The sequence below is a fragment of the Canis aureus genome, chromosome 30, assembly GCF_053574225.1.
Source record: "Canis aureus isolate CA01 chromosome 30, VMU_Caureus_v.1.0, whole genome shotgun sequence".
Taxonomy (NCBI): domain Eukaryota; kingdom Metazoa; phylum Chordata; class Mammalia; order Carnivora; family Canidae; genus Canis; species Canis aureus.
The window spans coordinates 4680517-4924309 of NC_135640.1; the positions used below are offsets into that span (position 1 = coordinate 4680517).

The 243793-nt window shown below is 40.2% G+C and overlaps 2 protein-coding genes, 3 long non-coding RNA genes and 2 pseudogenes across 11 annotated transcripts; 5 read left to right on the forward strand and 2 right to left on the reverse strand.

Moving 5' to 3' along the window:
• Positions 1–43935: 43935 nt before the first annotated feature.
• Positions 43936–69388, reverse strand: LOC144301698 (uncharacterized). Its single transcript, XR_013368434.1, has 3 exons — positions 68661–69388; positions 61999–62135; positions 43936–45669 (listed from the first exon to the last, which is right to left on the reverse strand). It is a non-coding gene; the product is annotated as an uncharacterized LOC144301698 (long non-coding RNA).
• A 35707-nt stretch (positions 69389–105095) lies between these two features.
• Positions 105096–126160, forward strand: LOC144301702 (uncharacterized). The gene is made up of 4 exons (XR_013368436.1): positions 105096–105340; positions 118394–118474; positions 119575–119656; positions 123389–126160. It is a non-coding gene; the product is annotated as an uncharacterized LOC144301702 (long non-coding RNA).
• Positions 117166–209601, reverse strand: ZNF654 (zinc finger protein 654). Of its 5 annotated transcripts, XM_077878739.1 has the most exons (9): positions 209300–209599; positions 181306–181451; positions 153571–153652; positions 139173–139308; positions 136323–136525; positions 135534–135673; positions 125186–125327; positions 119605–121951; positions 117166–119027 (listed from the first exon to the last, which is right to left on the reverse strand). In XM_077878739.1, the coding sequence occupies exons 1-9, from the start codon at positions 209486–209488 to the stop codon at positions 119020–119022; spliced, it is 3393 nt and encodes a 1130-aa protein (XP_077734865.1). In that variant the 5' UTR covers positions 209489–209599; the 3' UTR covers positions 117166–119019. The 5 variants fall into 5 exon arrangements, with proteins under 5 accessions (XP_077734865.1, XP_077734864.1, XP_077734867.1 ...); XM_077878738.1 differs by lacking the exon at positions 117166–119027 and having other exon boundaries at positions 119043–121951; positions 209300–209601; XM_077878741.1 differs by lacking the exons at positions 117166–119027; positions 139173–139308; positions 181306–181451; positions 209300–209599 and having other exon boundaries at positions 119043–121951.
• On the forward strand, positions 152267–181937 carry LOC144301701 (uncharacterized). The gene is made up of 4 exons (XR_013368435.1): positions 152267–152398; positions 158996–159273; positions 181180–181536; positions 181833–181937. It is a non-coding gene; the product is annotated as an uncharacterized LOC144301701 (long non-coding RNA).
• Positions 184412–184961, forward strand: LOC144301573 (proline-rich protein 3 pseudogene; annotated as a pseudogene).
• A 188-nt stretch (positions 209602–209789) lies between the features above and the next one.
• On the forward strand, positions 209790–216841 carry CGGBP1 (CGG triplet repeat binding protein 1). Of its 3 annotated transcripts, none has more exons than XM_077878745.1 (3): positions 209790–209992; positions 210582–210809; positions 212964–216841. In XM_077878745.1, the coding sequence occupies exon 3, from the start codon at positions 212983–212985 to the stop codon at positions 213484–213486; it is 504 nt and encodes a 167-aa protein (XP_077734871.1). In that variant the 5' UTR covers positions 209790–209992; positions 210582–210809; positions 212964–212982; the 3' UTR covers positions 213487–216841. The 3 variants fall into 3 exon arrangements, with proteins under 3 accessions (XP_077734871.1, XP_077734869.1, XP_077734870.1); XM_077878743.1 differs by having other exon boundaries at positions 209793–209992; positions 210582–210785; XM_077878744.1 differs by lacking the exon at positions 209790–209992 and adding an exon at positions 210213–210419 and having other exon boundaries at positions 210582–210785.
• A 5704-nt stretch (positions 216842–222545) lies between these two features.
• LOC144301543 (ferritin heavy chain pseudogene) lies at positions 222546–225184 on the forward strand (annotated as a pseudogene).
• The last annotated feature ends 18609 nt before the right edge of the window (positions 225185–243793 follow it).

Genomic DNA, 243793 nt, shown 5'->3' on the forward strand with positions numbered 1-243793 from the left:
CAAACGATGTCACAGAGACACAGGATAAAGCAGTGTGGTTCTCGGGCTCCCGGCTGGCTCCGTTGGTTAAGCATCCGACTCCTGACCTCACCCCTGGTCTTGATCTCGGGGACATGAGTTCTAGCCCTGTGCTGGGCTGTGGACGAGGCATGGAGCCTACTTAAACAAACCAAACCCACAGGGGTATGGTTCTGGCATAAGCTGAAGGAGCAGAATAGAGAGCCTGGAAGAAAATGCACTCTGATATAGTCAAATGATATTTTAAACTTAATTTAATTTAAACTCAATTAATTAACAGTGTAGTGTACTATACTTTTGAGGTAGAATTTCAGGGATTCACCAGTTGGAGATAACACCAGGGCTCATGACATCACGTGCCCTCCTTCATGCCCGTCTACCAGTTACCCTGTCCCTCCACTCCCCTCCCCTCCAGCGACCCTCAGTTTGTTTCCTGTGATTGAGTCTCTTTTTCCTCCATCTCTTTTTTCATCTTATTGTTTTTCCTTCCCTTCACAGATGTCCATCTGCTTTGCTTCTTTAATTCCACCTATGAATGAAACCATATGGTAATTTTCTTTCCTGACTGACTTATTTCACTTGACATGATCCCTCTAGTTCTATCCACATCATTGCAAATGGCAAGATTTCCTTCTCTTTGATAGCTGAGTACCATTCCTATCATCTATCTATCTATCATCTATGACCATCATCTATCTCCCATCCTCTTTATCCATCATCTGCCCGAGGGCACCAAGGCTCCTCCCACAGTGTGGCTATTATGGACCCGGATGCTGTGGACATTGGGGTGCAGGTGTCCCTGAGTCTCACTGCATCTGTATCTTCAGAGTGAGCTCCAGGCCGTGCACCTGCCGGTCGCAGAGCGGCTCTATTTGTAACTTCCTGAGGAGCCTCCACACTGTTTCCAGGGTGGCTGGAGCAGCCCGCAGTCCCGCCCACAGTGGAAGAGGGTTGAGTTTTGCAGGACGTGGTGAAAGTCTGGTCCACATTTCATTTCACGTCCTGTGGGCTCCATTCATTTTCCTTAAGTATTTCTGGGGAAGCCGGGTGTTGGGCTCCATTTCAGTGAGACATTTCCGAAGCTCACAGGCATCAGCTGGAGCTTGGAGGGAGGCATGTGCTGCCCCGTGTACAGGGACGCTAACTCCTGCTCGGCCTCCTGCAGTGCCTGAGCGTCCCACAGGGGGCACCCGAGCCCAGGCCCCACCCAGGGGACACGCTGGCACAGTAGACCTCGTCCACCTGCACTAACAAGAGCCCACCTATGCTGGGGAGGCCTGAGGAGGACGTGGGGATGGGTCCACGCTGATGAGCCCCAGCCTCCTCAGGACCCGCAGTGAGGCTTCAGGGGGATATTGGGCCTAGTTCATGCTGACAGGAGCTCCGGTCTCCTCAGGACCCGCAGTGAGGCTTCAGGAAGGTGTGGGCCCGCATCCACACAGACAGGAACCCCTGGGCCGCCTCAGGACCCGTGAGGAGGCTTCAGGAAGATGTGGCGCTGCATCCTCTCTGGCAGGAGCTCCCGCCCCCTCAGGACATAAGTTGAGGCTTCTGGAAGCTGGGGGCCGCATCCACGGTGACAGGAGCCCCGGCCTCCTCAGAACGCTCGGTGATGCTTCAGGAGAACGTGGGGCCACATCCACACAACAGGACGCTGACCACCTCAGGACTTCGGGAAATATGGGGATGCGTCCATGTGGACAGGAGACCCCAGCCTTGTCAGGGCCTGTGGTGAGGCCTATAAATGATGTGGGTGTTGCATCCACACTGAGGAGTCTCCGGCCTCCTCAGGACCCATGGGAAGGTTTGGGAATAATTGGGGGCCATATCCATGCTGACAGGAGCCCCCAGCCTCCTCAGGTCTTATGGTGAGGCTTGAGGAAAATGTGGGGCCACGTCAACACTGACAGGACCCCCGTCCTCCTCAGGACCTGCACTTTGGCTTCGGGATATTTGTGCCTCGTCTATGGTAACAAGAGCCCACAGCCTCCGCTGGACCCACGGTGAGTTTTCGGTGGGACGTGGGGCCATGTCCAGGCTGACAGGAGCCCCCGGCCTCCTGAGGACCTGCTGTGAGGCTTCCAGAGGATGTGAGGCATAGTCCACAGTGACAGGAGACCCGGTGTCCTCAGGACCCACTGCCTACGACTCAGGAACATGTGAGGTCACGTCCGCACTCACAGGAGCCCGGCTTCCTCAGGACCACCTGGAGGACTCTGGAGGCGCAGTTGGGGGACACGTCAACATCACGAGGGACTACTCAGAACCACAGGGTAATGAATGGGTGGAATGAATGGTAGGTCAGGGGAGGGGAGGCAGTTGGTGGTTAGCCTTAGGTTAGATGTTAGGGGTTAGTGATTATGCTTATGCTTATGTACAGGGTGTGATATCAACCTTCTTGTACCTGTTGTACCTGTTGAGGGCTGATTTGTGGACCATGAAATGATCTGTTCTGGAGAATGTCCCATGTGCACTTGAAAGGAATGTGTTTTCTGCTTTAGGATGAAATGTTCAGACTATATCTGTTGAGTCCCTGTGGTACAGTGTGTCAAGGCTATTGTTCCCCTGTTGATTTTCTGAATAGACGATCAGTCCATTGCCATAAGTGGGTGGTAAAATCCCCTGTCATTGTATTATTATCAGTGAGTTCCTGTACGTTTGTTGTTAATTGGTTTCTATATTTAGGTACTCCCATGTTGGCAGCATAAATATTTAGTTGTTTGATCTTGATAGTCTTTTTAATTATGAAATAATTCCCTTCTTCATCTCTTCTTACAGTATTTGTTCTTTCTTTTTTGAAATTTAAATATTTTATTTATTCATGAGAGATACACAGAGAAGCAGAGGAAGAAACATAGCAGAGTGAGTGGAAGGATCCCCAAAGGGATGCCGATGTGGGACTCGATCCTGGGATCCCAGGATCATACCCTGAGCAGAAGGCAGATGCTCAACCACTGAGCCACCAGGTGTCCTCCAGGGTTTGGTTTCAAATCTCGTTTGTCTGATATAAGTATGGGTCCTCCAGCTTTCTTTTGATATCCATTAGCGTGATAGATGATTTTCCATCCCCTGACTTTCAATCTGTTGGTGTTTATAGATCTAAAGTGAGCATCTTGTAGGCAGCGTACAGATGGATGTTGTTTTTTTAATAACGATTTTATTAATGAGAAAGAGTGAGAGAGAGAGAGAGAGAGAGGCAGAAAATTAGGCAGAGAGAGAAGCAGGGTCTCCACCAGGAGCCCAATATGGGACTCGATCCCAGACTCCGGCATCACACCCTGAGTCAAAGGCAGAGGCTCAACCCCTAAGCCACCCACGCATCCCGGATCCTGTTTTTTAAGCCACTCTGATACCCTATATCTTTTGATTGGAGCATTTAGTCTATAAGCATTCAGAGTGATTATTCAAAGATATGAACTTTGTGCCTTTGTGTTACCGGAGGAGTTGGTGTTTCTGATGACGTTCTCTGGGCCTTTCTAGTCTTTCTGCTTTGGTCTCTTTTTTTCCCCCACTGGGAGAGTCCCTCTTAAAATTCCTTACTGGACTGTTTAAGTGGTCATGAACTCCTTTATATGTTGCCTGTCTGGGAAAATCTTTATCTCTCCTTCTCTCCTGAATGACACCATTGCTGAAGAAAGAATTCATACAAATTGGACTCCAAGAAAAAGAAACTTAAAAACATAAAATAAATCCTTGCTAATATGATTGAGGAAAATGGCATTTAGGAGGAAAACCAGAAGCAGAAAGAGAGGAGGACAGATTTCACCCTCCATAGCCTTCACAGCGACGTGGTGTTTTTTCCTAGGAGGCCCCCCCTCTGTAGGATGCTTTCTGCCCCTCTGCGCTCCTTGTTGGAACCCAGGAGGCATATCTCCCTGCCTCCAGCACCTCTGCAGTCGTGGTTTATAGCGTCTTCCATGTATCCTATTGGGGACGACAACGTCGTGTATGTAACCATCTGGCTGCTGTTTGACAACATTGGGGGGATTCCGACTTTTGTTGGTATTGGGGTGTGTGTGTGTCTATCACATGCAGCTATCATGTGCAGCAATTGGATCCTCTGGCTGGGTCACCCAAATGCCGAAATGGTTGGCACAACATCATTTCTGGTTTTGGCACTGGACGGCTAGCTGGACTCTCCTTCCTGGCTGCCCCAGGGCTCGCTCATGCAGTGACTTTCCACTGGAGGGTCAGCTGAGCTGGAAGGTCCAGCACAGCCACATACCCATGTCCGGCAGTGGGTCCTGCCGAGCGCCGGCTGATTCTCTTCTTGCGGATACCTCTCCAGCAGGGAGCCAGACCTCAGGGCCGCCCTGGGGGGAGATCCTAAGGAGCTGGCTGTCCATGGCGGGGAGCCCTGTTGCTGTCTGTATGTGGGAGTTGGGGTGGGGATGGGGCTGGTGTTCCTCAGTCCCCTGTGCTGACTGGCCTTCAGGCCAAGCCCCCTGCTCACCCAGCCCCTACTTCCTAGGATGAGGAGGGTGCCCTCAACACGCTGGTGTGAGAGATGCAGCACAAGTTGTGCACCCTGAGTCTACCTGGTGAGGGTGGCCCAGGTGTGTGAGCTGCAAGTGCGGGACCCAGGAAATTTAACAAAAATCCCCTACCCCTGGACAAGCAGAGCAGGACTGATTCCATTTTGTGGTACACCCGCCACCTCCCCTATGTCCCCCAAATGACCTGCTTATGGCTTAATGTGCTGCCCCACAGTAGTCAGGCCACTGGGCACACCCTAATCGGAAATCGCCTGATAACAATGTAACCCTGCTTTGTGCCCGCCAAAACCACGTGCCGATTCTGACCAAAGTAATAGAGCAGCTCATGTGAATACTATAGGGTAAGGTGTAATTCAATCGGCCACCTGCATGTGGACTGACATGACTGCAAATTTCTGCGTATCCCATGGGCCATTGGCCCCTATAAAGCTGCCTCACCTCTTAGTCTCGGGGTCCAAGTCCCTGCTCCACTGTGTCTGGTGCACATGGACCCAAGCTCCAGCTTGTAAAGAAACCCTCGGGATTTGCATCAGTGTCGGCTCCTCTGTGGTTTCTCGGATTCGCAATCTTGGGCACAACACAAGGGCCTGCTGTCCTGACATCCCTTCTAGGGCCACACTGACCACCCCGCAGGCCCTCTGTGCCCCAGGCACCCAGGCACAGGGATGCGGGGAGGGGAGGAAGTACCCCGGGACCCGGCCAGCCCCAGCCCCCTGGACAGAGGGAGCACAGACCTCCCAGGTCGCTTTGCACAGACCCTGGTGACCTGAGGCTCCCTGGCTGTCACTCTGTCCCAGCCCTTTCTGGCCTCGGGGTACACGCTGAGTCCAGTAAAGTCTGCGGGGTCCTGACCCTGGCATCTGACCGCCCCTGGAAGGCACGTGGGGACGTCAGCTGTGTGTGCCTGGCAGCGCCCCTGCAGGGGCTGCTTGGGTCCTCGGTGGTGCCCCCTTCTCCTCTCTGGGGGTCTCTCCACGCCCCCTGTACAGAGTTCTGGGAGACACAGAAACGGGCTGGCTGTGCATTTTCGCACCACAACACGTTATTGACTTTCTACAGCAAACGGGTTCAGAGCCGAGGGTGCGTGCCTTCCCCTGGGGAGGGAGACCTTTCTGTCCTTTAGGTGAGGGCAAGAATCACATGGGGTGGGGGGCGGGTGCTGGAGTTCCCCACCTGGCAGCATGTGTGGACTCCCGGTGGGGGCGTGTGTCCGGAGTTTTCAGCCTGAGAGACTGTTCTGAGGACAGCAGAGCTGACCTGGACCTGCAGCACATGGGCTCCTGTGTTGGGTCCCAGCAGGGCAGCTGGATCCCGGACTCTGGCCCTCTGGGGCCCCAGCACCTGGAGGAGCCCTCTTCTCCCCACACTTGGGTGTCCCAAGATCCCCAGGGCTGCCCTAGATCAGCGACCTTGATCTGTGTGGCACGCCCAGGGCCCAGGAGGCCACATGCAGCTGTGTGAGGGCTCGCTCAGCCCGGGACCAGAATCCAAGGCTAGCCAGGGACATTGGGGGCTGGATTCCATTAATATTTGTGTTGGGCCTGGTGGGGGCTCAAATCAACCCAGCCCCCACAGAGCCTGGGGCCAAGTCAGCCCAGGTCCCTCTGGGTTTGGGGCTGGTGTCCTGTACAGGGTGTACCGCCCTCCAGGAGAGACAGTGGGCAGAGGCAGGGCACAGTGCATCCTCTGCAGCACTCACCTGCACACACCTGTCAGGGGCTCCATGCCTTCCCTCCTCCCTGCAACCCCTGGGTACTCTATGGGACACTCGGGCTTCTGATGGGAGCAGGGTATCCAGAGAACCCTGGGGAGGCTGAGCATGTCCCACAGGGGACAGCTGCACCGGGTCCTTGCTCGGGGCCCATGGTGTCGGGGTGGATGTTGTGGGAGCATGGGTATGATCGTGGTTGAGTGTGGGGGATGGTGTAGGGGGGATAGTGTTGGGGTATAGTGTGGGTGGGGATTGTGTGGGGCTGTGTGTGTGAGGGGGATGGTGTAGGGGCGATGCCATGAGAGATGATGATGTAGGGGGATGGTGTGGGTCTGGGGAATGGGATGGTGTGGGGGGCTGTCAGATACAGGGCATCCCCTTTCTCTAAGATGCACACAGAGATGTCTACAGATAAAGGCGATGCCAGTCAGGGGTTTGCTGTGACACCTGCCCCTGGGGCCCCATGTGGTCAGTGCAGGGCCCTGGCTGGACCGGGGACATTATCTGGGGGTCATCATACTATGTATGTTTACAAATTGCAAATTGTCTCAAATTAAATGCATAGAATTTAGAAATATATAAAGCACCGAGGGTGGGTGTCACCCTGACCCGTCCGACCCTCATCGGATCAATGTGTGTCCTCCTCCAGTCACGGCCATGCACCCTGCCCCCAGGTCCCCTTACTGCCCCCCATGGCCCCCACCCAGCCCCCTGCTCAGGGGGACATCTCTCACCCCTTTGGGGTTCAGCTCACATGGCAAACCCTGGAAACCCCATCCTAGTGGCCTCCTCATCCCTGAGACCCCGGGGGTGGGGACACAGGGGTCATCCCCAGCACCCTACCATGCAGCCGTGTGTTGTTGGCTGCTGTTGCGCCCTCAGGCCTCAGAAGCCCCGTGTTCCCTACCCAGAAGCCTCCGGTCCTCCCCCGGGTCCCGATCCCCCCTGGGCCCTCAGCCTCACCCTACCCTGTAGTAGTCCCAAAACATGATGTGACTGCTGTGTGTCCTGTTGACGTCCAGGTCTACCTGTGTGATGTCCCTGGAGGAGACCAGAGACTCTTCCTTCATTTCCTGCGGGAAAACCGGGGAGGAGGAGCCGGCGTCAGTGACACAGACCCCGACCTGTCACCAGGTGCCATCCTGGGCAGGGAGCCCTGGGGCCACCATGGGAGTGTGTCCTGATGAAATCTCCTTCCTTCCCCTGGGAGGCCGGGGATGGAGGGAGTGCCCACCATGCCCGTGGACCTGTGTGAGGGCCTGGGCCCAGCTGCTGTGGGCGGGGAGGTGACTGAGGGTCAGCCTGGGTGGGAGGGGACAGGGGGTCAGTCCAGTTGGGAGGGGACATGGGGGTGTTGTGCACAAGATAGCGAATCCGAGAAACCACTAAGGAGCCGACACCGATGCAAACACACGAGGGTTGTTTTACAAACTTGAGCTTGGGTCCAAGTATACCCCACACATTGGAGCAGGGACTTGGACCCCAAGGAGGGTTGTAGCTTAGTTTTAAGGGCTGGTCTCGGGGACCTCCAGAAGGGCTGGAGCAATTCCTCAAGTTCTGTTTACATATTGATATGGGGCCTTCAAGGGCATTGAGCTCTCTTCTCATTCTAATAGGGGCTTCCAGCCCTTGGCTTGGGCTCAGGTTTTATTCTATTGTGGGTCTTTCTAGGACATTAAGCTGTTAACTTTTGTTTTCTTCCTGTAACTGAAGTAAGGTAAAATTCAGCTCTTCTTCACAGGGGCCTGGGACAGCTGGACATGTGCTAATGCTGAACTTAAAGTGGAATGGCCGTAATGTTCTCGGCCTCCATGCGTCCGGTCCCATCCTATCTAGCTCCTGCCCCCCTCCCCGGAGCTCCTAAGAGAGCAATTGCAAATGACTTCACCGTGGCAGCCTGTGTTGGAGGACAGGCCCAGGGATTTGGGATCAGGAATTCCTGAAGCGCGGGCTTCCAGGCTGTCTAGCGGGATTCGATGCTGCAGACTCTTATTCCCTAAGGCTATCTTGACAACTGACTTTGTATATAGAAAAGCTCTCCTTTGTCTTTAAAAGTTATGGGGCGAGTTAAAGCGTTTTTTCTCTGCCCATCTGATTACTCAGATTCCAATATGAGACTTATTGCCTGTTAGTAAGGATAATTTACTATCCGTAGTACTATGGTTAAAATATTCTGACACAAGTGTTTCAGAGGGATAAGGGTTTTTCCTCTAGTTCTTCACAGCTCAGTCACTCATGAGGAAATGCACCTTTATGGATTTAGAAAGAACTGAGAGACATTATTACCAATGGTCCTATTATGACGTGAAGGAGTCTTCCCTGAGATTCTTCCCCTATTTCAACTGACACTGAAACACTGTGAACTCTTTGGAAGACAAATGTCAAGGAAGTAAATGTTATGCATTGCTAATTTTAAATGCACTTGCTATATGGTGTCTATTATAATAGAAGTATTTTTCTCTGATTTTTGCTATTTATTATCCTTTCCTGCTTTTCAGGTTGAGGAGGCATTATACGTGTTCAAAAGTGTTTTTCTTTCCTTCTGATATAAAATTCTTACTTTGTTCCCATCGAAGGAACTCTTTAAGAAGAAGGCAAAAGTTAATTAAACTATTCTTAAAATGTCTTCTCACTTGGAGCCTGATTCATTTAAGTCAATTTTCAAAATAAATCTTATTTATTAGAAAGAAAACAAATATTTATAGGGAAAGTGAGAAGATAGTACAGAGAATTCTCATGCATTTGCACTCAATTTCTCGAATTATTGATATCTTATATCAGTACGGTACAAATATGAGCTAATGAATCAATATTAAAATATTCATAATAACCAAAGACCATACTTTATTCAGATTTCCTTAGTTTTTGCTAAGTTACCATCCCTCATATTACACTCCATTTGTCCTCATGTTTTCTTAGGCTCCTCTGGATTGTGACAGTCTTTCAGCCTTTCCTTGTTGTTGTTGAACTGGAACACTTTGAGAAGTAGAGTATTTTGTAAAATTTCCCTCAGTTGGGACATGTCTGTCATTTATCTCATGATTGAACTGCTTTTGTGGATTATATACAGAGATATGCTGCCACTTTTATTGTATCATATAAAGGATATATACTATCAACATGATTTATCAGTCTTGGTATCGATCTGATCGTCTTGCTGAGGTAGTGTTTGTCATGTTTCTCCGTGGTAAAGTGATTCTTTATTATTATTATTATTATTATTATATTATTATTATCATTATTATTTTAAGTTTTTCAAAATATATTTTGTAGAAGGAAGTTACTATGTGTATTCCACACATAAGATTGGGAAGCTATGCTCATCAACTTGAGGGTGGAATGTTTGCACAAGTTGTTAGAAATTCTTCTACATGGGAGATTTCTCTTCCTTCTGGGTTTGTTTGTTTGTTTCTTTTTCAAAGATGTTATTTACTTACTTGAGAGAGAGAAGAGAGAAAAAGCATGAGCGAGAGGGGCAGAATGAGAGGGAGAAGCAGGTTCCCTGCTGAACAGGGAGCCTTCCTTGGAACCTGGATCATGATCTGGGCCTAAGGCAGAAGATTAACTGACTTAGCCATGCAGGAGCCACTCTTCCTTTCTTCCTTTTTTTAATAATAAATTTACTTTTTATTGGTGTTCAATTTGGCAACATACAGAATATCACCCAGTGTTCATCCCGTCAAGTGCCCCCCTCCGTGCCCATCACCCATTCACACCCACCCCCGCCCTCCTCCCCTTCCATCACCCCTAGTTACATTTTGATATGGGGCCTTCAAGGGCATTGAGCTCTGTTCTCATTCTAATAGGGCCTTCCTGCCCTTTCCCTGGGCTCAGTTTTTATTCTATTGTGGGGCTTTCTAGGACATTAATCTGTAAACAGCAAAGGTTCCACACCTGGAAGGGGACGTCACACTGTCCCTATATGCTAAAGACGCGGTACTAGAAACAGGAAACCCGCGAGCCTCCACCGAAACCAGTTAGAACTAACGAGTGAGTTGAGTAAAGTCACGGGACACAACCTGACCCTAAAGAGCTCAGTAGCCTTGCTATGTCCCGACAATGAGCACTCAGGAAGGAAATGAAGGACGTGACTCCGTTCTCAGGAGCATCAAGGAGAATAAATAATGAGACTGAACCAAAGGAGCACAAGACTTGTGCACTGAGCCATACCAGGCTCTGGGAGGCCGTCCTGGGTTCGTAGGGTGGGAGCCTCATCTTGTGAAAATGTCTGCAGTTCCTGAAGCCACCCTCAGTTTCAATGTCATTCCTATGAAAATCATGGTGGCAGATCTTAGAAATAGGAAAGAAAAACCCATAACATTCATCCGCCCCCACAAATGACCCTGGACAGCAAATCAGTATTGGAGAAACAGGACAGAGCAGGATGGAGCACTTTCCTATTTCAAACGATGACACAGAGACACAAGATAAAGCAGTGTGGTTCTCGGGCCCCCGGCTGGCTCCGTCGGTTAAGCATCCGACTCCTGACCTCACCTCTGGTCCTGAACTCAGGGGTCGTGAGTTCTAGCCCTGGGCTGGGCCATGGATGAGGCGATGAGCCTACTTAAACAAACCAGACCCACGGGGGGTGGTCCCGGCATAAGCTGAATGAGAAAAACAGAGTCCAGAAGGAAATGTGCTCTGATACAACTGATTTTTTTAACTTAATTTAATTTAAACCCAGTTAATTAACGTATAGTGTATTATACTTTCAGAGGAAAAATTCAGGGATTCACCAGTTGGAGATAACAGCAGTGCTTGTGACATCACGTGCCCTCCTTCATGCCGATCCCCTGTTATCCCCCCACTCCAGCGACCCTCAGTTTGTTTCCTATGATTAAGAGTCTGTATTTCCTGCATCTGTTTTCATCTTATTTGTTTTTCCTTCCCTTCACAGATGTTCATCTGCTTTGCTTCTTTAATTCCACCTATGAATGACAACACACGGTCATTCTCTTTCCCAACTGACTTATTTCAGTTAACATGATCCCTCTAGTTCTATCCTCGTCATTGCAAATGGCAAGATTTCCTTCTCATTGATAGCTGAGTACCATTCCTCTCTCTATGACCATCATCTATCTCCCATCCTCTTTATCCATCATCTGACCGAGGGCACTGAGGCTCCTCCCACAGTGTGGCTACTGTGGACCCAGCTGCTGTGGACATTGGGGTGCAGGTGTCCCTGAGTCTCACTGCATCTGTATCTTCAGTGAGAGCTCCAGGTCATTCACCTACTGGTCGCAGGTCGGCTCTATTTGTAACTTCCTGAGGAGCCTCCACACTGTTTCCAGGGCAGCTGCACCAGCCCGCAGTCCCACCCACAGTGGAAGAGGGTTGAGTGAGTTTTGCAGGACGTGGTAAAAGTCTGGTCCACATTTCATTTCACGTCCTGTGGGCTCCATTCATTGTCCTTAAGTATTTCTGGGGAAGCCGGGTGCTGGGCTCCATTTCAGTGAGACGTTTCCGAAGCTAACAGGCCACAGCTGGTGCCTGGAAGGAGGCAGGTGCAGCCCCTGGAAAATCTGCCACATCCTGCCCAGCCTTCTGCAGCGCCTGAGCGTCCTGCAGCGGGCGCCCGAGCCCAGGCCCCACGCAGGGGGCGCGCATGTGCAGTAGGCCTCCTCTGCCTGCACTAACAGGATCCAGCCTGTGCTGGGGAGGCTTGAGGAGGACTTGGGGACTCGTCCATGCTGATGAGCCCCAGCCTCCTCAGGAGGAGGAGGAGTCTTCAGGGGGGAATTGGGCCGTGTTCATGCTGACAGGGGCCCCGGTCTCCTCAGGACCTGCGGTGAGGCTTCAGGAAGATGTGGGCCCGCATCCACACTGACAGGAGCCCCTGGGCTGCCTCAGGAACCGCGGGGAGGCTTCAGGAAATTGTGGGCCCGCATCCAAGATGACAGGAGCCCCTGGGCCACCTCAGGACCCGCGGGGAGGCTTCAGGAAATTGTGGGCCCGCGTCCACACTGACAGGAGACCCTGGGCCACCTCAGGTCCCTCGGGGATGCTTCAGGAAGATGTGGCACCACGTCCACTCTGGCAGGATCTCCCCAGCCCCTCAGGACATAAGTTGAGGCTTCTGGAAGCTGGGGGCTGCATTCACAGTGACAGGAGCCCCGGCCTCCCCAGAACCCTTGGTGATGCTTCAGAAGGACGTTGGGCCACATCGACACAACAGGACGCTGACTTCCTCAGGACCCCTGGTGTAGACTTCGGGAAATATGGGGATGCGTCCATGTGGACAGAAGACCCCTGCATTCTCAGGGCCTGTGGTGAGGCCTAAGAAAAATGTGGGTGCCACATCCACCTGTCAGGAGTCTCCAGCCTCCTTAGGACCCACTGTGAAGGTTTGGGAAAATTTGGGCCACATCCATGCTGACAGGAGCCCCCAGCCTCCTCAGGTCTTATGGTGAGGCTTGAGGAAAATGTGGGGCCACGTCAACGCTGACAGGACCCCCGTCCTCCTCAGGACCTTGGCTTCGGAAAATATGGGGCTGTGTCTATGCTGACAGGAGCCCACAGCCTCCTCAGGACCCGTGGTGAGTTTTTGGGGGGATGTGGAGCCATGTCCAGGCTGATAGGAGCCCCCGGTCTCCTGAGGACCTGCTGTGAGGCTTTCAGAGGATGTGAGGCATAGTCCACAGTGACAGGAGACCTAGAGTCCTCAGGACCCACTGACTATGACTCAGGAACACGTGGGGCCACGTCCACACTCACAGGAGCCCTGCTTCCTCAGGACCCCCTAGAGGACTCTGGGGGAGCCATTGGGGGCCACATCCACATCATAAGGGTCTACTCAGAACCACAGGGTAAGTGAATGGGTAGAATGAATGGTAGGGTCAGGGGAGGGGAGGCAGTTGATTGTTAGCCTTAGGTTAGATGTTAGGGGTTAGTGATTATGCTTATGGTTATGGATTAGAGGTTAGGTGAGGCATAAGTGTAAGGGTCAGTAGTTAAGAGTTAGAATGGGGGTTAGGGTTAGGGACAGGATTTACAGTTAGGGTTAGGGTTTAGGCTCTAGGGATTAGGGCAGGAAGTTAGGAGTTGGGGTTAGGGTTATGGTTAGAGTTAGGGTTGGGCTTAGGTTTGCAGTTAAGATTAGGGGTTAGGGTGTGAGTTAGGATTAGGGGTTAGGGTTAGGGGTTAGGGTTAAAGTTAGGGCTAGGTTTAGGGTTAGGGCGAGGGTTAGGGTTAGGATAGGGGTTAGGGTTAGGTTTAGGGTTATTGTTTGGTTAGGGGTTAGGGTTAGGGTCAGGTCAGGGTCAGGGTACGGTTTTGGAAAAGGGTAAGAGATACGGTTAGGGAGTGGGTTAGGGGTTAGTTTTAGGGTACGGGTTAGGGTACAGTTTGGGGTATGAGATAGGATTAGTATTCGAGCGTTAGCGTTAGGGTACTGGTTAAGGTTAGGAATACGATTTGAGTACATTAAGTTAAGTTTAGGGTTACAAGTTAGGGTTAGGGTTAGAATTAAGGTAGGGGTCAGGGTTAAGGGTTTAGAATAGGTTTAGGAGTTAGGGTGAGGGTTGGCAGGAAGGTTCAGTGAATGTGTTTCGGTCGTGGGGTTTGTGTTTGGTTTTCGATTAGTGATAGGTCTTGTTTAAGGTTTAGTGTAACATTAGGCTTAACTGTCAGGTTAGGGTTATGTCTGTGTATGGTTAGAGTTTGGGTCTTGGGATGTGCCTGCACTGGGACTCCTAGTATCTTGGGCAGTTTAGATTTATGCACACGATTCGATAGAGTTCGATTGGATTATTTTCGATTCGATTCGATTCGATTCGATTAATTTAAACTCAATTCGATTCGATTCGATTATTTTCGATTCGAGTAGATTCGATTCGATTATTTTCGATTCGATTCGATTCGATTATTTTCATTTGATTTGATTCGATTCGATTATTTTGGATTCGATTCGATTCGATTATTTTCGATTCAATTCAATTCGATTCGATTATTTTGAATTTGATTCGTTTCTATTCTATTGGTTTCGATTCGAATAGATTCAATTATTTTCGATTCGATTTGAATCGATTCGATTCGATTATTTTCGATTCGATTCGATTCGATTATTTTCCATTCGATTCGATTATTTTTGATACGATAAGATTTGATTATTTTCGATGGGATTCGATTCGATTCGATTCAATTCGATTCGATTCGATTATTTTCCATTCGGTTCGATTCCAATTGATTCTTTTTGATTCAATTCAATTCGATTAGAAGATTTTCGATTTGATTCGATTCGATATTTTGGATTCTATTCTATTCGATTCTATTGGTTTTGATTCGACTCGATTCAATTATTTTTGACTCGATTGGAATCGATTTGATCGATTATTTTCGATTCAAAAAGATTCGATTCGATTATTTTCGATTTGATTCGATTCGATTTGATTTGGTTACTCTGGATTCTATACAATACGATTCAATTATTTTCGATTCGATTCAATTCAATTATTTTCTATTCGAATCCATTCGATTCGATACGATTATTTTTTATTTGATTCGATTCAATTCAATTAATTTCCATTCGATTCGATTCAATTCGATTCGATTCGATTATTTTCGATTCAATTCGATTCGATTCGATTATTTTCGATTCGATTCGATTCGATTATTTTCTATATGATTCGTTTCGATTCGATTCTATTATTTTCGATTGGATTTGATTCGATTTGATTATTTTCAATTCGTTTCAATTCGATTCACTTATTTTCGATTCGATTATTTTCGATTGATTTGATACGATTCGATTAGATTATTTTTGATTCGATTTGATTCGATTATTTTCGACACTATTCAATTCGATTCAATTCGATTTGGTTATTTTCGATTCGATTCTATTCGATTATTTTCGATACGGTTCATTCCATTCGATTGTTTTCGATTCGATTCGATTCGATTAGTATATTTTCGATTCGATTCGATTAGATTATTTTCAGTTCGATTCTATTCTATTCTATTCTATTTGATTATTTTTGATTCGATTCGATTATTTTCGATACAATTCGATTCGATTTGATTATTTTCGATTGATTCAATACGATTCGATTCGATTATTTTCGATTTGATTTGATTCGATTATTTTCGACACTATTCGATTCGATTCGATTATTTTGGATTCGATTCAATTCGATTCAGTTATTTTCGATTCAATTCGATTCGATTATTTTCGATACGGTTCATTCCATTCGATTGTTTTCAATTCGATTCGATTCGATTAGTATATTTTCGATTCGATTCGATTATTTTCAATTCGATTCAATTCTATTCGTTTCGATTCGATTCAATTATTTTCGATTCGATTCGATTCGATTTGAGTATTTTCGATTCAATTCGATTCGATTATTTTCGATACAATTCGATTCGATTTGATTCGATTCTTTTCGATTGATTCGATTAGATTCAATTTGATTATTTTCGATTCGAATATTTTTGATACAATTCAATTCGATTCAATTAGATTATTTTGGATTCGATTCATTCGATTTGGTTATTTTCGATTAGATTTGATTCAATTTGATTTTTTCCATTTGTTTCATTCCATTTGATTGTTTTCGATTCGATTCGATTCAATTAGTATATTTTCTATTCGATTCAATTATTTTCGATTCTATTCTATTCTATTCTATTCTATTCATTTCGATTCGATTCGATTCAATTATTTTCGATTCGATTCGATATGATTATTTTCGATTTTATTCGATTCGATTATTTTCGATACAATTCGATTCTATTCGATATGATTTTCTTCGATAGGATACGATTCAATTTGATTATTTTCTATTAGATTCAATTCGATTCGATTTTTTTTATTCGATTCGATTCGATTATTTTGGCTTTCATACCATGTGATTTGAATTATTTTCAATTCGATTCTATTCTATTCATTTCGATTTGATTCGATTGCATACGATTATTTTCAATTCAATTCGATTCGGTTAATTTCAATTCAATTCGATTCCATTATTTTCGGTTCAAATAGATTTGATTCGATTATTTTCGATTTGATTCTATTCGATTATTTTCTATATGATTCATTTCGATTCGATTTGATTATTTTCGATTGGATTTGATTCGATTTGATTATTTTCAATTCATTTCAATTCGATTCACTTATTTTCGATTCGATTCGATTCAATTCGATTATTTTCGATATGATTCGATTCAATTATTTTCGATTCGATTTGATTCGATTATTTTCGACACGATTCAATTCGATTCGATTTGATTATTTTGGATTCGATTCAATTCGATTTGGTTATTTTCGATTCGATTCAATTCGATTTGACTTTTTTCCATTTGTTTCATTCCATTTGATTGTTTCAATTCGATTCGATTCGATTAGTATATTTCCGATTCGATTCTATTATTTTCGATTCTATTCTATTCTATTCTATTCATTTCGATTTGATTCGATTCAATTATTTTCGATTCGATCGATTCGATTCGATTTGATTATTTTCGATTCGATTCAATTCGATTATTTTCGACACAATTCGATTCATTCGATATGATTTTCTTCCATAGGATACGATTCAATTCGATTATTTTCGATTAGATTCAATTCGATTCGATTCGATTTTTTTATTCGATTCGATTATTTTGGATTCGATACGTTTTGATTCGATTATTTTCGTTGTGATTTGATTTGATTATTTTCGATTCGATTCGATTACATACGATTATTTTCAATTCGATTCGATTCGATTCGATTCGGTTAATTTCAATTCAATTCGATTCGATTAATTTCGATTCAAATAGATTCGATTCGATTATTTTCTATTCGATTCGATTTGATTATTCTCGATTGGATTAGATTCGATTAGATTATTTTCGATTCGTTTTGATTCGATTATTTTCTATTGATTCGATTTGATTCGATTCGATTCGATTCAATTCAATTAATTTTGATTTGATTCAATTTGATTCCATTCGAATGATTTGATTCGATTCGATTCGATTATTTTCGATCTGATTTGATTCAATTATTTTCGATCGATTCGATTCAATTCGATTCGATTCAATTAATTTCGATTTGATTCGAATCAATTCCATTCGAATGTTTTGATTCGATTCAATTCGATTATTTTCGATTAGAATATTTTCGATACAATTCAATTCGATTCGATTTGATTATTTTAGATTCGATTCAATTCGATTCGATTATTTTCGATTCGATTCAATTCGATTCGATTCAATTATTTTGAATTCGATTCGTTTCTATTCTATTGGTTTCGATTCTATTCGATTCAATTATTTTCGATTTGAATCAATTCAATTCGATTATTTTCGATTCGATTCGATTCGACTTGATTATTTTTGATGGGATTCGATTCGATTTGATTATTTTCGATTCGATTCGATTTGATTATTTTGGATTTGATACAATTCGATTCGATTATTTTTGATTCAATTCGATTCGATTATTTTCGATTCCATTCCATTCGATTCGATACGATGATTTTCGATTCTATTCGATTTTTTTTTTCTATTCGATTATTTTTAATTTGGTTTGAGTCGCTTATTTTCTATACGATTCAATTCGACTCAATTATTTTGGATTTGATTCAATTCGATTCGATTAATTACGATTCGATTCAATTCGATTCGATTCGATTATTTTCCATCGGTTCGATTCCAATTGTTTTTGATTCGATTCAATCAATTAGAGTATTTTTGATTCGATTCGATTCGATTCCATTGGTTTCGATTCGCCTCGATTCAAATATTTTTGACTCAATTCGAATCGATTTGATCGATGATTTTCGATTCGAAAAGATTTGATTCGATTATTTTTGATTCGATTCGATTCAATTACTCTGGATTCGATACAATACGATTCGATTATTTTCGATTTAATTAGATTCGATTATTTTCTATTCGATACGATTATTTTCGATTCGATTCGATTCGATTAATTTCGTTTCGATTCGATTCAATTCGATTCAATTTGATTATTTTTTATTCAATTAGATTTGATTCGATTATTTTCGATTCAATTTGATTCAATTTGAATATTTTCAATTAGTTTCAATTCGATTCGCTTATTTTCGATTTATTCGATTCGATTCGATTATTTTTGATTGATTCGATACGATTCAATTCGATTATTTTCGATTCGATTTGATTGGATTATTTTCGACACTTCGATTCGATTCAATTATTTTGGATTCGATTCCATTCGATTCGGTTATTTTTTATTCGATTCGATTCGATTTGATTATTTTCCATTTGGTTCATTACATTCGATTGTTTTTGATTCGATTCGATTTGATTAGTATATTTTCGATTCAATTTGATTCGATTCTATTAGTTTCGATTCGATTCGATTTAATTATTTTCAATTCGATTTGATTATTTTCGATTCAATTCGATGCGATTATTTTCAATACAATTCAATTTGTTTCGATATGATTTTCTTCGATAGGATATGATTCAATTCGATTATTTTTTATTAGATTCATTTCGATTTAATTCGATTTTTTTCGATTCGATTCGATTTGATTATTTTCCATTCGATACGATTTGATTCGATTATTTTCAATTCGATTCGATTCGATTATTTTCGATTCGAATAGATTCTATTCGATTATTTTGTATTTGATTTGACTCGATTATTTTCGATTGGATTCGATTCGATTATTTTCGATTCGATTATGATTATTTTTGATCGATTTGTTTCGATTCGATTATTTTGAATTCGATTCGTTTCTATTCTATTGGTTTCGATTCGATTCGATTCGATTAATTTCGATTCGATTATTTTCGATTCGAATTGATTCGTTTTGATTATTTTCGATTCGATTCGATTCGATTATTTTCGATACGATTCGATTCGGTTAGATTTGATTATTATCGATGGGATTCTATTCAATTCGATTATTTCCGATTCGATTCGAATTGATTATTTTAGATACGATACAATTCGATTTGATTATTTTCGATTTGATTTGATTCGATTATTTTCGATTCGATTCCATTCTATTCGATATGATGATTTTCAATTCGATTCGATTAATTTTGATTCGATTCGATTTGAATCGATTTGATTCAATTCGATTCGATTATTTTCGATTCGATATGATTCAATTATTTTCGAAATGATTTGATTCAATTCAATTGTTTTGGATTTGATTCAATTCGATTCGATTATTTTTGATTCGATTCAATTCGATTCAATTCAATTATTTTCCATTTGATTCGATTCCAATTGATTGTTTTCGATTCTATTCGATTCGATTAGAATATTTTCGATTCGATTCGATTTGATTCGATATTTTGGATTCGATTCGATTCTATTCTACTGGTTTCGATTCGACTCGATTCAATTATTTTTGACTCGATTCGAATAGATTCGATCGATTATTTTTGAAACAAAAGATTCGATTTGATTATTCTTTTTTCGATTCGATTTGATTATTTTCAATACGAATAGATTCGATTCGATTTGACTATTTCCTTTTTTTCTTGATTTGATTATTTTCGATGGGATTTGATTCGATTCGATTATTTTTTATTTGATTTGATTCAATTCGATTATTTTCTATTCGATTCCATTCGATTCGATACGATTATTTTTTATTCGATTCGATTAATTTCGATTCGATTCGATTATTTTCAGCTCAATTCGATTCGATTCGATTATTTTCTTTTCGATTCCATTCGATTTGATAAGATTATTTTCTATTCAATTTGATTCGATTCGATTAATTTCGATTTGATTCGATTATTTCTGATTCAATTATAATCAATTCGATTATTTTCGATACGATTCGATTATTTCAATTGATTATTCGATTCGATTTTTTTCGATTCGATTTGATTCGTTTCGATTCGATTATTTTCGATTTGATTCGATTCGATTAATTTTGATTCGATTCGATTCAATTCGAATCCATTTGATTCGATTCGATTTGATTATTTTCGATTCGATTCCATTCGTTTCATATGATATTTTCGATTCGATTCGATTCGATTCGATTAATTTCAATTCGATTCGATTCAATTATTTTCGATTTGATTTGATTCGATTCGATTATATTCGATTTGATTCGATTCGATTATTTTTGATTCAATCGATTCGATTCAATTCGATTATTTTCGATTGGATTCGATTCAATTATTTTCGATTTGTTTCAATTCAATTCGATTATTTTCTATTCAATTCGATTCGATTCGATTTGATTATTTTTGTTTCAATTCGATTCAATTAATTTCGTTTCAATTTGATTCGAATCGGTTTGATTCGATTATTTTCGATTCGATTTGATTCGATTATTTTCGATATGATTCGATTCGATTCAATTATTTTGGTTTCGATTCAATTCGATTCGATTATTTTCGATTCGATTCGATTCGATTCGTTTCAATTCGATTCAATTATTTTCTATTAGGTTCGATTCCATTCAATTCTGTTCGATTTGATTCGATTCGATTAAAATATTTTCCATTCGATTCGATTCGATTCAATTACTTTCGATACGATTCAATTCTATTCAATTTCATTATTTTTGATGGGATTCGAATCGATTCGATTCTATTATTTTCGAATCGATTCGATTCGATTAATTTCGATTCGATTCAATTTGATTCGAATCGCCTTGATTTGATTCGTTTCGATTAGTTTCGATTCAATTTGATTCGATTGTTTTCTATAGGATTCGATTCGATTATTTTGGATTCGATTCAATTCGATTCGACTATTTTCAATTCGATTCGATTCGATTCGATTATTTTCTATTCGGTTCGAATCCATTCGATTGTTTTCAATTCGATTCGATTCGATTAGAATATTTTCAATTCGATTCGATTTGATTATTTTCGATTTGATTCGATACTATTCTTTTCGATTCGAATCGATTCAATTCTTTTCGATTTGATAAGATTCGATTCGATTTGACTATTTTCGATTTGATTGTATTCGATTATTTTCGATACGATTCGATTCGATTATTTTCCTTGTGATTCACTTCGATTCAATTATTTTCGACTCGATTTGATTCGATTGTTTTCAATTCGATTCGATTTGATTAGTATATTTCGATTCGATTCGATTATTTTCAAATCGATTTGATTCTATTCTATTGGTTTTGATTCGATTCGATTCATTTATTTTCGATTCGATTCGATTCGATATGATTATTTTTGATTAGATTCGCGTCGATTATTTTTTATTCAATTAGATTCGATTTGATTATTTTCGGTATGAAACGATTCAATTATTTTCAATATGAATCAATTTGATTCGATTAGATTATTTTTGATTCGATTCGACTCGATTTTTCGATTCGATTCGATTCAATTATTTTGGATTCAATTCGATTCGATTTGATTATTTTCGATTTAATTCGATTAGTTTCGATTATTTTCGATTCGAACCAATTTGATTCGATTAGATTATTTTCGATCGATTCGATTCGATTCAATTATTTTCGATATGATTCGATTCCATTCTGTTCGATTATTTTCTATTGGATTCAATGCGACTATTTTCGATTCGTTTCGATTTGATTCGTTTACTTTCTATTCAATTCAATTCGATTCGATTATTTTTGATTGATTCGATTCGATTCGATTATTTTCGACTTGATTCGATTCGATTTGATGCGTTTCAATTAAATTATTTTCGATTCAATTCGATTAATTTCGATTCAATTTGACTTGATTCAAATCGATTTGATTCAATTCGATTTGATTATTTTCGATTCGATTTGATTCAATTATTTTCTATTTGGTTCGATTCCATTCGTTTGTTTTCGATTTAAATCAATTCGATTAGAATATATTCGATTGATTTGATTCTATTCGATTCTATTATTTTTGATGGGATTTGATTCGATTCGATTATTTTCGATTTGATTCGATTCGATTAATTCCGATTCGATTCGATTCGATTCAAATCGATGTGGTTCGCTTGGTTTTGATTATTGTCGATTCGTCTTGATTCGATTATTTTCGATATGATTCGATTCGATTATTTTGGATTCGATTCAATTCGATTCAACTATTTTCGATTCGATTTTATTCGATTATTTTCTATTTGGTTCGATTCCATTCGAATGTTTTCGATTCAATTCGATTCGATTCGAATATTTTCGATTTGATTCGATTCGATTATTTTCAATTCTATTCTATTCTATTCGTTCGATTCGATTCGATTCAATTATTTTTGACTCGATTCGATTCAATTCGATTTTATTATTTTCGATTCTATTTTATTCGACTATTTTCGATACGATTCGATTCGATTCGTTTCGATTATTTTCGATGGGTTTCGATTCATTTAGATTCGATTCGATTATTTTCGATTCGATTCAATTCTATTCTTTTCGTTTCGATTTGATTCGATTCAATTATTTTTGACTCGATTCGAATCGATTCGATCGATTATTTTCTATTCGATTAGATTCGATTCGATTATTTTCTATATGAAACGATTAGATTTGATTATTTTCGATGGGATTCGATTAGATTACTTACGATTATATTCCATTCGATTATTTTCAATTGGATTATTTTCGATTCAATTCGATTCGAATCATTTTCAATTCAAATTGATTCGATTCGATTCGATTATTTTGTATTTGATTCAATTCGATTCGGTTATTTTTGATTCGATTCGATTCGATTTGATTATTTTCGATTCAGTTCATTCCATTCGATTGTTTTCAATTCGATTCAATTTGATTCGATTTTATTATTTTCGATTCGATTTTATTCGATTATTTTCAATACAATTCGATTCGATTCGTTTCGATTATTTTTGATGGGATTTGATTCATTTCGATTATTTACGATTCAATTCGATTTGATTATTTTCGATTCAATTCAATTCTATTCTTTTCGTTTCGATTTGATTTGATTCAATTATTTTTGACTCGATTCGAATTGATTCGATCATTTATTTTCTATTCGATTAGATTCGATTCAATTATTTTTTATTCGATTCGATTCGATTATTTTCGATACGAAATGATTCGATTCGATTTATTATCGATGGGATTCGATTCGATTATTTACGATTATATTCCATACGATTATTTTCTATTGTATTATTTCGATTCAATTCGATTCAAATCATTTTCGATGGAATTGCTTCGATTCGATTTGATTATTTGTATTCGATTCAATTCGGTTCGGTTATTTTCGATTCGATTCGATTCGATTATTTTCGATTCGGTTCATTCTATTCGATTGTTTTCGATTTGATTCGATTCTATTCTATTCGTTTCGATTCGATTCATTTTTTTCGATTCGATTCGATTCGATATGATTATTTTCGATTAGATTCGAGTTGATTAATTTTTATTCAATTAGATTCGATTCGATTATTTTTGGTACGATACGATATGATTATTTTCTATACGAATCAATTTGATTCGATTAGATTATTTTCTTTTTTTTTTAATTTTTTATTTATTTATGATAGTCACAGAGAGAGAGAGAGGCAGAGACACAGGCAGAGGGAGAAGCAGGCTCCATGCACCGGGAGCCCAATGTGGGATTCGATCCGGGGTCTCCAGGATCGTGCCCTGGGCCAAAGGCAGGCGCCAAACCGCTGCGCCACCCAGGGATCCCGATTAGATTATTTTCGATTCGATTTGATTTGACTCGATTATTTTCGATTCAATTCGATTCGACTATTTTCGATTCGATTCGATTATTTTCTATTCGATTACATTCGATTATTTTCGATTAGATTTTCGATTCAATTCGATTCATTTCTATTATTTTTGATTCGAATCAACTTGATTCGATTAGATTTTTTCGATTCGATTCGATTCGACTCAATTATTTTCGATTCGATTCGATTCGATCATTTTCGATTCGATTCGATTTGATTATTTTCGATTCGATTAGAATTGATTCCATTATTTTCGATTGGATTCGATTAGATTATTTTCGATTAATTCGATTCGATTCGATTCGTTTCGATTCAATTATTTTTTATTCGATTCCATTCGATTAATTTCAATTAGATTCGATTCGAATCAATTTGATTCGATTCGATTCGATTATTTTCTATTCCATTTGATTCGATTATTTCGATACGATTCCTTTCGTTTCAATTCGATTCGTTTTGATTCGATTCAATTATCTTCTATTTGGTTCGATTCCATTAGATTGTTTTCGGTTTGATTCGATTCGATTAGTATATTTTCAATTCGATTCAATTCTATTCGATTCGATTATTTTTGAGTTGATTTGATTCGATTCGATTATTTTCGAGTCGATTCGATTTGAGTAATATCGATTCGATTCGAATTGATGTGATTTGATTCGTTTCGATTATTTTCAATTCGATTTGACTCGATTATTTTTGATTCGTTTCGATTCGATTCGATTATTTTGGATTCGATTCAATTAGATTCGATTGTTTTTTATTCGATTCGATTCGATTAGAATATTTTCGATTCGATTTGATTCGATTCGATTTGATTATTTTCTAGTCGATTCAATTCTATTCTATTCATTTCGATTCGATTCGATTCAATAATTTTCGATTCGATTCGATTCAATTTGATTATTTCCGATTCGATTTTATTCGATTATTTTCGATACGATTTGATTCGATTCGATTCGATTACTTTCTATGGGATTCGATTCAATTCGATTATTTTCAATTCGATTCGATTATTTTCGATTCGATTTGATTTGATTCAATTCAATTATTTTCGATTCGATTATTTTCAATTCAATTCCATTCGATTATTTTCTATTGGATTATTTTCAATTCAATTCGATTCGAATCATTTTCAATTCGAATCGATTCGACTCGATTCAATTATTTTCGATTCGATTCGATTTATTTTCGATTCAATGCGATTTGTTTCTTTTATTATCGATTCAAATCCATTTGATTTAATTAGATTATTTTCGATTCAATTCGATTTGACTCGATGATTTTGATTTGATTCAATTCGATTATTTTTGATGCGATTCTAATCGATTTGATTCGATTTGATTCGATTATTTTCGATTCGATTTGATTCGATTATTTTCAATACAATTGGATTTGATTCGATTACTTTGGATTCGATACAATACGATTTGATTATTTTCTATTCCATTCGATTCGATTATTTTCGATTCCATTCATTTCGATACGATTATTTTCGTTTCGATTCGATTTGATTCGATTCAATTAATTTCAATTCAATTCGATTCGATTCGATTCAATTACTTTCGATTCCATTCGATTCGATACGATTATTTTCGATTCGATTCCATCCGATTATTTTGGATATGATTCAATTCGATTCGATTCGATTATATTCGATTGGATTCGATTCGATTTGATTATTTTCATTCGATTCGACTATTTTCGATTCGATTCAATTATTTTCGATTCCATTCCATTCGATTAATTTCGATTGGATTATTTTCTTTTTTTTTTTTTTTTTTTTTATTGGTGTTCAATTTACTAACATACAGAATAACACCCAGTGCCCGTCACCCATTCACTCCCACCCCCCGCCCTCCTCCCCTTCTACCACCCCTAGTTCGTTTCCCAGAGTTAGCAGTCTTTACGTTCTGTCTCCCTTTCTGATATTTCCCACACATTTCTTCCCCCTTCCCTTCTTTTTCCTTTCACTATTATTTATATTCCCCAAATGAATGAGAACATATAATGTTTGTCCTTCTCCGACTGACTTACTTCACTCAGCATAATACCCTCCAGTTCCATCCACGTTGAAGCAAATGGTGGGTATTTGTCATTTCTAATAGCTGAGTAATATTCCATTGTATACATAAACCACATCTTCTTTATCCATTCATCTTTCGTTGGACACCGAGGCTCCTTCCACAGTTTGGCTATCGTGGCCATTGCTGCTAGAAACATCGGGGTGCAGGTGTCCCGGCGTTTCACTGCATCTGTATCTTTGGGGTATATCCCCAGCAGTGCAATTGCTGGGTCGTAGGGCAGGTATATTTTTAACGGTTTGAGGAACCTCCACACAGTTTTCCACAGTGGCTGCACCAGTTCACATTCCCACCAACAGTGCAAGAGGGTTCCCTTTTCTCCACATCCTCTCCAACATTTGTTGTTTCCTGCCTTGTTAATTTTCCCCATTCTCACTGGTGTGAGGTGGTATCTCATTGTGGTTTGGATTTGTATTTCCCTGATGGCAAGTGATGCAGAGCATTTTCTCATGTGCATGTTGGCCATGTCTATGTCTTCCTCTGTGAGATTTCTGTTCATGTCTTTTGCCCATTTCATGATTGGATTGTTTGTTTCTTTGGTGTTGAGTTTAATAAGTTCTTTATAGATCTTGGAAACTAGCCCTTTATCTGATATGTCATTTGCAAATATCTTCTCCCATTCTGTAGGTTGTCTTTGAGTTTTGTTGACTGTATCCTTTGCTGTGCAAAAGCTTCATATCTTGATGAAGTCCCAATAGTTCATTTTTGCTTTTGTTTCTTTTGCCTTCGTGGATGTATCTTGCAAGAAGTTACTATGGCCGAGTTCAAAAAGGGTGTTGCCTGTGTTCTTCTCTAGGATTTTGATGGAATCTTGTCTCACATTTAGATCTTTCATCCATTTTGAGTTTATCTTTGTGTATGGTGAAAGAGAGTGGTCTAGTTTCATTCTTCTGCATGTGGATGTCCAATTTTCCCAGCACCATTTATTGAAGAGACTGTCTTTCTTCCAATGGATAGTCTTTCCTCCTTTATCGAATATTAGTTGCCCATAAAGTTCAGGGTCCACTTCTGGATTCTCTATTCTGTTCCACTGACCTATGTGTCTGTTTTTGTGCCAGTACCACACTGTCTTGATGACCACAGCTTTGTAGTACAACCTGAAATCTGGCATTGTGATGCCCCCAGATATGGTTTTCTTTTTTAAAATTCTCCTGGCTATTCGGGGTCTTTTCTGATTCCACACAAATCTTAAAACAATTTGTTCTAACTCTCTGAAGAAAGTCCATGGTATTTTGATAGGGATTGCATTAAACGTGTATATTGCCCTGGGTAACATTGACATTTTCACAATATTAATTCTGCCAATCCATGAGCATGGAATATTTTTAAATCTCTTTGTGTATTCCTCAATTTCTTTCAGAAGTGTTCTATAGTTTTGAGGGTATAGATCCTTTACATCTTTGGTTAGGTTTATTCCTAGGTATCTTATGCTTTTGGGTGCAATTGTAAATGGGATTGACTCCTTAATTTCTCTTTCTTCAGTCTCATTGTTAGTGTATAGAAATGCCACTGACTTCTGGGCATTGATTTTGTATCCTGCCACGCTACCGAATTGCTGTATGAGTTCTAGCAATCTTGGGGTGGAGACTTTTGGGTTTTCTATGTAGAGTATCATGTCATCGGCGAAGAGGGAGAGTTTGACTTCTTCTTTGCCAATTTGAATGCCTTTAATGTCTTTTTGTTGTCTGATTGCTGAGGCTAGGACTTCCAGTACTATGTTGAACAGCAGTGGTGAGAGTGGACATCCCTGTCTTGTTCCTGATCTTAGGGGAAAGGCTCCCAGTGCTTCCCCATTGAGAATGATATTTGCTGTGGGCTTTTCATAGATGGCTTTTAAGATGTCGAGGAATGTTCCCTCTATCCCTACACTCTGAAGAGTTTTGATCAGGAATGGATGCTGTATTTTGTCAAATGCTTTCTCTGCATCCAATGAGAGGATCATATGGTTCTTGGTTTTTCTCTTGCTGATATGATGAATCACATTGATTGTTTTACGGGTGTTGAACCAGCCTTGTGTCCCAGGGATAAATCCTACTTGTTCATGGTGAATAATTTTTTTAATGTACTGTTGGATCCTATTGGCCAGTATCTTGTTGAGAATTTTTGCATCCATGTTCATCAGGGATATTGGTCTGTAATTCTCCTTTTTGGTGGGGTCTTTGTCTGGTTTTGGAATTAAGGTGATGCTGGCCTCATAGAACGAATTTGGAAGTACTCCATCTCTTTCTATCTTTCCAAACAGCTTTAGGAGAATAGGTATGATTTCTTCTTTAAACGTTTGATAGAATTCCCCTGGGAAGCCATCTGGCCCTGGACTCTTGTGTCTTGGGAGGTTTTTGATGACTGCTTCAATTTCCTCCCTGGTTATTGGCCTGTTCAGGTTTTCTATTTCTTCCTGTTCCAGTTTTGGTAGTTTGTGGCTTTCCAGGAATGCGTCCATTTCTTCTAGATTGCCTAATTTATTGGCGTATAGCTGTTCATAATATGTTTTTAAAATCGTTTGTATTTCCTTGGTGTTGGTAGTGATCTCTCCTTTCTCATTCATGATTTTATTAATTTGAGTCTTCTCTCTCTTCTTTTTAATAAGGCTGGCTAATGGTTTATCTATCTTATTAATTCTTTCAAAGAACCAACTCCTGGTTTTGTTGATCTGTTCCACAGTTCTTCTGGTCTCGATTTCGTTGAGTTCTGCTCGAATCTTTATTAACTCCCTTCTTCTCTTGGTTGTAGGATCTATTTGCTGTTTTTTCTCTAGCTCCTTTATGTGTAAGGTTAGCTTTTGTGTTTGAGTTCTTTCCAGTTTTTGAATGGATGCTTGTATTGCGATGTATTTCCCCCTTAGGACTGCTTTTGCTGCATCCCAAAGATTTTGAACGGTTGTATCTTCATTCTCATTAGTTTCCATGAATCTTTTTAATTCTTCCTTAATTTCCTGGTTGACCCTTTTATCTTTTAGCAGGATGGTCCTTAACCTCCACGTTTTTGAGGTCCTTCCAAACTTCTTGTTGTGATTTAGTTCTAATTTCAAGGTATTATGGTCTGAGAATATGCAGGGGACAATCCCAATCTTTTGGTATCGGTTCAGAGCCGATTTGTGACCCAATATGTGGTCTATTCTGGAGAAAGTTCCATGTGCGCTTGAGAAGAATGTGTATTCAGTTGAGTTTGGATGTAAAGTTCTGTAGATATCTGTGAAATCCATCTGACCCAGTGTATCATTTAAAGCTCTCGTTTCTTTGGAGATGTTGTGCTTAGAAGACCTATCGAGTATAGAAAGAGCTAGATTGAAGTCACCAAGTATAAGTGTATTATTATCTAAGTATTTCTTCACTTTGGTTAATAATTGATTTATATATTTGGCAGCTCCCACATTCGAGGCATATATATTGAGGATTGATAAGTCCTCTTGTTGAATAGATGCTTTAAGTATAATATAGTGTCCCTCTTCATCTCTCACTACAGTCCTTGGGGTAAATTTTAGTTTATCTGATATAAGGATGGCTACCCCTGCTTTCTTTTGAGGACCATTCGAATGGTAAATGGTTCTCCAACCTTTTATTTTCAGGCTGTAGGTGTCCTTCTGTCTAAAATGAGTCTCTTGTAGACAGCAAATAGATGGGTCCTGCTTTTTTATCCAGTCTGAAACCCTGCGCCTTTTGATGGGGTCATTAAGCCCGTTCACATTCAGAGTTACTATTGACAGATATGAGTTTAGTGTCATCATGTTATCTATTCAGTCCTTGTTTTTGTGGACTGTTCCACTGAACTTCTTCTTAAAGGGGAATTTTAAGAGTCCCCCTTAAAATTTCTTGCAGAGCTGGTTTGGAGGTCACATATTCTTTTAGTTGCTGCCTGTCTTGGAAGCTCTTTATCTCTCCTTCCATTTTGAATGAGAGCCTTGCTGGATAAAGTATTCTTGGTTGCATGTTCTTTTCATTTAGGACCCTGAATATATCCTGCCAGCCCTTTCTGGCCTGCCAGGTCTCCGTGGAGAGGTCTGCTGTTACCCTAATACTCCTCCCCATAAAAGTCAGGGATTTCTTGTCTCTTGCTGCTTTAAGGATCTTCTCTTTATCTTTGGAATTTGCAAGCTTCACTATTAAATGTCGAGGTGTTGAACGGTTTTTATTGATTTTAGGGGGGGATCTCTCTATTTCCTGGATCTGAATGCCTGTTTCCCTTCCCAGATTAGGAAAGTTTTCAGCTAGAATTTGTTCAAATACATATTCTGGCCCTCTGTCCCTTTCGGCGCCCTCGGGAACCCCAATTAAACATAGGTTTTTCTTTCTAAGGCTGTCGTTTATTTCCCTTAACCTATCCTCATGGTCTTTTAATTGTTTGTCTCCTTTTTCCTCAGTTTCCCTCTTTGCTATTAACTTGTCTTCTATGTCACTCACTCGTTCTTCCACCTCGTTAACCCTCGTCGTTAGGACTTCTAGTTTGGATTGCATCTCATTCAATTGATTTTTAATTTCTGCCTGATTAGCTCTAAATTCTGCAGTCATGAAGTCTCTTGAGTCCTTTATACTTTTTTCTAGAGCCACCAGTAGCTGTATAATAGTGCTTCTGAATTGGCTTTCTGACATTGAATTGTAATCCAGATTTTGTAACTCTGTGGGAGAGAGGACTGTTTCTGATACTTTCTTTTGAGGTGAGGTTTTCCTTCTAGTCATTTTGCTCAGTGCAGAGTGGCCAAAAGCAAGTTGTATTGGGAAAAAGAGAAAAAAAGAGGAGAGAAAGTAGGAAAGAAAAGAGAAAGAGGAAAAAAAAGGGAAGAAAGAAAAAAACGAAAAGAAAGAAAAAGAGAGAGAAGAAAAAGAGAAAGAAAAAAGAAAGGAGAAAAAAAGGGGGTGGGGGAAGGAAACAAATCAAAAAGCAAAACAAAACAAAACAAAAAAAAAAAAAAAAAAAAAGAAGAAGAAGAAGAACCACCGGGGAGTATCTTCTGATTCTGTGTACTTTAAGTCCCTTGGCTTCTCCTGGAAGTTGTCCGTCTAGCTGGTGTTCTGGGGGAGGGGCCTGCTGTGCTGATTTTCAGGTGTTAGCACTTGGGGGGAGCTGCTGTGCCCCTGCCTGCCTGGTGCAGGGCTCAGTGGGGGTTGTTTACCCCGTGAGGCCGCAGGAGGAACAGCCCCAGTGGCGGGGCCAGCTCTGGAAACCTGGATTCAGCTCCGGCAGGAACTCCGTCTGCAGAGCCTGGAGGCTCTGGGGCGGGGTCGCTGATCTGCTCAGCTGGGGCAGGAGCGTCCTTGCTGTCCTGGGCCCTCCCGGCCTCTGCCTGTCCTGGAGGAGGCGGGATCCTGGGCTGTGTCCCGGCGCCCTGTGCTCCGGAGCCTGCGCTGTTGGATTCGCGCTCCCGGGCCGCGCAACCCCCTCCGCGGAGCTGCCGCCCGAGCCCCTCCGAGCTGCTCCTGGAACCGCGCAGCCCCCTCCGCACGGAGCCTCTTCCTCTGCCCGAGCCCCTCCGAGCTGCTCCCGGGGCCGAGCAGCCCCCTCCGCGGAGCCGCCGCCCGAGCCCCCCCGAGCTGCTCCGGGTCCCGCTGTGCACGCTGCAGCCCTTAGGGAGCTCGGCGCACTCTCCTGGGCGCGCAGTTGCTCTGTTACTGTCCCGGGGAACCCGAGGGCATCCTCGCCCTCCTGGGTCCTGCTCCACCTCCCCACGAGCCCCTTTCCGCCCGGGAAGGTCGGTGCAGCTCCTGCTTCTCCGGGTCGGGGCTCTCCTGTCCTGGGGACACTCGCCCCGGCCTCAGCCCGGCTCCTCGTGGGGCCCCTCCCCCTTGGAGGCCTTTTGTGTCTTTACTTCTTTTTCCCCATCTTCCTACCTTGATAGAAGCGCGAACTCTTCTCACTGTTGCATTCCAGCTGGTCTCTCTTTAATTCTCAGGCCGAATTCATAGATTTTCAGGATGATTGGAAGGTTTTCTAGGTAATTTGGTGGAGACAGGTGATTTGGAGACCCTACTCTTCCGCCATCTTGCTCCTCCCCCCCTATTCTTTTCTATTCTATTCTATTCTATTCTATTCTATTCTATTCTATTCTATTCTTTTCTTTTCTTTTCTCTTCTATTCGATTCGATTCGATTCTTTTCTATCCTATTATTCTATTCGATTCGATTCGATTCAATTTGATTCTTTTCTGTTCTATTCTATTCTATTCTATTCTATTCTATTCTTTTCTATTGTATTCTATTCGATTCGATTCTTTTCTATTCTATTCTACTCTATTCGATTCGATTCTATTCTTTTCTATTTTATCCTATTCTATTCGATTTTATTCTATCTATTCTATTCTATTCTTTTCTATTCTGTTCGATTCTATTCAATTTTATTCTATTCTAATGGATTCGATTAGATTATTTTCTATTCTATTCTATTCTATTCTATTCTATTTGATTCGATTCTCTTCTTTTCTATTCTTTTCTATACTATTCTCTTCTATTCTATTCTTTTCTATTGTATTCTATTCTTTTATATTCATTCTATTCTATTCTATTCTTTTCCTTTCTATTCTTTTCTATTCTATTCTATTCTTATTTTTCTATTTTTCTAGTTCTATTTTTTATGAGTATTCCCTTTTCAACACTTTTTTCTTGTCTTCTTTATTTTAGCCATTCTAAAAGGTGTGAGGTGATATCTCATAGTAGTCCAGATTTGCACTTCTTTGATCTTGAGTGATGTTATGTTGAGTATCTTCTCATGTGTCTGTTGGCCATCTATATGTCTTTGGAGAAATGTCTGTTCAGGTCCTCTGCCCATTTTTTATTTGATTATTTGTTTTGTTTTGTTTTGTTGTTGTATTAATCCCTTATCAGATATGTCATTTACCAATATCTTCTCCCAGTCATTGGATTGCCTTTTCATTTGTTGATTTCCTTTGCTGTGCAAAATCTTTTAATTATGCTGTAGTCCCAGGAGTTCATTTCTGCTTTTGTTTCCCCTGCCTGAGGAGACAGGTCCATAACTATGTTGCTGAGGTGAAGAATATATTATTATCCCCATTTTACAAATGAGGAAACCAAGGCTCAAAGAGACTTTTTTTTAACAAATACTATTTTATTACCTAAAAATACATAATGATCATAAGAGTACATGTCAAAAATTACAAAAGAAAAATGTACAGGAAAAAGTGGAGACAAATGTATTAAAAGACAACAATGTACCCATTCATATATAGTACTATATATAGTCCCATATATAGTCCTATTTCTCCTAGAATCTAAAGATTTGTGTAGAGCTGCTTATTTAAAACTGAGACTGCTTATCATAAAATCATGTCTCTCACCCTTGAGGCAGTGGTCAAACAGATAAAGACTGTTGTGTGTGTCATTTTAAAGTGTTGAAATTTACGCTGAATACCTTCTCCCTTGGGAGAAAAACCAGTCATTGAACCACTCATGACACATCTTAGAAGGTCATCAACAATCTATAAACTAATTGTTGGTTTGATATCTATGTAAATATCAGTTTATCATGCTTTAATTTTGCACATTCATATTAGGGGGGCCAGTTGGTTCTCTTATTAGCCTTTTGGGTTTTCTGTTTGGAGGGAGTCATGGCATCTGTTTACATTTACCTTATCAAATCTAGAATGTGTATTTTTTGTAAATGTATGTTTCCTAGGTACTAGTTTGCAAATGTCTTTACATATTTCAATACAGAAACTATAACATTCAATAGTGTACTGTCAAAGTGTGCTTTAGCTCATCTGGATATATCCACACTGTTAAATAGTGTCTAAACATTAATCATCAAAACGTTTTTGATTAAAAAAAATGACGTGAAATGAAATGTGAACCGGACTTTTACCACGTCCTGCAAAACTCACTCAACCCTCTTCCACTGTGGGCGGGACCGCGGGCTGGTGCAGCCACCCTGGAAACAGTGTGGAGGCTCCTCAGGAAGTTACAAATAGAGCCGCCCTGTGACCAGCAGGTGCACGGCCTAGAGCTCACTCCGAAGATACAGATGCAGTGAGACATGGGACACCTGCACCCCAATGTCCACAGCAGCCGGGTCCACAGTAGCCACACTGTGGGAGGAGCCTCGGTGCCCTCGGTCAGATGATGGATAAAGAGGATGGGAGATAGATGATCGTCATAGAGAGAGGAATGTTACTCAGCTATCAAAGAGAAGGAAATCTTGCCATTTGCAATGACGTGGATAGAACTAGAGGGATCATGTTAAGTGAAATAAGTCAGTCAGGAAAGAGAATGACCATGTGGTGTCATTCATAGGTGGAATTAAAGAAGCAAAGCAGATGAACATCTGTGAAGGGAAGGAAAAACAAATAAGATGAAAACAAATGCAGGAAATACAGACTCTTAATCATAGGAAACAAACTGAGGGTCGCTGGAGGGGAGGGGAGGGGGGAGGGGATAACAGGAGACCGGCATGAAGGAGGGCACGTGATGTCACAAACACTGCTGTTATCTCCAACTGGTGAATCCCTGAATTCTTCCTCTGAAAGTATAATACACTATACGTTAATTAATAGGGTTTAAATTAAATTAAGTTAAAAAATCAGTTGTATCAGAGCACATTTCCTTCTGGACTCTCTGTTCCGGCTCCTTCAGCTTATGCCAGGACCACCCCCCATGGGTCTGGTTTGTTTAAGTAGGTGCCACGCCTCGTCCATGGCCCAGCCCAGGGCTAGAACTCATGACACTGAGATCAGGATTAGAGGTGAGGTCAGGAATCGGATGCTTAACCGACGGAGCCAGCCGGGGGCCCAAGAACCACACTGTTCTATCCTGTGTCTCTGTGACATCGTTTGAAATAGGAAAGTGCTGCGTCCCGCTGTCTTGCTTCTCCAATACTGATTTGCTGTCCCGGGTCATTTGTGGGGGCGGATGGATGTTATGGTTTTTTTTTTCCTATTTCTAAGATCTGTCACCATGATTTTGATAGGAATGACATTGAAATTGAGGGTGGCTTCAAGAACTGCAGACATTTTCACAAGATGAGGCTCCCACCCCAGGAGCCCAGGATGTCATCCCAGAGCCTAGTGTGGCGCAGTGCACAAGTCTTGTGCTCCTTTGGGTCAGTCTCATTATTTATTCTCTGTGATGCTCCTGAGAAGGGAGTCACATCCTTCATTTCCTTCCTGAGTTCTCATTGTGGGGACACAGCAAGGCTACTGAGCTCTGTAGGGTCAGTTTGTGTCCCGTGACTTTACTGCACTCACTCCTTAGTTCTAACAGGTTTTGGTGGAGGCTCTCGGGTTTCCTGTTTCTAGTACCGGGTCTTCAGCAAATAGGGACAGTGTGACGTCCCCCTTCCAGGTGTGGAACCTTTGCTGTTTCCTGTCTGTTGACTACATTAGGACTTCCAACACTGAGAGGGGACCTCCTTCACTTGTTCCTGCTCAGGGGAGACGATTTCAGGTTTTCACCCTTGAGGATGACGTCAGCTGTGGGCCTTCCTAGCAGCCTTTATTCTGTTGATAGACATTTCCTCAAAACCCACTATGCTTTTGATGTTGTATTTTGTCAAATGCTTTCTCTGCAACTCTTGAGAGGATCATATGCTTTTTGTCCTTTCTCTTGTTTTTCTTTTTTAAAAAGATTTTATTTATATATCCTTGAGAGACAGAGAGAGAGAGGCAGAGAGAGAGAGAGGCAGAGACACAGGCAGAGGGAGAAGACGGCTCCATGTAGGGAACCTGATGTGGGACTCGATCCCAGGACTCCAGGATCATGCCCTGGGAAGAAGGCAGGCGCTATACTGCTGAACCACCTGGGATGCCCCATGTCCTTTCTCTGGTTAATGTGATGGATCCTGCTGACTGATGGACAGAAGGGCCGTGGGTAGGACATGGGCAACATAGATGAACAATAGTAACAGCTATAAGCGTCTGGTTCTCAAATAAATAAGTCACAGAAATGTAGAAAGTACAGCCTAGGGAATAGAGTCAGTACTGTTGTGACAACTTTGTACGGGGACAGACGGTGATGCCACTTCTCGTGGGGGGAGCTGAGTAAGGCACAGAATTGTCAAGTCACTAGTTGTAGCCCGACAACTACTGTCACATTGTGTGTCGACTGTACTTCAATAAATATCAAGGAAAAGGGGTTTCTGGTAGGACTCCCGGTGGGTCCACGAAAGGCATTTACACGGTCGTTACACACACGAAGGCACCTCTGCAGAGGGGATAAAGATGCTCACATGTCTTCATGTTAATTTTTAGAAGATTTACTTGAGAGAGGGTGCAGTGGGGAGGGGCAGAGGGAGAGGGGGAACTTGGAGCGGACTCCTCACCCACCGGAGCCCAAGCCCCACACGAGGTTCCACACCACAACCTCGAGATCCTGACCTGAACCAAACTAAAGAGTCGACGTGGAACCAACTGAACCACCCAGGAGCCCCTCAAATGTTCTTAAGTGCAACCCCATGCTGTGAACTCTGGGGTCGGGGGGACGTCTGTGACCCCCAGTATGCCTAGAAGGGTGGAAGGCCTGCAGGGCCCGAGGATGAGGACTGAGGATGTGGGAGGGTGCCTGCATCCCCTTCCCACCCGGCGTGGGGACAGGACCCTCCCCCGGGACCCTCAGCCTTCAGGGTGAAGGGCTAAGTGCTGATTGGACCCTGCCTGCCCGCAGTCATGATGCGGGACCCCACTGTGGGTGGAACTGTGCTGCCCCCGGGTTCCACTGCTGCCTGGCACTCACTGTGCATCTGCAGACCTTCGGAAGCACTCGTGTTCCGGATCTGGCTCACAGCGACCCAACTCTCCCGCTCTCCCCAGTAGCTCAGTACTCCCACTCTCCTCAGTACCCCAACTCTCACACTCTACCCAGTACCCCAGAACTCCCACCTTCCTAAGTTCCCCAACTCTCCCACTCTCCCCAATACCCCAGTACTCCCACTCTCCCCAGTTCCCCAACTCTTCCACTCTCCCCAGTACCCCGGTGCATAAAGAGGAGGCACTAACACAGCGACAGGTCACAGGTGAGTGGCCGCTGATGCCTGCTCCCCGCGGACCACTCTGGGGCCTGTGGGTCCGGTTGGGGGTGCTGGCCTCCCGGGCTCGGGTCCAAAACACCCCGACCCCAATGCGATGACCGTGAGCAGCTCCTGCAGCCCTTCCACAGCCCCACAGGGTGAGGGCAGCCCCCTAAGGCCCTGTCCAGGGAAGGAGGCTGCAGTTGGAGTTTGGCAGCTCCCCCAGGACCCTCACTCCCCTGTAAGCCCTGTGCTGTGCAGGGAGACCCAATACATGACCTTTTTAGCCCATCCTAGATGCATGGACCCCAACAGGGATGACACCCCCCCGCCCCACCCTATGGTCAGAGAAGGACGGTCAGGGCCTGCTGGGTCCCCCTGGCTGGTGAGCAGGCTTGCTCTTCACGCACTGGAACGTGGAGTCCCTCGTGCTCCCCCCAGACCCCCCTCAGGCTATTCACGCATCGTTGCCCTCAGGGTGGAGAGTTTGGTCACACTCTTGCTGGCATCAGGTTTTAATTTTGATGAAGTCCAGTCCGTTGCTTTCTCCCCTTGGTCGTTGTGCTTGTGGAATCTAAGAGAAACCTTCGATCTCCCCCGGGCTGGGAGACATCACCCCGAGCATCAGATCGACAGTTTCCCAGAGCCTTCTGGGTCCCCCGCCCGTGTGCTCCTGATACCAGGGTGGGAGCGCTCTGTGATCCCAGCATGATGGCGTGTCCTGGGACAGTGGCTGGGAAGGTGGACTGTAGGTGGGCAAGCGACAGACAGGCAGTGAGGGCCCGTGTGTGATGTTCCAACCCAGCCTGTGCCCCTCAGGGCTATGGGGTTGTCTCCAGCTCTGTTCAGACGGCGGGGGACTTGCCCTCGGGGAGCACCCTGACGCATGTGTCCTCGGAAGGTTCTCATGCGCCGTCATTCCTGGATGTGTTTGGATTCCAGCACCATACAGGAGGACTCGGAGACCCTGCTGGCCTTGCAAAGGGCCAATATCGTGGCCCAGTACCATCAGGTGAGGCCCAGAAGGGACCATAGACACTACACACCCATGAGAGGGGGGACCATACCTGCAAGAGCAGGGGAGACCCAGGAGAGGTTCAGAGCCAAGGATGAGCCAGGTCAGCCCAGATAAGGACCATAGTCACCAGGAACAAGTGAGACCCTGGGGATGGTCCCGGTATCAGTAGCAACTAAGGGTCCATCCTGGATCCTAGTCATTGGTAGCTGAGGAGCCCAGTCACCAGGTACGGTGAGGCCCAGGTGGGGACTACAGTCACCAGGTCCAGATGAAGTCCACAGCTACCATGTCCAGGTGAGGCCCAGGTGGGGACCAGAGTCACCAGCTCCAGGTGAGGTCAAGGTGGAGACCATAGTCACCAGGTCCAGGTGAAGCCAAGGTGGGGACTACAGTCGCCAGGTCCACATAAGACCCAGATGGGGACCAGAGTCATTAGGCCTAGGTGAGGCCCAGTTGGGGACTAGAGTCACCAGGTCTGGCTGAGGCCCAGGTGGGAACCACAGTCACCAGGTCCAAGTGAGGCCCAGGTGGGAACTGCCTTGATAGAAATGTGAACTCTAGCTGTTCTCTCTTTAAATCTCAGGCTGAGGGATCCCTGGGTGACGCAGCGGTTTGGTGCCTACCTTTGGCCCAGGGCACGATCCTGGAGACCCAGGACTAAGTCCCACATCGGGCTCTCGGTGCGTGGAGCCTGCTTCTCCCTCTGCCTGTGTCTCTGCCTCTCTCTCTCTGTCTCTGTGACTATCATAAATAAATAAAAATTAAAAAAATAAATCTCAGGCCGAATTCATAGGTTTTCAGGATGATTTGAAAGTTAGCTAGGTAATTTGGTGGGGACAGGTGACTTGGGGACCCTACACTTCGGCCATCTTGCCCCTTTGACAGGAATATTTTTATCAGTGAACAGTAAAGTCCGTTTATTAAAAGTTATTAATTTTTGCAAACAAACTTCTGTTGGCTTCAAGCAACTGTGAATCACACATATCCATACTGGCTAGAAAATTTTGTTAACCTGAGTTTCTAGATCATTTTCATTATGTGAGTGATTTCTTTCCAAAACTAATTCCCAAAGGAAGTAGGGCAATGTGACAAGAGAAACAGCCAAGCAACATGAGAAAAAAGAAACCAACAAAAAAATGCTAAGCATTTTTCTTGGGATCAGAGAAATCTTGATCATGTAAGGTTTTTTCACCCTGCCCTGAGAAAAACCAATTCCCTGACTCAGATGCTTCAGGAGAGAACTGGGTTTCTGATCCAGTAAATCGTGACTGCCTCTGGCACTTGGTTCCCACAGCTGTGGATGTGGCCTCAGACCGGCTCAGTGGTTTCCAGGCTGCTCTTGGAGGAGTTGGAAGGGCTCTGAACATGCACCTTCGGGGCAGCCTGGGATCCATACCCTACAGCTTTTAATTGATAGGTACACCAACTCACATAAAACTTTGCTAGAAAGAAGTCAGATTGTGTGTTTTAAGAAAACTTGAAAAGGGGCAGCCTGGGTGGCTCAGCCATTTAGCACTGCCTTTTGCCCAGGGCATGATCCAGGAGACCCAGGATGGAGTCCCACTTCGGGCTCCCTGCATGGAGCCTGTCTCTCCCTCTGCCTGTGTCTCTGCCTCTCTCTCTCTCGAATAAATAATAAAAATATATTTTTTTAAGTATATTGCAGGGCAGCCCCAGTGGCTCAGCGATTTAGCGCTGCCTTCGGCCCAGTGTGTGATGCTGGAGACACAGGATCGAGTCCCACGTCAGGCTCCCCGCATGGAGCCTGCTTCTCCCTCTGTCTGTGTCTCTGCCTCTCTCTCTCCCTCTCCCAAATAAATAAATAAATAAATAAATAAATAAATAAATAAAAATAAAAAGTATATTGCAGCTATATTGGTAGCTATATTAATAAAATGTGTTGTTTTTACATTTTATGGTGACTGGACCTAGCAACTCTTTACATCAACAGCCATCACTTCTAGTCCTCACAACAGTGTTGCGGGACAGGCGGTATTATTTCCTTTTTACAGATGAAATTGATGACCTCAAGCACATGTGGTTCCTTCCTTTTCTTTTTTTCTGTTCAGAATATACAAGCTATAAGTGAGTAAATTGCAAGAAACCCACTTCCATGATCAACACCTTTACTTTCCTCAAACGATTTTAATATTTTTCTCAATTCTGAACTCCTTATCTATCTTACTACTCCTTTTCAAATAACTTAGGATACCAAATAAATCTTTAAAAAAAGGGGGGGGGGGTAGTAGCCCTGGTGGTGCAGCGGTTTAGCGCCGCCTGCAGCCCGGGGTGTGATCCTGGAGACAGGGATCAAGTCTTCCTGCATGGAGCTTCTCTCTCTGCCTGTGTCTCTGCCTCTCTTTCACTCTCTCTGAATGAATAAATAAATAAATCTTAAAAAAAAATAACTTAGGATACATTTTCCCAGGACTTGTTCAGAGAACCATTCCCTAGATTAATGTCTCTCCCTAAGTATGAATCAGTGACCTGAAACAGACCCAGCATACACAGATTCTCCTATTTATTCAACACCCATTCATTCCAAAAAGACATCTATTCGGCCTTCTATATGGCAGGCACAGAGACAGGCTCCGTCCCCACCGGGTTTCGATCTATGTCCCCAGAGTACTACCTGCAGTCTTTTGAACTTCCTATCAGGAGCCTTAATGCTGATTTCTGAAAGCAAAACAAGCAAGTCCACAGTTCTTCATACTTCCCCAGCAGACCCTTGGGTTCTCTCCATAGAGTGGAACTGTTGTGATACTTACTGAGTCATTGATTGTGTAGGTCAGTCACAGAGCAGCATTGCCATCCAAAACAAAAAGGAGGAAAAAGGAGTTTGGAAGTAATTGGGTGTCACAAATCATGGGGAGGGAATATTGAAACTGTGACAATGTTTCTTAGTGCACCTTTTCTCAGAGCCACGTCTCTCCAGATGTGGAGACAGATGCAGCCCCATATGTCCCAAAGCCAAAGTGCAGGTCCTGAGGAGGACGGGGGTCCTGCAGTGTTGACGTGGCCCAACATTTTCCTCAAACCTCACCATAAGACTTGAGGAGGCTGGGGGATCCTGTCAGCATGGACGCGGCCCCAAATCTTCCCAAACCTTCACAGTGAGTCCTGAGGAGGCCAGAGACTCCTGTCAGTGTGGATGCGGTCCCCACATCCTTCTTAGGCCTCACCACAGGCCCAGAAAAGGCTGGGGTCTTCTGTCCACATGGACGAATCCCCATATTTCCTGACGTCTACACCGGGGGGCCTGAGGAGGTCAGCGTCCTGTTGTGTGGACATGGCCCCACATCCTCCTGAAGTGAAAGCGCGGGTTCTGAGGAGGCCCTGTCACCGTGGATGCAGCCCCCAGCTTCCAGAAGCTTCAGCTTGGGTCCTGAGGGGCCCCGGAGCTCCTGCCAGAGTGGACGCGGTGCCACATCTTCCTGAAGCCTCCCCATGGGTCGTGAGGAGAACGGGGCTCCTGTCAGCGTGAACGCAACCCAATGTCCCCCTGAAGCCTCACCGCGGGTCCTGAGGAGGCTGCGGCTCATCAGCGTGGACGCGTCCCCACGTCCGCCTCAGGCCTCCCCAGCACAGGTGGGCTCCTGTTAGTGCAGGCAGAGGAGGCCTACTGTGCATGCATGCCCCCTGGGTGGAGCCTGGGCTCAGGCGCCCCCTGCGGGACGCTCAGGCCCTACAGGAGGCTGTGCAGGAGGCGGCTTCCCTGCCCACTGGGCCCCACCTGCTTCCTTCCAGGCTCCAGCTGAGGCCTGTGAGATTCGGAAATGTCTCACTGAAACGGAGCCCAACACCTGGCTTCCCCAGAAATACTTAAGGACAATGAATGCACAGGATGCAAAATGAAATGTGGACCAGACTTTTACCACGTCCTGCAAAACTCACTCAACCCTCTTCCACTGTGGGTGGGACCGCGGGCTGCTGCAGCCACCCTGGAAACAGTGTGGAGGCTCCTCAGGAAGTTACAAATAGAGCCGCCCTGCGACCGGCAGGTGCACGACCAGGAGCACACTCCGAAGATACAGATGCAGTGAGACGTGGGACACCTGCACCCCAATGTCCACAGCAGCCGGGTCCACAGTAGCCACACTGTGGGAGGAGCCTCGGTGCCCTCGGGCAGATGATGGATAAAGAGGATGGGAGATAGATGATGGTCATAGATGATAGTTAGATGATAGGAATGGTACTCAGCTATCAAAGAGAAGGGAATCTTGCCATTTGCAATGACGTGGATAGAACTAGAGGGATCACGTTAAGTGAAATAAGTCAGTCAGGAAAGAAAATTACCATATGGTTGCATTCATAGGTGAAATTAAAGAAGCAAAGCAGATGGGCATCTGTGAAGGGAAGGAAAAACAAATAAGATGAAAACAGTTGGAGGATAAAGAGACTCAATCACAGGAAACAAACTGAGGGTCGCTGGAGGGGAGGGGAGTGGAGGGACAGGGTAACTGGTAGACGGGCATGAAGGACGGCACGTGATGTCATGAGCCCTGGTGTTATCTCCAACTGGTGAATCCCTGAATTCTACCTCTGAAAGTATAATACACTGTACTGTTAATTAATTGGGTTTAAATTAAATTAAGTTTAAAAAATCAGTTGACGGTATCCGAGTGCATTTTCTTCCAGGCTCTCTATTCTGCTCCTTCAGTTTATGCCAGAACCACAGCCCTGTGGGTTTGGTTTGTTTAACTAGGCTCCATGCCTCGTCCACAGTTCAGCACAGGGCTAGAACTCATGACCCCGAGATCAAGACCAGGGGTGAGGTCAGGAGTCAGATGCTTAACCAACGGAGCCAGCCGTGGGCCCGAGAACCACACTGCTTTATCCTGTGTCTCTGTGACATCGTTTGAAATAGGAGAGTGCTGCATCCTGCTCTGTCCTGCTTCTTCTATACTGATTTGCTGTCCAGGGTCATTTGTGGGGGCGGACGAATGTTAGGGGTGCTTTTTCTATTTCTAAAATCGGCCACCATGTTTTTGATAGGAGTGACATTGGAACTTCATTGACATTGGTGGCTTCTGGAACTGTGGACATTTTAACAAGATGAAGGCTCCGACCCCACGAGCCCAGGATGTCTTCCCAAAGTCTTGTAATTTTCAGTGTACAAGTCTTGCACTCCCTTGGTTCAGTATAGTTATTTTGTTCTTCTGGATGCTCCTGATAAGGGAGTCATGTCCTTAATTTCCTTTCTGAGTGCTCATTGTCCAGACGCAGCAAGGCTACTGATCTCTGTTCATTTTGTGTCCCACAACTTTACTGAATTCACTCATTAGTTCTAACAGTTTTTGGTGGAGTCTCTTGGGTTTCCTGTTTCTAATGCCACATCTTCAACAAACAGGGACAGTTTGACATCCCACTTACAGGTGTGGAACCTTTTCTGTTTCCTGTCTGTTGACTACGGTAGGACTTCCAGTGCCGAGAGGGGACTTCCTTGGCTTGTTCCTGCTCTTAGGGGGGATGATTTCAAGATTTCACCCTTGAGGATGATGTCAGCTGCAGGCCTTCTTACACGGCCCTTATTCTGTTGATATACATTTCCTCAAAACCCACTATGCCAAAAAAAATTTAAAAACCCGCTATGCTTTTTATGTTGTATTTTGTCAAATGCTTTTTCTGCAACACTTGAGAGGATCGTATGCCTTTGTCCTTTCTCTTGTTTTTGTTTTTAAGATTTTATTTATTTACCCATGAGAGACAGAGAGCGAGAGATCAAGAGAGAGAGAGAGAGAGAGATGCAGAGACACAGACACAGACATAGAGGGAGAAGCAGGCTCCATGTAGGGAACCCGACATGGGACTCAATCCTAGGAATCCAGGATCACGCCCTGGGCCAAAGGCAAGCGCTAAACCGCTGAGCCCCCTGGGCTGCCCCATGTCCTTTATCTTGTTAATGTGATGGATCATGGTGACTGATAGCCAGAGGAGATGGAGGTGGGAGATGGGCAAAATAGATGAAGCATATTAAGAGCTATAAGTATCTGGTTCTCAAATAAATAATTCACAGATATTAGAAAGTACAGCCTAGGCAATAGAGTCAGTACTATTGTGACAAATTTGTATGGGGACAGATGGTGATGACACTTCTCGTGGGGAGATCTGAGTATGCACAGAATTGTCAAATCAGTAGGTGGTAGCCCTGAAACTACTGTAACATTGTGTGTTGACTGTACTTCAATAATATCAAAGAAAAGGGGTTTCTGATGGGACTCACAGTGGGTCCATGAAAGGCATTAAAATGGTCATTACACATATGAAGGCACCTCTGAAGAGGGGATAAAGATGCTCACATGTCTTCATGTGAATTTTCAGAAGATTTACTTGAGAGAGGGTACAGTGGGGAGGGATGGAGGGAGAGGGGGGATCTGGAGCAGACTCCTCACATACCAGTCACCAGGTCTGGGTGAGGACCACATGAGGACCACAGTCAGCAGGTACAGGTGAACCCCATGTGGGATCCAGAGCCACCAGGACCAGATGAGGCTCAGGTGGGGACCAAAAAACCAGGTCCAGGTTGAGGCCAAGGTGGAGCCCAGAGGCACCAGGTCCATGTGAGGCCCAGGTGGCAACCAGATTCACCAGGTCCAGGTGAATCCCAGGTGGGGACCAGATTCACCAACTCCAGGTAAGGCCCAGGTGGGGACCAAAGTCACAAGGTCTGGGTGAGGCCCAGGTGGGGACACAGTCTCCAGGTCCAGGTGAGGCAAAACTGAGGACCAGAGTCAACAGGTCCAGCTGAGGCACAAGAGGGGACCAGAGTCACCAGGTACAGGTGAGGCCCAGATGAGGATCAGAGTCACCAGGTCCAGGTGAGGCCTAGAAGGAGACCACAGGACCCAGGTCCAGGTGAGCCCCATGTGGGAACGAGAGCCACCAGGTCCATTTGCGGCCCAGGTGGGGACCACAGTCACCAGGTCCAGGTGAAGCCCAGGTGGGGACCAGATTCACCAAGACCAGGTGAGGCCCAGGTGGTGACCAGAGTCACCAGGTCTGGGTAAGGAACAGGTAAGGACCACATTCACCAGGTCCGGGTGAGGCCCCGGTGGGGACCAGAGTTGCCAGGTCCGGGTGAGACCCAGGTGGCAACCACACTCAGCAGGTCCAAGTGAGGCCAAGCTGAGGACCAGTGTCACCAGGGCCAGGTGAGGCCCAGATGGGGATGAGAGTCACCATGTCCAGGTGAGGCCAGAAGGACACCACAGGTACCAGCTCCAGGTGAGGTCCATTTGCAAACCAGAGTCACCTGGTCCAGGTGAGGCCCAGGAGGGGACCAGAGTCACCAGGTCAAGGAGCGGCCCAGAAGGGGACCAGAATCCCCTGGTCCAGGTGAGGCCCAGGTGTGGAACAGATTAACCAGGTCCCAATGACACCCAGGTGAGGACCAGAGCGACCAAGTCAAGGTATGGCCCAGATGGTGATCAGAGTCACCAGGTTCAGGTGAGGCTAAGAAGGGGACCACAGTCACCATGTCCAGGTGAACCTGATGTGGGAACTAGAGCCACCATATCCAGGTGAGGCTCATGTGGGGCCAACAGAAACCAGATCCAGATGAGGCTCAGGATGGGACCAGAGTCACCAGGTCCAGGTGAGCCCAGGTGGGAAACAGATTCACCAGGTCTGGGTGAGGCCCAGGTGGGGAACACAGTCACCAGATCCAGGTGAGGCACAGGTGGGGAGCACAGTCACCAGGTCCAGGTAAGGCCAAGCAGAGGACCAGAGTCACCAGTTCCAGGTGAGGCCCAGGTGGGGACTGGAGTCACCAGGTACAGATGAGCCTAGAAGGAAACAAGAGACACAAGGTCCAGGTGAGGTCCATGTGGGAAAGTGTCACCAGGTACAGATGAGGCCAGGTGAGGACCAAAGTTAACAGATCCAGGTGTGTCCCAGATGGGGAACAGAGAAACCCTGTCCTGATGATGCCTAGATAGGTACCAGAGACACCAGGTCCAGGTGAGGCCAAGGTGAGGACCATTTACCAGATCCAGGTGAGGCCAAGCTGAGGACCAGAGTCACCAGGTCCCGGTAAGACTCAGGTGAGGCCCAGGTGGGGATCAGAGTCATCAGGTCCAGGTGAGGCCCAGGTGAGGACCACAGTCACCAGGTCCAGGTGGGGACCAGAGTCACCAGGTCCAGGTGAGGACCAGGTAAGGACCAGATTCACCAGGTCCAAGTGAGGCCCACGTGGGGACCTAAGTCACCAGGTATGGGTGAGGCTCTGGTGGGGACCAGAATCACCAGGTCCAGGTGAGGCACAGGTGGCAACCACACTCACCAGGTCCAGGTGAGGCCCAGGTGGGGACCAGAGACATGAGGTCCAGGTGAGGTCCCGGTGGGAACCACAGTCACCAGGTCAGGTGAGGCCATGCTGAGGATCAGAGTACCAGTTCCAGGTACAGAAGAGGCCAAAGTGAGGACCAGAGTCACCAGGTCCAGGTGAGACCCATGTGGGGACCACAGTCACCAGGTCCATATTGAGGCCCAGATGGGGCCCAGAATCATCAGGGCCAGGTGAGGCCAAAGTGTGGATCAAAGTTATCAGGTCCAGGTGAGTCCCAGGTGGGGAACAGAGTAACCATGTCCCAATGATGCCCGGGGGGGACCAGAGTCACAAGGTCCAGACGAGGCCCAAGTGAGGAGCAGATTCACCAGGTCCAGTTGAGGCCCAGTTGAGGCCCAGAGTCCCCAGCTCCGGATGAGGCGCAGAGGAGGACCAGAGTCACCCAGTCCAGGTGACATCCAGGTGGGGACCAGAGTCACCACGTCAGGGTAAGGCCCAGAGGGAGACCAGAGTCACCAGGTCCAGGTGAGGCCCAGGTAGAGAAGAGAGTAACCAGGTCCCAATGATGCCCAGGTAAGGACCAGAGTCACCAGGTCCAGGTGAGGCCCAAATATGGATCAGAGTCATGAGTTCCAGGTGAGGCCAAGAAAGAGACCACAGGAACCAGGTCCGGGGAGCCCCATATGGGAACCAGAGCCACCAGATCCAGGTGAGGCCCAGGTGGGGACCACGGTCACAAGGTCCAGGTGAGGCTCAGGTGGCGACAAGAGTCCAGGTGAGACCCAGGTGATGACCAGAGTCACCAGGTCCAGGTGAGGACCAGGTAAGGACCAGATTTACCAGGTCCAAGTGAAGCCCAAGTGGGGACCAGAGTCACCAGGTAAGGGTGAGTCCCAGAGGGGGACCAGAGTCCCAGGCCAGGTGATGCCCAGGGGGGACCAGAGTAACCAGTTAAGGGTGAGGCCCAGAGTGGGACCAGAGGTCCCCGGTCAAAGTGAGGCCCAGGTGTGGAATAGAGGATCCAGGTCCCAATGATGCCTAGGTGAGGACCAGAGTCACTAAGGCCATGCAAGGCCCAGATGGGGATCAGAATCACCAGGTCCCAGTGAGGCATAGAAGGAGACCACAGTCACCAGTATCAGGTGAGCCCCATGTGGGAACCAGAGCCACTATATCCAGCTGAGTCCCAGGTCCATGTGAGGCCCACGTGAGGACCAGATTCATCAGGTTGAGTTGAGGCATAGCTGGGGACAAGAGTCACCAGGTCTGGGTGAGGCCTAGGTGGGGACGAGATTCACCAGGTCTGAGTTAGGTGAAAGTGTGGACGAGAGTCACCAGGTCCAGGTGAGGCCAAACTGAGGACCAGAGTCACCAGATCCAGGTGAGGTCCATGTTGGAAAGAGAGTCACCAGGTACAAGAGAGGTCCAGTGGGGACCAGAGTCACCAGATCCAGGTGAGGCCCAGGTGGGGACCAGAGTCACCAGATCCAGGTGAGGCCCAGGTGAGGACCAGAGTTACCAGGTACATGTGAGGCCCAGGTGGGGACCAGAGGCAACAGGTCCGTGTGAGGCCGGCTGGGGACCATGGTCACCAGGTCTACGTGAGGCCCAGGTGTGGAACACAGTAACCAGGTCCAGGTGAGTCTCAGGTGGTGACAACAGTCACCACTGTCCAGGTGAGGCCCAGGTGGGGACCAGAATCACCAGGTACAGGGGAGGCCCTTGAAAGAACCAGAGTCAACAGTTCGAGGTGAGGCACAGGTGGCAACCAGAGTCAGCAGGTCCAAATCAGGCCAAAGTGGGGTTCACAGCCACCAGGTCAGGGTGAGACCCAGAGGGGGACCAGAGTCACCTGGTTCAGGTGAAGCCCAGTTGTGGAACACAGTAACCAGGTCCCAATTATGCCCAGTTGAGGACCAGAGTCAACAGGGCCAGGTGAGGCCCAGATGGGGATCAGAGTCACCAGGTCCATGTGAGGCCCAGGTGGGGACCACAGTCACCAGATCCAGGTGAGTCTCAGGTGCAGACCAGAATCACCAGGTCCAGGGGAGGCCCAGGTGGGGAACACAATAACCATGTCCCAATGATACCCACCTCGGGACCAGAGTCACCAGGTCCACTTGAGGACCAAGTGGGGATCAGATTCACCAGGTCCAGGTGAGGCCCAGGTGGAGACCAGAGTTACCGGTGAAAGGTGAGTCTAGAAGGACAACACAGTGACCAGGTCTAGGTGTGGTCCATGTGAGAACCAGATCACCAGGTACAGGTGAGGCCCAGGTGGGAACCAGAGTCAGCAGGTTCAGGTGAGGCCAAGGTGGGGACCACAGTCACCAGGTCCAGGTGAAACCAAGCTGAGGACCAGAGTCACCAAATCCAGGTGAGGCCCGGGGTGGGGGGGACTGGAGTCACCAGGTACAGGTGAGGCTAGAAGAACAGCAGAGACACCAGGTCCAGGTGAGGTGCATGTGGGAACCAGAGTCACCAGGTCCAGGTGAGGCCCAGGTGAGGACCAAAGTTAAATGTTCCAGAGTCTCACTTGGGAAACAGAGTAACCATATCCTGATGATGCCCAGGTGGGTACAAGAGTCACCAGGTCCAGGTGAGGCACACGTGAGGACCAGAGTCACCAGATCCAGGTGATACCCAGGAGGGGACCAGATTCACCAGGTCCAGGTGAGGCCCAGGTGGAACAGAGTCACCTGGTCTGGGTGAGGCCCAGGTGGGGACAAATGTCATAAGACCAGTTGAGGCCCAGGTGGGAACACAGTCACCCGGTCCAGGTAAGGCCAAGCTAAGTACCAGAGGCACCAGGTCCAGCTGAGGCCCAGTTGGGGACTGGAGTGACCAAGTATAGGTTAGGTTAGAAGGACACCACAGTCATAAAAACGCAGCTAGTTGAAAGCTGGCTTCTAGGGATGCTTCCTTGTGAGAGCTGAGCTCAGGGCAGGACCCTCCCACATCCTGACTGCCTGTAGACATAGTTCCTATCATTCTTAAGCGAGGTGCTGGAAGAGGTTGTGTGAAAAGTATGTAGAAGTGTCAGGACTGTAATCACGTGTATCTGAGTCCAATACAGCGATTTCCAACAGCCTTGTTCAATTAGAGTGTAGCTAGGTTCTAACTCCCATAAATGAGTGGCGAGCAGTCACCTGCCCCCAAGGCAAACACACTTCTGAGAGTTGAGCTTCTAGCCTGTACCTTCCACATCCTGAATGCATGTCTTTGCTTCTAACAGGCCTAGCTTCGAAGCGTGACAGAAGTAGTGTGAGAGGTAAGTGGAAGGTGCAGACCCTCAAGACTACTGTCTCTAAGCTCAATCCAGCAATTTCCGAGGAATTCCTCTCATAATTGGTGCTACATATTAAGTTCCATACATGAGAAGTTCGTTGAACACAGTGTCCAAAGGGAACTTGCTTCTGAGAGTTGAGCTCACACCCAGTCCTTCACAGTTCCACACTGCCTGCAGATTGAGTTTCGAACATCCTCACCAGAGATGTTTGTCAGAGGCTCGTGGGACGCAAGTGGAAAAACGCAGGCTTGGAAGGTGTCTCCAGGTGCAATAGAGAGGTATTCATGGAACCTCCTGACGTAGAATGCTGCTAGGTTCTCACTGCCATAAGAATGCAGCTAGTTGAAAGCTGGCTTTTGGCATGCCTCCTCGTGAGAGCTGAGCTCAGAGCAGGACCCTCTCGCATCCTGACTGTCTGTAGACATAGGTCCTCACATCCTTATGTAACATGCTGGAAGAGGTTGTGTGAAAAGCATGTGGAAGTGTCAGGCCTGTACTCACGTGTATCTGCATTCAATGCAACAATTGCCAATGGCTTTGATCAATTAGAGTGGTGCTAGTTTCTAACTCCTGTAAATGAGTTTCTAGCGGACATCAGCCTCCAAGATATACAAGATATACACACTTCTGAGAGTTGAGCTTTTGGCCAGTGGCTCCCCCATCCTGACTGCCTGTACGGGCTCTCTTCCACAGGATTTCATTCAATGTGGGACACAAGTTTTGTGAGAGGCAAGTGTCTCTTAGCTCAGTCCAGCGACTTCTGAGGAATTCCTTCATCCCGTAGATTGGAGCTACATACTAACTTCCATACCTGAGAACGTAGTTGAAAGCTGTCTCCTTGGGGAACATCCTTCTGCGAGTTGAGCTCACATGCGGTCCCTCCCAGTTCCACACTCCCTGCAGATGAAGGTTTTTTTTTTTTAATAATAAATTTACTTTTTGGTTTTCAATTTGCCAACATACAGAATAACACCCAGTGCTCATCCCATCAAGTGACCCCCTGAGTGCCCATCACCCATTCACCCCCACCCCGCCCTCCTGCCCTTCCACCACCCCTAGTTTGTTTCCCAGTGTTAGGAGTCTCTCATGTTCTGTCTCACTTTCTGATATTTCCTACCCATTTCTTCTCCCTTCCCTTTTATTCCCTTTCACTATTATTTATATTCCCCAAATGAATGAGAACATATAATGTTTGTCCTTCTCCAATTGACTCATTTCACTCAGCATAATACCCTCCAGTTCCATCCACATTGAAGCAAATGGTGGGTATTTGTCATTTCTAATGACTGAGTAATATTCCATTGTATACATATACCACATCTTCTTTATCCATTCATCTTTCGATGGACACCAAGGCTTTTTCCACAGTTTGGCTATTGTGGATATTGCTGCTATAAACATTGGGGTGTAGGTGTCTCAACGTTTCATTGCATCTGTATCTTTGGGATAAATCCCCAGCAGTGCAATTGCTGGGTCATAGGGCAGGTCTATTTTTAACTCTTTGAGGAACCTCCACACAGTTTTCCAGAGTGGCTGCACCAGTTCACATTCCCACCAACAGTGCAGGAGGGTTCCCTTTTCTCCGCATCCTCTCCAACATTTGTGGTTTCCTGCCTTGTTAATTTTCCCCATTCTCACTGGTGTGAGGTGGTATCTCATTGTGGTTTGGATTTGTATTTCCCTGATGGCAAGTGATGCAGAGCATTTTCTCATGTGCATGTTGGCCATGTCTATGTCTTCCTCTGTGAGATTTCTGTTCATGTCTTTTGCCCATTTCATGATTGGATTGTTTGTTTCTTTGGTGTTGAGTTTAATAAGTTCTTTACAGATCTGGGAAACTAGCCCTTTATCTGATACGTCATTTGCAAATATCTTCTTCCATTCTGTAGGTTGTCTTTTACTTTTGTTGACTGCATCCTTTGCTGTGCAAAAGATTCTTATCTGGATGAAGTCCCAATAGTTCATTTTTGCTTTTGTTTCTTTTGCCTTCGTGGATGTATCTTGCAAGAAGTTACTGTGGCTGAGTTCAAAAAGGGTGTTTCCTGTGTTCTCCTCTAAGATTTTGATGGACTCTTGTCTCACATTTAGATCTTTCATCCATTTTGAGTTTATCTTTGTGTATGGTGCAAGAGAGTGGTCTAGTGTCATTCTTCTGCATGTGGATGTCCAATTTTTCCAGCACCATTTATTGAAGAGGCTGTCTTTCTTCCAGTGGATAGTCTTTCCTCCTTTATCGAATATTAGTTGACCATAAAGTTCAGGGTCCACTTCTGGGTTCTCTATTCTGTTCCATTGATCTATGTGTCTGTTTTTGTGTCAGTACCACACTGTCTTGATGACCACAGCTCTGTAGTACAACCTGAAATCTGGCTTTGTGAGGCCCCAGCTATGGTTTTCTATTTTTAAATTCCCCTGGCTATTCGGGGTCTTTTCTGATTCCACACAAATCTTAAAATAATTTGTTCTAACTCTCTGAAGAAAGTCCATGGTATTTTGATAGGGATTGCATTAAACATGTACATTGCCCTGGGTAACATTGACATTTTCACAATATTAATTCTGCCAATCCACGAGCATTGAATATTTTTCCATCTTTTTGTGTCTTCCTCAATTTCTTTCAGAAGTGTTCTATAGTTTTTAGGGTATAGATCCTTTACCTCTTTAGTTAGGCTTATTCCTAGGTATCTTATGCTTTTGGGTGCAATTGTAAATGGGATTGTCCTTAATTTCTCTTTCTTCAGTCTCAGTGTATAGAAATGCCACTGACTTCTGGGCATTGATTTTGTATCCTGCCACGCTGCCAAATTGCTGTATGAGTTCTAACAATCTTGGGGTGGAGGCTTTTGGGTTTTCCATGTTGAGTATCATGTCATCAGCGAAGAGGTAGAGTTTTATTATGCCCAAGATTGAGAATCCGAGAAACCACCAAGGAGCCGACACTGATGCAAACACGCAAGGGTTCATTTACAAGCTCGAACTTGGGTCAAGTGTACCGGACACAGCGGAGCAGGGACTTGGACCCCGAGATAAGAGACGTAGCAGCTTTATAGGGGCCAGTGGCCCATGGGATACACAGAAAGTTGCACAGTCATTTCGGTCCACACGCAGGTGGCTGATTGAATTACATCTTACTCTATAGTATCCACTTGAGCTGGCCTATTACTTTGGTCAGAATCAGCGCGCAGTTTTGGTGGGCACAAGGCAGGGTTACATTGTTATGAGCCGATTTCCGATTAGGGTGTGCCCAGCAGCTTGACTATGGTGGGGCAGCACCTTAAGCAATAAGCAGGTCATGTGGGGGTCATACAGGAGGTGGCAGGTGTAGCACAAAATGGAATCAGTCTTGCTTTGCTTGTCCAGGGGTAGGGGATTTTTGTTAAATTTCCTGGGTCCCACACACTCATACTTTTATATGAAAGTATAAAAGCAGAAAGAGTAACCCAAAATTGTCTATTTCACAAAAACCTATCTAAACTAGTTACGTTCAATGGTGTCTGTCTTGATGGAACAATCTCTAGTAAGACCTTTTTCAGACCTAGCTCCACCACCAATAAGCATGTGAACTTGGACAATCCAATCCTCCGGAACTCTCAGTTTCTTTCCTGTGCCTCAGAAGAGAGGACCAGCGCTGATGATCCCTCAGTTCCCTCTCAGACCTGAAATGCTGATGTGGGGTCCTAAACACTATACTGAGCACAAAAAGATGGGGGATCTTATATATATACTCAAATACTAAAATATAAAACTAACTCTGAGCATAGATCCTGAGTATTTTAAGGTTCTTTCTATGGCGATAGAAAATCCCCAAATCTATATCCCTTTTTATCACAAGCGGTGGGTATATGGGTCCAATCCACTAGAAATAATAAATATGTGTATCAGAACAGCCATCTGCCCTCATGCTCACTGCTTTTCAAAGCAAAGCCCTCAAAGAATTCCATTATTATTTTCTGAGCATACCGGTTAACATACAGAATCCTAAACTGCCCCTTCCTTTAACTTAAAAAAAATTAAAATGTTGGCTGGCCATATTAACAAACTCTCCAGGTTATTCTTTTGCACACTAACATGTGAGAACCACTGGCTAGGCACCAAGGAGAATTGATTTACCTTAAAATAGCAAAATTTGAAATCCTATGTCCTTTCCTATTTTCAGATCATAATAAATAAAGATATGAAACAGTGAAGAGAGAGGGAAGGAGGCAAAGATAGGGATGGGGACAGAAACAATGTGCCAATCAAAAATGAGATTTACATAAAGTTTGTCTTTTAAAAAGGTATGAACAGACAAAAGACTCCATACTGGTGGAAATATGTTAAAGGGACACAGGTATCAACTAAAAGAGCCAGAGCAGAGACAATATAAGCAACAAAATAAGTACTGCTGGATTATAACCCAAAGCATAAAATAAATATTCATGAATCTATACTAATATTAAAAATTGTAATAGAAAGAAAGAGTGGCACCTGGGTGGCTCGGTCAGTTAAGCTTCTGCCTTAGGCTCAGATCATGATCCAGGTCCCAAGGCAGGCTCCCTGTTCAGCAGGGAACCTGCTTCTCCCTCTCCCTCTGCCCCTCTCACTCATGCTTTTTCTCTCCTCTCTCTCTCAAATAAGTAAATAACATCTTTGAAAAAGAAACAAACAAACCCAGAAGGAAGAGAAATCTCCCATGTAGAAGAATTTCAAACAATTAGTGCAGACATTCCACCCTCAAGTTGATGAGCATAGCTTCCCAGTCTTATGTATGCAATACACATAGTAACTTACTTCTACAAAATATATTATGAAACATTTAAAATAATAAAATAATAATAATAATAATTAATAATAAAGAATCACTTTACTATGGAGAAAGCTGACAAACACTACCTCAGCAAGATGATCAGATCAATACCAAGACTGATAAATCATGCTGATAGTATCTATCCTTTATATGATATAATGAAAATGGCAGTATATCTCTGTATATAATCCACAATCATAGTTCAATCATGAGATAAACAACAGACATGTCCCAACTGAGGGAAACTGTACAAAATACTCTACTTCTCAAAGTGTTCCAGTTCAACAACAACAAGGAAAGGCTGAAAAACTGTCACAATCCAGAGGAGCCTAAGAAAACATGAGGACAAATGGAATGTGATATGAGGGATGGTAACTTAGCAAAAACTAAGGAAATCTGAATCAAGTATGGTCTTTGGTTAATGCGAATATTTTAATATTGATTCATTAGCTAATATTTGTACCGTACTAATATAAGATATCAATAATTGGAGAAATTGAGTGTGAGGGCATGAGAATTCTCTGTACTATCTCCTCAATTTCCCTATAAATCTTTGCTTTTGTTCTAAGAAATAAGATTTATTTTGAAAATTGACTTAAATGAATCAGGCTCCAAGTGTGAAGACATTTTAAGAATAGTTTAATGAATTTTTGCCTTATTCTTAAAGAGTTCCTTCGATGGGAAGAAAGTAAGAATTTTATATCAGAAGGAAAGAAAAACACTTATGAACACGTATAATGCCTCCTCAACCTGAAAAGCAAGAAAGGATCATAAATAGCAAAAATCAGATAAAAATACTTCTATTATAATAGACACCATATTGCAAGTGCATTTAAAATTAGCAATGCATAACATTTATTTCCTTGACATTTGTCTTCCAAAGAGTTCACAGTGTTTCAGTGTCAGTTAAAATAGGGGAAGAATCTCAGGGAAGAATCCTTAACATAATAATAGGACTATTGGTAATAATGTCTCTCAATTAATTCCAAATCCATACAGATGCATTTCCTGATGACTGACTGAGCTGTGAAGAAAGAGATGAGAAACCCTCATCCCTCTGAATTACTTGTGTCAGAATATTTTAACCATAGTACTAAAGATAGTAAATTACCCTTATTAACAGGAAATACGTCTCAGATTGGAATCTGAGCAATCAGATGGGCAGAGACAAAACGCTTTGACTCGCTCTTCATCATTTAAAGACACAGGAGAGCTTTTCTATGTACAAAGTCAGTTGTCAAGATAGCTTTAAGGAATAAGAGTCTGCAGCATCGAATCCCGCTGCACAGCCGGGACGCCCGCGCTCCAGGTCTTCCTGATCCCAAATCCCTGGTCCTGTCCCCCAACACACACTGCCACCAGAGATCATTTGCAATTGCTCTCTTAGGAGCTCCAGGGAAAGGGGAAGGAGCTAGATAGGATGGAATGGGACGCCTGGAGGCCGAGAAAATTAAGGCCATTCCACTTTTTTTTTAATTTATTTTTTATTGGTGTTCAATTTACTAACATACAGAATAACCCCCAGTGCCCGTCACCCATTCACTCCCACCCCCCGCCCTCCTCCCCTTCTACCACCCCTAGTTCGTTTCCCAGAGTTAGCAGTCTTTACGTTCTGTCTCCCTTTCTGATATTTCCCACACATTTCTTCCCCCTTCCCTTATATTCCCTTTCACTATTATTTATATTCCCCAAATGAATGAGAACATATAATGTGAAGGCCATTCCACCTTAAGTTCAGCGTTAGCACACGCCCAGCCATCCCAGGCCCCTGTGAAGAAGACCTGAAATTTACATTACTTCAGTTACAGGAAAAAAACAAAAGTTTACAGCTGAATGTCCTAGAAAGCCCCACAATAGAATAAAAACTGAGCCCAAGCCAAGGGCTGGAAGCCCCTATTAGAATGAGAAGAGAGCTCAATGCCCTTGAAGGCCCCATATCAAAATGTAAACAGAACTTGAGGAATTGCTCCAGCCCTTCTGGAGGTCCCCGAGACCAGCCGTTAAAACTAAGCTAAAACCCACCTTGGGGTCCAAGTCCCTGCTCTGCTGTATGGGGTATACTTGGACACAAGCTCGAGTTTGTAAATCAACCCTCGTGTGTTTGCATCGGTGTCGGCTCCTTAGTGGTTTCTAGGATTTGCAATCTTGGGCACAACACCCCCATGTCCCCTCCCCACCTGGGCTGACCCCCTGTCCCCTCCCACCCAGGCTGACCCTCAGTCACCTCCCCGCCCACAACAGCTGGGCACAAGCCCTCACACAGGTCCCATGGGCACAGTGGACACTCCCGCCGTCCCCGGCCTCCCAGGGGAAGGAAGGAGGTTTCGGCAGGACACATTCCCATGGTGGCCCCAGGGCTCCCTGCCCAGGACGGCAGCTGGTGACAGGTCGGGGCCTGTGTCCCTAACCCCGGCTCCTCCTCCCCAGGATTCCCAGTGGAAATGAAGGAGGAGGCCCTGGTCTCCTCCAGGGACATCAAGCAGGTAGACCTAGACGTCAACAGGACGTTCAGCACCCACACCATGTTTTGGGACTGCTACGGGGTTGGGTGAGGCAGCTGGGCCAGGGTCGTTCGGGGCCCCGGGGGAGGCCCGGGGGCTTCTGGGTAGGGAACACGGGGCTTCTGAGGCCGGGGGGAGCAACAGCAGCCAAAAACACACAGCTGCATGGTAGGGTGCTGGGGAAGACCCCTGTGCCCCCACCCCTGGGGTCTCGGGGATGAGGAGGCCACTAGGATGGGGCCTCCAGGTGTTGCCATGTGAGCTGAACCCCAAAGGGGTGAGGGATGGCCCCCTGAGAAGCAGGGTGCTGGGGGGGGACCGTGGGGGGCATTAAGGGGACCTGGGGGCCAGGCAGCATGGCCATGGCTGGAGCAGGACACACATTGATCCAATGAGGGTCGGACGGGTCACGGTGACACCCACCCTCGGTCCTTTATATATTTCTAAATTCTATGCATTTTATTTGAGACAATTTGCAATTTGTAAACATACATAGTATGATGACCCCCAGAGAATGCCCCCGGTCCAGCCAGGGCCCTGCACTGACCACACGGGGTCCCAGGGACAGGTGTCACAGCAAACCACAAACTGGGGTCACCTTTATCTGTAGATGTCTCCGTGTGCATCTTAGAGAAAGGGGATGCCCTGTGTCCACAGGCCCCCCACGCCATCCCCCTCATTCCCCACCCTCACACCATACCCCTACATCATCATCCCCCATGCCATCCCCCCTACACCATCCCCCTCACACCCACACAGCCCCACACAATCCCCACCCACACTACACCCCAACACCATCCCCCCTACACCATCCCCCACACTCCAGCACCATCATACCCCTGCCCCCACACCATCCATCCCCACACCATCAACCCCCAACAAGGACCCAGGGCAGCTGCCCCCTGTGGGACATGCTCAGCCTCCCCAGGGTTCTCTGGACAGCCTGCTCCCATCAGAAGCCCGGGTGTCCCAAAGAGTACCCAGGGGTTGCAGGGAGGAGGGAAGGCAGGGAGCCCCCGAAAGGGTGGGTGCAGGTGGGTGGAGCAGAGGATGCACTGTGCCCTGCCTCTTCCACTGTCCCTCCTGGAGGGCAGCACACCCTGCACAGGACACCAGCCCCTAACCCAGAGGGACCTGGGCTGGCCTGGCCCCGGGCTATGTGGGGGCTGGGGTGATTTGGCCCCCCCCAAGGCCCAACACAAAGACTAATGGGATCCAGCCCCCCATGGCCCTGGCCAGGCCTAGATTCTGGCCCCGGGCTGAGCGAGCCCTCTCACAGCTGGATGTGGCCTCCTGGGCCCTGGGCATGCCCCACAGATCCAGGTCACTGACCTAGGGCAGCCCTGGGGATCCCAGGACACCCCAGGGTGGGGAGAGCTGGGGTAGGCCGGTGGGCCCTACCCGCACCCACACCAGGAGGCAGACTCCTCCAGGTACTGGGACCCCAGGGGGCCCGAGGCCGGGGTCCAGTTGCCCTGCGGGGACCCAGCGCAGGAGCCCATGAGCTGCAGGTCCAGGTCAGCTCTGCTGTCCTCAGAACCGTCTCTCAGGCTGAAACCTCAGGACACTTGCCCCCACTCGGAGTCCACACATGCTCCCAGGAGGGGGACTCCAGCACCCCCCCACCCCGTGTGATTATTGCCCTCCCCAAAAGAACAGAAAGGTCTCCCTCCCCAGGGGAAGGCACGCACCCTCGGCTCTGAGCCCCTTTGCTGTAGAAAGTCAATAAAGTGTTGTGGTGCGAAAATGCACAGCCAGCCCGTTTCTGTGTCTCCCAGAACTCTGTGCACGGGGCCTGGAGAGACCCCCAGAGAGGAGAAGGGGGCACCACCCAGGCCCCAACCAGCCCCTGCAGGGGCGCTGCCAGGCACACACAGCTGACATCCCCACGTGCTTTCCAGGGGTGGCCAGACACCAGGGTCAGGACCCCACAGACTTTACTGGGACTCAGCCTGTGCCCCGCGGGCCAGGAGGGGCTGGGACAGAGTGACAGCCAGGGAGCTTCAGGTCACCAGGGTCTGTGCAAAGCAACCTGGGAGGTCTGTGCTCCCTCTGTCCAGGGGGCCGGGGCTGGCTGGGTTCCGGGGCACTTCCTCCCCTCCCCGCATCCCCGTGCCTGGGTGCCTGGGGCACAGAGTGCTTGCAGGGCAGTCAGCGTGACCCTAGAGTGGATGTCAGGACAGCAGGCCCTTGTGTTGTGCCCAAGATTGTGAATCCGATAAACCATCGAGGAGCCAACACCGATGCAAACACACGAGGGTTTATTTACAAGCTCGGGCTTGGGTCCAAGTGCACCCAACACAGCGGAGCAGGGACTTGGACCCCGAGACTAAGGTGTAGCAGCTTTATAGGGGCCAGTGGCCCATGGGATACACAGAAAGTTGCACAGTCATTTCGGTCCACACGCAGGTGGCCGATAGAATTACCCCTTACCCTATAGTATCCACTTGACCTGGCCTATTTCTTTGGTCAGAATTGGTGCGCAGTTTTGGCCAGCACAAAGCGGGGTTACATCGTTATGAGCTGATTTCCGATTAGGGTGTGCCCAGGGGCTTGACTATGGTGGGGCAGCGCCTTAAGCAATAAGCAGGTCATGTGGGTGTCATACGGGAGGTGGTGGGTGTAGCACAAAATGGAATCAGTCCTGCTCTGCTTGTCCAGGGGTAGGGGATTTTTGTTAAATTTCCTGGGTCCCACACTTGCAGCTCACGCACCTGGGCCACCCTCACCAGGTGGACTCAGCCTGCACACCTTGTGGTGCTGGATCTCTCACACCAGCATGTGGAGGGTACTCCTCGCCCTAGTGAGTAGGGGCTGGGAGAGCATGAGGCTCAGCCTGAGGGCCAGGAAGCACACGGGACGAGGAACCCCAGCCCCGTCCCCTCCCCGACTCCCACACACAGGCAGCCTGAGGGCTCCCCGCCATGGACAGCTGGCTCCTCAGGAGCTCCCCCAGGGCGGCCTCGAGGTCTGGCTCCCTGCTGGAGAGGCATCGGGGAGAAGAGAAGCAGCCGGCGCTCCGCAGGACCCACTGCCAGACATGGGAATGGGGCCGAGCCAGACCTTCCAGCTCAGCTGACCCTCCAGCAGAAAGTCACTGCACGAGCAAGCCCCGGGTTGGCCAGGAGAGCGCAGCTAGCTGCCCAGCGCCAGCACCAGAAATGATGTTGTGCCAACCATTTCGGTGTTTGGGTGATGCAGCCAGAGGATCAGATAGCTGCATTTGATAGCTGCATGTGATAGACACACACACACCCCAAAACCAACAAAAGTCGGAATCCCCCCAATGTTGTCAAACAGCAGCCGGATGGTTACATACACCACGCTGTGGTCCCCAATAGGATACATGGAAGACGCTATAAACCATGACTGCAGAGGTGCTGGAGGCACGGAGATTTGCCTGCTGGTTTCCAACAAGGAGCGCTGAGGGGCAGGAAGCATCCTACAGAGGGGGGGCCCCTCCTAGGAAAGGACACCAGGTCCCTGTGAAGGCTATGGATGGTGAAATCTGTCCTCCTCTCTTTCAGCTTCTGGTTTTCTTCCTATTTGTTCTTCCTAATTCTAGTTTAGCCTCCACCCTGCATCCAAGCCAATGACCAAAGAGGCTTCGTTATGACATCGGGTCCTAAAAGGAGGCTGAGCTCTGGCTACCGGGTTTGGGAATGATCATGGCCTAGGTTTATGCTGATCCACCAAACTCGTGCCTTCAGGGCTCTTCTCTCTCTGCAGAACGAGGGGAACCACAGGTCTTACAATGAAAGATGCCCACTTCCACTCGGGCGGGACTGTCCCTTGTGGAGGACGTCATCTGGGCCAAGTAGTGCAAGCGGGGCAATCAAGAATAGGTCGCAGGTGAGACATAAGCAAGCACTTACCTTTGATGTCATGATTTATTTGTTCATTCATTTATTATTTGTTAAATATTTTATTTTTATGTCCTCTCTATACCCAACATGGAGTTCAAACTCACAATCCTGAGATCAAGATCCCCCGACCAGGCCAGCCAGGCACCTCAGTGCCATGTTTCATAACTCTTTGCTTCCTTGCCTATCTCTGCATCGAACTGGAACATTGCGTCCTTGATGGGGAGCTTCAGTTACCTCCGAATCCTAGAACGTTCTCACTGTATCCCAATCCTAGATTGACATTTACCATTGAATAGCACTTTAAATAAATAGTCAGTAAAATAACTACTACAGTAAAGGAAATTATCAACTTTTCACTTGTGTGGGCCCTGCTCCCTGGGCTCCCAGGGAAGCTATGGTTTCTTTAACATTGATCAGGTCCAAATGACTCCACCACACCTCGAAGCGTGGGCTCAGTTTCTGCCCTGACACATGCAACACCCCTGCTTCAGTTAACATGTATCAATCAATCAAAGGGAGCCTGACTGGCTCGGTGTGGTTCGTAAGAACATGGGACTCTTGTTCTTGGGGTAGCAAGTTCAAGCCCAATGTTGGCTGTAGAGATTACATAAAAATAAAATCTTAAAAAAAAGCAATCAGTTGATCTTGGGGAGACACAACCCCGGATCCCACAAGGGCAGGGAGCCAGCTGACGGGTCTACGCACAGTATTATATGCAGCAGAGCACAAAATGTGAACTTTCAGAAGTCTGCTAGAGTGGGGGACACACCAGCCTTAAGGTGTTCAGGTGGAGAAGTTGGGGGCAGTCCCTGGAGCGACAGGGTGGGCTCAGGATCCCAGGGGTCCCAAGGACGGTGGCGCCAACTGTTCCCAGGCACAGGAGCAGGAACCCGGCTGAGAGCAGTGGGGCTCGGGCCAGCTGTCTGCCCTGTGTGGGCATAAGCTGCAAACCCCTGTGCCGTCATGGGGCCGCGTTCCTGGGACAGGCCAGCAAAGGCCAGGAGTGGGAGGACACCCTCCAGGGCAGGAAGAGTGCAGGTCTCCACCAGGGCAGCCCCTAAAATGTGGAGTTTTAAAATTCTGTCACTTGTCTGTGTGGAGGCTGAGAAAATTAAGGCCGTTCCACTTTAAGTTCACTGTTAGCACAAGTACTGCCATCCCAGGCCCCTGTGAATAAGAGCTAAATTTTACATTACTTCAGGTACAGGAAAAAAAGGAAAAAACAGCTTACAGCTTAAGGTCCCAGAAAGCCCCATATTAGAATGAGAACAGAGCTCAATGCCCTTGAAAGCCCCATATCAGAATGTAAACAGAACTTGAGAAATTCCTCCCCCTGCTTCTGGAGGTCCCCTAGACCAGCCCACAAAACTCAGCTAGAACCCACCTCGGGGTCCAAGTCCATGCTCCGCTGTGTGGGGTATACTTGGACACAAGCTCCAGCTTGTAAATAAACCCTCATGTGTTTACATCAGTGTTGGCTCCTCGGTGGTTTCTCGGATTCACAATCTTGGGCACAACAGTCTGAGATAAAAAAACAAAACCAAAAGAAGCTCGGACGCAGGCAGAGTGAATGCAGGGTTCTGAGAGAAGCGGCGGAGACCCAGGGGCTTGGGGGCTCTTCTGTGGAGGCCCCTGAGACTTGGGGGCGGGATGCTTAGCCCCAGAGCCAGAGGATCCAGCGTCCCCACCCGCATCCAGCCCATCAGTGCCCAGTCTCAGGGAGCAGCACAGCGCCACCCGCTGGAGGCCAGAGGCGCTGACGCCCACCCTGCCTCTGACCCTGTAGGTGCATCTCCCAGGCAGATGTGCACCTGACAATCAGGGCCATGGGCCCGTCCCTGGACCCCGCACAGACCACTCGCTGCCACCAAGTGGTCGGACCACAGAGGCTACAGAGCTTCAGCTCTGCCAGGAAAGGAGAGTCTAGCTTCCTTTGTACTTTGTGCTTTATTTTTATTTATTTTCTTTGATTCTTTTTTATTAATTGCTTTCTTTCAATTTTTATGTATGTACCTTATATATTTCTTGTTTTTGTTTACTTTCATGGTACTTTAATTGTGTTTCTTATTTTGGGATTTAGAATCTTTTAACAAGCAGGCCAAAATAAACACAGAATCTGGTGTTTTTTTGGGAGGGCAGTTGTTATTGTTTTTCTTGGTTTTTCTTTTTCTTCCTTCTTTCTTTTCTGGAAAAAATAATGAGATGGAGAAATTCACCTCCATAAAATAACATGAGGTAGTACTCACAGCCAGGAAGTCCATCAATACACATATATGATGTCTAACTACAGTTTAAAACAATGATTATAAAGATAGCATCTGGGCTGGAAAAAGGGCACAGAAGAAAACTAGAGAATCCCTTACTGTAGAAATAAAAGAACTAAAATCTAGTCAGTCCAACGTTAAAAATGCTATAACTGAGATGCAGTCCCAAGGGGAAGCCTTAAAAACAAGAAAGGTTATGGACCACAGAGGCAGACTGAGGGAACTCAGCCACTTATTAAACAATAGCATTCATATTATAGGAGACTCAGAAGATGAAGAGAGAGAAAAGGGGGCAGAAGTTTTATTTGAACAAATTATGTAAACTTCTCTAACCTGAGGAAGGACACAGACACTGAAATCGAAAGCACAGAGAACTCCCAATAAATTCAACAGAAGCTGACCATCACCCAGGCACATCAGAGTCAAAGTCACAAAATACACAGACAAGAAAAGAATCCTGAAAGCAGCGGAGGTGGGGCTTGGAGGGGGTAGTCCTTAACCTACAAGGGAGGATGAATCAGTTTGCAGCAGATCTGTCCACAAACTTGGCAAGCCAGAAGGAAGTGAAAGGAAATATTCAATATGCTGAATGGGAAAAGTATGTAGCCAAGAATTCTTTCTTTTGTTTTTTTAAGAATAATCATCAAAATTTATTTAATCTCCCTAGGAAGAAATTAAAAATTTCTGAACATAAAATGCCATTTTCCTCAATCATAATAGGAAAATTTTATTTTATGTTTTTAAATTTCTTTTTATTGGAGTCCAATTTGTATGAATTCTTGCTTCAGCAAGGGTGTCATTCAGGATAGAAGGAGAGATAAAGAGTTTCCCAGACAGGCAAAAAATAAAGGAGTTCAAGGCCACTAAACCAGTCTAGTAAGGAATTTTAAGAGGGACTCTTCTAGTGGGGAAAAAAAAGAGACCAAAAGCAACAAAGACTAGAAAGGACAAGAGAACATCACCAGAAACACCAGCTCTACCAGTAACACAAAGGCACTAAGTTTATATCTTTCAATAATCACTCTGAATGCTGATAGACTAAATGCTCCAATCAAAAGATATAGGGTATCAGAGTGGCTTTGAAAACAGGATCTGGGATGCCTGGGTGGCTCAGGGGTTGAGTCTCTGCCTTTGACTCAGGGTGTGATCCTGGAGTCTGGGATCCAGTCCCATATTGGGCTCCTGGTGGAGACCCTGCTTCTCTCTCTGCCTAATTTTCTGCCTCTCTCTCTCTCTCACTCTTTCATAAATAAAATAGTTATTAAAAACACAAGATCCATCTGTATGCTGCCTACAAGATGCTCAACTTAGACCTATAGACACCAGCAGATTGAAAGTCAGGGGATGGAAAATCATCTATCATGCTAATGGACATCAAAAGATAGCTGGAGGACCCATACTTATATCAGACAAACTAGATTTGAAACCAAACCCTGGGGGACACCTGGTGGCTCAGTGGTTGAGCATCTGCCTTTGGCTCAGGGGGTGATCCTGAGATCCCAGGATCGAGTCCCACATCGGCCTCCCTTTGGGGAGCCTGCCTCTCCCTCTGCCTATTTTTCTGCCTCTGCTTCTCTGTGTATCTCTCATGAATAAATAAATAAAATATTTAAATTTCAAAAAAGAAAGAACAAATACTGTAAGAAGAGATGAAGGGCATTATTTCATAATTAAAAAGACTCTCTATCAAGATCAAACAACTAAATATTTATGCTGCCAACATGGGAGTACCTAAATATAGAAACCAATTAACAACAAACGTACAGGAACTCACTGATAATAATACAATGACAGGGGATTTTAACATCCAACTATGGCAATGGACCGATCATCTATGCAGAAAATCAACATGGGAACAATAGCCTTGACACACTGGACCACAGGGACTCAACAGATATAGTCTGAACATTTCATCCTAAAGCAGAATACACATTCCTTTCAAGTGCCCATGGGACATCCTCCAGAACAGATCATATCATGGGCCACAAATCAGCCCTCAACAGGTACAACAGGTACAAGAAGGTTGATATCATACCCTGTACATTTTCAGACCACGACGCTATGAAACTCGAAGTCAACAGCAAGAAAAAATTTGGACAGACCAAAAATACGTGGAGCTTATGAACATCCTACTAGAGAATGAATGGAGCAACCAGGAAATTAAAGAGGAAATTTAAAACAAATGAAAATGAAAACATGTTTCTCCAAACCTCTAGGATGTAGCAAAGGCAGTCCTAAGAGGGAAGTACATAGCAATACAGGCCTATCTCAAGAAACAAGAAATCTCCAATACACAGCCTAACCCTACACCTAAAGGAGCTGGAAAAGGAATAGCAAACAAAGCCTAAAGCCTACAGAAGAAGGGAAAGAATAAAGATGAGAGCACAAATAAACAATACAGAAACAACAAAACAGTAGAATGGAATAACGGAACTAAGAGCTGGTTCTTCAAAATAATTAATAAAATGGATCAAGCCCTAGGCAGCCTTATCAACGAGAAAAGAGAAAAGACCTAAATAAAATCACAAATGAGAGAAGAGAGATCACAATCAACACCAGAAAAATAAGACAATTATAAGGGAATACTATGAAAGATTATATGCTAACAAACTGGGAGACCTGGAAGAAATGGACAAATCCCTAGAAATGTGCAAACGTGCAAAACTGAAATAGGAAGGAATAGAAAATATGAACAGACCCATAACTAGCAAAGGAATTGAATCAGCAAAGCACCTGTGTGCCTCAGTGGTTGAGCATCTGCTTTGGCTCAGGTCATGATCCCAGGGTCCTGGGGGATCAAGTCCCACATCAGGCTCCCCGCATGGAGCCTCATTTTCCCTCTGCCTATACCTCTGCCTCTCTGTGTCTCTCATGAATATATAAATAAAATCTTTAAAAAAGAAAAAAGATAAAAAGATGAGAAAGGACCCAAATAAAATCACAAATGAGAAAAGAGAAATAACAACCAACACTAGAGAAATACAAATGATTATAAGAGAACATTATGAGAAATTCTATGCCAGCAACCAAGAACCTGGAAGAAATTGATCAATTCCTAGAAATATATGACATAGCAAAAATGAAAAAGGAAGAATTAAGAAACTTGAACAGACAGATAACCAGCAAAGAAATTGAATCAGCAATCAAGAATCTCCCAACAGGAGATGCTTAGATCAATAGAACAGAATGGAAAGCCGAAACAAGATACAAACCTGTAACTCTATGATCCATTAATCTACAACAAGGCAGGAAGGAATATCCAATGGCACAAAGACAGTCTCTTCAACAAACCCTAACCCTGACCCCAGGATAAGAACAAATGGTGTTGGGAAAACCAGGCAGCCACATACAGAAGAATGAAACTGGACCACTTTCTTACACCATATATATAAAAAATAAATTCAAAATGGATGAAAGACCTAAATGTGAGACCTGAAACCATAAAAAGAAGAAAAGATAGGCAGCAACGTCTTTGACATTGGCCACTGGATCTTCCTTCTAGATATGCCTCTGAGGCGAGGGAAACAAAAGCAAAAAGACTATTGGGACTTCATCAAATTGAAAAGCTTCCGCAAAGTAAAGGAAACAACATTTTGTATGTTGCTCAAAGGCAACATACAAAATGAGAGGAGATATTTGTAAACAACACATCCGATAAAGAGTTAGTATCCAAAATACATAACGCAAATATAAACCTCAGCATCCTAAACACAAATTATCCAACTGCAGATGGGCAGAAGACATGAAAGGACTTTGTCTCGGACAAGACATCCAGATGGCCACCAGACACATGGAAAGACACTCAGCGTCACTCATCATCAGGGAAATGCAAACAAAACCACAATGAGATGTCACCTGACAGCTGTCAGAATGGCTAAAATTAACAACACAAGAAACAACAGATGTTGGTGAGGCTATGGAGAAGGGGGAGCCCCCTTACATTCCTGGTGGGCATGCGAACAGGTGCAGCCACTGTGGAAAACAGGGTGGAGAGTCCTCAAGAAGTTAAAAGTAGAGCTACCCTACGATTCCAAAATTGCACAGCTAGGTATTTACCCCGAGGATACAAAAGTAGTTTAGTAGATTCGAAGAGGGACACGCAGCCCAGTGTTTGTAGCAGCGTTATCAACAACAGCCAAACTGTGGATACAGCCCAGATGTCCATCGACAGATGAATGGGCAGAAAGATGTGGTAAATATACACACTGCGACATCACTGGGTCATCAGAAGGGATGAAATGAAGCCATTTACAATGATGTGGGAGAAGTGGAAAGGACTTATGCTAAATGGACTCAGTCAGAGAAAGACAGATACCAAATACCATACAATTGCATTCACATGTGAATTTTAAGAAACCAAACAAACTGGCAAAGGGGCGGGGGGGTGGGGATGAGAGAAGCAAACCAAGAAACACACTCTTAACCACAGAGAATAAACTAATAAATACCAGAGGAAGGTGAGGGGGATGGGGAATCAGGGGATGGGGATAGTGGAGGGCACCTGTGACCAGTACCAGGAGTTGTATCCAAGGGTTGAATCATTATGTGGTAAACCTGAAACTATATCATACTGTGTATACAAACAGGAATTCAAGTAAAACTTTAAAATAATAATTGGTAGTATTGATGAAACATGTGCGCACAAGAGATAAAATCAGAAAGGCAACTGAAAATCCAAATAAATTCTTTAGAGCCACAAATCCCCTCCTTAGCTCAGCTCAGGAGAAGCCTGCCATGTCTATTCTTACCCCAGCAGAAGCCTGGATTTTGATTCTCTGGGGAGGCCACTGACTTGGTGGAGTCAGGCTATCTTTGAATCCAAAACCTAAATAGAGGGCATAAAACTAAACTGCCCAAGATACTAGGAGTCCCAGTGCAGGCACATGCCAAGAACCAAACTCTAACCATACACAGACACAACCCTAACCCTACACTCTAGCCTAATGTTAACCTAACCCTTAAACAAGACCTGTCACTAATCAAAACCAAACACAAACCCCAAGATCGAAACACATTCACTGAACCTACCTGCCAACCCTCACCCTAACTCCTAAACCTATTCTAAACCCTTAACCCTGACCCCTACCTTAAATCTAACGCTAACCCTAACCTCTAACCCTAACCTTAACTTAATGTACTCAAATCCTATTCCTAACCTTAACTTGTACCCTAACCCATACCCTCTAATACTAACCCTATCTCATACCCCAAACTGTACCCTAACCCGTACCCTAAAACTAACCCCTAACCCACTCCCTAACCCTATCTCTTATCCTTTTCCAAAACCGTACCCTGACGCTGATCCTGACCTGACCCTAACCCTAACCCCTAACCAAACACTAACCCTAACCCTAGCCCTAACCCCTATCCTAACCCTAACCCTCGCCCTAACCCTAAACCTAGCCCTAACTTTAACTCTAACCCCTAACCCTAACCCCTAACCCTAACTCACACCCTAACCCCTAACCCTAACTGCAAACCTAAGCCCAACCCTAACTCTAACCATAACCCTAACCCCAACTCCTAACCTCCTGCCCTAATCCCTAGAGTCTAAACCCTAACCCTAACTCTAAATCCTGTCCCTAACCCTAACCTTAACCCCTTTCCCTAATCCCTAACCCCCATCCTAACTCCTAAAAACTGACCGTTACCCTTACCCCTCACTCTAACCTCTAATCCGTAACCATAAGCATAATCACAAACACCTAACATCTAACCTAAGCCTAACCACCAACTGCCTCCCCTCCCCTGACCCTACCATTCATTCTACCCATTCACTTACCCTGTGGTTCTGAGGAGTCCCTTCTGATGTGGACGTGGCCCCCAACGGCGCCTCCAGTGTCCTCCAGGGGGTCCTGAGGAAGCCGGGCTCCTGTGAGTGTGCACGTGGCCCCACGTGTTCCTGTGTCATAGTCAGTGGGTCCTGAGGACGACGGGACTCCTGTCACTGTGGACTATGCCTCACATCCTCTGGAAGCCTCACAGCAGGTCCTCAGGAGGCCGGGGGGCTCTTGTCAGCCTGGACATGGCCCCACGTCCCCCCGAAAACTCACTGCGTGTCCTGAGGAGGCTGTGGGCTCCTGTCAGCATAGACGCAGCCCCATACGTCCCGAAGCCAAAGTGCAGGTCCTGAGGAGGACGGGGGTCCTGTCAGTGTTGATGTAGCCCCACATTTTCCTCAAGCCTCACCATAAGACCTGAGGAGGCTGGGGGATCCTGTCAGTGTGGATGCGGTCCCCACATCTTTCGTAGGCCTCACCACAGGCCCAGACAAGGCTGAGGTCTTCTGTCCGCATGGACGCATCCCCATATTTCCCGAAGTCTACACCGGGGATCCTTAGGAGGTCAGCGTCCTGTTGTGTGGACGTGGCCCTACGTCCTCCTGAAGCGAAAGCGTGGGTTCTGAGGAGCCCGGGAGCTCCTGCCAGAGTGGACGCGGCACCCCATTTTCCTGAAGCCTCCCCGCGGGTCCTGAGGTGGCCCAGGGGCTCCTGTCAGCGTGGATGCGGGCCCACATCTTCCTGAAACCTCACCACGGGTCCTGAGGAGGCTGCGGCTCATCAGCGTGGACGAGTCCCCACGTCCTCCTCAGGGCTCCCCAGCACAGGTGGGCTCCTGTTAGTGCAGGCAGAAGAGGCCTATAGCGCCCCTGGGTGGGGCCGGGGCTCGGGCGACCCCTGCAGGACGCTCAGGCGCTGCAGGAGGCCATGCAGGAGGCGGCGTGCCTGCGCCAGGGCCGCACCTGCCTCCTTCCATGCTGCACCTGAGGCCTGTGAGCTTCGGAAACGTCTCACTGAAACGGAGCCCAACACCCGGCTTCCCCAGCAATACTTAAGGACAATGAATGGAGCCTACAGGACGCAAAATGAAATGAAATGTGGACCAGACTTTTACCACGTCCCGCAAAACTCACTCAACCCTCTTCCACTGTGGGCGGGACTGCAGGCTGCTCCAGCCACCCTGGAAACAGTGTGGAGGCTCCTCAGGAAGTTACAAATAGAGCTGCCCTGGGACCAGCAGGTGCACGACCAGGAGCACACTCCGAAGATACAGATGCAGTGAGACGTGGGACACCTGCACCCCAATGTCCACAGCAGCCGGGTCCACAGTAGCCACACTGTGAGAGGAGCCTCGGTGCCCTCGGGCAGATGATGGATAAAGAGGATGGGAGATAGATGATGGTCATAGATGATAGATAGATAGATGATAGGAATGGTATTCAGCTATCAACGAGAAGGAAATCTTGCCATTTGCAATGACGTGGATAGAACTAGAGGGATCATGTTAAGTGAAATAAGTCAGTCAGGAAAGAAAATTACCATATGGTTGCATTCATAGGTGAAATTAAAGAAGCAAAGCAGATGGGCATCTGTGAAGGGAAGGAAAAACAATAAGATGAAAACAGAGATGGAGGAAAAAGAGACTCAATCACAGGAAACAAACTGAGGGTCGCTGGAGGGGAGGGGAGTGGAGGGACAGGGTAACTGGTAGACGGGCATGAAGGACGGCACGTGATGTCATGAGCCCTGGTGTTATCTCCAACTGGTGAATCCCTGAATTCTACCTCTGAAAGTATAATACACTGTACTGTTAATTAATTGGGTTTAAATTAAATTAAGTTTAAAAAATCAGTTGACGGTATCCGAGTGCATTTTCTTCCAGGCTCTCTATTCTGCTCCTTCAGTTTATGCCAGAACCACAGCCCTGTGGGTTTGGTTTGTTTAAGTAGGCTCCATGCCTCGTCCACAGTTCAGCACAGGGCTAGAACTCATGACCCCGAGATCAAGACCAGGGGTGAGGTCAGGAGTCAGATGCTTAACCAACGGAGCCAGCCGTGGGCCCGAGAACCACACTGCTTTACCCTGTGTCTCTGTGACATCGTTTGAAATAGGAAAGTGCTGCGTCCTGCTCTGTCTTGCTTCTCCAATACTGATTTGCTGTCCAGGGTCATTTGTGGGGGCAGATGGATGTTAGGAGTGCTTTTTCTATTTCTAAAATCGGCCACCATGATTTTAATCGGAATGACAGTGGAACTGCGGGTGGCTTCTGGAACTGTGGACATTTTAACAAGATGAAGGCTCCGACCCCACGAGCCCAGGATGTCATCCCAAATTCTTGTAATTTTCAGTGTACAAGTCTTGCACTCCCTTGGTTCAGGCTAATTATTTTGTTCTTTTGGATGCTCCTGATAAGGGAGTCATGTCCTTAATTTCCTTTCTGAGTGCTCATTGTCGGGACACAGCAAGGTTACTGATCTCTGTTCATTTTGTGTCCCACAACTTTACTGAATTCACTCATTAGTCCTAACAGTTTTTGGTGGAGTCTCTCGGGTTTCCTGTTTCTAATGCCACATCTTCAGCAAATAAGGACAGTTTGACGTCCCCCTTACAGGTGTGGAACCGTTTCTGTTTCCTGTCTGTTAACTACGGTAGGACTTCCAGTGCTGAGAGGGGACTTCCTTGCCTTGTTCCTCCTCTTAGGGGAGACGATTTCAAGTTTTCACCCTTGAGGATGATGTCAGCTGTGGGCCTTCCTACACGTCCTTTATTCTGTTGATATACGTTTCCTCAAAACCCACTATGCCAAAAAAAAAAAAAATTTAAAAAACCCGCTATGCTCTTTATGTTGTATTTTGTCAAATGCTTTTTCTGCAACTCTTTTGAGGATCGTATGCCTTTGTCCTTTCTCTTGTTTTTGTTTTGTTTTGTTTTTTAATAATAAATTTATTTTTTATTGGTGTTCAATTTGCCAACATACAGAATAACACCCAGTGCTCATCCCGTCAAGTGCCCCCCTCAGTGCCAGTCACCCATTCACCCCCACCCCCCGCCCTCCTCCCCTTCCATCACCCCTAGTTTGTTTCCCAGAGTTAGGAGTCTTTATGTTCTGTCTCCCTTTCTGATATTTCCCACACATTTCTTCTCCCTTCCCTTATATTCCCTTTCACTATTATTTACATTCCCCAAATGAATGAGAACATACATGTTTGTCCTTCTCCAATTGACTTACTTCACTCAGCATAATACCTTCCAGCTCCAACCACGTTGAAGCAAATGGTGGATATTTGTCGTGTCTAATGGCTGAGTAATATTCCATTGTATACATATACCACATCTTCTTTATCCATTCATCTTTCAATGGACACCGAGGCTCATTCCACAGTTTGGCTATTGTGGACATTGCTGCTAGAAATATTGGGGTGGAGGTGTCCCCGCATTTCATTGCATCTGAATCTTTGGGGTAAATCCCCAACAGTGCAATTGCTGGGTCATAGGGCAGGTCTATTTTTAACTCTTTGAGGAACCTCCACACAGTTTTCCACAGTGGCTGCACCAGGTCACATTCCCACCAACAGTGCAAGAGGGTTCCCTTTTCTCCACATCCTCTCGAACATTTGTGGTTTCCTGCCTTGTTAATGTTCCCCATTCTCACTGGTGTGAGGTGGTATCTCATCGTAGTTTGGATTTGTATTTCCCTGATGGCAAGTGATGCAGAGCATTTTCTCATGTGCGTGTTGGCCATGTCTATGTCTTCCTCTGTGAGATTTCTCTTCATGTCTTTTGCCCATTTCATGATTGGATTGTTTGTTTCTTTGGTGTTGAGTTTAATATGTTCTTTATAGATCTTGGAAACTAGCCCTTTATCTGATACGTCATTTGCAAATATCTTCTTCCATTCTGCAGGTTGTCTTTTACTTTTGCTGACTGTATCCTTTGCTGTGCAAAAGATTCTTATCTGGATGAAGTCCCAATAGTTCATTTTTGCTTTTGTTTCTTTTGCCTTCGTGGATGTATCTTACAAGAAGTTACTGTGGCTGAGTTCAAAAAGGGTGTTTCCTGTGTTCTCCTCTAGGATTTCGATGGACTCTTGTCTCACATTTAGATCTTTCATCCATTTTGAGTTTATCTTTGTGTATGGTGCAAGAGAGTGGTCTAGTTTCATTCTTCTGCATGTGGATGTTCAATTTTTCCAGCACCATTTATTGAAGAGGCTGTCTTTCTTCCAGTGGATAGTCTTTCCTCGTTTATTGAATATTAGTTGACCATAAAGTTCAGGGTCCACTTCTGGGTTCTCTATTCTGTTCCATTGATCTATGTGTCTGTTTTTGTGCCAGTACCACACTGTCTTGATGACCACAGCTTTGTAGTACAACCTGAAATCTGGCATTGTGATGCCTCCAGATATGGTTTTCTTTTTTAAAATTCCCCTGGCTATTCGGGGTCTTTTCTGATTCCACACAAATCTTAAAATAATTTGTTCTAACTCTCTGAAGAAAGTCCATGGTATTTTGATAGGGATCGCATTAAATGTGTAAATTGCCCTGGGTAACATTGACATTTTCACAATATTAATTCTGGCAATCCAGGAGCATGGAATATTTTTCCATCTCTTTCTGTCTTCCTCAATTTCTTTTAGAAGTGTTCTGTAGTTTTGAGGGTATGGATCCTTTACCTCTTTGGTTAGGTTTATTCCTAGGTATCTTATGCTTTTGGGTGCAATTGTAAATGGGATTGACTCCTTAATTTCTCTTTCTTCAGTCTCATTGTGAGTGTATAGGAATGCCATTGATTTCTGAGCATTGATTTTGTATCCTGCCACGCAGCCAAATTGCTGTATGAGTTCTAGCAATCTTGGGGTGGAGGCTTTTGGGTTTTCTATGTAGAGTATCATGTCATCAGCGAAGAGGGAGAGTTTGACTTCTTCTTTGCCAATTTGAATGCCTTTAATGTCTTTTTGTTGTCTGATTGCTGAGGCTAGGACTTCCAGTACTATGTTGAATAGCAGTGGTGAGAGTGGACATCCCTGTCTTGTTCCTGATCTTAGGGGAAAGGCTCCCAGTGCTTCCCCATTGAGAATGATATTTGCTGTGGGCTTTTTGTAGATGGCTTTTAAGATGTTGAGGAATGTTGCCTCTATCCCTACGCTCTGAAGAGTTTTGATCAGGAATGGATGCTGTATTTTGTCAAATGCTTTCTCTGCATCTAATGAGAGGATCATATGGTTCTTGGTTTTTCCCTTGCTGATATGATGAATCACGTTGATTATTCTACGAGTGTTGAACCAGCCTTGTGTCCGGGGGATAAATCCTACTTGGTCATGGTGAATAATTTTCTTAATGTACTGTTGGATCCTATTGGCTAGTATCTTGTTGAGAATTTTTGCATCCATGTTCATCAGGGATATTGGTCTGTAATTCTCCTTTTTGGTGGGGTCTTTGTCTGGTTTTGGAATTAAGGTGATGCTGGCCTCATAGAACGAATTTGGAAGTACTCCATCTCTTTCTATCTTTCTGAACAGCTTTAGTAGAATAGGTATGGTTTCTTCTTTAACGTTTGATAGAATTCCCCTGGGAAGCCATCTGGCCCTGGACTCTTGTGTCTTGGGAGGTTTTTGATGACTGCTTCAATTTCCTCCCGGGTTATTGGCCTGTTCAGGTTTTCTATTTCTTCCTGTTCCAGTTTTGGTAGTTTGTGGCTCTCCAGGAATGTGTCCATTTCTTCTAGATTGCCTAATTTAATGGCGTATAGCTGTTCATAATATGTTTTTTAAATTGTTTGTATTTCCTTGGTGTTGGTAGTGAAAGGTAGAGAAAGGTAGTTCCTTTCTCATTCATGATTGTATTAATTTGAGTCTTCTTTCTCTTCTTTTTAATAAGGCTGGCTAATGGTTTATCTATCTTATTAATTCTTTCAAAGAACCAACTCCTGGTTCTGTTCATCTGTTCCACAGTTCTTCTGGTCTCAATTTCGTTGAGTTCTGCTTGAATTTTAATTAACTCTCTTCTTCTGCTGGGTGTAGGATCTATCTGCTGTTTTTTCTCTAGCTCCTTTATGTGTAAGGTTAGCTTTTGTATTTGAGTTCTTTCCAGTTTTTGAATGGATGCTGGTATTGCGATGTATTTCCCCCTTAAGACTGCTTTTGCTGCATCCCAAAGATTTTGAATGGTTGTATCTTCATTCTCTTTAGTTTCCTTGAATCTTTTTAATACTTTCTTAATTTCCTGGTTGACCCTTTCATCTTTTAGCAGGATGGTCCTTAACCTCCGCGTGTTTGAGGTCCTTCCAAACTTCTTGTTGTGATTTAGTTCTAATTTCAAGGCATTATGGTCTGAGAATATTCAGGGGACAATCCCAATCTTTTGGTATCGGTTCAGAGCCGATTTGTGACCCAGTATGTGGTCTATTCTGGAGAAAGTTCCATGTGCACTTGAGAAGAATGTGTATTCAGTTGAGTTTGGATGTAAAGTTCTGTAGATATCTGTGAAATCCATCTGGTCCAGTGTATCATTTAAAGCTCTCGTTTCTTTGGAGATGTTTTGCTTAGAAGACCTATCGAGGGTAGAAAGAGCTAGATTGAAGTCACCAAGTATAAGTGTATTATTATCTAAGTATTTCTTCACTTTGGTTATTAATTGATTTAAATATTTGGCAGCTCCCACATTCGGGACATATATATTGAGGATTGATAAGTCCTCTTGTTGGATAGATCCTTTAAGTATGAGATAGTGTCCCTCTTCATCTCTCACTACAGTCTTCGGGGTAAATTTTAGTTTATCTGATATGAGGATGGCTACCCCTGCTTTCTTTTGAGGACCATTTTAATGGTAAATGGTTCTCCAAACTTTTATTTTCAGGCTGTACGTGTCCTTCTGTCTAAAATGAGTCTCTTGTAGACAGCAAATAGATGGGTCCTGCTTTTTTATCCAGTCTGAAACCCTGCGCCTTTTGATGTGGTCATTAAGCCCGTTCATGTTCAGAGTTACTATTGAAAGATATGAGTTTAGTGTCATCATGATATCTATTCAGTCCTTGTTTTTGTTGACTGTTCCACTGAACTTCTTCTTACAGGGGAATTTTAAGAGTCCCCCTTAAAATTTCTTGCTGAGCTGGTTTGGAGGTCACATATTCTTTTATTTCCTGCCTGTCTTGGATCCTCTTTATCTCTCCTTCCATTTTGAATGAGAGCCTTGCTGGATAAAGTATTCTTGGTTGCATGTTCTTCTCATTTAGGACCCTGAATATATCCTGCCAGCCCTTTCTGGCCTGCCAGGTCTCTGTGGAGAGGTCTGCTGTTACCCTAATGCTCCTGCCCATAAAGGTCAGGGATTTCTTGTCTTTTGCTGCTTTAAGGATCTTCTCTTTATCTTTGGAATTTGCAAGCTTAACTATTAGATGTCGAGGTGTTGAACGGTTTTTATTGATTTTAGGAGGGGATCTCTCTATTTCCTGGATCTGAATGCCTGTTTCCCTTTCCAGATTAGGAAAGTTTTCAGCTAGGATTTGTTCAAATACATATTCTGGCCCTCTGTCTCTTTTGATGCCCTTGGGAACCCCAATTAAACGTAGGTTTTTCTTCCTGAGGCTGTCGTTTATTTCCCTTAATCTATCCTTATGGTCTTTTAATTGTTTGTCTCTTTTTTCCTCAGTTTCCCTTTTTGCCATCAACTTGTCTTCTATGTCACTCACTCGTTCTTCCACCTCATTAACCCTCATCGTTAGGACTTCTAGTTTGGATTGCATTTCATTCAATTGATTTTTAATTTCTGCCTGATTGGATCTAAATTCTGCAGTCATGAAGTCTCTTGAGTCTTTTATGCTTTTTTCCAGAGCCACCAGTAGCTGTATAATAGTGCTTCTGAATTGGCTTTCTGACATTGAATTGTAATCCAGATTTTGTAACTGTGGGAGAGAGGACTGTTTCTGATTCTTTCTTTTGATGTGAGCTTTTCCTTCTAGTCATTTTGCTCAGTGCAGAGAAACCAAAAACAAGTTGTATTGGGAAAAGGAGAAAAGGAAAGAGAAAGAAGGAAAGAAAAGAGAAAAAGAAAAAAGGAAAAAAAAAGAAAAAAGAAGAAAAAGAGACGCCTATGGCTCGGGTCACAGACATCCGCATGCCTGGCGGTCAGCTCTCAGCTAGTCACGATCGTCCAGGAGGTAGAAGCTACTTCAACTCTAGGTGAGGACGTTCATATCAACTTCCTGTATGGAATTTAGACACACAAGCCTTCCGGACCTGCAGCGTGCCACGTGTTGTCACGCGGTTTCACACCAGCAACTACACCATGGGCGTCGGACGCGAAGTCACAGGCAGTGTGCAGCTGTGACTTCCCGGCCATTTGCTCAACTCCCAGAAAGAAGAATGCCTTGAACGCAACTTTCATCTCGCCTTGCTCCTACGGGAGTCGGAGCCCAGCTCCTTGTAGGGGAGAAGGTTCTCTATGGAACATGCACTATTGAGATAGGAGACACAGGGCTTCCAGAACTGCACCATGCGCCTGCTTCCCGCCAGGTTTGTGACCGGCGTGTAACCGAAGGGATTTAGACGCTCATGCACGAGCACTGTGGATCCGCGTCGGACAGTCTCTGTACTCCACTCTCATTAGTGAGAACTCCTTTAAAGGAGGTTTCAGCTAGCCTCCGGCCTGTGGGAGTTGGAGGCGACTTCCATTCCAAGTGACGAGGGTCCATGGCTAGAGCCGTATTGAACCGGGAGACACAAGCCCTCCGGACTGCTGCTGGACGCTTGCTTCTCACGCAGATTCAAGCAAGCGTCTAATATCAGGGAGGTGGAAGCTCAGTCCCCAGGCAGGGTCGAGCTGTGAGGGAGAGTCCTTTTGCTCTACTCCTACGTGCCTCTCCCACAGCTTCTGACAATCATCTAATGTAATGTCATAACCTTTGAGGACAAGCACTATGGCCCTGGGAGGGCCTGAGCCTCTGCTCACCTATCAGAAATGAGTGTGCCTTGAATCTGGCTATCCACTAGCCTCTGTCCTATGGGAGTTTGAAGCAACTTCCATTCTAAGAGAGGAGGTTCCATGGATAGCACTGTACTCAACTGGGAGACACAAGCCCTTAGTGCTACATGAGTCCTCCTGCTTCTCACAGCTTTTCAAACAAACCTCTAAATGAAGGGAGTCAGACGGTAAGTTCACTGGCAGTGCGGAGCCGTGAGTGATACACCTTTGGGACATCAGCATGCGTTGCCGTCAGCTCTCTTTAGCCATTATCGTGTAAGAGGTAGAAGGTAGTTCTATTCTAGGTTAGGAAGTTCCCTAAACATGCTCTGCTGCACTCGGAGTCTCAGGGGTTTCTGGCCTACAGCTTCCAACTTGCTGTCACACAGTTTGCAACAAGCATCTAACCCACCTGGGTTCGACGCTAAGTCACATGTATTTAGCAGTGATGAGGCACAGTCCAATTGTTCAACTCTCAGAAATAAAGATATCTTCAGGCAACTTTCAACTAGCCTTGCTCCTATAGGTTGTTCGAAACAGCTTCTTCTACATGAGAGCTTCCCTTGAACTCGCAGTATTGATCTAGGAGGAACAAGCCTTCAGGGCCTGTATCTTTTCCCTTGCATCCTAACCAGCCTCTGACAAGTATCTAAGGGAGTCAGTCCCTAAGACACAGCAGCGTGGTTCCGGGACAGGCAGGCTCTAGACTCAACTCTCAGAAAGGAGTATGCCATGAGACAAGCTTTCAACCGGCCTCAGTCTTATGGTAGTTAGGGTCTACTTCCATTGTAAGTGAGGAGGTTCCATGGATTGCACGGGATTGAACTGAAGACACAAGCGAAGCCACGCTGCAGCTGGCCATTGCCTCTCACACAGGTTCTGACAAGCATGTAGCAAAGGAGGTTAGACACTGAGTCAGTTTGCTGCTGTAAGAGACAGTGCTTTTGCTCTCCTCTCAGAAATAAGGAGGACTTCACACCAGCTCTCAACTGGCCCAGTGTGCTATGGAAATCAGAAGGTCGTTCCATACTGCACTGCATCGAACTCAGAGATCTAAGAGATCCCGGGCTGCACGTCCCCCTTGCCTCTAATGCAGGTTCTGACAAGCATCTAACATAAGGGCATTACAAGCTAAGCACAGAGAATGGAGCTGGGAAGAATGGTCCGCTTGCTCATCTCGTAGGAAGAAGTAGGCCTTGAGGTGAGCTTTCAACAAGTCTCTCTCTTATGGGAGTTAGGAGCTAGATGGATTCTAGGGGAGGAGGTTCCATAGAATGTGGTATATTGCACTTAGAGACACAAGCCTCCCTGGCCTGCCCTTGCCATTTGTTGTCACACATCTTGTGACAATCATCTAACATAATGGAATGATTTGATAAGTCACAGATTGTGTGGGGCTGTGAGGGACAGTCCAGAAAGAAGTATGTATTGAACCCAGCATTCACGTAGCTTCTGTCCTATTGGAGGTAGAGCCCTACGTCCATTGTAAGGGACATGGTTTCCTGCAAAGCGTCGTCCTGAATTGGAGACACTCCGGTGCCTGCAGCTCCTTACTTGCCATGCACATGGCTTTGGACAATCATCTCACATAAGGGTTTAGAATCGAAAACAACAAGCAGTATGGTGCTCTGAGGGGCAGAGTGTTGCTCAACGCTCATAAAGGAGTATGCCTTGAAAGCAGCTTGCAATGAGCCCCTGTCCTATGTTGCTTAGAATCTACTTCCATTCTAAGTGAGGAGGTTGCATGAATTGCATTGTAGTCAACTGAAGACACAAGCGAAGCCAGGCTGAAGCTGACCATTGCCTCTCACACATGTTCTGACAAGCATCTAACATAAGGGAGTTAGACGCTACATCCACAGGTGGTGTGAAGCTGTGAGGAATAGTCTTTTGGCTCAGCTCTCAGAAATAAGCATGCCTAGCAGACATCTTTCAAGTAGCCTCTCTCCTCTGTTAGAAGCTAGATGGATTCTAAAGGAGGATAAGCAGTAAACATGCTATATTGTGCTCAGACACACAAGCGTTTCTGGCCTGCAGGCATATGACTTGCTGTCACACAGTTAAGACAAGCATCTAGAGTACCAGAGTTTGACGCTGTCACATGCAGTGTGCAGCTATGGGGAAAGGATCTTTTGCTCATCTTTCAGAAATAAGAATGCCTTGAAGGCAACTTTCAATTTGCCCTGCTCCTACGGGAGTTGGAACCTAGCTCCTGCTGGATAAGAAGATTCCATGGACCGTGCAGTATTGAACTAGGAGAGACAAGAGTTCAGGGCCTGCAGCTTGCCACTTGCCTCCCACCCCGCTTCTGATAAGCAACTAACATAAGAAAATAAGGTGCTAAACCACAAGCAGTGTGGATCCGTGACAGACTGGCTCTGTACTCAAGTCTCAGAAATGAGTATTCCTTAAAACCAGCTTGTAACTAGCCCCTGTCCAATGGGAGTTAGAAACTACTTCCTTTCTTAGTGAGGAGGTTGCATAGATTGCACTGTATTGAACTGAAGACACAAGCGAAGCAAGGTTGCAGCTGGCCATTGCCTCTCACATATGTTCTCACAAGCATATATCTTAAGGGATTTAGACATTAAGTCCATGGGCAGTTTGGAGCTGTGAGGGATAGTCCTTTGACTCAGCTCTCAGAAATAAGTATGCCTGGCAGCTATGCCTGGCAGCAGCTCTCCTGTAAGAGTTACAAGCTAGATCAATTCTAGGTGATGATGTTCCATAACTTGTATTGCATTCCGAGACACAAACCGTCCTGTCCTGCAGCTTTCCACAGTTTCTGACAAGCATCTAACATAAGGGAGTTCGATGCTAATTCACAGGCAATGTGCAGCTGTGTGGGACAGCAGTCCATTTACTCAACTCTCAGAAATAAGTATGATTTGAAGCCAGCTTTCAACTTGCGACTTCCCTAAGTTTTGGAAGCTAGATCAATTCAAGGTGGGGAGGTTCCATGGAACATGGTGTATTGCACTTAGAGACAAAAGCCTTTTTGACCTGCAGATTGCCATTTGGTGTTACACAGATGATTCTTACAATCATCTAACATAAACTAATTTTACACTAAGTCACAGGTAGTGTGGAGCTGTGAGGGTCAGTCCAGTTCCTCAACTCTCAAAATAAGAGTGCTTTGATGCCAGTTTTCAACTAACTTAGTTCCTATAGAAGCTATCCCAGTTGTAGGTGAGGAATTTCCATGGAATACGCTCTAACTCAGGGACACAAGCTTTGAGGGCCTGCAGCTTGCCACTTGTCTTCCAAATAACTTCTTACATCATCTAACTTAAGGGAGTTTAACGCTAAGCCCACACTTTTGAGCTGTTAGGGACAGTATGTTTCTCATCTCTCAGAGATAATAATGTCTTGAGCCCCGCTGTCAACTAGCCTCTCCACAGGAGTTAGAAGCCACTTCCATTTTGGGTGAAGATGTTCCATGGATAGCACTGTATTAAACATGGAGACACAAGAGATCCCAGGCTGCAACTTGCCACTTGGCTCCAACAGAGCTTCTGATAAGCATCTTACATAAGGGAGTTAGAAGCTAAGTCCACAGGTAGTGTGCAGCCACGAGGGACAGTCCCTTTGCTCAACTCTCAGATAGAAGTATGTCTTGAACACAGATCTCAACTAGCCTCTATTCTATGGGAATTGAAGCTAGATCTATCTAGGTGAGGAGGTTCAAGGAACATGCTGTATTGAACTCAGAGACACCAGCCTTCTGACCTTCATCTTGCCACTAGCTGTCACACAGCTTCTGACAAGCATCGAAGATAAGGACGTTGGATGCTAGTTCCACAAACTGTGTGGAGCTCTGAGGGACAATCCGTTTGCTCAACTCTCAGAAAGGTGTGTTCTTTGAACCCAACGTTCAACTAGCCTCTGTCCTATGGGTGTAGAAGCTAGCTCCATTCTAGGTGAGCAGGTTACATAGAAAGTGCTGTATTGAACTAGGAGACACGAGCGATTGGGGCCTGCAGCTTGCCAGTTACCTCTCACACTGCTTCTGACAAAAATCTAACTTATGTGATTTAGACGCTTAGTGACAGGTAATGTAGAGCTGTGAGGGACAGTCTATCCTCAAGTCTCAGAAATAAGTATGCTTGGAACCCAGCTTTCAACTATGCTCTGTCCTATTGGAATAGGAAGCTAGCTCCGATTTAAATGATGTAGATTCAGGGAAAGCGCCGTATTGAATTTGAGACAAGCCTTCAGTGCTTGCAGCTTGTCACTTGCCTATCACACAGCTTCTGACAAACATCTAACATAAGGGAGTTTGAATCTAAGATAACAGTATGGAGCTCTTAGGGACAGTTTGTTCAACTCTCAGAATTAAGTATGCCTGGAAGCCAGCTTTCAACTAGCGTCTCTCCTATGGGAGTTAGAAGCTACTTCCATTCTAGGTGAGGATGTTCCTTGGGTAAGTGCTGTATTGAACTCGGACACACAGCGGTGCCAGGCTGCAGCTGGCCACTTGCCTCTCACACAGGTTCTGACAAGCATCTAACTTAAGAGTTTAATACTAACTCCACAGGCAGTTTGGATCTGTGAGGGACTGCATTTGCTCACCTCTCAGAAATAAGAATGCCTTGAAACCAGCTTTCAACTAGTCTCTGTCCTCTGGAAGTTAGAAGCGAGATCTATTCTAGGTGAGGAGGTGGAACGTGCTGTATTGCACTCAGAGACAGAAGCCTTCCTTGTCTGCAGTTTGCCACAGCTGACACACAGCTCTGACAAGCATCCAACTTAAGGGATATAGACGCTGTCACAGGCAGCATGGAGCTGTTAGGGACAGATCATTGTCTTAACTCTAAGAAATAATTATGTCTTGAACTGAGCTGTCAACTAGTCTCGCTCCTATAGAAGTTAGAAGATAGATTAATTCTCAGTCCATAGGTTCCATAGAAAGCTCTACATTGAAATAAGAGACACAAGCTTTCAGGGCCTGCAGTTTGCCAGTTGCCTCCCACCCAGCTTCTGACAAGCATCTAACATAGGAAGTTAGGTGCTAAGTTACAGGCAGTTTGGAGTTATGAGGGACAATCCATTTACTCAACTCTCAGAAATAAATATGCCTTGAAGCCAGCTTTCAACTAACCTTGCTCCTACTGGAGTTAGAATCTAGCTCCTTCTAGGTGAGGAGGTTACATAGAATGCACTGTATTGAACTAGGAAACAGAAGCCTTCAAGGCCTGCAGCTTCCCACTTGCCTCCCACCCAGCTTCTGACAAGCATCTAACATAGAGAGTTAAATGCTAAGGTCACAGGATGTGTGGATCCATAAGGGACAGTCACCTCTCAGAATAAGTAAGCTTTGAAACCAGCATTCAACTAGCCTTTTGTCCTATTGGAGTTTGAAGGTAGTTCCATTCTAGGTGAGGATCTTCCATGGCTAGTGCTATATTGAACTCAGAGACACAAGAGATCCAGGCTGCAGCTGGCCACTTCCCTCTAACACAGCTTCTGACAAGCACCTAACATAGGGAGTTAGACATTATGTCACAGGCAGTATGGAGCTGTTAGGGACAGGCCATTTTCTCAACTCTAAGAAATAATTCCTATCAGAGTTAGAACCTAGCTCCTTCTAGGTGAGGAGGTTCCATAGAAAGTGCTGTATTGAACTAGAAGACACAAGGCTTCTTGGCCTGCAGCTTGCCACTTGCCTCCCAGCTAGCTTCTGACAAGCATCTAACATCTGGGAGTTAGAGGCTAATCCACAAGCAGTGTGGATCCGTGATGAACATACCCTGTACTCAACTCTCAGAAATAAGTATGCCTTAAAGCCAGCTTTCAACTAGTCTCTGTCCTATGGGAGTTAGAAGCTAGATCGATTCTAGGTGAGGAGGTTCCATGAAACATGCTGTATTTCACTCAGAGACACAAGGCTTTTGGCCTGAAGTTTGCCATCTTGTCACACAGCTACTGACAAGCATCTAACATAAAGGGGTTAGAAGCTAACTCACAGACAGTATGGAGCTGTGAGGGACAGTCCATTTGTTCAACTCTCAGAAATAAGTATGCCTTGAAACCAGCTTTCAACTCTGTCCTAAGGGAGTTATAAGTTAGTTCCATTCTAGGTGAGGATCTTCCCTGGATATCACTATATTGAACTCAGAGACACAAGAGATCCTAGGCTGCAACTGGCCACTTGACTCTAATGCAGCTTCTGACAAGCATAAGGAAGTTAGAAGCTAAGTCCACATGCAGTGTGAAGCCGTGAGGGACAGAACCTGTCCTCAGCTCTCAGAAAGAAGCACTGCTTGAAATCAGCTATCAACTAGCTTCACTCCTATGGGAGTTATAAGCTAGCTCCACTCTAGGTGTGGAGGTGCCATGGAAAGCGCTGTATTGAAATAGGAGACGCTATCCTTCCGGGCCTGCAGTTTGCCACTTGCCTCTCAACCACAGGAGATACAAGCTGGCTCTACAGGAGTGGAGGGCCTATAGAAATGCAATGTACTGAATGGTGAGCAACCAGCATTCCATGCAAGTCGCTTTGCACTACCCTCTCATCTACTGGTCTTAGAACCCAAATCAGTAACACATGCGGTGGCTCATGGGAAATGGGGCCTACTTGGAGAAACAAGTGTCCTTGCTGATAGCTCCTGACAAGTGTCTAACATAAGGGAGTTAGAAGCTAAGTCCATGGTAGTTCTGGAGCTGTGAGGGACAGCCCTGTGCTCCACTCTCAGAAAGAGGCACTCTTTGAATGCAGCTTTCAACTATCCTCTCCCCTATGGGAGTTAGTAGCTAGCTCCACTCTAGAAAAGGAGTTGCCATGAAAAGGCACTGTACTGGACTTGGAGACCAAAGCATTCTGGGCCTGAAGCTTGCAAATAGCCTCTCACCCTATGGGAGGTACAAGCTAGCTGCACAGGAGTGGAGTCCATGGAAATGCTATAGAGTGAACAGTGAGCAACCAGCAGTCCTGAAGAGCAGCTTTGCACCACCCTCTCACCTACTGGCCTTAGAACCTAGATCATAAGCTTGTGTGGAGGCTTGCAAGAAATGCATTCTATTGTACTCTGAGAATCAAGCCTGACTTGCAGGCAGCTTCTGAAAAGCCTCTAACATAAGGGAGTTAGAAGCTATGTCCACAATAGTTGTGGAGCCCTGAGGGACAGGCCCTGTGCTCAATTCTCAGAAAGCAGCATTCCTTGAACACAGCTTTCAACCAGGCTTGCTCCTATGTGGGAGTTAGAAGCTAGCTCCACTCTAGGTGAGAAGGTGCCATGGAAAGGCGCTGTACTAAACTCTGTGACACAAGCCTTCCGGGCCTGTAGCTTGCCACTAGCCTCTCACCCATAGAGGGCATAAGCTAGCTGCACAGGGGTGGATAGTCCATGCAAATGTTATGTAGTGAAATGTGAACAACCAGCGTTCCTGGACAGAAGCTTTGCACCCCCTTAGAAACCTAGATCAATTGTACTCATGGAGGCTCATGGAAATTCAGCCTCCTGCACTCTGAGAAACAAGATTTCCTTGCAGGCAGGCTCTAACATAAGGGAGTTAGAATCTTATGTCCACAGATGGCGTGGAGGCCCATGTAAATGCATTGTACATAACTCCAAATAACAGGGTTCCCTGAAGGCAGCTGTCAACCCGCCTCTATTTAAAAGGATCCTGACTCTCTCTAGACAGTAGTTGGCGCAGGTGCAGTAGTAGTGAGCTGTACTTAAGTCTGAGAAGGTAGTTTTATCTGAATGGGGCTTCCAGATAGGTTCTCTCATAAGGGAGCTAAGAAGTATCTTACCAGGAGGCACAATGGAAAAGGCCCTGTCTTAAGTCTGAGAATGGGTCCTTCCTTGTATACGATTTCCACTAGCCTCTCACATACTTGTTAAGAACCTATCTGCATAGTAGGTGTGGGGATGTACTGGAAATGCACCGTACTTAACTCTCAGATACAAGTATTCCTTGAATGCAGCTTTCAACTAGCCTCTGACATATGGTTCCCTCACAAATGCCTTGGCATTTGGGGAGGAACCGATGTTTGATTCACTTGGAGAGATACTCTAATCTTTGTTTGGTTGGTTTGTTGCTGCAGCTTTTGGTATCTTTGCAAGAAACTGGCCCCTGTTCTGATTTGAAATTGAAAACAATGGATAGATGGATCTAGACGTGCTACCTGACATCTGGAGTTGTTTCCATAAAAGGGGGGTGTTGGAACATCGGGTCTTTTGTGACCTCTCCACAAACAGGAGTGATTCAAAGGATAGAGTTTTTTGGCATCTTGTTCTTGTCTACGTGTCCATATATGTTCTCTGTGGGAGAGGTTCCCTCTGCCTCTGGATGCTATTGCTAAAACTTATTTGTAAAGGAACTATCTAGCTCATGAGTTGAAAGGCAGGCACAGGTAAAAATCGGGCACCAGACAGCTCAGAAAGTTAAAGACAAGCCCCAATATTTTACAAGTTCCCATGATCTGGGATGAAATTCCCTACATTCGGAACACCTGTGCGGTGGTTGAGCATCTGCCTTTAGCTCAGGGCACGATTTCAGGATCTAGGATCGAGTTCCACGAGGCTCCTTGCATGGAACCTCCTTCTCCCTCTGCCTAGGTCTCTGCCTCTCCTCTCTCTCTTTCTGTGTCTCTCATGAATAAATAAATTCAAGAATTCTTTTTTTTTTAAAGACAAAAGAAAAAGAAAAGAAATTCCCTACATTCAGACTTCTAGGTCACCCCATCAGAAAGATGCCTTCTGGGATGGGATCCAAGAGGTGGTCCAGAGACATAAGGATAGACCAAAATTTTACACACCTGACCTAACACCTCCCAATAGTCACAATCATGAAGAAGAAGGGGATAATAGACCAGGTGGACATCAGAAATCCAACATACACTCCTCCTCCCCAAGCACAAGCAGCAGAACTGATGCTCAGCCCACTGTCTGTTCCTCCACCTTTTTCAGAGGCTGAAAAGCAACCCCAGACGAAGTCTGTATTGCAGGAAGCAGAGACAGGAGCCCGCAATGAAGGAACAGGCTGAGGTGGAGGCGGAAGGGTGGAAGGTGACGGATAAGATGGGAAAGAGGGACGCCTGGGTGGCTTAGTGATTGGGCATCTGCTTTCTGCTCAGGGTGTGATGCCAGAGTCCTGGGTTCAAGTTCTGCTTGGGCTCCCCTCTGGAAGCCTGCTTTTCCCTTGCCTGTGTCTCTGCCTCTCTCTGTGTCTCTCATGAATAAATAAATAAATCTTAAAAAAAAAAAACTTTAAATTTGCCTCAGCCCCCACTTCTGCCTCTCCGTCCCCCCTCCCTCCCCCATCTTCCCCTCTCCTTCCTGCCTATTTCTGAACCACTCCCCTGGCTGGAATGGTCAACCTCTCTGCCATCCCAGGTGCCTCTAACGCCATGTCGTCCCCACCTCCCCACTCCCATCAAGGAGCAAAAATCACTCCAAGCCATTGGGTCACAGTGGGAGTCGGGATCAAATCAGTTGGCTTTTTAGTGGACACAGGGGTGCCTTATATGGCTTTCAAGTCAATTCAAGGTTGTTGGCTTATTTTAAAAAGGCGTGTCTTTGGAGCTCTCAACATCACACATCATACAGATAACCAGCTTTATCTCCCACACACCCTCACCCCCTGGAGTTGTAAAATCGCTTGATTTTCAGTTCTGTCTGCCTTACAATCCCTTAGGTGGAAGGGTGGATGTGCTACATTCCCATCACAGTTTGTGAGCCTGGAATGGTGGTAATTGAAATAGACCCTTCTGTCACCAGGAAACCACATTTCCTGTCTTATACAACAGGCATAAAAAATAAAATGAATGGATAAAGAAGATGTGGTTTATGTATACAATGGAATATTACTCAGCCATTAGAAACGACAAATACCCACCATTTGCTTCAACGTGGATGGAACTGGAGGGTATTATGCTGAGTGAAGTAAGTCAGTCGGAGAAGGACAAACATTATATGTTCTCATTCATTTGGGGAATATAAATAATAGTGAAAGGGAATATAAGGGAAGGGAGAAGAAATGTGTGGGAAATATCAGAAAGGGAGACAGAACGTAAAGACTGCTAACTCTGGGAAACGAACTAGGGGTGGTAGAAGGGGAGGAGGGCGGGGGTGGGAGTGAATGGGTGACGGGCACTGGGGGTTATTCTGTATGTTAGTAAATTGAACACCAATAAAAAATAAATTAAAAATAAATAAATAAAATAAAATGAGAACTACTTATGCCTTTGTTCCTTTTGGACTGACCAGGATGCTGGAAGGTCCAAGCCCAAGGGAAGGCCCTACTCAACTTTGCTGTTAACTCAATGGATTAGTTAAGTTGCACCTGTTGTGATTTGTTCACAGAAACTACTTAAAATGGTCAATTTTGTTTGCCTCATATACTTTTCATTGTTAAGAGCAAATAGGTAAAATAAAAGAAAAAAGTTTATAGGTAAACCTTTACAATAGCTTCCAAAATCTTTGGTGACCTGAAACTTTGAAGTTGTGCTAGGTTAATTGATAAATTGGGTTGAATTCATCAGATGCCTATGTCTTTTCAACATAAGATAAAATACTAAAGCATGAATCACTAAGACACTCAAGGTGGTTTTTTGTTTTGTTTCATTATGTTTTCCTTCCTCCCCCCTTTTTCTTCCCCCTTTTTTCTTTTTATCTTTTGTCTTATTCAGAAAACTGCAGATACTTGGGTGTGTTAGAAACAGGTTTCATGCTTTCTTAAAAGTTGTTTGTTAAACACACACACACACACACACACACTATGTTTCTAAAAACTATGACATGTATTCATACATTTGCCAACCTAAAGAATTCTGGAACAATAGTACACCATTTGTTCCTACTGACTTTTTGCCAGAGACTGAGGTTCCTAGGGGTTTAAAGTCTGCCACACAGGGGATGACTGGGTGGCTCAGCGGTTGAGCATCTGCCTTTGGCTCAGGGCATGATCAGGGGGTCCAGGATCAAGTACTGCATCCGGCTCCTTGCAGGGAGCCTGCTTCTGCCTATTGTCTCTGGCTCTTTCTCTCTGTCTCTCATGAATAAATAAAAAAATCTTAAAAAAAAAGAAAGATTCTCTCTCTCTCTCTCTCTCTCTCTCCCTCCTTTCCCTCCTTCCTCCCTTCACACAAGTGCTCTCTAAAAATGTAAATAAGTACAATTTAAAAAAAAAGTCTATCACATGGAATTGAGACTGCTGGAAAACAATATGGAAAACAACTCCGTGTGTGAGAAGGTAAGAGACGTGTAGAAGAGGTACAAGGCATGATAATACATTTTTTGTTGTTGTTGTTCAGGAAAAAGAAAATAATTTTGTCCTGAAATGAGCCCGGCTATTTATTTTTAAGATTTTATTTATTTATTTATTTATTCATGAGAGACACAGAGTGAAGGCAGAGATACAGGCAGAGGGAGAAGCAGGCTCCCTGCAGGGAGCCTAATGTGGGACTAGGTCCCAGAGCCCAGGGATCAAGCCCTGAGCCTAAGGCAGAGGCCCAACCACTGAGTCACCCAGGCATCCTTATTTTGTTTTTTAAGATTTTATTTACTTATTCATGAGAGACACAGAGAGAGGCAGAGACCTAGGCAGAGGAAGAAGCAGGCTCCTCGCAGGAGCCCCATGTGGGACTCGATCCCAGATCCCAGGATCACAACCAGAGCCAAAGGCAGCTGCCCAACTGCTGAGCCACCCAGGCGTCCCTTGAAGGAGACTTTTTGAAAAGGAATTGTATGCATGGTCAGGACTGACTGAGATTGGAAGTGAGTTTTACAAGTACACTGGTATACATTGAGATTTGCCTCTTCTCTCTGTTAAAATGCCAAGGTTTTATTGCATTGTTAGTCTACTCTTGATAAGAGATTGTAAACAGAGCAAAAAAGACATTTTTTTTCTTTACCTGCCCAGAACAATAAGTTTTTATATTCATTTTTATATGGTCTCTACCTAAGTAAGAGAGTGAAAACTTCTCAATATTAAAGGAGCTACATTTTGGTGACAACTCTATAACCTCCTGTAGAATCTCCTAGGGCCACCATGGTGAAACATACTGAAGTTTTCAGTTTTGTAAGGATCCATGATCCTTTGTAGGCACTTGCCTTGAAACCTTCTGAGATGGTTGGTTGGTTGGTTGGTTGGTTGGTTGGTAGGTTTGGTTGGCTGGCTTGCTGGCCAGCTGGCTGGCTGTTCGCTTGTTCATTCATTCATTCATTGATTTTCAACAGATTCCCAGAAAGCCAAACCCTAAATAGAGTCTCTTGACTAATTAATGTACTTTACCTGCTATGTGAAGTCACAAGAGAAGCATTGTCAAACAAATAATGATAAACTCTCTTAGATTATATTAGGTGCATGAATCCTGTCGCTGTTCCAAAAATTAAATGAAATTCCTAAAGTTGTAACATGTCCTGGTACAGTGCCATCATGGGACATTCGAATTTTTAAAATGCTGTGTGTTACAAAAAAATAAAGTTTCTAATCGACTGCATTATAATGAGCTCTCATTGGGTCTTTTACCATGTCCATTTTTTACTGCCCTGTCATTTACAGATGTTGTTCTGATACTCTTGCAAAAATATGATCCAGCTTCAAGAAGATTCACAAAAAGTGCTTTTGACAAATACCGGTCTCTGGTCATCCTGAGATATAAAACTAAAGTATGAATTGTCAGAACTAATAAAAAAGCTTCATTTAAACAACAAAAAGAAACAACATGGAACTGAATTAGTTAAGGACAATGATGATTGTTTTTAATGACTCTAGTTCAAAACGATGTTGATCCCCTCATGTTTGCTCCTCCAGATTGAAGGAAACTTGTCTCTAGAGATATCTATAACTTACAGAAATTTTATGAAAATGTTTTGTAAACAAATTAAAAGATTTATATTTTCTCCCTACCTGTAACCCTCCAGAGTTCAGAAACTCTCACTGAGTATTCTTTTTTATGGCAAATCATCTACATAGGTTGGGTGGGAATCCGTTCTTGTTGTAACCAGATACCATTGGAATGATTGGTTATATTACCAAGGCCTTGAATAGAACGGCATCTGTTTTTCTTTTTTTTTCTCTCCCCCACCCTCCACCCCCCCACTCCCAGTTTTATTTTTTAAAGTAATCTCCACTCACAACGTAGGGCTCTAACTCACAACCTGGAGGTCAAGAGTTGTGCTCTCTACTGTCGGAGCAGGCCAGGTGCCCCTGGAATCTCATCCTTAGACACATGCATAGACTCATATAGGATCAGACAGCTTGGAGAAACTCAGATCAACTTTCTAAGCCAATCAAGCCCTTTGGAAAACGTTGGCCTGATACCTTCCTTCCAGAGTTCCCCACAGCTTGACCAGGTGAGTCAAGAGTGCCACTTCCTGGCAGATGAAAGCAAGAGTCAGATGCTTAACCCTACTGAGCCTCTCAGGTGCCCCTAAAAGGTGCTTTGAAATGCTGAAGTCCTTCTTTCTTGCCTTGCCTTTACGGGGATGACGATGACGTCAGTGACTACGTCTGTCTCCCTGGAGAGGAAGAAAATATTCCAGATTGCTGAGCCCTGGTTTTCCATACTGCAGACAACAGGACTCCCTCCAACCTGACCCAGGAGCTCCCTTACTCTGAGCCAAGGAAAGGGGGTCTTGTTTTGTTTTTAAGTTGTGGTTAAAAAATAGACATCACCTACAATGGAGCATTTTAGCTTTTTCTGAGCCTAGAGTTCAGCAGTATTAGGTACATCCTCCTCGCCGCGTTATCTTTCTATTCCATCTTTTTAATTTTAATTTTTATATTATTTTAAAATGTTATTTCTTTATTCATGAGAGACACACAGAGAGAGAGAGGCAGAGACACAGGCAGAAGAAGTAGGCTCCCTGCAGGGAACCCAGCACGGGACTCAATCCCAGGACCCTGGGATGATGCTCCGAGCCTAAGGCAGACACTCAACTGCTAAGCCACCCAGGCGCCCCACACATACTTAATTTTTTAAAAGTTTGTTCATTCATTTTTCATTATCTCTAGACCCAACATAGGGCTCGAACTAATGATCCTGATTGAGGTCAAGAGTTGAGTGCTCTTCTGGCTAAGCCAGCCAAGTGCTCCTTCCATTTCATTTTTTTTCAAGAACCTTGGGATTATGGTTCAGTGTCACCATTTGTCTGGTGAGGCCTCCCCATGCCCCACCCCTCCATGTGGAGGTGACATCTGTTGGGCTGGTTCACGTTTGTCCATCTTCCTTCCTCCTTTTAGTAGACAGAAGGTGTCTTGTGAAACAGCCAGTGACTATGTTGAATGAGATTGAGGATTTCCCTTGGGAAGTAAGTGCAAGAGGGTGTACAGGTTGATGGAGAACCAGTAAACTGTTGGTGTTGCTTTAGAGGAAGGAGTGTGCTTGCTGGGCCCTCACCCAGGGTGAAGAGTTCTTTCACCTCATCCAGAAAACAAACAAACAACAGCCACCCACACCCACCCCATTGCCACAGATACCCAACCAACAAAATAAAAATCCAGCTGGTCTTCCTCTGCCTCAATCTATTGTAGAGAGTCACTGTCTTGGACTTTCCTTAGGCTCAATGACTTGATGCTGTCTCCCTTTCTCTGGCACAATTCCACCCTCCATTAGGCCCATATTATAATTGCATGACCACACTGCTCAAGTGAGCTGGAGGCAATATGCTAAAGTGACCGAATGGTAGCACTGTCAATTTGAAAGGACCTACATGTCAAGGTGTCCGTAAACATGATCCCCAGAAATCTTTGATATTCACATGCCTCTGATACAATCATTGTTCTGAAAACTCCAGCATCTATAGCCAATCTTGTCCGTGTTCTTCTAACCTTTACTTGCCCTCTATTCACTTGATATTTTGCCTGATTGTTCATGGAGAAATTAGATCCCATTCCACAAGAGTTGAATTCAAATCCTCTGCTCACCCTGATGACAGAGAATATGCACAGCTCTGCACCCATATTAACCTTCTCCATAGTGGCAGAAGAAAATGTGGCCTGCCCTCCCTCCTCCTGTCAAAAGCCAAATCTGAGATAAGACTTGGATATAAAGGAAACCAGAATACTTTTTTGAACAATAGACACTTATAAAAAGTAGCCGCAGCAGCAAAGAAACACACACAAAACACACCCCTCCCCCCAGCATGTGTAAGGAGGGTGTGCTGACTCCCCTCCATTTCTTCTGAGAAGCACACTACCTTCTGTGTCCCTGGAAGGTGACTTGAAGGGGAGTGCCAGGAGGGGAGTGAATGACATTCTTATATTCAAGGACAAGAAGTTGAGCATGAGAATGAGAACTCTGGACAAACTGATCTTGTTATTAAAAAAAAAAAAAAAAAGAAATTCCTTATGTTCTTTTAGCCTCCCCACATAGTTGAGTTACTCTTCCACAATCTCTTCTCCTTGTTCAAACCAATAGACAAACATGTAGGGTTTGCCACTCTTTGGGGTCTTTTCTCAGGAGGCCTCTGCCAGGTGAAGCTTGTCAGGTACAAACTCGTCTGCTCATCTCCACCCCATTCATAGGAGTGATGTCAAGGTCATCCTTGGAGTCAGGCCCCAGACGCTGAGAGGGTGGAGGTCAAGGTGCTGCCTCTGGAATGCCGTCCTTTCCAGTGTCTCTGGATTTGACCTCCTTTGTGGCCTTCTTTGCTTCCTTCGGGGTGCTGCCCCACTCTCGGCCGCCAATTCAAGAAATGCCCTGGAGAGGGGCAATGCCTTTGCAAGCTGCACATGCTATTACTGGAGGACCCAGCCATCCCACTCCCTGGAATCAGTCCCAGGGGACCCAGAGGAGGCAAAAGTGGAGGGCCATAGCATCCCTAATCCTCTGCCTGTCTAGTTTGCCAAGGCCATCTCTACACCCATCTGACGTGCTAGCACTCAGGAGGCAGACCGATCACGTGTGGAGACACATGCTCTGCCGACCAACAGAACCACAGCCAGGGGCCCTGAAATATGTGTCCTTGAAAAAAAACGTGAAGTCTTCACCTGTGACCTTTCTCCCCCTGAGAAGCATTCTGTTCAGTTGCCCTCCAGATGGAGGAAATACCAGGAATGCACATAGTTTAGCCAACTGAGAAAGTATTCCCTTGAAAGAAAACCTTTCTTTTCAAGTTTCTGATGTTCAGTCAATGCTTTTAACCTGTTAAACGGCCAGCCTTCCAAGTCACGCGACTTAATTGATTTCTCTCTTGTGGGCGTCTCATCCATAGCTTCCATAGTGTTCAGGATGTAGGATTTACAGGGAACAGTTTTCATCCTGGGGTGAGTGGATGCTGTGAAGTGGGATCAAGGATTTACACAGGTGAGAAGAAGGCCAAGAGAGAGGCTCAGAAATGAAACCCTTAAAAGCCCATGGCCAATTGGTGACACTAACATGATGAAGAGTTACAGCTCTCCACTGGCCCCTTCTGTGAGGAAAGTCAAACCTCTCAGCCCAGCAGACAGAGGAGCCTGGGCACTGGCAAGTCTGTGGGCTTCAGTGTGAGAATCAGACCCTTCTGGAGGGAACCTTTCAACATGCCAGCCCTCACATCTGAGGAAGGTTAGCAGCTAGGCCAACCTTGGTGGGGGAGGAGCAAGGGCAGAGGCCAGGTACTTTTCAATGAGAAAGCAGCTTTCCTAGCTTGAAACTGTCACTGGGGTGAGTTAGCACAACCTCTCTTCAGTGGTTGTGGAGGTGCATATTCCTTGAGACCTCCTGAACACTGAAGAACTAGTGTTCCTTGAGTGAAACTTTCAGTTAGCCCCTCCCAGGTGGGTGGTAGGCTCTAGTCCCACATTAGCCTTGATATGCAATGGAACTGACTGTATTGGACCCAAAGCATAAGCTTACTTTAATGTCATCTATCCACTGGCCTCTCAATGAGTGTTTTTTGAACCCAGCTCCTTAGTAAGTTTGGAGGGGCCATGTAAGGCGCTGTCCACCACTAGGGGATATAGGCCTTCCTGGAATGCCCCTCTGATAAGCTTTTCACATCAGAGAGTTTAAATTATATGTCTCAGCAGTGGTGATGGTGCAAAGGGAAAGCAGGCTACTTATCTCTGAGGATAAATCTTATCCTCATCACCCTTATCAGAGAGGGATGCTGTGCACTAGACCTCTCACATAGGTGAGATAGACTCTACCCCCACAGCAGCTGTGAAGGATCAGTGGCAATGAACTGGCCATAATTAGAAACTCAAGATTGATCCTGGGTGGCTCAGTGGTTTAGCGTCAGCCTGGAGTCCCAGGATCAAGTCCCACTTCAGGATCCCTGCATGGAGCCTGCTTATCCCTCTGTCTATGTCTCTGCCTATTTCTTTCTCCTCTCTCTCTGTCTCTCATGAATAAATAAATAAAATCTTTAAAAAAAAGAAACTCAGGGCTTCCTAGCTGGCTAACCCCTACATCAAGGCAGTTCGAAGCTATCTCAACAGCAGATTTGGAGGTGTGGTACATATGTGCTGGGGTGCCTCTGGAACACCACAGTTCCCTGAATGCAGGTTTTAACTAGCATCTTCAAAAAGAAGGTAGAGCCCTCTCCACAGGGTTGCATATGGGCAGCATATGACTGCTTCACTTTGAGAGCCAAACCCTTAAAAAAAAAGGAAGAAAGCCAAGCCTTCCCAGAGGTACCCTTCAATAAGCACTCACCCTGAGGGAGCTTAACAGCTAACCCCACACACTGGTGTGTTGGCACAGTGGAAAAGCCAGGTTAACACTTAGGAAAAGCTTTCCTGGCCTACAGCTTGCAACTAGTCTAACACCAGGGTGAGTTAGAACTTCTCTCAAATGTTGGTGTGGAGATGCAGGTACAAGGAGATATAGGAACTCTGTGACACAGCGTTGTATGAAGGAAATTTTATCTAGCCTTTGTCTTTAGGGAGGTTTAGCCTTGGCTCAGTAATGGACTGGAGGCCCAATGGAACTTGCTGTCCAGTACCCTGGGTGCGAGTGCCCTTTGGAGGCAGCTTTCCACTCGCCACTCAATTTAGGGGTTAGCAGCTACACAGTGTGTTTGGAGGGGAACTAAAATGCACTGAAAAACACACTTGGAGACAAGCCTTTCTAGAATGCACCTTCTAACTAGCTTCTCACATCAGGGAGTTGAAACCTAGTGTCCTCAGCTGTGTTGAAACCACAAAGGGAAAGCAGTCTACTTTTATCTGAGGACAAAGCTTTCCCTGAGGGAAGCTCTGCACTAGCCCTCTCTTATAGGCGATTTAGACCTTACCTCCCCAGCAGCTGTGGAGGCTCATTGGAAATGACTTGGCATTAATTCTGTGACTCAGGCATTCCTAGCTGGCTAGCTTCTCGATTAAGGAAGTTTAAAACTATATCTACAGCAGTTTTGGAGGACTGGTAAATATGGGCTGGAGGGCCTCTGGGAAGCCACAGATAATTGAATGTAGGTTTCCACTAGCCTCTTCAAAAAGAAGGTAGACCCCTCTTCAAGGGTTGCTTCCTGGCAGTGGAAAGGTGGTCTGCTTCACTTCTTCACTTTGAAACCAGTCTTCTTGAGATCCCTGGGTAGCTCAGCGGTTTAGCAACTGCTTTCGGCCCAGGGCATGATCCTGGAGTCCCAGAATCAAGTCCCACATCAGGATCCCTGCATGAAGCCTGCTTCTCCCTCTGTCTGTGTCTCTGCCTCTCTCTGGGTCTCTCATGAATAAATAAAATCTTAAAAAAAAAAAAAAGAGAAGAAACCAGCCTTCTCAGATGAACCCTTCAAGAAGCACTCACACCTGAGGGACATTAGAAGCTAGCCTCACAGCCAGGTGTTTAAACACTGAAAGAATCTTTCCTGGCCTGCAGCTTGCAATTAGCCTAACACCAGAATGATTTAGAACCTTTCTAAAATTTTCATGTGGCGACACAGTGACAAACTGATATTGTTAACTCTTAGATACTAGTGCTCTAGGGTCAGGGTCAGGGTTAGTGGTTAGGGTGGTGGTTAAGGGTTAAGGTCAGGGTCATGGTTAGGGTTAGGGTTAAGTTTTGGTCAAGGTCAGGGTGAGGGTCATGGTTTGGGTTAGGGTTAGGGTAATGGTTAGGGTAAGGGTCAGGGTCAGGGTTAGGATCAGGGTCAGGGTTAGGGTCAGGTCAGGGTTAGGATTTGGTTTACACTTAGGGTCAAGCTCAGGGTCAGGGTTAGGGTTGGCATTTGGGTCAGTTGTATGTCTTAGGAGCTTGTGGTTTGTGTTTGATTTTCTGTTAGTGATACATCTAGTATTATGGTTAGGTTAAGGTTAGGATTAAGTTTAGGGTTATTATTTGTGTAGAGTGTGACTTTGTGTCTCGGCATGTGCCTGGCATCTGGGACTCCTAGTATCTTCAGTGGGTTAGTTTTAAGCACTATATTCTGGTTATTGTTTTGAGGATGGCCCTGGCTCCACCAATTCAGAGGTTTCTCCAGATAATCCCACTCCAGGCCTCTGCTAGGGTGAGAATAGACATTGCAGGCATCTCCAGAGCTGAGATAAGGGGGGGATTTATGGCTCTAAGTACTCTTTATATGGATATTCAATTTACTTTCTCTTTTTATCTGTATGTGTGTACCTTTGTCATCAATACTAACAGTTGTTATTCTTAAAGTTTTATTTAAATTCTTGTTTGTTAACACAGTATAATATTAGTTTCAGTTGTACAACATAGTGATTCAGCACTTGGATACAGTGCCTGGTACTCATCACAGGTGCCCTCCTTCATCCCCATCTCCTGTTTTCCCCATTCCCCCCTCACCTTCCTCAGGTTTTTATTAGTTTATTCTCTATAGTTAAGAGTGTGTTTCTTGGTTTGCTTCTCTCATTCCCCCTACCCTTTGCCAGTTTGTTTGGTTTCTTAAGATCCACATATGAATGCAATTGTATGGTGTTTGTCTTTCTCTGACTGACTCATTTCAGTTAGCATAATTCTTTTTAGGTTGTAAATGGCATCATTTCATCCTTTCTGATAATTGAGTGATATGCCAGCGTGTATATTTACCACATCTCATTTATCTATTCATCTGTTGATGGATAACTTGGCTGTTTCCATAGTTTGGCTATTGTTGATAATGCTGCTATAAACATTGGGGTGTATGTATCCCTTCAAATCTGTACTTTTGTATCCTCTGGGTAAATACCAATTGTGCAATTCCTGAATCATAGGGTAGTTCTATTATTAACTTCTTGAGGAACCTCCATACTGCTTTTCACAGTGGCTGCACCCACTGCTGTTTGCATTCCCACCAGAAGGGTAAGAGGGTTCCCCTTTCTCACCATCCTCACCAATACCTGTTGTTTCTTGCATTGTTAATTTTAGCCATTATGACAGGTGTCAGGTGATATCTCATTGTATTTTTTTAAATTTATTTTTATTGGTGTTCAATTTGCCAACATATAGAATAACACCCAGTGCTCATCCCATCAAGTGCTTACTTCAGTGCCCGTCACCCAGTAACTCCCACCCCCTGCCAACCTCCCCTTTCACCACCCCTAGTTCGTTTCCCAGAGTTAGGAGTCTTTCATGTTCTGTCTCCCTTTATGATATTTCCCACTCATTTTTTCTCCTTTCCCCTTTATTCCATTTCACTATTTTTTATATTCCCCAAATGAATGAGACCATATAATGTTTGTCCTTCTCCAATTGACTTATTTCACTCAGCATAATACGGTGTCCATCGAAAGATGAATGGATAAAGAAGATGTGGTTTATGTATACAACGGAATATTCTTCAGCCATTAGAAACGACAAATACCCACCATTTGCTTCGACATGGATGGAACTGGAGGGTATTATGCTCATTGTGGTTTTTATTTGCATTTCCCTGATAATGGGTGATGTTGAGTGTCTTTCCATGTGTCTGGTGGCCATCTGGATGTCTTGTTAGAGACAATGTCCATTCATGTCTTCTGCCATTTTCAATTGGATAATTTGCATTTTGGATGTTGAAATTTATATTTTGGATAATACCTCTTTATTGGATTTGTCATTTACAAATATCTTCTCTCATTTTGAATGTTGCCTTTTAGCTTTGATTGTTTCCTTCACTGTGCAGAACCTTTTTATCTTGATGAAGTCCCAATAGTTTATTTTTGCTTTTGCTTCCCTTGCCTCAGAGGCATATCTAGAAAGAAGATCCTATGGTCAAGTCAAAGACATTACTGCCTATCTTTTCTTCTTTTTAGAAGAAAACTCTGGTTTTGGGTCTCACATTCAGGTCTTTAATCCATTTTGAATTTATTTTGTATATATGGTGTAAGAAAGTGGTCCAATTTCATTCTTCTGCATGTGGCTGTCTAGTTTTCCCAACACCATTTGCTGAAGAGACTATCTTTTAATCATTGGATAGTCTTTCCTGTTTTGTTGGGGAGTAATTGAACATAGAGTTATCGGTTCATATCTCATTTCAGTTTTCCATTCTGTTCTATTGATCTACATGTCTACTTCTTGTGCCTGCACCATACTCTTCTGATCACTAGAGTTCTGTGACATAACTGGAAGTCTGAAATTGTGATGCCCCCAGATTTGGTTTTCTTTTTCAACACTGCTTTGGCTATTTTCAGTCTTTCATGGTTCCATACATATTTTAGGATTATTTGTTCCAGCTCTGTGAAAAATGCTATTGCTATGTTGATAGGGATTGCATTAAATGTGTAGATTGCTTTGAGTAGTATAGCCTTTTAAACAATATTTGGTCTAATCCATGAGCGCTAAATATCTTTCCATTTTGTTTGTGTCATCTTCAATTTCTTTCATCAATGTTTTATAGTATTTACTGTACAGATTATTCACCTCTTTGGTTAGGCTTAATCCTACATGTCTTATTGTTTTTGGTGCTAGTATAAATGGGATTGATTCCATAATTTTTCGTTCTGCTGTCTCATTATTGTTACATAGAAATGCAACATATTTCTGCACATTAATTTTATATCCTACAACTCTTCAAAATTCGTGTTTGACTTCTAGCAATATTTTTTTGTGTAGTCTTTTGGGTTTTCTACATAGAGTATCATATGATCTGCAAATAGTAAAAGTTTGACTTCTTCCTTGCCTATTTGGATCCCTTTTATTTCTTTTTGTTGTCTGGTTACTGAGGCCAAGACTTCTAGTACTATGTTAAATCGGAATGGTTAGAGTGGACATCCTTGTCTTGTTTCTGAGTGTAGGGGAAAGACTCTCAGTTTTTCCCTACTGAGCATGATATTGGCTGTGGATCTTTGGTATATGGCCTTTTTGATGCTGAGGTATGTTCTTTCTATCCCTACCTTGCTGAGAGGGCTTTTTTTTTTTTCAAGAAAGGATGGTGTATTTTGTTGAATGCTTTTTCTGCATCTATTGACAGATCATATGGTTCTTATCTTTTCTTTTATTAATGTGGCATATCACATTGATTGATTTGTGAATGTTGAACTACCCTTGAAATCCAGTTATAAATCCCACTAGATTGTGATGAATAATTTTTTTAATGTACTGCTGAATTTTATTTGCTAGTATTTTACTGAGAATTTTTGCATCCATGTTCATTAGAGGTATTGGTCTGTAAAAAGTGGGGTCCTTGTCTGGATTTGGGATCAAGGTAATGCTGGCCTCATAGAACAAGTTTGGAAGTTTTCCTTCCATCTCTATTTTTTTTGAAACGTTTGAAAAGGATACATATTAACTCTTCTTTAAATGTCCAGTAGAATTGGCCTGGGAAGCTATCCAGCCCTGGACTTCCATTTGTTGGTAGAGGGTATTTTTTTTAAAGATCTTATTTATATATTCATGAGACACACTTTGAGAGAGAGAGAGAGGCAGAGACAGAGGGAGAAGCAGACTCCCTGAGGGGAGCCCGATGCAGGACTCAATCGTAGGACCCCAGATCACGATGAGAGCTGAAGGCAGATGCTCAACTTCTGAGCCACCCAGGTGCCCTGTTGTGAGGATTTTTATTGCTAAATAAGTTTCTTTGCTAGTTATGAGTCTGTTCACATTTTCAATTTCTCCCTGTTTTAGTTTTGGTAGTTTGTACATTTTTTGAGATTTGTCCATTTCTTCCAGGTCTCCCAGTTTGTTGGCACATACTTTTTCATAGTGTTCTTTTATAGCTATTTTATTTTTGTGGTGTTGATACTGATCTCTTCTGTTTGTGAATTTATTTATTTGGGCCCTTTCTCTTTTTGATAAGTCTGGCTAGGGTTTTTATCAATTTTATTAATTATTTTGAAGAACCAGCTCTTAGTTTCATTATTCCATTCTACTGTTTTGTTGTTTCTGTATCATTTATTTCTGCTCTAATCCTTATTACTTCCCTTCTTCTGCAGGCTTTAGGCTTTGCTTGCCGTTCCTTTTCTTGCTCCTTTAGGTGTAGGGTTAGGTTGTGTATTGGAAACTTTTCTTGTTTCTTGTTCTTCTGTATTACTATGTACTTCCCTCTTAGGACTGCCTTTGCTACATCCCAGAGGTTTGAACAAACACATTTTCATTTTCATTTGTTTCCATATATTTTTTAAATTTCTTCTTTAATTTCCTGGTTGCCCCATTCATTCTCTGGTAGGATATTCTTTAATCTCCATGTATTTGTGGTCCTTTAAATTTTTTTCTTGCAGCTGACTTTAAGTTTCATAGTATTGTGGTTTGAAAATGTACATGGTATGTTCTTAGTCTTCTCGTACCTGTTGGCCAGTTGGTTGCCCATTTTGTAATCTGTTCTGGAGAATGTCCCATGTGCACTTGAAAAGAATGTGTATTCTGCTGCTTTAGGATGAAATATTCTTAATATATTTGTTGAGTCCTTCTGGTCCAGGGTGTCAATCAAAACCATTGTTTCCCTGTTGATTTTCTGCTTAGATGATCTTTCACTGGGTGTGAGTGGGTGTTAAAACCCCCTGTTATTATATTATTATCAGTGAGTTTCTGTATGTTTGTTGTTAATTGATTTATATATTTAGGGACTCCCATGTTGGCATAAATATTTACAATTGTTTGATCTTCTTGATGGATAGTCTCCTTAATTATGAAATAATGTCCTTCTTCATTGCTCATTACAGTATTTGTTCTTTCTCTTTTTAAAAAAGATGTTATTTATTTGTTCATGAGAGATCCACAGATAGAAGCAGAGGCAGAAACATAGGCAGAGGGAGAAGCAGGCTCCTCAAGGGGAGCCGATGTGAGACTTGATCCGAGGACCCTGGGACCACACCCTGAGCTGAAGGCAGACACACAACCACTGATCCACCCAGGTGTCCCCAATGTTTGGTTTAAAATCTAGTTTGTCAAGTGTGGCTCCTCCAGATTTCTTTGATGTCCATTAGCATGATAGATGATTTTCCATCCCCTTTCAATCTGCAGATGTCTGTAGGTGTACAGTGAGTCTCTTGTAGGTAGCATATAGATGGATCTTTTTAAAAAGATTTTCTTTATTTATGAGAGAGAGAGAGAGAGATAGGCAGAGGGAGAAGCAGGCTCCCCATAAGGAGCCCAATTGATCCCAGACTCCAGGATCATGCCATGAGCTAAAGGCAGACTGAGCCATGCAGGCATTCCAGATCTTGTTTTTTAAGCCACTCTGATACCCTGTATCTTTTGATTGGAGCATTTAGTCCATATACATTCAGAGTGATTATTGAAAGATATGAATTTAGTGTCTTTGTGTTACCAGTAGAGTTGGTGTTTCTGGTGATGTTCTCTGGTCCTTTCTACTCTTTGTTGCTTTTGGTCTCTTCTTTTCTCCACTAAAAGAGTCCCCCTTAAAATTTCTTGCCAGACTGGTTTAGTGGTCATGAACTCCATTATTTTAACCTGTACAGAAAATTATCTCTACTCCTATCGTGAATGATAGCATTGCTAGATAAAGACTTCATATTTTTCCCATTCAGCATATGGAATATTTCCTTCCACTCCTTTCTGGCCTGTCAAATTTCTGTGGACAGATCTGCTGTGAACCTAATTCATCTTCCCTTGTAGTTAGAACTTCCCCCAACCCCCGCCCCAGCCACTTTCAGGATTCTTTCCTTGTCTGTATATTTTGTAAATTTGACTATGATGTGCCTTGATGATGGTCAGCTTTTGTTGAATTTAGTGGGAGCTTCCTGTGCTCTTGGTTTCGGTGTTTGTGTCCTTCTTAGAGAAGTTTACATAATTTGTTCAAATAAAACTTCTGCCCCCCCATTTCTTCTGGGACTCCTATGATATGAGTGTTATATGATGTTTTATATGATATGTTGTTTATATGATATGTTTCAATAAGTTGCTGAGTTTCCTAAGTCTGCCTCTCTGGTCCATTTCATTTCTTGTTTTTATGGCTTCCACTTGAGACTTCATCTCAGTTATAGTATTTTTAATATTGGCCTGACTAGATTTTAATTATTTATCTCTACAGCAAGGGATTCTCTAGTGTCTTCTCTGCTCTTTTCCAGCCCAGCTACTATCCTTATAATCATTGCTTTAAATTCTAGTTCAGACACTTACTTATATCTGTATTGATTAACTCCCTACCTGTGAGTACTACCTCATGTTTTTTTTCGGGGATGAATTTCTCCATCTGATTATTTTGTCCAGAAAAGAAAGAAGAAAGGCAAAGAAAATATAAGAAAAATAACAATAACAAAAAAACCCCAAAACTAGATCCTGGGTGTGTTTTGGCCTGCTTGCTAAAAGGATCTAAATCCCGAAATAAGAAAAAAAGTAAAGTACAATGAAAGTAAACAAAGACATAAAGTATATACATAAAAATTAAAATTAAACAATTAATAAAAAGGATTGAAGAAAATAAATGAAAAATAATAAAGAAATAAAGAATAAAGTACAAAGGAAGCTCGATCTTACTTTCCCCACAGAGCTGAAGCTTTGCAGCCCTCTGTGGTCCGTACACTTGGTGGGAGTGAGTTGTCTGTGCGAGTCTTCTGGGGGAGGGGCCCGTGGCGCTGATTGTCAGGTGTGCATCTTGCCCTAGTGGAGATGCACCTGCAGGGCTCAGAGGCGGGCTCGGCATAAGCACCTCTGACCTCCACCAGGTGGTGCTGTGCTGATCCCCCAAGACTCAACGCTAATGGGTGGGATGAGTGTGGGACTGCCGGGTTCTCTGGCCCTGGGACTGAATATCCCACCCCCCAGTCTGCAGTGAGCCTTCACAGAAGAGCCATCAAGCCCTCTTGTCTCCGCAGTTTCTGTCGGAACCCTGCATTCACCCTGCCTGCGTCTGAGGTTTTTGTTTTGTTTTGTTTTTGTTTTAATCTCAGGTGAGAGGCAAGGCAAGATGGCAGAAGAGTAGGGTCCCCAAGTCACCTGTCCCCACCAACTTACCTATATAATGTTCAAATCATCCTGAAAACCTACGAATTCGGCCTGAGATTTAAAGAGAGAACAAATGGAATGCTACAGTGAGAAGTGTTCGTGCTTCTATCAAGGTAGGAAGACGGAAAAAAATAAAGAAATAAAAAAGCATCCAAGGGGGAGGAGCCCCCATGAGGAGCTGGGCTAAGAGGGACGGCGAGTGCCCCCAGGACAGGAAAGCCCAATCCTGGAGAAGCAGAAACTTTACCAATCTTCCCGGACAGAAAGGCACTCACAGGGAACTCGGGCAGGATCCCAGGAGGGGCAGGGATGCCCTCAGACTCCCAGGGGCACTAACAGAGGAACCGCACCTTGGGGAGAGCGGCCACACCCCGCAGGCTGAGCTCCCTAAAGGCCTGGAGCCGCGCCTGGTGGGGCCCCGGGAGTAGCTCAGGCAGCCGCTCCGTAGGCAGCTCCACGCAGTGGGGGCTGCGTGGCCCCCGGAGCGCGATTCCAGCGGCGCAGGTCCCAGAGCCCAGGGTGCCAGGGGACACAGCCCAAGATCCAGAGCTCCCTTCAGGACAGGCGGAGGCCGGGAGGACACAGGGCAGCAAGGAGACTCCTGCCGCCGGGCGGCCCCAAGCTGTACAGATCAATGGCCCCCCGCCCCCCGAGCATCCAGGCCCCTGGGGACTGGGAGCTACGGTAATTACTGCCAGAGCTGACTCCAGAGCTGGAGAGCCGGCCACCGTCACTGTTGTTGTTCCTCCTGGTGTCACCTTGTGCCTGGGACTGAGCAGGGGCCTCACAGGATAAACAGATCCCACTGAGCTGTGCACCTGGCAGGGGGCTGGGCAGCTCCCCCAGGTGCACACACCTGAGAATCAGCACAGCAGGCCCCTCCTCCAGAAGACCAGCTAGAAGGACAGGGGAAAAGCAAGTTATTGACCAAGCAGCGCTGGAAAGTTCCAGGGGAAGTCGGGGGTTCACAGTGTATAGAATCAGAGGATACTCCCCCTTGTTTTTTGTTTTCTGCTTGTCCCACCCCCCCTTGTTTTTCTTTTCTCTCTTTTTCTCCTTTTTCCAGTACAACTTGTTTTTGGCCACTCTGCACTGAGCAAAATGACTAGACGGAAAAACTCACCACAAAGAATCAGAAATAGTACTCTCTCTCACAGAGTTGCAAAATTTGGATTACAATTCAATGTCAGAAAGCCAATTCAGGAGCCAAGCGCCGAATCCCCACAGTGGGGCGAGACCCACTCCCCGGCGCCGCTCGTGGGGGGCCCAAGTCCTTCTGATCAAGGCCCAGCCTGGGGACAGTGTGAGGCCGGTAGTGGCGGCAGGCCCCGCCCCCCCCCCCCCCCCCCGCCTGCGCCGCCGGGCCAGGGTCTTCCGGGAGTCGGATTGCTTGGGAATGCAGCCCAAAGCGGGTGGTAAACTCCACCTAAGGCTAAATACCGGCACGAGACCGATAGTCAACAAGTACCGTAAGGGAAATTTGAAAAGAACTTTGAAGAGAGAGTTCAAGAGGGCGTGAAACCGTTAAGAGGTAAACGGGTGGGGTCCATGCAGTCGCCAGGAGGATTCAACCCTGCAGCAGGTCCAGCCATGCTGGGGGCCCGGCGGATCTTTCCTGCCCCCGGTCCTCCTGAGCCCTCCACCCGCCCTCCCTCCCCCGAATATAAAGGGAAAATAAGGGAAGGGAGAAGAAATGTGTGGGAAATATCAGAAAGGGAGACAGAACATAAAGACTGCTAACTCTGGGAAACGAACTAGGGGTGGTAGAAGGGGAGGAGGGCGGGGGGTGGGAGTGAATGGGTGACGGGCACTGGGTGTTATTCTGTATGTTAGTAAATTGAACACCAATAAAAATAAATAAATAAAAAAAAAAAAAGAAAGCCAATTCAGAAGCACAATTATAAAGCTACTGGTGGCTCTAGAAAAAAGCATAAAGGATTCAAGAGAATTCATGACTGCAGAATTTAGATCTAATCAGGCAAAAATTAAAAATCAATTAAATGAGATGCAATCCAAACTGGAGGTGCTATGACGAGGGTTAATCAGGTAGAAGAATGAGTGAGTGACATAGAATACAAGTTGATAGCAAGGAAGGAAGCTGAAGAAAAAGAAAAACAATTAAAAGATCATGAGGATAGGTTAAGGGAAATAAATGACAGCCTCAGAAGGAAAAATCTACGTTTAATTGGGGTTCCAGGGGGTGCCGAAAGGGCCAGAGGGCCAGAAAGTATTTGAACAAATCATAGCTGAGAACTTCCCTACCTTGGGAAGGAAAACAGGCATTCAAATCCAGGACGTAGAGAGTTCCCCTGCTAAAATCAATAAAAACCATTCAACACTTCAACATTTAAGAAACTTGCAAATTCCAAAGATAAAGGGAAGATCCTTAAAGCAGCAAGAGACAAGAGATCCCTGACCTTTATGGGGAGAAGTATTAGGTTAAGAGCAGACCTCTCCACAGAGACCTGGCAGGCCAGAAAGGGCTGGCAGGATATATTCAGGGTCCTAAATGAGAAGAGCCTGCAGCCAAGAATACTTTAGCCAGCAAGGCTCTCATTCAGGATAGAAGGAGAGATAAAGAGCTTCCAAGATAGAAACTGAAAGAATATGTGACCACCAAACCAGCTCTGCAAGAAATATTAAGGGGACTTTGTAAAAGAAAGAGGAAGACCAAGGAAACAATCCACAAAAACAGGGACTAAATAGGTATCATGATGACAGTAAATTCATATCTTTCAATAGTAACTCAACGTGAATGGGCTTAATGACCCCATCAAAAGGCGCAGGGTGGGATCCCTGGGTGGCGCAGCGGTTTAGCGCCTGCCTTTGGCCCAGGGCGCGATCCTGGAGACCCGGGATTGAATCCCACGTCGGGCTCCCGGTGCATGGAGCCTGCTTCTCCCTCTGCCTGTGTCTCTGCCTCTCTCTCTCTCTCTCTCTGTGTGACTATCATAAATAATAAATAAAAATTTAAAAAAATTGTTAAAAAAGCAAGACCCATCTATTTGCTGTCTACAAGAGACTCATTTTAGACCTAAGGACACCTCCAGCCTGAAAATGAAAGGGTGAAGAACCATTTATCATTCAAATGGTCCTCAAAAGAAAGCAGGGGTAGCAATCTTCATATAAGATAGATTAAAGTTTATCCCAAAGACTGTAGCAAGAGATGAAGAGGGACACTCTATCATACTTAAAGGATCTATCCAACAAGAGGACCTACCAATCATGAATATTTATGCCCCTAATGTGGGAGCTGCCAAGTATATCAATCAGTTAACAACCAAAGTAAAGACATACTTAGATACTAATACATTTATACTTGGTGACTTGAACACAGCGCTTTCTACAATAGACAGATATTCTAAGCACAACATCTCCAAAGAAACAAGAGCTTTAGATGATACACTGGACAAGATGGATTTCACAGATATTTACAGAACTTTACATCCAAATGCAACTGAATACACATTCTTCTCAAGTGCACATGGAACTTTCTCCAGAATAAGCCACATACTGGGTTACAAATCAGGTTTCAACCGATACCAAAAGATTGGGATTGTCCCCTGCATATTTTCAGACCACAATGCTTTGAAACTAGAACTAAACACAAGAAGAAGTTTGGAAGGATTTCAAACACGTGGAGGTTAAGCACCATCCTGCTAAAAGATGAAAGGGTCAACCAGGAAATTATAGAAGGATTAAAAAGATTCATAGAAACTGATGAGAATGAAGATACAACCATTCAAAATCTTTGGGTTATAGCAAAAGCAGTCCTGAGGGGGAAATACATCGCAATACAAGTATCCATCCAAAAACTGGAAAGAACTCAAATACAAAAGCTAACCTTGCACCTAAAGGAGCTAGAGAAAAAACAGAAAATAGATCCGACACCTAGCAGAAGAAGAGAGTTAATAAAGATTCAAGTAGAACTCAATGAAATAGAGACCAGAAGAACTGTGGAACAGATCAACAAAACCAGGAGTTGGTTCTTTGAAAGAATTAATAAGATAGATAAACCATTAGCCATCCTTATTAAAAAGAAGAGAGAGAAGACTCAAATTAATAAAAGCATGAATGAGAAAGGAGAGTTCACCTCCAATACCAAGGAAATACAAATGATCTTAAAAACTGATTATGAGCAGCTATGTGCCAATAAATTGGGCAATCTAGAAGAAATGGACGCATTTCTCGAAAACCACAAATGACCAAAACTGGAACAGGAAGAAATAGAAAACCTGAGCAGGCCAATAACCAGGGAGGAAATTGAAGCAGTCATCAAAAACCTCCCAAGACGCAAAAGTCCAGGGCCAGATGGCTTCCCAGGGGAATTCTATCAAACGTTTAAAGAAGAAACCATACCTATTCTACTAAAGCTGTTCGGAAAGATAGAAAGAGATGGAGTACTTCCAAACTCGTTCTATGAGGCCAACATCATCTTTTTACAAAACCAAAGACCCCACCAAAAACGAGAATTATAAACCAATATCCCTGATGAACACAGATGCAAAAATTCTCAACAAGATACTAGCCAATAGGATCCAACAACACATTAAGAAGATTATTCACCATGACCAAGTGGGATTTATCCCCGGGATGCAAGGCTGGTTCCACACTCGTAAAACAATCAATGTGATTGATCATATCAGCAAGAGAAAAAATGAGAACCATATGATCCTTTCAATAGATGCAGAGAAAACATTTGACAAAATACAGCATCCATTTTTGATCAAAACTCTTCATAGTGTAGGGGTAGAGGGAACATTCCTCAGCACCTTAAAAGCCACCTACGAAAAGCCCACAGCCAATATCATTCTCCATGGGGAAACACTGGGAGCCTTTCCCCTAAGATCAGGAACACGACAGGGATGTCCACTCTCACCACTGCTATTCAACATAGTACTAGAAGTCCTAGCCTCAGCAATCAGACAACAAGAAGAAATAAAAGGCGTTCAAATCAGCAAAGAAGAAGTCAAACTCTCCCTCTTTGCATATGACATGAATCTGTACCTAGAAAACCCAAAAGACTCCACCCCAAGATTGCTAGAACTCATACAGCAATTCAGCAGTGTTGCAGGGTACAAAATCAATGCCCAGAAATCAGTGGCATTTCTATACACTCACAATGAGACTGAAGTAAGAGAAATTAATGAGTCAGTCCCACTTACAATTGCACCCAAAATCCTAACATACCTAGGAATAAACCTAGCCAAAGCGGTAAAACTACCCTAAAAACTAGAGAACACTTCTGAAAGAAACCGAGGAAGATACAAAAAGATGGAAAAATACTCCATGCTCATGGATTGGAAGAATAAATATTGTGAAAATGTCTATGCTACCCTGGGCAATTTACACATTCAATGCAATCCCTATCAAAATATCATGGAGTTTCTTCACAGAGTTGGAACCAATAATCTTAAGATTTTTTGTGGAATCAGAAAAGACTCTGAATAGCCAGGGGAATATTGGAAAAGAAAACCAGAGCTGGGGGCATCACAATGCCGGATTTCAAGTTGTACTACAAAGCTGTGATCATCAAGACCTAGACACAAAACATCTGGCACAAAAACAGACACATAGATCCATGGAACAGAATAGGAAACCCAGAAATGGGCCCTCAACTCTATGGTCAACTAATATTCGACAAAGCAGGAAAGACTATCCACTGGAAAAAGGACAGTCTCTTCCATAAACGGTGCTGGGAAAATTGGACATCCACGTGCAGAAGAATGAAACTAGGCCATTGTCTTACACCAGACACAAAGATAAACTCAAAATGGATGAAAGACCAAAATGTGAGATGTGAATCCATAAAATCATTGAGGAGAACACAGGCAACACCCTTTTTGAACTTGGCCACAGCAACTTCTTGCAAGATACATGTATGAAGGCAAAGGAAACAAAAGCATAAATGAACAATTGGGACTTAATCAAGATTAAAAAGCTTCTGCACAGCAAAGGAAACAGTCAACAAAACTAAAAGACCATCTACAGAATGGGAGAAGATATTTGCAAATGACACATCAGATAAAGGGCTTGTATCCAATATCTATAAAGAACTTATTAAACTCAAGACCGAAGAAACAAACAATCCAATCATAAAATGGGCAGAATACATGAACAGACATTTCTCCAAAGAAGAAATACATGTGGCCAACAAGCACATGAGAAAATGCTCTGCATCACTGGCCATCAGGAAAATACAATCAAAACCACAATGAGATACCACCTCACACAAATGAGAATGGTGAAAATTAACAGGATGGGAAACAACAAATGTTGGAGAGGATGTGGAGAATGGGGAACTCTCTTGCACTGTTGGTGGGAATGTGAACTGGTGCAGTCACTCTGGAAAACTGTGTGGAGGTTCCTCAAAGAGTTAAAAATAGAGCTGCCCTATGACCCAACAATTGCACTGCTGCGGATTTACCCCAAAGATACAGATGCAGTGAAAAGCCGAGACAACTGCCCCCCCAATGTTTATGGCAGCAATGTCCACAGTAGCCAAGCTGGGGAAGAAGCCTCAGTGTCCTTCGACAGATGAACAGATAGAGAAGATGTGGTGTATATATACAATGGGATATTAGTCATTAGAAAGGATGAATACCCACCATTTGCTTCGACGTGGATGGAACTGGAGGGTATTATGCTGAGGGACATAAGTCAATTGGAGAAGGATAATCATTATATGGTTTTACTCATATGGGGAATATAAGAAACCGTGAAAGGGATTATAGGGGAAAGGAGGGGAACTGAGTGGGAAAAATTAGAGAGGGAGACAAAGCAGGAGAGACTGCTAACTCTGGAAAAAAAATAAAGGGTTGGAGATGGGGAGGTGGGCAAGGGGGTTGGGATAATTGGGTGACGGGCACTGAGCAGGGCACTTAATGGGATGAACACTGGGTGTTATACTATATGTTGGCAAAGCGAACTTCAATTATTATATATATATTATATATATATGAAGGCATTAACTTCCTTTATCATAGAACAAAACAAGGCAGAGAAAACAACACAAAACAAAAGCCCATATCTCGTATATTTCCCAAAATTAAATTGAGTATGTTGAAGGGAATCTAGAAGTGGAAAATATATCTAAGACCTATAATTGTAGAAATATGAAAGTCAAAAAGGAAGAAAATTAAAAATGAAGAGGTGATAAAATATGTAGTTAAGGTGGGAAAAGAGAGCAAATATTGGAAAGTTTAGTGTGATATAAAAATGAGTCATAATGGAAAAAGGCGGAAAAAAGGGACCGTCTAGTTCTATATACTATTCTCCCTCAGTCCTGGAGTTTTCCAGCGCTACTTGGTCAAGAACTTGCTTTTCCCCTGTCCTTCCAGCTGGTCTTCTGGCGAGGGGCCTGCTGTGCTGACTCTCAGGTGTGTATACCTGAGGGAGATGGTCCCCACCCCCCCCACCCCCCCGCGGATGCCGGGCTCCCTGGGAGCTGTTTACCCTGTGAGGTCTTTGTCCCTTGGCGGCCCCGCCTCTCCCAGGTGCAATGTGAAAAGAAGAGATATTTAAAAAAAAAAAAAAAAAAAAGGCTGCAGCCTGATTTCTAGGTCTGGAGTGGAGCTCCCAGTGAGGAATTAACTGCAGTCTCCCAGTCCACAATGTCCTAGATGCTCCTTGGGGCAGGGGCAGGTGCGCTGCTTGCTTGCACAGAGGCAGGAGAGTGCTTGCTTTCCTGTGCCCTCTCCACTTCCGCCTGTCCCAGGTGGAACATAGGATAGCCAGCTTTGTGCACTTCGGGACCTTGGAATCCAGGGCCCTGTGCCACTGGACCCACACTCCCTGGGGTGCCTCTCCCACAGGGAATGGAGTATAGTCGTCTCCATCCGTTGCCAGGTTCTAGGGTAAAGCGAGCTCTGGGCAGGCCTAAGGAACTGGCGGGCTTCTCCCAAATGCCCTAGAAGGTTGTGGCGCTCCAGCCCTTTACCAAAGTGGGAACGGGATTTGTGATATGCTTTACCCTGAGGCGCCCCAGTCTTACAGCGTCTCCGGGAATCTTCTTGCTTCATGCCCCTCTGGCGCTTTTGCCCAATTTCACTGCTAAACACATTTCCGTCAAGGAAAACTCAGGTGATTTTTAAAGTTCTCCTGTGTCGGGGGCTGGGCTTTCATGACCCAGAGGCTTTTGCTACTCAACTTTTGCCGGCTAGTCTCAATTCCCCTCCCCAACTTGATTTATTTTTTATTTTTCTGCCTTCCTACCTTGTTAGAAGTGAAAACTTTTCTCTCTGTAGCGTTCCAGCTGGTCTCTCTTTAAATCTCAGGTCAAGGGATCCCTGGGTGGCGCAGCGGTTGGGCGCCTGCCTTTGGCCCAGGGCGCGATCCTGGAGACCCGGGATCGAATCCCACGTCGGGCTCCCGGTGCATGGAGCCTGCTTCTCCCTCTGCCTGTGTCTCTGCCTCTCTCTCTTTCTCTCTCTCTGACTATCATAAATAAATAAAAATTTAAAAAAAAAAAATAAATCTCAGGTCAAATTCGTAGGTATTCAGGATGGTTTGAACGTTATCTAGGTAAGTTTGCGAGACCAGTTGAGTTGAGGACTCTACTCTTTCTCCCTCTCACCAGTGTTCCTGGGAAAGCTTGTTTATCAGAGCTAACTATATCACATTTCCATGGCACCGCCACTACTACTGTTGAGCTAGGTTCTAACTCCCTTATGCGAGAAAGGTTAGTTGAAAGCTGCATTCAAGGAATGCCTGTGTCTTAGAGTTAGGGAATATTGCATTTCCATTGCACCTCCACACCTACTATTGAGATAGGGTCTAACTCTCTTATGTGAGAGGGTAGTTGAAAGCTGCATTTAGGAATTTTTGTTTCAAGAGACATGTACAGTGCATTTTTTTTTTACACCTCCACATCTACTGTTGAGATAGCGTCTAACTCCCTTAAGTGAGAGGCTAGTTGAAAGCTGCATTATTAGCTGTTACTGTTAGTGTGGCAGCAGCTCCTAATCACCTGAGGGAAAGTAATGGTCTCTGATCAAGACTGCCAAGAAATCTGACTTAAACACATTCTACTTACCTCTAGCCTCTTCCACATTTTTGGCATATTTTAGATTTGTTAGCATTTAATTAGGGTATTGCTATCTAGTAACTGAAATGTAGATATCTGCAAATCCAGGTGAGCAAATTTAATGTTTTAAAAAAATACCACAGCTAAATATCAGTTATAAAATAAACTGTAAAGGAGCATAAGCTTTCAAACATGTTTATACTAATTTGACAGTGGATGTTATATGGTATATCATATACTCAAAAGATAAAAATCCTTCATTTTTCATCAAGTATTAATGAGTGCCTACTATGCTAGGAACTGAAGATTCAGAGAAATGACAACCTTCCTATAAAAAAAAAAAAGATTTTATTTATTCATGAGACACACAGAGAGGGGCAGAGACACAGGCAGAGGGAGAAGCAGGCTCCCTGCAGGGATCCTGATGTGGGACTCGATCCTGGGATGGCAGGATCACGCCCTGGGCCAAAGGCAGGTGCTCAACCACTGAGCCATCCAGGCATCCCCTAGACCTTCCTTTCAAGGAGCTTTTGGGAGTATTGCGAATAAACAGATGACAAGTGCTCATCATGCTGGTGTGGGACTATATAGAAGGCATGCCCAAACTTTTCTTTCATTCATTCCTTCATTTAGAAAGGGAGGAAATAGTATTTATTAAACACTTGTTTGCCAGACATTATACTGTGTGTTGGGAATAAATACAAGTTCCTTGGAGCTTGCAGTCTACTAAGAGGAATCAGACAGTAAACATGCAAGAAACTATAAACTGTGCCAGGAAGTGTTATGGAGAAAAATAAATCAAAAGGAGGGGGATGAAGCAGATGTTGCTATTTTATACAGGCTATCAAGAAAGGCTTCTCTAAGTAATAATGAAAGACGTGAAGGAAGTGAGTGAAGTACAGAGGGATGTTGTAGGAAGAAACAACAGTAGAGGTTCCAAAGAAGCAGCAGAGTGCTTGGCGTGTACAAAGGAGGCCAGAGCAGCATGTGCAAGAGGGGGTACTGAGTTTAGAGTTGCAATCAAGATTGATCCAGAGCAGGGTTTCTCAGTCGAGGCACTTTTAACATTTTGGGCTGGATAATTCCTTGTTGTGGAGGCTGTACTGTGCATTGTAGGATGTTTAACAGCATCCCTTGCCTCTACCCACTAAATGCCAGTAGCACCTCCGACCCTCCAGTTGTGGCTACCAAAAATATCCCCCAATTGCCAAATCCCCAGGGAACAAAATTACCACCCCCCAGTTGAGAACTACTAATACAGAACCACTTGTCCAAAATCACTTTGAGATCATGAAAATATTCTTTATCTGTGTTGTTCAGTACAGTAACCATCAGCCACATTAGCTATTACATTATAGTTATAATGTAGTTATAATATCGCTAGTACAATCAAGGAACTGAATTTTAAGTTTTATTTGAATTTCAGTTAAATTTTAATAGCTATATATGGCTAGTGGCTACTGTATTGGATATTGTAGATATATACCACTGTATAGAGTTTGGCTCTTACCTTTTACCTGTCTTCATTTTCTGCTATTCTTTCAGTCTCTTGCTCCAAACTAGTCACAGTGGTTCCCCTTGCTATTTGTTCTTTAAGCTTGCCTGTTGTTTTTATTTATTTACTTGAGAGAAAGAAAGCAAGCAAGAAAAATAAGTGGTAGGGGAAGGCAGAGAAGAGAGGGAGAAGCAGACTCCCCTCTGAGCAGGGAGCCCAACCCTGGGATCATGACCTGAGCGGACTTAGCTCACTGCACCAAGGCACCGTCGAAATTTAGCATTTCTTTTTTTTTTTTTTTTTTTAAGATTTTATTTATTTATGAGACAGAGAGAGAGGGAGAGAGGCAGAGACACAGGCAGAGGGAGAAGCAGGCTCCATGCAGGGAGCCTGACGTGAGACTCAATCCTGGGTCTCCAGGATCAGGCCCTGGGCTGAAGGTGGTGCTAAACCGCTGAGCCACCCAGGCTGCCCCTAGCATTTCTAACAAATTCTTAGGTGATGCTAATTTCGCTGCTCCAGGACCACACTGTAAAAATCACTGCTAATAGAAGAAAATGAAACATCAGCCACCTATTCCTACCTTTCATCCTTTGTCTCAAAAACCACTAATCTTCAGGCAAGTCTGACACTATTTGCATATATTAGAGCCACTCATACTCTACACTTGTAGGGAAACCTGAATGCAGAGTAAAAACTGCATGGCATTAGTTTTAAAAAGACACATCTGATTTTTCAATCCCACCTCTCCTGCGTGACTTCAGTCAAGTTATTTAGGTTGTTTTTGAACCTTGATTTCTAAAACGCAGTGTTCATATCTTTTGAGTTATTTTAACAAATAGGAGGAACACATACAAAATAGCTAGTAATTTAGTAAAACAGGAGACATTTCTCCTCCAGTGTGTAGCACTCATAAATAAGGCATGAACCTCTCTCCCACTTTTAGTTTTAATTCTATGTAATACTGGATTGCCTCCATTTGACATCTTTATATAGCCAAAAGTTCTAACCCTTTCATTAGTTGATTCTTGAGACTGGTATGGAACTTATATTTGCTCTGACAAGCAACCTCATTTGTTTTTCTTGGAAGCATATTTAGTAATATTTGGTTGCTTTCCAGAATTCCTCAAGTCTCAGAAAAGAAAATATTTACAACCTTATTTCAAAGTGACTTCCCAGTGTTTTTTTTTTTTTTGAGTTCCACCAGATGCTCTTCATCTTTGAAGACTTACCAACACAGATAAATCCATCCACTATCTTTCATTTACAGAGTTCTGAGATTTGTCTACCTATTAAGTTTGCAGAGGGTACCCAAAATAACTTTAGTAACCAGCATTCTGTCAACTTGTAATTCCTGCATGTGGACATTAGTTAAAATAATGTCTAAAATGTTTTATGTAAATTTCTAGATCTATTTTAAAATGTTTTTAAAAATTAATCATCTGAATATGAGAACATTAATTGAAATAATTCATTATCTCATAAGACATAATAGAAATTTCTTACTATATACCATAATGCTTTTGAAGCATTATGCTACATAAAACTGAACACTTCATTACCAACAAGGACAATGTTTTATTGAACAGGTCTATATACAGTACAAAAAATTTCTTGAAATGAGACGCTATTGTTGAATTATTGCAGTTCAATGGCTCAGTTTTAATTTGTACTCTTATAAAATGCAAAGTAAAATAATTTAATGTTCAACAAGGAAGCACAAATTTCCTTTCTTGCTGAATCTGTAATATCTTTCACATATTAACAATTCCAAAATGCATATGCAGCATTTAGGCATTCTGAAAAGGTGTTTTACAGTACCAAATAAATTAAAAGATAAAACTATCATCCCTTTTAGGTTTTCCATCCATACAACAGTTTAAACCAAACATGAAAGGAGTACGCCTGAACCTTCAAGTGTGATTTGAAAAGAATCACAAGTTCAATGTTTTAAGTTATCTACTCATTATATAATTGGTGGTTTAAAAAAATGAATATGGCTAAAGCCCAAAGTACCAGTGTCCTTGTCCACGGAGATCCCTCTTTTCTGTAATATCTGAGCAGCAAAAATTCATATTTGCTCTTTCCTTGACCTTACTAATATAGCAAAAAGTTTATATTTAATGTTTTGAAGGAAATTTTTATTTAAAAAAATAAGGATTGAAACTTGGTCCATGTAAGATAAACATATCCTCAAAATAGAAGGAATTCAAAGTAAAAGAGAAGAATCTGAGGAGTAAGAAAGCTTCCTTTTCTTCTGAATCCCAAATTAAAATTGTTGGAAGTTTATGCACCCCACAAAAGCAAAATGATGTAAGTTTATGCTTTATAAGACATACATAATGAAATGTACACATACTTTCAATAGCAATTATTTGATTAAAGATAAAGAGGTTTAGAACAGTGTGGTCAAATAGATTTTTATAAAACATTCCTTGATTTATGAATAGAATGATTTGATCTGTTTCAGAAACAATTTTCCCTTAGCAACATAAAAGTAGGAACAAAACCTCAAATTAAAGACAAAATTAACAAGTGGAGTATGTTTAAAATATCTTGGTATGGTACAAAATGCAGAGTGAATGAAAATAACGTGCAGAACATGGATTCATGTCAATAATTACAACTTACAAAAAATAAGTTAAAAATGTGATAAAATGTTAAGTTGTAATTTTAAACTTCTGGAAAATGTACAAAGCAGAAAATTATATTTCAAAAACACTTCACTGTCCAAATGAACTAGTTCCAAACAGACTCTTTATTACATGATGTATTTTATACTGAAATGAAGTAGAACTCAAGCATTATATTTTTAGTATTAGGAAATACGGAAAGCGTTGTGTTGTTTTTGTCTGGTTGGGTTTTTTTTTTTTTTTTTTTTAGTTTACTTTGAAGTTTTTAAAATCTGATTGAATTCTGTTTACTTATCTGTTATTTAAATATTAATTCCACAGCCTAATGTAGGCTACACAAACAAAACAAAAACCTCAATTTGATTGAAATGGACTCGTGACTACCAATTGCATAGTAGTGAATGAATAAATAAACTAATAAAATTGAGCAATTTTTTTGAAATCTTTCATGACCTGGAAATCCCAATTTAATAAAGTCTGGATGCTACTGTGGAAGGATGTCCCCTTCCTTAGTGACTTCAAGAAGCTTTAATATCCAAAAGTTTGTAATAGTAGGGTCCAATAAAATTATCTGCTGAACAAAATTATCAGTTGGAATAATTGAAATATTTGGTTGACCATGGCACATAAGTAGCTCCATTTTTTAAGAACTTGCCTTTGCATTTTTGTTCATTTTATCTCCGCTACAGATTAACAGACTTACAGGTAAAAGAAGGTCTATGAGCTTCCTGTTTTAGAGAATGTACAAGTGGAACATATCTGAGAGAGTATCTTAAAAAATATTTTTGTGTTTTAACAATTCATTGACTAGTAAGTTAAAATCTTCCTTAGGAAAATCACTGGTCATCCAGGAAAATAAAAGCATCAATATATCTTAACTGTATTCTTGCTGTGCAAATTTTTGTGTAAATATTTCCTTTTATATATAAAAATTACTATTCAGACCAAATTCATCACTAATAAATAAGAAAGCGTGAGTAGTATGGCTTATAGTAGAATTAACTCTCCTAACTGAATAAAACCAATGAATTCTTGACCTGATTCTAGCTGACATTTTTTTTACAGCCAATTATTTTTATAGGACTGTACTTAGATAACTCACATTAATGTCTAAAAGGACCTTACTATGAATCATCAAGCAATGTCCTAACACTACTCTATATACAAATAGAAATATCCCAGTGTGCTTATACCATTATTCACATTGAGTTATTTGCAATTCAGTGTTTTCCTTGAATTAGATAGCCTTTAATGGTCTTAGATTCCTCCCATCTCTCCCCAAAGTTACTGATGGTACTTTTTCTATTTAATTGACACTACTGCCTTTAAATACAATTCACTGGTATTACAAAAATGGAAAGTGAAATGTTCTATCAAGAGCTTATTAGTGAAGCATTGCTGTTTTGTTTTCTTTTGTTTTTGTTTTTTCAGTGCTGGCATGCCATTCATGGAACTCGGTCCTGTCTAATCAATCAACCTGGGAACAACTTACAATCTTTTATGGATAGCAGGGTGATAAATCAAGTTTTATTTCATGTATCAGTTTCTAAATTATAATAAACCAAATAGCAATATTCTCTAAATCATGTTTGAAGAGAAGGGAGGACATAATCTGATTATGCATGACAAGAAAACAAATCTCATTTGTAGAATACTTTAACTTGTTTATTGTAAACCAACCCCTCCCCCCCTTTTTATAATGGGTTAACTTTTCCCTTTCTGTAAGGCCATAGCTGGTTTTTCTTTGACTAGTTCTTTGAACACGATTCTCACATAAGTGAAACTGAACATGCTGCATTAAGTCATCAGCTTTTTAAAAAATGTGGTTTTCTGGATAACTGGTACTTTGGGAGTTTTGTAATAACCCTTTTGGAGTCTAAACCAGCACATCTCCTCTCTGAGTTCATTCTAGAAAATGTGCTTTGTCTTTATCTTTAGTAATCCAAGACCGCTTGAAAATTAAGGCCATCAGGAAAATAGCAAATTGATGATGCAATTTCTTGTAGTGCTTTTTTCACACTACTACTTGATCGACAGATCTTCCTGAAATATTTTTATCAGGCACCTGTAAAACAGAACATGTCTGTTAATTCAAATTTTATAGTTCAACTGGAATCCTGTAAGTCAGATTCCTGTTTATACTCTTATTAAAAAAAATATTGATGTTAGTAGAAAGGCAAGACTTTCGCTCAATTTTGTCTTTTGATTATTTTCTGGTTAAACTTTTGTTTCTGTAAAAGCAGTCCAACTTCACTTGACTTATATTCTGGCATGCAAATGAAAAGCACTTTCATCACAATTACTCTGTTTCTAAAACTTTTATAACATGAAACTTGGAATGAAGAAATGCCTCAGACACAGTGAATGAGTATGTCAAAGAGTATGAAAAACTGTCCAAGTTCTGTCTTCCACAGAAAATAGGCTATACCTATGCACATTACTTAACTTGTGAAATTTCAGTTGCTTGATCTATAAAACAGGAGTAGTAACATCACCTCATAGTGGCTGTATGGATTAAAAGAAATAATGTATGGGGTGGTGCTTTATTATCTGTGCTATACAAATGTTAACTTTAACCTCATAAAGATCTATGGGATTTTCTATTTCTACAGATATACCTATCGAGTAGATAGAAGACTTACTTTCATCATCTGAATCAAATCCAAAGAGTGTCTGACATTTCTTTTGTGCAAGGTGAGCCTCAAGTGCTTCTGCATTACAGTAGGTGGTCAGGCATTTGCCACATCTTAATCTTTTCACGGATTTTTTACAAACGTTATCTTGATCAGAACAGGCATCTACTCTATCAGTCAGAAATTTTCTGCGTTTTGGCATACTAAGGTACCGTTCATCAAGGTAACTGGGAGGCAGTGGTCTGACATATGGCTTCGTTAAAATTAAGCCATATGAAGTATGTTCACTCGTCAGATTTGGTTTGGAAGGTGCCTGAGATACTGGCAGGGTATTATGTTCTTGTGGTACAACACTGGGTAAAATGGAACCATTTTCTGTCCTGATTCTATTTGTATCAATTTTCAAAGCAGGATCTGACGCAACTAAAGGTGTCTGCTCTATTCCACTGTGTCCATTGACTAAATCACTAATACTACAATTATTTTCAGAATTTGGCTCTATGTCAGGCATCTTTTGGTCTATCAAGCTTATATCAGAAACAGTGTCATCAGAATGTTCATTTCCATTCTGAACTAAACCATCTGTTTTCTTTTCCATACTTTCTGTACATGTCTTTGGTTCTGTGGAATCTTTCCTTGATTTGCTAGTAGAAACTGGCAGACTAATAGTTTGTTTCTCATTACTAGATGAGTCTTTTTCCTGATGATGAGGATTTGAGTCTGTAAGAACATTCCAAACAATTGTTTCACTTGGTTGTGTAGATGATTCTGGTGTTTTACTTAAATAGTGCTGAGCTTCATGTTCATATAGCAGAGGAAGATCTTCAAAAAGCTCATGGCATTCTGGAAAACTACACTGAGCTTGAAATATCCTGTGACTTTTTGTGTGCTGAGCAAGCTGGAATGGTAACTTAAACGACTCATTGCAATTAAAATGCAAACAAAAGTACACATTTGGATAGCTGTGTCTATTAAGGTGATCTATAAAATGTTGAGAATCTTCAAATTGCCTTTGACAGAATTTGCATTTTCCTTTGCTCCACTTCATTACTGTTTGCCGCACGTTTAAATCAGTTGGATGTACAGTCCTTGCGTGTTTATTTAGAAATCCAATTCTTTTAAATATCCTGACACAACCGAGAGCAGGGCATTTGAAGTTTCCTTCTTGATCTGTGGCATATATTTCTTTTGGATGGCACACAGTTCCATTGATTTTATGAAGTACTGAAGTTTCTTGATTCAGGTCATAATCGTCTTCTTCATAATCACCTTCTTCATCTTCTTCCTCCTCATAGTCATCCTCACATATAGTCAAAGGCTCTGAGACATTATGTAAAGAAGTATCAGGACTCCCATTTTCAATCATGTTTTCAATAACATCTTCTGATACACTCACGGGAATTTCAATGAATTCAGCCACATGTGCAGGGATGATTTCTTTGTTTCCATCACTGGAAGCAGTAATTGTCTCTATTTCCAAATTCTTATTTTCAGAATTCCCATTTTCAAATGAAATGAAAGTATCAGAACAATTTATTTCTTCCAAAGCAGGGATTTCCTGATCCTCCTGTTGAGCTGCAGCAATTTGCTGTCTTTGTATTTTCTTAACATGATTCTTTAAATGCTTCTGCATAAGTCCTCTGTTTCTAAATTTCCTACCACATATTACACATGAAAAACTGCCCTTTTTCTGATGAGCTTGGGCATGCCTTACAATGTGACCACCTAGAAATTCCTTGTTACATAACATACACCGATGCCTTGGGACATTGTGATCTACTTTGGAAACATTAAGAGCCATAAGATTTTTCTTTGTATTAATGTGACTCTTAGGTTGCACTTGAGATATATCATCAGGATCAAGCTCTCCAGTGCTCTGATCTGTAAGAGAGTCCAGCCCTTCATCTAAACCTTGCTGTTCCACTGCCTTTTTTAGATTACCTGTAGAATTTTCCAGTGTACTTTCATTTAGAAATCTAACTGCTGACTTATCTGTCAGTAATGCTACACAGTTTTTCTTAATCATTACAAAGTTCCAGAATTCGGGATCAAAAAACAATCCCTTTTTCAAAATTGGAAGTAATTCAAAACGAACACGATTTTGAACACTGCTTGTGCCTTCGTTATATTCCTCATCTGGACGTTTATAAAGCTCTTCAACAGTATGATAAGCTTCCAAGGAACGCTCAAGAAAAAATATTGAGAGTGCACAAATCCTGAGGATCTCCAAATCATTTGGCAAAAAATGTGCAATTGTTTTATAAATTAAACACTTAGTTTTGGGATCATCATGAAGATCTAGTTGTAGAGCACAACCACATATTTCGACACAAATTTGTAAGCCATCTTCTTCAACCTGTAAAAGGAAAAATATCATCACTAAATAAATACCTTTGTAAAAAAATTATTATACTTTTATCATTTTAAAATACAACTCTGAAATGAAGGCTGCATAAACACAGTATTCCAAATGTGCAGTTTCCCTCAACAGGTAGCCTTGTTTAAGTCTTTTTTAATATGTAAGTAAATCTTTTTTAACTTGAGAATAATCTGGAAGATATAGCAGTTTAGCTTCCAGTTTGTTTAATTTTCAAATTTGATAATCTCTATGAACTATAATATAAAATGGTTCATAACCTTATGGTGATTAAGGTTTCTTACAAATATAGCCCCCTGTGTATTAGGTACCAATCTCACATTTTGAGGCAGAAGGTTAAATTAAATATATTTAAAGTATTTATCAATTTTAACATTTAACAGTGTTTAAAAAAGAACTATATACTTTTTAAAAAAACTGCTTGTAGAAATTCATAAATCTGCACTAAAAATATTACTTATTAAGTAATATTATCTCTCCAAGTAAAAGTGTGGCCCACATGAAAAGGGCAATTACAGTCCTTCCAAATCTAATAAAAATCATAATAACAGAACCTACATGGAAGTTATCTGAAAATTATTCAAGCTTTGAAACTTTTACTGATGACTCAAGGATAACTGCATTGGGAATTTACTATCCATCTACCTTAACTCAAATGATAAATAATGGCCCTAGTGATGTGGAATGATAAATGCTTGTTTGAATAGAAAAAGACACAATGATAATATGTCTTTACAAGTGTGTGCTTGTGTGTGTACTGCCTGCATATGGTACACTATGGATGACAGGAACACTACCTTGCCAGCCTCATGTCTTCGTTGTCTCTTACATGCTGTGTAACCCTGCTTAACTACTTATAGTTCTACAAGCAGACCTTAACTTTGCTCATCATAATCCCCCTTTACCTAGCTAGTAAATTCCTATCTATATCCTATTCATTGAGAATCGGTTTTACTCTGAAAGTTTTTCTCCTCATTCACTCTGGCCCCAGCCCTGGGACAGAGTTAAACATTTCCTATTCTTTCCACGGAGAGTAGCTTATACTTATTTATAAAAAGCACATACATAATTGTTTTGTAACTGTGTATGCCCCTGCCCCCTGACTTTGAATTCTTAAATCACAGGTAGTATCCTCCCACCATTAGCATAGAAGTTGGCATATAGTAACCTTTGAATAAATGTAAATGTGAACAGGATCAGATCTATTCTATTAATGACTATAACTTCCTCCTGTATATCCATCATTTCAGCTTGGAATCCTTTTCTGAATTCAAATTTCTTATTTCTGTTATTATTAGATATTTGCACCTAGATTTTCCAGATTTAGTGAATTCAAAATTCAAAATTCGAAACAGAATTCCTTATCTTTCTCCTAACTTTATCCTTTCTATATCTTTTGTCTTATCATGTATCCAGTCGCTCAGGTCTAAAAATTTTAAGATCATGACAAAGGACAACGGGCTACTTCCTTACCTGAAATCCTTCAACAATTCCAGCACATTGACAGACTGAAGTTCCAGCTTGCAGTGCAGCATGCAAGTCAAGGTCTTAAGGATTTCCAACCACCACCCCTACCCCTGCAACTTCCTGGAGTCTCTTTGATTAGCCTCCTCCCTACATTTCTCTACCCTATTAATGCTGAAGGACAGTTGTGAAAGAACAAGTAATACAAGGAGGCAAAAAATGCTCGGTAAACTACAAAGTCCTCTACATGTTAGTATTAGCCTGCTCTACCATTCAAAACCCAGCTTAAAGCATCTTCTTCTGTGAAGCCTTTCCAGATACGTCATTTGTAATGTCACATTCTTCAGAACTCACACAGCATTGTGTCTCTTTTCAAAGCACTGAGGCATACTGAAGTATAAATGATCTATTCAATCAGTAAAGATGTTTTTAATAGAGTATAAATAGTTAAGCACATTTTAAAATATTTATTTCATCTTTGAATTTTTCCTTTTACGGTCTTAAGACAACTAGACATGTGAATATAAGAAAGCTTTATGGTAACTATATGAACTTCACCTATATTGTAAACTTTTTATAACAAAAATCTTTCAACTTTTGGTACAAATAAGAATCCTATGTAAAAAATATACATGGGTACATTTTATTTTATTTTTGTTTTTAAGTTTTACAGGTGATTCTGATGCACTTCATATGTTGAAAAGGATTTCATAGCATAGTTTGGTGTTTTGGTGTTTTTTTTCCGTTTTTAATTGGGGGTACAGGTTAACTTTGACAGTGCATTTGAATAATATTTTACTATTTAATAATGAAACTATGAATACAGATAGTAAAGTAAATAGGAAATTTACAAAACTCTCTGAATGCAATGTTGCTAACTTTATATCATGAGGATGTAATTATACTACATGGTCATACATCTTATGAGTGATAATGAAAGTGGTAACTGCATAAATACATAAGAAAAAGTAAAATATATTATTTAATGGATGCCTCTTATATATTTAAAAGTAACCTTCATAAAGATTCAGCTAAATGGAGCTACCTAAAGTACAGGGTAGTTTTATTTCCTTATCTTTGTATTCAAAGTTCAGTTAATATTTGAGGGGAAAAAGTTAAAGGATCTGCAGGATCCAATTTCACGTCTATGTAAGAGTCTTAGGTTGAAATGTACCCACATTTAAGTGACCCATGAAAAACTTCCTTTAGAACTATTTTTAAAAACAAGTACTGGATTTCACTATTACTTCAAATATATACTTTAAAAGTTTGTCAGGTTTCAAAAATGCCTCAAAATTCATTGTTCCTTTTCACCTGAACACCAGACTTAAAACTATGAACCCCCATATTTTTCTGTGGAAGTGAGCAGGCATTACCTATGGATATACAAAGTCCATTTGCAAATAAGTTAAGATTCTACAAACAGGATTTAGGACAGTGTTAAAAGTGACAAACATTTAATTTTAAGTGAAGAGATAATAGCTTCTTATGGATGCAGTTGTTCCATATTAAATTTTAAGTAACACCAAATTGGCAGTTGTTCTCTTTTTTTCAGTTATTTTCACTCATGTATACCCTTAGTACCATGTTGAGAATTTGAGATTGGGGGAAGGGAAAGATGTAATACATGGAGAATGTGGCTTTAAAATCCTCCTTCCCTTCAAATAAATTTTATCATAAAAGATTCAAGTTTCAGTAAACTGTCATTTAAACTTATTTAAAATTAAGGGATAAAGATATACTATTTACCTCATCTTTAATGATTTTCATGAAAGGAAATATGACTCTCACATTAGTTGCTGTTCTTAAAAGCTGGTAGCATTGATCTACAAAAACTTGTTTTGAAGGATTAGACTTAAGCTGAAGTTTACTCCATATGAAAATCAACTCCCTGTAAATGAGAAAAATAAGAAATATCAAAAATACAGTTTATTCAAATACAGATATTAGCTATCTTTTGCTGATTCTATAGTACCCTGGCTGGGATGTATACAGAGTGGGCGTAAATGGATATTATGGTAACCTCCAAACTACTTCTGCTACCTGTATGGGACTAATAGAAGTCAGCAGAGGTAGGGGAGGTGGTGGTGGTAAATCAGAAACTGTAATCTTACAGTGGTAAGGGATGAATTCTAATCATTTGCTGATAATTCTAGACACCTCTAGTATGTGAAAACAAAATCTAATCCCTATGTACCACTATTAATGATACTACTTTAAAAAAATAAACTTTGGTCCTGAATACCTACTTGTAAATTTAGAAATCAGTTTTGTATTCTTTCTGCAAAGAAATATTCATATTTTTCATTTTCAATCTATTAAGATTATACTATAGGTTACTATAGTTATGGGTTAACCAAAGTACTATAGGTTAAAAGTGTATGATACTATAGTACTGATTCTGAAATTTTATGTTTAAGATCATCTGCTCATCTATTATGATGGGGTACTTTTAAACAGACAAGCTACGGGTTTCACAGGTAGATTCTTTTCTAAAATATGGCCAAAGTTATTAGATAGACAAGATAGGAGGAAAGGAGTTTTGAGATAAAGGAAATAATAAGATATAATTGATATATTTAGATATCACATGCTAGTAAATTAGAATTCTTTAAAATGTGTCATGTGACATAAAGCATGATAACCTAAAAAGTATTAAAATAACTGACGAAAAAAACTTTTAAGAGATTTACTGAGTATGTACTTTGAGCCCAACATATGTAACTATTAAGTCTGAGATAGCTTGACTACTATCGTGAAGGTGCACGTTCCAATACAGAAAACACAAAAGAGAAAGTGATAGCAAGCAATGTTGAAGAAATAAAACCAAAATTCTACTTCCATTTCCTTCTCTCTGTGAGCATTCATTTTTCAGTCCACAACCCCACTTTTTTTACATACATAAATGCTTACCAGGTTTCACACCTTTGCTCCCAAACCCGAGCTCTCAGACTTCTCTCCCAATTTCCATTCCTGCATATTTCAATTTACATTGCTATCACCATAACTCACTTAGAATGAATGATACTCCTGCAAAACTGCTTATCTTTTCTCTAGGTGAGTCAATGACACTAAACATTCCTCAAACCTGTTTGGTTCTAATCTGTTTATTTCCCACAGCCTATGTATTTTTTTCTTTTCTTTTTAAAGATTTTTATTTATTTATTCATCAGAGACACAAAGAGAGAGGCAGAGACATAGGCAGAGAGAGAGGCAGGCTCCATACAGGTAGCCTGATGTGGGACTCGATCCTAAGACTCCAGGATCACACCCTGGGCCAAAGGCAGGCACTTAATTGCTGAGCCACCCAGGTGTCCCAGCCTATGTATTTCAATTATATTTTTGCCCACAACCATACCATGCTTCTCAGTGCAACTACCTTAGGCTCTCTATGTACTTCTACTGGGGTTGCTAAACTGATCTGTTTCCAGACTTTCAAATCATTTCATTCAGTGTTTATTCCATATGTCATGTAGTATTAATAGCAACAAAAACATGGGTTTTGGCATCAGAAGGATAGGATTTTAATCCTGGGCACTCTTTGAGGTTAATTAATGTGCTTTGTTTATTCTCCTTAAAAAAAAAAAGATTTATTTATTCATGAGAGACACAGAGAGAGGGAGAGACACATGCAGAGGGAGAAGCAGGCTCCCCACAGGGAGTCTGATGTGGGACTGGATCCCAGATCCTGAGATCACGCCCTGAGCAGATGCTTTACCACTGAGCTACCCAGGCATCCCTTCTTTTGTTTATGCTGATTTACCGTATTTGGGGAAACTACCTCATTTCTAAGATGAGCTTATCTTTCAAAGTCCTTATCAAGTACTCGTTCTTCATGAATGCCTTCATGAATACCCCAAACTAAAGTGATAACAAAGGGTCCTTTTCAAACAGAGGGTCCTTTAGAACAGATCTTCAGAACAGATCTTATCCCTCTGGTTTGTTTCATGCCTTTCATATATCCTTAATGATATTTTGTAGGTCCTGCTCCCCCAACTATTACTACATTGTAAACCTCAATGACACATTGTATAGTGGCGGTAGTGGCAAGAACATGAGACTGGGAGTAAGAGACTTCTCAAAAGGACATTATACATTAACTGGTGTGTAGTACCCAGTTCTCAATGAGCCATCTTTCTCTGGAACTAACCCTACTACACAAGGTTAGAATCCCAATGGCCATATTTTCTATGTGATCCTCCACACTAGGAAACCGACCCCAGAGTTAGGCCAGTCAGAGTCCCTGGAATGTTCTCAGCTCTAAACTATGAAGGCTGGAGACTGTTGACATTCCTTCTGGTCTGCAACAGGAGAGAATGAAGTCAACTGGCAGAAAAGAGAAATCCACATCCCTGGTAGCAGTTACATTTGGGGACCTACTATATCCCTTTTTATGTCATACCCCAGTATTTTTTCCACATGTAATACTTTTTCCCTAAACTAGTTAGACATAGGACGTTATCACTTGCAAACTGACTAGTATAAATTCCAATGCCATCTTATTCCTAGCTATGTGGTTTTTCTTTCTTATCCAGTCTTCTTATGCATAAAAAGAATTGAGGTCGGTAAAATGTCTAGTATATACCAATGTTTAATAAATCACCAATTTCCTATATTCTTTCTTTATCTTTATAGTCTTAATGGTACCAAGCACTAAGATTTATTCAATAAATATTTGGTAGTTAATAAACTGGTAAAAATAAATATACATAAAAATATATTCCTAAATGCAACACTTAGAGGGAGCCTGTTAAAAATATATTAAGAGAAACTACAGACATAGAATGGTATAAAAGATGATGGTGGACATTCTATATAAGGGGTATTTTATGATCAAGGGGATGAGGAAAGCAGATTAACTGTGTTTTAAAAGACATGCATATCTGCAACAGATTTAAAGAGAAAAAATAAAAAATGATATTTGGAAGTTATGGCATTGCATTCATTTTAATACAGATGAATGTTTAACATATTAGAAATATATATATTCCCCAACTTGTTCCAAAAAATAAGTTGAGATTCCTAATATACATCCTTAGGGTACAGTATTAGTTTTCTTTTTAGAAGAGAGAGATCTTATTTTCCTTTGTTTCGGCTAATTCAGGATGAAACTTGGTGAACAAAATGTAATCTCAAGAGATAATGAATCTGCCAGGAAAAGGCTACCAATATGGATTTTAGTTTTCTAGCAGGCAAAGAAGAAATATCAGGATATAGTTATGAAGCTCCATTTTGACTGAATTTACAAAAGGGTTCTCAGGTTTTCTTGTATAATGGTTTTTGAAGGAAAAGAAAACACCCTGAAAACCACTGATAGTCTTCTTTGCCTATAAGCAAATACTGTTTATGAAGCTTACATTTTCTTTTCAAACAGAAGGTCCTTTAGAAAACATAGCACCTATATGGTATACAAACACATTTCTCAGGTAGCTAACTACAAATAAAATCATCAAGTAACAAGTTGCAGAGAATGCAGGCTATAGCCACCCTTATAACATAGATTTATATATATATATATGAACTATGTATAGTAAGTAGTATTTAATAGCAAAGACTGTGAGTCAGGCTGCCTGGGTTTGAATCCTGGCTTCATTATTTACTAGGTTAGGCATAATACTATCTACCCCATAAGATTACTGGAATAAATAAGACAATGCAAATACAAAGTACAGACTATGGAAAGCACTCAATAGATATTAGTAGCTGCTGTCAGCAATGGTGAAAGAAATGGGGTTGGTAACTTGATCCATTGGCTTCAAATAGAACAAAACTGTACTCTGGATCAGGATCTGTTCAGAGCAGATGAGGTTAAGCTGGTTCATAGGGAAGGCCAAAAGGAAACAGACAACACAGAACTTGTAGGCTGGAAAGAATCTTGCTCCTCAATTACGGTGAATATCAATCTTGAAGCAAGAGAAAAGGACCCCACCATTCAAAATATAGAGGAAAGGTAGAAGAAATAAGAGAGCAGGCAACCAGAACTCTGCCTACTCAGAAGGAAGGATAAAGGAATAGTCAGGCAGCTGGGAGTTGCATACCCAGCTTCTATTCTTAGAGGGTGCCAGTGACTGGGGGCAGGAAAGATAGGCACTCTTCTATTTTAGGTCCCTCCCTAAAGAGTAAAATGGTTAGTCAAAAGAAGGAAATATTTTCTTGGTCCTTTTGTTTGTTTGTTTATCCTTGAGATTCCTATTTACTTATGAGTATATTAAAATGAAAAGGCTAAAGATACCCTGTTTAAATAGGTTAATATAGCCATAGTCAGAACATTCCTTTCCTCCTTTCCCCATAGGAAAAGACCTACTATAACAGTCATGACTGTATTCTGTTTCAGAATAACTACATTTCAAGAAATAATAATACTTCAGGGGCACCTGGGTGGCTCAGTCAGTTAAGCGCCCAACTCTTGATTTTGGTCCAGGTCATGATCTCAGAATCGTAAGACTGAGCCATGTGTTGGCATGGGATCTGCTTGAGATTCTCTCTCTCCCTCTCCTTCTGTCCCGCCCCCTCATGAAAGAAAGAGAGAGACAGAGAAAGAGGAAGAAAGAAAGAAGGAAGGAAGGAAGGAAGGAAGGAAGGAAGGAAGGAAGGAAGGAAGGAAAGAAAGAAAGAAAGAAAGAAAGAAAGAAAGAAAGAAAGAAAGAAAGAAGGAAGGAAGGAAGGAAGGAAGGAAGGAAGGAAGGAAGAAAGAAAGAAAGAAAGAAAGAAAGAAAGAAAGAAAGAAAAAGAAAGAAAGAAAAAAAGGAAGGAAGGAAGGAAGGAAGGAAGGAGAAAAGAAAGAAAGAAAGAAAAAGAAAGAAAGAAAGAAAGAAAGAAAGAAAGAAAGAAAGAAAGAAAGAAAGAAAGAACAGACGGACGCCTGGGTGGTTCAGCAGTTTAGCACCTGCCTTTGGCCCAGGGTGTGATCCTGGAGTCCTGAGATCGAGTCTCACATCAGGCTCCCTATAGGGAGCCTGCTTCTCCCTCTGCCTGTGTCTCTGCCTCTCTCTTTCTCTCTGTGTGTCTCTCATGAATAAATAAATAAAATCTTTAAAAAAAAAAGAAAGAAAAGAAAAGAAAACAGAGTAATACTTTAAAAACTATTTAAAATTTTATGTCTTACCACTTTCTCCTGATTCCTTCTATTTAAAATTCCAATTTCATGGTAACTTTTTAATATAAATTTACATAATCTAACTAAAATATACTCTCCTAGAAGATAAGTCCATAGTTTCTAGACCCAGCTTTGCTACTAATTAGCCATTTGACTGTATCTGAGTTTAAAGATTTTAATCTCTAAAATAAGAATATTAAATGAGTTTATCATTAAATCCATCTTCACACTTTTTTAAATATTTAAGACTTTAGGTCCAAGATGGCAACATAGGGAGACCTTGAATTCACCTTCTCCGAGGACATACCAAATCTACACCCATTTATAGAGCAATTCCTCCTGAAGAACTGAGGACCCAATGAACAACTTCTGCATAACAAGAGATAGGGAAACCCCATAGAGAACAATAAGAAAGATGGAGACATGGTAATGAAGGGCACCCCCACTCCCAAAACTGTGAACGGCAGGGGGAGGGGTGGTACTGAGGGACTGTAAGCAAATTCATCTGTCCTGAGGCATAAAAACAAAAACAACCAAAAACCAAAAAGCTGCAGTTTAAAAGGGCAACTAGAACTTAAAGGATCTAGCCCTAGAACTTTGCCAAACAGCAGCGACACTGCTGAAACTCTCTCTACGTCAGTGGGGCTATCAAACACTACAGTTTACATTCCCTATCCACTTTGATGGCATGGATAGGAGCATGGTCCAAGCCCCCTATTGTCTCAATGAGCCCTGGTTCTCCCATACCAGCCCCAAATGTCCCACGAAGGCAGCCCCAGTACAGTGCACACCAGGACACCTGTAGTCAGTGTTCACTATAACTCCAGACTACTTGACAAGGTACACAGGCACAAAACACCCTGAAATAGTCCAGGCTTATACCACTTGAGCTCCAGGCAACTTGCCAGGGCACCCCTGGAGCAGAGCATCCTAGGGCATTGTGCTCCACACCTGCTTCTGCTTCAGCCACCCCATGAGGGCAGCCCCCTCCACAGAGTATCCCAGGACACCTCTGCCTGTACCCACTTTACCATCTGCTGTCACCTTCAACAGAGGAGAGCCCCAGGACCATCTTGCACCCATTTCAGCTTCAGCTGTCCTGCCAGTGTACCTTCTATGCAGAGAAGCCTAGGACCACCCCAACTCACACTTGCTTCAGCTCTGCCCTTCCCAACAGTGTGGCCCCAGTATAGAGCGGGCTAGCCACACCTCCAGCTAGGTAGCCAATGTCATTAGGCACACACAGTCTACATAGGACATGACCACACACAAGACCATTCTTTCAAGTTTAGTTCCACCTAATTCATAGAAACAAACACAAAGTCAAGCAAATGAGGGGACCAAGGAATACGCTCCAAAAGAAAGAACAAGAAAAAAACCTCATAAAAGAACTAAATGAAACAGATAATCTATCTACCTGATAAAGAGTTCAAACTAATGGTCATAAAGACGCTCACCAGAGAGGAGAGAAGAATGGATGGACTCAGTGAGAACATCAACAAAGAAACAGAAAACTTAAAGAAGAACCAATCAGAGTTTAGAAGTGCAAATACTTATGAACCCAAGGAGGTCCACACCACTACACATCCTAATTAAAATGTCAAAGAGGAAAGATAAAAAAGTAGTTCCTTACTCAGAACTATGCAGTTAAAAGCTCAGAGAGTAGGCACGAAAACCTACATTAAATAACAAGCCCTCTGTGACCATGTGCTTACTAAAGTTTTTGAAGAGCTATTTGATATTAGAATGACAATTTAAATTCCTTAAGGTTGCTTAATGCATGTACCAATTTATGTGTATACAGTGGTGTTGAGGAGTGATAGATGGGGTGGAAGAGTACTAAAGTATGATAGACCGGACAGTGTGGGAACTACTTATGAAAATGACAGTTTCCTTGAGGGTGGACAGTGTGACAATCAGGACAATAGAGAAAAAGATATATGAACAGGCACTGGCTACTAAAATGTCTTATGGTAAAAATAAACAAACAAACAAATAAATAAAATGTCTTATGCTTATGCTGCTTGATGGCTGTGGTTTACTACATAACTCCTTCTGTGAAATAAACCCTATTATGGTGATAGTTTTCAAAAACTATTACGAGAAATAAAGTAGACTGAAGCATATAATGTAAAACATGTACTTAAATTTGACCAATTCCTAAAAGTAATAGTTGCTGTTTTTAGGAGTGTGGTATCCTCTGAAAGCCCAAATATCTCTTGATTCACTATTCTGTATACTTTTTATCACCACCAGTCACTCTCAAACCTATATATAACTTTAACAAGCTGTAGCCACTAGGTTAAACAATTTAATTAAACTAGCAGTTTATCTTATTTCTTAAATTTCTTATCTTCAGTGACATTAGTCCTGGAATTTCTCTCTTTAGAAAAATAAACTTGAAATATAAGACAATATATATACTGAAGGCTTTCTACTCTATTAAAATCTGCCGCTAATGTTAAGCTTATCTATTAAAGAGAATGTTTGTGAAAAATAAAATACATATTGCAATCAAAAGTATTGAATAAAAAATGCCTATAGTTGGGGCACCCGGTGGCTCAGTCAGTTAAGGCTCCCACTCTTGATTTCAGCTCAGGTCATGATCTCAAGGTTGTAAGAGGAAACTGCTAAACTAATGAATGAAATCAAATAACTAAGTAAATGGAGAGATATTCCATGTTTCCATGGATAGGGAAATTCAATTGAATTGACAAACTCAATTGTCATGATGTCAGTTCTTCCCAACTTGATCTACACATTCAATGCAATCCCAATTAAAAAATGAGGAGGTTGTTTTATGGATATCAACAAATTGATTCTAAGGTTTATATTGAGAGGTAAAAGACCCAGAATAGCCAATACAATACTGAAGAACAAAGTTGGAGGACTGATGATACCCTACTTCAAGACTTATTTATAAAGGTAAAGTAATAAAGACAAGGCTGTATTGGTGAAGGAATAGAACAAATATATCAAGAGAACAGAATAGAGAGCAAAGAAATAGACCCACATAAGTATAGTCAACTGATCTTTGACAAAGGAGTATAGGTAGTACAATGGAGTGAAGATAGTCCCATCAACAAATGGTGCTGGAACAACTGGACATCCACATGCAAAAAAAAAAAAAAATTGAATCTAGACATACACTTTGTATCTTTCACAAAGATTAACTCAAAATGGATCACAGGCCTAAACATAAAATACAAAATTGTAAAATTCCTAAAGATTAACATAGGTGAATACCTAGGTGACCCTGAGTATGGTAATGCCTTTTTAAAACACCATAGTCATGATCCATGAAAGAAATAATTGGTAAGCTAGATTTTGTTAAAATTAAACTCTGCTCTGTGAAAGACAATATCAAAAGAATTAAAAGACAAACCATAGATTGGGAAAAAATATTTGTAAAAGACATCTGATAAAGGACTATTATCCAGAATATACAAAGACCTTTTGAAACTCAACAAAAAGAAAACTAATAATTTGATTAAAAATGAGCCAAATAACTTAACCAACACCTCACCAAAGGAGATACATAGATAATAAAAAACAAGCATATGAAAAGATGCCCCATATCATAGATCATCAGGAAAATACAAATTAAAACAGGATACCACTACACACCTATTAGAATGGCCAAATTCTGGAACACTGACAACAGCGAATGCTGGTGAGGATGAACAACAGGAACTCTCATACACTGCTGGTGGGAATACAAAATGGTACAGCCACTTTGGAAGACAAGTTTGGCAGTTTCTTACAAAACTAAACACGCTCTTACCAAACATTTCAGTAATTGTGCTCCTTGCTATTTACCCAAAGGATGTGAAAACTTACATCTACAAAAAAACGTGCGCAAGGATGTTTACAACAGCTTTATTCATAGTTGTCAAAGCTGGGAAGCAACCAAGATGTCCTTCAGTAGATGAATGTATAACTAAACTGGTACATCCAGACAATGGAATATTATTCAGCACTAAAAAGAAACAAGCTATCAAGCTATGAAAAGACATAGTGGAACCTTAAATGCATTATTACTAAGTGAAAGAAGCCAATCTGAAAAGGCTATATACACTGTATAATTCCAACTATATGACATTGTGAAAAAGAAAAAACAATGACAACATATAAAAAAATCAGTGGTTTCCAGAAGTGAGGGGTGAGGGGAGGAGATGAATAGGTGAAGCACAGAGGACTTTTGGGGCAGATGAAAATATTCTGCATGATATTTTAATGATGTATAACATTATATATTTATCCAGACCCATACATTATATAACACCAATAGTGAGCCCTAAGATAAACTATGGACTTTGAGTGTTTATGATGTACTACTGTAGGTTCATCCTTGTTTTGTTTTGTTTTAAAAAAGGTACCATTTTGGTGAGTAATGTTTTTTGTTTTATTTTTGGGTAATGCTGATAATGGGGGAAGCTATGCACATATGGGGATGGGGATATAATGGGAAATGTCTGTACTTCTCTCTCAATATTGCTATAAACCTAAAATGGCTTTAAAAAATAAAGTCTTGGGATCCCTGGGTGGGTCAGTGGTTTAGCACCTGCCTTCAGCCCAAGGTGTGATCCTGGAGTCCTGGGATCAAGTCCCACATTGGGCTCCCTGCATGGAGCCTGCTTCTCTCTCTGCCTGCCTGTGTCTCTGCCTCTCTCTCTCTCTCTCTCTCTCTCTCTCTGTGTCTCTCATGAATAAGTAAATAGAATCTTAAAAAAATAAAGTCTTGAAAAACTAACACTCCACATTTAATTCAAAATATAATTGTTTCATTAAAATGAAACATACTTTATAATATATACTGTCAATTACTGGTACATAGTCATTATCATTTTTAGGTCTTACAACTTACTGTTGTTTCTTGCGCAATAAATTTTTAAAAAGTAACATTTTCACATAACTTTTTGAAAAACAAAGTCCAGACTCTGCTAACCAATTCTTCTGTCCTCATCTTATCATTTCAGTTTCAGCAATAGGAACACTTACCAGATACAGTACATATCCCCATTCTGGAGCTGTGGAATAAGAAAGGATTCACAGAGTTGCAAGGCTAACATAGTCTTGCCTTCTTTTTCAGTGTTACAGATGATATCAATCCCACTTTTACAATCAGTTTTCAATAAATGCTACAAGAGGAAAAGAAAAATCAGTTCATATCAACTAAAAATATCTAAAAAGGCTATTGCATTAAATATATAAAGTTGACATTCAAGAAAAAATTAGATTTCTGGTTTTCTTCTACAAAGACAATGATACAGAAATATTTTCATAGTTTTACTATGTAGCACCTACAGTTTCATGACTACTTTTAATCCCATTAATGTCCATAACTTGTAGATAAATAGGTTCTATTATTAGGAAAAGATTAATTATTTCACCTTAAAAAAAAAACCAAAATAACAAACATGAGCATTTAATTTCTTAGTATTTTATTTAAAAGGCAATACTTGATAAAAGTATTTACCAAAAAAGTGCTGAATTAAATTTTTCTTTAAAATGATTCTCAGTTTTTATTTAACCTTTTATTTGTCACATAAGAAGCTCAACATGAAAAATGCTTATTGATGTTTTGTTAATTTCATCATTTATTAATATCAGATTGTCTAATTCAACAGAAGCTCAAAGAATGGTGCCAATGAGAACACATCTAGATAACGTATTCTTAAAATCTTTGCTGTTACTGTAAAAGGAATTTAATAAGAATGGGCTACCTTTTTTTTTTTTTTTTTTGGTAAGGTTAAAAGAGGAATAGGCAAATATAATCTCAAACAATACCTCCCGGAATAGCTGATCTTCTACAGGTGACATAAACAGACATGTGAAGAGTGCTTGATGGAAGTACAAGTCTTTGCTGATTTCTGGGTGATTTATACAAGATTTAATAAGAGCCATTGCTTCAGGTATGCGTTCACAAGCAATTAGGTATCTGGCACGCAGTTCAAAAAACAGCGGATTTTCAGAACTTAAATATTTGTTCACTATATTAAAAAGAAAATACTCTTATTACTCTTAAGAAAAGATTCTCAAAGTTGTTTGAAATTTTGCCACTAACATGTAGTATCTAATTAGATTAAGTAGTTATTTAATTAGCATTTTCCTCAGTACGAGTTTGTGAAAAGAATTCTCAGTTATATGATTGGAAAAATGAAAATAAGAACACCACCAAAACAGTGCTCAAGAATAATCTATTGATTTCTTTTCAGTCTAAAAAGTGAAAAAAAATTTAAAAGGAAAATAAAATGAAATATTCTCTTTTCAGTTCACTAATATGTTAAAATGTTTCAGATAAATAGGGTCTGGAATTTCTAATCTATTATATGCTTTATTATTTTACTGCCCAATATTTTCATTACTCGAAGATTAAAAGGCTGAATCCTGATTTGTCAGTAAAACCACACTAATTTATATTAACTATAGAGAAAAGTAATTTAATTAATGAAAATGTAATATATTTTATTATATATATATTAATAGTAGTGCCAATAGGACTGCTTATTAATATATGCTCATTTGTCACTAAGAATAATTACTAATACTTGCTTTTACACAATTTAAAAATATATAAACACCTTTTATCTACATAAGTTTATTTAGACCTAACAACAACCTATGGCAGGTATCATACTTCTTTCACAGATCACAAAACTGAGTCTCAGAGAGGTCAAATGACTTGCCCAAGAACAAAGAACAAGCTGGTAGAGGAGGAACAATGACCCATATTTCAAATCCAAAGTGTTTTTATTAGTTGTGTATGTTTAATCAGTAGCTCCTAAAATGCCTATGAGTGATGTTTTATTTGGGCTTCAACGTTTGCCTTACAATTCTGTTTACTATATATGATAAGCAGACAGTGATTTGTATAGCTATTACAAAGATAAACTTCAAACTAGTCTTCACCCTTATAGTCACCAACTAGAGGAGAGTCATCCATGTTAATCAGGCCCCAGAGCAACTTTTCCCAAAATGAGGTATGCTAGTGGAGGTATGAAAGGAGTATTTACATAAGGACTAGAAAGAGAGAGAGAGATGCCATCAGCCCTCATACCAACAACAGATTTGTACTAACTCCTAGTCAGAAAAGCTTCAAAGCTTCCCTAAAAGTCCAAACTTTCTTCTCCTTTGTTCTCACTCCTTTTGAAACTCTTTGTCTAGGTCCTGACTGCTCTGGCCACATTCCCCAGTCTCCTCATAGTTTTCTTCAGTCTATCACTGTCCCCGCCTTCCCTATATGGACTCTCAATACTTTTCTTCAGTGATCCAACCCTTTCTCTTCAGTTACAGTTTCCTCCCTCTTCAGTTTTTTTATTCCTTTCTGAAACCTTCACATCAAGTTCCAGTCTCCTTTGTATTCTCCTGGGTATTTACCACTAAACCACTGTCATATATACCATAGCTCTCTCCTCCTACTCTGATCCTACCCCTCCTTTCCATCCCACCACTTTGCACTACTTCTCATCTTCATCTTCTCTCACATCTTTGTCACAGTCCTCCACATTTGTATCTGGGGTTGGCTTGCTCTTAAGCTGAAGAAGCATAGCCCCTTCTCCACTCAGCTCTACCCAAAGCCCACCTGCAATCCTTAACCTAAGACAAATGGAAAGATCCTAACCTGCTCAGCATACTATGTGGTATGAAGTATCCTCACTGGACCAAGGCCTGAATGGTTCCAAGGCTAGGAAGCCTTATCTTTTCTTTTGCCATCTTATTACTGCACTCCATGGGCTCTCCATGCTTTCAAATGTTCTCCAGTTTTTTGCTTATACTACTGCTGAGTTTACATTCTAGGTTTGATGATCCAAAATGTTCTGGGGCTCAAGAATTATATGGCAAACATTTTTAAAAAGAAAAGTAATTGACAGCCTCCTGCCTCAAAAGGAAATTTTGGCCCACAGGAAACACTGTGGATCTAAGATGAAGAGGAGGTGATATCAAAGAAGTATGCAGGGCACTAAGGGAATATGAGATAAAACTGAATTTCTACTAATGGATAAAGTTTGGGAAATACTGCTCCAGAGTATCTGGAATTGAAATTTACTTATTCATTTACTTATTTACTTATTTACTTATTCATTCAACTAATCACTCATTCACTTACACATTCAACTAATCACTCATTCACTTACACATGGTCATTCATTCAGTTAACAAATACTTATATTGAGCACCTACTTTGTACCAGGCACTGGGCTGGGTACAGGATATATAGTAGTGGTGATAAAAATTGGCAGAGTTCCAGCCCTCACAGAGTTTCCTGTATAAGGGAGATTCCATGTGCTTAAGCAGGGTGTTTTTTTAAGGGTGTTTGTTCCTACTTAAATAGATTTTTAAAATATAACAAGTGGTGAAAACCAACTCTTAGTAACATTTGAATAGTAAAAGTGTTAACACTCTGAATTCCCATTAGAATACATGGGAAGTTACTGGAAATAAATGTACCTAGTCTGGTGTCAAAAGTCATTCTTGGGCTAGGTTAGTATAACAATTTAAATACATTTCATGTGAAAATACATTACTCTTATTCAGTATTAGAAGATAAAGAGAAATCACTATTACTGCTCTAATTAGAAATGAAATTGCGCTTGCTTCTCACAAATGTTGGTTTTGATTTTGAGTCTCCTGAAGTACCTATCTCCTGAGATGCTGGCTGGGCTTTAAGAACAGCTTGCAACACTGGATCTTCCCATGGGCCACCATCTCTAATGATTCGAGTCACCAGTTCCAGATTCACATTTCCATATCTGCGGAGGTGATTCTGGCATTCCTAGGAGAGAAAAATCATTTTGGCTTTGTGAATTTAAAGGGGTTAAAAACTAAACTTGATCATCCTTGTCAATAAAATGACTGATGGTCAATGAGGCAGCTATTAAATTATAAGAGAAAGGGTTGCTATAGTAACCTAAGTAGGGTGTCAAAACCCCATCAGTACACAAATAGGCTTTAATGCCAAAGGTTACAGAGTTTTTACATAATTGGACTTAGAAAATCCAATTACAGTAGGGATGAAGTGTAACCCAAGGGAAAAACTTAAGGGATGCATCATTTCTAGGCAAAGAACCAGGTTGCAAAACCTAAGGGAAAAACTTACAGGATGCATCATTTCTAGGAAAAGAACCAGGTTGCAAAAATGTAAAACTTAAATGTTCAGTTAAATTTATGTGAAGGCTCATAAAGCTTCTGTTAACAATGGCAAGCAAGAGCCTGACTATAAGAAGGAGGTAGAGGGGTTCCTGTCCAATACAGTTTGGGGTTGGCAGATAGACACAGGTCCCTTGCTCTGATCCCAAATGTAAACTCTAAGTTGTGGTGAAAGGCTGGATGGAAGATGGAAATTCTATTGCATTTTGTTGTGTTAGCAGATTTGTAATCTTGGGATGAAGAAATGGTAGACTGAAGGAATGAATCCAACCTATAATAAGAAAACTTCACATTTGTTTTAAGATAAAGAAGTATTGATAAGTTGGGCATTAATTGATCATTTGTCCATGCATTTTTCTGGGATGTTTTTAAGATGTTTGAAATGTTTTTATAGAATGTTATATTAAACTCGTGATTATAATATGAATTATGTAACAAGTTTGTAAACAAATCTTAGTAATTAGGAGAATTTGGCTGACTGAATTTAAATGTATAAAATTTAGATTTATAAAATTTAATTGTTTGATTATGCTTTTTTAATTCATTATATACCTTGGTATTGTTTTTGTAACTGTTTCAGGGAATTTAATGGATAATTTTAAAAGATTAACTGAAGATTTAGTGAAGGTATGACTAGATTTATTTTTTAAATGCATACACTGAGCTTACAGCCTTAAAAAAAAAATTAGATATTGCAATTAACAATGTTAAAAATCTGAATAAATTGCACATAAATTAAAACAAAAACAACTGCCAAATTTCTTTGTGCTCAAAATATCCCTCTGACATTAAAAACATTGTAACAGTTATAAAGCAAAGTTTCAGTATAAAACAATACATCATTACAAATTTTACTTATGACATAAATCATCAGGCTACATATTCAAAGTGGCAATAAACACTTTGCTTTATGTGTCATGTTCTTTAAGTGGCATCTATATACCACTTTTTATTCCTTGTTAAAATACACAAAAAAGAGGTTTTATTTGTTTTATAAGACAAGGCAGTAGAAGAAATCAAGTTTCAAGATAAATATTTAGTCAAAGAAGTCAAAGGATCATTAAATCATAACATGAAAATAAATACCTTCTTAAAGTTATTTAGAATATTCCCAAATTAGAATGAGCAAGCAAGCAAGCAAGCAAACAAACAAAAACTTTATAAATTATGGGCAAGTTACTTAACCTCTCTGTGCTCCTTCAGTTAACTAACTCATCTGCAGAATGGATACTAAAAAACCTACTTCACAGGATTGTTGTGAGGTTTAAATATACTGAAAAATGCTTGGTACAGTGCCTGGCACATTGTAAGCACTTCATAAATGTTACCATTATTTCTTCTAGTATTTTTAAACAATTTTTAACAAATACCTTAGCATAAAATTAATTTATATTTCCATGTGTCAAGCATGTTATAGCATTCTCAAAAAGAAGGTATAAAGTTTTTGATCAGCCATGATATGTTTTACACACATGGAACATAGTAACAATCTGTGGTAACAGCTTTATGATTTAAAACAATCAATTTCAAAAATAAAATAAAATAAAATAAAATAAATAAAATAAAATAAAATAAAATAGATAAAACAATCAATTTCAAACCTAAAGGTAAACAAACATACTACAAACTCCTGTTACTTTAGACACGTATACTACTACTGCTAAAATTCAACTACTATAAGCTGGCTCTTGGTCCAATAGAAGCACAAGAAATAAGGTGAGCTGGATGCTAACCCCTGAATCACTGGTGAGCTTTGGCTTGCTGCTGAGCTCTTGGACAACCCATGTTTCTAGCTGTCTTAGTGTAGATAAGGTATTAGTATTGTGGGACCTATAACTGGACTTAGGCCCAAGTAAAGATATGGTGCAATAGATCTATTGCTAATTTCCTAAATATGGCTGAGAAATAAGAAATACTTGGAGGTCTTGTTAAAAAACAGATTCCCAGACACCAATTCAAACATATTCAATCAAAATTTCTAGAGGGAAACCCTGAAAAACAGTATATTTAATAACCCCCAACCCACAGACAACTTTGGCAAACTTTTCAATTGTACCTTTTCTACATTTAGAGTGTACTTTCATAAATGTTAATACTAGAAATTATATACTGGTACTCCTATTGACCCTTCTGGGGTCAATAATTAGCCAATTAGCTAATTAGCCAATTAGCTGAAGTTCATTTTTCTAAGATAAAATTTATAAGGTAGAGTTTTGATTTTTTTTGTGTATGTGCACTTCTTGAGCCAAGTACACCATATTTTGGAGACCACTTTTATGGGAAATAGTTCTGGACAGAAATAGAGATGAAAAGTATATTTCATTTTGGCCTACTTAAAAAGACATAGGATGAAAGAGAACAAGTAAGTCTGTAAATATCTTTTGGCTCCTCATTCCTTAAGTAGTATGGTGGCTTCTGTGGATGATATACAACTTAAAAGCCTTGAAAGTGAAAAAGGAAGCACTTAAACCACGGTAGAATTCACAAGTTATCTTTCCTGTATGTGTGTATGTGTGTATATATATATTTTAGAATGCTTAATTAAAAACCTGTACCTGTATATTAACCTGGTCCTTTATTAAGTCGTCCATCTACTATCAATGATATTCACCACAACAATGCTAAATATAATTCCCTCAGAAACTTCCATTCAACCTTGTGTTTTTGCCAAAGGTAGAGAGAAAACACAACTCCTTCCCTCACTCTTTTTTCGGAATCTATTGTGATTTGTTCTATTGTGCCTTTTGGGGACACCTGGATGGCTCAGTAGTTGAGTGTCTTCCTTCCGCCAAGGGTGTGATCCTGGAGTTGCAGGATCAAGTACTGCATTAGGCTCCCTGCAGGGAGCCTGCTTCTCCCTCTGCCTAGGTGTCTGCCTCTCATGAATATTGTGCATTTTGTTCCAGAAGAATTTTCTTCCCTGAACTTGCTGCCTCTTTAGAACTGACACCTACAACATGTCTGCAAAGCTGTAGACCAGTTTTCTGTCCATTCTATATACCTGATCTGAACTCTTCAGCAGCTTATAGGATGACTTTTTTTTCATAACATGAAATTCTTAATGTCCCAACTTCATATTTAAGGACCTCTGGATATACCTCCCTATAACCTATATACCTCCCATTCACCTATTGTACATGAATCCTTTCCTCTAGTGTCATGTCTTCCATGTCTCTTAGATTCATCATGCACTTTCGTGCTTATGCTTTTCTCATTATCACTCTCTTTCTCCTTCAACTTCATATAAACCTATCTAAATCCTCCCATAAACCAATCTAAATCTTTTCCTATCTTTTCATAGTCCTACTTTTCCCTCAGAACCCTCTGCTAGCTACCTCAATCCATAATAAGCTTAATTCCTTCTCCTGCCATACTAAAAATCAGTTCCAGTCCACTCTTGGTATTTATTATAAGAGGAGGCCTTGTATTATTAAGGGTTGACATCTTACTTCTTAGGTAATCAAAAGCTTCTTCAAACAGAGCCAAGAAAGGAAAGGTATACCAGAGAAACTAAATTCTCAATAATTAGCTCTTTAATCAAAATAGGGTTTTATGGAAGTCCATGTAACCAGAAGCACTATGAAATATTTATCTCATACTGAATGAAATGCAGGTTCCAGAGTAAAATTACACTACCATGTCAAATTCAATCATAAAACAAGCTATTGTAGAAAATCAAAGCAAAAATATTTGAAAAAGGTCTTCAATGTGGTTAATGTTATAGAAACAGAGCTTTTAAAATAGTAAAACCTTTACAATACTTTGAAATAAGATACAATCATATTTATTATCACACTTCCATTGGTTATCTTATGGCAAAGCATTTCAAAAGTTGTAAAATTTAAAGATATTACATAGTTTTCTTTTATAAAAAGACAATATCACACATTTGCTGTTCTTTTCTGCAGTAAGTTCCTAAGGAATATTTACCTGTTTTAAAAAGTAAGCATTGTGAGTTTGCTCATATAAAGTAAACAGGACAGTGTTAACTGTGAAAAGGTTACTACTTTTCAAAGAAAATTCTTATGGAGAAAATAATTTTAAATGATTGTTTGGAAGTGTTTGCATTTTTACATCTTTGCAGTTGCCAAAAATCAGTGTGTCACCTATAATGTTTGTATCTGTGCCTGGAGCATTTTTTTTTTTTGGTGCCTGGGGCATTTTAATGGGTTTTCAATTCATACGTTAAAAATGGTTAGTATCAAGAAAACACTGATTTCAGTAACAGTAGTAGTCAAATTTTGACAACTCTAAATTCGGTGAAAGGAATTTAAAACTAAGTATCATAGTTTATAAGATTTTTCATTTGTATCTACCAAAGGTATCTTTACACCTATGACAGCTACTAAACCCAAGTATCAAAGTAAACTGAACTTAAAATCAGACTATGAATTAATATATGACCTAGTTTTAAAATTTTTCATAATAAAACATTTAATCTCACTGCTGTCATTAGTTTTTACAGTTAAAACATTACTTTGCTTTTATCTTTTTAAATTGTTTATGTTTTAATGTATATAAGTACATGTACATAAATATACACATATTGATAAGTATATATTTTTTTAAAACCTGGATTGCTGTCCTATCAAAAGTCTAGATATCCCTGGTTTTATGTATTATTTGTTTTTATATTGGATTTGGAATCAAATATTAAACTCACTGTCTTCTACTAATCTTAATATTATGTCAATTTTATTTATTATCTGATGTGCTTCTTCCTGTTATTACTAGTGTTACACTAGTAACTTAGGCCTAAGCCTAGGCTTTCATCTGCTATCATTTAGATAACCCCATTAATTTCTTCTTCTTCTCTCTCCCCAGTAAATCTTTAGAAGATCTCAAAATTTAGAACACAAAGCATTTTATAAAGATAGTAGTATAAATGAAACATTTCTTTAGGGGAGCATGGCTGGCTCAGTTGGAAGAGCATGTAACCCTTGATCTCAAGCTCCATGTTGGATCTAGAGATTACATAAGTAAAACTTAAAAAAAGACTTCTTTAAACCTATTGTTTTGACATCTATATTACTGAAAACACATGCTTATAACAATTCATAGAACAGATTAGGTGTAATACTGGTTGAAGCTAAGACTTAGGTCCTTCTACTTCTATATAAACCTCAAATCCATCAGAGCTTAATTTTCTGATCTGTAAAATAAGGTATTATGGGATTAAACAATTTCTAAGGTGACGCCCAATCTCAAAGTTATAAAAATGCATGAATGCCTATAAATTACATAAATCTGATTTTTAAAAATAATTAGAATCATGTACTTAGTGAAGTATTTAAGATGCCCCATTTGTGAACTTCAGAAAAAATGAATATTTAAATATAAGTAATTGTTCCCTTTTTAATAAACATGATTACATTCTAATACATGTAAAAAATCTTAAGGAGTAAATGTAAATGATACTTAAATTAGCAATTGAAGTTTTTTTTTTTTTTTTTTTATGTGCTGCCGAAGCGAGCACAGCAATTGGGAGTTTTATCTGAAGGGGAGGCCAGTCATAAGTACAGCAAAACCTTCAACTGAGAGTATAACCAAATTTCAGAATTGGTGATTGCCATGCTAATGAAAGCAAACCCTATTAACACTTTCAATTGGTAAAGAAATAATATAGCCAACAGAGAAGTACTATTGTTATGGTTCTAACCTATAAGACAGACCCTGAAGCAGAATTAAAGTGTGCACAGGATTTACTTGAATACAGGTTTCCACACAAAGAAATAAATATAAAATCTGATTCAACAGATTTAACGTGATTTAACAGGTCACGTTCTGGCAACACAACAAACTGTGTAAGTTAATCTTCAATAAATGCTGAATGGATGAATGACTGAATCTCTGTGTCCTTGCTTTCATCATGTATTAAAGTTAGGTTGGACTTAATGACATTTACTGTTCTTTACAGCTAAATTTTCTATAATTTAGTATTTTATCTGGGAAAACAAACTACTCCAAGTACTAATATGTCCATAATTCTAGTTATTATGTATTAGGACACTATAGAATCATCTTTCAGTGATCAATGAATACCTTAATGACCCTGATGTGCTTTCAGAGGTATTTTCAAAGCATTAAGCAAAATCACTGATTTTGAAGGCACTTGCCTGTTCATGACAACACAAAATTGTAAGATGCTCAGAACATAAGATCTTTGTTTATAGTTGGATAATATGGTATGAATAACTATCAATTCACAAGGTTTAATGCCTGCTTTTGAGATGACCATCATCCTTTGTGTCAGGGTATACTGGCCTTTCCTGAGATATGCAACTTATTGATGCTGACAGCCCTTTGTCTTAGAGACTTGCTCTTGGTCCCTTGAGCTTAACTGTCTCAAGTTTATTTATTACATTATGCTTGAAATAACTCTGGCTCTTAAATCCCTTCAAAACGATTACAGAACTTCAACAGTTGGGGTAAAGTGTTTCCTTCTCAGATTATTAAAAAAAATACATTGAGAAAGTGAAAATATTTGAGGTGGTAATATATAAGAATTATTAATAGGAGTAACAATTTCAAACATAAAAATGACAGTGAAAAAATACCAAAGCTTTAGCCATTTCAACACAAGATTTATCTAAGGAATATAATTTTTATGAAATGATTTCAGAATATGCAACCTTAATTTTAACATCAATCTTTTTCACTCCCAAGTGCTAAATATGTGGCATACTTGTCAAGTATGTTCCTTTCATAGATAGTGAAATCTTTTTCCTTATACTTTTCTCACCATTAAGGAGACTTCAATTTCTCTTTTTTCTAACACTGTCAGAGTAGAATCCACAAGTAAATATTTAGTGGTTTCATCCCATAAATGCATTGGTTGATCTGTCCTTCATTTCACTGTACAGTAGTAACCAATGGACCATGAGGTAAATTTCAGAAACTATACCTCATTGTTTCTTGTTTTGTAGAGGTCAACAAAGGGATTTTTTTTTTAAAGAAAAAAATGTCTATGGACTTCTTTATCCTTCATTTGTGTTGCCAAACCTAGGAATACTGTGGGCTAAGACTACTAAGTGCTAGAGACAAAGGAATGAAAATAGCCTCTACCCATGAGATCTAATGGCATAGCTGGAGAGACGTATCAAACCACAAATAGAATACAGAGGGATTAGTGTCTCAGTAACAGTAAAAAAACTTGTGGTGGAGGAAGTGGGGTGGCATCATATGTAGTCAAAATGAATTGAGTAGAGACAGGAGAAAACTTCTATTAGAGAAGAAAAGAATATGTGAACACAATTTTGAAACTACTCCTTAAAATGTCCTGCTATTATTAAGTTGATATGATTGTATTCTTGAAAAGCCTTTTTTTTTTTAAGATTTTTTTTTTTATTTATTTATTTATTTATTTATTTATTTATTTATTTATTTATTTGACAGAGAGAGAAGGACAATGAGTGCACAAGCAGGGGGAGCTATAGATGGAGAAGCAGGCTACCCCAAGCAGGACCCCAATGAGGGGCTTGATTCCAGGACCCTGCCATCATGGCCTGGGCTGAAGGCAGTTGCTCGACTGACTGAACCATCCAGGTGCCCCTCTTGAAAAGCCTTTTAACCAGTATTACAAAGGTAGTTTGAATACCAAGATTTTTTTCCAAATAGTCTAGGCAGGGAACATAGTCCAGAAGGTTTTAGTAGAAAGTCAATTCTTCATATTAGGGGTTCCTGGGTGGCTCAGTGGGTTAAGTATCCAACTCTTGATTTCAGGTCAGGTCATGATCTCAGGGTTGTGAGCATGGAGCCCAACACTCAGTAGGGAGTCTGCTTGAGATTCTTTCTCTCCCTCTCCCTGTGCTCCTCTCCCCCCTGGGTACTTCTCAGACAGGTGCTCTCTCTCTCTCTCTCTCTCTCTCTCTCAAATAGAATATATCTTTTAAACTTCTCATATTAGCTAAAAATAAAATTGGGGCGGTATACTGGGTTATAATGCCAATGAATATATACTCCGACTTCTTGGGGAAAATCAACTCTTGCCCCAGTGAAACAGATAGACATGACAATTTATTTAAACTTCTCTCCTGTGGCTGGTTCTTTTACTTTTGATTCCTTTTGTTCTCCTTTTAAGGTGCTATTGCAATAAGATAGGGTTGGGCCTCCTCCTATATGGGAGGTTATATCCCTATCTCCTCCCATTAGTTTCCCCCAATTATCCAAAGAAGGACACGCATATTAAAAAATAGGGTAGAGTCTCAGGAAGGAAAGCTTAACTAAGGCCTACTTCTATTCTGAACAAAAAAGATCTTTGTGATTTAGACATTGACCCCAAGGATGAGGATAGAGTTTTCACTGAGGTCAGGGCAGGCTTATTAAAACAACCACAAACCTAAGGCTTTTGGATTATTGGTTGGCATTTTGGTGACTACTCTTGGGTCATATTCTTCATATTCTTCTTCTTCTTCTTCTTCTTCTTCTTCTTCTTCTTCTTCTTCTTCTTCTTCTTCTTCCTTCTTCTTCTTTCTTCTTTCTTCTTCTTCTTCTTCTTCTTCTTCTTCTTCTTCTTCTTCTTCTTCTTCTTCTTCTTCTTCTTCTTCTTCTTCTTCTTCTTCTTCTTTAAACTGGGAGTGAGGAGGCTTTATAACAATCTATTTGTCTCTTGATTTATAAAAGTAATACATGTTCTTGGTTAAATTTTTAAAAAAGCAAGAAAGATAAAATACAGACCAATCAATCTATCTATCACTGGGCACTAGTACTTGCATCTTCCAAAAATATTTAAAATTCTACCTAGAATGAAGTTATCTTCTTTCTATAGCCTGTTCTTTCTCCTATAATCACCTTTCTTTCCCCTATGATCAGTGCCCACTTAGTGAATGGCACTACTCTATATGGTTACTTCAGCTTAAATGCCCCCAAATATACCTGATTCTTCATCTCCCTTACCTCCATCCAATCAATACCATAATCTGAGAATTTAGTTCCATATCGTTATGTGTGCACTTGTGTTTTCTTTTTCCAGAATCATTCCTAACACATTAACAGAATTTTCATTATAGCCATATTAACAACAGTCTACTAATTTTTGCTTGTTTCCTCATGTTAGTCCTATTTTTAAATTCTAAAACAATTCTATTTGTAAATTCTTTGTTTTGACCATTTCTAAATCAGCTGGCATACTTTTTTTTTCTGATAAAAGACTTGTAGTTGCTTTGTTTCTCTAGTATTTGGACTATTTCTTTCTGTTGCCCTCTCTCATAAATTCTAGGGCTTAGGAGCTGTATTATTAAATATTTTTCCCTTGAAAAACTTGATAGACATTAATTTATTCCGGTATTTGTTACAATGGAGAAATTCATCGCCAGCCTGATTTTATTTTTTCCTTTGTTAGGATCCTGTTTTACAGGAGTCCTGCATTTGTAGGAACTTTCCCTAATCCTGAAAATTGAAGACTACAAGATATGGCTGCACATAACTATGAATTGAAAATATGTTTTTAGAGATCTTTTTCCTTCACTAACTCATTTTTTTTTCTGGAGCGAATCTACTGTTAATCGCCTACTTTTAATTTAGTAGTTTCATCTCCATACAATATTTTACCTCTGTAGCTACTCTAGGTTAGTCCCTTCTTTTCAACTTCACTTCGTTTCAAGGAGGATACCCTTGAGCTCAACCACAGAAATAAAACTGGATCTTTTTTTTTCAACTGTCCTCTCATCTTAACCAAGTAACTGATGGTAAATGGCATTAATCTCTTTATCCTAGAATAGCTAGATCAGAGAGCTAATTTTATTATTTTACTAATGGGTAAATAGGTTTTTGTTGACTCCTTTAAGTTCAACCAAGATAGAAGGGAAAAGTTGTAAATTTAATTTGTCAGATCAATGGCCCATGAGGCAGTAAAGAGGAAGCTACACTGGGAGATAGCCATACCCCTTTGCAAAACTTTCTAACCTCTGTATACTGCAGCAGGCTGCATTTAGTTTGGGTCACAGTCTCATTTTCTCAGTGGCTTTGTGGAGAGCCATACATTCCATTTTTAATGTTGACAGCTTAGTTACATTAGTATTCCCGTTCTGTATGCTCTGCTCCACACCTGGTGCACTTTCAAGAATGAGATTGGCCATATACCTAATGCCCATCTGGTATTTCTTCCAGTCCCCACTGTTACAAGCTGATAGGGGTAGGGGGCATTACTGGGTCGCATTTGGAAGGTCTTCCCCTCTCCTTCCCCTATTTAATCACATTCAGTTAATCAAATATTTTTTGGCCTATTACTCCAGATGGATTCATCTTTGAGTGCTTGATACAGATCCTGATCCTAGTTTCCAACATTCATAAGGAATTTTGTTCTCATGTTATTTTTGTCATTTCATTGAGAATCTAAATTTTATTTTATTACATTAATGGGATTTGGAGACCCAGTGTATGAAATCAATCACAGGCCTATGGAAAGCTCACCAATGGACAGATTAAAAATAATAATGAGATAGGTGCATCATATAAGAAATGTGCCATCTTCTTTTTTCAGTAAAGAAAAATTATTGGAAGATAAAAAATTAAGAAAGCAAGCTTTAAGAAGCCAGCAAATGGAACATCTGGCTCTAAGAATGAAATTTCCTCTTGGAATAAGGTAGAAGAAAAATTATAGTCAGTCAATAACAAGATTTAAAATTTCTATTTAAGCAGTTCAGATTTTAGGAGATCAGAAATTAATTGAACAAATAAGAATAAACTCAAGGGCCATGTTTTGGTATTACTGTGCAAACAGAAATCCAGGTAGTATGACTTCAGAGCCCACACCATGACAGGAGGGATAACTAAAATCCAGCAAGGAATGTTAATCCCTGTTAACTCAAATTGTGATCCAGAGGCAAGCACCAGAGGCATCACTTCTGAGCTTGGTGTAGACTCTCAGGCCCCTACCCCAGAATTACTGAATCAATACGTGCATTTTAACAAGATTCCCAGGTACATTAAAGTATGAGCAGCATTATGTTTGTACTACTTATGGTAGAGGAGAAAGCACAAGATCTGAAGCTGGTACAAATCTTTATGAAAGATAGATAGTAATAAACCACTTGGGGAAATAGGGTTTGCATTAGAAAATATAAAAACAGGGCAATCTGGGTGGCTCAGTGATTTAGCACCACCTTCGGCCCAGGGCATGATCCTGGAGACCTGGGGTTGAGTCCCCTGTCGGGCTCCCTGCATGGAGCCTGCTTCTCCCTCTGCCTGTGTCTCTATCTCTCTGTCTCTCTGTTTCTCATGAATAAATAAATAAAATCTTAAAAAAAAAGAAAATATAAAAACACTTCAAAAAGTGATACTGGGACTATCACGGGACTATCAAATATAAGCCAAAGGCTGGGGAATTTACAAACCTTAGCAAATGCAAGAGTTTAGGGAATTGTATATGATGACCTACATGTTGGCCCTTCCTGGGTCCCTAAGGGCACAAGCTGGAAACACCAAATAGCAGATCGGCTTAGAAAATGGAGGATGAAAGGTGGCGAAATCTCTCCTAAGAGGCAGGAGTTAGAGGCTCAAGAAAATTCAGAGTAGGAAGAAAGAAGCCAGAAGTAGGAAAAAGCCACAGCAACAAAGTGGCAGAAGTGGCATAGAGATTTTAAAAACAAAAGAGAACAAAAGGAAGGGTGAGCTTTAGAAATTGAGCAGGCGATAGAACAGGGTACAAAACCAAGAACTCTTTCCTAAGGAATTATTTTAATAAACTGTATGGAAACCCTGCTCTAAATAAACAAACAAATAAAATTATCCCTTCACAGATGTTATGATTTCACATATTTAAAACAGAATTCAATACTATCTCTCATCTCTCTACAAACACTGCTTCAGAAGTTCCCATTATCAGTGCTCAGTTAACATCTTCATGAGGCATTTCCTGACTATCTCATTTAATACTGAAATTTCCTTCCCGAATACCACCATGCTAGCACTCCCTATCTCCCTGGCCTGCTTCATTTTCAAGGGAGTCATTTGTCACTTTCTAAAATACTCTTACATTTACAAAAATTTGATTTATAGTCTTTCTGTCTCCACAATAGGAGGGTTTTTCTGGTTGTGGTTACTACCGTTTTTCCCAGAGCTCAGTGCCTAGTATATACTAGAGACTCAATAAATATTTGCTTAATAAAAATTCAAGGATGGATTGCCAAGAACACAAGCGACAAAGAAAAAGTGGAGTGGAAAATTACAAAGTCTTAAATAGTGAATATAGACTTCAGTTAGAGCGTAAGCTCCATAAGGAGGTGCCTGGCTGGTTCAGTTGGAAAATCAAGGGACTCTTGATCTCAGGGTCATGAGTTCAAGCCCCATACAGTGTGTAGATTACCAAAATAAATTAATAAATAAAATAAACAAAAAAAATTAAGCTCCATGAAAATAAGTATTTCTACTCTTTTGCTAAATATAAGGATGGATAAAGTAGAATGTTTAATATAAGTATTATTGATTCAAAGAGGAGTTTTTTTTTTTTAGATAAGATGCATTTTTTTGGTTTTTTGTTTTTTACTATTTCTACAACTCTAAAATCAGAGTATGTTTTATAAGTAATGCTATCTTAGAATCCAAGTCAGCCTGGTAATGGTCACAATGTAGTTGTCATTCTGTATCCATGGACATTCAAAGAGACAGCATGAAAACTTGCAATAAGGTATATTGGTGATTCAGAATAAAATCCAAAAGACTAGCAGAGTACTTGTTTAATCTTGGGAAGCAAATGCTATGGGAGGAGTATATATCAGGTAATTGATGTAATTTAACAATACTTAAGCAGGAGTCAAAAGCTAGCTGGTTAAACAGAACCATAAAACCAGCTTAAGCTTTTAAAAGCCTAGTGCCAGTGGCTTTTAGTTCTTTCATCAATAATTTTAGGAACTGCTACCTCATCAATACTTTTGATGGCACTGAGACAAAATGGGGTAGAAAAACAATGACTGAGTGGAAAAACAAATCTAGAGTCAGATTCGAATGTGAAGAAGTTTTAGATATATCTTAGCCAATTAAGTCTGCTTCTAATTTGCCTATTTCTATGTACGTACCAGAGTAAGCAATCATAAAAATCTATTTTAATACAGTCTAAAAGCTCTCTTTCAGTAAGTATAAAAATTCTAGGTGAGAGAAAAGATTGCATACTTTTATGTTACTGTGCTGATCTCCTTCCTAAAGATTGACAGTAATACTCCTAGTTGACCATAATCTCTCCTATTAACACATAATAGGAATATAAAATGTCTGAACGCTTCACCCCTAGAGGGAGCTCAAAGTACATCTTTCCTTATTCTACCTCAAAGAATAATGAGATAAAGACAAGGACACATTACTGAGCCACAGTTACTAGTTACTGTTTCTCAAGTAAATGGTAAAAAGATCAAATGTTCTTGGGTCTACAGATGAGGTCTTGGATCTTTTTCATTCTTTTGGATTTACTCTTTCCTTTTATATAGCACCTGCCAAAAAAAAAAGAAAAAAAAAAATCACCTCCTATCTGGGGAAGACTATTGAGAAAATCAGGATATAGCCAAAGGGTCCAAGTGACAAGGAGACAGGCTACGCAGGAAGAGTCCTTTTATACTAGGGCTGAATTCTACACAGGCTTTGAAACCAAAGCCTGGAGCAATAAAAATGTGAGTATATGTGCCAGATGTGCTTAGAAATCTACAAGGGTGGTAGCAGTAGGCTCTGGTCTAGCAAATGTGGAATTAGAATCTTAATTTGAACTGCTTTTAGAAATACAGCTAGAAGTTAATTTTAAGAACCTTCTTTTTCCTCCTAGTAAAATATATGGGATCCTAAGCATTGCCATCTTACTAAGTATAAAAACTTAGAAGCAATAAATAACCAATATACCATTTTTAGGGGGAGAATAAGGCATGTGTTAAATGTAGACAAAATGTGAAGGAGTAAACTGTTTTACCTGGAATGATCCGAGAATATCCTTTAAGGGCTCTTCATAAAACTCATCTCTTCCAAAGAACAACAGCAACTCAAAGAAGCTCCTAGAAAGAATAAGTGAATAATAATTTCCACTGCTTCTTTAATTTTTTTTGCCCCAATTTGAAATATTTTCAAGACATAAAAGCTATGTAATATCAGGTATTTTGTTTCAAAATAGCCAGATTTGAATCATTATACTGATCATTTAAGATTTATGTTAGAGGACACCTGGGTGGCTCAGTGCATGATCTTGGTCCAGGGATCGAGTCCCATATGGGCTCCCTGTGAGAAGCCTGCTTCTCCCTCTGTCTATGTCTCTGCCCCTCTATCTCTAGGTCTCTCATGAATAAATAAAATCTTTAAAAATAGAAAAAAAGATTTATGTCAGGTTTTCGGTAAAGTTTTAATAGAAATGTCTTCAAAGAAAATACAAAGAAAGAAATATACTGAAGTTCTAGAACTATAGAATGAACAGTTATATTACTCATGCCTACCACTGTTCACACACAAGACAAAAAAAAAAAATGTAGTGATATACCAGGTGGCAAAAATGTTGCTACATATGTCAAGATGATTTAAAATGGGTCCATTTTAATGGATAAAATTAACACAAAAGTATAAGAAAGTTAGAGTCACTGTGAAACTCAGCCAACATTTATATTATAGCAATATCACCAATTAGGTATCTTATAAGTGACACAGGAGTTCTCAAACTCTAGGCTTACCTTGATTATCCCACTCATGACAGACTGCCCAAAATCTGTGGTTCTTCCTTCTTAAATAATTGTTTTTGGGGGATCCCTGGGTGGCGCAACGGTTTGGCGCCTGCCTTTGGCCCAGGGCGCGATCCTGGAGACCCGGGATCGAATCCCACATCGGGCTCCCGGTGCATGGGGCCTGCTTCTCCCTCTGCCTGTGTCTCTGCCTCTCTCTCTCTCTCTCTCTCTCTCTGTGACTATCATAAATAAATTAAAAAAAATTAAAAAAAAATAATAATTGTTTTTGGAAAATGTTACTAAATACTTTATGTGTCTTTAATACTTCATAATTCATACAGGAAAAAAATGACTTATTTTCTAATCATGAGCATGAAAAACTATGAAAATTATTTAATATTACTTAGTAATCCAAAAGTAGGGCAAAATGACAAATACCTCAAAATCTTTAGCTTTTAATTTAACAAGGCACTCAACTAGGAATACCTAAAGTTGTATTTTTTAATCACCTTTTGCCTTTAATCCGTATTAATCTCTCTAAGAATAGTTTTTAGCATGCAAACATAGCTATGGGACTATAGAGCTTTAAAAAATCATATAAAAGTCCCAAGTGTGGGACACCTTGGCTCAGTGGTTGGGCACCTGCCTTCAGCTCAGGTCGTGATCCTGGGATCCAGGATCGAGTTCCACGTCCCATTTTGGGCTCCCTGTGAGGAGCCTGCTTCTCCCTCTGCCTGTGTCTCTGCCTCTCTCTCTCTCTCTGTCTGTCTGTGTCTCATGAATAAATAAATAAATCTTTAAAAAAAAGTCCCAAGTGTCACACAATAATTACAAAGACTCTTCTAAATATAATAACCATGCCTCATAAACATTTTATAAAAATTTCACTACTTAAAAATTTTAAATGTCAACAGACCAAAAAGCATAAATGTAGTCAAAGCAAATGATACACTGAGAAAGAATCTTTGTTGATTTCCTTCATGAAAAAGCTTTAACAGCTGATTTTTACTTTTTTTAACTTTTTACTTTTTGTTGTTTTTTTTTAAGTAGGAACCACACTGGGTGTGAATTTCAATGCCAGGTTTGAACTTAAGACCCTGAGATCAAGACCTGAGCTGAGATCACAAGTCAGACACACCCACTGAGCCATCCAGATGCCTCTGACAAGTAATTTTTAAAGAGTTAACAACCTGGCAAAACACTGGGAGAGGACTACTTCACAGTAAAGAAATACAAGTGAATTTTTTTCTCAAATATGAAAAGATGTTCTACTTTACTCAAATAAGTAAAATTTTATAAAGATGAAATACCTTTTCTATCATATTTACAAAAATGAAAATGTTGATTTATTCTAGGACGACTCTGATGTATAAAAATAGTCTCTGATATCTTGTTGGAGGGATGGTAAGAGGTACTTTCAAAGGGAAACACAGTTAATTGTTATCAGAAAATGTATGATGCTCCCACAATCATTTGACTTAGCAATTCCACTTATAGAACTAAAGCAGCCAGATACACACACATTAGCTCAAATAGGGATATCCATCCATAAATGATTTACAATAGCAAAAGAATAGAAACATACTAAATGTCTACCACAGGGGACTGGGAAAATGAATTACAATACACCCAAACAATGAAGTATAATGCAAATGTTAATGAGAATACATATACAAATATGTGTGTGTGTGTGTGTGTATTATATATACATATGTAACTAGATAAGGGGAAATTCCAAGATATACTATTAAGATGCAGAAATACATTAATTACACTATCATTTGTGGGAAGGAAGGGAGGGGTAGAAGGCACATGAATACCAACTATCTAGAGGGATATGAGACAAACTGGTAAAAGCAGCTGACCACATAAGTAAAACAGAATTTGGGTGGCAGGAATATAAAGAATTGTTTTGCATTATTAACCTTTTTGCAATTATTTATTTTACTATCAGTGAATATGAAAAAAACCCCATCAGTGTACCTCTGCAATCTTCTCTATCCTTATTAACAAACCATTTATTCACATTTACTTCATTTTTAAGCTTCTAATAGACCCTTCCTATCTCCAGTCTTGCTATTCCACACTTAAAGTCCATGCTCAATATAGCTGCCATTTTATTGTTCTAAGATACAGAATGATTTGACTATTTAACAGACATTGCAAACTGCTGTCTGGATTGTACCATTTAAAGCAAAGATCTTCAGCTTTATTCAGTTGTTAATATTTAAAAACTGTGCTACTTCAGATTAAATCTAGATTTCTGTACACTCCTAAAAAACAAGAACCCCTATAATACAGAGATTGCATCTATGACAAAATAAGCTGAGCAACTACTGCCTGTAGACAAGAGTATCAACCTCCTTTCCAATGTGCCAGTCTCCATCTACCTCTACTAGCTGCTTACCTTATTTTTCACTATCATTCTCTTCCCAGTCTATGTAGGTATTTGAGATTGTTAATCTAAAGCAGGAAATACAAATTCCTTATCATGATATGAGAACTTTTATGTCTGAATCAAAACTATACTTATACACAGAGCTTTTATCACATATTTCATGTTCTCCAATTACAGTAAACTTTTCCCCATTCCCTTAAGGCCTGTACTCTTAAGATACAGGATCTATTGCTTCCTTAAGACCTATTTATACAATTTCACCTAGGAATCTGGTTTAAAATGCCCTTCCTTCTCTCCAAATATATAGCTGATTCTGTCCTATCATATTATTATACTTTATATATATATCTCTAGTATAACATGTTGAAATTTGCACTAAGTAGAAGGGAGAGGGATTGCATCATTGTATTGAATGGATAGTATTGACTGATAGGGCAATTAATTGCATTGAAAGAAGGCTTTTAGTAGAAACGGAATGTGCTATGTAGTTATATTTAGATCTAAGTATGCAGATGAGCGTGACCTTGTACCAAATCCAATAAAATACGCAGAATTATATGTCTGAATTGTGGCGACATGAAAGGGGAGCCAACATTATAAAAGATCTGTGCATGACCCAATATCAGCTACCTCAGTAACAAGGCCCAACTCCACGATAATGTTATTAAAATGACAGAAAGTACATGCAAAGTAAGAGTAAACAAGGACAAAACAACATAATCTAGCTAGCTCTGCCTTAGGGCTTCAGGGAATTAAACAAGTATTTGTGTAGTACTGAAATCACTAGGGGAAAAATCTAGATTATATACAGAAGTAGAAACTTCAGGTTTCAAATCTGTTGTATTTCCTATTGACTAGCATAAAGGATCAACTAAACGTTTGGAAATCAAGTTATCTAGCCCTCATGGAAATAAACACTATATGGTGGAGGGTGAGTCCAGAATAGAACAAAGTAGAACCCCAAAATATATGTAGCAGTCTAAACAGGGATGGCAGACTACCATCCACAGGCTAAATCTGGCCCAATGACAGCCTCTTGAGTAATGCATGATAGTTAGCTATATTTACATTGTGTGAAAGAAAGAAAGAAAGAAAGAAAGAAAGAAAGAAAGAAAGAAGAAAGAAAGAAAGAAAGAAAGAAAGAAAGAAAGAAAGAAAGAAAGAAAGAAAGAAAGAAAGGATAACCTGGAATAATATTACATGAAATTCAAATATCCTGTCAATAAATAAGGTATTATAAGAAAACCATACCCACCCATTTACATCTTGGCTATGGCTGCCTACACACACTACAGTGACAGAACTGAGTAGTGGCAACAGAGACCTTATGAGCTAAACCTGAAATATTTACTATCTGGCCCTTTACTCACCCTTGGTCAGGGGCACAGTATTTGAGTTTCAATCTGAGCTCTAGCACTTTCTTGATATGTAACCTTGGGCAAGTCGTTTACTATTTCTATGTCTCAGTTTATTTATTTATAAAATAGAAACAATAATAGTAACTATCTTTTGTAAAGCACTTAGAACAATCACTGGTAGAGTTATCGATGCTTGTAATAATATAATACTGTTAATTTTTATTAAACTTTATTAATTTAATAAAATTTTTATTAATTTTTATTAACTTTGCCATTAAAGTTCCTCCTTCAATAATCTAACAGGAAACACAAGATCTTCATAGATTTGTTCTCTGCTATGACAAAGTCAATTTTGTTGAAACACAATACACCAATTTTTCCTCACTTAAATTATGAAGATTTTTAAGATATCTGACTAAATTCATCAAAAGGTTTCTAAAAATTTATTAGTGTCTGTTTATATCAGTTTTTAATTTTGAATATGTTTAATGTCTGTATAATAATGTATATTTAATATCACCAGTTTATATTCAAATCAATTTATAATTAACCTTAGTCCAAGTTATGACTTGAAGTTCATTTACATAAACTGAAGTAATTATTCAAAATAGAATTACTTAAACAAAATGATTTATATAAAAACATTACTTAGGACAAATACATGATAAATAGCATGCTTTTGAATTAAAAAAATTATACCATGTATAATCATACTTTACTTTCTTCAATCAGTACACTACTATGTGTTACACAAGTTTAAATAACTAGAGTATAGCCACAGTCCCCATTTATGAAACAGTATATTCCGTCAGGAGGCTGGGAAGTCAGACTTTTTTCTCATGGAAATGGAAATGAGGTACCAGACTTCCTTAAAATAAGACATACATAGTAGATTGTTTGGTAGTTATAACAAGAATTACTATTCTTTTTTAGGTCTCTGAAGCATAGAAGTAATTTTCATCCTGAAATACAAGAATGTGGATTTATGTATTTATCTACCATAGGAAAATTCCTCTGAATTATGATGCTTAACCTATCCAAAAGCAAGAAATCTACTTACTAATATAGAATAATACAATGTAGAGAGACAAAGAAATGGAAAACACAAGCAGGAACTGGAGACACATGGAATGGAATGTATATGTCTATGATATCTAATTATAGTTGCACAAAAAATAGAGACAAAGAGAAAGAGATGAGGTAAAAATAAGGTAAGACTTTTTCATAATTGATGAAAAATACCAACCTTCAGATCTAGGAAGCCCAGGAAATCCCCTAAGGATTGATAAAAATATGTCTACATTTAGCTAATCACAGTAAACTATAAGACATCAAATACAAAAACAATCTATAAACAACCACAGAAAAACAGAAACTGTTTTCAAATAGACAGGAAATTAAATTAGCAAGAAGGACCTCAGATAAAAATTAGTGGATATATAGGCTACAAATTTTGTTTTAAGATTTTATTTATTTATTCATGAGAGACACACACAGAGAGGCAGAGACACAGGCAGAGGGAGCCTGCTGTGGGACTCGATCCTGGAACCCCAGGATCATGCCCTGAGCCAAAGGCAGATGCTCAACCATTGAGCCACCCAGGTGCCCCTAGGCTACACATTTTGACACTATGAATAAATTTCATCGTGGCTTTAAAATACAGCAAAAATACATGACATAAATAGCATTTAAGTTGCAAGGAGAGACTTTAGCATTATTGTTCCAGTGTCCTTGGACTGGAGGAAGGTAAAGAACATATGAACATATATAGTATGTACTTGAGTAAGTTAAGCACCAAATTCTCCTTAAGTAATTTAAAAATTTACATACAATAAAAGTTCTTGCAAGTTTTTGTTTGTTTTTTAAGATTTTATTTATTTATTCATGACAGACACAGGAAGAGATAGGCAGAGACATAGGCAGAGGGAGAAGCAGGCTCCATACAGGAAGCCCGATGTGGGACTCCATCCTGGGACTCCAGGATCACACTCTGAGTCAAAGGCAGACACTCAACCGCTGAGCCACCCAGGCGTCCCAGTTCCCAAGGTTTTGTGTAGGTAGGCAAGTTGATTATCTAGAAGGTTGAATACCTAGAAAAACCATGAAACAGCAAGAGCAATGGAAAGGAGCTAGCCGACATTAAAACATTTTGTAAAGCCTCTATAACAGAACCAGCATTGTATTGGCAGATGAACAAATAACCTAATGAAATGAAAAATCCAAAAACAGACCAACTGAATGTGAAAAGTGCATACATGACAAAAGCAGCATCTCAAGTCAGTAAGGAAAAAGTTGACTTCTTCCTTATTAGATACTCAAATGTTCTAAGACAAAATTGGTTCACTCCAGCTTCCAAAAGAAAAAATTCAAAGTGGATCAAAAACTTAAATATAAAAAATTAAACATTATAAATATCAGATAAAAATCCTATATAACTTGGTTATAAAGAAATCATTTTTCTTTAAATCATTCTTAACTATGATTCAAAATTCAGGAGCAATAGAGGAATACTGACAAATTTTAATTGCATTTTAAAATGTCTAAAAATACAAATAACATAAGCAAAATCAAAAGATAAGCGAAAAAATAATGATTTGTAGAGATATGCAAAACGATGTTCAACTTGACTCACAATAAGAAAAACACAAATTATTGTAATTTTTAATGATTGTATTTATTTATTCATGAGAGACGCAGAAAGAGGCAGAGGCATGGGCAGAGGGAGAAGCAGGCTCCCTGCAGGGAGCCTGATGTGGGACTCGATCCTGGGACTCTGGATCACACCCCGAGCCAAAGGCAGATGCTCAACTGCAGAGCCACCCAGGCGTCGAAAAATACAAATTAAAACTACACTGAAGAGCGCCTAGGTGGTGCAGTTGGTTGAGCATCCAACTCTTGATCTTCGCTTAAGTCTTCATCTCAGGATCATGAGATTGAGCCCTGCAACGGGCTCTGCGCTCAACACAGAGTTTGCTTGAGATTCTCTCTCTCTCTCTCTCTCTCCCCCTGTCCCTCCCACTTGTGCTCTTTCTCTAAAATAAATAAATATTTTTTAAAAAAATACACTAAAATGCCATTTCTCGTTCGATTAGCAAAAAGTAAAAAAATAAATAAAAAGTCTGATAACACAAAATTGGTGAGGCTGAATGTAAACAAGGCCTAATTTTGTGGATGTGAATGCAAAATGTTAAGAGCTGTTACAGAGGGAAACTTTGGACTACTCAACAAAATTATGTATCCATTCTTTGACACAGATTCTAGGAACCCACCCCAAAAACCTGCTGGCAAAAATTTAAAAATGCATGTAAATGAATATTAATCAGAGCACCACTTAAGTAGGAAAATAATGGAAACAATTCAAATATATATTATTAGAAGATATGACTGAATAAACTGGTATATCTGCACAATAGAATACTATGAGGTATAAACAGGGACTTGAACTAAATCTGTATCTCCAAGGATATACTATTAATTTTTTTTTAAAAAGGGTAAAGTGTGTCTGTTTACATAAAAAAAGGACATGGGTACGGTTATATACCTGTTAGTGGATCTTGTTTTTTACTATCCAACCAACCGAATTTTGTCTTTTTTTACAGGTTTTTTAGACCATTTACATGGAAAATCATTTTTGATGTGCTTGGATTAAAACCTCTTCTCTTAACAGTTATTTTCTATTTCTTCTGTCATGGTTCACTATTGCACTTGACCTCTTCTTCCACCTATTTTTGGACTGAGTAACTTCCAAATTTACTCAGATTGATCGATAATTCCATTTTATCTCCACTTAGCCTTAATATATCCAGATTTGTATTCAATGTTTTTAGTGGTTACCCTAGAATTTACAATACATCTTTAACAAATCCCAGCATGCCTTCAAATATTATACTTTAGGTATAATAATCTTTGTGCTATTCTTATCATTTATTTTCATTTTAAATATGCTATAAACAATGCTTCATTATAATTCTTGCTTCTAAATGCTGAGGCATTTAGAAAATATGATCCATAGGCTGGCTACTAGTTTTTGTAAAAGTTTTTTTGAGACACAGCCATGTGGATTCATTTATGTCTATGGATACCTTAGTGCTACAAGAGCAGAGTTGAGTAGTTATAACACCCTATAGTCTACAGGTCTAAAAACACCTGGCCCTTTAAAACAGTATTTGCCAACTTCTGCTTTAGACAGTTTTACAGTGATTAAAAATAAAAATTCAATTTTATATTTTATCTTCAGTTTTTATCATTACAGGCTCTCTTCATTTCTTTGGGTAGATTTTCTATCTGACATCATATTTGTACTATATCTTTTATAGTTCAGGTCTTCTGGGGATGAATAATTTCAGCTTCTGCTCCCCTAAAAACATCTTTAATTATCCTTCTTCATTGGAGAGTTTTTTTTTTCTTTCAGTACTTTAAAGATGTCACTTCATTGTGCTCATAGTTTGAGATGTCTGCTGTATTTCTTTAGTCTTCTAAATTAGCTTTTTTTACTCTGTGGCCTTCAAGATTTCTTCTGATTATCAGAGTTTGAATGTGATGCTTCTAGGTGATCTAGGTGGTACTGTAGTGTGTATATGTTTGAAATTATCCTGCTCGTTCTCTGAGGTTCCTGGATCTATGGTTGGATGTCTTTCATTATAGTTGGAAAATTCACAGCTATCCCTTTATCAATATTTCTTTTTTCTTTTAAGATTTTATTTATTCATGAGACACACAGAGACATAGGCAGAAGGAGAAGCAGACTCCCTGCAGTGAGCCTGATGTAGGAGTTGATCCCAGGACCCCGGGATCATGACCTGGGCCAATGGCAGACCATCAACTGCCAAGCCACCCAGAATCCTATCGATATTTCTTCAGCTTCATTTTTCATCACCTTCTAGATTCTAGTAGGCATATATTACACAGTTTCATATTTTCCCAAAGTTCTTAAATGTTATTAGTTTTTCTTCTCTTTTTCTCTTTTACTTTTAGTCTGGGTAATCTCTATAGACTTATATTTAAGTTTATTCATTCTTAACTGTGTCAACTCTAAGATATGCCATCAAATAAACTGCGTTTATTTCTAGCATTTCCATTTGAATCTTTCTTAAAGTGTCCCAACTCTCTGCTAAAATCCCCAATATGTTTAAACCATGTTATCAACCTTTTCCCTAAAGCACTTATATCTGAATTTAGTTCTTCTAATTGATTTTCTCTTGATAGTGATTTTTCTTTCTTGCTCTTTTTTTATGTGTCTGTAATTTTTAGATAAAAGCTGGACTTCATGATATACAACAGAACAGACTGATGTTAATAGTATTTATGCCTGGGAATAGATCCCTTTTCTTCCATTACCCTTCATTATGGAAATTTAAGTAAATCTAGTCACGAATTAAGTAGGTTTGTGTTATGTTGTTGCTATCACGACCTCTACTGTATCACCAGCTTCAAATTCTTCTACTGTTTTATTTTTTAAGATTTTATTTGTTTATTTGACAGAGAGAAAGGGGGGGCAGAGAGTACAAGCAGCGGGGAACAGCAGAGAGAGAGGGAGAAGCAGGCTCCCTACTAAGCAGGCAGCCATCTAGTCAGGGCTCAATCTCAGGACCCTGGGGTCATGACCTGAGCCAAAAGCAGACACTTACAGACACTTAACCTACACTTAACCGACGAAGCCCTCTTCTACTGTTATATTGTGGTTAGGGTGGAGGTTGGCTTGCCAGATAATATTTTAGGTGTGGGAGTCCATACAAGATCTCTGTCACATATTTAACATCACTGTTTAAAAATGCAAAGACTGGGGCGCCTGGGTGGTGCAGTTGGTTGAAGGTCTGACTCTTGATTTTGGCTCAGGTTGTGATCTCACAGTCATGAGATCGAGCCCTGAGTTGGGCTTCATGGTCAGCAGGGAGTCTACTTGAGATTCTCTCTCTCCCCCTCAGCTCCTCCCTCCATGTACGCGCGCTCTCTCTCTCTCTCTAAAATAAAATAAATAAATCATTAAAAATACAAAGACTGGGCAGCCCCAGTGGCTTAGCAGTTTAGTGCCACCTTCAGCCCAGGGCGTGATCCTGGAGACCCAGGATCAAGTCCCACGTCGGCTCCCTGCATGGAGCCTGCTTCTCCCTCTGCCTCTCTCTCTCTCTCTTTGTGTGTCTCTAATAAAAAAAAAAATCTTAAAAAAAAAAAATACAAAGACTATTCTTAGCTTGGAAGCCATATTAAAAAGGGAAAGGGGGCATGGGCAGCATTTGACTCATGGGCCATAGTTTGCCAACTCCTAAAGTAAAGAATAACCATGTTATAAACATATAAAAGACTCAAAAAAAAACTTTTATAGATCAAAAAATAGAATATTTGAGATGAAAAATATATTACATGGATTAATATCAAACCAGACACTGCAGAGGATAACATCAGTGAAAATAAGACAGGGTATTATTAAAATAAAACACACCAGGGGATCCCTGGGTGGCGCAGCGGTTTGGCGCCTGCCTTTGGCCCAGGGCGCGATCCTGGAGACCCGGGATCGAATCCCACCCACATCGGGCTCCCGGTGCATGGAGCCTGCTTCTCCCTCTCCCTGTGTCTCTGCCTCTCTCTCTCTGTGTGTGACTATCATAAATAAATTTAAAAAATTAAAAAAAAAAAAAACACACCAAAGGAAAAGGAACTGATAAAAATGAACAGAACCATGAGTAAACTATGGGTCAACTGTCTATTCTCTTCAAGTATCATCCCTTTAGAAAACATAATGACACTTCCAAAATTATTTTTGAGGGTGCTTGGCTGGCTCAATGGGTATAGAGTACAATTCTTGATCTCAGGGTTGTGGTTCAAGCCCCACAGTTGGTATAAAGATTACTTAAAAATAAAAATCTTTTAATTTTTATAAAGAAATATCCCAAATTTGGTTAAAATTATAAATCCAGGGGTACTGGATGGCTCAGTTGGTTAAGCATCTGCCTTCAGCTCAGTCATGATCCTGGGATCCTGAGATCAAGCCCTGTATCAGGCTCCCTGCATAGTGGGGACTCTGTTTCTCCCTCTGCCTGCTGCTCCCTCTGTTTATATCTCTATCAAATAAATAAATAAAATCTTTTTTAAAAAATTATAAATCCAAAGATCCAAGAAGCTTAGGATCAAGAAAGATGAAGAAAACTACACAACGCAAATTACAATCAAATTTCTTAAAACCAGGAATAAACTTCAAAAGATACCGATAAGAAAATGAAGACAGGCCAGAGTGGAAGTATTTATTAATTGCTTATCTGATCCTGAGTATATAAACAGAATATATAAAAAATCTTACAACTCAATAAGGTAAGTAATCCAACTGAAAAATGGTCAGAAGATTTAAATAGACATTTTCCCAAAGAAGATCTGCAATAGCAAATAAGTACACAAAAAGATGGTTGCCATCAACAGCCCTGAGGAAATGCAAATTAAAGCCAAAGTGAGATACCATCACACAACTACCGGAATGGCTATTATAAAAAAGACAAAAAAAAGTGTTAGTAAAGATGTGTAAAAACCAAAACCTCCTTAGACAGCTGGTTAGAATTACAAAAAGTATAGTCACTTTGAACCTGGTTTGGAAGTTCTAATTTAAACAAATGTTAAACATAACTTATAACACCTAGCAATTCCATTCCTAGCTACTCAAGAGAAATAAAAACATCTGTCCACATAAGACTTGTACACAAATGTTCAAAAGCCAAAAACTGTGGAAACAATCCAAATATCCATCAATTGATGAATGCATAAACAAAATGTACTATATCCATACAATGGAATAATAGTCATCACAAAAAGGAATGAGCAAGTATGAACCTCAAAAATATTATCCTAAGGGAAAAAAATCACATATAAAAGCCTATATATTGTGTCATATTGTTTATATGAAATGTTTGGAAATAACAACTCTATTGAGATAGATCAGTAGCTGCCTTGGGCTGAGGAGGAACTGGGGATTGACTGCAAATGAGCATGAGGAGCTTTTTGGTGTGATGAAAATGTAAAACTGGATTGGGATAACAGCTACACATCTCTATAAATTTACTAAAAATTATCAAATTACACACCTAAGAAGCAAGAATTTAGTAATATGAAATTTATACCTCAGTAAATCTGTAAATGAGAAAAAAGATAACTAGAAATGAGTGAAGAATGGGGATGTACAGAGAAAACAAGATTGATGATATGTTGATAACTGTTGCGCTGATGATAGGTAGGGCAGTTCATTTTAATATTCCTTCTTACTTCTGAATAGGTTTGACAACTGTGATAATTAAAAAAATTTTAAATACAAGTATTGACAAATGTGTAGGGAAACAAGTACTCTTAGACTGCTGGCAGTATTATAAATTGGCTCAACCTCCATGGAAGAAATTTGATATTATCTATCAAAATGACAAGTGTCAAATTCAGTGATCTAGCAATTCTGTGATATATCTGCAATAGACAAATATCCTTGTCCATATTCCAAGGGCCACTCATACATGGTCATTCATTAAAGTGTTATTGATAAAACAGTAATAGATTGGAACAAAAAGCAAATACCCTTTAATGGGGAACAGGTTAATTAAATTAAATTTCCATGTATCCATAGAGTGAAATGCTCTGCATCCATTTTAATGACTGCTGAAACTCTTTCTGTGTTGATGGGGAAAGATATTCAGGTAACAAAAGGAAGTACAAAAGTGTATGTACTACACGTGAAATTTTGCAAAATAGGGGAAAAGAAAATGAATTTTTTTCTTGTATATGTATAAAACATCTCCGGAAGGCAACCAAAAAATAACAATTACATTGATTTCCTGTAGAAATGTAAACACAAATTGCAGGATATCTTATTGTATACCCACTCTACTTATTGAATTTTGAACCATAAGCATGTATTACCTACCCAAAACTTAAAGAAGAAAAAGGTGATGAAGGAAATTCTTAAAAGTAGCTTCCCAAAAGGGCACATTATATACAAGAGCCACAAAAATAAGAATGAAAGTGGACTTTTCATGGGTGGGGGGGCAAATAAGAAAACAATGGATGGACATCTTTAAATACTAAGGGGAAAAAACTATCCTATTAACCTAGAATTCAATAATCAGTAAATATTTTTTAAAAGCAAATCTATCACTTTTATAGAAGCTAATTAATTGGCTTCCGGTTAGTTTTGGCAATGGTGGAAAATGAAAGACTGGAGAAAGCAAGCAGTGACAAGTCTTTTCCTTCTGCCCTTCTTCTGAGCCATTTTTAGCAGTAATTACAGCTCTTCTAAGATCCCCTCTCATGGTTCTTCCCCTCATTAACTATCTCTAATGTCTTTACCTTGTCCTTCCATTTCTATGGCTAACAGTAGCTTATCAGAATTGCTAAGTCTGGGTTCACCATCCTCTCCTCATCTATCCCTCAGATCTTCTAATAATATTTTAAATGGTTCCTAGGAATTAAATTCCTTCTACTGAATTATCTCATGTGATTTACATTTCCCTAACTAGATCTTGATTGAAATTACCTATATAGGGCAGCCCCGGTGGCTCAGTGGTTTAGGGCCGCCTTCAGCCCAGGACCTGATCCTGGAGACCAGGGATTGAGTCCCACGTCAGGCTCCCTGCATGGAGCCCATTTCTCCCTCTGCCTGTGTCTCTGCCTCTCTCTCTCTTTCTATGTCTCTCATGAATAAATAAATAAAATCTTTCTTAAAAAAATGAAATTACCTATATATCTTAATCAAAAAGAAAATAAAAAAGGAAACAAATATATGACAAACAAGAAATTATTTTCTATCCCTCTAGTTATAAAATTAAAATGGAAAATGTATTCAAAATATTGTGGTTTAAGTGGCACCTGCGTGGCTCAGTCAGTTAAGCATCTGACTCCTGATTTCAGTTCAGGTCATGATCTTAGGGTCCCAGGATAGAGTCCCACATTGGGCTCTCTGCTCAGTGATGAGACTGCTTCTTTCTCTCCCCTTCTGCCCCTCCTCCTATGTTCTATTTCTCTCTTTCTCGCACTCTTTCTCTCAAATAAATAAGTCTTAAAAAAATTTATACATATCGTGAGAAATAGACTCTTAACTCTATGGTCAACTAATCTTCAAAAAAGCAGGAATGAAATATCCAATGGAAAAAAAAGTTTCTTCAACAAATGGTTCTGGGAAAATTGGACAGCCACATGCAGAAGAATGAAACTGGACCATTTTCTTACACTATACACAAAGATAAACTCAAAATGGATGAAAGATCTAAATATAAGACAGGAATTCATCATCATTCTAGTGGAGAACACTGGCAGCAACCTCTTTGACTTCAGCTGCAGCAACTTCTTGCTAGACATGTCTCCAAAGGCAAGGGAAACCAAAGCAAAAATGAACTACTGGGATTTCTCTCAAGATAAAAAGCCTTTATACAGCAAAACAAACAGTCGACAAAACCAAAAGACAGCCTATAGAATAGGAAAAGACATTTGCAAATGTCTTATCAGATAAAGGGCTAGTATCCAAAATCTTTAAAGATATCAAATTCAACATCCAAAGAACAAATAATTCAGTCAAGAAATGGGCAGAAGACATGACCAGACATTTCTCCAAAGAAGACATACACGTGGCCAACAGACACATGAAAAAAAGCACCAAGGAAATACAAATCAAAATCACAATAAGATACCACCTCACACCAGTCAGAAAATTAACATGTCAGGAAACAACAAATGTTGGCAAGAATGGGAATAAAGAGGAACCCTGTTACACCACTGGTGGGAATGCAAGCTAGTACACACTCTAGAAAACAGTATTGAGGTTCCTCAAAAAGTTAAAAATAGAACTACTCTACAACTTACCAATTGCACTGCTAGGTATTTACCCAAAAGATACAAACATAGTGATCAAAGGGGCACTTGCACCCCAATATTTATAGCATCAATGTCCACAATAGCCAAACTATAGAAAAAGCTCAGATGTCCATCGACAGATGAATTCATAAAGAAGATGTGGTGTATATATACAATGGAATATTACTTAGGCATCAAAAAAAAAAAAAAAGAAACCTTACCATTTGCAATGACATGGATAGAACTAGAGGGTATTATGCTAAATGAAAAGAGTCAATCAGAGAAAGCTAACTATCACATGATTTCACTCATCTGTGGAATTTAAGAAACAAAAACAGGGTCATAGAAGAGGGGAGGGTAAAATAAAATAAGATGAAATCAGATAGGGAGACAAACCATAAGAGACTCTTAACTATAGGAAATAAACTGAGGGTTGCTGGAGGGGAAGAGGTGGGAGGATGGAGTAACTGAGTGATGGACATTAAGAGGGCATGTGATGTAATGAGCACTGGGTGTTATGCACAACTGATGAATCACTGAATTCTACCTCTGAAACTAATAATGCATTATATTGTTAATTAATTGAATTTAAATAAAATAAAATTTTAGAACATGTGGCTTGAGAAAACTGTAATTAATAGCCTCGAGCAAGTAAGTCACATATTTATTATTATTAAATATTTTAAAAATATACATTTGTCTTGGTGCCTTAATCCTTGGGGAATTATTTTTTTTCTGAGATATAACTGACATCATGTATTAGTTTCAGGTATACAACATGATTTGATATTTGCATATACTGCAAAATGCCCACCATAACGAGTCTAGTTTAACACTCATCACCACACATGGCACAATTTGTTGTTGTAGTGTTAAGAATTTTCAAGATCTACACTCTTAGCAACTTCCAAATATACAATATAGTATTATTAACTATAGTTGCCATGCTGTACTTTATATTCCAACGATCTATTTATTTTATAACTGGAAGTTTGTACCCTTTGACCATCTTCATGAATCTGGCCCAACCTCCAATACCATCTATGACAACCACCAACCTGTTCTCTGTATCTATAACTTTTGTTTTGTTTTAGATTACACATGCAGGGCAGCCCGGATGGCTCCATGTTTTAGCGCCGCCTTCAGCCCAGGGCGTGATCCTGGAGACCCGGGATCGGGATTGAGCCGATTGACGTCGGGCTCCCTGTGTGGAGCCTGCTTCCCCCTCTGCCTGTGTCTCTGCCTCTCTCTGTGTGTCTCTCATGAATAAATAAATAAAAATTTTAAAAAATTACACGTAAGTGAGATCACTTTCTCTAACTTCTTTCACATAGCAAAATGCTTTCAAGGTCTATCCATGTTGTCACATATAATAAGATACCTTCTTTTTTGTGGTATATATAGGAGATATATATACATTCTATGTTTATATAAACATATATATGTTCCACGTGTATATCACATTTTTTTTTTTACTCAAATCAGTGGGCACTGAGGTTCTTTCCATATCTCGGCTATTGTAAATAACACTATAATAAACATAGGAATAATAATATATTTGCAAGTTAATGGTTTTGTTTTCTTTAGATAAATACTCAAAAGAATTGTTGGATTATTATTATTTTTACTTTCAATTCCCTGACAATGCTCCACACTTTTTCTCATAGTGCCTGAAACAATTTATATTCCCACCAATAGAACACAAGGTTCTGTTTTCTCACATCGTTGGCAACACTTATTATTTCTTGTATTTTTGATACTAAGCATTCTAACAAGTATGAAGTGATAACTCGGTGTGATTTGATTTGCATTTCCTCTTTTTTTTTTTTTGAGATTTTTATTTATTCATGAGAGACAGAGAAAGAGAGAGAGAGGCAGAGACACAGGCAGAGGGAGAAGCAAGCTCCACGCAGGGAGCCTGATGCGGGAATCAATCCCGGTATTCCAGGATCATGCCCTAGGCCAAAAGCAGGCGCTAAACTGCTGAACTACCCAGGGATCCCTGATTTGCATTTCCTGATGATTAGTGATGTTGCGCACCTTTTCATGTACCTGTTAGCCAACTGTATGTCTTCTTTGGGAAAAGTCTATTCAGATCCTCTGCCCATTTTTTAATTAGATTGTTTGATTTTTTTTTTTAGTTTTGAGCTATAGGAGTTCTTTTTAATATGTGGGATATTAACCACCTCATCAGATAATATGATTTGGAAATATTTTCTCCCATCTAGTAGACTGATTTTCATTTTGTTGACGGTTTCCTTTGCTGTGCATAAGCTTTTTAGTTTGATGTAAGCCCTCTTGTTCATTGTGCTTTTGTTGCCTTTGCCTTTGGTGTCAAATCCAAAAATATAACTGTCAAGACAATGTCAAATACCGTATTACCTATGTTTTCTTCTAGGAGTTCTATGGTTTCAGGTCTTAAGTTCAAGTCTTCAATGTATTCTGAGTTGATTTTTGTCCATGGTGCAAGACAATGGTCTAGATCCATTCCTTTGCATGTGGCTGTCCAGTCTTCTCAGCACCATTTATTAAAGACTGTACATTCCCCAACATATTCTCTTGGCTCCTTTGATGTAAATTAAATAACCTTATATGCATGGATTTATTTCTGGGCTCTCTATTCTTTAATGTTAATCTATATGTCTGTTTTTATGCCACTATCATACTGTTTTGATCACCACAGCTCTGTAATATAGGTTTTTTTCTTGTAATATAGTTTGAATTTAGGTCACATGATGCCTCTAGTTTTGTTCATCCTTCTCAAGATTGCCTTGGCTATTTGGGATCTTTTGTGGTTACATTCGAATTTAGGAATTGTTTGTTCTATTTCTGTGAAAAATGCCCTTGAATTTTTGATAGAGATTAAACTGAATCTGTATATTTCTTTGGGTGGTATGTACATATTAATAACAATAATTCTTCCAACCAGTGAACATGGAATTTTTCCATTTACTTGTGTCTTCTGCAATTTCTTTCATTAATGTCATATAGTTTTCAGTGTACAGGCCTTTCACCTCCTTGGTGAAATTTATTTCTAGATATTTATTCTTTTTGATATAGTTGTAAATAGGACTGTTTTCTTCATTTCTCTCGCAGTTCATTATTAGCACAGAAGAATGCAACCTTTTTTATACAACAATTTTGGATCTTGTAACTTTGACTTTTTTTATTAGCTCTAACAGTTTTCTTTATAGTTTCCTATGCATAATATCACGTCATCTTTTTTTTTTATTATTATCATGTCATCTTCCATAGAGACAGTTTTACTTTTTTTCTGATTTGGATGACTTTTTTTTTCATGAATGGTCTGGAGAGGACTTCCACTACTATGTAAATGAAAGTAGTAAGAATGGGCTTCCTTGTCCTAGAGGGAAGACTTTCAGCTTTTCACCACTGAGTGTGAGTTAGCTATGGACTTGTGATAATATGTGGCCTTTATGTTGTTAATGTATGTTCCCTCTATACCAACTTTGTTGATTTTATCATAAATGGATACTCAATTTTCAATAGCATTAATAGATGCTAAATGATTTTTAGCATCTATTGAAAGAATCATATGATTTTTATCCTTTACTTTGTTAATGCAGTGTATCACACTGATTTGTGAATGCTTGAACCATCCTTGCATCCTTGGAAAAGATCCCACTTGATCATGGTGTATGATTTTTTTAATGGGCTACTGTATTGAGTTTGCTGATATTTTGTTGATTATTTTTGTACCTATGCTCCTAGGGATACTGACTTTTATTCTTTCTTTTATTGTAGTGTCCCTGTCTGGTTTTGGTATTCAAGTAATGCTGGCCTTATAAAATAAGTTTGGAAGGGTTCCTGCCCCTTCAATTTTTTGAGAGTTTGAAAAGGATTGATATTAATTCGTCTTTGAATATCTGATAGAATTCACCAGTGGAGCTGTCTGGTCCTAAACTTTTATTTGTTGGGAGGTTTCTGGTTACTGATTCAATCTCCTTTCTAGTAATTAGTCTGTTCAGATTTCTATTTCTTAATGATGCAGTCTTGGTAGATTATGTGATTCTAGGAATTCATTTCTTCTAGGTTATCAAATTTTTTGGTGTATAACTGTTCATGGTGGTCTCTTATCCTTTGTATTTCTGTGGTATCAGTTATACTATCTTCTCTTTCATTTCTGATTTTGAGTCTTCCTTTTTTGTTGATGAATCTAGATACAGGTTTCTCAATTTTGCTTCTCTTTGCAAAGAATTAGCTCTTAGTTTCATCAATCTTTTCTTCAGGTTAGTCTCTCTTTCATTTCCATTCTGATCTTTGTTATTTATTTCCTTCTATTAACTCTGGCCTTCATTTGTTCCTTTCTTCCTAGTTAAGATGTAAGGTTATTTATTTGAGCTCTTTCTTGCTTCTTTTTCTTAAATTTTTTTTTAAATTTTTATTTATTTATGATAGTCACACACAGAGAGAGAGAGAGAGAGGCAGAGACACAGGCAGAGGGAGAAGCAGGCTCCATGCACCGGGAGCCTGACGTGGGATTCGATCCCGGGTCTCCAGGATCGCGCCCTGGGCCAAAGGCAGGCGCTAAACCGCTGCCCCACCCAGGGATCCCATCTTTCTTGCTTCTTGAAGTAAGTACTTATCTTTATGAACTTTCCTTTTAACACTGCATTTGCTGCATCCTGCAAGCTTTGGTATACTGTACAGATATATCCATTTCAATTTGTCTCAAGGTATTCCTGGTTTTTCTTTGACTTCTTTTTTAACCTATTTGCTCAATAGAATGCTGTTTAATCTTCACATATTGATAGTTTTCCCAGTTTTTTCTTGTAATTGATTTCTTTTTTCATACCTCTATGGTCAGAAAAAGATGCTTAATATGATTTCAATCCTCTAAGATGTATTAAGACCATTTTGTGGCCTAACAAATGATCTATCCTGTGCATGTGAGAAGAATGTGTATTCTATTTCTTTTGGATAGGATATTCTGTATTTGTCTTTTTGGTCCATCAGGTCTAATATGTTGTTTAAGGCCAATGTTTCCTTATTTTTTTGTCTGCATAATCTAACCAATGATTAAAGACGGATATTAAGGCTCCCTACTACTATTATATTGCTATCTATTTTTCCCTTTAGGTCTCCTAATATTTGCTTCCATGTAATTTTGGTGCATCTAAGGGAATGCTTTTAAGTCACACAGACTTAAAAGCATAAGTCCTTACTATATAAGGTGCAATGGGCAAAACTTTGTCATCTTTTCAATAACTTCAGAAGCATTTCATTTTTTTTTCTTTTTCTTGTTTTATTCCATAGTGAAAGCTGACAGTATGATGTGGTCCAGTTCTATGAACCAAAGCTATTAGGAGGAAGAGAAAAAGAGTTTAAAATAGTTCAGATCTGTAGTTTTTCAGGAATCTGGCTTAGCCCAAAATAAATAGATTCAAATTCAGAAAAATTCTAATATGTATTTACACCATTCATAATGACTATATACATTTTATTCTAAAGAATAATTAATCTTCCTAATCGCAGTGGAAATAGTAAGAGCTTTTAGTCTACTGCTTTTTCTCTCTAGTTTTTGTGTATCTCCACTGACCAAAAGAATTATCAAGCCTTCCTTCGATTATATTAGAAAAGCAGTAAATACCATTTTATAAACTATACATGTATATACCTCTAGGTTCTAACAAATGCCAACATGGATGGGAACAGGGTATGTCATCATCACTTCTCATCTCTGTCAATACAAATATAGCATTTAATAATCCCTCTCTCTTTGCCAATAAAATGACTATTAAATGCCAGTAAAATGAAGTCTGAATTGCTTCACCCCAAAATTAACAAATGCAGAATAAAGACCAAAATTATAAGGAAAAAAGATTCTAGGCTACTAGTAGCACCAAATGAAATGCCGAGTTTCTAAACATGGTCAATATAAACAAATGCACACAGGTGTCTCTAATGTTGACTTTAGCTACAACAAATCCTGGAAACAAAATATTATAATGTAATAGTAAAAAAACAAAACAACAAAAAAAAAGCAAACCAAAACAAAAAACAAAGCAATCCTAAGGGGATTTAATACAGGAATTAAATTAAGACCACCAGTTGCGGGGATCCCTGGGTGGCTCAGAGGTTTGGTGCCTGCCTTCAGCCCAGGGTGTGATCCTGGAGTCCTGGGATCCAGTCCCACATCGGGCTCCCTGCTTGGAGCCTGGCTTCTCCCTCTGCCTGTGTCTCTGCCTCTCTCTCTCTGTGTCTCTCATGAATAAATGAATAAAATCTTAAAAAAAAAAAAAAAAAAAAAAAAAGACCACCAGTTGCCTCAAAAAGGAAATAATTTCTTTTAATTAATTAATTAATTAATTAATCTTTAAGTAGGCTCCATGCTCAATGTGGGGCTTGAACTCATGACCCTGAGACTGAGTCACATGCTCTTCTACTAACTTAGCCAGACAGGTGCTTCAGTAATCACTTTTTTAGAGAGAGAAAACAGCAGGCAGATAGCCTAGATTTCTCTATAAAATAAATGAGATCACCTGCCACAAATGATTAATAAAGATAATAGATATAACATTAGAGAAAGTTTTGAATAAGTGTTCGTCAAAATAATTAAAAAGTAAAGAAGCAGTAAGAGTGATATATGTTGCAGAGAAAGGATATACGGATTGGGGCCATAAGACAGACAAACACCTTTTGTAGAGCCTGGCCACAATCCAAAAAACAGCCTTTTATAAATATCCTTTCTTCCTTTAATTTCTAGGCTATCTCCTAATTTAGTTGAAGCCTAGACCTAAGTTATAAATACAACCAAATAACTTAAATCGAAGTTAGACACAAATTCTATGTTTGAAATGTAATTCAATTTAGCAACATAGTCAGAAAAGGTTACTGATCTATCATTATATGTATGGCCTAAAACATGAATGTCTAGCCACTCTAAGTAAGACGCTGATTATACTCACTTAATTCCATGAAAGAGAAGGTTTTTGGTCTTCTATTCTAGGCAGTTTGACATATTAGGGTATACGTTTTTAGTATTTGCTACTACACAAAATAAACACTACTAGCTGAACTTAGTTCCCTCTCCAGAGAACCATACAGTTCTTTTTGGACCTAATGGCTGCCAGGCAAATAGACTATTCATCACTGAAGCCTGCATGGAATGCTAAAATCTATGAACATTTACTTTCTGTTGGGCTAAAAGTGGTGGGGAAGGCAGCATTAAAGTTTGCTTTTATTTTATATAAAACTGGTAAAGTCTAAGTTCTCTGCCTGAAGATCCAGTACTACTTTCAGGGTGTCTGGCTCTGTTCTACCAATACAACAGAATTCAGTGTTTAACGAAACTAAGATAACAATAGGAGAAAAAAAAAACAACAACAACTCAGATTTGCAAAAGTTCCCTAAACTTCTCAAGCCTAAATTTTCTTATCTAAAAAGAGATTTAACCTGAGGTCCTTTTTAGTGCAAATACAGATATACGCACACAACAAAATCTTCATTTCTTTAAAAATACAAAAAAAAAAAAATACAGCTTTCAAAAAGAGTCAACCTAGGTAAAATCGTAATTAGTCAATTTAAAACAACTCTCGGGATCCCTGGGTGGCGCAGTGGTTTGGCGCCTGCCTTTGGCCCAGGGCGCGATCCTGGAGACCCGGGATCGAATCCCACGTCAGGCTCCCGGTGCATGGAGCCTGCTTCTCCCTCTGCCTGTGTCTCTGCCTTTCTCTCTCTCTCTCTGTGACTATCATAAATAAATAAAAATTAAAAAAAATAAAAATAAAAAAAAATAAAACAACTCTCTACATGACTATATTCATTTCCACAAAATTTTAAAATCAAGGATGAATAAAAAGAGAATCCATCTTCCTTCCCTATAAAGACCTTCACAAACTAGTTTTTCCCAGTCTAAAGAAGGCACATCTTCACATATGTATAATTTACAAAGTGGAACAGGCTTTTATGAAGATGGACACATGGACCAGACAATATTGCCACAGAGTATAGTAACGTATATGCTTAACATATATTATACGTATGTGTGTGTATATATATGTATATATATGTATATATATACACTATAAAACAAAATCTAGTAGATAATTACTTAACTCTTTAGCTCACCTGTATTTTTTTAGTATATTAACTGAATTAAAAAGTGTTAAGTACATGATATAGATCATATATAAGAATTCAACAAACAGATATGGATTACAATGAAATCCATTAATATCTTGACATCCTCTTCAGTCACCTTGAACATCTTATTTGCCATCTCTGGGAGGCTCTTCTGCTCCTTCATCTAATTTATTGCTATCATTCATTCAGAGCTCAGCTCAAATGTTAGCTTACCCAGCAAATTTTCCCTGACCACCCAGACCAAGTCAAGTCCCCTGTTGTACTCTTTGTACCCTGTAATTCTTTCATAATTATAATTACATAATGTGATTGCTTATTTAATATATTTTAGCTTTATAAGGTCTTTGAGAACAAGGACTTATTTTCTATTTTAGCCTAGAACTAAGCTCAAGAGATTTACAGAATGAATGAATGAATAATTATGGAATTGTTACAAGAATTTTCTGGTTTATATATTTATTTAAATAAATCAAACACTGTAACAGACTCATTCTTTTAATAGTATCACCATGTTGCTATTTTCTTCCTTTTTCTTCTGGTACTAAAACTACAATTAACTTTTCTGTTAAAGCAAATTCAAATAATGCAGAAAGTTTTCCTTGTAAGAAACATTACTCTTTGACAAACCACTAAGATGGTTTACTTTCTTTTCTAGCACTGTACATCTCAGATAAGATTTGCTTCTGCTTAATACATTATTTTTTTATTAGCAGTAGTAAAAAAAAGCAAACAATGAAATAGAAATTAATAAATGAGTTAAATGTAAAAAAAAAATAATAAAGTACTTCTGAAAACCTTAAAAGCATTTCTCATTGTAACACTAATGTTAAAAAGATTATATAGATGAAAGGGGGAGGTGGAAATCCAAACAGGCACTGAAACAAAATTAATACTTCTTGCTTACAAATAATGTATTTCTTTCTTTTTTTTTTTTTTTATTTATGATAATCACACAGAGAGAGAGAGAGAGAGAGAGAGAGAGGCAGAGACATAGGCAGAGGGAGGAGGGAGAAGCAGGCTCCATGCACCAGGAGCCCGACGTGGGACTCGATCCGGGTCTCCAGGATCGCGCCCTGGGCCAAAGACAGGCGCTAAACCGCTGCGCCACCCAGAGATCCCTAATGTATTTCTTTTAGTACTTTTCCTCAGAAATCAAGAATAACTAAAATGGTTTTAGTAGTTTTCAAAACGACACATAAAATTATTCTTTGTAGCCAACATCTGTTATGTTTGTTTACCTAGCCAGCTAGCTCTCTTTCATACTACCTCATTTACTTCTTGAGGGAACTGCTTACCCTTCCAACATCTCTATGGTTCTGATTGGGCTGTCAATGTAGTATCCTCATTCTTCCCAGCCATGGGGTGAGTTGATCATCAACAGACTCTCCTAAACACGGCTTTTAGTCAAAGCAGTAGGCACATAAGTTGGCAGGACTCAAGTTCCCAAAAATATTTTGAGGATTACAAATGGGAGAAGGGATTTCCTTCTCTCTTGGTTAAAAAACTAAGCTTAATCCCAGAACAGTTAGCAGCCATGAGTGAATGAAGACAAAAAAAAAAAAAAAAAAAGGAAGACACAAAGGGGGAGAACAGTTCTAGAATATATTTTATTGTCTGGATTCAGAAAATCCTGAAACTAGTTCTAGTCCTTGCTTTTCCATGGTTTAGTCATCTAATAAATGCCCCCCACACTTCCTCCTCTTTTGCTTCAAGTAGCTTAAGTTTGTCAATTATAATCAAAAAGTCCAATTTTATCTCCCAAGTTCATTTGGGCATCATAAAAAAATAAAATAAAATAAAATATTTTTAAATAATAGTTTTCTTTACATTGCATTGCTCTTACAAACTTCTTCTATAAGGTTATATTTTAAATTCTCTTTCCTCCTACATTTTATTTTTCAGCTTCATTAGGGTATAATTGACAAACAGAAATTGTATATATTTAAGGTATATAACTTGATCTTTTAATATGCAGATACAGTGAAATTATCACCTAAATCGAGCTGGTTAATATATCCATCACCTCACACAAAGAGACACAGAAAGAGAGAGAGAGACAGAGACACAGGCAGAGGGAGAAGCAGGCTCCATACAGGGAGCTGGATGCGGAACTTGATCCTGGGACTCCAGGATCACACCCTGGCAGCACTAAACCTCTGAGCCACCCAAGCTGCTCACTGTATATCTTTTATATTTACTGTGCTAAGCATTTCTTGAGTTGAGTCTGGAAGTTAATGACTTTCAGTTCTGGAAAATTATTTTTTCTTTAAAATTTTCCTCCAGGGATGCCTGGGTGGCTCAGTGGTTGAGCATCTGCCTTTGGGTCAGGGCGTGATCTTGGAGTCCCGGGACTGAGTCCCACATCAGGCTCCCTGCATGGAGCATGCTTCTCCCTCTGCCTGTGTCTCTCATGAATAAATGAAATCTTTAAAAAAATATAAAAAATAAAAATAAAGAATGAAATTCTCCTCCAATATATTTTCTATAAGTTCTTTTCTAGAACTCCAACTAGTCAGATAATGAACCTCCTATATAAGGGCACCATATCATTTTTTTTTTTTTTCTCTGACACATTCCTTCTCTTGGTTCTCTTTGACATCCTGGATTATTTCTCCAACTTGACTTTCCAAATTTCTTACAGAACTTTAAATTTTAACCATCATTAGATTTTCTTAATTTCCACAAATTCATTTTTAGTATGTCATTATTCCATTCACACAGCATGATATGTTGATGTTTTAATGCTACACATATCTCAACTCTCTCTGAAAATGTATACTATAGAATTTATATTTCTCTTAATTTTTTAATTTTCTTCCAAATTTTTTTTGTTTTTACTGTATTTTTTGCATGTTGAAGGTATTCCTCACTGTTTGAGGATTCCAGAATCCCCATTAATATTTAAGAATAAGTCCATAAGCAGACTAATTGGGAGCTCTATAAGCATGTCTAGACCTTGATGACTGAGAAGTTTTTCTTCAGGGTAATTAAGTGATTAGTGAGCTGTCTCAAAGAGGAAACTTTAACTACCAGAATGCAAAGGTCATCGCTCCAAAGTCATTTTAATTCTTTAAGAGGCGGGGGGAGGGGGGGGGGCAGCAACTCTGTTTCCCTACCCCAACTTGGTCCTAAAGTCTGGTGAGTGGCCTGAATGGAAAAACTGCAATTAACTCCTTTATCTGCATTTTCCCAAAGTATCTCATACCCTACTCTCTATTTCACGCTGTGTATATTCAAACTCTACACCTTTCTACGATTCTGGGGGAAGGGGAGCAGGACAAACTGTTTAGACCTTCTATATTATAAGGAAGGGGATGATTCTGTTTTAACTGCTACAGTTTTGTAAAATATTTTACAAATAATCAAGTATATACATACATAAAAATAAATATATAAAACAACAATTTCACTAAATAATACTGATCCTACAAGACATTCTCTGATATATTTTCTAATTGTATTTTCTAATGTTGATAAATGATGTCACTACATGTTATTGTGACTTGTGATTTGAGGCGCACACACGCATACGCACACACATACACACACACTACAAAAAGCAAGTGAAATTGTGGACTGCTCTGTCCTGTTTCAGTAACCACTATTCTATGTTCTCTCCCCTAGAAAATTTTTTAAATCTTTCCTTCACTGATGGCTCTTCTCTACTTTCTTTTCACTGTATTTCTGTCTTTTACATCTTTACTATAACTATAACAGATCTATGAGAGCAAAAACAATAAACACAAGTGCTCAATGTGATCTTTAACTTGAATTCCTCTACAAGTATTTTTAAAAACCAGGAGTTTCCCCAAGTTCTTTCTGGCCTGATTTGAGGTCCCTCTGCTAACTATGATGGCCTCAATTGCTGTATTTTGGGACTTACCATTAAAGCTAAGGAATTAAAAAAGGAAAGTGATGGTAGTGACCATAAGAATCTATGCAAAAATTCTTATCTAAGTATGTCTTAACTTTGGTTATTAATTGATTGATAAACTTGCAGCTCCCACACTAGGGGCATAAATATTCATGATTGTTAGGTCCTCTTGTTGGATAGATCCTTTAAGTATGATATAGTTCCAATTAACTCTAAAACTAAATGTAAATTTATGGTTTTATGTTCAAAGTTAAACCTAAAACCTTAAATGAAAATAGAAAATTTTTTCTTTTCTTTCCTTTTTTTTTTTTTTCCCATAATCCAGGGTTTGGGAAATTCTTTTCGAGTGAAGACATTAAGAAAGGCTCCTTCCACAGAGAAAATAATCAAAACCCAATTCTCAAATATGTCAAGAAAAATAATTCTTTTATAGGAAGTAAAAAGTACTTACAAAGCAAGGCTACTCAAAACATACTGTACGTGCTCACATTCATCTGGGAATGATGCACTGGCTGATGTAAAACAGCAAAGTGCAGTCTGAAGAACCTGAAGCTGTGGCAAAGGGACCTGCCATCTTCCAGCATAATCTTCAACCACCTGATGGGGAAATAATCCAAAAAAGTACGTTATTATAGAAAATGTTCTCAACATCTTGAGTTTAAAAATTTGATGAAACAGCTGAGTGAAGTAAGTCAGTCGGAGAAGGACAAACATTATATGTTCTCATTCATTTGGGGAATATAAATAATAGTGAAAGGGAATAGAAGGGAAGGGAGAAGAAATGTGTGGGAAATATCAGAAAGGGAGACAGAACGTAAAGACTGCTAACTCTGGGAAACGAACTAGGGGTGGTAGAAGGGGAGGAGGGCGGGGGGTGGGAGTGAATGGGTGACGGGCACTGGGTGTTATTCTGTATGTTAGTAAATTGAACACCAATAAAAAATAAATTAAAAAAAAAAAATTTGATGAAACAACTAGTTAAATTAAAACATTAATTCAGCATGAATACAAATGGGGAAAAACATTATTGTTTATTTTAATCGTATACAATTGAAAATAAAATTTAACTATTATCTTTGAAAATGTGGGAAAAATAGCGTATGAATAATTTTACTGTTGAAATGCCAAATCTTTAATTAACTGTACCACATATCCTTCATCTCCCATTTCCAACCTTTGTTAAAACATTAATTATAAAATATTAAAATAGCTAGAGTAGAATATAATAACAAAATTAGAAATAAACATAGTTATCATTACTACTTATTAAAGATTAAACTCTAAGCATTTTGGCACCAATAGGTATTAAAGATATAGTAGTATGATGGATGCTCCAATTATTAAAGTTGAAGTTGTACAACATGATGGAGGAAAGGGTCCAGAATATAATTAGTCTTGGCTCTGTAACTTTACTAGCTTTATTAATTTGGATAGGTCATCTTCCTTCTCTATGCATTAGTTTCCTCAGTATAAAATAGAGATAATAGGGCTGCCCGTTTGGCTCAATGGTTTAGTGCCACCTGGCCCAGGGCGTGATCCTGGAGAGCCGGGATCAAGTCCCACGTCAGGCTCCCTACATGGAAGCTTGCTTCTCCCTCTGCCTGTGTCTCTGCCTCTCTTTCTTTCTGTGTCTCTCATGAACAAATAAATAAAATTTTTAAAAGAAATTTAAAAAAATAGAATAGAGATAATAATGCTTATCTTGCAGGTTTACTGTGAAGCTAAATTAGGATAATTTATGAGAGAGCATATTAGAACTATCAATGGCTATAAATTGTTAATTATGATTTCTTATATGCAAAACTATTATATTAAAACAATGTATTATATTTTTAAAATTCATCATGTAAAACTGGTTGGCAAACTATGGCCTGCAGGCCAAATCTGGCCTGCCAGCTGTTTTTGTATGGCCCACAAGCTAAGAATGGATGCTACATCTTTAAATCGTTGAAAAAAATATTTTGTGATGTCTAACTATCATATGAAATTTAAATTTCAATGTCCCTAGAGCTTTACTGGAACAGAACCAGATTCATCCATTTATATACTATCTATGGCTGTTTTCCTGCTATAACAATCAGTTACATAGTTATGACAGAAATCATATGGCTCACAAAGCCTAAAATATTTAATATCTGCCCCACTACAGAGAAAGTTTGCCAACTCTTATTTAAAAGCTGAAAAAAATAGAAGATTACAAAAGCCAAGACATTCAAGAGCTCAAGGACTTTTCACTCTCATCACTTTCTGTTAGGAGACAATTTTCCTTGGGTCTCTCGTATTTCTAGTTTTTTCAAAAAAAGGCCCAACTGCCTTCATCTTTTCAAAGATAATCATAGGCAATAGCCTTGAAAAATACAGATGATGTCTCCCTCCTCAGATGTGAGCCTGTTTACTATTTAGCACAATCCCAGTGTCATCTCCCTCTAGAGCAAAGGCTAGGCAGACACTCTTGTAAACCATTATAAAAGATTAGGGTTCCTTAAAGTACGGCATTGAAAACTCACTGTGAGTAGAGAATCCACCTATGCCACTTACATCACTTTTATGAAAATTGAAGGTCAAGGGAAACCACTGGCCATCATAAGCATGAAGCTCATGCTGCTTGCAGTACATGAGAAATAAAGTCCATTATCTCTGACCCAGGAGTTTCATGTTTTCTGCCAGCATTCATCAAACTCTGGCAGGCTAACTTAGATAGACTCTTAGACCCTTCATGGCTCTCTGACAATTTCAAATTGCAATACCAGAAAGCTAACTGGACAGTAAAAATTACTACTAACTATAATGAGCCCAAATAGGACACTCTTCTAAACTACCAAAGGCAAAAAAAAAAAAAAAAAAAAAAAAGGAGTTGGATAAACTGTGGTTTCCTGACTAAATTTTCTCTTCACTAAAGTGTTTGACCAGTTTATTAAGCTCTTTTTGGCCACCATAACACCATTCTGATGCCACCTAAAATATAGGTACCTGACAGTCTCATGTTTTCCTATCTTCCATCTCCAACAGTTTGCCCTAATCCATATCTACTTATAACCTTATTCACTTCCTATTTATGAGATGAGTTTATCTCCTTAGAAGAGAAACTTTCTATTTTCTCAGCTTCTATTCTTATAGCTTTCCTCACTCACCAAGATTCTGCTACTAATACACTGCCTAATCTAGCTGAGCTCAAACCTAACAAAATAAATGTCCCTGTGGGCAACACCTCCAATAGTTTGCCAGAATACCTTTGAAGGGATATAAACAGAATTATTGAAATTTACATATCTTCTTACACTGTTCAATATCATGCCAGACACTAACACACTATAACATTAATATAGGGATCCCTGGGTGGCGCAGCGGTTTAGCGCCTGCCTTTGGCCCAGGGCACGATCCTGGAGACCCGGGATCGAATCCCACATTGGGCTCTCGGTGCATGGAGCCTGCTTCTCCCTCTGCCTATGTCTCTGCCTCTCTCTCTCTCTCTCTCTCTCTCTGTGACTATCATAAATAAATAAAAATTAAAAAAAAAACTAATATAACACTTTAAGACTCACTATAACAGAGCCATTGATGCAACCACAATGCCCAAATGAAAGAAGCAGAATCAGCAGCAGCCGCCGCCACTGCAACAGCCCCTGCTGCCAGAGCGGGAGGAGACTGGAGACAAGGAGGATGGGAGTCCCATCAGACCACCCAGCCTTCTGGGCCCTCCCCCCATGGCCAATGGAAAGCCTGATGACCCCAAGTCAGCTCTTCACAGAGGTCCTCCAGGATCAAGGGGACCAATGACTCCACCACTGCTGAGCCTCCCACCTCCTCCCAGGGGCAGAGGCTCAATCCAGGGAGCAACCCATATGGTCATGGCTGGTGGAGGGCCAATACTGAACCTCCTTTTCCTGGACCAGTCCCAAAGGAGGCTTTCACAAAGAGCAGAGAAATCCCCGAAGGCTCAAAAGTTGGTCTCTTATTAAAAATACCTGCCTGCCCAAGGATGGCCCCCAAGTTATGGAAGACAAATCCAACCACCCTGTCTGCTGACACTTTGCCAAAAAGGGCCACTGTTGATATGAGGATCTCTGTGCCTTCTACCACCCAGGTGTCAATGGACCTCCTCTATGAGACTGTGCTGGAAGGAGTCCTCTGACCTAGCGACCATATATTTCCCTGTGGCCCTGTGATGGCTACTGTGAGGCTGTTCCATCAGTGGTGCTCAGTCAGTGACAGCACCCTCAGTCAGTGACACCCACCCCCATCGGCCACCTCCCCCATTGGGGGTCCAGAGTTGTGTTTCATCACTGGTGCCCAGCGTGTGGGCTTTCTTCCGATCCAACCTCCAGACTTGCCTTCGGGACCCTACCTTTGCTCTCTTCAACTGCCTCCTGGATCCTCTTCCCCTTCACTGATTGACTGCTGAACAGGAAACCTCTTTGGTGCTGTTTCTTGTGCATCTGTCCACCCAGCCCTCAGTACTGCCCTCGATTCCTAAGAGCCCTGGAGCAGTTTCCTACCATTCCCTTCTTCTAGCTGCTTGTTTTTAAGTCCTTTTTATGTGACAAACCCTACCCCCAAAGTTGCCAGTTGCTCTGTGAAACTCACCAGGTTGACCTGGGGTCAAGTATGGATGACTGGTGCAGAGTTACTTCCTGAAAGGCCATTCTCCCTGCTTTGGGATTTTGTAGATCCTGCGTCAGTAGCATGATCCCCACCGCTCTGGCCTGTGACCACTGTGCTTTGTGAAAACTGTGCATCCCCTCGTACGTAGCCTTTTTCAGTGTCCACGGCATCATTGTGACTTCCCAACACTAGAGTAAGTTTTTCTGCCAAAATGAGTGAGGCTCTTGATGCCCTCTAGACTTTCCACCTCCCAACGTGGGAGAATTGTGAAACTTTCCGTAAGACTGCCTCCCTGGTCTCCCCATTCTCCTGGTGTTGGTTTTTCGGGGTTTGACACAAGCCCATGAGATGTCCTCTAAAGCCTCTTACGGGCTATCCTATCTCCTCTCCAGCCCACTTTGGTTAGAGTACGTCATTGTGAGGCCACCAGCCCTTTCGTCTGAATTCTGTGAATCTCTACCTGGCCTACCCTTGGGTGGAAGGAACCTTGACGGTACTGTCGCCCTCGTCTAACCTTCTTCCCTTCATCCCTGGCACTTGTTGTTTTCTGTGAAAACGGCAGTGAACAGGTTCGGTTCTGCACTGGCCCTGAGGAAATGGGTCAGGAGTTGTGTGGGCAAGAGGGAAGGATGAGAGCTGTTGGAGAACTGAGAATGAATTATTTTCTTTTTAACATTTTTTTATATTAGTAATAAATGCAATGGAAACAAACAAAAAAGACTCACTATAACACTATTTCTCTCTTAAATAGTTTCCTTAAAACATGTGAAACTATGCATTATGTTGCCCTTTTATTTTAAATTTTTCTCCTGTGCCATCATAAGCACTCAGCTAATGAGAGTAGACACCATGACATCATAATTTGAACATGCTCTACCAGGCCAAAGTATAGCAAGCAACATATCTTACATTTTTCTTTCTATTTTGGACTCTAACAAAGAACAGTCTTAACATAGTAGCCAGAATAATGTTGTAATTCCTGCAAACAAAGGAAAAAGCATTTACCTGGATCTTTAAAATCAACTATTGCTACAGTTCTAAATTCTTCAAGAAAATAGTCTAAGAAATGGGATAAAGATCAATTGTCCAGTAAAGACTGGTAAAAAAAAAAACCTTTCTATTTTCTCAGCTTCTATTCTTATAGCTTTTTTCCTTTTTAAAAAAGTATTTTATTTTATATTCATGAGAGATGGGGGGAGGGAGGGGCAGGGACACAGGCAAAGGGAGAAGCAGGGAGCCCCATGAGGGACCCAATCCCGGGACTCCAGGATCCTGCCCTGAGCCGAAGGCAGACGCTTAACTGCTGAGCCACCCAGGAGTCCCAAAACTTTTATTTTTCCTTCATTTTGAAGAGCATAACAAACATACTGCAATGCAATTTACTATAATTTTTAGGAACTATATGAATACCGCTAAAAGAAGTTACAGCTGAGGCCAAAAGCGTGGCATGATATAAGGGAGGTTGAAGAGAAGGGCAGAGCTACTGCCAAAGATGCTAGAATCCTGCAATGATCCTACAGCACTTTCTCAGCTCTCTCATTTACAGGAACATATACCCAAATCTAAAAGGGATATAGTATATACTACATACTGCCATATCTTAATTTACCAAGGTAAATTATTATGAGGATGAGCATAGATTCATTCTTTGGCAAAATTGTCAAAAGTCAGACTTACTATAAACCCATTCAGTTAAAATTATATTCATTGGGATCCCTGGGTGGCGCAGCGGTTTGGCGCCTGCCTTTGGCCCAGGGCGCGATCCTGGAGACCCGGGATCGAATCCCATGTCGGGCTCCCGGTGCATGGAGCCTGCTTCTCCCTCTGCCTGTGTCTCTGCCTCTCTCTCTCTCTCTCTGTGACTATCATAAATAAATAAAAATTTTTAAAAAAATTATATTCATTATTTAAGAACATTAATTTACATCATCCAAATCTCTATGGACTGAAATGTGTCTCCCTAAAATTCACATGCAATCTATGCACTGAATGAATTTGCTGACTTTCTAAATATGTAAAGTAAACATTACAATGGACATTATAAACATATATTATTATAAACATATAATAACATTTTGTGGTGCCAGAAAGTCATGAAATGCTGAATAAATGATGGGGTATAAGAACACAGGAGCCAACCTGAAGGAGCTCCTACCTGCCAAAGCTAGAATAATTTAAGCAACAAAATAAGTGATAGTATTAGACTTTTAATCCATGGAACAAGATAAATATCCAGGAGTCCACAGTGATATAAATAATCAGATAAATAAATGTTAGAGATGAGACAGCAGTTCCTCACAGTAAAATCCCAATTAATAAATACAGAAGCAAAGAGAGAGAGAATCAGCATTAGGCAAATACATAGTAATGAATGCTACAGACAAGATCCATGGATCAATACTAGTATTTATGGGTAAAAGTTTGAGGCAATGCAGGATTTGCAGTCTCAAATTATCTCCCCCAAGACATTCATCAACTAAAAATAGAAAGATAGTAACGAAAGTGTATAGAAACCATACAGACCCAAACTTAACCAAATCATCAAGGTAAATATCACCAGTACGTAATAAAATGTATCATTATCATAAATCTCTTGGTATGGCAAACCAAGAAACAATAGCATTTTTGCGGTACTTTGCCAAAAATGCCTAAACTCATTCCAATCATGAAAAATTATCAGACTGAAGGTTGTTTTACAAAAAAAATTAATCAATATTCTTCAAATGTATCAAGGTTGTGAAAGATGAGAAAAAACTGAAATACTGTTACACACTGGAAGAGACTAAGGGTAAATAACAACTAAATACAGCATGAGATCTAGAAATAACATCCTGGAACACAAAAAACATTAGTGGAAAAACTTAAATTTTTTAATACATTTTTTTAGATTTTGTTTATTTATTTGAGAGAGAGAACACAAAAGAGCAAGAGAGCCGGAGCTGGGGGGAGGCAAAGGAAGAGGGAGAAGCACACTCCCAGCTAAGCTGGGAGCCTGATGTGGGGCTTGTTCCTGGGACCCCGGGATCATGACCTGAGCCAAAGGCAGATGCTTAACCAACTGAGCCACCCAGGTGTCCCCAAAACTGAAATTTCTAATAACTATAACTTAGTGATTATTACACACCAATGTTGCTTTCCTATTCCTGATAATTGTACTATGCTTTCAATAAGCATAAAATTAGTTCAATTGTTAAAACTTTAAAGTTTTTTTTTGTTCTCACCTTTTCCCTCAATGTTCTATTTTATTTTCTAGACGATATTTTATAACATGAGCACAATTCTACATGTACTTTCCCTACTTTGTTACCTAACTACACATCAAGATTTACCCTTACCTATGGGTATCTTTTTTTTTTAGCGTCAGATGGAAAAAAAATACATCAGATAGATTGGCAGCATGCAGAAAGAGTACAGGTTTCAGAATCAGACCTGGCTTTGTCATTTATTAGCTTAGCAAACTTAGCAAAATTATACTTCTCAGTCTAAGTTTCCTGTAAAATGAATTTAGTATCACCTTAGTCACAGAGTGCCTGGAGAAGTAAGAGAATATATTACAAGCCTGAATAATTCCTGGCATACTCTAAGAAAACGACAAAGGTAAACTCACTTTTTGACTGTTTCATTGTATCAATGTTAACTGGTTAATTGTTGGTTTCCAAGTGTGATAAATTACACAAACTTTATACACTTTTAGCCAGCAGATAGGCCACTCCCAAATAAAATCTATTCAAAAGCTACTTACTGCCAAGGAGCACCTGGGTGGCTCAGGCAGTTAAGCATCTGCCTTAGGCTCAGGTCATGATCCCAGGGTCCTAGGATCAAGACCCACATCGGTCTCCCTGCTTGGTGGGAAGCCTGGTTCTCCCTCTCCCTCTACAGCTCCTCCTAATTGTGGCCCCCTTCTCTCTTTCTCTCTCTCCCTGAAAAATAAATAAATAAAATCTTTAAAAAATTTTTTAAAAATTAAATAAGTAATTTCAAAAGCTATTGGCTAACTTTCAACTATTTAGCCCAATACTCATTGACAAATGATGAGTATCCTAGATACAGCAATACAATACTCATGCCTGAGGATACCTGAAGATTCTTTTTTTTTTAAGTTTTCTATTGAGAATAAAAAAGGTAAAGAAAAGTTCTGTTCAAAACAAGAGTTACCATCATTTGATTTTTCTATCAGCATAATCATGTAAAGAAAATCTAAAATTAAAGTCATATTTAAAAAAAACACTAAAATGGTTCAGAAATACATCCTAATAAGTTAAAAGTTGTTTGAAATCTCCAAAGGACATAATCTTCAGTAAAAGACAACCTAAAATCCAGTTATTTTGGAGACTCAATTAAGCATATTGTTTATTCAGCTCACTACTCCTTAAACAGGTATTTCTGTAACATTAAGGTCTTTAATAGGTTCTGCGAATGTAGTAAGACTCAACCATTTACAAAATGGAAAATGGAGTAAGCACCTCTAAATCTTAATATTCCATACAATCTTTTTTTAAAGATTGTATTCATTTACTTGAGAGAGCAAGAGAGCACTCACACACGCATGTTGGGAGGGGCAGAGGGAAAGGGAGAGAGAGAATCTTAAACAGACTCTGTACTGACCACTGAGCCCAGTGAGGGGCCCAATGTCAGGACCATGAGATCAAGACCTCAGCCAAAATCAAGAGTCAGATGCTCAACTACCTGAGCTACCCAAGGACCCCTTGATGTTTCCTACTATTAAAAGGAATCTTCATGATTATCTAGTCAAAGCTACAAACTAAAACAAAAATATCCATTACAATATCATTCACAGAAGGCTCTCATCTTCCTGAGTTTCCTGCATCCCTATGGCACAAGACAAACCAGGGTCCTCCATGTGGTTGCATGAGTATCTGCTTAAAGATCCAACTTTCTAAATAAATACATACATACATACTTACATAAAAACCCAACTTTTCTCTTAAGTTGACCCAAAGAAAAAATAGGCTCATTTTAAATGTTCTAGACAAATTTTGATCCCTATCAATTATTCATTCAATTCCAAACTCATTAAAAAGAATATATTAAATGCTTCTCTCATAAACAATAAAATTGGCAAATAAAAAAGTGGACCCCAAAATATATGCACAGGCGAATGTGTTTAAACATCAAATCAGAATGTAAGATGAAGAAACTTCTGTGCATGCCAGCAGCCAGTGGTATACACGTTTTTGCACACATAAAAATGACTTAACTGGCTTAGGCTATGCAGAGCGCTCTGCATCTGACTTCAATTCAGCATGGCCTAGCCAGAGAGGGTATTGTAGGTATGGCTGAGGCACTGATTTTATTATTGCTTTTTTTTTAATCCTTTAGTCATATAGAGGTTTTAGACATTAATAGGTGGAAAATGTTTTGTTCTTTCTGGTTTCTCAACAATAACTACAAGCCAGAGGAGTAAACAGAAAAGTTGGTTAAATTCCGTATGCATCTTAGAATACTGGTATGTGAATTAGACGTCTAGCCTTTAAATTGTTATTCCTGTGGAATATTACTGAGCCATAAAAAATGAATGAAATCTTACTATTTGCAATGACATGGATGGAGCTAGAGAATATAATGCTAAGCAACATAAGTCAGTCAGAGAAAGATAAATACCATATGATTTCACTCATACGTGGAATTTAAGAAACAAAACAAATGCACAAAGGGAAAAAAAAAAGAGGACAAATCAAGAAGCAGACTCTTAATTATAAAAACAAACTGATAGGTACCAAAAGGGAGGGGATTGGAAGAATGGGTTAAACAGATGATGGGGATTAAGCCATGCACTTGTCATCATGAGCACCAGATGAGGTTATGAACTTATCGAATCACCTATATTGTACATGTGAAACTAACACTGTATGTTTATTAAAAAAATAAAATTTCTAAATTTGATAAAAAATGAAAAATAAATGAATAAGTAGTTCTAGATCTGTTGGACGAACACTATCTCTCTACCTCTTAGTTTTGTTCTCAAAGAGCAACTTAGATTCATGTAATTTGTCCAAAGGCTTGTAAACTCACCGTCACAATATGGTCTCAAGTAGCTTCTGGAATTAAGTACATTACTCTAATCAAGACTGTAGATGTGAAGATCTTATCTGAGTTCAACAAAGATGGCTAGTAAATTTTATCAAGTGAACAGATGAAGAGTCAGATTCCTTATTACACAGGGAAACTTCGGTGGAATTATTACAAATTCAAAGGTCAAAAGAGAAACTTAAAAGGTCCATGTATCAAACACTAACTTTAAGTACCAGGTTTGCTCAGTCTCAATAACTAAGTTTGTTTAAAAATGACACACTTATAAATTAAATGACAGTGGGAGAGTTAAAAAATAAAAGGAGATCATATTGATAAAGATGTAAAAGAAGTACGACCTTAAGAATACATTCACCCTTAGAATTAAGGCTAAATGGGGTGCCTGGGTGGCTCCGTTGGTTAAGAGTCTGACTCCTGATTTTGGTTCAGGGTGGTGAGATCAACCCTGAGTCAGGCTCTGTGCTCAACAGGGAGTCTGCTTAAGAATCTCTCCCTGTCCTTCTCCCTCTGCCCTTCCCTCTACCCCTACTCTTTCTCTTTCTCTCTCAAATGAATAAATTGTAACCAAAAACAAACAAGAATCAAGACTAGATACATAGGAAAAAAGAAATAACATATATGCCAGAACTATGTGCTCTTAAAGGTTGAGTTAGGGGAAAAGGCTATTTTATAGTTGCTCCCCATTAGAAAGGAAGGGGGACTAGTTCCAACAGTATGCAAAAGAAAAAGAGAAGGTAACTTTGGATGAAAATCTGAGTGAACCAGACTGGAACTATGGCAAGATGTTCTTTTAAAGAAATAGAAAGTCCATAATAAGAGCAAGTGAAAAACCACACCTTGAAGACCATTATATAAGGTAACATAAAATCTGTCAGATATGAAGGTTTAAAAAAAAAAAAAAAAGGCCAGGAGATTACCTTAAAATACCAGCAGCATTTCACGGACATTTCAAATTACTAGTTATTATGGAGGGTTGTATGGTATGGCATGGCATCAAAAAGGAAAGTGCCCGAGGAACTCAAAGTTAGACATCAGAGAGTGAATAAGGAAAAGCAACACTGAAGAAAAACATAAGAGGTCAGTCCTAGGTCTGAGATTGAGCTGATAAAATTTTCTTTAAGTCAGGGAGATGACAGTGGGCAAAATCTGTATGATAATGAATGCTTTTTAATGAAGTCAGAATTCCTTGACTTTTATCTATGACATTATATGGGTTTGAATGTTCTACAATTACAACAGGTAATTCAAACTTGGGCCCAAAGGCAAAGAGAAAGGAAAAAGACAAGAGAAGCCAACTTAAGAACAGGCTAAAATATAAACAAAAACAAAAACCAGCTATGTTTATCTGAAATAGCATAACCTAATACTACCAAATGGAATGTGACAAAAAGGAATGTTTACACTCCCAATGAAGGAGAACAAATGATGCAAGACCCAGAACAGTTAAAAGCAGAGTAAAGAGAAGGTCCAGAGGAGCAAGTGGCAAAAGAGATACTGTCTTCTCTGGGCTCCTGCAAGCATAGACACCAGAAACATCAAAAGCAGCTTCATCTCTGGTACCTGTTATTTTCCACAAAACAGCACTATGGAGCATAACAGGAGTGCTTTTATGGTTTTAGCTCAACAGGCGGAGGAATTTCAGGAAGACAGCAACAGCCAAGGAAGATGGCAACAGTTAAGGTAGCAGAGGACTAAAAAATGTCTTGGCAGAACGCTGGGGACGAAGAAATCTACAGACAAGGATAGAACGAACACTGGGGCTTTGCAGATTGCAGGGCTGGAGTCTTGGGGAGATCTGCCTTGAACTGTACACACTGAGTAAGTGATATGCTATTTAAAAGAGATAGTTTAGAAGCTGTGACACTAAACAGATTACAAACCTACTGCAGCACAGGAATACCAGGACTACACAGATGAAACGGAAACTAAAAGTTTTTAATATGAAAAAAATCTGAGGAGGAAACATCAAACACACTAGTGCCCAGGGCCACTTTCCACAGAAATTTGCAAACTTTGCAAGGCAGAAATTCAGATACACTTTCAAGGAACTAGAAATGTTCAGATTAAGAGTTCCCACTGCCCCCCAAAGTATTGTAGACACACAGTGAGACAATCAACCACTTGACTTAGGTACAAGTTCTAGACTCTGGCAGTTGGTGCAAGTGACTGACACCCTAGTGAGGTTGAAACCAAAACTGATTTTAAAACCCTGCTTTCTGTGCACCTATCTTCCCTGTGATATCACTAAACTCTACTGGCAAAAGTAATATGAGTCAACTGGACTATGTACTAAGGTGAAGAAACTACTGTTCTAAATTTAATGGGTATTGGACTGTGTAGAGTAATAAATTTTTGCCCTACTGACTTCTGGATTCTTTAAAAAGTTAAGACACAAAAGAAATTGGGAATGAAAAAATTCTTTTAAAGATGTGAAAAATCTACTCCCAGGAAGCTACTCAGCTACTCCCAGCAACAATAGCTGACTCAGAGGAAGACAACCCAAACTATAGTTCCTGAAAAATCCCTACCTCTAGCCAGAGGCACTTCTTCAAGTCTATTTTAAAACAATATTTTAAGATTAATAATAGTACTGTTGTGCTTTTAACCTAAAATTCATATTCCTAAGCCAAGATCTAGACCAATCCATTTTTTCAAATCCTAATATGTACCAATAGTTTTCTGAATATATATGTTCTAGTCCAGTGGTTCTCAGAACACCTGGAGGCTTGTGAAAAACACAGACTGCTAGGCCTCAGCCCAAGTTTCAAGACTGTAAATCTGGGGTGGGGCCGAGAAATTTACATTGCTAATAGTGTTCACATTCCTACTGCAGGTCTGGGGAATCACACCTTTAAGAACCACAGCTCTACACAATTAACTACCCCCATACATAAATACATCATGTCATCTACCTTTTTCACAAATTATCTGTTCTACTTATAATTTCCTCCTGCTCATACCACTTCCTTTTTCATTTCTACATTTTAATACTAACAATTTTTTAAGACTCAATTCAAATGTTACCTTGTCCACTAAAACTTTCCTAAATTATGACTATTAGAAGTAGTCTCCATGTGAATTTGTAGAGGACTTAACATACATTGTGTTAGTGGCACTAGCCGTTTCCCTGTTTTAGGTTTATTTATATTTACTCATTCGTTTATTCTAAACTTATTAAGTGCTTAATGTGTATCAAGCACCCTAACACTTTCATTTTTAGTGAAAGGAAAATTGGTATACAAATATGTTAAGTGTTAAATACCTTGGAAAACAAAACACAAGGTAAACGGAAAAGACAATGGTAGAGATGTGATACTACTTTATACTTTCTATGGGGTGTTCAAGGAAGACCTCCATCTCTCTTATAAAAAGGGTATTTGAGCAGGGTCCTAGAGCAAACCATATAGATATCCAAATGAAAAGTGCTTCTGGCAAACAAAATAAAGGCCAAGTACAAAGGCCAAGGGCAGGGGCATACTTATTCAAGTTGAAGGAAGGGCAAAAATGGTAGTACAGCTGAAAGTAACTAGTAGAGACAAAGAATATTATGAAACTAGTCAAAGAACTAGATAAGAGCCCGATCATGAAGCACGATGGCCCGCTGTAAGAATTTTGGTTTTGATTCTGAGAAAGAAAAGCATGGAAGGTTTAGAAGAGATCTCACTCTTACGTCTTTCAAAGGATCACTTTGGCTGTATGGAGAATAAACAGAAAAATTGGAAGCAGGGAAATAAAATAATCCAAGGAAAAGATAACTGGTTTGCATCAAAGTCCTAAGAGTGCATGCAGTAGTGAGATATGTCTTTTCTTCCTTAAGATGATTCAGTTCTGTGAAGGCAGGGGTTGTGACTTTTTCCTTCTTAAATCCCCTATAATCATTAAAATGAAGTTTTCACATAGTTCAGACAATTTTTTTCTTTTAGGAGTACTTTCTGCAACACTTTTATGGTACTTTATGTATCTAGATCTATGTCTAAAATAATTAAGGCTAATTCAACTGACTGATGTTAAGAAAAAGTAAGTTATATACTGTTGGACAGATACTTATGCAGCATTTTATGAGTGTCTATTAAGTTATAGCACTTAAAACTTGAAGTAACTTCAAAAAATAAGAGAACAGATAATCTCAGGAGTTCAAGAACAAATGATTTCAGTTAATAGAAAATTAAGAAACCATAAAAACAACAATTTCTCTTTTTTCCATAAAAATCAATTTAGCATTAAGAAGGAGCTACATAGTAAGATTCAATGCCAAGAAGGGAAGCAAAAATTGCACATCTACTATAAGTATAAACACAGGATAACACATAGGAAATCAAAATAATAAAAGGATGGATGAATTTTAAGATTCTCATAACTTAGTTCTACCTATATTTTTTAAAACTTTCTTTCCTCTTGATCATGTTATGTATGCTCATTGTAGTAAACTTGAATACTATATGAAAACAAAATCATCCATCATTGTACTTCCCACATATAACCACTGTTAACATCTTGGTATATTTCCCTTTTCAAGCTGTGTGACTTGGAGTTAGTTGCCTCACCTCTCTGAGTCTTAGCTGCACTATTCAGAAAATGAAGATAAAAATAGTACTTATCTCACAGGGTTGTTGCAAAGAATAAATGAGATCTAGGACAGGGGCTGACATACTTTTTCTTAAAGGGCCAAAAAACAGCTTATGGACCATATATCCTCTATCCCAACTACTCAACTCCGCAGTTGTATCATGAAAGCAGCCATAGAAAATGCTAAAATGAATGTGCATACTCCAGTAAAGTTGTATTTATAAAAACAGGCAACACTGCTTATCTCATAATGGCTTACAGCAAAGGTTCCTAACCTTTTGGTTTGTTTGGATTATTGTTGGGTTGTGTTTCTTTTTTAGCAAGCTTTGAAACTTTTTTTTTTTTTTTTAAGGATCTTATTTATTTATTCAAAAGAGATAGAGAGGGATCCCTGGGTGGCGCAGCGGTTTGGCGCCTGCCTTTGGCCCAGGGCGCGATCCTGGAGACCTGGGATCGAATCCCACTTCGGGCTCCCGGTGCATGGAGCCTGCTTCTCCCTCTGCCTGTGTCTCTGCCTCTCTCTCTCTCTCTCTCTCTCTCTCTCTCTGTGACTATCATAAATAAATTTAAAAAATAAAAATAAATAAAAATAAAAAAACAAAACAAAAGAGATAGAGAGAGAGAGGCAGAGACACAGGCAGAGAGAGAAGCAGGCTCCATGCAGGGAGCCTGATGTGGGACTCGGATCTCAGACTCCAGGATCACGCCCTCAGCCCAAGGCTGAGCCACCCAGGTGTCCCAAATTTTGAAATTCTTAAAATCTGACAAAAACAAAAGACAAAAGACAAAAAAAAAAAAAAAAGAAAGAAAGAAGGAAAGAAAGAAACCCTCAGACTTACTCAACAAGGAAATGGCAAATACACCTTTTTGCAAATAAGTTCAGAGTTCACAGACTTCTTGAAGTATATGAATGGCTCCTCTATACTATCATCAAAAAATCCTATTTCTAATGAAATAGCTCATTTGATTTATCTTCAACACACTTTCCTTCTCTAAAATCTGCATGTGAGCACAATGAGACTGCACTAGCCTACATTCAAACTGTGTAATCCTGCTACAAATTTTCCACCTAAATTTTTTTATTATTATGTTTTCCTAGGTCATTACATAGTCATTGAACACATCATTTTTTAGTGCTAATAGTTTATAAGGGTTGAAAGTCTTCAACTATTTTAGATGTTCTGGTTGCTTCTCCATTTTAAATGTATTCCTTTCATTAATTACAATTAATGCTATGATAATCAGCTTAATGTCCAAATTTATATTTCCTCAAAAATTAATGCTTAGGGAAAATCACTAAGCCAAAGGTAAAAATTACTTTTAATGTTTGTAATATATTTTGATAAACAGTGGTCCAGAAAGGCTGTGATTTTTACCCCTACCAGCTGAAAATGAGATATCCATTTCATTATGCCCTTGTGAACATGGAATATAAATTTTAGACTTAGACTTCTACCTGAGAGATCTTTAGGCAAGAGTTTTCAAAGCATGGTAAAAGGATAAATAATTAAGTAGAAAAATGCATATCCACTGTACCCTGGATTAGTAAGAATTCCACATACTATGCAAGGTTGTATCTAAGTAATATGGAAAGAAACATTAAAATTTAATCATTTAGGATAAATATCTAAGACATATTCCACATAAGATAACTTCAACTGGTTTGTGATCATCACAACTCTTGCATTTTAAAAATAAACACTATAGAAAGCCACTGCTTCTGAGACAAGTATAGCCCACTTAGGTGGGTTAGGAGAAAAGAAAAAATTAAAGGGTTAAAACACTCCTTAAAGGGAATTTCCGATAGCTTAAGTTTGATTTTTCTCTCTCTTTTACATTCATAAACATCTTTATTTTCTGCTGCGTTCAGTCTTTTTAAATCAGTATTTCTACCCAGTCCACAACTGCTTTATCAAATATGTATACACAGATGCTACCATAGATACCAAATGTGCATATTCCTAGGTAAAGTATAATGTATGTGTATATTAAAATGGCTAAGTACACACACAGGTTCCTCATAGTCAGGCTGGCCAGATTCCAATCTAACAATCACAGACTAGCTACAGTGCCTTAGTCAAGCCATTTACTCTCTTGGTCTTATTAGTTTCCTGATCTATGAAATGGGAACAACAGCACATGACCTGTAGGGTAACGAATTAAGTGATAAAAAACGTAAAAGGACTTATCCAGCACCTGATAGCTGGAAAGCATTCAAAATATGACTTATACATACATATATAGAATATTTAAATAAAATCTTTCAGACATGAAAAATGTAACACACACATCTCATCAGTGACAACAGCGATTAGTGAGTATTTAGAATATTGAAACTTTAAAACTGACAATGGTTAATTTTAGTAAACTCCAGTTATAGAAATATATATTAATAAACTGGGTATACATTTTATTGGGACATTATATATACCCACTTTTATATATACATATATTTTCATTGTATATAGAGCAATGTTGTGTACTTATTAATATCTGTAGTACTCCCCCTTTAGTATCTTCAGGGAATACATTCCAAGACTCCCAGTGGATACCTGAAACCACAGATAGTACCTCAGCTTCTATATATACTATGTTTCTTCCTATACATCTCTATAATGAAGTTTGATTTATAAATTAGGCATAAAAAGATTAAAAATAATAACTAGGGACACTTGGGTGGCTCAGTGGTTGGGCGTCTGCCTTTGGCTCAGGGCGTGATCCCGGAGCCTCAGGTCGAGTCCCACATCAGGCTCCCTGCGAGGAGCCTGCTTCTCCCTCTGCCTGTGTCTGTGCCTCTCTCTCTTTGCGTCTCTCATGAATAAATAAATAAATAAAATAAATAAATAAATAATAATAACTATGACATTGAACAATTATAACAATTTCCTGTAACAAAAGTATGACAATGTGGTCTGTCTCTCAAAAATATCTTATTGTACTGTTCACCCTTCTTCTAATGATGATGTGAGTTGATAAAATGCTTATGTCATTAAATGAAGTGAGGAGAATGACATAAGCAATATGACAGTGTTAAGCTACTACTGACCTTTTGACAATACGTCAAAAGGAGGATCATCTGCTTCTGGACTACAGTTGACCTCAGGTAACTGAAATCGCAAAAAATGAAATTGGATAAAGGGGGCTACTGTACTGACATAACCACTTTTCTACCTTTTTTCTTTCCTCCTTTCACTTCTCTGTACCATGTTTTACCACAAATGGAGCCAGAAAATGAGCTTATACTCTTTTTTTCTCAAAATTAACTGATCAATTACAATATATCACTCAACCCCCAATGAATATAATCATGTTCTCCATGCCTTCACCTATGCAGATAAGCACCGCTGAACAAAAAGTACAGACTAATGGTCGCTCTACATTCATAATCAACAAATTCAAATGGTTCTGTAGGTCAATTCAACATACCTCTCCAAGAAGCTACTATTTTAGATCTCCATTTACCTTAAATCTCCAATCAGCATCATGTATTCTCAACAGATGAACTTTCCTGCTACCCCAAGGCTCCTATATAAAGCAATCCCATTTGTGCTTTGAATCGTAACCTTCCTTTCCGTTTTGGAATCTTATTTTATAGATTATCCCTTCTTTCTTTTGTAGATTTACCTCATCCATTCAAATAAATCACTTTCATCAGATTTTCAACATGCCAAATTCCAGGCACTTTATTTTTTTAAATCCTCACCTTTAATCCACAAGTTCTCCAACTTCTGCTCATGCCTTTCCTTCTCCTTTATGTTATCTTTACTTACGGTCTGGTCTCTCTTTCTTTGCCTCTCACTCCTCATACTCCAGTCTGACTCCCGTTCTCATCACTACATCAAAACAGGTCTGCTTAAAGTCACCAAAGACTTCATGCTAATTCAATGGCTGGATCTCAATAGCTTTCAATGTCAAGTACCATTCATTCATTCGATCCCTTGATTTCTGTGACACTACAGTCACTTGGAATTCTCCAACCTCTTTAATTTAACTGATCCTTCTCAGATTTCACTTGAAGACTCAATCTTTTCTACCAGGAAATTTAACTGTGGATTTGCTAAAGGTTCACTTCTAAGTCTTCTTCTTTTCCCATTCCATATTATCTCCCTATGCTAGCTTATCCAAAGACATGACTTCAAATATCATCCAACTACACAGCTAGGCTGACCAGACCTCACTTCTGCATTCTGGAGTCTGTAAATCCAGCTATCTTTAAGATCACTCCTTGGCTAAGGAAAGGCATCTTAAATTCAGCATGTTCAAACTAAACCAAAAAAATCTCAGCAGACTTCAACTTGCCCAAGAATCCAAAAATAGGCCTCTTATTAGCCTCTATTTTATATATTGTATATCTTTTCTTCATAGAACTTAAGAAAATTATAACTGTATGCAAAAAGTTTTTATTTTTGTTTTGTTGTTTTTGTTTTTATTATATAATGGTAAGCCTATTTCCTTACCACTGTGTACCCAATGCCTTATATAACTGACAAACTTCAACTATAATACCAATGACTCTTTTTCCTACAGCCTAGATGGAAAATCTTTTAGCTACTTTCATATTCACTTCTGCCTTGAAGGGTTGAGTATACCAAGTGCTTGGTACAGAGTGTCAGTGTACTGGACTTTAGGATCTTAAGTAATGAATTCTACAGACAGACTTCCTCACATGTTTAGTTTGCCACCAGTATTCCACCATGGCTTTAACCAGGAAACATTGATTGGGTCTTATACTAAGAAACAGACCCATACTGCTGAAATAATGAGCTGACCTGTCAAGAGATATAGGGAGCTAAGAAATCAACATGATATATACTATATGAAAACTAAAGATTACCTATCTAGTGTTAGATTGTAACTTATTGTAACTTAAAAATACTTTCTACTTTAATTTAGACTAGGTACTACTATAAATGATTTATAACTAGAACATTTAAATAAATTACCTTAGATTTTATTTTTTTTTATTATTTTTTTTTAAGTTTTATTTATTTATGATAGTCACAGAGAGAGAAAGAGAGGCAGAGACATAGGCAGAGGGAGAAGCAGGCTCCATGCACCGGGAGCCCGACGTGGGATTCGATCCCGGGTCTCCAGGATCGCGCCCTGGGCCAAAGGCAGGCGCCAAACCGCTGCACCACCCAGGGATCCCTACCTTAGATTTTAAATGGCCCACCATCCTTACCATTATATATTAATATGCATTTAAAATGGTATACTGGGGGATCCCTGGTGGCTCAGCTGTTTAGCGCTTGCCTTTGGCCCAAGGCATGATCCTGCCAAGTCCTGGGATCAAGTCCCGCATCGGGCTCCTTGCACGGAGCCTGCTTCTCCTTCTGCTTCTCTCTCTCTGTGTCACTCATGAATAAATAAATAAAATATTTTTTAAAATAAAATAAAATGGTATACTAATTAACCATATTTTACTGATCGTATTTATGTTTTCAAATAACTTATTAGACACTGATTTTACCATAGCTTTCTCAAATTTAAAGTTCTCTTTTCTTCTTTTGTTTGTAATTGCTAAGGTATAGTTTAGCACTTTTTGGCAGAAAAATCAAGATTCAGTGCCAACAATAATAGTACAACTGGTGCCTCACTTCTGTTTAGCAGAACTGCAAAATGATGGTATCATTAAAATACTTAAAAGCAATGAACTTCATTTAAAAATATTTTCTCTACCACTTTATCTACAAAATTAAAATTAAGATTGATTTTTTTAAGCTAGTATGAAGGGTGGTTATTGGAAAGCAATATGGGCACATTTTTAAATGCAAGATTGTATATAAAGAAGTTATGTAAATTTAGGGTCTCATTGGTTAACCTAAAATGACCTTTAAAAGTTTACTCAACCAATTCATTTTTTAAAAATTCACATATTTTCAGGAAACAAGTAGTTAAAATTTCATCATACTCAAGTAATCCAACATTTACTCCATTTATTTACAGAAAATAAGTAGGATGGTAGAAGAATAAAAAATAAAATGTGTTTCTTATACTTTATTTTTCCTGATTATAAAGGTAGTTGGTTTAATCAAGAAAATATAAAAAATTAATAAGAATAAAGAAAATAATCAAATTCAGCTATAAACTTATCACTAATAAGTTATTTGCTATCAAATTTTTGGTATATTTCTTTTCAGGCTTTTTATTTACAAAAGTTAAATTACCTGCTTCTTGTGTCTTTTCAGTAATTATACCATGAAGTTTTCTGTATGAATAAGTATTATTTTAAAACACGAACAGAGGATTCTACTATATGTAACAACTCCCCTAACTTTGGTCATTAAGGTTATTTTCAAGGATCTGTTATCATAAATAATGTCATAAGGAGCAATTAGTACCATTCACTCATGAAAGTCAACTTAAAATGCATTAAACAACATTAACAAAGCATTTAGCTCCCCAAATATGGCCATCAAGATCTAGGGTTCATTTTAATTTGTTTTTCCTAACTATAATACATAAATGTTTCCGGGATCCCTGGGTGGCGCAGCGGTTTGGCGCCTGCCTTTGGCCCGGGGCGTGATCCTGGAGACCCGGGATCGAATCCCACATCGGGCTCCCGGTGCATGGAGCCTGCTTCTCCCTCTGCCTGTGTCTCTGCCTCTCTGTCTCTCTCTGTGTGACTATCATGAATAAATAAATAAAATCTTTAAAAAAAAAAATACATAAATGTTTCCATGAAATTCGCCTTTTATGAACACTGGAAATGTCCCAAATGTGTCAAATTTTCAAAGCCATATTTTAAAAGCTAACATTTTAACTTGCAATTTTGTAATAAAAATTTATTTGCCAAAAGGAACACATAAAGTAAATCTGTGTGATGTTATTATTTCTAGCTCTCAATATTCACGATAGAGTACGTCAGGAAGGAGGATACTCTTTTCCAGAAGTAAATAAATCACTATGAATTAGTTTCAGTTCTTTTCCCTTTCATCATCTTTCATGTCTATTTTTCTTATTGAGCTGAAAAATTAATTTGAGACTTCTAGTTAAATGTGGCATATTGAACACACATTTCTGCTCCTACTTGAGAACAACACTGAAATACCAGTAAAAATATTTTTGTTTCAAAGGACCTAAATCCACGAGGAGGACAATGGAAAGGGGGAGATGACAACATTTAGATTGCTATTATTTAGAAAGGAGGGAGGGAATTCGGGAACAGGTTAATTTGTACTGAAGAACACCAGAAAAACTAGGAATCTGAAACACCATGTATCTCCAAAAGTGGAGGTGAAAGTTTCCCCCAGATCCCTTCCCATACTAGATCAATGGAATCTCTGGATTCTCTGGAGAGGCTGAACCTGTAAGAGACTCAAGAGACTCAGGGCAGGGAGGGGAGGAAAGGGTCAGAAGGAAGGGAAGCAATACAGAGGAAAAGGGGGAGGAGGGGTGGTAAAATCAAAGTGTACAAACTGAACAGTGAGACCATAAGGTACTCCCTTACCTCCTCCATCAACTAAGCTAACTGATCATATCTATAACAAGGGGAAAAGTTATAAACATGGAGGTAAAAATCATAACAGCTGAAAGAGTTGTAAGTGATTACCTCCAGGGAACTAGTGGGTTAAGAATGGGACAGTATGACTTCTGCTTTTTATGATAAACTGTTGGGGTGGGGGGGAACTGTTGCCTCTCTAATATTTATTCTCGTTTTCTTCTTCCTTACAAGCAGAATCACAGACATGTGTTCATCAGGAAAAATAGCACAAAAAAATAAGACAAAAAAATTCCTAACATATTTTTCAGATGGCCATTGCTAGAAGATGGGAAGGAAAGTCAATGAATAGGATTTGGGCAATATATGTTTGGCTTACAACAGAGACACCCTGTTCCTGCCACTTATAACTCAGATGTGATGACTGGAACTCCAGCAACTACCCTGAGTCATGAGGCAAACTTGAGATAAGACAAGGATGACTGAGGAGAAAAAGCAAATGATGGTACTATGATGATAAAGCCATCATGTCATTCCTACACTATCTATTCAAGATTTTTCACATAGAATATAAATGTATACAACTTAAATAAACTTAAATAGTTTTATTTAAGTCAGGTCTCTATTAGCAGCAAAATGCAATTCCTGATAAATAAGCCCTGTAGGATCTTTTAAAATAAATATGTATGAAACATTTATAAAAATTCAAAATAAATTTTAAAATAATTCCAATTAATAGCAAGAATTAATAATGTATTCTTATACCCCAAGAAACTACTCAAAGAACTATAAATACATGTAAATTCTATATTCAGACTAAGAAAAAAAGACTTTATTTTCCAAAAACAATTAAATTTTAATTTTTCCAGGAGCACCCAGCTGGCTCAGTCAAAAGAACATGCGACTCTTGATCTCATGGTCGTGGGTGTGGGCCCCACATTGGGTGTAGAGGTTACTTACATAAATATCACCTTTTAAAAAAAGCTTTGGGACGCCTGGGTGGCTCAGTGGTTTAGCGCCTGCCTTCAGCCCAGGCCGTGATCCTGGAGTACCAGGATCAAGTCTCACATCAGGCTCCCTGTGTGGAGCCCGCTTCTCCCTCTGTCTGTGTCTCTGCCTCTCTGCCTCTCTCTCTCTCTCCTCTCTCTCTCATGAATAAATAAATAAAATCTTTAAAAAATAAATAAATAAAAATTAAAAAGCTTTAATTTTAATTTCTCTAAAGTAAGAGACATTAGCATGTGTTTTAAAAAATACGTATTTGCCATTTGTATCAGTATTACAGACATCAAGTATCCACTGAGCTCCAAAGCAAGGGTATAGTGGGATTTCTCAACTTTGGCACTATTGGTATTTTGGGCCAGATAATTCTTTGTTGTTGGGGCTGCCCTATGTCTGTTCAACAGCCTCCCTGGCCTCTACCAACAATATGCTAGTAGCAACACCACCCCCCCATGAAGACAATCAAAAATATCCCCAGACTTACCAAAGGTCCCCTGAAGGAAACAAAATCTCTAAGAAAATGCAATATTTTTTGCACATCATTTAGTATTTAATCAAGGTCTTCTAATTAAATAACAATTTTAGAAATGTAACATTCCTAAATTTTCTCTAAATTTTAAATGCGGGATGCAAATTATAAGATTATCTCTAATGTCTCTCTTAAACCTTCAGAGGATTTCAGACAACAGAAATATTAACAGCTTCTATCTATTTAATCTTCTTTATGTGCTAGGTACAGTATGGAGCACTTCAGGTTCATTCTCTTCTTTCATACTCTTGACATCCTCATGGAATAGCTATTAATCCTATTGTAGTAAAAAAAAAAAAAAAACGATTTTAAATCTATTTTAATCAATGTATCCAAGTATTTCCAGAAATACTTCTTTATCCCTCACTATAGTCTTCCTGGCACTAAACTAAGAAGAAAGTACCTTAACTCACTAGTATACAATTTATGATGAAAACATTTCAATATACCTAGCAACAAGGTAGGTTGAATTATTACGGCCTTCAAGTATTTACGTAGTTCACAGTACCAAAGTCAGAGAAATAATAACTATTTCTTGAAATATTTTTTATACTGTGGCATAGTGAAAGAGAACTTTTATTTATTTATTTATTTATTTATTTATTTATTTATTTATTTATTTTTTGAAAGAGAACTTTTAGAAGCAGGCTCTCTGACGAGCAGGGAGCCCAATGTGTGCTCCATCCCAGGACCCAGGGATCATGACCTGAGCTGAAGGCAGACTCTTAAGTGACTGAGCCACCCAGGTGCCCCTAATTATTTGAAGATTTATTTGTAATTTCAACCTTTCAGTAGAAATTTAGAGCTGGTTCAAATCTCAGCTTGCCCACCAACTGGAACTGAAGACAAGTTAACTTGTTCAGGCCTCGATTTCAAATATGTAACTTGCATAATAAGACCAATATGAAGGCCTTAAGAGTTAGTAGGCCCTCAATAAAACTGATTTTTCCCCCTCTAACGCAAATGAAGTATCAGTTAAGGGCCAGTTCTATTTAAGCATCTGTTCAGAGTCTACTAATAAAAGCCAAGGGAGGATATGACAGAAGCAGTCCAACATTAGACCATATAACTATCTGGAAACCAACACTTTGAATCTCTCAAATCCATCATCTCGAAAATTAGCTGAAACCTCAGGGTCTATTCCCTTAATTTGAGAATTTATAATTACTGGTATTGCTTCTCAAACAGAAAAATATATCGCCAACTATTGAGTGTAGGTATAATTTATCAACATACATTACCTATTGTCTTCTGTTTTACTTTTCCTTGTGGTAAATGATAAAAGACCTTTCCTGAAGTGCTCCTTCCTTTCTCCCTTCACCCACAAAACTAACTGCCAAGAAATTTTGATTCATATTTCTTTCTAAAAGGAAGATGAATTGGAGCCTTTCTTCTCAACACGACAAGGCTCTGTGTTTAATTCATATATTTAGTTAACTGTCACCCACCGAAGTACATATTATCCATTTTATAGATTACTTATGATTAAGTAATTTACTAATGAATATAAGTAACTTAAAATTATTCTTAGTAAATATTAGGAGCCCAAATACTTAAAAAGAAACAATCTTTGGAAATTAGATTATATGACCCACTGCTTCCCTTACTGGCAAATAAAACAGAACTACTATACTAGAATTATACTAATCAATGGATAAAATTCAAATTAATACAAATAATCCTTTATTCCATCTTAAACTTTTAATACAGAAAAGAACTACACAAAGCTCACCTGGAAGGTGGAACTAGGACAGGAACCCTAAGAACATAACTACTGGTAATCTAGAGTACTATAAAATATGTAATGAGGTTTCAGGTAAAAGTAACATGAAAGTATGCCAGTATAACTTAACTCATAACTTAGTAATACAAAATAAAAATTCATTAAGTATTTCCTGTTTAGGGATCCCTGGGTGGCGCAGCGGTTTAGCGCCTGCCTTTGCCTGCTTCTCCCTCTGCCTCTGCCTGTGTCTCTGCCTCTCTCTCTCTCTCTCTGTGACTATCATAAATAAGTAAAAATTTAAAAAAAAAAAAAGTTTTTCCTGTTTAGTTTATTTTCCTGGATATTTAGGAGGTAGTGAAGCTTTATAGAACCATCAACTTCATTTGTTCTTAAAATAATTTACTGTCACTGTTCAGATGCTGTATTTTGGACTAAATTTATTCATTTGTTCTTAAAACTGATTTCAAGATACAGAAGAGTAGTTAAAAGTTCTATAAAAATGTTCTGGTCCTCAAAATTTCAACTTCTACAGCAAATAACAGTTATCGGATCAAATAAATTAACAAAACTAACTGTTATCAAAACCAAGTTGCTCATTAATGATATAGGAGGGAAAACAGAAAAAATGAAAAGACTCGCCTGTGAATATACTAAAAAAAAAATCAACTGTAACCTAATTTTCAGAAGTCTAAAATTGCCATAGATACAAAGTCTACCCATAATGTGATTTCTACATGTAAAACATATAGTTATTTTTTTATTTTTATTTATTTATGATAGTCACAGAGAGAGACAGAGAGAGAGAGAGAGGCAGAGACATAGGCAGAGGGAGAAGCAGGCTCCATGCACCGGGAGCCCGACGTGGGATTCGATCCCGGGTCCCCAGGATTGCGCCCTGGGCCAAAGGCAGGCGCTAAACCGCTGCGCCACCCAGGGATCCCCTAAAACATATAGTTAGAAGTACTGTAAAGACACTGAATAATCCTTAAATCCAGTGAATCACAATACAAAAAAAAATTCAAGAAAGTCACTAATCAGACAACAAATGCCAAAGAAAACTGACACACTTTATACCAAGACAATTTCCACCTTCAAACCAACTTATCTATGGAGGTGGGAGGAGGGAGTCAAGAAACTATTTAAGCTAAAGTGTTAAAAACACCTGAAAATGTCAACTCCATCCTTTTTCTTTCAATGCTTGCAAAAGCATAAAATCAAATTTCAGCAAACACAATGCCCACTTTTTGTTAACTTTACTCCTACTTATTACCACAATGAAATGAATAGCTAACTTTAATTAATATGTGAAGGATTCAAATCTTTTACTTATTCACCAACTTAATTACTCTCCGTTTGGCAGAAGAGGAAACTAAGGCACAAAGAGATTAAGTAATTTGTAGGTTACTTAGGTTACAAAGTAACACAACTAGGAAGTGGTGGAGCCATGATTTGAACTGTATACATCCAAGATGATGATAAAAAAAAAAAAGGAATGGAAAAAAAAAAAAAGGAATGGCGTGTTAAAAGAGAAAAAAAATCCAAAACAGTTCGCAAAACAAAAGTGTTGTGTTGTGAATGAGAACGAAATGTTTAAACTATAAATACATGTAGATGTGAATGTAAATTACAAGAATTTTACACCTAGACAAGCACTTTGTTGCTATAATATTTGATCATATTCAGATTCTAAAGTACATAAATCGTAGTGGCAGACGACCAAGTAAATAATTTACAGTCACCGTTCGGACGCTGCAGTTTACGGGCTGCGTAAAATACATTGTAATTTAAAACATGGAAGGGGGTGGTGAGGTCACCAGAGCAGCTCTTTAGGAAAAACTACTTTCTCTATCAGCAGTTCATTAGAAAAGAGAGTACATGTGTCGGGAAAGCAGCGTAAGAGAAGGAAAAATGACAATCACACTGCCATAACCTCCACCTCCCGACAAAGTAACTAACAGTGGGTCAGCTCCTAAGCCACCTGGAGAACCGGCCCAGTGGGATCCCGAGAGGGGATGACAGGAGACCCTAAGCAGAGGGGGAGGGGTGGCGATGACAGGAGAGGGGGCGGTAGAGAGATGGCATGCCACCCATCTCCGAAAAAGGGGAGAATACGGGGGGCAAGGGGCGGAGGAGGGAAGGCAGGAAATGCTGCCGGAGATTCCACACGAAGTGAGAAGGAACAGGGTAGGAAACCCAATAAGGCGGGACCCTCGGGCGGAAAGGGGTCTATTCGGAGCAGAGGAGGAATGTCAGTACACAGCTTTCCTGCCAGCTGACCCTTCTTCTCGCCACCTCTCCACCCCTGACAAACTCTCACTTTCTAGCAACCCTAAACCCGCGGGTCGTCCCAGCCCCGCTCCCTGCCCCCCACCCCAAGCCGGATAGGTGGAGAAGGGATCTTCACTCTCTCTCCCGGTTGGGCTCCGGGAGCGAACACCGGACACAGCCCTGATTCGAGAACGAGAAGGCCAGGAGACGCAGGGAGGCCCAGGACCCGGGTGACAAGTCCAGGCGGCCGACGGGCGCCTCACCTGACAGAAGCGTCGGCAGTAATCCCGACTGCTGATCCCAAAGCCGCCGACCCCGCAGCTGCCGCCGCCAGCGCCACCTCTGCCGTCGCCCGCAGCTCTAAACCCGACAGGGCCTGGCGGGGACTCCACAATGGCCACGAGCTCTTCTCCGAGGCGTTCGGCCTCTTGATCGCTCTCTTCCTCCGCCATGAGGCTCTCGCCGCCCAGCGCGTACCAGCCCCTACGCCGCCGCCGCTGTAGCTGCCTCGGCTAACCTCCTCCTCCTCTCGTTCCCTCCCCCTTCCCTCCGCCCCAGCCGGACAGGCCTCTCGGCGGTCCCTACTTCCGGCTCCGCCCACCCACGCCCCCAGTTCTCATTGGAGAAGTCTGGCCGCCAATCACACACATGCCCGCCCTTCAACTCCCATTGGCCAAATTAGCCGTCTGTTTGAGAGACTCTCGGTCCGTTGGTCAGCGCTGCTCGGCGGTTGCTGGGGCCCGCCTACGAGCTTTGCAGTAGGCGGTGCAAGAGGACGGGGCGCGGCGGGGGACACGGCGGCCGCCGCGGGGCTAGATCGGGCGGCGGCGGCGGCGGCGGCGGCGGCGGCGACGGGTCTTCCGCCTCCCTTACCCCCGTGCTCCTTTTTTCTTCCTCCTCCTTTCCTTTCCGGCCGGGTCTCATCCACTTCCCCTGACGGCGGCCCCGATCCTACGGTACCGAGGAGCTAGGGAGAACGAGGGTGGGCCCGGCCGTTGGTGCGGGGTTTGGGCCCGGGGCCTTCGGTCCTGAAGCGGGAGCCGGGGGCGGGGCCGGGGCGCCGTTGTCGGCGGGAGGAAGAGGGAGGAGACGGGAAGCCTGACAGCGGACGCCTCCGCCGGGCGCCTGCCGCCTCCTCTCCTGAGACTGCCGCCAACTCTGCTGTCGAGTTCGCGGGCCCACGGCTCGGTCCCGGCCTCATCCGGCTGGCGGCCCGGGGTTGTGGGCGCCAGGGTGCTGAGCTCGGCGCGGGGGAGGGAGTCCAGACGCCGGGGACGCCCCGCGCCCCGCCTTTCTCCCCCGCCCCCGACCCTGGGGCCTGGGTCGCGCGAGGAGGTGCCAAGGGGGGCGGGCAACTAAGAGGACTGCTTGGACCGCGTTGAGGTAAACGTTGGGATCCGGATGGGTGGTGTGGAGTCCACCTGAAGAGAGCGGTTTTAAGGACACCTCCGTGGTGGCCGCGTCGTTCTTGTTCGTCTTTTTATCTCCCCTTCTTTCCCTCCCCTCCCCCATATTTTCTTTCCATTTGTTTTTCATGTCTTACAGTAAAGGCATGACTTCCCGGCACCGCAGGGAAAATAGGGTGCAAGCCCAGGAACTATTTCCCCATCACCACTTGTTGAAAAACTGATTTGAAGGCGGCTCCGGATTTGAACAAACCAAAGTGCCAGGATTTCAAGCGTCTCTGGTTGTACTCTGGAGACCCTTCACTGCTAAATATCAAGACGAAAAAAACGGGAAACTGATCGGGTAAACATTTAAACTTGAAAACTTGTGAGTTTGATTTCGGTCTAGTAAATTTGCAGCTTCTCTTTTGTTGGCTAATTCCTGCGCTTAACTTCCTCGTTTAAAATATCTTTACAATCTGTTGAAAACACTTTTGTTATTCGGGTCTCTGTAAAGTCGAGCATCCTCTACTGGGTGGATATTTCCCTCTGCGGTAACACAAACAGATTTTTGAAAGTTACAGGCAGTGGAATGTATATAGGCCTTTCACATTAGCACAAATGATAGAGCATTTTACGCTTCAGAGAATACTGATCATGTTTATTTTAAAGTTGGAAATCCAAATTTTAAAAGACAGAAGACTGTCACATCACAAGATTTAGGCGTTCCTAAGCACAGATATTTAATGTTTTTATAACTAGGTTAGAACAAAATTAATCATAATTTTGACTGATTTGTTAGAGGAGTAAAAAATACATACCACTGACTTAAAGTACAAACATATGTAATGGTAACTGATTTGGGGGCAGGAATCATATCTGTCTTCTCTGCCATTGAAAACCTATAGCCTAACACAATATTTGGCACGTGAGAGTCGAACATTGAATAATTTGTTAATTGGAAGAAGATACAGTTAAATGTATTAAAACCTAAACTTTATCATACTTTCCAGAATTTCTCTGAAACGTTATGTCTTGTCTCTTGAGTTTATGTCCATGGGTTTCTAACGCATTGGCAATTTAGCATTCTTTTGAGAGAGAATTCCTATAACCCAACAATAAATTATCTAATATAGATTAAGGGAATACTCCCTTATTGCTGGTTACACTTTTAAAGGATAGTTATTCAGAATGCACTTAAGAATTTTTGTCTAACGTGTTTATAGAGAACAGAATTCCATCTTGAATTCTATCAAATTCATTTTAATTTCTTATATTTGGGTTAACATAAGAGCTTAGCCCAAAGGCATGGCTCTAGAGAACGAATGGTTGTCACTGACAACATTTGTTCTTTATCTCAGGTTTTCAGTGTCCGTAATGTAACGTCATAATTTTGGCAAAGATCATAAAAATGTTTTTAGGGTAAATTGAGAAATTATTAAGCTGCTTCTGAGTTAAATACTTGGAAAAATAACAAAAAAAAATCATTTACTTATTCCGTCAACAAATGGATTTATAGACTTATATACTAGGCACTATGTTACCTTCTTAGATTTGTTCTAACTTACCAAATGAAATAATATAAGTGAAATAAATAATTAACAAATGCATTCATCTTTAAGGGAAAAAAAGAGGGAACAGGGGTTAGAAAAAGCACTTTGCATATCTTGATCATCTTTAGAAAACTCGGTAGACATATATGTACATTAAAAAATTATTTACTTTGAGCTCTGTATCTTGGCTTTACCATTTTATGTCATTGTTGCTGCTGTTAATTGCAGTTGGTCTGTGTTCTTTTTCAGTTTTTGCTTTTTTTCTTCTCAGAACAATTTTGGACATTATACCCATCTTCATATAGAATTAGGGCAATTTATTGGCCCACCTGTTTGAGCAATTTTTGAACATAATTTCCTATAATTGTGTTCCTAAAATCAGTTGCCCAGAACTGTGAAGGTAAAAAAGAGTCTTTTAAACTTCAATACACATCTAAATTGGATGAGACTAATATAATTAATACCCGGGATCCCTGGGTGGCGCAGTGGTTTGGTGCCTGCCTTTGGCCCAGGGCGCGATCCTGGAGACCTGGGATCGAATCCCACGTCGGGCTCCCGGTGCATGGAGCCTGCTTCTCCCTCTGCCTGTGTCTCTGCCTCTCTCTCTCTCTCTCTCTCTCTCTGTGTGTGTGTGACTATCATAAATAAATAAAATATAAATATATATATATAATTAATACCCTAAATATTGATATCAGATTGAGTTTTCCTAAAACATAGTGACATCTGAATTAGTTGCAGTTCTTTTTTCATAGTTTTAACTTACTTGAATTTCATCAAATTCAAGGAATGGACCTAGATGTTACTAGTAACTTGCTCTGGTTTTGCCTTCCTATACGTATTTCAGGTAAGTTAAGACTTAATGGACAGTTTATTAATTTGAATTAAGTTTTCCGACGTCTTTACTCTTGAAATGTTTATACCTTTTATTGTTAATTACTCTCCAAACAAACTGTTGTTTTAACACTTATCTCTGTTTCTCTTGAAAGAACCTTATTCAGTGTCAGAATGGAAAGATTTGTAGTGACAGCACCACCTGCTCGAAACCGTTCTAAGACTGCTTTATATGTGACTCCCCTGGATCGAGTCACTGAGTTTGGAGGTGAGCTACACGAAGATGGAGGAAAACTCTTCTGCACTTCTTGCAATGTGGTTCTGAATCATGTTCGCAAGTCTGCCATTAGTGACCACCTTAAGTCAAAGACTCATACCAAGAGGAAGGCAGAGTTTGAAGAGCAGAATGTGAGAAAGAAGCAGAGGCCCCTAACTGCATCCCTTCAGTGCAACAGTACTGCGCAAACAGAGAAAGTCAGTGTTATCCAGGACTTTGTGAAAATGTGCCTGGAAGCCAACATCCCACTTGAGAAGGCTGATCACCCAGCAGTCCGTGCTTTCCTGTCTCGCCATGTGAAGAATGGAGGCTCCATACCTAAGTCAGACCAGCTGAGGAGAGCATATCTGCCTGATGGCTATGAAAATGAGAATCAACTCCTCAACTCACAAGATTGTTGACAAGGAGGTTACCACCATTGTGATCAAGATAAATGTGGAGTATTAAAGTTATGTGTTGATTGTGTGGTTCATTTTTATATTTATTTCATTTAAAATCATGTGATGCAGAATAGTTTTGCAATGTGTATATAGTTGCAGGCAAAAAAAAAAAAAAAAAAAACCTCACTGCAAAACTTACTGTTAATTTTAGTCACCAATGGTGTAAAGCAAAACTTAGGGTTTAGAGTGTGCTAGGATACCTGAAACCTGATGGTTATCTTTAAAATTAATGGTTTTTCTCCTGAAATGTTTGTGCATGGAAGAACTGCCCTGCTTTTATCCTGTTGCCATATATGATTATTCCTTGTGAGATTACTTAATTACTTGGATTGAACACTAGCCTAGGAAATTGAAGCTGCTGCCAGGCAACACCACTCACAGTAACATAAAGGAATTATTTCTGATTAGAATTCTCTTCAAAAAAGAAGGGATGTGGGAAACTGTTCTGGTATCTTCAGATCCCTTGAAGAAACGACTTTATTTCAAACTATGTGTGCATATGATGTAGTTACCTTATCCTTCAGTTCCTCAGTCTTTTTTCCACTCTTCTAAAGGCTAATTGTGTTTAGTAGCAGCTTCAAGTGACGGAAAGACTAAAATCTTTATTTCAGTGTCCGTGCCAAAAAGCCATGGGGAATTTTGCAGTGACATGATTTTAGTACTTTTGAACCAGAAATTTCATTTCAAACATCCTCTTGAATTTGCTTTTTTTTTTTTTTTTTAGTGTCTTGATGTTAAAACTTTTCAAGATTGGCATTTTAATTTAAACAGGTAGACATTTTATGATTGAGTTTCCTGTTTTTACAGAAACCCAGTAATTACTTTTTGGCGGACAGATCAGATAATAAGGAAATTACTTTCTATACATTAATTTTCCCATATGATTTATAAGGCTTTATAAATAGACTAGAAACAAGCTTACTTATTTTCATTTTATGTGCTTTGCCTCTGGTAGTACAAGGTTTTTAAACATGGATGGTAAACAATTGCCTAGAAAGACTGGCAAGATTTTTGTAGTAGAGACTGGCAGTATCCTGCATAACTGAGTGAGGAAATAATCAGTTCTGTTAAGGGTCAACCATGCTCAGGAAATGAGTGAACCTCACTATCCTATAAGGTCATCAAAGTAGCTTAGCCCAGTTATGTCCTCTCTATTGAAGACCCAAAGTATATTTTTAAAAAACTAAATAGCTGAAGACTTGGACTAGAGCTTTAAAAAAAAGAACTTAAATTCCTTGAAAACATTAAAATTTAAAATGCTTAGAAAATACACTTCTATTACAAAGCACTGACATGAATGCCCAATGTGACTTGGGAGTTTTCTTTGAGGTCATTTTACCACAAATCGTTAAGATTAAAAAAAAAAAAAAAAAGCCAAAGTGAAAAAACGTTATATTTTTCAGAAGCAGCTTTCCATGTCTGAGTTTCTTTGACAGACTTAAAAGTTCCTAGTTCAGGTTGTCAAAATGCCCATCTGATTTTTAGAACTTATGTGGGTTTTTGTTTTCATTTTTAAATAAGCCTGCCACGAAAAAAAAAGATTTTCAGACTGAATGAGTTTTTCTCGTGTTTAGTTATGTAAAGTAGCACAATAAATGCCTGGAGTAGTGCTGTCAATGCTAAAGCACATACATGAGACCAGCACCAAAACAACCAAAATGTACTTTGCTTTTACTTCCCCTAGTAAAGAATTTGCAGGCAACCATGTTTAATTTGAATTACTTAAGATGGTAGAAGATCTAAGAAGCCAGGAAAATAATTGAGCTTTATAACATTTTCAGAGTACAAAACTAAGGTTAGATACACAATCATTCTAATTTTTCAAAATTCCAATAGACTGCTCTCTATTTCAATATTAATTCACACTAACAGCAGAACAGTTTTGAGTAGTCAAGTGGTAAACTGGATGATGTTGCACTAAAATTTGAGTTTCTAGTAGCTATTACTGATTTGATGATCATTTAGGTCCCATATGTCTTTATTTCTCCAGGCTCCTAACTATTCCCACATACACTCTATCTAGGGGCATAATTCATCCTCCTGTTAGGATTATATCATGTCCTTAGAAGCATTTTCCAACCTTTGTGGACGTTTAATATGTTTACTGATTATGAAACCTTTTGTTCCCTGAAATTGGTTAACTTTGTCTCATAGTTAAATAAATATGGCAGAGTGATTATTTTAGCCTGCCTAAACTGGTACAAATCCGTGAAACCATGGTTGGCATATGTTGGATAACAAAGGAAAATGTCTGAGGCGTATGCTGCTGTGGAGGTGTAGTGGACATGTACAGAAGCTTTCGATCTTAACTATATAGTGTTAGTGTGATGCTATACTATTGGAAAAATAGCTTTTTTTCTATTTTATAAGTTGTATGCATAAACATAAGATTTGTAATGTTTCATTTATAAACTGCCTTCAACACAAGCTTACCTGTTAATAGTGTTTTCTTAAAGTATGGTAGTCTGTCTTCCAGAATTTCACTATATGCTTACAGTAAATAGTTACTAGCTTGTTGAAATGTTAAATTTCTTGTTTTGTTTTGTTTAATTCTGTAGGGCATATAGCAGGCCTGAAGGACATTGTAATCATTTCTTACAGGGTGAAAATTTAGAAAGATTGTGTACAAGAGCCTAAATAGTTATTTTATTCATTATCTTCTTTTAAGACTTTTTTTTTTTTTTTTTTTTTTTAACAAATGCTATTTCCAGTTAATGCATTTGGCCCTACTGAATTTTGGGGGACCAGAAAACTTTTTAAAAAAAGCTCTGCATCTTACAATTGTAACCAATTAAGTATAGGCTTGGGATTGTTCTGAAGTATTCATTGCTTAAAAACTATTGTAAGTAACAGTTGGCAAGATCTCCAAGAAGAAAGTTCTATGTTAAAACTTTTGCCTGAAGGAATTTGTATGTGAATGTTAATGGAAAACACATTTAAACAAAATAAAATTTAAAGTGGCTCAAAATGAAAGCCACAAACATTTCGTCATTTGGTGCTTAGTCTTTGTGAGGGCTCTCTGTGGTTTGACTTGCCCTGACTGCCTTTATATGAGTACAGATCACCTTAAAACATATTCATTAAAAAAGAAGATTCATCCTATAATTTCATTGAAATTCTTAACCCAAAATAAATTGCTTTAGTTTCTGGTCAGCACTGATTAACTTGTGAATAGCAAAATGGCTGTCCTAAACCTTCGTTTATCTCCAACCATACTATCCTAGACTTCGAAGGTAAATACAGTTCTTACCTAGTGGTATTCTACTTGTATCCGGAACATCAGAATATTGTATTCATTAAAATTTTACTATGTCTATTTTTGTATTCCTGTTCTTTTCTTTTTCTCAAGCATGTATCCTTAGTATAAATGTGTCACTTTTAAAGTTTTGTCTCTGACTTTTGGAAATAAATTTCAAAAAGAAATTGTTTCAGAAGTTTTTGAAAGCACATTTTGTGAGTCAGTTAACATCTAGATATTTTTTAATTATTTAATCTCTGCACCCAACATGGAGCTCAAACTTGATCCCAAGATCAAGTCACATGCTCTACCAGCTGAGCCAGCCAAGTGCCCTATATTTAATTTTTCTTAAGTAACATAGTTACAAAATACCAACAGAATTTTACTGAGTTTTATTTTTCTACTACTTATATCTCTATAGGATTATTAGCCCTTAAGCTCAATATAAAAGCATATATTCTGTCAAATCAGATTCACATCATAGCTAAAAATAGCTCTTTTCCTTAAAAATTACATAGGTAGGGATCCCTGGGTGGCGCAACGGTTTGGCGCCTGCCTTTGGCCCAGGGCGCGATCCTGGAGACCCGGGATCGAATCCCACATCGGGCTCCCGGTACATGGAGCCTGCTTCTCCCTCTGCCTATGTCTCCGCCTCTCTCTCTCTCTCTCTCTCTCTCTCTATCATAAATAAATAAAAATTAAAAAAAAAATTACATAGGTAATAGTTAACCTAGTAAGTGCTTTTAATTGGAAACTTTTTCTACTTCTAGAAATATTAATTATGAAAGACAAGGGCCTAATTTGCCTTCTATATGTTTCATTGGGTTTTTCAATGATTTGCTATATTATTCACCACTGGGGTTAAAAAATGCTAGAAGTTGAAAGTTGTCTTGCCTTTTAGTAGTTTTATATAGTTTTGAGGGCATACATTTCTCCTATTTGCTTCTTTCTGACAGAAAATTAATGAATTTATAAAGTAATTATATTTCCTGGAATCAAAATGTTAGGAAGGACCTTAAAAAAATCAGTCAATACTTCAGCTTCCCGTTTAATATCAACAAAGCATCAAAGATCTGTCTTTACTTTTCCTAAAAAATCTCATTAAAATCTTTATTAAACCTTTTTTAAAGGTGAACCATTTGAATATATGTACCTGTGGGTCTCCTAACAGTTCCTTTTTTTTTTCTGTGTCTGTGTAAGTTGAGTTGTATTATGTACCTATAACACAGTATGTCATGATGCAAAGAGGCTCCTGGGTTTAGAGTAGCTAACCTATCCCTGTGAAAGCTAAAACCAGGTGGTACAATAGGACTACGGGTGATCCAATGCATTTGATAATGTAGGGCATGATTTCCATCTGACTACCTTTCTATATGTTACTTGATTTTAGCTGTTTTATGGGCATACTACAAACAGTGAATGTATCTTACCTCTTGTTTAAATGTTGAAATAAGATCACTTAAAAGTCTAAGTCCAGGACGCCTGGGTGGCTCAGTGGTTGAACACCTGCCTTTGGCCCAGGGCATGAGGAATCCTGGGATCAGTCCCACATCGGGCTCCCTTAGGGGAGCCTGCTTCTCCCTCTTCCTATGTCTCTGCCTCTCTCTCTGTGTCACTCACAAATAAATAAAATCTTTTTTTTTTTAAGTCTATGTCTTCCAGTTCTTGGTTAAATTTGAATAATATGCAATCAACTAGTATTTACTGAGTCCCTATCCTATACCTAATACTACTCTAGCCACTGGGGACACATCAGAGAAAATAAATCCATGCCTTCAAGGAGCATACATTTTAATGATAATACAGTATCATAATTCATTGTCATAAATAACACTGTGATAAGAGTGAAGGTGGACATATTGTTGTGTTTTCTAAGCAGCCTCTTTAAGCATTTGTCATAAGACTGGTTAGCCAAACAGTTATTACTGGTTTTGTTTTGATTCTCAAAGTCTTATTTTGTACAAGAAGAGTAGTAGAAATTGAAAATTTGTGGACTAAATGGTCTGCATATCCTTTGAAAATCTGGTGGTTTTTGTAATCCACAAAATAGATATTTTAAGATTAAAATATATGACCCCAGGATCATGACCTGAGCCAAAGGCAGACGCTCAACCCTGAACCACCCAGGTGTCCCAAAAACATCCTTTTTATATTTGTTTTTCCTCTGAATTTTTTCTTGCATTGCTCATGTAGTACCTATTCAATAATAATAGTTTTATGCATTCTTTTTTTAAAAAAAGATTTTATTTATTTATTCATGAGAGACACAGAGAGAGAGAGACAGGCAGACGGAGAAGCAGGCTCCATGCAGGGAGCCCAATGTGGGACTCGATCCCGGGACTCCAGGACCACGCCCTGGGCCTAAAGCAGGCGCTAAACTGCTGAGCCACCCAGGGATCCCCTATGTATTCTTTTTAATCTAGCAAATTCCACTTCTATTAATATATCCTATGGAACAAAATAGTCAATAATATGTAAAGATATATGGAAAGGAAGTTCATTTTAATATTATAATAGTAAGCAACTGCAAATACTATGAATGTCCAGCAATAGGAGAATGGTCCAAAAATTATGACACATCCATATTACAGAACTTTTCAAGTGATCTTAAAGTATGGATCAGAAGAAATATCTACAGTATTAAGTAAAAGAAATTTAGTGCATTTTCTTGCTTTTGAGGGAAAAAACACTGCAATAGAAGTACACTATGTATGAGGTGGACAACTTGCACCATATGTCAAGATTCCTGACGGGTGGTGATATTGAATGAGGTGAAAGAGAATCCTTGCTTTTTTTTTTTTTTTTTTTTTTTTTACACCTCTATGTGTTGACTTATTTACAACAAGCAAAGTTATCTTTGTCACACATACATATGTGTGTAGAAATATGAAGTAGACTTTTATTGAAACCTGTGAACACAATAGTTATATCCAACTGAAAGAATAGCAATATCATGATACATTTACACTATTAATGAAAACCTTAAAGAATTTGCTGAACACGGGATCCCTGGGTGGCCCAGTGGTTTAGTGCCTACCTTTGGCCCAGGGCCGATCCTGGAGACCCAGGATCGAGTCCCACATTGGGCTCCGGGCATGGAGCCTGCTTCTCCCTCTGGCTGTGTCTCTGCCTCTCTCTCTCTCTCTCTATGTCTATCATGAATAAATAAATAAAATCTTTAAAAAAAAAAAAAGAATTTGCTGAACATATACTTTAAAACATCTTTTTTTTGAATTCTTAAAATTGACTTTCATAAAATTTAGTTGCACATTTACAAAGTTAAATCATCTTTCTTTTTCCCAAGTTATTCATTATTAAGTACATACTGGGGAGTTGGGGAGTTAATTTCAAAGCTATACCTTTAATATCCCTGTATTTTTCTTCTATAGATAGCCTAAACTTCCTAGTTGTTCATAGTAGTTGTATACATGACTCCACTGTTTCAAAAATGTCTATAATAAACATAAATTTAATCACTGCTAAAATTCCATCAACATGTTTTAAAATCTGTCATCCAGTGAGAATAAAAGGAATCTCATATCATCAGGTAGTTCTTTATAATATATAATGTCTATGAAACACTTTAATTGTCTGGTCATTGTCATTTAATTCTATTATTCTCCATGAAGGTAGCTATTCTGGAATTTAGTCTTTTGAAAACGTTCTGGTGGGGGATTGCCTAACATCCCCTTGCTTATTGGCACAACAGTAATTTCTTTACTATTCAGTATCACAGTGACAGAACAACCAATGTGCAATCTTTCCCTATTCTACTGGCCATTTGTTCTTAATCTTTCTTATTTTCTTCTTTCGCCTCTAATGCTTCTTCATCTCTTCCTCTTGTAGATTCCTTATGCTGCACCCTTGGCTAACACAAAATATTATCAACTTAAAAAAAAAAAAAAAACAAGAAAACCAAAATATCAACTCACAGACATCACAAGAGTCACAAGTAGGAAATTCATGTCTACAATCCATGTAGTTATTAATCCACATTCTTAGGAATACCCATAAGATGGAGCTGATTTTTGTAATTCAAATTGCAACTACTGGAGCAACTGAGTGGCTCATTCAGTGGAGCATGTGACTCTTGATCTCAGGGTTGTGAGTTCAAGCCCCACGTTGGGTGAAGATTATAAATAAATAAACTTTTAAAAAAATGGTAAAATGATAAGTTGAAAAAAATTGCAAATACTGCCAGAACATTGCAATCAGTATCCTCATGGAGTCATACATACACATGACTAGATTCTACATTTCTATAGGTTTTACAAATGCTCTGTCTTAACAATTAACCTTTAACTCATTAGGTGTATATTAATGTGTCCATCACATTGACTTTTATGTTTGTTACTTGTATAAACAAGGAAGCTAATAATATAAGTATCTGATCAACCTGATTGTTTTCTTAAGGCTGTATGTAGAGTACCAGTCATCATACCACATCTGGGAAACATATGAATATGTTTTCAAAGTATTATCAGTATATTTTGGTGTTTTATTTGTTTCTGTATTCTTTTTTAAAAATCTGTTATTTTTGTCAAAATAACACATGCATACACTTTTAAACATCTGATAATGTAAATGATTTATAAACAGTAATCCCTGCCTCACTCTCTCACCCTTCCCTATTCTTCTATTCTCCCATCACCTACCTTGAACTATTTTACCTGTTTCTTCTTCTATTTTGGGTACAATATGCTTATGTTACAAATTTGATTTATTAATTTTAGACAATATGCTTAAAAATGAATATTTTGTTGTTTTCCACTATCATCATTCCACACTTTCTCTCACCATATTACGTAGTTAAAAAATTAACAAAAAAGTTTCCATTTTCTTTAAAAGTTTCCATTTTTATGGCCCTGTAGATAACTGTTCACCACTGAACCAAATAATGTATTTATTTCCTTTCTCAGAGGATCTCTGGGTGGCTCAGTGGTTTGGCGCCTGCCTTTGGCCCAGGGCGCGATCCTGGAGTCCCAGGCTCGAGTCCCAAGTCGGGCTCCCGGCATGGAGCCTGCTTCTCCCTCTGCCTGTGTCTCTGCCTCTCTCTATCTCTATGTCTATTGTGAATAAATAAAATCTTTAAAAAAAATATTTCCTTTCTCAAACAATTTTTTGATTTTTAAGAAAATTTTATAATTTTATATCATTTTATTATGTTCCCTTTTTTCCCAAAGAGATATGGCAATATCTATATACCTATTTATAGCAGATACCTTAGTAATGCAAAAATATGTCAAACTATTAATTATATTTATTTTCCTAGAGACATTTCTCCTCAGCCTTGTTTCCTCCTGCTCAAATTTGAATCTGCTTTTCTTTTCCTTTTTCTTTTCTTTTTTCCTTTTTTTTTTTTTTTTTTTAGGTCCAAAACAGTGGTCATCCTGAAATGTCTCTGCTTTGCTGCTTGTCTGGCTAGATCCTTCCTTTCTTATAGTCCACAACCTATGCTTTGCATAATCCATTGCTTGGCTTAAGCATATCATCAAAAAGCTTCTCAAGAAAGATTGTATGGAAGATTTATTTCTTGATATGTTGTGTGACTAAAAATAACTTCATTGTTGCATCACAATTAATCAAAATTTTGGCTAAGAAGATTGCTTTACTGTCTTTCGTCGTCTATTGCTATATTAATAAATCTAGAGCTTTTCTCAATATTGTTTCTTAGTTTATAAGGTGGTTTTATGTTATTTTTAGATTGTAAATATTTACTGTCAGAAAAGCAGCGAAGAGACATCCCAAGGATGACTACTGTATTGGATCTAGTCATCCCAGGATGACTACTGTATTGGATCTAGAGAAAAACAGGTTGAGAGTGGAGCAAGAGGAAAAAGGGTTGGGAAGGTTTCCAGGAAAATAAATATTATATAGATATAATTTCACATAAAATTCGTGTACATATATATTTTCTTTTCTCTTTAAATGTCATTTATTTATTTGAGAGAGAGAGAGAGAGAGAGAGAGAGAGCATGAGCACACAAGCTGGGGGAGAGGCAGAAAGAGAGGAAGAAGCAGATTATTCAGCTCCAGCTGAGCAGGGAGCCTGATGAGGGGCTTCATCCCAGGACCCCAGGACCATGACCTGAGCCGAAGGCAGACGCATAACCTATGGGGCCATACAGGCACTCCTCATGTATATATATTTTCACATATGTTTTATTATGTACATTTCATATTATTTCTTTGATAATCTACTCTCATTTATTCTATCCTGCTTTCTAAGACCACTTTCTTTTTTTGGAAACATTTTCTTTTCAAAGCATCCCATCTTAAATTTATGATTGCAGGGGATCCTAATGGGTTCAGTGTGTAGAGCATATGATTCCTGATCTTGGGGTCATGTGTTTAAACTCCATATTGGGGGTCGAGTTTACTTAAAAAAAAAAAAAAGATAAATTTATGATCGCAGTATTTTATCTCTCTGTGATTATTAATTATAATTTTTAAAAAAGCTTTCTTCTGATACTGCATTATGTCTGTTTCCTTTAGGCCTTTATATTTCTGTTTCCATTTGTCTCTTCCTTATTGGAAACACTACTTAGGTACCTAGTGATTCCAGGATGCTCATTTCATATTTAAGAACTAAGGAGCTGATTGGAAGCTCTGTACATGTGGGTGAGACTTGACAACAGGTAGAATAAACTGAAGCAAAATGCAATCTTTGAAGAACTACAAATGTCAGGTTTTTTAAAACTTTTTATCTAGGTTGTTTCAATTTTTTCAAACACACAGGGAGAAGGGTGACAAAGATGCGTTCAGAATATCCAATTATTGGAATTCTGAGAATAGGATAAGTAAGGGAACTTTATTGATTGAATTATGTACCCCCAAATTCAAATGTTGAAGTGTAAACCTCAGTATCTCTGAATGTGACCTTATTTGGAAATAGGGTCACTGTAGTTGTAGCTCTTTAAGATAAGGTCATACTGAAATAGGATGAGCCCCTAATTCAATATGATGGTCCCTTGTGAAAAGGGGAAATTTGAATACAGACATGCACTCACAGAAGAATGCCACATAAAGATAAAGGCAGAGATTGGAGTGATGCAGCCTAAGCCAAGGAATGTCACAGATTGCCAGCAAACCCCCAGAAGCTAGGAGAGAGACAAACAGATTCTCCCCCACAGCACTGAAAGGGAACCAATCCCGCCTACACTTTGATCTCGGACTTTTAGCCTACAGAGCTGTGAGACGACACACTTCTGTTATTTAAGCCACTGACTTGTGGTTTGTGGTACTTTGTTACAGCAGCATGAGGAAACTGATACAGGAGTTATATAGCTCAGTATGTAAGAATTCTTTTCCATGCTGTTAGCCCCTTGCCTCACAACTACCCTCTATTTGACTGACATTTCCTGAATCTAGAGTTTCTTGGACTCAAATTTTCCGGAAAATAACCTTCTGGCCCTTTGATTCATGAGGGGTGGAGAAACATGAGTCCCTACTCACAAATAGTTACCTAGTTGTGTGGTCTGGGGAAGTAGGCCTGCAGCAGGCTGAGAACCCCATTTTAGCTTGTAAACACTGAGCCCCTGAGGGGTTCCGTGGAGTGACCGACTCGCGCACTCCCTCCGCCCCCGGCAGTCACCTGTCACCCACCCAACCGCCCTCTATCTTTTGAGCGTTGGCTGGGGGAGTCTCCGCCAGAGTCGCCGCGGTTTCCTGCTTCAACAGTGCTCGGACGGGCGGGGGGCCGGGGCCGGCGCTCGTTTGCCCTCCGGGGCCGCCGCCCGGAGCCGGCCTGGCCACCTCCACCTCCACGCAGCGCTCTCGCCGCTCCCGCCCCGCCAGGACGCCGCGCCCGCGCAGGTGCGCCAGAAGCACCGCCGGGCCAGCGTGGAGCTCTACGCGTCCTGCGTCTCCTTGTCCGTGTCTTATCGCTTGGATCGTGATGATGTGGCTTTGAAGAACTTGGCCGAATATTTTCTCCACCAATCTCATGAGGAGAGGGAACATGCTGAGAAACTGATGAAGCTGCAGAACCAACGAGGTGGTAGAACCTTCCTTCAGGATATTAAGAAACCGGACCGTGACAATTGGGAGAATGGGCTGAATTCAATGGAGTGTGCGTTACACTTGGAAAAGAGCGTGAATCAGTCACTACTGGAACTGCACAAACTGGCCACTGATAAAAATGACCCCCACTTGTGTGACTTCACTGAGACTCATTACCTGAACGAGTAGGTGAAATCCATCAAAGAATTGGGTGACCATGTAACCAACCTGCGCAAGATGGGGGCTCCCGAATCTGGCATGGCAGAGTATCTCTTTGACAAGCACACCCTGGGAAACAGTGATAGTGAGAGCTAAGCCTTAGGCTGTCTTCCCATAGCCACAGGGTGACTTCCCTGGTCACCGAGGCAGTGCACGCATGTTGGGGTTACCTTTACCTTTTCTATAAGTTATACCGAAACATCTACTTCTTTCATTTGTATCGTTCCTTCAAATAAAGTAATTTGGTACCCTTCCAAAAATAAAAAATAAAAATAAAAGTTGGCATGGGGCACCTGAGTAGCTCAGCAGGTTAAGCATCTGACTCTTGATTTTGGCTCAGGTCATGATCTCAGGGTTGTGAGACCAAGCTCTGTGCTGGCTGTGGAGCTTGCCTAAGATTCTCTTTCCCTCTCTCTGTGTCCCCATTACTCTCTCTCCCTCCTTCTCTAAAAAAAAAAAAAAAAAAAAAAAAAAAGGTTGGCAAAATTTATCATAATATTATGTGTCTTTTTTCATTTCATTTGCTCTTGTGGTTTTTTTTAATGTTCTTTCTTTAAATTTTTTAAAAAAGATTTTATTTATTCATTTATGAGAGACATAGAGAGAGAGAGATAGAGAGGCAGAGACACCGGCACAGGGAGAAGCAGGCTCCTCGCAGGGAGCCCAACGTGGGACTCGATCCCGGGTCTCCAGGATCAGGCCCTGGGCCAAAGGCGGCGCTAAACTGCTAAGCTACCCGGGCTGCCCAATTCACCTTTTTAAATAAAAACTTTGGACAAGGTTTTTTTTTTTTAAAGGAGTTTTTTAAAAAAAATAAATGGTTTTTGATTTAAAAAAATATATTTTTATTTAGTTTTTCAATATAAGCTCTACACCCAATGTGGGGCTTAAACTCACAACTGCAAGATCAAGAGTTGCATACTGTACTGACTGAGCCAGCCAGACACCCCACTAATTCACCATTTTTAATCAGAAATTCTTTGTTTCTGGTCATGATATGTTACATTTAAACAGCAAAGCCAGAGAATGGATAGATATAATAGGCCAAACACATATGTTTGCTTCCCTTTATGTCTCAAATCCCCTAAAATTTGAGAAGAAATTCATAGAAGCATTATAAAATGAGAAAGATTTCCATGAATAGATAAGACATGTTGACGAATCTCTGAATAATGGCAAGACTGATTATTTTGGATGATTAATTGTATGAAAAATGAAAAGTAGATTGTATTAGATTAAGAAGTGACACAGTGAGAAAAAACAAAGCCCAAATTCTTTGAAGAAAACCACTTCAGAATTTAGAACAGATCCAAGAAAATGGCAAACTCAAAGTGAACAAATGCAGAGAAGGAGATGTTGTGTCTGAGTAATCAGCAGGGTAAATGGGTGATAGATGTCAGTACCTTGCAGGGCTGGGAAAGCATTCTCCAGAAGGCTGTATATACCCTGAATCAGTATCCAATATATGGCACTGTTTCCCCCACAAGGAGTGCAAGGAGCCAAGGAGTGGAAATGGAATTGGTATCACTTACTGTTACCCCCAGTGACCCACTAGTAAAATATTTGCTTCCTGTTCTCACGACTCTGTGTCCTGCTGGTCTAGAAGTCTTAGTTCCAAGGGGAGAAATGCATCCACCAGGAGATACAACTATGATGTCCATTGAACTGGAAATTGAGACCACAGCTCAGCCACTTTGGACATCTTATGTGTCTGCATCAACAGGCAAAGGAGAGAGTTCCTGTGCTGGCTGGGGTAATTGAGCCTGATTACCAAGAGGAAACTGGACTATCCTCCACAGTGGAGGTAAGGAATGTGTGGAATACAGAGATCCCTTAGGGTATCTTTTAGTATTGCCATGCCCTGTGACTAAGGTCAATGGAAAACTTTGATAACTTAATTCAGGCGGGGCTACTAAGGGCCAGACCCATCAGAAATATCGGTTTGTGGGATGCCTGGGTGGCTCAGCTGTTGAGCCTGGGGTGTGACCCTGGGGTCCTGGGATTGAGTTCTGCATCAGGTTCCTTGCATGGAGCCTGCTTCTCCCTCTGCCTGTGTCTCTGCCTCTCTCTCTCTGTCTCTCATGAATAAAAAATAAAATCTTAAAAAAAAAAGAAAAGAAAGAAAGGTTTGGGTCCTTCAACCAGGTAACATGACCAGCTGAGGTACTTCCTGAAGGCAAAGAGAATACAGAGTGGACAGTGGAAGAAGATAGTTATCAATACCAGCAATGCTTACCACATAACCAATCACAGCAATGAGGACTGTAAATTGTCACTGAGTATTTCCTCTTTATTTTGCTACAAATACATTTGTGTGTTTGTATATCTATATCTATTTCTTTGTTTTTTTTTTCTTCTCCTTTTCCCTTATCATGGCACATAAATGTATTAACTTTATATTATACTATTTATGTATTAATTTTACATCACAGAATTTAAGTTAAAGGATATTAAAGAGAAGAGTAAACCTCACTCCAAGTTTTAACCTTTTCTTCTAAGAAAGGGTTACTATGTTTTTGGTTGTACACGGGATAGTTGTGTCATGTTAGATGGAATTATGACCTTATTATTATCTTTATTTGAGGATTAAGTATGGTTTAATGAGCTGTGTATGGGCGCCAAGTTGACCAAGGGCAGATTTGTGATGGTCAATTTAATGTGTCAACTTTATTGGATCATGGAATGCCCAGATATTTAGTCAAACATTACTCTGGATGTGTCTGGGAGGGTGTTTTTGGAGGTTAACTTTTGAATCAGTAGACTGAATAAAACGGATTGTCCTCTCATCCAATCAGTTGAAGGCCTGAATAGAACAAAAGAGCTAACACTACCTCAATTGAGGGGAGATTTCTTCTTGCCTGGCTGCTTTGAGCTGGGACATCAGCTTTTCCTGGGTCTCAAGTCTGTCGATATTCACATTGGAACTAGAACATTGGCGCTCAGATCTACAGCTTACCAGCTGCAGTTCTTAGGACTTAAATGAGCCAATTCCTTATAATAAATCTATCTATCAAAAAAATAAAAATAAAAATAAATCTATCAATCTATCTATTATCTATCTATCTATCATCTATCATCTATCTATCTATCTATCTATCTATCTATCATCTATCTATCTATCTATCTATCTATCTATCTATCTATCTATCTATCGTACATACATACATACATACATACATACATGAAAACAGGAGTGTATTCTCTCACAGTTTCGGAGGCTACACTTTTGAACTCAAGCCTGTCAGCTAGGCCATATTCCCTCTGAAGCCTATCGGGGAGAATCCTTCTTTGCCTCTTCCTAACTTCTGGTGGCTTACAAGCCATCTTTGACTTCCAGCAGCAGCAACACTTCAGTCTCTGCCTCTGTTGTCACATTCTGTCATTCTTCCAGTGTGCTTGCACTTAAATTTCCTTTTCTTTTTTAAAAGAGGGGAGGGGCAGGAGTTGAAGAGAAAATCTTAAGCAGGCTCCAAGCCCAGCACAGAGTCCAATGTGGCTTGATTTCAGGACCCTGAGATCATGACCTGAGCCAAAATCAAAAGCCAGGTACTTAACCAAAGGAGCCACCCAGGAGCCTCTAAATTTTCCTCTTATCAAGATACAGTCATGGATCAGGGCCTATGCTATAGTGATTTCATCTTAAATTGATTATATCTGCAAAGACTATTCCTACATAAAGTCACATTCACAGGTATTGAGAATAGGGCTTCAACATGTCTTTTTGGAGGACACAATTCAACTCATAAGAACAACTTACTCATTAACTTAGTGCATTGGTCAAAAAGTTTAACAGGAGGGTGCCTGGGTGGCTCAGTCAGTTAAGTGTCTGCCTTTAGCACAGGTCATGATCCTAGGGTCTTGGGATCAAGCTCCCTGTCCCAAGCTTTCTACTAAGCGGGAATCGGCTTCTCTCTCTCTCCCCTCACCTTGCCCCTCCCCATAACCACCCCCCCCCCCCCTTAAATAAATAAGGATGCCTGGGTGGTTCACCGGTTTAGGGCCTGCCTTTGGCCCAGGGGCATGACCCTGGAGTGCCAGGATCCGAGTCCCACTTCAGGCTCCCTACATGGGGGCTCCTTCCTCCCTTTGCTTGTGTCTCTGCCTCTCTCTCTCTGTGTCTCTCATGAATAAATAAATAAAATCTAAAAAAAAAAATTTAATTAATTAAAAATAAATAAATAAATAAATAAAATCTTAAAAAAAAATTACCAGTCATTTGACAAAACCAAAGGTCCATCAGATGATTCAAAACACCAAAAGAGAACATTTAAAAAATGAACTAATTCTCTTCAGACTGGATATCATACAAGAGAACACTGTATTCACAAAACTATAGCCTGTAACAAAAATATTGCAATCTAAGGAAAACATAATTCTTCCAAATTAAAATTAATAAAATTTAATACATGTGATGAGGGAGCAAGGCTAGCTGAGGACAAACCACAGGTGATATCCCTCAGGGTGGGATGTGTGTGACTTCTTCAGGAAGCTTCCAATTGTCTTAATGTTAATGCCTTGCTAGAGGGGAAAAGCAATCTTTAACTTGACAATGACACGGCCTCCAATATCTTGTAGGTCTTCCTTAGCATATGAAAATCCTTTTGGGATTTCCCTTTTGCTTACTTCCCCCAAAACCTGGGTATATAATCATCCTTCCCTCATAGGCCCAGGGCAGGAGCTCTTCCTGCCCATGGATCCTGTCCCCCTGTTTTAATAAAATCACCATTTTGTACCAAAGACATCTCAAGAATTCTTTCTTGATCGTTGTCTCGGGACCTCAACTATATTCCAAAACTTCATCACATAGACAATCAATACTACATGTTTGATTTGGGAGATAAAGTCACAGAACTCTCCACAATTGAAGAGCAAAAGGCAAAGAGAGAGGTGCCCTGAGAAAATAAAATTAGAAGCGTGAAAGAGTAGTTAGTATATATTTTGTCTATCAAATAAAAGTTCCAGAAAGACAGAATAAGGGAATCTGAAAGGAACAAATAATCAAATATGCAACTGAAGGAAACTTTCCATAATGCCCAAAGCCACAAATGTTGAGATTTATAAAAGTGCTCAAATGTTTTTTTTTTTTTTTTCAAATGTTAACATCATAAAAATCTTTGCCTTAGACAATTACTTGTGAAATTTCAGGACTCTTAGGACTCAGAGAAATTGCTGAAAGCTACCTAAAAGAAAAACTACTATTCAAACAGGAAGCGATACATTGCAAACTCTCAGGGCATCATGACATTCCCTGGGATTGTGTCCCAAGGTGTGAAAATGCCTCCAAGAGCTGAGCAATACTTTAGTACAATGTAATACTAAAAACTGGGTAACAGAAGTCAATAGATCAATACTGTGGTATAATGAGAACTATATTTGGTCTTTATCCCTGGTTCATAGCACAAAGCTCCTAAAACTCCTATAATTTCCTAAGAGATAGGAGCATCTTTTGTTATTCATGTCTAGCCCTTTTAAGCATACCAGAGCTTATGTTAATGAGGTGACTTAGGGTGGGGCTGGTCACTGGAAAGACCAAGTGATTAGAAGGCTGGAAAGCAGAAGAAGGGTGCTGCAAATTGAGCTCTATACAAATCTTGGACATTGAGATGTGATGAGCTTCCAGGTTGGTGAAGGCATCCAAATGCTGGGAGGGTGTTGCATCCCAGTTCTTTGGGGACAGAAGATCCAGCCCATGAGAGCCCTCTGGACTTCACCTATGTACCTCTTCATCTGGCTATTTATCAATATCCTTTATAATAAACTGATAAACATAAGTAAATGTTTCTCTGAGTTTGGTGAGCTCCTCTAGCAAATTAACAGAATCGAGGACAGGCTTATGGGAACCTCCATTTATAACTAGTCTATCAGCCTGAACTTGTGATTGGCATCTGACATGAGGTCAGTTTTGTAGGACTGAGTCCTTAACTTGTGGGATCTAATGCTATCTCCAGGTAGTGTCAGAATTGAGTTGTTTGTAGGACACCCAGCTGGTATCCACTGAGAACTGGAGAATTGCTTGGCGGTTGTTGGAAAATACTCCAGCAATACTTTCCAACTGCTGAGTATGAATTATTCTGAAAACACAAATATGTACCTGTCCAACTAGAATTTGTTCATTTGTTTGTTTATTTATTGAAAGTAATCTCTATATCCAATGTGAGGCTTGAGTCCATAACCTTCAGATCAAGGGTCACATGCTCTACTGACTGAGCCAGCCAGGCACCCCTGTCCAAACTAGAATTTACATGTGAGATCAAAATGAACATTCTGACCTGCAAAAGCTCCAAAAGTTATCACCCACAGAACCTTTCTGAAATAATTACATGAGAACACATAACAAAATATTTTAAATGAATATAATAGAAGATGTGATATACAAGAGCAGCACATCAATACACAAATTTTAATAAAAACAGTTAAAAATATGGTTCTAAAATTCTTGATGGCAACATTTAAAGACTGGGATGAAGGGTTAGAGTAAAAATCAAAGTAAATAAAACCTAAAACCATGCAAAGATCAATGCTAGTTAGTGCTAAAATTAGAACTTTTTAGATGTTGCTATAATTGACTATAGGTATTGCTTAAAATGTAAATTTGCATATTAATGAAAGAACAGGAACTGTCTGTGTAACTTCCAATCCCTTAATAGAAATGAAATTTAAAAAAAAGAAAACCATTCAAACAAATCAAGAAAGGAATAAAAAAGAAGAAAGCACTGCAAAAGATAAAATGTGAGGTGACAGGAATGCTTCCAAATTTATCTGTCATTATCATATAGAAAAGTTTGTTATTGAAAGAATACTGGATTTTTAAAAAGTAACTTTGAACTTCACTGAAATTTTGAATTAAAACTGCACCAAAAGTTTAAAAATGATATATTAATGAGAGGCTAGGAAAACAAGAACATTTTTGACAATATTAAAATAAGAACAAATAGAATTCATAATTGTAAAATGGAAAAGAATAGTTTTTTGATATTGACAAAATAAATACTGTGTCTCTTTCTAGCTCTCTACTCTTCCTTTTCTCTCTCTCCTTTTTAAAAAAGATTTATTTATTCATTAGAGACACAGAGAGAGGCAGAGACACAGGCAGAAGGAGAAGTAGGCTCCCTATGGGGAGCCTGATGTGAGGCTCCATCCCAAGGCAGAGGCTCAACCACTGAGCTACCCAGGCGTCCCTCTATTCTTCCTTTTCATCAAAGAAAGAGCCAACCTCAGCTCAGAGGCATAGAATTTATAACATTGTTTTGTTTTTAGTACATTAGTTTTTCTTTTTTTTAGTTTTTCTAGTTATGTTCTATTTATGGATATTTCACTTTGGCTTTCCAATTATAGTTTTGTTAGTTTTCTTCTAAAATAAACCCTTAGGGAAGAGTGGGTGGCTCCGCGGATAAGTGTCTGCCTTTGGCCCAGGGTGTGATCCCGGGGTTCAGGAATTGAGTCCCACATCAGGAAGGTGAAGACCTTCCCACTTTAAATACACTCATTGCCTTGTGGCAAACAGCCTCTCTTCCGCTGTCTGGCCTCCAATAAACTTCTAACTCCTTTGTTCTGCCTCGGGTAAATCCTTTGCCCCTGCTACCAGCTTCCACCTAGCCGGGTGGCCCCATATTTGGGAGCCCCCATCCAATTGGGAGAGACACCATATTAACCTTTCTCATTCTCTTTCTCCTCTGCTGGCTGAACCTAAAGGAAGAACTGACAAAACAAAAGGAGCTTGGGAAGTTGAACTGTGTTCTCGTAGAGGTAACATCAAACGTTGACACTGCCTCATCATCAAGGAAGTTCACCCTCTGGAAGTTCGTCAGAACAGTGAACTTTTTCTTTCCTTCAGCTGGGTTGTGGTATCATGGAGAGACACACACACACAGTTATACACCAACTCACTCTGCACAGTTATGCCTTGTATTCTGCTGGTTTGCATTAAATTCCTTCATCTAACTGAGGCTTTTATTATATTATATATGATTACCATATTTTTGTTTTGTTTAAATTATTTATTTATTCATGAGAGACAGAGGCAGAGACAGAGGCAGAGGGAGAAGCAGGCTCCATGCAGGGAGCCCGATGCTGAACTCGATCCCAGGATCCTGGATCATGCCCTGAGCCAAAGGCAGATGCTTTAACTGCTGAGCCACTCAGGCATCCCTACCATTTTTTTTTTTTATCAGCATTTCAATAATCAACAGAATTAACTGTATTACTTAAGAGAATACACTTTTTGAGGTTTTAGCAATGAATTTAATATATGCAAGGGAAAGCTCTAATTATATATGCATCTCATCTGTTCATTGCAACAGGCCCATAAATAGGCTTAGAAAGGAATTTAGAAGCTCCTGCTTCAAGTTGTGGGGGTATATTCATAAATTAGTAAAACTACATTTAAAAATTATCCTGTTAAGGATTTTAACTACATTAGAATGATCTTTTATTTTTATTTTTATTTATTTATGATAGAGAGAGAGAGAGAGAGAGAGGCAGAGACACAGGCAGAGGGAGAAGCAGGCTCCATGCACCGGGAGCCCGATGTGGGATTCGATCCCAGGTCTCCAGGATTGCGCCCTGGGCCAAAGACAGGCGCTAAACCACTGCGCCACCCAGGGATCCCCTAGAATGATCTTTTATCTGTTAGTCCCAAAGAGTTCTTCTATTATACTTTTGAAAGAATGAATTATTACTGTTATTTATGTGTGAATTATTCCATTGTATATTTGTGTGTGAGCATATAACCAATTCCTAATTATGGGTGACCTCTGCTCACTGTCTTTAAGTTTCTGGCCTAATTTTTTCTGATGTCACCATCATTTAATCAACAAACATTACTGGATACAAACTCTGCTCTGGGTATTGTAAGAGACACGCTACTCTAGACTTGAGGAACACAAGATTCAGTTGATAACAAGCTCAAGAAACTCTAATAGGGTAAGAATTGAGGGAAAAAATCCCAGTACAAGCATAATATATCAATAATATAGATATTGGATATATCTATTTAAATAAATGAAAATTGAAGTACCAGTGAGGTAAGAAAATTGGCTTGTAAAGATGACTGTTATTTTTAAAATGTTATCAGCATATGGGAAAGATAGATATCTCATATAATGTTAAGATAATAAAAAATGAGAGGGGAGCCTGAGTGGCTCAGTATGGAAAACATCCAACTCTTGGTTTTGGCTCAGGTCATAATCTCAGGGTTCTGAGATTGAGCCGCACATCAAGCTCCCCACTCAGTGGAGAGTCTGCTTGTCCCTCTCGCTCTACTTTTGTCTCTCCTTGTGCCTGTGTGTACATACACTTTCTCTAATAAATAAATAAATTAAATTAAACCTTAAAAAAAAGAAAATAGGATAAAAATGGTAGATTCTAGATATAATTTGAGAATACACAGTAGAAGCCTTAAAATGTGCAAATGTTTTGGTTCAGAGATTCCACTTCTTTGATTCTGTCATGAAAAATAGTCATGAACGTATATAATGAATATGCTTCTAGTAGATTCATGACAGCATTTTTTTTAAGAACAAAGAAGTAGATTTATTATTTTTTAAAGATTTTATTTATTTATTCATGAGAGACAGAGAGAGAGAGAGAGAGGCAGAGACACAGGCAGAGGAAGAAGCAGGCTCCATGCAGGGAGCCCGACGCAGGACTCCATCCCAGGTCTTCAGGATCATGCCCTGGACCGAAGGTGACTCTAAACTGCTGAGCCCCCCGGGCTACCCCAAAGAAGTAGATTTAAATGCCCAATAATTAGTACATTTTTATGAACCAGTAATAGGGTAGAATGCTACACAACTCTTAGAAAAAGATGCTGCAGAAGAGGATTTAGACATGAAAAAATGTTCACATTCTATTTTTATATTAAATGAAAAAATAAATTAAAAAATTCATCCTGAGGTATTCACATTTGTCTTTGGGTAAGAGTAGAAACACAGGAATTTTTATTTTCTTGTAGATGCATATTCATGGTTTCTAACCTGGAAATGTGAGGCAGTTAATAATGTCCCTGCAGCAAACAGCTGACCAGTGGGAAATGGGAGCCTATCAAATTTGTTACAAAGATATTCAGTTATGTACGTGCTGCTGTTTGGCTGTGAGAGGGCCTCATGATATGTTGGTCATAAAAATTCAGAATTACAGTCTTAAGGATCTGTGTAGCAGGTGTCAAAAGTTTCATCGTATGCCTGTTACTCTAATAACTCAGGATATATAACATTCTGGCTGGCATCCTCTTTCTTTATCCAACTGCTCCTACAAATGGTGCTTCATAGCCCTGTCAGGTGGAGTAGTGTGTTTATTGGTTTATTTAAAGTTTTGTCTTTATTTTCAGCATTACAATAGCTAGAGCTTATTGATAGTGATTCCCATAAAGTCAATGTTATTTCCTCCGTGGGGAGAATAGGCTATAGGAAAAGTATAGTAAAAAAAAATTTCAATTAACTTGTGTGGTTTGAGAGGGTTGGTTGTCATCTTGAGTGGATGAGATTTATAATGTCCTTGGAGTAAGATTTCTTACAATGACTATTATTTCTTCTAGTTATTTGTAAAATCAATTATTAGCATTAATTTCAAATGTTGACATTATAATTTTATTTACTTGAGTGCACTTATCACCCATATCTTTTTTTTTTTTTTAAAGATTTTATTTATTTATTCATGAGAGACACAGAGAGAGGCAGAGACACAGGCAGAGGGAGAAGCAGGCTCCATGCAGGGAGCCCGATGTAGGACTCGATCCAGGGACTGCAGGATCATGCTCTGAGCTGAAGGCAGATGCTCAACCACTGAGCCACCCAGGTGTCCCTCATCTATCTTCACTATTAGGCAAGCAGTCTGAGGAAGTTCAAGAAACTATGTTGCCAATAAGTTGAGATGGAATCTGAAGTTGATTTGCCTTTTATAGGTTTTCTACTAGATATTTGAGGTATGGATTGATTATGGTAGCACGTTCCTATAGAAGGAAAATACATTATGTTTTATACAAGAAATTATCTTGAAAACAGTTAGGAGCCAGTGGTCCCATTTGGCTAAAGTGACCAGAACTGTCTTGGAGACAGGAAGGACCTAAGAGGTAACCAGAAGAAGGACAAATGGTTGGGCAGATACCTTTGAAGGAGGGAAAGGAGACAAGCGGATGTTAGTTTAAAGAGAGAGACACACAGAGAGAGAGACAGAGAGAGAGAAAGAGAGATATGAAGACCATGAATAGCATTTAGACTGAGTCTTGTGACACCTATTGATTGACCAATAGTCTTAAGTGTTTTGGTTTTTTTTTTTTTTTAAAGATTTTATTTATTTATTTTGAGAGAGAAAGAAAGACAGCATGTATGGGCACCTGAACATGCAAGCAGAGGTGGGGTTGCAGAGGGAGAGAGAGAATTCCAAGCCGACTTCATGCTGAGCATGGAGCCCAACACAGGTCTTGATCTCACGACCCTGAGATCATGACCTGAACAGTTTTAGTATATGTGATGCTGAAGCGAGCACTCATGACCTGAACAGAAATCAAGAGTCAGATGCTCAATAGGCTGAGCCGTCCAGGAACCCCTGTTTTTGTTTTTGTTTTTGTTTTTGTTTTAAATCTGCCTTCAGGACATTCACTATTTTCTATGGTTTGGTATTCTGTTTGATTAATTTGGCATTTTAAAAATAGCTTTTCCTTTTTAGTTTTCAAATGAAATTCCCTGTGAAAAAAATACCAACACAAAATACGTATACCATCAGTACAACTGAAGAGCACCAGCACCTAGATGCTAATTCCAGCTGACCTATAAATTATTTGCATGATTTGGACAAGTTAATGTAAAGTTCTCTGAACCACAGTTTTTTTTTATTTCTGTGAAATGTCAAGTCTAGTCTATGCAGTCCCCAAAATGCTTTTTGGCTTTATACTTTACTGGTTAATGATAATGAGAAAAATTCTGTGTACACTGAGATGCTAGTAATGGCAGCACAATCAGACTCCTCTTAGAAAAGCAGAATGGAGGGATCCCTGGGTGGCACAGCAGTTTAGCGCCTGCCTTTGGCCCAGGGTGTGATCCTGGAGACCCGGGATCGAATCCCACGTCGGGCTCCCAGTGCATGGAGCCTGCTTCTCCCTCTGCCTGCTTCTCCCTCTGCCTGTGTCTCTGCCTCTCTCTCTCTCTCTCTCTCTCTCTCTCTCTGAGACTATCATAAAAAAAAAAAAGCATTAAAAAAAAAAAAGCAGAATGGAGTGGGAACAAAAATAAGCACTATGAAATTTCTGCATGAACTGTCCATTCATATTGGGATATAAACAACATGGGGGCATAAATGTAAAAATACCTCGGTGTCAACTTAAGAAGCAGTGATAATATATATACAACAGCCATAATACAAGGTACGATATCATATGGCTACAGGAGTAGCAACCTGAGAACAAAGAGGAACAAAGTTTCCTTTCTTTTTAGTTTAAAAAATGTATTTATTGAAGGATATAATTTATAAGCAAGAATTACTGAAAATTAATTGGGCTGTATAGTGGATTAAAAATGGCCCCAAATGCTTTGACATTCCTGTCATCTAGAAATGAAAGTCGATGTCCCCTCATCTTAAGTCATTGTGGGTTCTATGCCTGATTTGACCAATAAATCATGGCAGAGAAAACATTGTGCCAATTTCCAGGACCAGACCATAAGAAACTGGCAGCTTATACTTTCTGGTTCTTGAAAAACTTTTTTTGGGACCTTGGACTGTCATGTAAGAGATCTGATTACCTTGTAACAGTCATGCTAGAAAGGCCATAAACAGGTACTCTAGGCAACAGTTACAGCTGAACTCAGCCTTCTAGATTTTTCCATCAAGGTATTAGTTATGTGGGTGGAAAGCCTTAGACCTTCCAGACCATCTCACCTACCAATTTATATAACCCAGTGATCACAATCTCAAATGGAGCAGAAGAGTCGCTCAGCTGATTCCTGCTCAACTTCTTGCCCACAAAATTGTGAGATACAGCAAAATTATTGTTTGAACTGCTAAATATTGGGGTAATTTGTTCCGCAGCAATAGATAACTGACAAACAACTGTTAGGAGTAGGTCATTTTTCCCCTGAAGTTTTATTTGGTTTATGGTATGCTGGGAAGGCAGTTTATAAAATCAGACCTTCTAATCTTGGGTTTTGTTTGCTGACTTGAATGTTAATATTCAGATAGAAAATTGCATTAATTCTACACTCCTTTTTGCTCCTGCTCCTTTCTGTTTTTGGGTGGTTGAATGCCAATTAAAGGACCAGAATTCCCTTAGGTCTGTCACCTGGTAATCCAAATTCCATTAAGTAAGATCCAACCACCTCCTGTTCTAAGCAGTCAATTTTGCCCCCAAATATCCCTGACTTCTATGGTTGACACCATGCCAGGATTGAGAGAAATTCCATATCTGTCTTCTATCAGCTGGAATTAGATAAAAGAGTTGCAGTTTTTCAAAGAGATTTTTTTTTTTTTTTACTACTTATTCTAATCCTGTTTCACCTTAGGCAAGTTACTCAAACCCTCTGAACACTGCATTTGCTATTTTCTGTTTTGTTTTTAATAAAGCGAGGGTAATAATTCCTACTTTATTGTGAAGTTGGTGGCAGCATATATATAAAAAGCATCCACCATAAAATAACTGGGCCACGTAATATGACACTGAACATAGAACAAATTTGGTGTTTAGAATAAGTTTTTTTCTAGATTCCAATCTCAAATCTGCTGCTCTTTCTGTTCAACAATTACTAAGTACCTGCCATAATGCAGGCTCTAATCTTGATACTGGATATACAAAGATGAGTAAGTCACAGCTTCTGGCCTTGAGGAGGAGTTCAGAGATCAAGGAGGAATTTGAAAATTCAATCAGATATGTAAAACCACATAGCTCACATCTGAAGAGTTGTAAGGGCTCATTTACATATAAGAACAAAACACAAAATCCAGGGCATCAATGTGAAACTGAGCAGGAGAGATTCTGTGCAAGCACCAAGTGAGACAAGGGACAAATCATGTTCTTAAAATCACAGAGTACAAGTTGAGAACAAGAAAAACATTGTTAAACAAAAGCTGGGCAACAAAAAACCAAGTAAATTAAATATGCAGAAAAACATAAGTCTCCCAATGGAATTTTATAAAAAGTTTCATATAGGATGCTGTTCTTTGTTACAGAGGTTTACAGGAAGGGAAGTTTAAATAGTTGGTGCCAGGGATCCCTGGGTGGCACAGCAGTTTAGCGCCTGCCTTTGGCCCAGGGCGCGATCCTGGAGACCCGGGATCGAATCCCACGTCGGGCTCCCGGTGCATGGAGCCTGCTTCTCCCTCTGCCTGTGTCTCTGCCTCTCTCTCTCTCTCTCTGTGACTATCATAAATAAATAAAAAAAAAATTAAAAAAATAAAAAAAATAAAAAAAATAAATAGTTGGTGCCAGTAGGGCAACACACATTGCCAAACCGAACCATTACCCTGTGAGAAATGGAAAGTGAAACTAATTGGAATAAATTCTCAGTAGCTTATTTACATCAATGCATACATATGTATATTTGCATCTGATCTACAACAGCACTAAATATCATGAAGTCTATACCCTCAAGGACATCAACACCTCCTGTACATATTTAGCCAGAGGCCTATTATAGGTAACATGAGGAGCAATAGTAGAAAAAATTTTAGAAGTACAGACAAAACTTTCACTCAGCCTCAACTGCACTACCCTCCAGGCCCTATGTCCTACTTTTTGAACCTTCCTAATACTTCTCCAGACAAAGTACTCAGTGAAGGATATTTAAAAGGAAATGATGTTCTGTCATAAGATGCGTTGGCCTTTCATTCATTCAAAAGTTTTAATTGGGGCAGCCCCTGGGATCCCTGGGTGGCGCAGCGGTTTGGCGCCTGCCTTTGGCCCAGGGCGCGATCCTGGAGACCCGGGATCGAATCCCACGTCGGGCTCCCGGTGCATGGAGCCTGCTTCTCCCTCTGCCTGTGTCTCTGCCTCTCTCTCTCTCTCTGTGACTATCATGAATAAATAAATAAAATCTTTAAAAAAAAAAAAAAAATTGGGGCAGCCCTGGTGGCGCAGCGGTTTAGTGCTGCCTGCAGCCCGGGGTTTGATCCTGGGGACCCTGGATCGAGTCCCACTTCGAGCTCCCTGCATGAGCCTGCTTCTCTCTCTGCCTGTGCCTCTGTCCCCACCCCACCCCCGTGTGTCTCTATGAATAAATAAAAAATAAATAAAATCTTTTTTTTAAACTTATTTTTATTTATTTATGATAGACATAGAGAGAGAGGCAGAGACACAGGCAGAGGAGAGGGAGAAGCAGGCTCCATGCCAGGAGCCCGATGCGGGACTCGATCCTGGGACTCCAGGATTGCGCCCTGGGCCAAAGGCAGGCGCGAAACCGCTGAGCCACACAGGGATCCCCAAAAATAAATAAAATCTTTAAAAAAAAAGTTTTAATTGAATATCAGCTACATTTCCAGTATACTAAATCATGTAAATTTTATTTTAAACACAAGTGATACTTTTAGTTATAGTTTTTATGAGCTATTTTAAGGTCTCTTTCAGCCTTAACCCTGGAGCCAAGTTTTCTTTGGATTATTTTTGTCTAAGGGAGAACTTTATTCAATATCCACTCCAAAACTAATCACCAAACTTAAATATGTCTGTTTTTGGATAAAACCATGTTTGGCATAGGACAAAGCTATTATCAGTATTTAAAATATTGGAAAATACATGAACGACTTTGGTTATTCTGTAAGTATCCAAAACAAAGATAAATTGATATCATTGGGAAAGATCTTACAATCATAAAACATACACTTTAAAATGCACAAAATGTATATTTTATAACATAAATAAATAATATTTAGATTTGACCTAAGGATGCCTTCAGGTGCATCAACTTTAAAAATCATGAAAATATTTTAAGATTGGGATGCCTGGGTGGCTCAACTGGTTAAGTGTCTGCCTTCCCCTCAGGTCATGATCCTGGGATCCTGAGGTCCTGGGATAGAGCCCTCATTGAGCTCAGTGGGGAGTCTGCTTCTCACTCTCTCTCTGCCCCACCTCATGCTCTCTTTTAAATAAATAAAACATTTTTAAAAATTTTTATTTATTTATGATAATCACAGAGAGAGAGAGAGAGAGGCAGAGACACAGGCAGAGGGAGAAGCAGGCTCCATGCACTGAGAGCCCGATGTGGGATTCGATCCCCGGTCTCCAGGATCGCGCCCTGGGCCAAAGGCAGGCGCTAAACTGCTGCGCCACCCAGGGATCCCCTTAAATAAGTAAATAAAATCTTAAAAAAAATTTTCAGGTTAAGAAAGGGGAATTGAAACATTAAAAATGTAGATCTAGGGATCCCTGGGTGGCGCAGCGGTTTGGCGCCTGCCTTTGGCCCAGGGCGCGATCCTGGAGACCCAGGATCGAGTCCCACATCAGGCTCCTGGTGCATGGAGCCTGCTTCTCCCTCTGCCTGTGTCTCTGCCTCTCTCTCTCTCTCTCTCTGTGACTATCATAAATAAATAAAAATTAAAAAAAAAATTTTTAAAATGTAGATCTAAAACTAGGATTTTAGGATCAGATAATACAATTTATTATTTTCAGGATGTTTTGAAATTTGATTATATATTTTTCCTTGATTTCCAACTTTCCTATTTAGGTATGAATCTTTATTTTTATTTTTATTTTTTTTAGAGATTATTTATTTATTTATTCATAGAGACACAGAGAGAGAGAGAGGCAGAGACACAGGCAGAGGGAGAAGCAGGCTCCATGCAGAGAGCCCGACTTGGGACTCCATCCAGGGTCTCCTGGATCGTACCCTAGGCTGCAGGTGGTGCTAAACCGCTGTGCCACCAGGGCTGCCCTGAATCTTTTTTTTTAAAGATACAATTGATTCTGATGTAATTTAGGGAATGTTTTATTCTGTTAAGAATTTATTTTTAGATTAAAAAAAAGATTTTATTTATTTATGACAGACAGAGAGAGAGAGGGAGAGAGAGAGGCATAGATACAGAGTCAGAGGCAGGCTCCATGCAGGGCACCTGATGTGGGACTCGATCCCAGGTCTCCAGGATCAGTCCCTGGGCTGAAGGCAGCACTAAACCACTGAGCTACCTGGCTGCCCCTTACTTTTAGATTTTAATTTTGATGTTTACTAGGACAATGTTTCCTCTCAGATTATGGAAATAAATGTTGAGAATTTAGAAATAGAGAAATTTCTGTCCAGAACATTTGATACATAGGAAGAAATGCATTTTGTTTAGATATCTTTAAGTGTAAGACATTTTCAGAATTTTCTATTTGTAAGTCATATTATTGACCTTTTTTCACTGAATATTTATTATTTTATTATTTTATTTATTATTTTAATGAACTCATCTGGAATGATAATATTCTATGCAGTTTTAAGTTGGATAAATACTTGAATTCCTTAGGGATTGAGAAAACTATGGCCAAAGTTTGCTCACAGAAAAAGCACAATAAAACCCAGGGGAAACCTGAATCAGAAATCAAATCTGGTGTCTATTTATTTGGCTTTATGAGAAAATGTGATCTCTACATCATATAAAATAAAATTTTCCATGTCATGTAATTAGTAGTTAGTAGAGACATAATATCTTTTTTAACCTCAGGTACAAATAGTCGCCAGTCTCATTTCTTGGTCCATAGTACACTATCATTAGCACAGCTTTCTCTTTGTTGATTTGTCTTATTTAATTGTATTATATTTTCTCTTCAGATCTTACTCCAACTCATATCTGTTTTCCTACCCCCCGGGGTATATGCTAATGTGTTTTAGGTCCTAGAAAATTTTCATATCCCTAAAGCATATAGTATTTCTTTTGTATTCATGTGTTTTTAATTTACACAAATGATATTAGACTATGTATTTTTTTTCACTTCTTATGTTTTCAAGATTATCCATGTGGCTTTGATTATTTCTAGTTCATTATTTTTGAGTACTTCATAGCATTCTATGATATGCATCATCATTTTATCTATCCATTGTCTCAGTGATGGATAACTAAGATTCCTTCAAATGCTCACTTTCACAAATAATGCTGAGATAAACTATCTAGTATCTGTTCTTTTAGAGGTTTGTGCAAGATTATCTTTGGGCACATTACCAGAACTGGGGTTTCTGAGTCATAGATTACACGCATATTTACTTGTCTATCTTATTTGATTTTTAAAAGAATAGTTCTTGGTTTTATTAATCTCTCTTTTTACTTTATTATTAATCTCTCTTTTTACTTTATTATTATCATTATTATTATTGGTTACTCTCTATTTTATTGACTCTTCCTCTGTCTTTATTATTTCCTTCTTCCTTTTTCTTTTTCCCCTACCAGTTTTACTCTGTTGTTCCCTTTCTATCTTCTTGGGTTGAACGCCTAACTCACTTGTTTTTAATTGTTGTAGTTTTTTTTTTTATAAATACATTCAAAACTATGTTTCTGTTAAGCAATGCTTTGGTAATGTACCTTACACTTGATACAGAGTACATTGTTTTTTAGTTTTAAGTACTTCACAAGTTTCTCTTATTTTTCTCTGTTTGACCAGAGGTCATTTAGTAGAATGCTATTTAAAATCTCTAAACAGGGGCACCTGGGTGGCTCAGTCTGTTAAGCATCTGACTCTTGATTTTGGTTCAGTTCATGACCTGAGGGTTGTGAGATTAACCCCTGCTTCAAGTCTCAAGAAGATTCTCTCTCCTTCTGCCCCTTCCCCTCTCTTAAAAAAAATAAAAAATAAAATCTCTAAACACAGTTTAAAAAAAATCTTTTATTTTTCTTAAGTCATTCTTTTATGCCTGATTCTAT

What these genes read in the sequence shown, in the direction of transcription:
- ZNF654 (XM_077878738.1), bottom strand. Translation starts at nt 209,488, where the DNA reads ATGGCGGAGGAAGAGAGCGATCAAGAGGCCGAACGCCTCGGAGAAGAG. An exon ending in ATATTCTCGGATCATTCCAG is followed by an intron (nt 139,309 to 153,570) that starts GTAAAACAGTTT and finishes TTTCTCTCCTAG; the next exon opens with GAATGCCAGAATCACCTCCG. An exon ending in GCCAGCATCTCAGGAGATAG is followed by an intron (nt 136,526 to 139,172) that starts GTACTTCAGGAG and finishes TTTTTAATATAG; the next exon opens with TGAACAAATATTTAAGTTCT.
- CGGBP1 (XM_077878745.1), top strand. Translation starts at nt 212,983, where the DNA reads ATGGAAAGATTTGTAGTGACAGCACCACCTGCTCGAAACCGTTCTAAG.